Genomic DNA, 233,668 nt, shown 5'->3' on the forward strand with positions numbered 1-233,668 from the left:
ATATTCATTTTAGTCCGAACTATGAGGTAATACTTCAAAATGTATAACTTACATCCCTTCTCATGACTGTGACTTAACATACCTCCCAGTTTTGACACAGAAAGTTAAAATTTTTAACTTATGATGTCATAATTTGACTAAAAAGTAATGATTAGGACTGAGTGTAATTTCACATTAAAAAGTTTCAATTGTGAATCACTATCTCAGACTTTCTACCAACTATGAATATCTTTTATTTTTACCACTCTTGGCGTTTTATTTCAGTCTTTTCCTGGCAGATATTGGCTTCCATACACTCAATACTAAAGCTACCTGATTACTGTTACATCATATATTATGATGTTGCATCATTATTACTGACAAATACCTGCAGTCTCTCTCAATGAAAATTATTCTGATTAAGCTGCTGGCCTGTTGGGTGCTGTCATACAGGATTAATGCAGAGTTCTGTAGTTGTACTGGATTAGATTAGATTAAACTTAATTGTCATTGCACAGGTGCCAGTAAAACTACAGGAAATACAGTCTAGCATCAAACCAGAACGTTTAAACAATAGATAAAATAGCCTAAATAAACCTGAATGAAGTGGGGCACATGTTTCGAGGCATGGACCTTTCTCTTTTGTACCCCATGTCTGTGTAATTCTAATTAGTTATTCTTCACCTTAATTTATAACTCAGGTAGGTAGCATTCATGGTAGCATTCATGCTCTGTCACAGCAACACTCACCACTAAAATATACAGTATATATAACAAGAACACATTGAATCACAAACAATAAAAGGTACTAAACAAACAGGCTCAGGCAGGTTATTGGTGAAGTTTCAGAGGCCCTGATGACTTTAACCAGCCTTATCTTAGACAATATCAGCAATATCAAACACACTTTGGCCAGTGGGGGAGGCTGCTGTGCTGTGTGCGTGTGTGTGTGTGTGTGTGTGTGTGTGTGTGTGTGTGTGTGTGTGTGTGTGTTTACACGTCCCTGGAAATAATAGCAGCAGAGCTTCACAAACACAGACAAGTACCTAATATATCAACACTGTAGTTTGCTTTAGTAAGGCTCAATCCTTATGGTCTATATTAACAAAATGATTTAATTATTAAGCTAATATAATGAGCTAAACAAAAGGTCGGCTACATGTTGCAGCTGCATTTAATATATGTTGTATTATATGCATGTCATATAGTACACGTAATCACACATAAACATACCGTGTTATTCTTATGTCTATCATTATATTATTACACTATGTCATATAGCTAAATACTCACATCGGCCTGTGTACATATACAAGTACATATCCTATATACTGTGCAATATTCTACCACTTACTGTCATGTAATATTTATGTATTTCTCCTGGAAAAATATACACACCATGTGTATATTGCAGTTTTCCAGTGCAGCTATTAATCATGGACATAAGGTATCTGTCGTAGTGAAAGGTGAATATAGTGTATGTGGATTTTATATTATTGTATCTTTATTGTATCCAGTTCGTATTTTTGTCATATTTTTATCCTTATTTTGCACTCAATTACTCTGTAAGTCTTGAGCTACTGTAATGTGTGAATTCTAATTCTAATCTTAAGGTCTAATCTTATATATTATCCTATAACAGGGTATATAATATAATGTAATATAATATAATAGGCCTAAATAGTTATTATTTATCTTTTATAACATCCACTGTATAAAAATAGTCAAATAAAATACATTTTCAAATTAAACTGACAACTGCAGTCGTTAGCATGCAAAGAAAGTACCTACATAACATGAAGTAAATGCACATCAGGGGCCTAGATATAGACAGTGCAGGCAGTGCAATTGCACTGGGACCCCTGGGATGGAAGGGCCCATAGTGAGAGCGGGCCCGGCAAGTGATTTAGATTGACACCTTGAATATATACCTGTGTTCAAAGACAATTGATTAAAATTTTTTTATTAATAATCTAAAAACCCATCTGTGTCATGGTTTTCTTTTTTCTTTTAAATTGTCAGTAGCTATTTGAAACAAAATTATATGCTTCTTCCGTATAAGCTATAAAATCTATGAATATCCTCCTGAAACCCTGTGTCCTCATATGAGGACATTACGTTTTGGGTTTACTGGACCTTATACTTTATTCTACTTAACTACTTCGTCCCTTTTTGTCCCATCTAATACACTAATCTATGTAAAAAAACAAGATGGCAGCCATCTCTGCCAAGTTAGTCTGTAGCCGATCCCGAGACAAAAGTGGTACAAAGGTACAAAACCCTATCAAATTCAATGATTGAAACTTGTGTATTTATGATTAATAATGTTTGATATGGCAACAAATTTGAGCAATTTTAGGAACAGTAACAAGCTAAGACACAGTTAATTAGAACTCGCTTGAAGACATTGGGGCTTTATCATCATCTCATTTGTGGACATTGGCACCTTATTATTGTTGACAATGTTTAGTTTTTTTTTCTACTTATCAGATCCTACTAATCCCAAATCAGGTCTCAGGAGGATATGCCATTAAAAACTATTCAATTAAATTGTTAATTTCTTACTTTCCAACACCGTTTGAACTAATGTCCTTAATTAAATGAAATATACTTTGTATTTTAATTTGTCAGGTATCTCATTGACACACAACTTCACAGACTTGTCAATATTCTAACATTCAATACTCATATTTTGACATGTGTATATAATATACCTATTCCGTGTACATCTATCGCTCCAACCACTGACTATCGGTGATGGATGGCTACCTGTATATATACCTATCCTTCTCCTCCTATTGTATATAGATAGAATTGTATTAAATTAAATGTGTTACACAAACTTTTCCAGCAAGTGTAACAGCTAACCCTGGGCCTTTTACAATTAACCCCACCCATGGGGCACATTCTCACTTCCACCACTTCTCAGTGCAACTGTAGAAGAAAGGTGAGCTCTAGAAAAGCAATAACTGTTTATTTGTAGCAGAGATGTGCATGTGGTTAGAATAAAACAATAAATTAAGTAACCTCAAAGAGTTTTAATAATATTCAGCCCAAACTAAAATGTGTTAGGTTGTGCCCTGCTGTCCCCTAGCCCTTTGCAGAACACACACACACACACACACACACACACACACACACACACACACACACACACACACACACACACACAGACAAACAACACTCATCATTAATGCAAGTGACGACTTACACGCGTTGTCCACACGATGTCGCACTTGCACTTGTTCCCTCATATAAATCCTCTCCTCCTCAAAATGTGTTTGACTCGTCGACTCGATGTTCTTTGAAATGATTTGACAAGTTGTCATTATTTTCTGAAAACTGCACCCCCCATAAAAGAAAAAAAAAAAAATTAACTTAATTTTAATAATTAATTTTGTCACTTGAACCCATCTTGTCACTCTGTCCCTGACACTGAAACTCTGTCTGAACTCTGTCTGAAAATCTGTCATGTCTGAATATCTAAATGCTTTGATAAATAAAGACAGAGCAAACAGTGTCAATCATCCAGACTGGTTTGGTGTGTGTATCTTTGGAGGTGCTACAGTCTCATATGATCTTCTGGTCATTTAAATCTTGCACACGACACAGTCATACACAGCAGTACTCTGAGTAAATCCTGTAAATCAAACACTGTGAGGTGGAAATATTCGGGCGGATTTTTTTGGTTGGAATTTTTTTGGTTGGAATTTTTTCCTTGTTTTTTATTTTTTTATGTAATTTAAATGTATATATGTTTATTTTAATTAATTTTTAAGATCAGCAGAAATTGGCAGCTGAATTAAAATAATGTATCTTTAATTTAAAGCAGCAAAACGCTCTGTTTGAGGAAGACAACTTCATTTTTTAGCCTTCAACCCGACATTTCTCCCCCCCCTCCAGGAGCTCTGGCTGTTTTGTGTAACTGTTCCAGGGACAGCAAAGGGCCCGTGTTTTTTTACGCAAATTTCCACCTGCAGGTTGGCCCTTTCATTGGTTGAAACCACAGTCAGATTCTCCTGCGGAATTATCTGATTGAAATCAGGGAGGGGAGAAAAAGAGAGAGCAACAAGTGCGTTGGTTTTACGCTGCTTTGCTTTCATGACTTTCAGAAAAGGATTTGGGGACGCGTTTTTACTGCGCTAACAAGGACATTTTTATTATTACTGCAACTTTCATTTCGTCGGGAACTTGCTGGGTTAACGGTGAGTACATGCTGACTCTAATATAACTTCTTAACACAGTTAGAGTGACACTTTTCACCACTTTTAATACTTTTTCTACGAATAATAGTTTATTTCTAACCGTGAAAACATTTAAAAGGTGTTAATTAAACTTTATATTCAAGGGCCTGTTGACAAAGTAGAAAGTTAAGGCCTAATAATTCATATTAAGCATATAGCGCGAGTTTAATTTATGGACAGTTATAATAAAGCAACCCACCTGCAATTAAAGACTGAAAATATGTGAATTAAATCGAAAGTAATGAAATGACACAATTAAATGTAACAGCAGCCGAATGGTCTTTAAACGCTTGTAGATACTTTTTTCTTTTACAAAATATGACTTCATCGATATTTTATTGATTATTTCAAGGTTTATTGTGTCGCTAATGATTTATTTTTTGGTGTAGGATCAACATGCCCCGGTCATTTCTGGTGAAAAACAAAAGGTGCACGTCCTTTAATGTTCACCGATCATATGAAGACGAGCCGAGGGCCCCCATGTGTACAGGTAATAATTATAAAAAATATGGAGGATTAGATTGGAGCTGCCTACTTTTATGTCGTTATTTTGAAGTTATTTCTCTAAAGCATTTGCATGAACTTTCCATTTAAAAGGATATTTATTAATGACAGTATGAGACTCCACTTCAGCATTTCAAGGTTACTGATGAGATGTGTGTTATTTGAACAAGATGTCGTCGAAAAAGGAACTGCAGGGTTTTGTTTTGTTTTAGAGTATTTACTTGCTCACTAATCACAGAGAGCCACGTCTCTGGCTTGAAACAATCACACTTTTATTTGTGGATTTGCAGAAGACCCACCAGAGGTTCAGAGCACAGACTCTGAGGACAGGCCTCAGTCCGAGGGCCAGTCTTCCCCTGTGGGCCACTGTGAAAAGGGGGAGGCAGAACTTGAGTGCCCCTTACCTGCTCACCCAGAGCCAACCAGGCCCCCTGTGGCCCCCACACAGCCTTACTACCTAAATGGTGAACTGCCTGTGTATTTATCTCAATATTTTGCTGCTACTTCCACAGTTTAATTTTCAAGAAGGTGATTTTTACCGTCTGTATATGTGCACCCTCAGAGCCTCACATGGCTGGATTCCCTCCCTACTACAAGCCGTCGTACGCTTGGGAGCCGGTGCCGTCCTCCTATGAGCTCCGTCAGATGAGTTTCAGCCCTACAGTGCTGCAACACGCCAGTAATCTGTACGGCACCCACATCAGCCGCAGCCCACAGCCTCAGCAGCCTCTGGACTGCAGCACGCACTACTCCCCCACCTCCAACACCTACCACTGTATCACCTGTGACAAGGTACATACCACAGCCTAATTATTGTTGTGAAGCTTCTCATTAAGCCAAGATGAAAATGTAAAGTGCAGTGAATCTCTGATCAGCTAGAAACACAGTTGAAGTTGTCAGCCACCTGCATTAATAGACTAACTCTGTTTTAGGTGTTCTCAACGCCCCACGGACTGGAGGTTCACGTCAGGCGGTCGCACAGCGGAACGAGACCTTTTGGCTGCAGCATCTGCAGGAAAACCTTCGGCCACTCTGTCAGTCTGGAGCAGCACATGAACGTCCACTCTCAGGTATGTCAGTGACAAATGCTCTATACATGACTGTCCCTGCCTGGTGAATGCTCACATCTTTCAAACCTGTTGCCTCCAGTTTGTGATAAAGGCTCTATGTTATAAGTTTGTCTTCTCCATGTCCAAGCTGAGATGACCCTGGTGACATCACTGTGACATCATCAGGGTTATTTTCTCTTTATAGAGGCCATTATATTCTGTTGTCCCTTTAAGAATTCAAGATTCCCTGCTACCTTAAAATTACCTGACCTATTCACCCCCCATATTACCAGTTGTATATAATTTAATCACCCAGTGTTATGTTGAATTTGTCATTTCTTGCATGTCTCCGTTGAGTAAAGAATCCAAAAATTGGAGAAGATTCTTGATGAGTTAAAGTAAATGGGTTTCACGTTTAGCATTAGCAAAACTATATCAAAACATCTGTTAACAAACACACAACTTGTACAGTATAATCCAAAGCCCCTTTTACACTGGGGAATATGGTGCTGTCATACTGCCTCTCCACTGGACGGAGTTGTCTCGCCCCTGAGCCGGAAACTGAGGTAGTAACAGCGCCAAGACAAAGTCTATAAACAGTACAGATGGCAGGACGGGTTCATCGGTGGCATGGATGTGACGTTTTAAAGCTGTTTTATGTGTTCAACCTACCGCAGGAGATTTAAGTAGGAAGTAGCAGTTAGAGGCTAACTCAAAGAAGAAGAACAGTGGCTGAAAGTGTCTGCGAATTGGAAAACAGTTACCCTCCAAGGAAAGGACGAGAGGTTGTTAATGCCATGTTAAGCCATCGTTATTGTTTACAAAGCGCTCGTCACACCCGTCACCCCTCTTTTGATTCCATGACGCTGGTATTCTGTCTAAAATCGCACACAGGCATGATGCCACGATTGTTTGGTTCCGTGTCACAATGCAAAGGCGACATGAAGAAGGGACTTTGTAGCGGCACTGTAGCCTGATCTCTGTGTAAAAGGCTCATTTATCTGCTACTGCCTCAATCAGTTTGTGTTATTGTGTGACTTTGGTGAATCCAACCTAACGCCTTAAAACACCAAAGTCACACAATAACAAAAACAAATTAACTGATGGAGGCAGCAGTCGAACATTAGCTCCCATGTTTAGTGAGGTAAAATTGCTGTTTTTGTCGATGGAGTCTGGCTTTGAAGAGAGTATATCTAAGTTTTACTTTCAGTTCAGTGCCCTGTTGGAAAGGGCTGTCTGTCTGAGAGGCACTGAGCATACGACTGGATAAATGAGACTTGGATTATACTGCATGAGTTGTGTGAGAGTTTGGACATGGATGTTATGCTGCTGTTAGATGCGGACCCCTTATGGCTTCAAATCATCAAGAATTCAGCTGACTGGATTTTGTGGAGCTTTCGATGGACTTTGCCAAATTGTCATGGACTTGTAGGTGTTCAGATTTCCATTTTTTCCAAGCACGACAAGCACTTCTTGTCTATGCTGGCTTAAAAGTTAAGCCTCAAAGTTAGTGCTCGAAAAAAAAAGAGGAAATTATTTGGTCAACGTCTGTTTTCAAGGTCAAATACAAACCTTGGAGCTCAACTTTTCTGACATCTTTCTCAATTACTGACGATCTTGTAACACTTTTTACTTTTGTATTTCACCAGGAAAAAAGCTTTGAGTGCAAGATGTGTGGCAAATCCTTCAAGCGTTCCTCCACCCTCTCCACCCACCTGCTCATCCACTCGGACACAAGGCCTTACCCCTGCCAGTACTGCGGCAAGAGGTTTCACCAGAAGTCTGATATGAAGAAACACACATACATTCACACCGGTAAGTCACAGTGTGTAGATTGTTTTACAGCAGGCTGCCATATATAAAACTGCCTATCGCTGCTCTTGCTCTAATCATCTGCTTTCCAGGTGCAGCGAGCAGGAATTGTTTCCAGGAGTAATATAACTACTGATAAATCAGAAAAAGAAACTTAAACAAATGTCCTGTGGATTTGCATATCTGGTTTTCCTGCTTCACACGGAGCTCTGTAAAAGGAACTCTATGCTGTCGCCATTCGTTGCAAATAAATGTTTGACAAATCTGAACAATGGCACGATTCTTCACCCGTAGATATCAAAGCGAACCTTATCTTTTTAATAAAAAATAAAACACAAGCACCATGACAAACCTGATTTTCAGGAAGCACTGCAACTTCTTTACACAAATCATTTAAAAATAGTTTCTCACTGTTTTTATTTTTGTGTGTTTTATATTGTAGGTGAAAAGCCGCACAAATGCCAAGTGTGTGGTAAAGCGTTCAGCCAGAGCTCCAACCTGATCACACACAGCAGGAAACACACGGGCTTCAAACCGTTTGGATGTGACATTTGCTCCAAGGGCTTCCAACGCAAGGTGGATCTCCGCAGGCACCACGAGAGCCAGCACGGCATGAAGTGAAGAGGAGCATGTGTCTATATGTAAAATAAATATATATTAAAATGATGAGCTGATATTGATTTCTAATGGAAGGTGATTTAACTTCAGAGAAATGTAATGTGTACAATGAAGAAATGAATTAGTTAATATATTGGAAATGATATTTTGGATGTGATTACACGTGGATGAATGGGTGCTGATGTCATTTAGATTCAAAATATGCGTACGATTTGTTTTTCATATAATTTATTTGTATGCCTGAGCTGTATATTATATTGGCTGAGTGTGAGTTGATAAATGCTTTCAAATAAAGGGTGAAAAGAAGGAAAATCTTTGTTTTTTCTTTCACATGCAAAGTGAAATAGAATCTAAAATCCTTTTTACCTCAAAGGCAAAATATATGCTCACTGTTTGTCTAAGATGAGCACTGTAAACACACTTTTACTCCCCGGCCACCTCTTTCTGTGTGTTTTTCTCAGTCACTTTCCTGTCGGAGCAGGATGTAGAATATGGGACTGTGGCCTCAGGTGAAAATGTCACACAGGCCCAGAGATAGTGTGTGATGGAGTGATGCTGCATTCAAATAGCACACACCTGGAACACCATGCAAATTGTTCCTGAGAATCGACTTGGAAACTTGTGGAGGAAAGTTAGCAGCAGTTAAGGGAGTTATTTCATTCTCAGCTGAGAGGCCAAACCAGCTGCATAATCTCAGTGAAAAATCACAATTGCACAAACTGCCAGACAGACCATAATGAACTCTGGCCACACACCCTCGCATGCATGCAACGTAACTGCTCGGCCTTTCACAGTGCACTGAGTCGAATGGGATACAGGGATTAATAAGAAGCTGTGGAGAAGGGATTGATTACTTAGTCAACCGTTACCACACCCAGTCAGCCTGTGGATTAACTTCAACAAACAAGTGGCGGCTCCAACGAAGATTCACCACCTTCCACAAACATCAAACCTGTTAGGACATTAAGCTGCTCGAGGCAAATCAGATCATCACCTGGGCCTTTTAAATCTGACACGAACTTGATGGAGTGCTGTCAAGGAATTGTACAGTTTCCTTAGACGTAACACAATGATGGCGACACATTTTTCATCCCTAATGGATCCCAAATTTGACTCATTACTCATCATATATAAATTAAAGGAGCAGTGTGTAAGATTTAAGGGGATTTAGTGACATCTAGCATTTGCAATTAGCTGAATCTTCTCCTGGTTCCTTCAGTGTTCATTGTTTAGGAGGTCTTTACTGGGAGCCAAATTATCTCCTCCCTTCCAAAACAAATGGACCAGGTGATTTAAACCGGTAAAAACACTGAATAAGACAGTTTCATGTTACGAATCAGTGTTTCTTTGACACTGTTGCAGATGGGCAGCTAGTCCGACAACTGCTGATGTGTGCGCGTGATTTTTCTGATCCACACATTCAGGAGGTTTTCACCTTGAGCCAAACTATCTGCAGAGGTCTCTTCCTCTCCAAAACAAACAGACCAGGTGTTTTAAAGTGGTAAAGACACAGAATAAAGCAGTTTTACGGTAATAATTGGGGTCGTTGGAGACGTGCCGCTAGCTCAGCTCCTGCTAATGTGTGCTCACTTCTTATCTTTCATAACTTAAAATCCAGATGTTCAGGGTTTTTTTAATGAAAGCCGAATTATCCGCAGAGGTCTCGTCCTCTCTAAAACAAACAGACCTAAAAACACTGAATAAAGAAGTTTCACTTAAAAAAAATTGGTGTTTTTTGGACACTGTTGCCACGGAACAGCTGCTAACTATGGTGGCCGACGGGAAAACACAAATGGCACTATCTAGAGCCTGTGTTTGGTTTGTCCATTCTGGGCTACTGTAGAAACATGGCTGTGCAACATGGGGATCTCCATGGATAAGCACCAAAAAATGGCTCATTCAAAGGTAACAAAAACACAATTATTATTTTCAGGTGATTATACACTAAAGAAAACATACTTATAATATCATATTACATTTCTGCTGATATTTCCCCCTAAATCTGAGACACTGGATCTTTAAAAAAAAACCTTAAAATTTCACTAAATGTACATTCCCATATGTATGTTGTGCCATGTGGATTCGCTGCTGCAGAAATCAGTGTCTGCACAGGCAAGAGAGGAGACGCGAGGGCTTACGGTCTGGCAAACAAATCTGAGGTCTTTATGCAAAATGTGTTGATATTACCACGGCAACAGGGTCTGTTGTGATCCAGTACAGGCAGACCGCCCGCTGCATCCTGGTGAGAGAGGAGACAGAGCAAATCAAAATCCTGCACAGGTAACCAACAGAAAAGGGAGACATCTTGGGTGGGACTTGGCAAACAGGACATGGGTCCTGAAAGGGGAGGGGCGGTGGTGCGGAGGGTAGCCTGGGGTAAAACGGAAGAAAATGAAGAAAGCGTGCAGCCCGCACGCACCTGTAATATCACTTCACCTGTGTACAGGTGCAAGGGTTTGAGAATTCAGTGGAGTCATTTTGATTTTTTTTAGATGTCTGAGAAAATGCTGAGAACTGTGTCAGAGTTGTTTATGTGGTTATCCAGCCTTTGTTGATTTGCATATTGTATGTTGCCTGAGGCGCAGTGGTATCCTGAAAGTTGCAAATTTGCTTGATGGTCTTTCTAACTGTTCAGCTCTCACTGAGCTCCACCCGGGAACAGTTTGTAAAAGCAGTTCAGAAGCTACATGAACAGCTACCTTGAATATATTTTAAAGTAATGTCTGCATTGTGACACAAGTCCCTAACATGTTCAAGAAGTTACTGCCTCAACAGTGAAGAAACAGCACAGTCTGATACCAGAGACAGTCCTAGCTCCAACACCCACACTGATCCTCCAAATCTGATCCATTCAGCAAAGAAACAACTAACAACTTAAAAAAAAAAATCAAGACTCAAACATTAGTGTTGTGTCTTAAAACCAACACACCCGAATCCAAATGTGCTTGTCTCTGTCTCGCAGACACACACACACACACACACACACGCACACACACACACACACAACAGACAGAGCACACAGCTGAAATTTGTTTTGCAAATTGCCTCTATGCAAATGCACCCTGCATGGCCAGTACTCTGGAAACGCTGCAGGATGAAAGGATGGCCTCAGGCATCCGTGACACATTCATGCACGACAGAGCGGGAGATCCCCAAGAAGAGCTGCTATTGCTTTCCTGTACAATCAAAGAAACATCACGGGAGCCTGAGTCATTATTTACTCTAAGATATCTGCCATCAAATAAACCTTTTGTCCCAACTGCCTCTGTATTGGAAGTACGCATCCCCCTCCCCTCCACAAAAATCATTTAATCTCATTCCATGTCAGCTGTTTAGGATTCAAATGATTTGTCTTTCATGTTCCTCAGTGTTTGTCACAGCTTCTGGAAAATAAACCTTTCCTCTCCTTTATGAGATTTTGACAGAGCAGCATGTCGAGTGTTTTACATAAAATCAGGGCCAACACAGTAAAACGACAAGATTTGAGACCAATAGTTCATTATACAAAGGAAGACGCTTCAAAGTTTAATTCTGTGTGTGTTTGGCTTACATGGTTTCTATCATAGTGTCACAGGAGCACAGGGAACAGGCTGGGAAAGATGAAGCTGCAAATAAGTAGTCCTACAGATCTGTATGTGAGGCTCCAGACCAACTAAAGCCGCTGTTTACAGTGCTTTCCCAGAATATACCTATGCAAAAACATTACGTTTCACACACAACGACAAACAAACAAAATTTAACAATGAACGTTTGGCCCTGAAGTCATAAATATAAGTACGGGGAAGCTATAGAGTTGCAAAGTCAGTGTTGAGTGACGTGCCACTGATCCGTCTTGCTGTTTCTAAAACAGACAGAGTAACGCAAATCGAAAAATAAACTGTCAGCAGATTTCCTCTCTATGACTGGATGCAGGAAGATGCTGTATGATCACATCTGCTGCTGTCACACAGTGTGGCGGGTGAGATACTATTTGATTGCCACTGACACTGTATTGTGGTCCAGCACACGTCCTGCCCTCCCGTAGATAAGTGCAGTGATGACGTGCACTGAAGGCCGCGCCTACAAAGTGTCATGAAAGACTGATTGGGGGGGGGGGGAATGAATGTTTCCTGTGGTTGCCTTTCTTGGAATTTAATAATCTATCTCACAATTAGGCAAATCAACATGGTGCATTCAAGTTACAGCCAGCCTGTTATCATTAGAGGAAGAGCCCCGGCACTCCAGTACAGGAAATAGCATGAACATCACTTGATGTGGTCACTTAAAGTTAAGTGTCTGTGATGTTTAAAGCCCTTTGAACACAACTCTCTAACAAGCACTGGCAGCCAGTAGAGGCCATATTTACATTAATTTCTCATAAAATGTATTTGCATTTGTTGGAAAAGATTAATTTATAAAATATGTCAGTAGCAGTGACAGTATCCCAGGAACCACAACCCTTCCCCTTCACTGTGCCCCTTTGTTTCCTTGTCAAAACTGTCTAATAAATACAAGCACATTTATATAAAAATAGGAGACTTGATATTGCTTAGTAATAAAAAAAATAATTATTCCTTACTTTTTATTTACTAATTGCTTGCTCAATAATGTAAAACTGAAATCTTTCATTTTTAGCGATACATTTCCTGGGGAATTTCGAGGACACCATCGCAGCAAGCAGAGGTGGGGTGACACTTGACACTTGCCTAACAGTTACAAAGGACTGGACTTGACTTTGACAAAGTATTCATGACTTGACACTTGACTTCGACTTGAGACAGATGATCTGAAAGGACTTTGTTAGCAATCGGGAAGAGGCTAGTCCACAAATAATACATTTAGCATTCAGGGGTTATGTTGTTTATGATGGTAGTATTAAGAAAACAGCGGTATGCAAGGTCTACAGCTCAAAAATCAGAGACACGACCACCATGACATCCTATTTTTTTCCATCACTACGCCCGCACGAACGTGTCTTTTAAGCTAATTTATTAGCTTATTAGCTGGCTAACACTAGCTACAAAGCTCAGACTTGACTTGCTTGACGTATAACAGGGACTTGCTTGCTTGATTGTCATCACAGTAACTTAGGACTCACTTGAGACTTGAACTGACTCAGCCTACTCCCACCTCTGGTAGCAAGAAGATAGTCCACTGCAGTGTTTCCCAACCTATGTTGCAAGATAAATCTGAAGGTTCGTGAAATGATAAACAAGAGACGAGAGCTGAAAATGACATTTATGCTACTCAAAATTAGACTTACTTCCTCAAACACTCTGGCTTTTTTTTTTTATCATTGCCATATAGGGACGTCAATTTTAGTCACCACTTTGGTTCAGACTGAGATATCTCAAAAACTATTGAATAGATTGTCAGTACAATTTGACATTCATGGCCCACAGAGGATGAGTCCTACTGACTTTGATGACCCCGATTTTTCCTCTTGTGCAAACTTTAACTCAAAGCAATGCTGTGCAAAAGTACAGCCTGACAGAGGTGCTAGCAAAGCTGTAGACGTCTCATCATCGTCTCATTATCTTACTTGGTTATATTTCATTTTCTGGTGTCCAAAACTTATTCAGATTAAAAGGGAAACAAAATCACTCTTTGATTATCTTCGTCATAGTGCACATACATATTCAGTCAGTAACGTGGGTCACAATTAGCATCTTGAGAGTGGCATCTAAATAAAATTGCTCGTGCAGTAACATACACTTTGAATAAATAACAAGAGCTCAGCTAAAGCAATCACTGATAATAACCTTTCGTTTTGCCCACAGAGAGGGACTGGGCCTCGTAGGCGTGGCTTAATGTCTACATCATCACAAGTTAAAAAATGGCCATGCATACAGAAGCAACCAAACAGCCAGCTGCAGGTCCAGACGCTGGAGATGTAGAGGCTGAGAGATGACAGGAAAGAGGATATGCTGAGTGAGACGAGTGAGTGGGAGCAGGAGGGGTGAAATCTGAGGGCAGCAGGCTCTGTCAGAGTAAGTCGGGCGGTGGTGACTGTCTGATAACCTTATCATGGCCTCCCCACACTGTAACGGTAGGAACAGGCCAGTGGAGCTGCAGGGAGGAGCGGACAGGCACTCGACTGAGATAGCACCAAGAGCTGGATGAATGTTTCAATAGACGAGGGCCCCCGAGAGACAGACAGAAATGAAAGACAAAGAGAGAAAGATTGTCAAAATCCTTACTTCACCACAGCATACAACAGATTGTCAGTCAGAGCCTTGTGTACCTTCTGTCCCCTCCTCCTCATATCCCTCCCACAATACACCAAGCTTCATAACACTGTGATAGGCCCTGCTGGATGTCACCATTTATGTTTTTATTGAAGCTCTGATAGTGTTCACAGAGTTGCTTCACTCTTCTATAAATGGAAACCAGTCCAGCAGAGCATAATAAACCCACAGGAACTCATTGTAACCAGTGATATCATGATAATTTGTATGGACTTCTCCTGAAGAGTAAAGTTTGAAAGTTTCCTAATATCCATACATCTATCAGCCACCTAGTTTCTCAGAGGAGGAGGGTGGATCATTTATCCACATTTGGTCTGGATGTTGTCCGGTGTTGTAGTAGTTCCCTTGTTGTCATAAGGCCATAAGCAAGAGGTCTTTTCACAACAGACAGGCCCTGTGTGCAGGATTTAGAGCTATCTATTGGTGAGGTTGTAGTTTACGTGCAGGAGAACTATGTTGGCCGATTTGAAAATGAATGGCCCTGTCTAGAGAGCCTCTTACTCGCTTGGGCAGTGACTTGCGGCTTCAGAAACTAATGAAAAAAGGCATCCTTTAACTTTGACATGATAGGCAGCAGGTTGCCGTTATAGTTTAAAGGTGCCTGGCAGCGTCAGGGGCAAACAAGGCCGAGACAAGGACGAAAGTCAAGGCAGCGAAAGTGGAGTGGGCCGACGGGAGAGGTGGTGGATGGGTCCAACAAACACCAACTTTCACCCAGGAGAGTGGTGTCTGTGTCCCATGAGATTATAAAGCCAAACCCTGTTCGTTTTTCCTAAACCCAACCACGTGTTTTTGTTGCCTAAACTCAACCATATACATTTTTTTGTTGAAGGAAAAAAACCTTGATTTGCGGTGCTGTGCCGACGTAGTGCATTTAATTTGGAAAGAGACTGTATGTAAACAGTAAATTTCCTGTGAGATGGGAATTGTATTTTGAAAGAAGACAATGCATGTACAGTAACAGGCAGGACTTGACACGGTGTCCCAGAGCGTCAACAACCAACGCACCCAGGGTACCTTGCACGTCGTGTGTGGACGTGTAAAGTCCATGACCAAACAACAATATTTGATGAGGTCAGAGTGAGAATGTGTTGGTCAAGACCCAGTGTTTGCTTTGTCTGCTCTGGGCTTCTGTAGCACACGTGGCATGCATGACTGTGTGGAAGAGGACCAAGTGTGGCCTGTGGCCCAAAAAGCATCTTCCCCATAGACCACCATTGTAATGGAGATGTCTTTAAAACTGTTGACAGGACACCTCGAACTGCAAGCAAGGTTAATTCTGGCTCTTTCTCTTCTGCGTTCTTGATCCATGGAGGTTTTTTAATAAGCCCAGAAAAACAATTTTAAAATCTATGGGAGAAACGCTTCAGTGGGCCACATATCACAGAAGTAAAGCTGGAAGCTAGAGACTTTTTTGGCACACGCACCAGGTGAGCAACACCATAGGACTCATAATACATATCTGCATGATTAAGTCATTTTTATTCCCACTCAAGTTAGCAGGAAGCTAAACTGGAAGTTAGCCGCTTGGCCAGCTAAAGTCTTTGTGGGCCTCATAATGCAGACATCAGGGTGATTTCATGCTGCCCAAATCAAGCTATTTTGGCTTCATGTGCTATTGAGCAACCTTCATATGAACGGGGCCCCGCCTCCTAAGCTATATCCACTTCTCTATACAGTCATGAAGAGGACCCACTTGTTATGCAGATATAAATGACTCATTCTAACATAATATAAACACAACGCTTCTTATTTCCAGGTGATTATACACTAATGAACACATAGTTATGAATATTATAAACCCTTTCTGCCAACAGATGGCTCTAAATCCTACACACTGGAGCTTTAACTTGTCATGGCAGAAAAAACGTGCTGCTAATAACGTTAACAATGGCACTGTTCTATTTGACAATCACTCTAAGCCATGTATGCCATTTTGAGAGCCAGCCATCATTTTTGTTATTAATTAGACATTTTCCTTGCTGCTATGACAAGTCATAATATGTCTGCTGTGAGAAAGGTGTAAATTCGTACCCAGAGTCGGATGAGAAAATCATGAGTTTAATCTCTGCGTGTCCGGTACAGAGATTGATCCAGGAACTGCTTAGCCTAGTTTAGCGCAAAGACTGGAAGCAGTGGGAAACTGTTAGCATAGTCCTTTTACAAACAAACAAAACAAATACACCTTGTAACTGCTTTAATCTAAGCTAGGCTAAACATGTCCCAAATTACAGGTTGATTAGGCACTCGTTGTGCTTCAACATCCATGAGGGACAACCAAAGACAGCATTACATTTTCTAGCTGACATCCAATTCCAGAAGTTACACGTGACTGCACCTTTTCAGCAGACTTTTCAGACATTTTACATATTATTTGCACTGCACAGGGACATATCACATGACAAAATCCTAAAATATTTCTCCCAAATGTCAGTCTGTTCTTTCAAAAATCAAAAACATGGAAAAAACCCAAATACTTAAACTTAAATGAGGATGATTTTAAGAGTGAATATGAGATGGCTAAGAATTGTATGTTACACCTTGTACTGCCTTTAAGGCAAGAAAGAAGAAGACGAACTAGAATCTAAGTAAACACGGTGTCACATCAGACTGTAATCGCCTGTATAACAGCATCTTAAATAACTCTGTAAACACGAGTGTTTCTTCAGAGTCTCCTGTGTTCTCTGAGGGGATGACAGTCTGTTGACAGTTTCTGGGAGGGACAGCACACAAATCCTCTTTACTAAGGTCCCTCTGAATCTGACAACAGTGGATGTCTCCTTCTGACGACACAAAGACACTTTTAGTGGCTGTTAAGATACCCATTGTTAAGTTTGAAATGAAAATAAATACAGAGATCATTCATGTAGACTCAGAGCATTGAAGAAGACTGAGCTGCTTTAGATATTTAACATTGATGGAGATGATGTGGTATCATTCCCACTGCCAGAGAATTCCCCTCATTTTGTTTGGTTTTACACCGCCACCCTGTGGCCAAATTTATACGTTGAAATGAACATGTAAAAAACAGGTAAATGATAGCAGCAGTTGTAAAAAACAAATATGAATGACATAAGTATATATGAAGAGTATAAAATGGCAGTATTTAAAGAAAAAAAGGAAAGAAAGAAAGAAAAAGAATGATAAACAGGAGTACAAGTATACACATAAAAAGTGCATACATTTCCAAAAGCTTAACATTTTTTGTTTTCTTAAATAAACTAAGCGATTTTAGAAGAGGATTTACAGAACTTCTGTTAATAAATTTAAAAAAACCTGGCATTTAAAAATAACAAAATTAAATAGATATTAATGAGCACTATTATCTGGATCATCATAATAGGGTTTTTTTCTACAATATATGTTATTTTATTTTATTTTTTAAATGTTCCAAATAAATCAAATCAAATCAAATCAATAATAACAAATAATATACCTAAAGCTGAAGGAATAAACTGAATTGGGGGTTAGAAAAAAAGACTGCAAACTTAGCAATAAGACAGTTGGCAGGGTAAATTTCAGTAAAATTTTGAGATGTACTTCTTTACTCTGATTAGGTATATAAATATGTAAGTTGAGTTCAAGATATTTGACCATACAAGCCATAGGATACATAGAGAACATAATGAGATGTTAAAAAACAGCTGTTAAACACTACGTAACAATGCAATGGTGACAAAAATACACGCAGAAAATTAAAAAATAAATAAATAAATAAATAAAACAGATTTCCAGTGCAATCTAAAAAATATTTCGACCTGATTATTTTGAAATAATCATGCATTTCGTGACTATTTGTCATTACAGTTTGTGTTTATTTTTTTAAGAAGTAACATAAACTATAAAATATAAACGATGGCTAAATCTAGATATTCAACTTAAATGATGTTGACATGGCTTTATTTTATTTTTATTTTTAATTGAGTGGTCAAGCGGAGTTCCGGGCGGAACCAATGACGAACTAAACTAGTCCGCTCATGTTTCCGCCCGGCGTAAGAAACATGGACACCCGCTCACTGCAGAAGCGAGCCAACGCGGGTGATCATGTTTCTCACATGTAGTAAATGGTATAACTGCAGCTTTTCATGCCTACATTAATATAGTAATTTAAAGAGCCAAAATGGCGGACTCCAAGGAGGTGAAGCTGAACTTTATCCTGAAAGAGCTGACTCTTTCCTCTCAGCCTGAAGCTGTCGATGTTCCCGGCAGCTCGTCCAGTGTGGAGCTGCGGGACAACAAACTGGTGTGTGTGGAGTATCCGGCGGTGGTCGCCAGTGTGGACAAGATGCTGCAGACTCTCGGGGGTGAAAAGGCAGTGTCCAAAGTAAGCAGACCACAGCTGGATCAGACTGTTGTAGCTACCAGACCTGGGTGTTAATTATATTTACTGTAGGAGTCTTAATATAACACACAAAGTCTTGTTTCGTCAGATTTTTAATAATGTTACACGTTATTCTGTAGTTTCAAGCCTCACCTTGATGTGTGTTAAAATATCTACGTGCTATTAAATGTAAAACAAATTTATTAAAGTTATTAAATCCCACCCCTTATCCATAAGTCATTGAGTGAAGTGAAACAGCTTCCTTACACAGATAAACCTATACCTAAGACCTTTCTTAATATACCATTGTTATTACCTTTTAATTTTGTCACACAAAAATAACCCAGGTATATGTTTATAATACTAATTACCAATTACCTGTCTTACAAAAACCTATCTTTAGATGTAGTATAAGATAGGTTAAGATAAGATATAATGTTATTGCGATTTTATACATGTTGCGATATGCTGAGCATCGCGATACATTGCAATTTATTACCTTTTTTTTAACTCTAAATTATGTTCCAAAGGATCTTTTATCAATATGTGTTTAATCTAATAAGATAAAAAAATATTTCAGTCTGTCCTTCTCACTTAAGTCATTTTTATTTTCAACTTCTTTATCATCTTTATCATCACTGCAGCAGCTTAACACTGATCTGATCCCTGTCTGAGCCCTACATTTCTTGTGAACCCCACAGACCTATGCTCACCCCAACAGGCGCCTCGAGATGCGCTACCGACCTCAGGACCCTTTCTGTCACTCTCTGTGTGGAAACCGCTTCCCATCAAGCAACCTTGTCCTCAGAGTGCGCCGACGGGTGCGGAAAAAGGACCCCAAGGACGCTGAGATCCACATGGATATCCTCGGAGTCATAGGAACGACATACAAATTCCAAGGTTTGATTGAAAGTTTTTTTTCCTTTTTACGACTGTCATATTGTCATATAGATAAAAATCTTATGCAGTCTATATCATAAAGACATTGTTTGAACTTCTCAAATAAAAAAAGACTGATATAGAAGCTAAGGTTTTGTTTCTTTTGCAGGGATGGCAGACTTTCAGTACCTCGCTGTGAATTCAGAAGGAGAAAAAGAGACGTCTTTGTATGACAAAATCATTCTCCGCAAATCAGAGAATCAGGAGTTCTTTGAGAAGCCCATGCCCTTCTTTCTTCCTCCCGCCAGCTTCTCACGCCTCGACAGTCCTGTGGATTATTATTACCGGCATGACCATGTCTATCAAAAGTCACTGTAAGGGCTCTGTGGATAAAAAGCTTCTCACAGCTTCTGTTAGTTCTCTTTGTCAAGTGTCCTGTGTAAACAACAGTATTGGAAACTCTTTATCTTCAATGTCAATGTGATGCAGCCTATCAGGAATATATTTATTATATCTCTCCTCCTTTCTGTTTGCAGCCAGGAGCCCCTCAGCAGCAAGAACTTTATTGGTTGGAGTCGAGCTCGTCGGCCCCACAATGCCATTTTTGTCAGCTTCACTGATCCCACCGTGCCCACAGAGTGCCTCGAGCCAGCCAAGATCAACTGGGAGAGAGTCTGTGTGAAGGAGAACGAAAAGCAGGCTGAAGAACAGCTGAAGAAGGTACGTGTGCTGCTGTAAGCATGGCTGCTGGTTACTGAGAGCACAACACACCCTCTGATTGCCAGGGTCAGTGGTTTAATGTAAATAGAGATATAGAAATGATATTAGGAAATCTGTGGCACTCGGATCTAAGTTAAGTCTTTTATCAAATCAGGAGAAACTGTACCCTACAGAAATAAATCTTTTGCTTTACCACCATGATACTTTGCCTTGTGGTAAACCGCCTGCTTCCAGCCGGCTACCCGAGACTGGTGCTGCGTACACATTGAAATCCCAGCGGGAAAAAGTCACTTTAGGCTCGTTAGAGATGAACTGCACCTCGTCTAGAAAGTAGACAAGATCAGGCGGCTGCGGCAGGGGGCAGTGACAAAAGGCTGCAATGAAGTTGGACACTTTCAAGACAGTTCCCAGCAGCGTTCAGTCCATACAGGAAGTCATAGAAACACTCACATCCTGTTAGATCTGATCACTGAATCACTGTCCGAGGGCTGCCGTAGAATGGCAACAAGGATGTCAGCCGACCAACACTCGCTACCNTCCGTCTGCCATTGTGCTCCTGACTCAACTATCTCATGCCCCGGCCAGTTCCTCATAAGGACCAGCTCCAGTCCGTGATTGGCTGACCGACCAGTTTCACAATACATGACACATTTCCTGCCGTAAAGCAGATTTTTTCCACGAAAATTCGTCCCCGGTGGCAGAAGCTTATTGCAAAGATTGCAAAGCCATTAAGTAACCTATGTAAACGCTGATAGTCTGATTTTACTGTGTATACTACCCTGTGCAACCCACATCATTTTCATAATGATATATATAGGTAAAAATGCTGTCTGTTGCTTCTTTAAGAGTTTATATTTAACATCATAGTGTTGAGTCAACGTCTAAAGCCTGATTCATGGTCCTGCTGCGTACCTACAACGTACCTACGTCGTTGCCGTGACGCCGTCGTGAAGCCTTCGAACTTCTCTGTCACTCCATTTCGTCGCGGTGCAATTCACCGCCAGAGCTGTGGGAGGCTGCGTTCCTTTCCTGAATGGTTATCGTCGTCTCTAGTTGATTCTTTGTTTAGCTTCCAGCTTTTCCAGTCATAGAGAAATGAACGCGGAGCACGGACAGACGGCTCCATCCGTATCTGTATCCATATTGAACGTTGAGAATAAATGGGCCTTAATACTGCAACATCTCCATCGCAACAGAAGATGTTTAAAGATGGCGGGATGGCGCAATCTGGAAATACAGAACTGGAAATGCGTTGCTACCAAGCAAAGCAATCACAGCCCTCTGCGCTAGGGTCTGCGTCGCCTCGACGTGTAGTTACATTTTTGGGGAGGTGCACGTCAGGCTACGCCGGGGGCTATGGCGAGCCTTCTGCGTAGCCACGTACCCTACGACGTAGCGACGTCGTTGATTTAACGCAGGACCATAAATCAGGCTTAAACCAATCAGCTGTTAGAGGTAAGAGCCAGGTGTTTCCCATCATGCCTTGTGCCTCTCAAGCTGCCAGTCCACACTTACTTTTGTTTTGAAGAATTTAGCATTTTAAGTCAAGTCAACTTTATTTATATAGCACTTTAAATACAAACAGAGTTGATCCAAAGGGCTCTTACGGCACACAGGGAGACGCAAAAACTAAAGGAAGGAAAGAAACACAAATATTAGTGTGACGATAGCAATAAAATAATAATAACAGTAATGATAATATTAAGTGCTATATCATAGGCAACCAGACTTGCTTGAGTTCCTTGAAGTCATTTCACCTGTCATCCAGGAAGCTTCTTTAGTTCTAACAGACTGGTGCAGAGTTGCAGGCTTTAAAAGGAAATGACCACTTTAGAACGAACATACAGACAGTACTTACTCACCCTCATGCCGACAAGAAGTTCAGTGTAGTTTTGTGTGGGTGTGAACCCTTACAGAGTCATTGAGGTCACATGTGAGTCGTTGACCCACCTGGCCATCATGTGTGTCATTAGGGTTAGATGAGTCCAGGTGTGAATGCATTGATAAGTGGTGTCACAGGCCACCTCCTCTGTTTAACGATGGTCGTTCCAATTTGACGTAGATGGCTTCTATCACACCTCTTTCAAACCATCTGTTTTCTCTGGCCAAGATGTGAACATTGCTGTCCTTGAAAGAATGTCCCTTCTCCTTTAGATGTAAATGGACAGCTGAGTCTTGACCTGAGGAGCAGTAATGATAGCATATCATTACGGTTATTAGTGCACCTGTAGCAAAAACATTTACAATTTTATGATCAGAAATAGGGCCTGTGAGAAATAAAAACTGAGGTCACTGAGGTAAATATTCATTGTCTCATTACCCACTGTTACTCCCTACCCTCGGGCAGCCATATGGGACGAACAACACTCCACACTCAACCCCAGAAAACACCTTTAAAACAATCAAATCCATGGGATTTATTCACACGCAGACATAAAAACAAGACAATACAAAATCTCAGGTTGAGAGGCAGCAAGCCCAGCAGTCCTAATGTCAGAGGCCTGCTCCTTCTGCTGCTGCCACAGGCCAGATGCACCTCGTTGAGCAATGCAATACTCCAGGAATAGCATCTGGCTGAAGTCAGAAAATGATTTAACCTAATGTAACACAGGTATGACTTTTATCTTATCTCAAACTAAACTTGTTGTACCTAGATGTTTGAGAGTCGGCCCATCTGGTCCCGGAACGCAGTCAAGGCCAACATCAACATCCACCCTGATAAACTGAAGCTGCTGCTGCCCGTCTTCGCCTACTACATGGTGAGCTGAGGGGGAACAGTGTGTCTGTTAAAGATTGTGTCGGTGCATTTTAGGTCAGAAGGTAACTGGCGTTCAATGCACTCTCCCTGGTGTCATATAGATGTGCTGCATTTTGAGATAGTGAAACTTAAATGAAAGCCGAGCACTGAGCCTCGGTGAGGTGTGGCTTCGCAGGAGCTGAAGAGAAATGTCTCAAAATGGAAACTCTCTTATTGAAATAGATTTTGTGAACATACAGGAAACAACATCATTTTGTTTTGACTGTGGTGTGAAGCACATTTGAATGATTCAATACTATAAGCTTTCATGTTATTGTGTCCACTCTGTACATTTGTAGAGTGATTCATACAGTCTGTTCTGTGCTTTAACAAAATAATGAAGTCCTTTGTAAATGATCAAAGAAATGTACTTAAATTAAAAAGAGATAATCAACATTTTTTCAGCCCAATTGCAAGTGAAACAGATTTGCTTTTGTAGGTGACAGGACCATGGAGAAGTCTGTGGGTGCGGCTGGGCTACGACCCCCGAAAGACCAAAGAGTCCAAGAAGTTCCAGTTACTGGACTTCAGGATCCGCTGTAGCACCAAGCACGGTAACAATCGTTTCTTATTCTTATTTTATTCTTATATAAAGGACATTTTCAAGGAGGATTTATTTAAATATATTTTTTTACTGAGTTCTGTCAAGCGTTACTTTTGTTTTCCCATTTTTGACATTAAAAAGAAAGATTAGGTGCTGTATGATGTTGCACACTGTCCTTTTTTCCACTTTTGAGTCTTAAGGCTTTTCACGCTTGGGACGAAACAAAAAAAAACAATGAAAATACGGAGTGCCTTTTTTTTTTTTTTTTAAGATATTTTTTTGGGCTTTTTAGCCTTTAATGTATAGGACAGACAAGTGTGAAGGGGGAAGAGAGAGAGGGAGTGACATGCAGCAAAGGGCCACATGCCGGAGCCGAACCCAGGCCACCGCGGCAGCAGCCCCGTACACGGGGTGCCCGCTCCACCACCAAGCCACCGGCGCCCCACGGAGTACCTTTTACACCAAGTCCAACACGAATATTCATGCTCCATACACTCCACCGTAAATTAAATATTTGCGCCATCCATCAGTCATCATTGTCATTGTAATTTTTACTATAATAAACCCACACTCAGACAGGCTCGTTGTTTTTAGTGTGCAACACTGTGTAGAAGAGTTACAATGTGGTTGCATTTCCTAAGGGTGGCACCAAAGAAGCATGTTGATCTAACAAGTGTAAATGCTGAGTTTCATAACACTGGTTTTTATCACCACATGTGTTATTATTATCATTATTATTATTGGTCAGTTTATAACAGTCAGCTTATAACACTGGCGCTCAGTGGATTTCTCAAGTGAGCTCAGCATGTTCAGCTGCTATATTTCCCCAGTTGGTCTTTTCATAGTTTGTCAGAGAGGACACTATCTGGCGAGATCAACATCCATATTGTTGTGTGACAGTTTGAAGAGAATCATGACATTGATTTCAAAGAAAATATATTGATCGCAACGCTTGTTTTAGCGGCATCAAAATGTGCACTGGGAAATACAAAAATTTCGGATTGGTGTGGATAGATGCGTAAAGATAGATGGGCTCTTACATTTGGTTTTAAAAAAGACCTGTAATGAAAAGTCAGGACCTGTCTGCCTCACACTGACTGTCGGTTCCTCTTTCTTCACACTGCAGGATATTCATTTTCTGATATGCCAGTCAAGGCCAAGAGGAGCGCCCTTAACTACAGTCTGCCCATCACATTCAACAAAACAGGTGAGTCTGTGAACTTGTTTAGATGGAACTCACACTGAGTGGCCTCTGGAACTCAGTTTTCATCGCTGGAAATTTAATCATTTGTAAAATTCAGACACTGGAAAAACTGGTAAATGGTGCTAATCAATGTAAAACAAGATAGAAGTGTGAATGAAATGGAGCCTTGTGGTAGTTCAGACAGTTTTATAGTCACATGATCCATATGCCATCATATGTGTGTGTCCAGGATGTGTCTCATCTCTCACATAAAGGAAATCCACATGAACGTTGATACTCATACATTCTGCACATTTATTTTCCAACAGTATCTTTATTGATTTGTTAATAAACAAAGACATACACATACACACATCCAGTATGTATATATATATATATCCACAAACATGCAGAAAGAAAAGGACACCTGGGCAAAATCTAGGTACAACCACCTAAGATTTAACACACCTGTAATCCACCCCACCCATCACCCCAAAAATGTGAATTTAAAGATAAATAAAAAAAATAGAATCAATATAAATAAATCAATAAATGAGAGAGGAAAAAAATACATAAATTAATAAGATAAAAGTAAAAAACAAATTAAATTCGAGATTGAGGATTGTGTTAGTGCAATACAATATTTTTCAGTTTAAATACACATTATATTAATGTACACATTTTGATTTGAACATTGCAGAGGTTCACTTATAGCATATCCCCAGGTACCTCCATCATGTGGGTTAAGTCTGTCCTCCCCAAGCAACACATGAAGGGACCCCAGATGTTGAAATGGTGAACGAGGGATTGATTGATTACCTCTGATAGCATATGTAATTTTTTCCAAGGGCAGAGTTGGAGATAGTTCAGAAATCCATTTATCCATACTGGGCCTACTGACTTTCTTCCACGAAAGAGCAATAACTGTTTCACCCCAATTCCAGAGCATCCCATAAGCAGAGTCGCACCATCAAACATGAATACACATTGCTGCTGTATGGTTACAGCATTGCTGTTAATGGTTAAACTTTGATATGAGTGCCCTGCCTGTAACACCAGTATCATGCTCTCAATAATCTCCACTGTCCCGCTGCTGCTGCTGCTGCTGCTGCTGCTGCTGCTGCTGCTGCTGCTGCCAAGATAAACTGACAACATATTGGAAAAAGTGTTGTGTCTATTTTCCAGTTTCCCAGGCAGCGAGTGTGATGGAACTTTCAGCTCAGGAAGGTCCAAGTACCAGTCGAGATCCAGTCCCAGTCTCGTACCAGCTGAAGGTCAGTGACAGTCCAGTTACCGGTATGTGACGACATTATTGGAGCGTGGTGACGACATGCTAGTGTCAAGTTGTTCTTGCTTAATGGCAGAACTAACTTCATAGTTCAAGTTTATACTTGTCTGTTTTTTTAATGATAATTTCAGGTCTTATGTTGGAAGATAATTAGGGTTGTCTTATCTCTTTCTGACATCGTAAAAACTGGTGAAGGGATTACCTATCGTAATCATTAAAAACTTTAATTATATCTGTATGATATCTGCTGTGATACCTCCTGACCTCTGTTTCATGTCCACAGGAGTCATCCTACATCTTCAGAGAAGGCATGTTGCCTCCTCACAGACAGATGTTTTACCAGCTCTGTGATTTGGATGTGGAAAGGTTCGTTAGAGTGCAGTGCACGCACAACTTCTTACTTACACAATAGTTTCTTATCTCAAGTTTTTGGCAGTCAGACTGCTGTCAGGGTGTCTGGGAAAGGCCTTAAATGTCCCCACGTAGATTTAAGTGTAGTGATCTAAATTCAGTTTTGGGGATCTTAAAGATGGGCTAATTTTGTGTTACCTTATAGGGTAGTTATTGATGATAATTATTGATGCATTAGTGTGTGTGTCACTTCAGTGTTACAGCTTGTAAAGATGGGGCTAATTTTAATTACTGTATTCAGTGCTGGGTAGTTTGTGAATTTCCCTACAGCAAAAATCTTATTTAAACTTTTAATAATGCATCATAATTTACTTTTTATTATGTTTTATATGTCTAATCTGGCAAGAACCTCTAAATTGTACTTAAAGGGATAGTGCACCCAAAATTGAAAATTCAGCCATTATCTACTCACCCATATGCCGATGGAGGCCCTGGTGAAGTTTTAGAGTCCTCACATCCCTTGCGGAGACCGGCGGGGGGAGCGGCTAGCACACCTAATGGCTGACGGCGCCCCAGACTAACGTCCAAGAATACAAAATTGAATCCACAAAGTATCTCCATACTGCTCATCCGTAGTGATCCAAGTGTGCTGAAGCCCCGACATAAAAAGTTGTTTGGAAAAACGTCATATGAACTCTGTTTTTAGCCTCACTGTAGCCTGTAGCTCTGACTGCTTCTCTGTGCTCCGTGCTCACGTGGACTCTAAAACTTCACCAGGGCCTCCGTCGGCATATGGGTGAGTAGATAATGGCTGAATTTTAATTTTTGGGTCCCCCACGTTTTGGGTGTAATGCAGCTGTTTGTGTGTCCAGTATCAAACAGGTGATCGAGCAGATGGGTGATGATGAGCAGCCATGTGACGAGCGGGATGGCTGGTGTGTTCTCGGCACCACCGACAAGCTGAGGGACATGATCTCAGCCATGATCAAGAAGGTCATCCGAATCCAGAAACCACGTAAGGAAAATATCCATCACATTTCCTTGCATGTTACTCTGTGAATGAGGTCTGAATCTGAATATGACAACTTTGATCATTCTATTTGTTCATAATGGCTTCCTCACATGACACATGCTTTAGTGATGACTGCATCTTCAGGCGCTTAAAAAAGTTTATGAATTTGAACCAGACTGTGACTCCTCTATTTCTTCACCTGGAGAAAAAAGATGCTTTGTGCTGTGTCTCATAGTGACGCTTCACATTTCCGCTTTTACTAATCAGCACTGTCTCAAAATATATGATGAGACAAACTGGTTTTGAACTGCCTGTGGAAAGACTGCACATATAAGAGTCTGTCTCGTCTGTCCCTTCTGTGTGTCTCACTCACTCGACTCGCAATGTTTATCGGAGTGCACAGATTTGATTGGCTGAGTAGCATAGCTTAACCAGTGAATTGTGGGAGGAAGCTGGAGAACCCAGAGAAAAACACTGTGCCGCCCTGAAATAGAAATGCTCCATCAAAATATAATCATTCTCAATAATTTATTGGTTACAGGTCTGGGTCCAGACAGAACAGCGTCTGGGACATGACCCAGTGAAAAGAGAGGGGTTGCAGGTTAACAAGGGGGACGCATTTTGCTTCTAAGACATTGCAAGCAAGCTGGAGGAGATGGGCATCTGCCGTATGTTCGTGCAGTGCAGAGAGAAAATCAAAAAACTGTGACAATAGTACAAGAAATTTGTTGATTGCATTAACACCAGTAAGGTGGACAGATAATGTTCTGCTGGTTTATAAGTACAAGCGCGTCATCAGTTAGAGACACACCTTCAAGCTGGGAACCCCGTTGTGATGAGGTCCGTGCTGCGTTGGGCTGATGAGCTGAGTCAAGCCAAGCCAGCATGTGTATGGAAGTCCTAATGGTGTTACAGCTAGCCAAGGCCCTGCATCATTTCAATCAAGACTAAAGACTGGTTGTCTTGTTAGCTTCTAACAACCAGGCATCTTATGAGGCTTTAAAGGTGCTTCTGTGGCTAAGACTCATGGGATATGCAGTTTTTAGATACTTAGATATGACCCATTTAGGAAGTAGATACAAATGTATTTTAGAATATGGACACAAAAAACCCTGAGAAACTGTTGTGATGTGGTTAGTGGAGCAGGACAAATATAAAGGGTGCAGGACTCCTGTTAATGTCTGAACACAACATTGAAAAGTGTGTTAACCAGTGCGCCTCTTGGTTTTATTCCCCTCTCTCAGCATTGCCGGATTATCCCAAGAAACGCAGACGCATCGGCCTGACTGCAAAATTCCCAGGGAGAGATTCGGATACAGAGGAAGAGGTGCAGGATGATGAGAACAAGGACGATGAGGGCGATGAAGATGAAGATGAGGATGATGAGTTTCAGCCGTCGGAGGGAAGTGAAAATGAGATGGAGACAGAGATTCTGGACTACATGTAACAACCGAAAACCATTTTGATGACATTCATCTTGAATCTGTTAATATGTTTCTAGATTCTGTAAAAGTTTTGAGGCAAATGTAAATAAAAAAAGTATTTCTAGTTGTTTATGTACAAACTGTTTCATCTTTGTAATTAGGTTTTTAAGCTTCCACGGTGGCGACAGCTGTGGCTGGAGGCATTATGTTTTAGGTTGTCCGTCCATCTGTCCCTTTCTTATTAATGCAATATCTCAAGAACGCTTTGAGGAATTTTCTTAAAATTTGGCACAAACATCCTCTTGGACCCAAACATGAACAGATTAAAATTTCGTGGTCGAAGGTTAAGGTCACTGTGATGTCACAAAATACGTTTTTGGTCATAGCTGAAGAATTCATTTGTAATTATGACAAAGTTATAAAAAAAAAAAAAAAATGTCATTTTCAACAAATGTCTAATAGAATAAAAATGATGAATTAATTAATTATTAAATTATTCAACATCATAGCTCAGGAACAGAAGGGAAGACATTCAGTCAGATACTAAAATGATGACGCTAATCTTGGGTGTCCGCCATGACACTGTGATTGTATAGATCGACTGTGTTGCTGGGTTGAAGATGCATGTGAAGCATGTTTTAGAATTTGTAGCTTCTTTGCAGCAACATCCATATTCAAAGGATTGCCTGCTGTATTGGCTCAATATGAGTCTGGACAGACATGAATGTAAACTGCAGCTTGACAGGGTGACAGAGGTATACAACCACAAGGTGGTAATTCTAGTTTGGTTAATACAGTTGAAGAAATGTCAGAATGCAGTTTATCTTCAGATTTTGCAGTTGCATAACATTATTAAGGCAAATACCTTACAAGTGCCATGTGCCGGTCACATGATACACACATTGTGTATTTATTTTACAGTAATCAGAAATATTTTTTCCCCCAAAAAGACAGATAAATAAGAAAATTAAAACAAATGATAAAACAGCAGTGAGCATGGGAAAAAAACCCCATATAGGATAACTGATGATCTGGCAGCTCTGTTATACTGGCTCTTCCTGATGGTTTGTGGCAGCTGGCTGGACACATAGTATGTATACACATATAAATATGGTAACAGATGTGTCTGTTCACATGTCAGTACAGGTGCTTTTGGACTGCCATGTAGATGCTGGTGTTTAGATAACTGGGCATATTTATGTGCCCAGTAGTATAATGGCTACACGATTATATCTATAGGTAATTTAATATTCATAGTAAATTACCTATAGATAGGTACATCGTGTCTGTGGGTCCTTGAAGGTCCAGTGTGTAGGATTTAGGGGCCTCAATTGGCAGGAATGGTCTATAATATTCATAATTGTTTTCATTAGTTTAGAATCACTTGAAACCAAGGTTCATTGCGTTATCGTTACCTTAGAATGAGCTATTTATATCTACATATGGACAGGTCCCCTCCCACGGAGTCCACCATGATGTTCTACAGTAGCCCAGAATGGACAAACCAAATACTGGCTCTTGGTAGGGCCATTTGACTTTTCAGATTTCTGCATTGGCCATCATAGTTATCCTCCACGCAATCCACAATCTCACCACTAGATGTCACTAAATCCTACACACTGGACCTTTAAAATGCATTAACAATGTCTTAATTTCAGTTTTATAAATATTGGGCTTTAAATATATTAAATAATCTTTGTCAAAATGAGTGAAGCTCTTCTGTGTGAAACTACACACTTCTCATGATACAAATCTTTAAACCTACTGCTGAACCTAATACTGTCTCTTAACTTTCTACTTGCACTCACCTGTTGGCAAATTGTAGCGTAACCTAACCCACTCTAATAACCATAGGTGATATTCACAAAGCTTCCTCGTGCTAAGAGTTGCTCCTAGTGATGGAATTCTAAGAAAATTGGTTATCACAGACACACCCTTTTGTGAGCCTGCAAGGTGTAGACACCCAGTGGAAATAAAATGAACTGCAGACTGTGAAAGTGTTGTTAGGGTGATTCCTCTGCTGATGGAAGGTTGAAACAGACTCAAGTCATCACTGCTGCACTTGCATTTTTCCACTTTTCCAAATATCTTTATGTTGTGATCATTTTGTTTCTGGTGTTATAGCCTTAGGTAGGAAATGTGTGTGTACCCATAATGACATCAACCACAAACATTCTCACTGCATGATGTAATCTGTGGCATTTCATTTACTCACTGTCATCCAGCGCTTGGAGAATATTTATCCGACCTCTTTGTGTTTCCACCATTTTCTCGTCTGCTTAAGAAACTCTTACACCCGTTAAAAGTCCTCCTCCCTGCTCCTAACAGTTTTTCACCTTAGGAGCTCTTTTAAGGTCTAAGATGCTCTGTGAATAACCATTATCTTTACAAGGACCTGGTCTTAACTTTAAGGGGAAATTCTACGAAAATGTCACAATGCTAAGAATTTCGTCACTAGGAGCAGCTCTTTGTACTAGGAACATTTTTGTAATACGACCCCAGAAATAAAATGACAACAACACTATGATATTTTGAAATTGGAAAAATGCAACAGAGCAGTGATGACTTGAGTCTGTCTCAACCTTCCATCAGCAGAGTGATCCCACGAACAATGACAACACTTCCACAGTCAGCAGTTCATTTCATTTCCATGGGTGTCCACACCTGGCAGACTCACAAAAGGGTGTGTCTGTGACAACCAATCACATCTGCGAAAAGAATACATAAACCGAACAACGAGGTCAACCACACCCCCTCAATACGGTAAAGGTGTCTGTCCCTTCCTTGCTAAGAGTTGCTCTGACAACTTTCCTAAATCACTCCTAAGCTAGGATTCCTTAATTAAAAAATGTTAGGCTAAGTTGGAGGCTCTCTGAGAGGATCCTCATATGTATTAAAGCTGATTACAATGACAACACTTTCACATTCAGCAGTTCATTTCATTTCCACTGGGTGTCCACACCCTGCAGGCTCACAAAAGGGTGTGTCTGTGACAACCAATCACATCTGTTAAAAGAATGCGTCGTACCTAAAAACAGGGTCAACCACACCTCCTCACTAAGGTAAATGTTTCTGTCCCTTCCTTGCTCAGAGTTGCTCTGAGAACATTCTTAAATCACTCCTAAGCTAGGACTCCTTACTAAAAAATTTTAGGCTAAGTTGGAGGCTTTCTGTATTCACAAAGCTTCCTAGTCCTAAGAGTTGCTCCTTGTGATGAAATTCAAAAAATAAAATTGTTAGAATTGTGACGTTTTCTTAGAATTTCCCCTTAGAGTTAAGACCTTGTAAAGATAAAAGTTATTCACAGAGCATCTTAGACCTTAAACAAGCTCCTAAGGTGAATAACTGTTAGTAGCAGGGTGGAGGACTTTTAAGAGGCTTAAGCGTTTCCTAAGCAGAGGAGAAAATGGTGGAAACACAAAGAAACAACAATTTCACAGTCAGCAGTTCATTTTGTTTCCACTGGCTGTCCACACCTTGCAGACTCACAAAAGGGTGTGTCTGTGACAACCAATCACATCTGTTAAAGGAATACATTGAACCTCAAAACAGGGTCAACCACACCTCACCAAGGTAATAGTTTCTGTCCCTTCCTTTCTTAGAGTTCCTCTGTGAACTTTCCAAAATCCCTCCTAAGTTAGGACTCTTTACTAAAAATGTTTAGGCTAAGTTAGGAGCTCCGTCAGAGGATTCTCAGACTATTTGTGAACACTTCCCCATATTCCTACATAAAACACACCTCTGCAAAGGACCACATACTTACCTTTATATTTACAATGCTTGTGTTAAAAAAGATAATAAATGACTCTTAAATTTGGTAAAAAAAAATAAATAAAAATCTAGAAAAGGCCTTACAAAAAAAATTTAAATTAAATTTAAGCATTTGAAACCCGTAGGCACCCTGATGTAATCCACTACCTATGTGTAATAAATTTAATAGGTTACATTTTGGGGAAAGCTAATAATGTCCACCTTAATTTACCAAAATTTCCTATTGTAAATTACAAGACAGGTATTAAAGTCCAGCATTTCAGAGTGAATAAAAGGGGTCATGAGGATTAATGTCTGGACTGGCCACAGCAGTGTGACTCTCAGTCTAGTCGGACAGCTGTGTCAACTCAGCAGAGGTTGTTTTCCTCCTGGCCCTATTACAGAAAAATATCCTAACTCCTATCTCCTATCGTGAGTTTCAAAGATAGGAAAAATCCTGTCTGTCTATTGCAGAAGCAAATGCTGAACGCATGGCTGTTTCCTGTCTTATCTCAGACCTAATTTCTTATCTTAAGAAATCCAAACTGTAACTGTACATTCGATTCTTCAATCATCTGCCTCTATCTGTATTTAGACTGTACACGAGACTGACTTAATCTGACGAGAACGTTCCGGTAGGCTACTGGAGATGGACGAGCTATTAATGATTAAATAATCCTCTTGGCAGTTGATATATATACCCATTTGTACGTGGTTCAGGAAATTTCGAGCATCATCTTACGGCTTGAGTAGCCTTTCAATCATTATATTTCGGTGCGCAAGTTTCTGTTATACCAAAAGTCCTGAAAGTCATCCTAAAATGAGATAATATAGGATTTCAGAGTTACATATGTTTCTGTAATGAGGCTCCAGATACACATCTGCAAAAACTGGATATTAAAAATTCCATCTCAAATGTTAGACACACAACCCTAGTTTTAATGATAGCAAAGACATGTCTGTGTTGTCTTTTTCTATATGTTTTTTATTTTATTTTAATTACTTTTTCACCCAGCAATTTCTTGAAGTCCCTGACCAAATATCTCAGAACTTTCTTAAAGCTAAATAAAAGCCCAACATAAGACTTTTGGCTTCTATCAGCTGAAAACTACTCAACACTGGAGTCACAAGACAATATAGATTAAATTAATTATCAAAAACTGCATTTCTCTTTTGCAACATTTAGATATGGACCAGTGAAAAACACTTGTTTCCCATGTTGAGAGGCTGTAAAAAGCATTTTTATTTTGTTTCATCACTACATACGTTATTTTGACGTAGCTAAAGATGTTTAAAGTGTTTAATCCAATCCATATTAAGCACTGAGGAAAGTGCTGTGGATGTAAGGTGGTTAAATATTACGTGTAATTATGTAACAGTGGGCGAAGCAGGCCCACAGACTGCGCACTGGTCAGATGATGTCTAGGGGAGGGGTCTCCTTTATAAAAACTGTGCTCAACCTCTTCTCACAGGGCGGTCATGATGATGATGCTGGGGATTTTAGTAGCTGCTGCCGTGTTTCTGGAGGCGGTCTCTGCCGCCACTGTAAGTTTGACTTTTTGTTCATTTTTGAGCGATTGATTCCAGATAGATTTATTGCATTGGATTTAAAGTCTTTACATGTCTGTCAAAACATAATTCTAACCTATTTATTTTATAACATATTATTTAATTGCTGACATATTTAAATATTTTCCCATTTTCCAAAACTATTAAAAGGAAGCTGAAAATTCAAATCTAAACGGCATGCCAGATTTCATTGTTGTTCTATTCAAAGGAACAACAGACAACATTTCAGTCATAATTTGGACTGTCTTATCAAGTCATCTTTTTGTATTTCTTTGTGTTTAATTCCTGTAGCTCGGGGTAGTGTACACCGAGGGAGGTATGGTGGAAGGCAAGAACATTCGTCTTGGGTTCCGCCGTCACATGGACGTCTTCAAGGGGATTCCCTATGCTGACATCCCTGGAAGATTTGAGAAACCAAAGCGTCACCCAGGCTGGGACGGTAAGTAAACTGCAGCCCAGTAACCCAAAAGAAAATGATGCCATTGTATGTTACGTTTGCATGTTTGATCCAATTGTCATGGTGAGGTGGAGGGTAAGATGGATGGTGTGAAACCTATGCGAGATGCCTGCCAAAGTGCAGACCACTGTTCGAGACCAATAAACAACAAAACAGGCTACGTTTAAATGAGTCATTGCTGAGTTTCCAAACACCTTTTAGGCACCAAACGTGAGTGTTTTGTGATTGACCTGTTGCTGTTTTTCCCATGGTGATAGTGCCATGAAAAGCAGTAGTTTTTTACTGAGGCATCACTGCTTTTCCAGCAAGTATTGTGGCCCCAGCACTGGGTATTTTAAACCAAAATATGATCTGTTGCTAACCATAACCCAGTGTTTCTTATGCATAAACCAAGTGGCTACCTCCACTGCTGAAAAATTAAGCCAAGGCGGAATTGCCAAAAACTGCCGTTCTTTGAAGGGCCACTTGAGGCTGGCTCCAGAAGCGAGGCAATCCCCATTGGCCCCATGTTAAAAAACAGAAATAAAGGCATTTACAGCCTGGTACAAAAATGTTTTGGTCTCTACAGCTAAATTCACCCTTCATGAAAACTCTACAGAGGTTGAATTGTCATATAACTCACCCATTTACATTTTATTAAGGCTTAAAGTTATGCGTAATTAAGGGTGGGTCGTTTTGAGTGTCAGGCTGTCTGCAAGGTGCCACCTTGGGCTCTCAGTTCAATCCACTCCTCACTCCCCCACTGCTCAACCCTCTCATCTTGATACGGTCACTTCTGCCTTAAAAAACAAGATGGCAACGGCCAAAATGCCGAATTCGAGGCTTCAGACCAGGCTACCAGAAGTGTTGCTCAGCCTTTCTTTCTATTACCAATTTTTGATCCACAGAGGGTCTATATTTGTAAAACTAACCTCAAGCCAATAAAAGCAATTTAAATATCCATGACGTCATCACAACGTAAAGTCTAAGAGCCAAGCTGGAGCTCACGGGCATGGCCAGCAGAAGAAACACTACTGCGCATTTTCAGTGGGCCACATACCGCAGAAGTAAACCCAGACGCTAGAGCACTTTTTAGTGGGTGCATCAGGTGAGCAACTCTGAAATGGATCGGTGCCATCTTGACATCTAGTATCTTGGTATTGTTGTAAATCTATGCTTCTGAACGCTGAGTCCACAAACCAGTGAGTGACATCACAGTAGCTGCATCCACTATTATATACAGTTTATGGCATAAACCTAACCAAACAAAATGTAAGGTATAGGTATAAACTCTAATTCCCCCTACAAAAATATGCACCCTTACCAACTGTAGCCCTAACTCCAAGCAGCTAATTCTGCTCCTGCTTAACCTTAATTGCAATGATGGAAAAGGTTTTATCTTCCAGCTGTAGGGGTAAGTGAACATCAGCTAAAGGCATGATGTAATGTGTCATGAAAACTAATTTACTCTGGTAATTTAAGAAAGTCTTCCCTTGCTCTTACACTGTGCTTGTCTCTTGTCAGGTGTTCTGAAGGCAAACCAATACAGGAAGAGATGCCTTCAGGTGAACCTCATCATGACTGATACCAGAGGCAGTGAGGACTGTCTTTACCTTAACGTCTGGGTTCCTCACGGCCGCTCAGGTAAAGACTGAAAGAAGCCTGTAGAGTGTCGTCCATATTGAATGTACACTACAACTCATTCTCTCTGTCTTCTAGTGTCCTCTGGTCTGCCCGTCATGGTCTGGATCTACGGAGGAGGCTTCCTGGCTGGAGGCTCGATGGGTGCTAACTTCCTGGACAACTACCTGTACGACGGGCAGGAGATCGCTGACAGAGGAAATGTTATTGTGGTGACGCTGGGATACCGTGTGGGCGCACTGGGTTTCCTGAGCACCGGAGAGCCTGACTTACCTGGTAGGTGACTGCTTCTTTTGTGTTGTGCCCAGAAGAAGTTGGCCTGCCTGCCAATTTTATAAATCGTTCCATGAAATTAGTAGTTTCTGCTGTGATTAAGTGAAAAGTTTATCCACATCAGGAAACTACGGTCTTTGGGACCAACACTACGCCATTGCTTGGGTGAACAGGAACATCCGCTCATTCGGAGGAGACCCCGACAACATGACTGTCTTTGGAGAGTCTGCAGGTGGAGCTAGTGTCAGCTTCCAGGTAAGGAGCTTTTTTTCAGATACATGATAATTATAAAATGAAATAAAACTCCCAATTTATAAATATGAATCTAACTTCATTTAGAAAAACAAACCAACATACTGTATCTATTTTGCCTGCCCACAGACTCTCACTCCACACAACAAAGGGTTGTTCAGGAGGGCCATCTCTCAGAGCGGTGTCGCCCTTTGCCCCTGGGCTGTCAACAGGAACCCCCGCAGGTTTGCTGAGGAGGTACAGAACAGCTTCTCTGACATATTTTTAAATTAACTGAAATTAAAATGTATATAAATAAAGCTCTGGGAAACAGTTAAAGATGATTTGAACCTTCTCTCCAGGTTGCTCTGAAAGTCAACTGCCCCACCGATCACACTATGGCTGCCTGTTTGAAGATGAGTGATCCTGCACTCCTTACACTGGCTGGTTCTCTTGATCTGTCCAGCTCACCTGATCGTACGTACTGCACTCCACTTCTTCTGCAGTGGCTTAATGGCACCCCACTGGAGAAACTGTGCAACTACACATCTATGATATTATATTTATCTCGATATGCCCAACTCCTAATGTTCACATTACAGAAGTGGATGGAAATGCACATTAATTGGCAATTTCTTTTGCAGATTTTCTGGAGATTAGTTTAAACTTTGCACTACATTTGTATGGGCTTGTGAGAGTTTCCCTTAAGAGTCCTGACACACTAAGCCTGTTAAATACTGGGAAAGTGCAGTTTTTAAACACACGTGAGAGACACTATTGCTTTTACTATAGATACTATTTATCAAACCACCATAATATTTGCATCCCACAGCTATTAACACTATAATGTAAATGATGAGCATGTTTTAGTGAATTCGATGCACGTTTCCAGACAGTGCAGCAGTGATAACATTACTCAATGATATAAGTTTGTTTCCGTCGACACTCGATTGAAGTGGGATTCAAGATGATAAAAGTACTGTTTATTTAAATGGAGTCTGGTGAGTTTGACGATAGCGTATTTGGGGCTGTTTCTGGTCAAACAAAAACGGTCTTACTCTTTAACAAAAATGTCTGTCTCTGTAGGGTCCTTTCAATAATCTTGTCAGACACTTGAATAACAATCCTAGCCTGTCAGGGGCAAAAACAAGAACTTTCAGTGAACGTAAATTGATGGTGCGAACATGCCCTGACTGTTAACATTGCAGCCTGGCCGCTGCTCTCATGTAAGACTGGACCAATTTTAGAAAATATTGGGAAAATTGGATTCAGGTTGAAAAATACCCTTTAACTCTGGATTTTAAGGTTAATTTGATGTTCAAAAAGCCACACAGCAAATCCTCAGCTTGGAAGCAAGTGCTTTGTTTTCTCTTTTTAATGGCACTAATATGTTTTATTTAGACCAGCAAGTTTGAAAGACTGATCCTATTCCTTTCATATTAAGAGTTTAGTTTTATGCATGCATATGAAGAATAGGTTATTGAAGAAACTCTGGAGGTGTTGGGCTAAATTCTAGCTTAATCTTCATGGACCAACAGTAGATTCAACAAATGGAAAATTAGGATGCCAGTTATCTATAAAACACACAGTACATAATAAGTGTCTGATTGTGTTTGCTTCTGTCAGGCCCCCTTGTTACGAATCTGCTCCTGTCGCCTGTGATTGACGGGGACTTCGTGCCGGATGAGCCTTACAACTTGTTCCATAACGCGGCTGAAATCGACTACATTGCTGGAGTCAACAACATGGACGGACATGTCTTCACTGGTTTAGACGTTCCTTCAATCAACTCCCAACTGGTGGACACCTCTATGTGAGTTGAATCAATCTGATCGCAGTGTGAAACATTCTGCAACAGAGAGACATGCTGTACTTTTGTTGGAGCTGTGGTGTTATGGTGTTTTATCAGACCTCATTTTCAAACCTCACTGATTGCAGTGACGATGTGAAGAGGCTCTTGGCTTCGTACACTAAAGAGAAGGGCAAAGCTGGTTTGGACAGCGCTTTCTCCACATACACCATACCCTGGGGCTCAAACCCCAGCAGGGAGACCATCAAGAAAACCGTTGTGGAGATCGGAACGGACTTCATCTTCCTGGTTCCTACTCAGGCTGCCCTCTACCTTCATGCTGCCAATGCCACGTGAGAATAAGATCCTGCTACGCAGATGTCGCTTTCAGTTTATTTATAAGCACTGTTGCTCCACACCTTGCTTTAGGAGGTGGGGAATGAAACCAAGGCATATTTTTTCTTTAACTTCAGCCACTGTAGGAAGCTAGGAATATCCATTTAAAGAGGGCTTAAAGGAGCAGTGTGTAAGATTTAGGGAGATTTAGCGGCGTGAAGCGCTGAGGATTGGAGATTGCAACAAGCTGAAACTTCTCTGGGTAAGATTTCCTTCAGTGTTCATTGTTCATTGTCAAATCCCTGTTCTTCTCTTGTCTCACCAAAGAACTGGACGCACCTACTCCTACGTCTTATCTGAGCCCAACCGTATGGGCGGCCTCGTCATGCCCTACCCCAGCTGGGTGGGAGCCGACCACGCTGATGACCTGCAGTACGTGTTCGGAAAGCCTTTCGCCACACCACTGGGGTACTGGCCCCGCCATCGTGACCTCTCTGGCTACATGATTAACTACTGGACCAACTTTGCCAAAACTGGGTATGTCTCCGCAGACACACATAGGAGCATCACAGAAATCAAACCTGAGTCGCACACTGAAATAGATCTGCTTTAATTCTGTTGCACTGTTCTCTGATTGTACCCACAGAGACCCCAACAAAGGAGAGAATGTGCCCGCTACCTGGCCCAAATTCACCAACACTGGACACCAGTACTTGGAGATCCATCATAATATGAACAAGAACTATGTGAAACAGAAGATGAGAATGAGATATGTGCATTTCTGGTGCAGCGTCCTACCCAACCTTCCCATATCCATCTATGAATAAAGTCCTTGTGCAATCACCCGTGCACCTGGACCTACAGAGCTGAAGTGTCAAAAAGTACTGGTTCATAAAACAATAAATCAATGACGAATACAAATTATATTTCTTTGGTTTTATTTTTTTATATGCTGTGCTTCCTCCAGTTTACAAATCACTTTGCATGTTTGGAACCTGAGTTTTTGATTTGGTTGGTTTTTGGATGATAGCAGATGCTACTGCTAAATAATAGGGTTTGGAATCACCAGAATCCCCATAATACTTTTATCACTTTATCACGATACTGAAGTAACTATAACTACATAAAAGTGTCAGTAAGAAAGGATGAGAGAAACGAACAGGAGGAAAAGCAACAAAGCTCTCTAAATTAGACTTGGTGTATTAGCTTATATTCAGACTGCACTGCCATTTTGGTACCACACCTGCATTAGCCATTAGCTAATGTGCAGGCAGCCTATTTGAAGCAGGTTTAGCCTGATGGTAGCTGATGTTAATTAAGGCAACGTGCTTATTAAATAGGCCTACATTTGACAAAATGCAATTCTTATTTGAATTGGGCTCTAAAAAACTTTAAAAATTGTTCGCAGAGACCTGTGTATGTTCAGGAATCAAATCATTTTATTCCTGCTCGAGTAATAGGAAAGTGTCTCAACTGACCCTGATATACAGGTCGTCAACACACAACAAGGTGCCATACTACAGGAAAATCAGACAATGCCAACTTGAAGATTCAAGAGCGGTCTTCATCAGATCCATTATTTTCCTGTATCAGGCCACAAAGGAGCTGGACCAGTTTCAAATAAGGTTTTCAGAGGTTATCATCACCTTTATGACATGGACACTTGCTGAGGGAACAAAGGAGATACTGTGCTTAATTAATTTAAGACAAATAATTGAGACAATCAAGAGTATCAAGTGAAGACTGTGCCTTTTCAGTTTAGCTAGTATAGATATCCTAGGCTTATGTCAGCCATAGCCCTCACTTAGCTAACTTATAAGCTGCCATTAATCCTTCTCTTACCCTTTGAATATTTCCTTGTGTTCCACATACAGTGCCTTGGAATATCTATCCATAGGACCCTTTTAAGCCGTACACTCCACAGAGCTGGGGTCTCATTTATAACAGTGATTATTATCCATACTGAAAATGTACATATGGACAAAAGCCATTGTCAAAAATTTGACAATTCCTACAATTGGGCTTCCACCTCATCATCTGCACCGCCAATTTCCCATCTCTGAAATGTTCATAAGCATGGGTCACAGTCTCTTCCATCAAGTCTGTATTTATAGATCACAACATTTGCGTACTTTCAGGGCCTCATTTTATGCATATGCAGTGTTTAAAAATGAGACCCTGGTCTTTGAGGAAGAGTGGACAGTTCACTTTTAGTCTCATCTGACCAGAGTACTGATCTCCCATATGTTTGGAGAGGCTCCCACATGCCTTTTGGTGAACTCGAAGCATGTTCTTATTTCTTTCTTTAAGCAATGGCTTTTTTTCTGGCCACTCATCTACTCTAGATTTTGGGATCTTGCTGTGAGATTTGTGTTAACTGTAACTGTTTTAATAAAAGGGCTTTATTAAAACAGGCGTTAATAAATATATTTGTCATTGATGTAAATAGGTGCCACATGCACATTAAAGGAGATTGCTGCCCCAAACAAAAGACTGCAGAGGAAACATTGCATGAAAAAACTGATCTACAGGAGAATGAATATTTGAAAGCAATACAAAATGCCTGACAGGCTAGATTTTTTATATTCTGAATTGTCACTTGCAGCCTGAATTCCAAGTTTTCTTTCATGTAAACAAAGACATTTCCACCATAAAACCTGTGCATAAAAATGACTAAAATGCAGGTGTTCCACCACCATTTTGAAATTCAACCTGCAACGTTGCTCTGCATCACCACTTTCATTTCAAATTCGCCTGTAATATCTTGTATTTTGTCTTCCAGCATGTGCAAAATCTGTCAATAGATAAGCAGCTATGTTGTGACAGGGCGGCTTGTAAAGAACTTGGCCGCTCTCGTCTCGCATTAGTAAAACACTTACAGTTCAAATGGGGCTATTTCTGAGTTTTTATCTAATCTGAAGCCGTGTGTTGTTTGCCATTGTGAGAATCGGTCCACCTGTGTCTGTGAGTCGGAGAAACATTTGCTTCACTATCAACTTTGGAAGAACTGCAGGGCTTTCTGTTAATGTGTCTTCAATGGAAACATTTTACTCTGAATCACAAAGAAGAAAATTATTATAGCCTTGAAAAATGTTTATCTATTAGTGTTGACTTCTGACATGTGGGTGTGTGATCTTTACTTTTATCATCACAGCTTCGATTATCATAATAGAAAGATAGTGGAACAAAATGGAAACCAGAGGATTAGTTCCTACAGAGGAGTGGCTCCAAAACATTTAATATTTAGATCCAAGAGTCCTATGTCAGTATTAGGGATTAGAAAATAAAAAATAAACACACCACATGATACACTAATATACCTTCCTTCACTTGGCAATTTGCACAGTTTGCACCAGGCTGTTTCCCATCAGAGGTCAGAGGTTTGCAGGTCATGGTCAGACTGACCACAGGGTGTAAAGGTTATATAACACAAGTCAACAGCTTTATTTACCACTCATACTCTTTCGGGGAGGGTCTCGTGTATATAAGCACCTGGAGAGGTACTTGCTGGTTCCTGGACCACCATGGAGACACTGAAGATTCTGTTTGCTGTTGTCGTGTCTCTGGGGACGGCCACCGCAGCCTCTGTAAGGACTTTAACTTATTAGAATTTGCAAATATGGGATAATTGATCTGCTCTTTCTGATTGTAGGGTGTTTGACTAATTTTGTGGTCAAAAGAATGAACTTATTTTATTATTGGGATGTGATTATTTTTAAAATATTGTTCTGCCTTCACTTCATCCCTGTCAACTTTCTGTGATTGCAAATTATCAGCTGGAAATTTAAAAGGATAGTTCAGATCTTTTGAAGTGTGGCTGTATGAGGCACTTATCCTTAGTCAGTGTATTACATACAGTAGATATCAATCGGCACACCCCCAGTTTGGAGAAGCAGACAGGAGTACTGACATGGAAGCTAAGTAATGTACTGCTGCGGATGGGGGCAGCTGCAAAACATATTTTAGCCACGTAAAAGAAAACTATCAATTTACGTGAATGCTACATTCAGAATATTTTCATCTCTTTACTTTGCTGTCAGACAGCGATTTCTATCGGGAAAGTGAAGCAGTGACGTCAGTGCTGACCCTGCCTCCTACCACCTGCCTAAATCACACCCACATCTACAAGACATTCATTAAACTATCAATAAAGCTATCATAATAGCTAACTATTTTTTTACAGTGTCACAATTTACTGTATTAATACCTTTTTTAACAGTAGGTATTATACTGTCAATGAAGGTGAAAGCTCTTGTCTGACTGTGTCTCTAGCTGGGCGTGGTGCAAACAGAAGGTGGCAGCGTCCAGGGAAAAAATATCCCACTTGGTTTTTTCCGCTCCGTGGATGTTTTCAAAGGGGTCCCCTTTGCTGCCAAACCTGGAACATTTGAGAAACCCAAACCTCACCCTGGCTGGGATGGTGCGCTCAAACCCAACATCTAAATGTATTTTTGTATAGCACAATTAAACTGCAAAGAAAATCCCTTCAGCAACCAATATTGTTTTCATCCCCAGGTGTACTGAAGGCAACAAAGTTTGCAAAGAGATGTCACCAGATCAGCATGCTCCAGACTTCAAGTTTTGGTAGTGAAGACTGCCTCTACCTCAACATCTGGGTTCCTCAGGGCCGACAAGGTAGCTATTTTGTGTTCCTATACATTAGTGGTAGAATCATTGATACAGTAGATGTGCTTATGCTTCTCTTTTTTTTCCACACAAAGTGTCGTCAGATCTGCCCGTCATGATTTGGTTCTATGGAGGAGGCTTCATGGTCGGTGGTTCTATGGGGCCAAACTTTTTCAACAACTATCTGTACAGCGGTCAGGAAATTGCAACCAGGGGCAATGTCATTGTGGTGTCAGTGGGATACCGTGTAGGAACCCTGGGCTTCCTCAGCACAGGGGACTCTCGCTTACCTGGTAAGGACTGGTAATGGGAACTGACTGACCTATTAGCTTACAGTGTGTTCTTTACATTCTGTTACTTGAGTTAAGTTTTTTACATCCATCCTGGCTCTATTAATGTGCTTGTCACCACAACAGGAAACTACGGTCTGTGGGACCAGCATGCCGCCATCGCCTGGGTGCACAGGAACATCCGCTCATTTGGAGGGGACCCTGACAACACCACCATCTTTGGAGAATCCGCAGGTGGAGTTAGTGTCAGCTTCCAGGTGAGAGGCTTGAGTAAAAACCATAATGGACGTAGCTACCATGGCGTCAGTCGTTGGTTTGTGGAGTCATGTTTAGAAGCCTCAAGTCTGGCATTTTGGCCGTCGCCATTTTGGATTTTTGGAGCCAGAAGTGATCATATTTGGAGAAGAGGGTGGAGCTGTGGATGAGCAAGGGGTGGATCTGACTCATAGACTGTGGTAATGCCTCTTGGCACTCAAAGCAGCTATGTCCATAATGATGTGTAACCTTAAGCTTTAGTACCATTTAAACAGGTGAGCTATTTTAGCTACTGGACAACATGCCGTAAGTTGAGTATCACAGATTTAGAGGTTGTCAAGCTTCAGATGATCCATTTGGCTGGTGTTTATGACCCTCCTGCATAATATTTGTCAAAGCATTAATAAATCTTTAACTAACCATTGATAAATTGGTTACAACTTATAAACCCCTTACGAAGTATTCCAAAACAACATTTTGGAGCATTCATACACAACAGCACACGTACCTTTAGCAGATGTGTTCTAGCTCACCTGGCAGAGCATATGCTCCATTTAGGCTGGGTCCTTGGCAGCAGCTCAAGTTCGAGTCAGACTAACAGCCCTTCACTGCGTGTTGTCACCTCTCTCTCCCCCCTTTCCTGTGACTTTCCAGCTGTCTTTGATAAACAACAAAAAATATCTATGCCACAGAAAAGTGCCGTTTCATGCATGCTTTTCCAATACTGAAGCCACGTTAAACAGCTAACAAACACATCTACAAGTAATAATTGTATAATCTATGTATGTATTTCTACACAGACTCTCTCCCCCCACAACAAAGGGCTGTTCAAGAGAGCCATCTCCCAGAGCGGTGTTGCCCTCTGCCCCTGGGGTCTGAACAGGAACCCACGCAAGGTTGCAGAGGAGGTATGTCATTATCAGACATCATGGAGATGAACCCTGCTGTGGTATAAAAAGTCTTAATGTTATATTTTTAGGCTCATTTGCCATTTTTGTTTCCATCTTGTGCTGTCACGAACACAAGCCTCTAGCCCATGAGTAGATGCACACTTCCTTCTGTGCTGACAATGTTGGTGGGTGTAGTCCAGTAGAAAGTAAATAGTTCCTACATGAAACTTCTCACAACAAGGTCTGTGGATTGTCTTGAGTAAATGGGGCATGATTTCTGGAAATAGACACTGCTGTATTTTTTCAGCATTTTGAGCACCACAAGCTGAGTGCCATCTAGTTCCATTATATATAAGAGAAAGCAGACATCTCTGCGTCCGATATCTCCAACACCCAGTAACTCACAGCAAAACAATCTAGATTGACAAACAACATTTTTGATTCCAGGGTGAACTATCCCTTCAGTTGAGTATTCAGCAGACATCAGGCATTCTGCCAGTCTGCTCAAAACCTGCTTATTATCATGTGCTCAGGTTGCTGTGAATGTTGGCTGCCCCACTGATGACAGGATGGTGGCCTGTCTGAAATCAACTGATGCTAAGAATCTCACCATGGCTGCTCCCCGTGTCAAATTTGGCACCCCAGACTGTGAGCATTATATTCTGTCTATCTAACAACTTTATTTAGAATATATATGACAGGAAACCAACATTCAAAAATCATGTTGCATTGTGGTTTTGAGCTTAAACTGTACATGCTGTACATACAAACTAGCAATACCATATAAAGTGCTATCTCAATAATTTTATGTCGATTTCTCTCAGATCCAGCTGTGAAATACCTGGTTCTGTCTCCTGTTGCTGATGGAGACTTCCTCCCTGATCAGCCTGAAAACCTGTTCCACAATGCTGCTGATATCGACTACCTTGTGGGGGTCAATAACATGGATGGACACCTGTTCTCCTCCAAGGACATCCCTAACTTTAATAACAAGAATCAAGAAATTCCTGTGTAAGGCTGAATTTATCTGCAGAGTGAAGCCATTTTGCTTTGTGAGTCCTTACAGCTTTGAAAGTTAAACCACTGAAGCAAGAGAATAAATTTGGGGGTCAAAGACAGCAGAGTCACAGAGCCCTTTCACAAACAGAGCTTTCTACCTTATCTTCATTGCAGAGAAGATGTGAAGAGGCTCCTTGCTGCTTACACCAAAGAGAAGGGGCAGGCTGGTTTTGAGATTGCCTTTGCTGAGTACTCGTCCAACTGGGAATCAACACCCAGCCAGATAAGCATTAAGAGAACTGCTGTGGACATTGGGACTGACTACATGTTCCTGGTTCCGACACAGACTGCCATCTACCTGCGCGCCGCTAACGCCAGGTGAGGCCAACCTTTGCCTTCAAATATCTTTTAGCTGCTAATTTAAATATAGAACTACAGACTTTCAATTAACAACTTTCACCAAACACAAGTACGTTTTTGAATTATTATTCACATACACAATAACGGTCTACTCATTTTTTGGTCATGTAGATGCTTCAGTTTACATATTCTTTGAGTTTCTGTTACACAGAAGTCTTCCTGCCAGCTCTAAATGCACAATGCATGGGGCAACTGAAAACGTACACCCATTTTGAATGTTATCACTCTTGAATAGGTGTTCTCAGTGGTTATCAGCCTCATGATATGGTTTAGACGGGGTGTGCTACGTTCAAAAGCTCATTATCAGCGCATTCAATGGCTGCTATCAGTTGTCATCGTGAGTTGGGTTTCAATGTCACTTTTGTTACATTTAGGTGCCAGTATCATGTGGTAAGGTTTAGGAAAATGTGACATGACGTAAAGAACTTACATACTTACATACAAGCCCTGGTCTCCTAGATGATTGTTTGGGTTAGAAGGAGCCCGCTACGCTCATTGGTGTGATCAGAGGGCCATTATCAGTCCATTAAATGGCTGTTCAATCAGCTGTCAACAGGGGTTAGATTTCACTTTCATATTCATTTGGTTTAGGCGCCAATACTATGTGGTCAGGTTGAGAAAAAAGATCATGGTTTAGCTGAGAGAAATAGCTGTGTTTAGTCTCATTGCCAGATTGTCAAATACCGACACGTTCGGTTGGTGGTTTGGTCCGACAACCAACCAAAAGCATCAACCAACAGCAGTATTTGACACCCTGGGAATGTGATTTAATTTAGCATTCACTTTTGGTTTAACAGGGGACATGAACCCCAATCTTCTGGGTGAAAGTTCTATATTTGTTTGACTCATACACCATCCCAGCCTCCTCCCAACACTGGACTTTCTCTGTCTTTACACTAACGTTACATCATCTGATTTCCTCATTTGCTTCTGTCATAATTACCACAGCCATTAGAGGTTGCCACCCACTTGTAGGCAGAGGTGTAGCAGGCCATTTCTAAACCACATCTTTGAGGCTGATAACCATAGATAACGCCCCTTCGGTTGAGTGATAACATTCTAAATGGATGCAACTTAACCATAAGGGTCTTTTTTTTATTAGATTACAAGATTGGTCTTCTTTTCTTGAAAGTTAAGGGCAAAGTTTATGACCGGCATCATCAGATTGTTGACAACAGTAATGCTAAACAGATGGACACTTACACTGTGTCGGTCTTTAACAGGTCTGGGCGGACTTACTCCTACCTGATGTCTGAGCCCAGTTTATTGGCTAGACCAGGCAAACCCTACAATGAGTGGGTGGGAGCCGACCATGCTGATGACCTGCAGTACGTGTTTGGCAAACCCTTCACCACACCAAAGGCTTATGGAGACAGACACAGAGACCTGTCTGGCTATATGATTGCCTACTGGACTAACTTCGCCAGAACTGGGTAAAACACACTGTGCATGCACTGCAGAAATTTTACTTAGGGATGTTTTACTGCAAAACTAATGGACATTTTTGCATGTATTTTCACAGAGACCCCAACAAAGGAAACCTGAATGTGCCTGTGATCTGGCCTGAATTCACCAGCACTGGACAACAGTTCCTGGAGATCAATGCTAAGATGAACAAGAGCTCCATCGGACAGGAAATGAGGCTACGTTTTGTTCGCCTTTGGGCCAGCACCCTTCCCAGCCTCCCATCACAGGGTGCCACAGATGCTCCGTGATGCATTTATAGTTTGAAAACAGACACCATTTACAGAAATAAAACAGTGTGTGCAATAAACCATGTGGGTAAAGAAAAAAAAAGTCTGTCAACTTGACTGCCTACCTAGAGTGGTGTCCTTTATCATCATCAGCAGCAATGGATGTTAAAAGAAAAACAAAGTCAGCAGTGAGATATGTATTAGGATGAGTAAACGATAAGACTTGACATAACTTCAGCCCACATCTGAAGACCTGTTTAAACATACTGCGGCCATCAGCACTCAATAGCATCTCCAAAATACTGTCTAAATACGGTATGTAGTTCAATACGTTTGAGAGAAGCAAGTACAAATAAAACACAACCATCCAAAGTAAAGTTGAAACCACTCAGGAAGTACATGCTTCTGCTGTTCTGTCAGTTCTCAAAATGATTTTTTAAAAGCAACAATAAAAATCTGATCCAGATCTGCACCAGACAAACATATTGACACAATCATGGATTCAATTTGCCAGGTATTTTGAATTTAATTTCCCATAAAATCGTAGAGTTGACAATGTGCCTCATGAGAGTGCATGCAAATCTCCAAATCCACCTGCAGTGACATACAGAATTACCGATAGTCTTTGTGCAAACTGTGCCCTCTAGTGGAGTTTCCTGCTTTAACTAGTAATCAATGCTCTTTGCTGCAGCCTTGTGCAATTAAAACAGCAGGATGACAGCTGCAGCTTTTTTATCCATGCATAAGTGCCCCTTTTCAGTGAGGATGTGAAGAGGCTCCTGATTTTGACCACTAAGGAGAAAGGCGAAGCTGTTTTGGACAAAGACCCCAACAACGAGATGGCTAAGAAAACAATTGTGGAGATGGAAATCAATTACATCTTACTCATTTCTACTTGGGAATAACATCAAGTCATCCACTGGGTTCTGCCAATGTCAATACCCAAGGTGCATTGCTGTCTGGGACACTATTTTGAGAGGATGGCATTGAAAACATAGTGGCGTTTTTCAGTTATGTCAATATTAAATAGTGCCCTTAGTCAGCGTTACACTAGAGTCGATAAAAAAAGAATAAATCTGTTTCTATGGTTTATTTGCTAATGAAGATGTGGTAAAGGTTGTGTGATTGAAAGCTCCATGACAACGACTCCTGACTTGTCTATGTGCCTTATGTTCTCAAGGTTGTCATCGCTACTTCCTGCTTTTTGCCTCTAGTGTTACCTGATGGGAACTAAACTGAACAGTACATGTCACATATTTTTCACTGTACATATTTTTACATTCATGTGTTTCCTTTTTGTGTGCGCTGTTAATGGTTTATGGTGTCTGTTGCTTCATAAGTGCAAGAAGCCAATATTACACTAAAGTCTAACATCTTGCGTATGTGAACAATTCCAGTAACAGCCTGCGGGTGCGTGCAGCACATGAGTCAGGTCTGGTCGTTAAAGGTACAGGCTTATGCAGGCTACACAGGCTTGGCCTAACTCTTCCAATGAACTAATAAATATAATTCATACAGGGAACTTAACATCACACACAATAATTACAACTGTTGCTTGTAAACTTTAATTGAAATTTAATTATAAAAGAGATGTCAATCTCAATGGGACTCACCTGGTTAAATTAAATTAAATTTAAAAAAAAATAAATTGCTGATGCTATCTTAGTGTTCCCCATGTGTGTCTCTGATTGGCTTTGCCTGGGAAACAATAGGATACACTGTCATTTCATACTGTATGCATCAGTGTGTCTAATACGGCCTATACTTTATACACTATATCGTCAGAGGTATGTGGACACACCTGGCTGTTTTACATATGGTTTGAAATCTTAATGCTACAAGACACAATGATATGTACAGCTACAGCTCCTTTATCTTACCATTTATATATTGAAGTCGTGACAGCATTGAACATTGAACTCTGGGATGCTGCTGATGTTACATGGACTTTTTTTTACATTGCAAAATATGCATTTGCGATTAAAAGCCTTGTCCCAATGAAACACCTAGTCCCTTTTACTAGCCTGGTGTAGCTACACATTTTAACAGATAAGTCTCAGTTAGACACCAGGTCTGGTTGCCAAGCAGTTATTTTTTTTATAGAAGTTCTTGAGATGTATAAAACCAGGTTTTTGGGAACCTCAAATTATGTATCCATTTCTTGATTACCCAGTAAGTTATTCATATTCCTTTAGACCACAAGGGTCTTCAGATCACAAGAATCAAAAGCGTTTGTCAAAAAAATCCATGGAAGACCCAAGCTCCTGGTTCTCTAGCTCAGTTAAGTTTAGTTTCCTGTGAAAAGAATTTAAACACTGCATTAAAGTAGATTACAAACAGTGTCTATCCAGGGGATAATACATTGAAGCAGTGACTCTCAACCCTTTTTGCCCCCATGTGCGTGGAAATATTCCAGGTTTGAATGGGTAATGCATTGTGTTTCTCAGTACAGGATTCTTTTAAGCCAACATTCCAGTAATGTCTAATGATCATTTTGATTTCTTTAGGTAAAAGTGTAATTTAGAAGTATATTGACACATCAGTGATACTACCTGCCATCCTTCAAGGGCCCTCAGACTCAAAAATAAAAAAAAACAGTAGTGCTATAGCGTGCACCAGGAATGAGTCCTAAAACCCAGAAATGAGTTAGCATTTTGCCACTCCTGGTTCCCTCATCTCGAAGTCAATGGATTTTTTTTGAATTGGGTTTTTGGTTAGATGCCTGAAATAAGGTCTGTGCTTAAAACAAGTTAAGAGACTTTTATGTTTTGTTCTACGACATGAAATATACCAATACCTCACTTTTGAATTTAAAGCTTATGTGTCTTAAAAGGCAGTTGCTAACAAGTGGCTAAATGAGGCATAGCTTTTGAGCCGCAGTGGGGCGACGCTAAGTCGTGCAACCATGGTGTAGTTTGTTACCTTGCTGTCACTGTAGCCTGGATTCCATGGGGAAGTCCATATTCAACAAAAATTGTCAATTAAACCAAGATTTTGCAGCATGACTGAAACTGCCACAAGGCAAAACATAGGCTACATGGCTTGGTGTGCCTTATGCACAATGGGAATCAATGCAGTGGATTCCCACATGCAGAGTGAGAAACACAAAATCGCCAAATAAAACTTGGATGCCAAAAATGGCAGGTATTACCAAACTCTGTTCAATCCTTGTCTCTGCCACACCTCCACCCCCATCTCCAAGACCAGCACCAGGCTCAGCAGCAACAGATGCCTATGCCAATGCCTAGATAAGAAAGCAGAGATACTGTGGCGTCTGAATAGAGTGATGAAATTTGTCTTAAATTCAACCCCAGGTGGCATTAAAAAAATCTTAAGAAGTCTCCTCAAGGAAAACATCTTCCCTGGAGCACTCTATATGACACCTCTCATGGTTTTATAGCACTTTTTGACAAAAGTGCTGTGGCTATTGCACCTTCAAGAGATGGGTGCCATACAGCACCAGAACAAGGGTCCCTATGATTACAAAAGAACTTCTTTTGGGCACCATTTTGTTAGAGTGGACACATTCTGAACTTGCCATTGAATTAATTTAATCAACTTTGTTCACTGGGTTGACAGAGGGATAAATCAGGCCATAGTGTTAATATTATTAAACCACTTATAGCCTACTTATGCAGTCTGAAAGAATCTCTGACTGCTTGTTAGGAGCAAGTGATTAACACCCATTAAGAATAAAAGATGGTAACAGATAATCTCGGTGCTTTTATTTTGAAATCATTTGCACTGAGTTGATCTGATCTAATCTAATTAGGTAAATCCAGGTAAAGTGATAGCAGCAGAGAGAAAAGTGGGGGCCCCAAGTAAAAGTTTTGCTCAGTGCCAAATGTCAGTCGGGTGTGGCTTCAAGTCTCGTCTCCAAAGCACCCGGACAAATATCAACATGTCGAAGTAAAGGAAAGGGACACAAATGATAAACATGTGCACTGTGAAGGTGGCTGTGATAATTGGGCTGGGAGTAGGTGCGATGCTTCTCACACAAAGTGAAACCCCGCTGGACTCTGCAGGCACTGGGTACCAACAGGTATGGAGGGACTGGGGGCTGCTCATGCGGGCTGTGTTCTGCATCATCGCCGGAGTCTCCCTCCTCGCCCTGGGCTGGCTGTACAGGCTACTCTTCGCCCCCCTGGAGCTGCTCAGGGGCCCCGATGATGTGGGATACATCGCCGAGGACGGTCGCTCCAAAGCCCGGGCGGCAAACGAGGTCCGCCGCAGGAGGAAAACCGGAGAGCTGCCTCCTGTGTATCCAAACGGCTGGTACCGAGTGCTGGACTCACGCATGCTGCAGAGAGGGGAGGTCAGGAGTGTCTCTGTTCTAGGTAGGACAATCAGCAGTGGTTGCATTACATAAAGCTTTTAATAACTAAAGTAACCAGCTGACATAATATTATACCCTGTGAGGCGTAAAAGTGTATGTAATTGCTGACCACCAGTGGGTGACCATCATAAATAAGACACTAAAGTAGCAATAATAAGTTGTAGGCCTATTTTATTTTGAAAAAAGACATATCTCACTAACATGAAGTTCAGAGATTTTCTGGTGTCCTCGAACTCTTCTTTATTTTGAGGCATTTTCGTTGTCCTTTCAATTTGTTTGGTTTCTGTGAGAGAGTAGAGGAGTAACATTACTCATTAAAGTGTGTAAACTGAGATTGGTTAAATTCTGACATGTTAGCACAAAATACAACTCTGCATCCCTGCTGCAGGCATCAGTGTGATGTCATATTTAAAACCCCTCAATTAGATGTGAGATGCAGACAGATGAAGTTAGTGAACCAGTATTGTCAGACAGTTTTTTTCTCCTTAAGTCTCCATGACCATGCAAAACCTTTCACTGTGGTTTGTGGGGTATAACTAAATGCTGCTCTTTCTTGTTTACTTTGAACTCTGGGCAACAGTTTGCACAGGATTTAAGTGTGTCTGACATATTCTGCTCCTACCTTGCGTGGACAAGTTTGTCTATGTCATACCTGGACATGAATCCTCCAGTTTTTGCTGTATTTTTGAGATGGTTATTGATTGATAAGAGACTGTGTGTAGGATTCAGTGGCATCCAGCATTCATGTTGCTTAACTGAACACTTCTGTGTGTTACGTGACGAGATCTATGGTGGCTGACCGAAAACACGAATAGCCCTCCCTAGAACCAGTGTTTGGTTTGTCTGTTCTGGGCTACTGTAAATAAACATGGCAGACTCTGTGGAAGAGAGCCCACTCCATACACATATATTAACGTCTCATTCTAAGGCAACAGATAGACAACAATTCTTATTTTCAGGTGATTACAAACTAATTAAAACATAGTCATAAAAGATCCAGTGTGTAGCATGAAGGGGAATTTATTGGCATGTTTTCTACAGTGCAGCCTGGTTACCTGAATTCAAAAGGTGTTGTGTTTACATTACTTTAGATCAGAGGACAGCAACCATTACTATCAAAAGAGCCATTTTTGGCCAAAAAAAGTATAAATCTGTCTGGAGCAGCAATACATATTTGTGCCTTACAGTGACGACAAGACAGCCTATTTAATCTAAATTATCCTGTAAACATTCCTAATGGGCTAAATGAGATAGGGCCATACCCATTTTCGGGTTTTTGCATTGGCTGGAGTTCTCCTACACACTTGGCACTACAGCTTTAGCAAACTCAGAATTATATCAGTCAAATTAGATTTTGGCTGTTCAGTGCAAAATTGTTTGCCCCTTTTTCCATAGCCTATAGAGTTTTAGAGCTTGAACAGGGTTAAGCGTGACATTTGGTGTGACAGTGGCATTCACATAATGTAGTAAACAGTGTAACTACGCGAATGACAGTTTGGATATGTGCAACAATACTGGATTTCTGTTTTTCAAAGCCAGAGACTGTATCATATTAATTTGCTTTGAGCTGTAAATTAACCACTTCTCAGTAGAAGGCAGAAGATGACGTTATCTCTGAGCCTGACTGGACAAAGCCTCTCTTTCCCCGGGCAGCTGCCTCCATGTATGAAGCTGAAGAGCAGCATGAAAGTGAGGAGGGCTCACTCTGCAGCTAAATCTGAGGACCAAAATAGTGGCCCCTTCCGTGACTGACAAAAAAGAGGACTGCTCGTCTTGAAGGAATCTCAGCTGACTAAGGGTTCTCCGACTCATGACTGGAATCTCCACTTATCAGGTGGCAGTCCTACTTGGCACACAGGAGAAGTTCCAGTTGGTTGCAACCTGCAACCTTAGCTGCAAGAAGCCACTAAATCCTACACACTTGACCTGTAAACAATGGTGGCACATTTTCAGCTCTTTAGGTTGTACTCTGTTCTGCGGACCTCTCTACAACCCTGATGTTTGTCAGTTCACCTAGTCTCTGTTGTCCTTTCTCAGGTGTTGTGAGGTGATGTTGCCAGGGTAGGAGAGACAAGCTCATATTACAGAGTTTTTAAGGTATACATTTGAAACACAATGGCTGACCCTCTGTGTTAGAGTAGTTTAGTGATTAGGGTGCTTAGTAACACTCATCCTTTAAAACAAAGCCCCATTGTTGCAGGTCAGTAGAGCTTTGTTTGATTTGAAGTTGTCATGGAGATGGAGGCATTTAATGAATTATTGCACGATGGCAATAAGCTGCAGCTAAGGATTGATTTTATTATCAATCAATCTGTTGATTCCAGATTAATCTATTTCACTGATCAATGTTTTTGTTAAGGCTCTAAAATGTCATAAAATAGTGCCTTCAAATGTTTACAGCCTTTTCGTATCACAAGTAAAAGGCAACATTTTTATATACAGTTAAATCTTCAGCTGAAAGTGCAGCAAACATAACTATTAATCTTTTTCAGTACATTTTATTTTATCATGAATACCTGTCAGTGGAATCCTCGTCATTCAAATATTAAGTGGCTCTATTTTATGCACCCTTCACTGCTTTAACATTTTCATATCTTTGAAATCAAATAGGTCCAACAAAGTCTCTCATGACTGATTGATTTAAGAGCACTAGCTCATTTCTTTCACTTCGTGTTTATGGTGATCTGACAGCCAGTCTATCCTGAATCTGCTCTATGATCACATGACTCATCACTCACAGCCTTAAAGCTTTCAATTTCATATTTATGCCCTTGTGTTGCTTAATATGTATCCTATTTCAAAGTTGAAGTCTATTTCACACGCCCATGTGTGATTTATTTCGGCATCTTTTCATCGCGGTGTGTGATTTAAAAACAGTTACGTGTTTCACATTTTAGATTTGTTACTCTCGTGTTGATGCTCAGTGGGACTGTTTGATCTCTTCACGGAGTTTCTTTGAGTTTGAGTTCAAATACGTTTCAAAGAGCGCCTGGTGCTTTCATGCCTCCGTCACATCACCTGCCATTTATAAACAGTATATGAAAGGTTCTCTACCTGGAAAAGATATCCACCACTGAAAAGGAACACCTGCTCTTGCAGAGAGGATCAGCATACGGTACACTCAAAGCTAATGATACCTTTTATCCACTAGTTTTCCATTTAAATGCTTCATCTATTTAATTGTGAAAGAATTTGCATCACAACTAGTTCCAGTAGGATAACAGAAACTTCAACTTGTTTTGTGCCACCAAAAGTCCAAGATATTCAGTTAATGATAATATAAAAAAGAGAAAAGCAACAAATCAACATCCGGTTTCATTCAATCTTATGCTTATGAAAGCTTTAAATCAGGCAGAGAGACTAGTACATGTAGTTTTTGAAGGTTATTCCAGGTGAGAGGAGCAGACTGTAGCTACAGCCAGATCTCTGTTTAGTCAAAAATGTACAAATGTACGAAGAGAGTTTATTCAGTATGGCTTTATAAATGAACAAATACCAGTGACCAAGCCTAAGAAATTAATAGCTCAATTCAATCAAAATTTATGTCACTTAATTTATGATGATTTATTAATCAGTTGCTTCAACACCAAATAAAAAGTACTGTGATTATTTGATTAAAACAATCCCAACTCAACGTCCACTTTTTAGCTTTTCCCAGAGCTTTTCGGAGCTCAATAGTGGTGGAAATAAAGGCGATATGGACAAAGAGGGAATTTCCAAACATTCGGCACTAAGGCCCACGTTGACTCAAGGAAAAACTGTTTAGATTTCGGTTGTCAAAGGTCAAGGTCACTGTGACCTCACATCTGTCTTAGTCTTGTTAGGCAGTTCCTTTCCCCAGCTCCTTCTTCACTCTCTATTGTTGCATTACTAACTCCACAGGGTACTTTTCTAATCTTCGTGTGATTTTAAAGTGACAATCATGAGAGAAACGTGGTGAAGAATAAAACAAATAACGTGTCATAAAATGTCGTCTTGTAAGAGATAAAATAAGGTAGTCCAAAACTAAAATCCTAAACTCAAGATAATCAGTGGGCATTAAAATCAATAAGATAGCAATAAAATAGACAGACAGCTCAGATAAAGGGCCCCGGTTGCAAAAGCTCTGTCCCCTTTAGTCTTCAGCTTGGACTGTGGAAAAAGAAGACAACTTCTGCCCGTGGATCTCAGGCTACGTAAAGATTCATAAGGGACTAACAGGTCTGAAATGTAATCTGGAGCCAGGCCATGAAGAGCCTTAAAAGTAATCAATAAGATTTTAGAGTCAATCCTAAAAGAAACAGGGAGCCAATGTAAAGAGGCTAAAACTGGTGTGATGTGGTTGTGCGTCTACTGATGTTTGCCTTACAGCTTCTTCAACTAAAGACAATCGTCATCATCCAAATTCTGAGTGTGTCACAAAATTTGGGCTAAATTCTTATAAGATGACTGTTGCTACGACCCACATGTACAAACCAACCAATCAAAATATGTCACGAAATGACGCAGAGTACACTAGCCAAGACTCTTAGGCTCGAGGGAATTTCTTCAAATTTGGTGTAAATGTCCACTTAAACTCAAGGATAAGCTGATTAGAATTTGATGGTCAAAGATTGCTGTGACCTCAACAAACACATTTTATGGCCAAACCTTAAGAATTCATATGCTAATTATGACAAAATTTCCTACAAATATCTGATTGCTGAATTTATGCACTGTACATGTTGGAAAACAATAGAGAGAATGTGAAAGCCTTACTGTCTTGATGCTTGACATAGAGATAAGACAGACCTGTATCTTCCTTATATATTCTTTGGTCTGCTCTCTCCCCCTCTTGTCCCATGTAGCACAAGCTTTCACCCTTACATTTTGATGCCCCACATTCTGTTGAACCACGTCAGACCTTGGCTCCCTTCAGGTTCTGCATCCTGCTGTGAATGACTGCAGAGTCTTGCTCCTAACTTTTCTCCGCAGTCATCCATTTACATCATATATTAAATTCAGCCTTGTGGGTCTTTTCCCCTGCGCTGCTCTCACACACACTGCGCTGTGGCTCACTTCTAGGAACAGCAGTGCAGTGCTGTGTCACCCCTCATTTGGATGGGCCCTATTTTGGATTTCTCAGAATTTTCCTAAGAAGTAACCTGACTAGGCACTGCCAGTGCTGGCTCAATGGTTGCTCTTTACTACAGTCACCCAGCCTGTGCTAATCTGGGAGCAGTCTGAACACTGCAGGTCAGCCAAAGTCAACCCAAATACAGTAGATACAGCAGGAAGAGATCTGAACATATGAGACTGTCCTTGTTCAAATTAGTTTGAACAAGCAGCTTATTATTATGACCATTATTAACATTTATTGAAGGTGATAACCTATACTGGCTGTAGTTATTATGACCGAAGCAAAAAAGCAAGCCAGGTTACATAGTATAAAGAGCAACAAAGCTGACATAGGGTGGAGGCTGGGGGAGACAGATTGGTCATACAAACAAAGGACTTTCACTCAGGAGACCGCTGTTCGTCTCTGTCACTACCAAATCTGTACCTGAAACCCAATTTGCTCAGGTCCCATTCCCTGACCAATGGGCTGTCCTGAACATAACTGTTCGAGGTCAATAGAGTACTGCAGGCATGATGTGTCTTTGTAGGCCGAACCAGAAGTTATCAACACTGCTTCCCTTGATGAGTAAGCCAATGGGATTTTCCCATTTCCCAATGTCCATTTCTGATTCCCATCATCGTCAGGTGTAAGGAAAATACACAATGGGTAAAAAGGAGCACACAGAAACAAACAAAAGAATACACTGTACAGAGCAAACAGTGAACAAAATTTAGGAAATGCTCCTGTAGGTTGTATGAAAGGGTAGTAACAAATGACATAAATGGTCATATGGCTTAGAGGACTTGTTGCAACATGTGGTGCCTGACTGAGCCCAGATTCAGGCTGAACATGCACCATACAAACTGAGTCCAAAGATGTACTGTACTGCAGCTGATATCTATCCCAGGAACCTAATCTGATCAGGTCAAGTGTAACCATCTAAATCAGTGACTTCAACCTTTGCTATTTATCATTTACAAAAGTCAGTTTGACAGAGGAATGTGGGTGGAGAAAAGCTAAATAAGCATTTTAAAGGACCCACACTGCATCTGTTGAATTTGAAAGCTTTAAAAAATCATTTCAAAGATGCTCAAATCACATAAAAAAATCTACTTATAGAGGTTTTTTGTAAGTGTTTTATTGATTTTCAATGTATTAATCCCACAAAGACACAAAACATGTATATTTGACATCAATTCAACTATTCCTCGACTCATTTCTATGGTAAAAGAATATTTATTAACATGTGAACATATGAATAAAATTGTGGAAAGTCTTTGGTGATTAGACCCAGTAGAGATGGTGTGATTTAAGGAGGGTGATGACACCATAGTCAAATAGGGATACTTAAATTCTTAAATCTCACGTTTAACTTTATATCCTACATTTTATTACGTTACCATTGTGTTCCGAAGTGGCAGCTCATTTATGAAAATGTCTTTAAGTGTTTGTCCCTGCTATAATTCATCTCCCCAGGTGAGCAGCTGGCGGTGTTTCGGGGCCAGGACTGGAAGGCCTACGTGGTGGATGCCTACTGCCCTCACCTGGGTGCCAACCTGGCTGTAGGGGGACGGGTGGTGGGAAACTGCATAGAGTGCCCCTTCCATGGATGGAAGTTTCAGGGGAACGATGGCAAGTGCGTGAAGATCCCCTATGCAGAAAAAGGTATGAAATAAAGGTGGTGTCCAGTGCCACAACAATATGCCGTTTAAATGTTTATTGTAATTCAGGAGGTGTTAGTTGTTGAGGAATGATGAATGGATGTAAGTGGGGGTGAAGGTGGAAGAGGATGGTCTGGGAGGATGAACTGGAGATCAGGCGGAGGGAGACTCGGTGTGGGGGTTCTGTCTTAGGCATTTTTCCTACCTGAGCTGATTACAGGCCCCCCAGACGGTACCTAGAATGAGACATGGGAGACGTATGCAGGAGATTGAATCAGGAGAGATGATGGGAGAAGGGAAGAGACGATGAAGGGATGTTGGGAGGGATGAGGTAGGGAGGATGACGGATGAAGGGAAGGGAAAAGGAGGATGGGTCGAGAAATATGAGACAAACGGAGCAGGATGGGTTGACCAGGTATGAGTAGGCTTGACGGGTAATCAGGGGTGTGGTTGAAGCGTGGTCCATTAATTAACTTCATATGTGTGGTCTATAAAATATCAGAAAAAGGTGAAAAATGTGGATCAGTGTTTCCCAAAGCCCAAGATGATGTCCACAAATGTCTTCTTTTGTCCACAACCCAAACATATTCAGTTTACTGTCACAGACAAGTAAAGAAACCACAAAATATTCACATTTAAGAAGCTGGAATCAGAGAATTTTTACTCTTTTTTGCTTTAAAAAAATTACTCAGATTAAAGACAATCAAGTTAATTGGCGATTAATTTAATAGATGACAAAAAGCTCATTCATTATCTTAAAAGATGTACACAATTTGACAGTTTCAAACATGTTACTTGTACGTCTAAGCTTAAAGTATGAAGGTTCATACCCTGGAGAGCATGAATAGCTGCGGTGAATCTGTATGTATTTTGCCAAAGCTGGACGTTTGTTTGTGCACAAAGTTGAAAATTTGTCCAGAAGGTGGTGCTAGAGTAAAGCTGAAAATGTTTTAACCTCTGCAGACCATGGATGTGATAAGTTTAAAAGCTGACTTTAAATTACATTTGTAGGTCATATGTAAATCGAAGCTGGTGAAGATGGATATCTCTGTCTGTTAGGAAATAACAACGGATTGTCAAAATAAAATGCTACCAGTTTCCCTGTATGCATGCTGTCTAAAGAGCCTGTATGATTCAGATTTGGGTTTTAATTTGTCATCCAGTGCCAGAGTTTGCCAAGGTGCGCTGCTGGCCCAGCTGTGAGGTCAACGGCCAGATCCTAGTGTGGTTTCACTGTGATGGAGAAGATCCTCAGTGGACCGTCCCAGAGCAGCAGGAAATCACAAAGGGCGAGTGGGTCTATCGGGGGAGGACCGAACATTTTATCAACGCTCACATAGAGGTAGGTGCATATGTGTTGAAGATGAGGTGTTTTTATTAGTTGGGCATCTGTATTTTTTCATAATTAATAATAATAACTCAATAATTATCAATCCACTTTCTGTGGTCTCCAGGCAGAGAAGGTGCTTGTCTTACCAAACTTTTAACACAATGATGAGAATGTGTCATTGTGACCTTTCCCCCCCGTGTAGGAGATTCCTGAAAATGCAGCAGACATCGCTCACATCGCTCACCTGCACACGCCAGGCATTGTCAGTGGAGTAGATCTGCGTTACACCAACAGCAAAACCTGGGAATTTGTGCGGCATGACTGGAAGGTGAGGATCTTTCTAAGGTGAAAGATGCTAAACATGATGATGCTTTTACAATCCTCAGAGTTAAAAACACTCTTAACGTAATGTTTTAAGCCACACCAGCAGTGTGTATGTAGTGGCTGTTCAGTGGTATTTAGATTTTAGATGGTGCAGAACCCTTCATTTAATCCTTTTTATTCATTACGTATTATTGAACAGTAGATTTCTGTGTGTCAGTGCCACTGTATTTACTTTGTCTGCATGTGTGTGTGTTTATTCAAGGTTCAATGGGAGCCAGAGTCAGAGCCCGACAAGCATTGCTCACAGATGTTGGTGAAACATGCGCTTACTGTGTTTGGATGCCACTGGCCTCTGCTGGATGTTTGTGTTGTGGCCAGACAGGTACAGTATAGTCCAAAGTAGGCTGCAGTTTGTGTGTAATTTCCTGTGACTGATTTATGAATGATATTGAAACCATCATCTATAATTTGATCAGTGATTGCGTTCAAATTAAAATGGATTCCACCCACATCTTACTATATAATGACGAAAACCCTGTCTGTGTGTGTGTCTGTGTGTCTGTTCCACGTTTTTCTCCTCACTGACTTGGTCAATCCATGTGAAATTTGGCACAGTGGTAGAGGGTCATGGGAGGATGCGAATGAAGCAATATTACATCAATTGGCCAAAGGGGGGCGCTATAGCAACCGATTGAAATGTCAAACTTTGAATGGGCATATCTCATGCCCCGTATGTCGTAGAGACATGAAACTTTGCACAGAGATGCCTCTCCTCATGAGGAACACATTTGCCTCAAGAACCCATAACTTCCGCTTATATAGATTTTCCGCCATTTTGAATTTTTTGAAAAACACTTCAAATGGATCTCTTCCTAGGAAGTTTGAGCGATCTGCATGAAACTGGGTGAACATAATCTAGGGACCAATATCTAAAGTTCCCTCTTGGCAAAAGTTGGAAAACTTACTAAAACTGAGCTTCTATAAGGCAATGAATATTGCGGAGGGCGTGGCTCATCACATAAAGGTGTATAACATCTCAAGGGTTTCACCCATCACCACGCAACTTTGTAGACATATGACCACACATAATCTGAGGGGACCCCTCCATTATTGACCCCATCAAACAAAATGGGGGCGCTAGAGAGCTAATTTCTTATCTAGGCCTAACCGCCATATTGATTTTTACTAAACTTGGTGGATATGTACCAAGAAAAAAAATGAATGTAATAATTTTCAAAATTCACAGCCTCTGTCATCTAATGAAATATTCTGCTCCAATCCATATCTGTTGGCATAAAGGATGTACGCACCTGTATTAACAAAGCAGTCTAATAGCAATCCAACCATTAAGACATTTAGTACAGCCCTAAAAACAGTATAGAGCCCAAATGATATGAACTGTGTGTGTGTTAGAAGAAAACAAAACGAGCAAGGGGCCTAAACTCAGTTTTCACTGAGGTACAGTTTAGCAAAATGCTGGTCTGATGCAAAAACACCTCATGCATTAGGTGTGCCTGGAACATTAGCAACATTATCTTGCCGAGCAAATTATAGGCTATATGATGTATAGGTGTACCCTGAAACCACTAATCTCACTAGTTCAATGAGTTGCAAAGGGCCGCAGTGGGGGAGGGCCCTATAAGATCCAACACAAAGGGGAAAGTTATGGTTACGCCATTGTGTGCAGAAGTGGGTGGTTAGCAGTTGTGGGATGAAATTATCTCCATGACAATATGAGAGGCGGTCATTATTTGACTTAACCATGCATGTAAATGAATTGTTCTCCAATAAATCATTGGCACTCGGGTCTGATGAAGACACATTTGCTTTTTATGCATTGCAGCTTCTGTAAGACAGGCCTGATGTGAAGTAAGGCAAACTAAAATTCATTATTTAACCTGACACATGAACATGTACATGAACAAATCAACATTATACACCAAACATATAACAAAACAAAGCAAAGCAAAAAAGATGCATAAATAGCATCAAGTGCTCAAAATACCTGTGCAAAAACGCAAGTCATCATAATCCAGTGCCTATTCTGTAATCTGCCATTGTTTAAAAGCTTTATAGACATAGGTATAAATGGATTTTTAAATCTGTTCAATCTGCAGCGAGGCGCTCTAAATCTCCTACCAGAGGGCAGCAGCTCGCTCTCTGTATGCAGAACACAAGATGAGTCATTGACGATCTTATTGGCTTGACTTAGAGTAGCCTGCTCATAAATAGTCTGCAGGGAAATGTGCTCCTTAACACCAGTGATTTTCCATGCAGTATGGATTAACTAGAACAGTTTGGTTGTTACTGCACAGAGAGGTTATCGGTACTGTGTTGCAATGATCATACATTTGTCTGTGTTTCAGGTGGGTCCAGGAGTGGTGTTCCTGCTGTTTGACCACAATTTCCTCGGCCGGGGTGTCATCATGCAATCTGTGACTCCAGTGGAGCCTCTGCTGCAGTGTGTCTCTCACTCTATCTTCTATCAGTCTAATATCCCACCTCTGGTGCCCAAATTCATCCTCAAAGCAGAGTGCATTCAGGTGCGGTACACACTTACCTTCTACTATCTCTGGCACACAGTCCTTCATTGTCACGCTGTTTAGTTTTGCAGCATATTTTCTGTGTTCTTCAGTCCTTGGACGCTCGTCAACCTGCCGTCCAGCATATACAGGATATGTTAGCTTTTAGTTTTTCACCCCAAATAAACGGAACAAGTTACAAGAGATATTTAAACCGGACAGGTATGTGTCAGTAGATCATTTCAAGTTGCTCTGAAGATACGAATATTGGATTTAAAATGTGGTTTATTTAACTTACATTTACATTTTTATTGAACTTATAATATCATAATTATTTTAGGAGTCATGCATGACTGATATTTTTTAGATTAATGTTTTTTTAAAGCGCAAGTCCCCCCCTGCAGTACTCCAAATCACCCCAAGGGGTACCTGTTTCCCCATTTGAGAAACACCGCAGCAGATTATTATTAGATATTTTGGACTGAACATCAAAACTCACACAGTAGCTGCACTGCATATACATAGGCTGACTAATTTAGACTGCTGTAGGTTTATAATGTACACTTGCTGTGATGTTCAGAGATCATTGTGTGCATTTGCCTCCCACTCTGTCTTTGGTTTAACTCTGCCTCCTCACTGCCACCACAAGTAACACCACACAGTCACAGCAAAGGTGTAAATAGCTCTCATTAAACTTGATAATTAGCTGTGTGGTGAGGTGGAAGAACACAGTCACTGGTTTAACAAATGGAAAAAATAACAAATAGGCTCAAAGAAGCAAAGACAAAGGTGTTTTTCTGAATGGTAATGGAAGGTCTCCTATCACAGATTTCTAAGATTTCAGCCGAAATATGTTATCAGTTTGATTAACAAGATAAACGATTTGAGTAAACACAGAAAACATGAGGAATACAGATGGTGGTTGTGCTTCCTCCTCAAAGACAAGCTCGCTCTTATAAGTGGTTAGACCCCTGAAAAGGTCACGGTGTGTGTTTTGTGTCCCTGCAATGCTTATGTTTAAAAAAAGACTAGACCATTTTCAGGAGAAGATGTTTTCATTATGAAACAGGCTTCAATATAGGCTACTAAAGCAACAAAGAATACAATGTTTATTTTCATTGTTTTTATAAGTAACCATGAATGTTTTATCCTTTTTATTCAGACTTTTTGTGGAGGAAGCAGCAACAATCATTTCAAAAACTTTGGGTTTTAGTGTTAGTACAAGATTCACATCCCTTTTTCTTGGACACACATCTCTATCTCTGATGGACTAAGTGAAGATGATATGTATCTACTAAAGATCCTGCTGGCAGCAAGTCAAAAGGCCATTATGAAATACTGGATCCAGAAAAACTGCCCCACTGCTTGCCTCTTTATTAATACTGTTGAACACTTCCATCCTCTGGAACAGATGACATAATCCATACGACTTCAAAAAGAATTGGGAGAAAAACAGTGGAGAAAATGGTGCATTTATTCAGCCAGTGATTATTCTATGTACCATATTAAACATCCCATGACATCATACTTGTCTTTTCTATTTTCTTATTTTTTTTGTTCCTAAATGTAAAAAATGTTTATAAATAAAAAGTAGAAAAGAAGAGAACTTTACCTAAATGAAACAGTCTAAAACCTGGCAAAATTACAAATGAAATGAGAATTTTTAATGTATTTATTTACTCGAGTTCTAAATGGGTTAAATTATTTTGTCATCTTGCCACTGCATGTGGCATTAACACAAAGAGCCACCAGGGGAAACTCAGTTTTGGAGGCCATTTCAAGAGGTGGAGTTTGACTGAGGACCGAAATGCCAAATCTCAGCAGCTGATGGAGAAACAGTGGAGTGACATTTAATCAGCAACGCTTCACACAGAAATCCCTGCTGATGAATTATAATAAATTAATGCAACGACACAGTGAAATAATGCAGATTGCTCTTTGAGTCATTATTTAATTCTTAATCCTGGTAAAGTTAAAGTGTGTTCCTTCTTCTTTATCTGTGCCACCTGTTTTCTTATCAAGTGCTCAAGGGAAGTAATGAGGAGAGAGGAAACCTTACATATATTAACATTCATATGGACTCAGTGCACAAGCCTGTCTAGTGACCTTCCCCTGTTTTCTTCTTGTGTCTAGTTTGAGCGAGACGTGATGATCTGGAACAATAAGAAGTACATCTCCAAGCCTCTCCTCGTGAAGGAGGACTCAGCCATCCAGAAGCACAGGCGCTGGTATAGTCAGTTCTACAGCGAGAACAGCCCGCGGCTGCAATACCAGCGCGACACTTTAGACTTCTGACCTCCCTGAACTACAGGAGGAGAGATCAGCGGAGAAGATGTCAGGTCAGGGTTGACGTTAATCAGAGGTCTCAGAGGAGGGAGTCCAGGATTGATTTTCATCCGTCACTTAAAATAAATGAAAGGAGGAGAGGACAGCGGACTTTTTTTGGAAGCCTGAACCTAACGTTTGACCTTATAACCTCCTTTTGTTAAGACTTTTAAGCTTTATATATGTAAGTGCCTACAGCTGTCATTCAATGTGAGTGGATTCAGCCCATGAATGTGAATGGCATTGTTGTTACGCTGACCGTTAGATTGTCAAAGCCACTTTGCTCTGCAATATGTGAATAACCACTTAAACTGTGATACATTTTTAACCAATAACAGTCATGTTTTTTCTGTCTGTATGTTTAACATTAGTAAATCTAAACCACCAGCCTTTAGTTTCAGTTCAGTCAAAAGGCTGCCTCGTCAGTATGTGTCACAATACTGTGATTTGTTATCAGTTTCTTTTCACTTTGGCTTTATCTGCCTCTGCCGCAGGTGTGTTTGTTTTCCCATTGATATCTCAGGTTACTCAGCAGCCGGATGATTGTGATTTTCACGTCATGGCGGTGTGCAATGACACCTTAAAGGAGCAATTGGTAATGCCTAGCCACATGCTGCTAAGAAATGGAGGGCAGCATTGTACTGGTCCACTACTGGGTCCATACAATCATTAGTAAATGATATAATATGTAAACTGCTAAAACTCTTAGCGCCGGCCAAAATAAAACTGCTATGGCATAGTGTAAACACGTGACATCAGCCTGTAGTTTATAGTTTGCCCCCGAAAAAGAATTTTCCTAGTCGACCAATAGTTGTCATTTAGGGCCATCAGTCGACTAGTCGCCCGCCTGTTTACGATATAAATTTAATTATTAAATGATATATTTTGGGTGGGGCAACACAATGGTTTGAGTTGAAGGTGTGAGAAAGAATAGTATCAGTAACATTGTTAACACTGTGCTACATTACAGAGAAATACAAAACCGTACTAATGAACCTTCATTAATATAGGCCTATATTTTATCTACAAGTGCACGTCACACACTGAGCGAGCCGCCTGTTAATGACGCTGTGGGCTAATGGGCATGTAGCTACTTCCATGTTTCAGATGATACGTCATGTTTGTAGTCGACCAATGAAGATGAGTTTACATATCACCTTGGGTTCGTCCTTCACCTTCTCAAAATGATCCCACACTTTGGATTTCCTGCCCGACATGTTATTAACTAGCCTGTGGAATAACCGCAGGTACCAGCCCTGGAAATTAGGGGCCGTACACATGCTGTGTCTTTAACCGCCTAGAAACGTGAGGTCAGGCTCTGGGCACTTCTCTTGTGCCTTTTTTGTGCCAGCATTCAAAAGTGCGGCAGCAGGTTGCATCTAAGGTTGCTAAGTAATCTTAACAAACATTGTATCACCTATCGCTTTGCAAGCTTATCCAAGAGAGCTGACGAAAAAACATGCACCAAGCACACAACACTGTGTGATGCAGGATGTAAACCCTGCAGTATATAAATGGCATTTGGAACATGTATTCCTGCACGGTTTGTGTGGTGATAATGTAGCAGGGCAGGCCCTCTCTTATTTTTTAGTGGCCACTTTATCATCAGCGGGCTGCATTGAGTAACTCCCCTGACCCCTAATTACTGGGCAGTGCTGCTAAGTGCTTTATCTATGCAGGTGTCTGCTACTCTGATGTGCATTTCCTACTTGGCTTCCAGGTCAGTGGTGCGGTCCGTAGTTTGGCAGGTCTGCAGTTTGTGTGCTTCAGATGTCATCTGTCTTTGTGTTTTGGTTCCCAGTATTTGAAATGGCACCTGTTCACATTTTTGAATGCATCGGTCGCGCCGCTTCCAGCATTGGATGCTTGATAGGTGTGCTGCCAGGTCCGTGGACTGTTTACTCCTGGATATCAAACTGGACCAACATGGCAGCTCGTTTGGAAACTTTCTCTTATATAAGGAAAGCAGTTCAGCTGTTTCTGAACACATTTGAGGCGAGAGATAAGCCGGTTGTTACGTGTTTTTGGGATTTAACAGAAGCTGGACGCCTTTATTCAACCCTAAACAAATTCCCCTTCTCTCCAAACGCAACATGATGCTACCAGAAGGCGCTGAATGTTTACATGACAGTAAATGGGAGGTGTAGAAATATTGGATCCTTTTGACACGTACCATAAGTGTAGCTGGCTTGTCTCCAGGCAGCAGATCCAGGATGATGATGTCCTCTTCAAACTCTTGCTTACCACATCTATGCTTCTGCTGAGAGAGTGGCAGCTCTTACCGTCTCAATGACGTGGAACCCATATGCCAGGGTTGTACATCAGGGTGGAGGGCCTATTCCATATTCCAGGCCCACACTTCCTGGATGCGTCTCTACACCTCCACCTGTTTTGTCTCTTCATTGTTTTGTCTCTGTATCAACTGAATTTACTTTTAGTGTTTCTTTTTATTGAATCTTTTGCACTGCAGCTGGTTCGGCTCCGCGGCGTAAAGTGTGTACTATTAAATTTACGCTGCTGTTCTAGCAGATCTGAACGTAAGACAGTCGACTCATTACTGACTGAATCACTGATGACTACAGCGCTGTGAGGCTTTATTAAACGATACTGTGCTCTAATCTTCAGTTGCCTGTGGTGATGTGGTGATTATGTGGGATTGGTTGGCATTACTTTTTAATTTCCGTTTGACTGTCAGATGGTCATAGAAGAGAGGAGACACATTTCAAAGCAAATAACCAGTGACGTTAAAAAGCACAATGCTTGTTATGAATATCTGATGAACTCCTCCCTTCTGTTCCCTCTCAATATTAAAATGTATTTTTGTCACTGTCTAATCTACAGATGTACTGTTTATTTAAATATGCAGAATAAATCTGTCTGCTCGGTTCTAATGTGTTTGCTCATGCATTTCTCGACTGGCAAAAGCTTTCCGTTGCACTGAATATGTTAGCGTGTTAAATTGAGCAGAAGAGTGAAATGTTCACTGTACTACTTGGCCAGTGGCACTTCTCTGAGGCTCATGTTATTGCTTAGCACTCCTTATCTGTGAATGTGCTTATCTTATCTGGGTTTATGGTGGAGACGGCTGTGTTGCCTTTGTTATACTGAAACATTACATCAACAATTGGCTCACTTCAGCTTTGTTCAGGAAGAGAGAAGGTTTCCTGTAATAAGGAAACAGCTTGTGTTGGGGCTGTGTTACATGTGTCGAAGAGACAGAAACAAATCTTCTGTTATGAGGGATGGCTGAGGTAGAAGACCTTCAAACTGAGGAGGAAGGAGTTGCACTGGAAGTAGAGCATGTGTCGTCTACAGAGGAGGCTTATGTCAGAGTTTTTTACACCACGCGGGGCAAGCAAGAAGACGAGAGCCTCTCAGTCACACAGCCTCTGCTTCAGCACAAACATCAGGACAGCCGTGATGAGAATCACAAAGCAGACACGCGAACAGCGACAGATGGGACTGGCCGAAAGACATCTGTTCCACAAGAGCTGGAATTGGCTGGCAGGGATGAGCCCGGCTGCAGTGGAAGTGTCAGGAGTTTGTGCAGTGACAGCAGTCGGCACGAGTGCCCCATCTGCAGCGAGCGGTTCACCTCGCACGGAGATCACCGCGTCACCTTACTCAACTGCAACCATGAACTGTGCCACCACTGTGTGGCTGGCATCATGAAGCGCGCCAAAGACCAGGGCCGACTGCGGTGCCCCTTCTGTCGACAGACCACTCCGTTAGCGCACTGGGAGATCAGAAGACTGCAGGAGGAGTTGTACAGTAACAGCTTTTATGAACCTGGACCACCCCTCATCATCAATCCTGTCCCTGAACTTCAATCTGTCCCAGTATCACAGTTTTGCTGCTTTGCTGTGGAGGGGCAGCTGGAGACACACACACACATATGTGGATGCTGCCCTTCCTGCACTGTCAGAGGCCTCAGACTGGTGCGACCACACTCCCTGTGCTTGTCCATGAGTGCCCTGCTGCTGCTCTTCATGGTGCTGCTGGGCTACCTCCTCTACATGCTTGTTCCTGTTATAATAATGAACGTGCTTTTCAGTGACGGCTGAGTTCATAGCCAATCCTTTGAGTGACTTCAGCTGGCTGACTTCTGCAAAAACTGCCTGTTAGTTATTTTGATACCATTACAAAGAAGTGACAAACACCTGCATGGCTGGGAACATACAGTGCCGCTTTAAGGGAAGTTTTCCCTTAGTTACTCTGCAATGTCAAATCTCATTTATACTTCCACTGTTTTAATAACCTCATTTATTATTTGTCATGATTATTCCACACTCACCTTTGGACTCAGTCATTTCTGATTAAGGCCTGTACAGCAGTCTTTTACTGGAGATATTATAACTGGAAAAAGTCCAATTTGGAGTTGGCAAAGGCTAATGTGACTCAGGGTGTACACGAGGAATCAGTTTTTAAATGTAAATGTATTGAAAAAAGTAATCGCACAGCATTTCTAAAATATCTCTCAAACTGAAAGGATCTCTTATCAGTTTGTCAACCTCTGACTTTTGTTGTCTTTGAAGAGTGCCGCAGCTTTGTACTGCAGGATTTGCTGCCATGGATAAATGGGGGTTTGACTCGGGATCAGAACTCTTCATATCTTTCTGGGTCTCGTATTGACCTACTTCTCGTCAGAACTGCTCGGATGCTCTCTGCTGTGACTGCTGCATATTCTTAGCTACAAAAAAAAAAACCCAGCTTGATCTCCTTTCATAGTGCACATGAGGGAGACTTGGCCCTACAATTTAATCCTTTATATCCGTTTTATTCGTTCAAAGGGATGAAGAAAGAGATCAGTGATGAAAGCTGGAATGGAAGCTCCTATTTGTTTCTTTTTGTTGTTGTTGATGCACATGCACTTTTAAGTTTGTTGCTATTTATCTGTGCCATTAAAGAAGCATTTCACCGCTGGAAATATGTCATTTTTATTGAACTAGGCTGAATGTAGTAGAAGGATCAAATACTTTTGAAATTAGTGCTGTATGTGCAGAGAAAACAGGCTGTGGCGTTTGCTCTTGCTCAACAGGTAAAAAAAAACAAAAAAAAACTACACCTACCAGAATGCATTGCACCTCACCAGGCCAACAAACACTCCCGCTGGTGGGTGACATATTGTGAGCTTTGCCTTTCAACACAGGAAACAAAATGGTGGCCAGCTGGTAACAAATGACCTGGATTTACTTTAAACAGTAAGATGAATATGTTTCTGAAAACATTTGAGTATCAGCACTGCTTAGTTTTAACTTTATATCTCAGTATTTCAGCCTCTATTTTTACAATACAGGAAACAGTAAGATGCCAGTCAAACAGTGCACTAAAATGTGTTTCTGAAGACATTTTAGGCAAGAAATAGGCAATACAGTAACAAAATCTTTATTTATGTTTGATTAGCACTGCCTAGTTTAACCATTTGATCTGAGTTTGGTCTGAGTTTAAGAAAGAGAGGGGCGGCTTCCTCTGTCTAACTGCTTCTATACTCTGTGTCTCTGGTGGCAAGCATGCAAAAATGGGGAAAATCAGCTGAGAGATGAGCAGGTAGATATGTACGCTGGCAAGATGGAGGAAAGTTAACCATAATTCATTTACACATAAGCCCCGTTTCCACTGAGTAGCACAGTACAGCTCGGTTAAGTTTGGTATGCATTTTTCCACTGTGAAAAGTTGTGGATGGTACCAATGGAACCGTTCCGTACCGTCCCCATTTTTGGTCCCCCCTCTGTTGGGGTACCTAGCACACAGATCTGGTACTAAAAGGTGCAGCTGTGAACACTGCAGTCTGTTGATTGGTCAGTAGAGGACGGTCACTCTGCTCAGGCTGTGAACACTGCAGTCTGTTGATTGGTCAGTAGAGGACGGTCACTCTGCTCAGGGGTGAGCTGTGGCTGGTTTTGAGGTTCATGTAACCACTGTTCATACTGTGGAGAGGTTTATTAGTGGACTGTAAAATGAAAGCATGTTTTGCTGCCTCTTGCAGCAGCTGTAGTCTGAGAAAAACTGCCAGCAACTTTTAAGGGGGAATGTTTACTTGTTGTAATGTTGCTCAGTGCATGAGCTGATAATGTGAATCCATCAGCACGCCTTAAATTTCAAAATGACAACTTTGACCATTCCATTATTTTTTATTGTCTCTCTTGGATGACATACACTTTTAGTAATGAGTGGATATTCAAGCGTTTAAATATATATATTAATTTCTCACTCTTGCCTGTTCTGTTTGTTCTGAGCATGCCGGCATGGATGGAGCAGTGATTGACAAGAATCCCATCCATGTTTAACAGTACTGTTTGCGGTGGAAATGCCAAACGGACCTAGGTACCATGTCTGAAGGGTTATTTTTGGTTCCAAAGGTACCATACCAAAAGTGTTTGGTGGTAATGAGGCTATACTGTCCACACTGTTATGGTGCAAAGCTGGTTGACAATCAGCAATGTAGCCCTTTAAATGGTTAAATACTCATATATGAACTAGATGTCTGCTCAACTGGTTTTTTTTTTGGTTGTTAGTCTTTTAACAGGCTTTCAGTGTCTTTGTCTCTGTTTGATACACTGAAGAAGGCTTAGGCCGAAACGTTTGTTTGACCGTGTGTTGCCCTAGTAAATTATACATTTTGACTTTTTTGTCTTTTGTGAGTGCTGTTGCCCACAAGTTTTTTTGTTAGTCTTTTTAAAAGATTACAAAGGTACGTCTTTGGGATGTTCTGATGGTCTAGTAGTCAAAGACCACATAATTATTCCAGTACCCATGCCGCCATACTGTTTAGTATGCCTGAATAGGATTTTGCACATCCCAATACATAGTATGTCAAATTAAGTATGCAAAAAATACCAGGATGTCCAACTGCATCCAGTTGTGTTTTGCTGTTTGCAAGCCAGCATGCTTTAGTGCCTATTGTGACCCACAGTCCTTTGTGCAGTGAAAGATCCGTCACATCCACTGAGCCGCAGACAGATGACAGCTCATTGACAGCTGACAGAAGCTGCGATGCTGGTTGACAGTGCATTGAGATGTGAGTACAACTTTTTTTCTTTTAAATGTTGTGCTATGAACTGTGAAGGTCATGAGCAAGAGAGTCAAAATTCAAGGCATAATGTTAATGAAGCAGTATGTTCCAGTTGTATGCATACTCTACGCACATTGTAAGGGCAGCTGCAGTACAAACTGAGAGTAAAAAGAAAAAGTATGAGATTTGGTAAATGACTCCGAATAGGTATAACTGCAGCTGGAGCAGTTACGTGACCCGCCCTCTAGCTACATGACTCACCCACCATACTTACATGTCAGGCCACGATCAGCCCCCCTGGGCCCGAATGCGGAAGTCCTGACAAAATTGCTAAGTTAGTGAATAGTTAGCTATGATATTACATTAAAAGCTAACGTCAGCTGTGAAGTATTATGCTAAAAAAGAGGTGGTTAAGGTTAGGATAAGGGTAATGGGAAGGGTTACATCTCCTTACTTATAAAGTGAATCACATCTTCATGTATTCTTCTGAATTATAAAGTGGATAATTGCTGCATTTGGTCTAATTTATTCACTCCAGTGTAGTGTTGTAGCAGGGTTCAGATAACTGTTGTGTTGGTGGGTTTGTCTTGTATGAGTGGTGGGCGCGGTTTGTAGGGGCATGTCGTGTACTACAAATGGAGTGCATCTGCAGCTATACATGTCTCAATGACTATATGAAGTCTGCCATAGCAATTTTAAAGGTATGTCAAAGTTGTTTTAAGCATGCCACGCTGCCCCAAGTGGCCAAAATAAATACATTAATTTGGGCACCTTTAACAAATATGTCCTAAAATGGGAAAAATAATTGCAGGGAAAGGTGGTGTGGGTTTTAAAAATATCTATATAAATGATATAAATTCAATACTGAACCTTGTTAAAGTGATATGTAAATGTGAAATTTAACTTTGGTAGAAAATCAGTTGTGTTGGGCATTACTTAATCTTTTTTGATGATGTATTAGATGCCCAGTATCATTGGTTGACTGATTGTAAAGTCTATTACAAATGGTGAAACAAAGGTAAGAGCCAAGACATTATCCTCAATAATACATCACTCATATTACCATTATTATAAAGTATAGAAAGGTACAAGATGCCTTGCCTTGTGCACACTGATTGTGTTTCAAGATGGTTTAGCTGCACGACAAGGACATCGTATAATAATGTGAAAAGACAAGTCTAAGGCACTCGATTGATCTCAGACTATACATACACACCATGTTTACTCTGTATCAAGTGCTGTATCACTTTAAAGAGGAACAGGGTCATCATGGTGTCGTTTAAATCCTCTGCAATAATATGATCAGAATCCTAATTCTCTGCTGACTCAGTGGACCGTCTAAATTACTAAAGCAAGAATTTAAAGCTGACAGGCCCCTATAATGTGAAACTAAACATTGATCCATATTGATCAGGCCCACAGCTCCCCACAAGGCTTTGCAGCATGTTAGCCGGAATCTAAAATCCGGAAGATTCTTTGTGTCCTCTGCAGCATGAATACTTCAGCTTGACATCGGGACAAGCAAAGGAAGCGAGCACCAAAGGGGCTCACACATCTATAATTTATTCGAGGACATCACACTACATGAGAAACACATCAGACAGGCAGGCATCCATCTGCAGATGAGTCACTGAGGCAATCCAAGACTCTGTTTGTGTCAAAGCACTGGCAGAGTATGACCTGTTTTGCTCCTCGCTTCGATCAGATAATCTGGTCAACAACCACAGACATCAGCTCCGTGCAAAATGCTGCGTGATGCATTTAAGTGACCGTCACATGTATATTTATAGTACACTTCTTCACGCAACTCTGCTTGGACACGTTCTGAAAAATGCTCTCATCCAACGCAAAGAGCAACCCAATGAGCTGAAGACATGCGGTTTGCAGACAACCTCGCTGCTGTCATGCTAAGCGATAAAGCATGTAGGAGTTCAAGTGTGACATTTTTTTCCTCCACTCTGCTCCCACTTTGTGCTCGATATATGGCTGATACTCTAATTAAAGGCACTTTTGACCACTTTGAATCATAAAAAACAAAGGGAGTTAACTTAAGTCTGTTTTTATCCTTGTTAAAGATATCATTAGAAGTCCTGAGTTACATAGAGGTTAAGGAAAATTTGATATTTTTTCTATTATTTTTTTTTTCCAGTGCTACCAAAAAATAGTCGTCTACATTGCAAAAAGAAAGAAAGAAAATAAACAACTGAGCAATTTGCTTTATAAAAGGTACTAAGAGGTCATCAGTTAAAGTTAATTTGAATGCTAAAATGTTATAGCTGCAGTCACAACAGTTTAAGCAGTGATGCTACAGCAGTATGCAGCATAGATAATAAACATGCACCAGCTGGCATAGATGAAGGAACAAAATTATATTTCAATAATGTGGCCTGCTGAGAGGGCTGGTGCTCAATATGCTCAAAAACCCATTTGTTTTCTTACCTGTGGTGCTGTTTATCAGTCTAGATTGTTTTGGTGTGAGTTGCAGAGTGTTGGAGATATCGGCTGCATTGATGTCTTCCTATTCATGGAACTAGATGCCGCTCAGCTTATGGTGCTAAAAGTGCCAGAAAATACATTTGAAAACCTCAGCAGCAATGTCTCTTCCCAGAAATCATGACGCAGACCTTGTTGTGAGCAGTTTCATGTAGGAACTATTTTCTTTCTACCAAACTACACCCTCCAACCGCATCACTGTGCAGAAGGAAGCGTGCTTCTATTAACTAGAGGCGACAAGAGGCTCATGACAGGATGAGATGTAAACATTAATGATGTCCTCCTTGGCTGAGCTTTAATGTTAGCTAGCTCAGTGGTGCTGGTTGAGCTAGCAGTAGATGCATGGTGATACAAATAACATCATCTATTATACTAACTTATGTATTATGATAAACAGTGTTGATTTATCTAATAATAAATGATGTAATGCTACAAAGCAAACTTGTACAAAAAAACGATTGCTTTCTAATAGCCAAGAGTGATGCAAGGCAGGGGCAACCGAGGAACAGTCCTGGACTTTGAAGCCAATTTAACATAGCAGCAAAATGTGGAATTACGACATCCGGGTCCGACTTTTCCCCATAGACTGACACAGATGCATTTTTTTGAGTGTCACAACCCTTGCGTTATAACTTGTTTCACTATCAGGATTTAGTCCAATAGGTTCAATAACAATTGGAAGGTCTAGAAGAGCTGCAAGATTGAATCATTTTATCCCCATTCAAGTTAACTGAGCACTAAACCGGAAGTAGTCGGCTTGGCTGGCGGAAATGTCTAGTGCTCCTGCCCTATGAGCTGCTGAGTACCAAAGCAGTACTGATCATCTGGGTAATTTTGTACATGGCAGTTAAACCATTTTGGCTTCATGTGCCACCAAGCAAATTTCATATAAATGAACAGGGCCCGGTCTCCAAGGCTGTATCCAGTTCTTTTTATACTTATATTATTCTTAAAGACAGAGATAATGTTATTAAGAAAGAAGTATGGCATCTATGAACTTCTAGGTAGTGTAGCAAGCTCACTTTGTTAGCGTCAGCATTGATGGCTGATGTACTTGACAGACATATAAGTTTATGAAGCGATATAGGGTACATACACTGTGAAGGGCCAAAGCTCAGCCAGTGCAGGTGTGAAAGATTAACTTTACTTGCACTGGCTGGTGATGCTTGATGCATGGACGAATTAAATAAAATGGGAATTGAATAGATAAATGATTGTAAAATAAATAAACAGATAAATAAATTAAATTAAATTAAAAAAACAGAGAGAGAGAAAATTTTACTCTTAATATCTATGTTTAGACACAAGTTCAGTAATATTTATGAATTCTAAGGTACATTTTGTCAGTTTGGGGGCTTCATACATTTTGACATGAAAGCACCAGAATAATTTTATATTGGCATTTCCTCTGAATTTGAATATATGTTTCTATTTCTCTTATTCACCCTTAAAGCTTGTTTATTGTCAGTTAAGATTAACTGCTTGTAAAGCATGATTTGTGTCTGAATTGTGCTAAATATATTTTCTTTTGTTTAAACCAAACCTACAGCCTGACAGTGATGACTGTAGCAGGTAATGAGAAACTGTTTTGGTATGAGGCGGTTTGAACACACACACACACACACACACACACACACACACACACACACTCACTCTTGTAGCCTTGTAGAGGACTGTGTGGGTGGTGTGTATGTGGGCGGCAGCTCAATGTGTGAACTCATGAGTGTGTCCGTGTGTGTGTGTCTCTGTGTGGGTTAGTGTGTTTGTGTAGTTTAGTTTAAAAGCCTGCGATGATCTTTGTGTGCAAGACTACCTGCGCTTATTTTTTGTGCGTCAGTCTGACGGAGCTGGAGAGTCTTTAAAGGACTCTTGTATTGCTCCTCCAGCAAACAAGCACATTTATTATATAATGGCTGCAGAGCAGATTGGTCTTGCTTTATTGATGTGTGAGTGGTGGAGGAGTGGGCTGCAGGAGAGGCAGAGGAGGGCTTCATAACCTCATTTAATAAGAGGCCAGCATGCCGTCAGGGCCATCCAATAAGTGGTGAGTTTACAAACTGGCTGTGGCAGCCAGGCAGAGGCTGGGAGGGAAATCATTAGGTGCTCTGTTCAACACTATTATTTTTTCACTTATTTTCAGCGGTTTGAATGTGGCAGGGCCTCGTCTCCTCCTCTTTGGCATTTTAGAGAGAGGCAGTGTGGTTTATGACTGCAGGATATCTCAACTTTTGCTTATTCACTTCAGTGAGTAAAAACAGCCCTTTGAAAACAGATCAATCCAGGCTGAGCTCCAGGGAGACACTGTGAATCAAAATCCTGGATCCAACCACATCAACTAGCCTCAGTTTCTCCAACGGTACACTAATTTTCTACTCTAGAGCGGCTGTTATATAAAAGACACTAAAAATGCTTGTTTCCTTTAAAAATGTTGTTGTATTGCCTTTAGGGGTGTTGTATTCATCTACTTTCTGTCTTTTTTTACATTTTTAAATTTATTTTGAGAGTTGGCATGATGACACAACACATTCTCACTCCGACCTCGTCACATATTGACGTTTTGGTCATGGGCCACGTCGACCTGTGACATGAAAGGTACCCTGGGTGCGTTTGTTGCTGACGTTCTGGGATGCAGTGTCAAGTTCTGCCTGTTACATGCATTGTCTTCTTTCAAAATACACATCTGTTTTCACAGTAAATTTACCGTTTACACACAGTCTCTTTCAAAATAAAAGCACTATGTCGGTACAACACCGCAAATTGAGTTTTTTTTTCCTTCAACAGCAAACACACATGGTTGGGTTTAGGCAACAAAAACATGTGGTTAGGTGTAGGAAAGAAGAACAGGGTTTGGCTTTAGAATCTTACGGGACGTGAAAAAGGCTCTCTCGGGTGAAAGTCTGTGTTGGTTGGACCCATCCACCACCACTCGCACCAGCCCCAGTCGGACTTTTGCCGCCATAACTTTCGTCCTTGTCCTGCTGCGTTTCCCCCTGACGCCAGCAACCGGTCGCTTAGCATGCCAACAAAAGGACAGATTTTTTTGTTGGTTTCTGACCCCGCAAGTCACTGTCCAAGCGCCAGGTCTCGATGACTTTGCAGTGAGCCCGAGCTCAATGACAATGACAATATCATCTTGTCTTTTATGTTTTATCATTTTCTTCGTTCATGAAAGATTTACATTTTGGAGATAGGCAACATGCAGCTCCTGAGTCACATGTGACTGTTTAGCTCCTTTCCAGTGGCTCCCTGTGGGTTTGACAAAAGATTTTATGGAAAGGATGCAGTAAGTTTTTAACATTTTAACTTCCATGTCACATTGTTGTAGGTCTAAAATGATTCTTACCTTCTCCAGCTGTAGGTGTAGCTAAACACAGAATAAAAAAGAAAGTTTAACATTTCGTCAACTAAAATGTGCATCCTACGACCACAGCTTGGCGCCCTTTCCTCTAACTTTTGGCAAACCTCAACAGCAGTGGCATGTCTTGCATCTCCCTTTCTATTGATTCCAAATCCAAAAACTGAAAACTCTTGAAGGACAAAAGAGGATTTAAAAGTGTGCGGACAGATTTGTTTGCACTCCCTGCCAGTGGCTGCAAAGTTAAGTACCAAATAACCATAGACAGCCCACTGCAGAGTAGCCACTAACATAATGAATGCTCATTTAGGCCTATTAGTAATGTTGATAAGCTACTTTAGACTTAATAGGCTGTGTTAGCTTCATTATAAGGCTCAGTGTGTTTTGGGGCTATAGACAGATTGCTTTTGCTTGAAAACCCAGAACCAAAAATCTTCTGTACTTCAGGTTTAATCCTTTTTTTGTCATTCATTCAAACCTTTATTTAACACTCTGGAAATCAATTTAGGGAGACTCTCATTTTCACTGATGTCGAGCATGAACAAAGACATAAAAAACAGTCACTAAGGAAACATGCTACGGTGTAGATGTATAGTTAAAAGCATTTACGCTCAGTTAAAACAAGATCAGAAATAAGGCATTTAAGCAGCCATAAAGGTGGCAGAGAGTTTAACGTCTTAAGCAGATTATTCCATGTATAAGGTGAACTGTAAGAGAATGACTCTCTTCCTAGTTCAGATCTAATTAAAGGAATGTGAAGCAGCAACCTATTCTGTGAACAAGCACCAAGGTTATGTGAGGTCAGCCTTAAAAGGGATGAGATATAGGGTGGAAGCATCTGTATCAAAGCTTTATAAATGAACGAATACCAACGCGGTTCCCACCTCACACCCAAACGTGGCCAGCCAACCTTTCGGTGAAGGTGGCAGTGATGGGTGCTGTAAGAATCATCTGTTATGAACCTTAGGGCTGAGTGGTAGACAGCATCTAGTGATTTTAGTGTAGAGGCAGCTTTTTCCATGAACGAAAGGAAAACAGTATACAAAAAAATCTTTCTAGTGAACTGAATTGAACTGAAGATATGAATAATGTGTGCAGACATGTTGAAATGAGTTCACCATGCTGCCTTGTGTGGACAGAAATGTAGAAATACAGGCATGTACCAGAGCCCTGCTGTGAACCCCTTCATTTATTTAGCATCAGGTTTGGTGTTCTTATCAGAACAGGTTCTCTGTTATACATGACTTATACATGACTCAGTTTGAGTGTTAAAAGTGAGATGAGGAATGAGGTGAGATACCCATAAACCCATAGTTTAACAGGAAAATTTGTCCTTGTTTTAAGTTTGGAAGAGACAAAAACACCCCGTCACCAAATCAAATCTGAGACGTGCTCATTATGGAAGCACACAGCCAGCAGCTGATGAATGTTGATTTCTTCAGCCTTGTGATTAATTTATCAGCTCGCTGCAACACAGAGAGACACCACAGTGTTGTGTGATTTATAATTCAGAACACTACTCGATCATTTCATACTGGCCTCATTTCCAAAACACCTTTTTTTAAATCGCATTTGAATTGCTTATATCAGTATTCGGAATAAACCCACATCACAAATCCCCTCGGGGCGAAATATTCAAATAATTGACTATTAATAATCAAAATGATAAACGGCTGTTTGAGCAGAGTTCATACAACGAGTCTCTCCGACTAAATGTCTTTTTATGTGTTGTGTTTTTTGTGTGCGTGTTCGTTTTGTTAGAGTCATTTATTTGGACATTTCCTGCTGTGATGAATAAACTCACTGTGGGCTTGTCAGAGAATATTTCCTCTGTGTACAGATCCTCTCCGTGCGCGCGCGCTCGCGTGTGCGTGTGTTTTGTAAAAAATCTTGTTTCCTAGGTAACCAGGAGGTTGATTCTGCTCATGTATTATCTTGCTGCAGGGATGCTCCTAACAGTTACTGAGACACTCCAAAGCGCGGGGTCAGAGACCTACAACAACATACACAGCACTGGTTTTGCCCTGCGTCCATGCACTGTCTGCACACACACACACACACATGCATGATTACAGACGCAAGACACGCGGGTCCGCTCGAGTTGAAGTGTGACGGCTGAAGGACGGATGGCCCTGACATGCTGCGTTATTTATGAGCTGTCCAAGCAGGGGCCGTCCACTTTACGCATGCGATAAATCAGATTTTCCTTCCAGTTTGCATGAAAATAAGTCTCATCAAAGCCCGTGACTATGTGTCAACTCTGACCTGAAACACACTTGATTGCTCTTGTGCAATCCGGTTATTTATGAGGAAAATCTCACAGCTGTGTTGTTGTTATCACAAATCGCCAGCATTAACAAAACCCACATAATCTGAATTAATTTAGCCGCCTATCCTATCCACGCCCTGCAGGTATGTAACTTGAACACTTCATGTGCGCAACCCTCACTGATCCTCCCTTTCATGTCCTATTAAGACTAGCACGGTGGTCGAGTGGATTTTAAACATTGCTGGGTACATTTATTTTTCATACCATCAGCTTCCACTCCCGCATCAGCAGCAGCAGCAGCAGCGGCGGCAGCAGCAGCACGCCAACGCGCAAAACCCAGAGTGGGGAGCCGATACGGCGGGAGCGCGCAGGACCAAAGCGGCGCGCATGCACAACTGTCAGCACCAAGGACAGCAGCCGCTCAGCCCGGAGCGACCAGCCAGCGACGCATCGGGGTGATCAGTCCGCACATAGCGCGCGGAGCAGCGGCTGGAGGGAGCGATACACATCCCGGAGAAGAAGCAGCCCGGAAGCTTGGACAATGGTTTGAGTGTATTTTCCAAACCGCGGGGAGGTTTGTGCCATTCTGCAGAGGAGAGCAAGAAAAGAAGTGGACAATGCGGTGTGGACGTCCCTGGTTGACAACCTGCCCCTAATATGCACATTCCTCCGCATTGCACATAAAATCCACCTTTCTTTTCTCAGTCCTCCTCCATCCTTTTTTGGCCTGCCTCCCTCCTTCGCTCACACCGCCCACCTGGATCGTGTCTGCAGTCGTGCATTCATATAGCTGAGCCGTGCCGCTGTCCAGAAGCTGGTCGAGCCGACCCGCCACCGGGGAGAAAAGCGACCGGGCTGTACTGTGCTGTTTGGTGGTCCACACGATGCGTCTGTTTCTGCTGGCGGTGCTCTTCTCGTGCTCCTGCGCGCGGGCCGGCTGTGAGCCGAAAATCGTGAACATCGGGGCCGTCCTGAGCCAGAAGAGATACGAGCAGGTCTTCAAAGATGCCGTGACCCAGGCCAACCAGGTCTACGGCAGGGATAAATTCAAGCTGACCGCCATCTCCGTAACGCACAAGCCCAACGCCATCCAGATGGCTCTCTCCGTCTGCGAGGACCTCATCTCCAGTCAGGTAGTTTACTGCCACCTCTGCATGGGCGCTGAACCAAGCAACCCGTCTCTATAATCTGTGAATCATAACTCAGGCTGCATATGATCCATGCACACCTCCACCTAACTGTATGACTGGTTTGCTGTTGGATGCATCTGTGTTTTCAGAGAATCTTGCAATAGAAAGTTGTTTATTTTAAGGAAATGTGTCATAATCAGATGTGTTTTCTCACTCAAGGGCCACTGAAGTGGGTTGTCATGACCATGAACTCTGCATCCAGACTTTACAGTCCTCCAGAGCTTCACATTAGCAGACTAATTCAGCATGAGCATATTAACACCACATGACATCAGCCCATACATTATAACAGGCCTGTCATTTGTCCAATTTGGCATCCGCTCTGTGCTTGTACACATGACCCACGACTTTGTATAGTCCCTAATACAGTGAACTCCCCACAGACCCATCTGTTTCACAGACATCCAGAAATAGGCTTTGGTTTGGGGCATATCTCGGATGAGAGGGCAACTGTACGTTTCAGGACACACAGCTGCAGATCTACTGAACTGCAAAGGAACCAGTGAGGAGTGAAAATGTGCAATACGTCATTTAAAAACGAACAACTTGGCTCAGGCTGTGTGTGTGTGTGTGTGTGTGTGTGTGTGTGTGTGTGTGTGTGTGTGTGCTGCATGATAACATTTTTGGCAAGCGAAGGCTGACGGCTGCTGGACAGTTTCTGCACTATATGTTGATCAGTGACTCGGCTGCAGTCTGTATCATATGATGCAGTGGTGACCTGAACAACTGCTTTTAGTAGTGTGAGATTCATGTTATGAAAAGTACACACAACAAAGGAGCAAAGATTAATAGCCTATGTGTTGCGGAAACAAAACATACTTCATAATGTATGATGAGTGTGTTCAAGCCTTTTGAGAGTTGATAAAAACATTGAAGCACGCTGAAATGCACCAACCGTCCTCTCCTGTGATGCTCAATGTGGCTTTTAAAAAGCGCCAACGGTATGTCACAGCATGTTGGGGGTGTGAAGTCCCTTTCACTCTCGCTCCTGTTTCTCCCACACACATAATGAGGCTTCATGCGAACAAAAAAAAAAAAAAAAAAACCCCACACACCCACAGCTCCAGTGCTGCTTTCATGTCCTTGGGCCTCTGCTTAGTGTAATGACTCTAATTGATACAGGCTTGTAGAATAATACTGTCGCACCCAGTCTCTCGTCACATGTTCATCCAAAGCATGAGCTCGCAATCCACCCATTAGGCTGCACAGATTACACCAACAATGGTTCAGTTCTCCACACACCTCTCTTGTAAATAAGACATCGCACCTAATTTAGAGACGAGGTCCATGGGAGGTTTAATCGGATGAGATTGGCTTGTAGGGGACAACAGTTACTGAGAGGGGAAGTCTGTGGCAGATGGAGGAGTAGATGCCTGGGAGCAGTCCTTGGAAGATAGACCTCATTTTTGACCCAACCATACGGACTGCTCATATCCAGTAATCCATGCATGCACGGCCATGCCAACTTTACTTCCTCACTTCCTTCACATCTCTGGGGCATTTTTCAAGGCTTAGCGCATAGAAAATCTATGTCTTACTACGAGAGTATTGACCAGCTTTAGTTTGCTTAATGCGCGGCTCAGACTAAACCAAACAACCACAAATGAATATTAGTCTGCCAGCCCACACAGTGAAGACATTTTGGAACAAAGGGAGAGATTTCTTTGCTCTTCTGCTTCTTTGTCATAGATGAGTTTCTCCCTGACTACAATTTATGTAGATATCCACGTTCAGAAATGTTATTTTTAACCTGTTATACAACGTTTTAGAGCAGCAGTTGCACCCACTAGAAAATGACAATGTTGTGTTTAATTGAATTTGCGGTAGAAAAACAGCTGTTTCAGCCAAGGTTGGATTACAGATCAGGCAAAGCGGACAGATGTTCAGGGGCCTCATATGCCCTACATTCAGTGTGGGAATCACTTTATGATCACTGGATTGATTGTAAATAATTAAAGTGACTCCTGCAAGTGTACCTAATATTGAAGCTCTTGCTTAAAAGGCCATGTTTTACGCAGTCTTTATTTATTTATTAAATTTGGATGTACTTACATTTCCTTATTTGCACTTATAACCAAGATGGGGAACACACAGGCACATCGGACTTTTTGCCCTGCAAAACCAACCAGCACAGCATAATGAAATCTTGATTCTTAAACATTTGTTTTTCTCAACTATGCTGATTTTCTTTAACGTAAATATCATACAGTCAGCCTTGTAAGCATAGCAGATGTTGTTTTTATATGTTACCAAACCATATGGAGTCTTATGCACAGTGTGTCCTGATGTTGATTACGCCTGCAACAAATTACAGGCAGACAAAACTGGTTCATATCAACATACTTTCAGTGATTTGTTGTACTTGCTTGATGCTAGCACTTCACTTGATTTACCAAGAAGGATAATGGACTTTTTGCAACTTCCCATATATGAATTTTTTCATATGTTGTGTGAGAGGAACATTTAAATATGATTGCTTGTGGTATATTGTCTGCAACAATAAGAAAAGGAAGGAAAGAATGAAGTCTAAATTGGATAGCTTAAAGACTTAAAGGTACTGTATGTGACTTTTTACATGTATTAGGCTAATCTTTTTATTACTTTTATTATTATTATTGCCAATGCGTGATCGGATAGTAACCTAACTTATAAACTAAGACCTTCCTTCACTCTCTTGGCTGCCTATACCAGCCTATAGACTGATGTAAATGTAACAGACTCTGGAAAGTCCAAATGTGATGTTTATGCACATTCACTGAGTTTGAACGATGCTGCGCTTTAGCCAATCACAATGGAGGGGCGGGGCCGAGACGTGCAGGTGTCCCCAGGAAATGTGTACCTACAGAAACAGCAAGCTCCGCGGATGCCTTAGTTACAACATGATTGAGCTAACTGGAGTAATTTTATGTCGTATCCGACAACGGGAGGCTTTTAACAGATGACGTCCTGATGTTAGCTTTGCTGCTAGTNCTTTACAAACATCAGATTAGTCTACACAGTGATATAGTGATGTGAAAAATGTGAGATATATATATATATATGTGTATATATATATACATATATATATATATATATATGTATATACATATATGGAGAGAGAGAGAGAGAGAGAGAGAGAGAGAGAGAGAGAGAGCTAAACTCTAGATTGGATTTCTAGATTGGGGCTGTAGTGACTCAAATGCGTAACACAATCCATGATACTATCTTTTGTGGTGGAGCCCAAATTATGATTTTTATATTACCTTTTATTTTTTTGAATTATAGACAGATATAATGAAATGTGGGGAGAGGAAATAGGCTGAAAACTATTGTGCTCATTGTTGTTCGAACATGGAGTGTAGACCCTCCCCTCTTTTAATCAGCTGACTGCAGCAGTTGATTTCATTGGAGCTGAATCAGCTGGTATCTAACGGTGGAGCTGTCATTAAGCCACATGTTTTTGACCGCTGAGTGTCTGTAAATTTAAGTTGGTTTTGCTGTCCTTTATTTTTCTGTGTTGATATCAACCCTTGTACTCCATCTGGTAAGAGCAATTCATTTGTTTATGAGAAAGAAGAAAAACTAAATCTGAACGAGAATTAAAAATAATGTGACAAAATAAAGGAATCAGACTGACTGTGAGTGATGTTTGAGCGTGTTGACCTAGGTGCATTTCAAAGGACAAAGGAGTAGCAAATGCATTGTTTGAAAGTTGCTCTAATATTTTGTATTATGACAAATGTGGAATTACAATGTCCGGGTCTTTCACATACTGCCATTTGCCCCAAAATACTTTTTTTCCCCAGAGACTTACATTATGAAAGAGACATCTTGTAATCCAAGGATACATGTTTTTGGAGCATCAGAACCCCACAAAAATAATTTGTTTCAATCTTGGGATTTGATCCACTCAGTCCGATAAAATGTTTTAAGTCTAGAGGAGCTGCTTGAAATCATTTTTATCCCCATTCAAGTTAATGGCAGGCCCCTAGAAATGCTACTCAGCCTTGTAGCCAATTTTTCCCAGTTGCAACTCACAGTATTGTCACAAAAAGAGCCCCTGCAGGCCAACAAGCATTTTCCCAAAAAGAAGATACATGTGTAAAACTGATGACAGGACACCTCAAAGTGCAAACAAGGTCGATTATGAATCTTTCTATTCTGAATTTTTGAACCACGATGGTTTTATATTTGTAAAACTTTCCTGGAACTGAGAAAAGCCATTTAAAAATCAGTGATGTCATCATGGGGGCCACATACTGTGGATGTACACCTGGAAACTAGAAAACTTTTTTGATGTATGCATCAGGTGAGCAATTCCAGTGGACTGAATAGGTACCATCTTTGGGACTGGTATCTAGGTATTACTAGGTGTGCTTGGTCTATGGGCCCCACAGTGTGGAAGATTTGGGTGATTCTATACAGCAGAAATCAAGCTTTTTTGGCTTCATGCGCCACTGAGCAGCTTTAAAAGGAATGAATGGGGTCCTGCCTACAACACTGTAGCCATTGTGTGTTCATGTGTGTTTCCTAGTGTAGCAAAATCATGACCCACTGTGCTCTCCCTCTGATTGGCTAATGTACATTGCCTTTGTTGGTTGGATTGGTTAGGTTTAGGCAAAAGGATTGAGTTCAGTTAGGGTTAGGGCAACAATGCAATAGAATGGATTCTCATTCTATGTCGTCACATATTACTGTTTTGTTAGTGGCCATTCACGTCTTCGTATTATGCGCTAGAAATCCTTCTGCGTCTGCTGCTGAAGTTCCAGGATGCTGCTACCAACGCCGGGATGTCAACAAAAGCACTTGGTTACGTCAACAAAAGCACATGGTTAGGTTTAGAAAAAAACATAAGGGTTTGGTTCTATGGGGAAGCAAACACCGGCCTGCCGGGTGAAAGTCCGGAGCCTGGGCTTTATTGGACTCATCCACAACCCCTCCCACCTGCCCTATATGAACTTTCCTGCTCCTTATATTACGTTGTTACTGCCCTGACGCCATCCAGCCCACCACCATGGTAGGTGGCACCGTATCATAACCCTGCAAAGGATGGCTTTTGGCGTCAGGTGTCTAACTTCAAAATCACAGACAAAGCAGTGGTATTTGACGACTTCAGAGTGAGACTGGACTGAATAGTCAGGGTAAGCCAATCAGAGGCAAAGCAAGGCAGAGAGGAGTGTGTTATCCCTTTGCCATCCTAGGAAATACAAATTTGCTGGGGACAGCCAACTAGCTAACCGAACCTAAGCTAAGGTTAGCCGGCTAGCTGTAAGCTACACTGAATGAATTTGCTGTTGGCTGCTTCGTAACATAAGCTAACGGAAAGCTGGTAGCCTATCATGGAGCTGATGGTCCAAATAAAACAGAGACTTTGAGAATCAGTTTTTTAAAATCATATACAGTAATTATTCATTTGTCATTCATAGCACTTGAACTATTCTTTTACTTGTGTATTTTCAAGTGTACCTTTAAGTTGCTCGTTAATGGCCCCTTAGCCTCAAGTGAGAGTAACACTAGTTCCTACCTGACATTGTTCTGCGGGGGACAGGTGAGTGTAACACTGGATGTATGCGGTCTTACTGTATTTTTGTGTAAATAAAGGACGATGAAACGATAGTAATTGTACCCCTCTCATTACCCACAAGCCAGAAGGACCGGAGAACGCTACTGAACAAGAAAGTAGGGTTACAATAGTTGCATTATTCTAACTATGACTGCAATTTATCTTCCAGCATTCCATCAACATGATGCCGGTCAATCACGTTCAGTTTCAGGTGCTCACTCGTGCCTATAGATGCTGACTGTAGTTCTGTCAGTGGCCAGCGGTGTCATTTATAACAAGGATCTTTTGAAAGTTACAAACAGAACCTTTAAGTCTTTATCAGAGTACAAGTAGCAGTGTTTGCTCTTAATGCCATTGTCTTGTCAGAATGACAGAGTGTTCCTCTTCTGTGCCTCTGCAGGTCTACGCTATCCTGGTGAGTCACCCTCCCCAGTCCAATGACCACCTCACTCCAACGCCTGTCTCCTACACTGCAGGCTTCTACCGCATCCCCGTGGTGGGGCTCACCACCCGTATGTCCATCTACTCGGACAAGGTGAGTGATGGATGAGAGCGATGTAAAGAGAGATAGCAAGAGAGAGAGAGAGAGAGAGAGAGAGAGAGGAAGAACAGGAGGAGAGTGAGCAGAGAGCGAGGGAGTGAGGAGCTCCCCTGGGGCGGCTTCAAAAGCTTCCTAGATTAAACGTCCCATCACTGTCCATTAGAGGAGCTGTGATTAAATGGGTTTCCAGCTGAAAATTGAAAGGACATCATTAATAATGCCTCTGACCTGAGTTATGTTTTTATAAAGCATGAGCCACTAAAATGAAACTTTAAAGCAATCAAATAAATAAAATGCCAAGGACTTTAATTTAAAGTCTATTTGAGTGACAAGTCTCCTAATCATGCAAGTTTAAAGAAATCAGATGCTTTAAATTCAGGGATTAAATGAGCCTGAGAGGTCTGCGCGTGGATTAAGGAGTTTTTTTACAGTGTTTTTGTCCATTAGTGATTTGGCATTTGTTTACCAGCTAAAATCTGTTTAATTAATGCACAGCGTCTCTCTTTCTGAAGGAAATTCAGCGAGTATACAGCAATAAAAGTACACTACATAGCCACAAATATGTGGACGCCCAAATGTTTCACCAATGTGTAATTATCGAAAATGTCATTCCAAAACTGTGAGCTGCTACATCTGCCTTCACTTTTCTTTTCAGATTCCCATTCAGCCACAAGTTCATTAGTAAGGTCGGCCGCTGACGTTGGGCGATAACGCTTGGCTCACAGTCGGCGTTCTCATTCTATTAAGAAGTGTTTGACAGGGTCGGGATCAAAAGATACTCTTATTCAGGGGGAAATTGGTTCGCAGCATAATTACAAAGGCATTTCATCACGACATCACAAAGTCATCACAGACACACACATAGCAGTATCATGAAGGTCACTAATAGACATACAAGTACCATCAATAGACATACGTAGACAAAACAGATGTACTTGTTCATATACCTGTACACATACGAGGAGGGCAGCTGGATGTCTTTTGAGACCAGCAAGACGTGACTACAGTGGATAAGGAATAAGGCGCTAGAGCATCACCTGTTTAAAAACTTAATGGCATGTAGAACAAATGAAAACTTGGATCTATTTTTAGTAAACAGAGGGGAACAATATCTTTGCCCAGATGGCACCAGTTAAAACGAGTAGGCGTAGGGGTGCCTCTGGTCACCAACAGTGTTTTTCCGCGTTTTTTCATCACTCTGTCTCTGCAGATGCATTTCACACTAAGTAAAGCAATCCCTAATAGTTTACTGGCCGTTGTAACAGTTTTCTGACAGTCTTTTTCTGTGCCTCAGTAGCATTGCCAAACCAGCAGATGCTGCAGAAGGACAAAACACTTTGAATAAAAGCACAGTAAAAAAGTTTAAATGTTTTGTTGTGGACATTAAAATGAAACATTTTCTTTAGAAAGTGCCTTCTTTGCTGTGTCTTGATGCTTATGAGGTCAGTACACAGATCCCATTTAAGCCTGTGGTCAACCACAATGCCAAGGTACCTGGCACTGGGTTCCAACTCAGATGACAAACTGTTCTAGGTGCAAATATTGAAGTGTTTTCTGATCTGATGCCTCTGTTGGCTGGACAACATAATTTGTCAGCATTACAAAACCCTTACCACTCACCATTGGAAAAATAGCCAAAGTGTGCTTTATGATGTTACAACGCTTTGGTTAAGGATTGATTAGGCTTTGGCACCAAAACGACTTGGTTAGGGTTCAGAAAAGATCATGGTTTGAAGTACTTTATCAAAGGTAGGAAATAAGTTTGGGGTTAAAGTGGCTTTTGTAAGGTGGGTGGACTGATGCCATTATAGTAACAATAATAGCCACTTTGTCAAGGTTAGGAAACGATCATGGTCATGGTTTTAAGACATCAACTTTGACTGTTGGAGGGGAACAGGAAAGAACTCTCATGGTGATTTCATGGCATCTGCTGGAATGACAACTGCTGTAGCTTTTCTTGGACAGTCATCTGCTTGGCTTTGTACATTTTGACATTGTAATTTTGAAACCATAAATTGTAAAAATGGGTGTAGCTACCATGATGTTACCCAATGGTTTGTGGACTCCCATTTTAAAGCCTTGAATGTGGCATTTTGGCCATCGGCATTTTGCTTTTTTGGCGCCAGAAGTCACCATATTTGGGCAAGAGGATGGTGCTCTTGAGGAGCGAGGGGTGGATCTGACTGAGAAGGACATTCTTGGCAGACAGCCTGTCACTCAAAGCGGCCCGTCCTTAATTATGCGCAACTTTAGGCATTAATAAAATACAGTTGAGTAATATAAAAATGCAGCCCCCATACAGTTGTCATGAAATTAGCAAAGCAGTAAACATGTTAATCTCTGCTGTTAAATTGGACATCTTAACATGAGGGTCTATGGGGATTGACTCTGTTCTGGAGTCAGCCTCAAGTGGCCATTAGACGAACTGCAGCTTCTGGCACTTCTGTGTTGGCTTCATTTGTCAGCCACTTGGTAGAAACAGGAAAGAGCCTTTATAAACTGTTGCAACAAAGCTGAAAGCACACTTTTGTCTAAAATATATCTGTATGCTGTAGCATTGGAGCTTAAAGGTCCGAGCTAAAATCACAATAAACAGTTTGGGGACAGGGGTGTCTACATACTGCTGGTCATATTGTGCAGCAGCAATCACCAGAAAAAATTTTAGCTTGTACGTTCCTGCAAATCATGGATAGGTGATATATGTTACATTTGCATGTTTCATACGTATCATATCAATGTTTCTAAAGTGATGAAAAGTGGTGAAAACCCCTGCCAAGCTGCAGACCACTGTTTGAGACCAACAAACAACACCAGTTGTGATTTAGCAAGTGATTACTGTGTTTCCAGCAGCTTTGCAGGCACCAAACACTTGGGTTGCATGCATATCACATTTATAAAAGCATTTTTTTTTGCTTGGTGTAAAGACTTAGGTAACCTTTCGGCCAGAATCTGACCTTGTGTCAACTTTTGGTCCACAGTGATGAGTCATGCTTTAAAAATTAATTTGTTATATAAAACTCCACAGTGTTAATCTGTGTTTCCTGCTTGCTGCCCCTCAGAGTATCCACCTGTCCTTTCTGCGGACAGTCCCTCCCTATTCCCACCAGGCGCATGTGTGGTTCGACCTTATGCGTGAGTTCAACTGGAACCACATCATCTTGATAGTGAGCGATGACCACGAGGGGCGGGCTGCTCAAAAGAGGCTCGAGACCCTGTTGGAGGAGAGAGAAACAAAGGTGAGATGCTCCGGCTCCCAGGCCCCCTCCCCCCCAACTAACTGCAAGAGTGTGTGAGCATGAGCGCGCGAGTGCGTACGGTTTTTTAAAACTTCAAAAGGTCTTCTATGTATGTAACTGTTTTCCTTTCTGTTGTGTGGACACATCTCTTTCTCACCATTGTGTAAACATTGGCTAACATTCCTAGAGACATCAACAGCGTCTAATGTGGTCTAATCTGACAAAAGTTTGTACGTTTATTTGCTCATCTTCACGTTGCTTTTCGCCATAGTCCAAATTATCCTGTGTCTATCCACATTGGGAGCCAAATAGAGGACTTTAACGTGGGGCTTTGCAAACCATCGCAGACTGAAGTGTTTTATTGGGGCCATGGCGGAAGTCAGGTGTTCCTCTCAGTGCGTGATGAATGGCCGGCTTCATTATTGTACACAGAGGCCTTGTGTTTATTGCACCCTGCTAGGTCATGTTCACATGATATGGGAGATGGTTTCGCCTTTTCAGATAGTGCTGATGCATCCATTTTAAGTGTAGCTCAGAGCAGTGTATGTGGGTCAGTGAAATGCTGATCTTCTTTGAGCCAAAACAGACTTGAGACTGCGTTGATGTGTGCCCTTTAGGAACACAGAGGAAGCGAGAAAGGGAAAACAACTGCCATCTATTTCATCCATTTAATAAGACGAAATTACCTTGGGATATTATTTTTTTCTTTATACTCTGTGACGCTTGTCCCTCCCGGGCTCTTTGCTGTAATTGTGTGGCAGAATGAAATGAGTCCTGATTCAGAGATTTAATTAAATCAGAGGCTGAGTATGACACATACCCGAGGTAATTTACAGAAGGCAGCTACAGCTAAAGTGGAGGCTGCTTAAATGAAGTGACCGGGATCAGTATTGATTAACGGCTTTATAAGGGAAAACATGTCCAACATTTGGGTTAATCAAGTTGAATTGTGCAACAACATCCATGCAGTTAAAACAATTATACTGTCAAATCATCTTGACATGACTCGCATCCTGCACTGGAGGAGAGAATATTAAAAGCCTTTGATGAGACTCCAGGAAGTTTCTTTTATGTTTGCATAATATGAGTTTGGATCTCAAAATGAAGCCATCTGTGCATCCCATTCAAACACTGTAATACTGAGGGGAAACTGCTGCAACTCGCTCGATTATGAGACTTTAATCACCCATATATTTAGTTACGAGTGCAGGGCCAGCTCAAGCAATTTTGAGGCCCTCAGCAGGATTTATTTGAGAATCTCTCCAAATGTGGTCAGCAATAATGACACTGAAAACCCAGTCAGACTCAAAGGATAAGGCTGGTGATATTACAGATTTTTCTTACTATTAACAAATCCCATTAAAAGACCAAAACCAACAATATATTGATCCTAACCAATATTATCTTTGTATCTAAAGCCTGGTGTAACTTCTATCTCTGTGCCATAGAGCTCCAGTGTTTGTTTGACCCATCCACCACCCCAACCTGCCTCCATACGTGGACTTTAGGTCTTTATATTACTTCCTTCTTTCATCAGTGCATTGGTCACATAATGGCAGCCTTCCCAATTACACGGGTTATACACAAATAACTGGCTCATGATTACATGGGTTGTGTAGGAATTGTGGTGCATTAATTTTCGTATGTATACTTACAAACAGTGTATGACAACAACCTGCTGCAGTAAATACTCACTAAAGCACCAAATGTGTATTAATCCACAGCTGAAAGTAGTCCCCGACAAATGCCCTATTTTCTCCAATTTTAGGGATGTTGGCTAAAGGTGGATTTATACTTGTGCATCAGCTCTATGCAGAGGCTACGCTTTAGGTGTTTATATTTGTGTCACTCTGCAGTTACACCTCCAAAACACTAATCGGCAACAGGGTTTCTAAGTACTGTAAAGTTTAGTTGATCCAAAACACACATTAAACACACATTAAACATGGCTTAATAGCGCCATTTTCAATTATAAGCACACAAATCAGCTTCACGAGAAGCTCGCAGCATTCACAGACAAACACTTGTGTTTATCTGGACACATTTTCCCCACAAATACGACATGCTAACGTTATTAGCACAAGCCTATGGCATTTTACATTGTATAAATTAGCCTAGTGACTAGCAAAGATTTCCTCTGCTCATATGAAGCCAGGATAAATCACACACAAGACTTAAAATGTTATTTTTGTGGAGGCTTTATTGTCTTCACAATTTATTGTTTCTTATCTGTGAAATTAAAGACAAATAAGCTTTGTTTCTACTGAGGGAAATGGTTTCAGCTTACAAAAACAGACAGGAGGTCTGTGTTGCCGCAACATACACTTCTGGGGAGGTGCACGTCAGGCTACAGCGTACGTTATAATTAAATCAATTATAAATAAATAAGTTACAAATAGTAAAAATCCAGCTTAAAAACAGAGTCCAGCTGTTTTAAGAAATTACTGTGCCTTTAAAAAAAAAAAAATAAACAATGTATTTCTTACTTGTTTTTAATGATTTACATCTATTATGATTTGATAAGAACTAATTCAAAATATCAGGAGAGACGAGCTAAAACATTGTTAGTTTTGGTCTTTACATTGAATTTGTTCACAGTAAGAAAAATATACACCAACCTTATGATATAGTTCTTTTTAGGGATGTGTGAGTACACCAAAATCTTTATCTGTGTTTAACCAACGAAATTATCTGTATCCGTTTCATACTCGTAATGGGCGGAGTTGAAACCAAAGGGGGCTGTGGCCTAAACCCAAAGTGGGTGGAGCATAACCCGAAGTTGTAATTTGATTTATCAAAAGTTTTTATATTTATTAGTTATTTAAAAATATTTACATAATCGCTTTAGAATTGAGCTTTAGATCATTTTTATCGCAAGAGTAAGAGAAGTATTTAGCCACCCAAAGATTTCCCTTCATCACGAGTATATTGACACATTTCACTCGGATGATACTTGTGCTTGTAGAAAGTACGTTATCCGTACCAGATACCCATTTTATTTGAGTATTCGGCTTAAACCGAATGCAGATGTGTTGTTAGGGACAAAAACCCAATCAGGAAGTGTACCTTTAAATACTGAAATGAGCAAAGTAGCAAAATTTGTCTGGGCGCCTCCTAGTGGCTACACAGCTCCACGCAGCTCATTCTCAGCTTGGCTCTGACATCCCATGAAGATAACAACATCAGAAGGATGATGAAACCTGTGCCAGCTCTGTTATTGTACGTTTGTTTGGATGACAATGTCCGCTGAATGCCTAATCTGTAAATGAATTCACAGCTTCAACTGTTCTAGGTGATGCATACGGATGAAAGTTTGGATGGCAGCGTTGTCACATTATGGTCTAATTAAAAGTGAGGGGTGTTATTCTTGCTAATCACCCTGCTGTGCTGCATAAACTCAGTGAATTTAAATGTTATTTTTAGCCTCATGGCAACTCCTTAGCGAGGTCGCACAGTCACGGGGGGATCACTGTCACCACCAGCAGACAGAGGCTCTGGACACAGTGGATTTAGCCAGAGTGCAAACGTGACCAACACAACATGAAATATTAATGCCTGACTGAGGATACAAAAATAGAGTGCTGAGAAAATCTCTTGGGGAAAAAAAAAGACAAAGACAGTTTTTTTTGTCCACAATGCTGCTGGATGTTGCTCATGGAAAGGATTTCGACACGCTGAGGATGTATAAAATCTCTCGTTGGCAATCACACTTTAGTTAAAGTGTTATAATTTATCAAACTGTGATTAAAAATGTTTTTATAAAGGAAATGAAATAAGTGAACCGACAGTTTGTACTTGTGTTTTCATTACACAGGAAAAATTGTTGGCATCCTGCAATCCCTCATTTGTGATTATGATTCAGGATTTAACATTAAAAAAAATCACAATTACTCAAACCATCATGACTAAGTTAGTTAGTTTCCAGGTGGCATTTGTTGTGAGCTGGCTCGTCAGCTTGACTAACTGTGCCGATGCACGGTCACCGTCAACTTTGCAAAGACAGGGACACAGACCCAGAGTGCACTGAGGTGTGAGCTGTGAAGCCAGCTGTGTAAGAAACCATGTGAAGCAGAAAGATGATGTGTTTCCCCGCAAAATGGCTGCCAGTCTCAGGCAGGACTCCAGAGTGGCTCCTCTTACAGAACTGGACTGCAATCCAAAATGGTGACGCGTAAGGGTGTCTGAATTAAAAGGAAACTTAAGTATTTTTTTAACCTGGACCCTAATTTCCCATGTTTTTTGTGTCTAAGTGTCTAATGGAGACAACTATTTTTAAAATTGGTCGGGTAGTAAGTGCCACGAGATTTAATTAAATCTCTGAGCCATGAAAACAGGCTGCAATGTAATCCTTTGAGACAGTGGCGGACCATCAGTTGAAGTTCATTAAAAGTGCTTGTTTGTGCCTCTGACATGCTCATATTGTTATTATAAGTTTCTTTACCTTTTGCCTGATTTTATGCTTTTTTTGACAGCCAATATGGCCGTTAATATTCCAGAATTACGGTGATATAGAACAATTAACGGACATGTGTTTTAAATAGCCATGTAAAAGCCTAAATTTAAACAGCAATAAACACAGAAAAACTCAAACACTGTGATTCTCTTTGCATTTCGAGCCCATCAAAGTAAATAACTTGAAGATAAGACAGACACAATTAAGAGGCAGTCTATAAACAGAGTGACTAATCAGATAAGATCAGTGGCAGAAGGAGGAAAAGGACTCCGTGAAGGAGGCAGAAAGCGCCACTGTAAAGGTCTCAGTGATAACATTCAGGGTACCACCAAGCTATCTATCTGCTGTCTCGCTAGCCCTGGTGAAGGGTATTTCCCTTTCTGAGGATTAAGGTTCATTTACAACACTGCTTTCATGCTTCCATCCTATATGATGTCATAGATACAGCCAATAGATGGCACTAGAGGGCGGAGTCAAAAGTTTCACACATCAAAAAACTAGGCGATGGTGGACAAGGTCATAATATTTTACCTGTAGATGGTGGTGGTCTGTGAGGTCAATAAATACCACATTAAATGTCACATTATGACATGGAGACGTAGAATTCTTTTAACTGTTTTACTGATTAGTTTTGTTCCTCCATTACCTACTTGTCTCCTACGGTCACGTTGCTTGAACTACGCTACACTGCCTCCACGATCTCTGGTGGTACTGCTCAGTTTCGTCTATATTGGTAAGCTGTCTGGAAACATGAGCAAATAAATGAACAAATGAAACAAATGACCAAATGAAATGAACGCAGAGTATGGACAGAAGGCTCCAACCGTGTCTGTATACACATCTAACGTTGAGTATAAATGAGCCTTTACATTGCAATCCGTTTCGCTACGACTGGCTGCAGCACTCTTGCTCCATACGGGACCAATTTAAAAAGTTGTTTTTCCCATTAGTCACTGGGATGATAGGGACCAGGTTGAAAAATACATCAGGTTTACAGGTTTAAGTTCAGCCTGCTCAGCAACGACTGAGAGTCAGAATGTTGTGCTGTGACCAAATACCATACCACATACTAACTGTGTACAGTATGCATCATGTAATCTTATAGGCTTTAAGTTTGATTTGATTTTTGTAAGTCACAATTCAATTTGTTAATACAATTGTAGTAAAATGATTTATCCATACAATTAACATTTGCCATAGACGTCAGGCTGGTCTCTAGCTTTTGATGTGCTGTACCAAGTGTCGGATCACACCAGTTAATAACACGAAATGTTGTGTCACTCACACCAACAGATGTTTGGATTGATCAGCTGTTTCCTAGTTAAGGTTTGAAAGTCACCATACCATAAAACTTTTAGTTAAAATTGCACCAAAAATGTGATCAGACTTTGCACTTGACGGTGTGGTGTTGAAAAGCTCTTGTTGACGGCCATGTTTGTTTGTCAAAAGCTTCCAGCTGAGTGATGTTAGTTTCCGGCACAGTGAAGAAGAAACAAAGCAGATGGCTGAGCTGCAGTTCAGCATTCTGTATTGATTATTGCTGGAGCCACAGCGCTTTGATCCAATTATTTCTTCAAGCTGATCAATGCAGCCGAATCAGCATCACTGATAATTCATGCATCGACTACAATGAATACATTTCCCAAGTATTAATGATTCCAGCGTCATTATAAAGCGGTCATCTCTGATGTTTTGCAAGCCCCACTGTTAAAGATCCCAATTTGAAGCAGAAAAGTGGAGATTTGTTGGAATGCTTTACTGCCCTCCATTCACAACTGTTTATAATATTTTTCTGTGTCTGCATATTTTCTCTGTGCACATTACTCATCAGAATAAAAAAAGGAACTATGAAAACCTCGACCAACTGTCCTATGACAACAAGCGAGGACCTAAGGTATATTTGCATGGTCAATGCACGCCGCCCACCAACTTTCCAAACGTAGCAACTAGAAACCAGCCCAAACCAGTCACCAGCCGACCCAGAAATGTCCCTCTCTTGGTAGCACGTGTTTTCTTTAATTTTTACTTTGAGACATTTCCCTATGATTTAAATGAAGAATGATTTTGTGATGAAAGATCTATAATTTTCGGTCATTACAAGAAAAAAAAAGATATCAGTGAACAGCGCCCCCGCTTTTATCATTTTCATTTTCTCCTTCAATAAAGGAATGCATGAACTCAGAACACACATACTCACACACAAAAAGAGTTTGCAAGTCCATTCCTTTGTGGAGAACCGGTAGTGTGGGACAAAACCGTTTCCCAGATGCTACTTCCTCCTGTTCTGTAGCACTTCCCTAGTTTTCAGCAGTCTTTTTGTTGGGGGAAAACGTCCCCCTCACCCCCCTCCACCCGTTTTTAGTTACTGGTTGCATTGACCTTCTTCTTCCCCCCTACCTAACACATGCACGTCCTTCTTTGGAGCCTTGATAACCCTCAGTTTGCATGCGAACAAATGCAAAAGTTTTTTTTCCCTTCAAGCTTTTTTTTTTTTTTTTTTTTTTTTAGTTCAGCCGGTTCCCCTGGATCGCTTTCCTTTTTATCTCTGTCTCCCGTTTTCCAAAAAAAAAAAAAAAAAAAAAAATCGGCCAACCTCGAACCAAGCAGGTAAAGAGGCAGCATGGTGTCTGAGGTAGGGAAAAGTAGCTGGCTTGACCTTTCTTATGCCCTGATCACAGGCAGAGAAAGTCCTCCAGTTCAGCCAGGAGACTAACTTAACTGCCCTGCTGCTGGAGGCGAAAGAGCTGGAGGCCCGAGTCATCATTCTATCCGCCAGGTGAGATTTTGTTTGTAAAGGTATCACACGTGCTTTGAAAAGCCCAACCCATGATCCGAGGAAGAAATGGGTGAAACGAGATAATTTTGGTGGTAAAGGAGGTGTTTAAACGAGGGCTGTAACTAATTATTTTCTCTTTTTTTCAGATAGAAAACAGTGAAAATGGGCAGCAAATGAACCCCTCAAAATATTTAAATATTCGCATAAGACAAAGACAAAAATTAGATGTTGGAACCAAGATTTTTTTTATGGTATTTCTGCTTAAGAAAATGACTTTTTTAATTAATCAATCATAAGTTGATCGACTAATCATTTCATCTTTATCTAAAACCTAGTTCAACACAAACCATCTGCTGGACCCAGGTGTGGTTCTATCCTATATTTAGGTACAGTTGACATCTTAGGTATGTCGGTTGCTTTCACGCCTGACTGTTGAAAAATATTGAATATTTTCAGAGACAAATATGCGCCAAAGTTGTATGACATGCTGCGCAAGACCCGGGTAGATTTCCCTTTGAAGTAGCTAAACAACAAATGACAAATACTGATATTGTACATTTCTGCAAGCCATGAATACGTTATATTTGTACGGATACGAATTTTATCTTTGCCATCAGGAGGTGCAGGGGATGGTTGATAGTGTGACATCTAGGCCAAGCTGCAGACCACCAAGTATTTTTTAGCTTGACATTGGCGCCATTTACAGCTGTGATTGTGCCACCAAAAACCCTTTCTCTAAAGATAACCATCTGCTATGTAATAGTGTATAGATGTTAGCTATCTGTGGTGTGCAGAAATGTACAATGCCAACATGTATTCTGGAGATCAGGTTGCTTAGTAACATTGCAGACCCCCACCAATCAAAGCTCGCTGTCTTTAACAACTTGCATGATGCGTACAAGTGATCAAACTGGGCCGACTTTACTGTTGCACCTGGCAGCAGCACCAACATCACACAGTTGTGTGTTAAAGAGCGCTCTGTGCTCCTTTGAGGTCAATCAGTGTCTCAAAGTGTCATGAAACATTCCAACTAGATGAGACGGGGCTAAGAATAAAATATATCTGACGTGCTTGTCTTTTTGTCGGGATGCTGCGATGCATCCCAGATGCTGCGGAGGTTGTCTTTCACTATGACACACTTCACCAGATGAGACGGGTAATTTCCGCGCCCTATCACTGTGCATACATTTCCATTCCTGACTCCCCATGTCCATTTGGTCAGACTGTTATCTGGCTGATGTTATGCAGCCTGATCCTGACACGGGGTTTTTATATTTCACTCTAATGTAAGCATCATGCAGCTTTGATAAATGGAAATTAGAATAACTATCATACAAAGTGGATTTTTCTGCGACTTTAAAGCTAATTAAGGGAAATTTGAAAGGGAATTTAATGCTTAAGAGATTAAAAGTTGGAGCTGAATACAGAACAAAAACATAAATAAATACAAAAAGGAATGTAAAAGTCAGTTTCTTTGTTTTGCGTGCATGCCTCTGGTGAACAAAAGGGATAATGTTCTTAATGAATTGAAGTAAAAGGGGTCAGTGTTCAAAAACAGCAAAACTATATCGAAACAGATGGTTCCAAAACTCTCAAATCAACACATGCAGTATAATCCAGGTCTCATTAATCCAGTGGTACGCTCGGTACTTTCCAAACAGACAGCCCTTTCCAATGGGGAACTAAACTGAAAGTGAAACTTTTAGAAAGCCAGACTCCCTTGACAAAACAGTCATTTTACATCACTTACTTCGCTGCTGGTCCATCACTGCCTCCATCAGTTTGTTTGTGTTATTGTGTGACTCTGTTGCTTTGAATTGTTTGTTCAGATTTGCCACACAAGTCACACAACAAAGAAACTAGCTGATTGAGGCAGCAGTAGACCAGCAGCTTCTGTGTTTAGCAAAATGACTGTTTTTGTCAACAGAGTCTGGCTTTGTGTTCGTTTAATATTTTCACATCAATAAAGTGGAGTTATTTGCTGTAATGCTGCACCAGTCCCAAACAACTATGAAGTCATCAGTCACTCCTGAAAATGAAGACAAAGGTTCTTTCTTCACCTTCATTCAGCGTGCTGTGATGTAAAAAAAAAAAATCTTTTGTCAAACTCCAGTGAGGAGGACGCTGCTGCAGTGTACAAGGCTGCCCGCTTCCTCAACATGACCGGCTCGGGGTACGTGTGGCTGGTGGGCGAGCGGGAGATGTCGGGTAAAGCCCTGAGCGAGGCGCCAGACGGTACGTTCATCCAGCAGAGATCAGTGGGAATGCACGAGTTAACCCCGGCTTTGCTCAGAGGCCGATCATAACACATACAGGATTAGAGGGCTTAACTGTTTAACGATGGATGCATTACATGATTAACTGTATAACTGCTTGTTGTGTGTTGAGCATTTAAACGTTTAAGCATCACGCGTTTAAAGGTTTAAATGAGCTGTGTATCTACAGTACACTTTTGTTTTATGTATGTCCTGGATTATCCGAAGGTAAATTCATTGTGCTGTTCTGCCGTAATAATGTCCTGGTTTCTAATGAGTTACAAAGGGAGAGTTTTGCAACACATAACTGATAGAGTGGTAAGCTACATCAGCCTTTTCTTGTCTCTGTTCCTGGATTTTTTCGCACAAGTCTCACAATATTTTATCACTTTGTGGTCACAAATGTCGAACGTCTTTCCCCCCTCCCGGGCACCCTTACACAACCAACCCCTGCAGAGCGTTTGTTGTCCTGTCCGTGTCCAGTCTCTTCCACCTCCACTGCAGCTTCTCCTCGGAGTCTGCAAGGCTGACGGACCTGGTTGCAATCAGAAAACTTAGCTGAAGTTGGATTGTTGTTTGGTTTATATTTAGGGCTGGTGGTTTTTATTTTTGTTTATTCCTAACACATACGATGCTTTGCCTGTGCTGATTCCCTGATCCTTAGCTGGTAGGGCGAAAAAAAAAAGATCCAACTTCAAGGGACTCTTTACACATGCTGTGAAAAGGTCATCAGTGGCAACATCAGCGAAAAGATCCATTCATTCTGCTGCCTCATCTCATAAATGACAAGATGTGGATATTTCCTGAGTTATCTTCCCTGAGATTAACAGGCAGGGATGATGGATCACACAGCTGATGTATGACCTTTATTCAGGATGTCTAAACCGGAGGCCCTATAAGTTTTTTTTACACTTTGTGCATTGCAAAAGGATCCAGAGAGGCTGTAGCATGCTGCGGTCAGTGATTATCTTCTGTTGTTGGCCTGGTCTCAGGTCTGATCGGCCTCCAGCTCATCAACGGGAAGAATGAGTCAGCCCATATCAATGATGCGGTGGCTGTGGTGGCTCAGTCCATCCAGGAGCTCTTTGAGAAGGAGAATATCACGGAACCCCCGAGAGGATGCGTGGGCAACACCAACATCTGGAAAACAGGGCCACTCTTTAAACGGTAAGCTTGAATACCGACCCAAAGTATTGCCCCAGTTTAGTATTTTCTAACTCTGAGACCAGGGGTGTATTGTGGATAATAGACTCCAAAAAATCTATAACTTAAAGGCATAGTTTGGCTCTTTTGAAGTGGATTGTATGAGGTATTTATCTATGGTTAGTATCTCACATAGAGCAGATGGTGGGCGGCACAACCCCATTTTGGAGAAGCAGATAGGAGTACCAACATGGAAGCAAAGCAATGTACTGCTGTTGAGGAGGAAAGCAGCTAAATGCATTTTAGCCTTCTAAAAAAATCAATAACAGTTTAAATTTATGCTACATTTATAATATTTTCACCACTTTACCTTGCTGTTAGATAGCAATTTTCAGCGGGGAACTGAAGCTGTTAATCATTCTCTTCAGCACCAGACTCCATTGGAAAAAACAGTAATTTAAGCTTACTGAACACAGGAGCTGCTGCTGTACCGCTGCCTGGATCAGGTAGTTTGTTTGTGTTCTTGTGTGATTTTGGCATTTTAAAGGGTTAGTTCAGAATCACCAAACTCACACAATAACTCAAACAAACTACCTGATCAAGGCAGCGGTAGACCAGCAGCTTCCATGTTCAGAGAGCTAAAATTACTGTTTTTCTCATTGGAGTCTGGTGGCTTTGGAAACAGCTGTCTGACTGGCAGTTTTTGGTTTTCTTTGGAGTGTTTTTTAGTTGGCATTTTAGGAAGCATTTTGTTTCTGCCCCCTGCCCTCGCTAGGGCTGTGTTGACCATTTTCAGAGCCTAGCAAGGGGGCTCTTTTTCATTTTGCCTGGTAGAGTTTCCACAGTTACTTTGGTTGCTCCTTTGTCTGCCATTTCTACTAGTAAGTGCAAAGAACTTATTACTTATACTCTCTGGTAACTGGGGATAGCTTCTTATAGCTACTGAGGAAAACAAAAGCGCTCTGCTCTTCCTGTTGTGGTTGTGCAATGGTTGACTCACTTCCTCTGTGCCATGAATCGAGCTTTAATTTTCCCGGGAGATCATACCCAGTAGCAGACAGATTTACATAATAAAAGTGAGGCTTATAGGGAACCAATCTGAATGCTGATGGTATCATTATTCTACAGCCATTACATTATGCAATCATCCTCCCATAATGACGAAAAACAACGTGTCTATTTCCACTTTAAATGAGCCAGATACACCAGAACAGCTGATTTAAATTTGATTAATTAAGTTTGCTGAGATTTCACTGTGCATATTTTTAATTACCATTCAAGCTGTACTAATCAATATATTTAGATTAACAACTGTTCCCCTTAGTGAAATCTACATTTTATCCCCATTTTCAATTTGGCTGTAAAGCTGCAAGATCGAGGTTCATCAGGTTTTCCAGATTGTTCTACAAACTCTATATTTGCAGTTTTCCCTCAGGTCCTTAAATCCTTAAATGTTGGTGAATTCGAGCGGAAAAAATCAACGCCTTTAAGGTTTTTAAAAATAGACATAAACAGACGTGTGTCATTGAATGTGCTTGAATTTGTGCAAGAACAGAAATTGATTTTGTCTGCCATCGCTGTAACACACGACGACTGAGATGTAACAAGCCTCCCTCTCTTCAAAATTATTATGCCACTGCTTCTTCTCATTATAATAATCCTCAGCGTTATAACAGTAATTAACCGTGATCAGTGTCTCAGTCTAGGCTGTGTTGGGTCCTTGAATTTGAGGGAATGGGGCTTGAAATGTCCTTGAGCTGCCATTGAGTCTGATGTTTGAGAAGGCATTGGAGCCCTGATATTTGTCACTTTCCAGTGACAAGTGACTGACCCACTTAGGGCAGTTTCTCAGCAGAATAACAAATACATGTGGTGACAAAAACAGCACATATCAGCTCAATAACTACAGCTCTGCCTTGTTCATCATATTTCCAACAACAACAACAATAAAAAGTGGTGAATCAGTAGTTTTAGCACACACAATGCACTGGGAGCCTTGTGCCGAACAATACATAATAAAATGCACTGTGACAGTCCTAATCGCTGACACGCATTACCCATGCACATGGACATGTGTGCTCATTCACAGATAATTATTTCTGCTTCCCACAGGGTGCTGATGTCATCCAAATACCCAGAGGGCCTCACAGGACGCGTGGAGTTCAATGACGATGGAGACAGAAAGTACGCCCATTACAGCATACTCAACTACCAGAAGAGTCGACTCATTCAAGTCGGCATCTACAATGGAACACAGGTAAACTGACAGGCAGAGGCTACTCTGGCATACCGGACACAACTGAATTTAGGTCCATTCCCAAGTTTATACTCACTGCCCACGTATATGTCGCATCACCTCTGTGTACATAGTCATCTATTTTCTTATTTGTACTGGACATGCAGCTCCAGTTTTCTATGTATAGAACAATGCAGTTAATGTAGGGCAGCTCACTGCAGGTCAGCCAAAACTAACGTGATGTTGCAGCAGTCTTTTTGCAGTAGATTTGAGGGGTATTTTTAATATAAGATATATAAAATGTACTTCCCTCTCTCAAACTCTGACAACAGCCCACATGTCTGGTGAGAAATTAAAGTACGGGAGGTCAGCAGCACCAACATTTTCAGGGGGTAACTTCTATAGTTTTCAACCTGGACCCTATTTTTCCATGTTTTGTGTCTGAACAACTAATTGGAACAACATTTTTTAAAACTGATGCATTTGTACACCGCCAATTTACATCACATAAAAGTGCTTATTTGTGTCTGACAACAATATAGAAAGTATTCCTACAGAGTTAGATCATTTTTGTTTCGCCATAAACAGCCCTGAAATTGCCATCATCAATTCCACCAGACTCCATTTGAATAAACAGTTATTTTAGCGTGTATTGAACCAGCATGTTTTTGTATCTAACTGGGTGAATAAAGGGTTTATTTCAACTAACCCAGAGCTGGTGATTGTTGGAAGAGTAGAAGGACAATCCAAGACAGGAGTTTTTGTTTCTGTTGACTTTGAATGTAGTGTGTTTCACACTGATGAAATTACTCTTTATTTTAATGGAGTTTGGTTTTGGCGATGGCAATTACGGGACTGGTTCTGGTAAAACAAAAAGGATATTCTCCTTTACAAAAAAAGTCTGTCTCTGCAGGGTCCTCTCCATAATGTCTTAGAAAACCTATAATAACAATCTGAGCCTGTTAGTAGCAAAACCAAACATTTTTTTGTGGATTTAATTTCATGGTGCGAACATGCCCTGAGTAGCTACAATGCAGCATGTTCTGCTGCTGCCATCTGCTCCTGCTCTGACTTGTAATGAATGTTGTTCCCATCAGTCACCCACCCTTTAAAGCATGAAAAATGACTGCAGACTTATGAAATGACCAGTTGATTTTTTTTTTTAGGATAGACCACTGTAGCATCATGTCACCTTTGACTGCATCATGCTTTGCCATGAATCATGAACGGCATTGAACTCTAGAGGGCAAGCAGGAGCTGCATCTGCATCTCATACTTCATGAGCCCTAGGTATAAAAACAACATTGCTGAGCTTTTTACAAAGCACAACCTTATTTTTCAGAGAGATTTCCCACCTTTCAGGCACCCGCTGGTTTCCATTTCTTTCAATATGAAAACCAAGATGCCAAATATTCGATACTTTTAGTGCCTGTTGTGAAGCAGCAATGAGTGAACACAAGAAACGACCACATTCCTATTGTTGATAGTCTTTTGGGTTTGGTTTCACAGCAAAAATATGAATTAAATTCTAACATTTATCTCATGCAAGTTTCAAACCCTTGCAGTTTGTACTGAACAGCTAGAAATCAGTCAGTAAATGTATGCTGTGAAAATAGGTGTGCATGGAATAAAATATATTTGAGCTCAGAAATAGCCGCCATTAGTCCATCTGCTCCAGCTGGGCCCTGGGAAACAATAGTTAGTTGACTTAGTGTTGACATTCTACTGTCAAATTATATTCATTTGTAATTAATGGTGGATATTTAACAGAAGTGGGACCATTTTATTATTTTGCAAGTCACAAGTAAGTCTCAAGTCTTTGCACTCAGACCTCAATTCATGTCCCTAATCCTAAACTTTGAAATTTATTTAGTTCTTTTTCAACAAGGAGGTTAAAAAGAGAAGTCACGACGTCATATCACATCATATCATTGGGATACAACTGCCACACTGTCATATAACATCGGGGATGATTGATTCATTTTATTGAGGTGTCCGCAGTCGACCTTGGGTTTAGAATAAACTCTAGACAGAAAATAAAGATATCGGTGAGAATTACAATTCTGCATTTAATGGAAAGATCTTTCAGCTTCCATCCATTTGAGTGTTGTTTATCTTATCTAATTATTTTTTAAAAACTAGTGCTGACATTGCACTGTCATAGCATAATGCATCATTACCAGAACCACAACAGAATTAATTTTGTGTGTCTCTGTCCTGTGTTGTTGTATTTAACTCATCACATATTAGAAAAATGTCCTCCAAGTTACAATTATAGTAATAAATGTTTAACTAAAAAAAAAAAAAAAAAGGGCATATTTTCTGAGACTGTTATTATATTGTTCGTCTCATATCGGTGCAACCCTACTGCAAACACAGCAGATAGTAAGGACTGCGAGGATCAGCACTTCAGTTCTCCTGTGATAGGTGTGATATTAATAACTTCCTGAAACCCTCAGGTATGATACACAAGTCAGAGGTTGATGAAGTAAATAAAGGAACCGCTGAGCTGCGCTTATATAAAGCTGACTCATTAGTGATGCTCACCCACAGTGCTGGAGCCTCATCATCAGCACGCCTTCTGTCAGCACTCACCTATGATATTATGTATGTGTGCGGCATCCCCGCAGGTGGTAATGAACAATCAGCGGAAGATCATCTGGCCCGGAGGAGAGACTGAGAAACCACAGGGCTTCCAGATGTCCACTCGATTAAAGGTAGGCTGCCTTGGCTTTGCTGCTGCAATGTGACGTTCTTGTCTACACAGATAGAGCCGGACCTGAGCTGATATACCCGTGTTGGACAGTGCGCTGACACTTGTTTCTCACAGGGGAGTGAAGTTAATCTATGCTCATAAAAGCAGCGGTGATAAATCTGCTATGACTTTTATCTCTTCAAATTTGTCACAGGCCTGCGAAGAACGGCTCATCTGTAGCCCTGTCAGTTATTTTTACATTCATCTGTCTGTCTCTGTGTGTCCATGTGTATCTGGGAGTCTGTACATGGGTATTTGTGTATCTGCGGGGTTTTTCCAAGTGTTTCTTTTCTCTCTCTCGCTGGAGTCCCTCTGGGCTGACATGGACCCAGCTCTGACTACTTGATAAACAGCTTTCTGTCCCGTCTGTTATAGATAGTGACGATACACCAGGAGCCATTTGTATATGTGAAACCCACTCAGCCGGACGGAACATGCAAGGAGGAAATGACATTAAATGGAGTCTTAATTAAAAAGGTTATCTGCACTGGGCCCAATGAGACCATCCCAGGTAACCTATCAGGGACGTTTACATTATCACTGTGCTTTTACTGCACCCGCCAAACACCCACTGGAGATGCATACATATATATGCAGTAGGTATCTATATATGTATGCATGTAGCTGAGTGTGCCATTCAGAATGAGTGATGGTTGGGATGCTGGGACGTGCCTGGTCTGAACGCTGTGTTTCTGGCAAACAGTGTGACTGTGTGTGGTCGTCTGCAGTGCACCGTGTCACGCATTTCGTTCAGTCTACGTGCGCCGCCTTTGGATTAAAAAAACCAACATGTATCCTCAAGAGTGATTGTAACTTGTAACTGTTGCTGGTTTTGTTACAGGACGCCCAATTGTGCCCCAGTGTTGTTATGGATTCTGTATTGATCTCCTCATCAAGTTGGCTATGACCATGAACTTTACCTATGAGGTGCATCTGGTGGCTGATGGGAAATTCGGAACTCAGGAGCGGGTAAGTTTTAAATCCACAGTCATGTTTGTCGTATTTTTGCATGAGGCAAAGGTTGCACGCGATACCTCACAATCAATACTTCACGTAACTTGAATAATCCTCTTATTTTACTCCACTAACAGTAGTGATCTCACTAACTATTCAGAGCTGAAGCAATAAGCAGCCATAAAGTGGAGACCCACAGATATCAAATGTCCAGCAGGTGAACTTGCCCACGGTCACTGATCTAGTGTCAGGTTTTTTATTTGTATACCAAAGGACTAGGTGAGCAGCAACCCCTATGAGAGTTGTGGTCAGTATGTGAAAGGAACATAATATCACATAAAATCAACAAAACAAACATGGTCCCCCAAAACTTGAGTTATCACATATGAACATAATTAATAGGTTGCTAAGTGAGCACCGCTGTAAATTTGAAATACGACGGCTTTAAAGGAAAACTTCACCACCCCAAATAACCATTTGCATATCAATTTCTCACGGCATGTTAAGTATATACTGCTGTGTGTCTGTGTGTTTGCTAGTTGCTAGGTCGTTGACCTGGCAGCTACAACTCCCCCACTATTTCCTTCCATGCTTCGTCCTTCTTTACGTGATCATGGTAAGAGCTGGAGGACACATCATACAGGCAAGGCTTCTGCTGTTTGTTTGGGTTTAGCGCCAGTACGCCATTTCATGATGCATTTCTATTAGTGGTGAATAGACATGGGCCGTAAGAGCAGTCACAGTGTGAGATGGTAATCCTCACTTTCTGACACTTTAAGAATTTTATCACAGGTTGTCTTTGATCGCAAGACCATGACAGCCACCATCCTTGAGCCTCTCTCACTGTGCGACGTAGGACCACCGTTATAGAGCCATGGCCGAAGATATCGCCCTGTTTCTTTCACATCTTTCATCTCAGACAGCACAAATTTGCAAAATGTTTACTGGGCTTTATGTTGAATTTGTGAAGAAAACTTTGTTTTTCTCACATGCCTCCAGTGAACGAAGAATCCAAAAACTGAGAAAATTCTTGATGAATTGAAGTCATAGGGGTCTGCGTTTAACAACAGCAAAACTGTATCAAAACATCTATTAATCCAAGTCTCATTTATCCAGTAGTAAAACAGAAAGCCCTCTCCGACGGGGGAAATGAACTGAATTAAAACTTATTGATGCTCTTTGAAAGCCACACTCCATTAACTAAAACAGTAATTTTACCTCACTGAACACAGGAGCTGCTGGTCTACCATTGCCTCAATCAGTTAGTTTGTGTTATTGCATGACTTTAATGAATTCGAACTAACTAAAAAAAATACCTAGGTCACACAATACGACAAACAAGCTAACTGATCAAGGCAGCAGTAGACCAGCTGCTCCTGTGTTTGGTGAGGTAAAATTACTGTTTTTGTTAATGAAGTCTGGCTTTGAAGAAAACATTGATACGTTTTACTTTCAGTTCAGTTCCCCATTGGAAATGTCTGTCTGTTTGGGAAGTACTGAGCATACGACTGGATAAATGAGACTTGGAATATATTGCACAACTTGCTGTTTTGATATAATTTTGCTGTTGTTAAGCAGGGACCCTCATGACATCAGTTTATCAAGAATTCTAACCGTTTTTGGATTCTTCGTTCACTGTAGAGGCATGTGAGAAAAACAAAGTTTTCTTAACAAAGTCAACGTAACACAGGGTGAATAATTAATATACAAATGGTCATTTGGGGGTGAAGTCTTCCTTTAAGATGGAGGATGGATTTAATAACAAATATTTTTAAAAAGCAGCTTCAGCTAATGTACAAATCTTTTGTTTATTAGAAAGAAATTATATCATACCCTTAACAGTTTGCTAACCTACCTTACAACACAGCTATTGCACATTTAATGATGTACTCCATATGTAGCCATTAATACTGTCATATTAGTACCACATACAGGGCCATGCTGTGTTTTTTTTTATTTGAAGGCCCTGACAATTTGTACCTTGTTTTTTTTCCTCAGAAATCTTATTAACCATAACCGTTACTAAATTTCAATCCCTATATCAATACTTTTTCATTGCGTTTTGTTTGAGAATCATCATTTTAATATGTTACCAATAAAACATAATAGTCCTGTGCTTGTATCAATTTGCGCCAAAGCTTAAATGGGCTATAATTCAAATGACAATGAAAATCAATGTGACACATGAAAGGGGTCGCTCGTAATGATGAACCTGCAGAGAGTTATCACCTGACTTTGCAGCTTCCCTCGGCTTTACAGAGCTTTAATGCAAGTTTCAGCACATTTTATATCTTGGCAGATTTTTCAACATTCACGTCTAACACAGAAAAAGCCTTTCCTGAAGGCATGAGCACGATATCCCACATTTTTGGTTTACTTCAGTGCATGATCTTATCAATTCCTGCAAATAAGCAAGCTCTCTTATGTAAAACAGAGCCAGTTCCAAAGATGTGGAGCATGCCTTGTATCCCCAGTAGGCTTAACCCAGATCCTTAAAGCCTGGAAAAATTCTGTGGTCTAGACGACAGCAGGTTGATAGCTGATTCTCATGTTCACACCTTCCTTTTGGGACTCCAGGTGAACAACAGTAACAAGAAAGAGTGGAATGGCATGATGGGTGAGCTCCTCGGGGGCCTGGCTGACATGATTGTAGCCCCGCTGACTATAAACAACGAACGAGCCCAGTACATCGAGTTCTCCAAACCCTTTAAATATCAAGGCCTCACCATCCTTGTTAAAAAGGTAAGTGTCCACTTTTAGCCCATTCGGTGTTCAGTGGAGTCAAACAACCACTGGGGAGTTGGATGCATCATTCAGTTGGAGAATCCGCTGCCTTCTGAGACAATTTTTTTTTATTCATCCCTTGTACATCTACTATATCTTGATTTGTACAGCACAAACACAGGGACAACACAGGGACAAAGCTGACAAACTTACATTGTGCAATATATGGCAAATGTATCAGGCAGAAATTCAAATGTGCTCAATGGAAATTGGTAAATTGTATTTGAAAAACAAAGGGTAGCTTCTGTATTTTTCAACTTAGACCCTATTTTCCCATGTTTTTGTGTCTAAGTGACTATTGGAGACAACAATATTTTGAATTAGTCCAGTATTGAGCGAGAGCGCTACAGCCAACTGCCGCGATACAGGCTGCAATGTAACCACTTGGGGCATATGTGCACCGTCAATGTACGTCCACTAAAAGTGCTTGTTTTCTTTCACCTCTTACAGGCTCAAATTATTCTTCTAGGTGTCTAACAACATTATGGAAAGGATCCTACAGAGATTTTTATTCTTGTTAAAGACTAAGGTCTTTTTTGTTTGACTAGAAACAGCCCCAGAATCGTTATCGCCAAACCCACCAGACTCCATTCAAATAAACATTAATTTAAGCGGTACAGAGTCAGCATATTTTCACACTTAAATGGGGGGAACTGAGGCTTTACTTGTGGAGTGGAGTGGAGTGGAGTGGAGTGGAGTGGAGTGGAGTGGAGTGGAGTGGAGAGATTAGCCAAGACCAGTTTGGTGAATTTTATTTTGTTTCTGTGGACTTTGAGTGAAGTGAGTTTCACGACAATAAAATTATTGTTTTTTTAAATGGAGTCTGGTTGGCTTGGCGATGGCGATTTCTGGGTTGTTTCTGGTCAAACAAAAAGGGTATTACTCATTAACAAAAGCGTCTATCTTTGTCGGGTCCTTTCCATAATGTTGTCAGACACTTAGAATGATAATCTGAGCCTGTCTGTGGCAAAAACTAGCACTTTTAGTGGATGTAAATTGACAGCGCACAATTGCCCCATAACGTTGCATTACAGCCTGTTTCACTACTGCTGTTTCAGTGCTCTCGCTCAATACAGGACTAATTTCAAAACTTGTCTTTATTACTTATTTAGACACAAAACATGAGAAAATGGATCCAAGTTGAAAAATACCAACGTTACCCTTTAATGACAACATAATATTTGCATACAACCTTTCTTTAAAAGATGATACAAGTGTTTTTAGCCCTCATGTTTAAGCCCTTTTGCTACAAATCATTACATTACACCTGACTATATAATGCAAATACTGCTACTGTATTTTAGTGTACTGAATGTCTACAGTGTTATAACTATTAGTTTTCATTCATGTCATATGTAACTAAAACCGTTTGTGAAACCTGATTCACAGGTTTACATTTTGTCTACTTGCTATGTTCATCTCTCTTGGATAAAAATGAACGCCATCTTGAAGTGCACTGTGACTGACTACACAACTCAAGCAAATTTCAACAGTCGGCTGTATGATTTTTAACTGACACAGACATCAAACACACAAGTGTGCCTGGAACAAAACACATACAAAAATCTGGTCATCAAATATGTAAAATGTACCTGTGTTGTAAAGTTGAGGAGATAAATTTATAAACAGACATGATGTTAGTGTATAATATGCAAACGTCAGGTAATCACACTTTATTATTAATAAATAACCAATTGCGGTGTGTGTTTACAGGAAATACCTCGCAGTACGCTGGACTCATTCATGCAACCGTTCCAAAGCACACTGTGGCTGCTGGTGGGTCTATCGGTGCATGTGGTGGCGGTGATGCTTTACCTACTAGACCGGTTCAGGTACAAGGGGGACCTGTGTGTGTATGTGTGTGTCCATGTGTGTGTTTCCGTATTCTCACGACTGAATCAGTGAATGTGTGTGCGTGCGTACATGTGTGTACATTCACTCCTAAGTGCTACAGATCTTCCCTCGGTGTGGACACGGACGCAGACAGAGGTGAAGATTGGCTCCAACCATCCCACTGCTCTGTTACTGTGCCGCCGTCTTTGTCTCTTTTCTTTCCGAGTGCGTCTCCCTCTTGCTTTTGCTCGCTCATGTTCAGTTCCCTTCCCTGCCTGGGGTCGCCAGGGTTTTCCTCTCTACAGGTTCTCAGCCATTTCTCACTTTGTCTCCTGCAACCCTCCCAATTTCTTCCCTCTAGCCCGTTTGGAAGATTTAAAGTAAACAGTGAAGAAGAAGAAGAAGATGCCCTCACCTTATCATCTGCTATGTGGTTCTCCTGGGGAGTGTTGCTGAACTCTGGAATTGGAGAAGGTGAGCCAGAGAAAATCATTACTGAAAATACCCAAATCATCATGTAACCGATCAATGTTGCCTTCTTCCCCGAACACTGTAACGCTGTCGAGTACTTTGGTCTTAACACAGTTGTGCAGTTGTATTAAGACCAAAATCAAGGCGTTTGTGGCTCCAGGCGTTGCCTCACTGTCATGTTTTTCTTAGAGGATGACAAATTAATTCCTTTTAAATCACATTTTGTAAAGAACGACGGCGACGTTTGCACCTGTTGCCTTTGCTTGATCATTCCTCTTCCAGTTTCCCTTCTCATGTCTGGTATTTTTAGTGAGCTTTATTTTCATTTCTTTGCAAACGTTATGCAATTTTTAATATAAAAGGTGAGGGTTTTATTATGATTTTACTGGTATTAGTATTTAAAGTAGTAGCAGTCGTACCGGCGGTAACAGAAGTAGCAGTTTGAAGGCTTATTAGTGCTGAGTGGTCGAGCTGTTACTTAACAGAAAAAGAACTACTCACTACTTTACATGACTAATCCAATTAGAAAATTACGGAGCTGAAAGGTTGGATCTTGATCTCATCACACAGGTGCACCGCGCAGCTTCTCAGCGAGAATCCTGGGTATGGTGTGGGCTGGATTTGCCATGATCATTGTGGCTTCCTATACTGCCAACCTGGCTGCCTTCCTGGTGTTGGACCGGCCTGAGGAGCGCATCACCGGCATCAATGATCCACGGGTGAGTACTGAATGATACTACAACCAATGTTGCTGTCAACAGCATTTTTATCTATCTATGAAAGATCAAAAATGATCCAAGTTATACATAAATTAGTAGTCCTCACTCGACTGTGTGTGTCTCACCTTGTCTCTTCATGCAGCTGAGAAACCCATCGGACAAGTTCATCTACGCCACAGTGAAGCAAAGCTCCGTGGACATCTACTTCCGGCGGCAGGTGGAGCTTAGCACCATGTACCGCCACATGGAGAAGCACAACTATGAGAGTGCCGCCGAGGCTATCCAGGCCGTGCGTGACAAGTGAGTCTCGGCCAGGCCGGGCCGACCAGAGCACGTGTCGGCCGGCTGCTCGACCTATAAGACACACAGGCCAGGGTCAGTGCAGTCAGCCCAGGGGGTGGAGGGAGGGGTGGTGTGGTGGTTTTACATGGACCTCTGGACCAAGCGGAAGCGGCAGGACTTACTGCGGCGTTCCCTCTGATCCGGGCCCATCGCCCAGCTGAGGCAGACGTCAGGGACAGAAGCAAGTGTGTCAACAGCACTGGGACCAGTGTGAGGTTAAGCTAACATTGAGTCGAAGAGCACCCTTTTTCAGGTTGTACCGAGACGAACATCTTTGAGATGGGGGGAATCCAATGGGGGACGCGCCCTCACCCATCTGGCATTGGATTTCATTTGGGCCATAAGCAGCGGTAGAGATTGCTGGTAAACGCTGAATGACACACACGATCTGGTGTGCGAGAGAGAGAGGGGTGGGAGCCGTAAATGTGTATGTAAATCATTGTACTGTTGCACCGTAACCCCCTCCTTCCCCTCCTCCTCCTCCCTCCTGCTCCTCCTCCCTCCCCCTCCCCCACAGCAAGCTGCATGCTTTCATCTGGGACTCTGCGGTGCTGGAGTTTGAAGCCTCGCAGAAGTGCGACCTGGTGACCACGGGAGAGCTGTTTTTCCGTTCGGGCTTTGGCATAGGCATGCGCAAGGACAGCCCCTGGAAACAGAATGTGTCCCTGGCCATTCTCAGGTCTGTCCCAGCCGAAGCTGCATTACTCGTATGACTTCTTTCGTTTCTTATCAATATGATTTCATGGTCACGTACTGACCACTTATAGCCATCCAATACATCGCCTTATGTCGCAGCTCTCTCTGTATCTCCCCTCTCCTGCCCTCTCTGTCTGTTTGTCTCTGTCTAGTTATTGTCTGTCTGTCAGTACACCTGTCCTGCTGTCTCTATGTCATTTGTGTTGCTATCTGGGAGTGAGCGGCTCGGATATCCCGCCTTTTGCGGCGTGTATTAACTTTGTCACCTCTCTCCCCACCACCCCCAACCCCCTGCAGTTCTCATGAGAACGGCTTCATGGAAGACCTAGATAAAACCTGGGTGAGATACCAGGAGTGTGACTCAAGGAGCAATGCCCCAGCCACACTCACCTTTGAAAACATGGCAGGTATGGTCCTTAAGGCGTAGAGAAAGCCTTAAAAGTGATTGGACAAAAACTGCAGTGGTAAGGTACTGTAGCCCTTTTTTGTCCAATACCTTTAAAAAAAAAAAATCGTTGTTTTAGTGTCGGCGTGGGTGCTCTGTGGAAGTGTGCCGTATAGTATCTTGTGCTGTGGCGTTGTGCAGTTGTGGTTCTCGATTAATAGTGTGTGGGTTGCAGCTGCCTTCGACAGTAGGAGCTGGTTGAAAAAAAGAGGGGCGACCGCTGAGCATGACGGGCACACCATGCTTTCATGCACAGTGGGAGCGGCGGGTTTGTAGACCAGCAGCTCACAATCTCTACCTCTGCTCTGTTTCTGCTTATCTGCCCCTTCGCTAACAGGAGTGTTCATGCTGGTGGCTGGTGGTATTGCGGCAGGGATCTTCCTAATCTTCATTGAAATCGCCTATAAGCGCCATAAAGACGCCCGCAGGAAGCAGATGCAGCTGGCCTTTGCGGCGGTCAATGTTTGGAGGAAGAACCTGCAGGTAGGATTGATCCCCTCTGCTCGTTTAAACCCAAGGTGGAAAGGCTGAGACTGGGGTGCAAGAGGGCCAACAGAGGCCCCTCCTCACGGGGGTTGATTTCTGGTCTTTCAGCCTTTTTTTTTTAGGAGCTTTTGATTTTGTACACCGGTGGTGGTCAGACTGCCAGATCACCGTATGAGAAACCGTGATCTCTGATGCCTTCATGCACTGCAAGGCATCCTCAGCGGCCACCGTGTCGATCCTAAAACAGTTCACAGAGGCCAACGGCGCCCGTGTCTCTTGTGTGTGCCTGCAGGACAGTAAGGAGGCCTCTGGAAGCCAAGCGGTGGCCGGGACCCCCTCATTAGTATGTAACTAACTAGCAGAGCCATTTCCACCCCCATGCCACCTCTCGCTGTTAGAGTAACAGTAAGATAAATAGCCCTGTCACCCTCTAACATGATGGACATCCAAATTAAAACTTCACCTCCCATGTCCATGGCATGACTTAGTATTTTCTAAGCTACTGCTGTGGCGCTTATACAGCTCATAAGGTCAGATGATGTGGACATGGAACAAAAGGAAGCAAATGTCCAGACACATAAAGAACAACAATAACAGTGATTACTGTGCGGTTGATGCACTTTGATCGCGTCATCATTGATTTCCATTTGTTTGGAAGGCCATACTCACAGCAGCTAGGAGCTAACAATGCAAATAGAGCATAAAGATTAAAATCAATGCCCTGGCACGATCACACCGCAGTGACGGTGCAAAACAGTAAATGCTACAGTGTACAGTATGTCTCCTTATCCACTGCAGTGTTCATTGAATATGAGTTAAACTTACCTTGCATGCCAGGGGCTTCATGCAACGCAATGCAAGCAGACGCAGTCGCCAATTTGAAGGGTCAGCTCACCCAAATTTCAAAAATAGAATGTCCTCCTTGCCCAAGTGGTATCTAGCCATGTGGATTGGTTGTATGGGCTAGGCTTCTGCCACCAAACCAGTAAAATGGGGGTGAATAGAACTGTGATTTAAAGATATCTGCATGGTAAGATACTATGAAGAGTAAATGAGATTGTTCTTTTTTGTAATTTGAGTGGACTAACCCTTTAAGCTACAATGAAGCAGTAAGGTCCTCCACTCAGCCGATGAAGAACATGATTTGCTCCCGTTTTCCAATGCAATCAAATGTGGCTGTGAGGCGTTGCGCTCCTCCTCCACCCACACCCCCCCTCCCTTTCTTCACTCCTAATGGTTTCACTTCCTGATTGGATAGCTCGGAGGTGCAGGGGTCACACATTTAATGGCCAGTCACACTGTGAGTGTGTGACACAGCCTGCCTCTGTAAAGCTTGAACCAAAGCTCAGTGTTTGGCAGGGCTGGAGGAAGGTACAGTATGACATCACAAGTGCCTGCCAGCAAATCAGTGTCCTTCTGAGAGTGTCTGCCATCGACCTGACTACTGTATGTAACTGTCGTGAGTGTCCTCATATGGATGTGCGTTCTCTAGGCGCATACAGCAGGCGAATGCATGCTGGGAGGGGAGGTGGGGGGGGGCATCACTGAGAAAGGAGAGGGACACACTAAACTGCCCGTAGACTAGCGAGTTTCCGATCCATGTCAGCGATGGTCACGTTGATTTCTCTGCACCACTGAACAGAGACGGCTCATGCATGCTCATCTTGCTCATCGGCTGTTACTGCGAGCCCTTGAGCTAAAATAACGGACACACACAATCTTCACCGCCCTAAATATAACCGCCGTAATGGAGTCTCATGCAAGAAGCACAGAGGGAGCCCGCGAAGTCAAGTTGAGCTAATGCAATCTGTTCGGTTTTGCGTGAATATTATTCAGCGTATTATTCATACTGTTTGGGTGCACTGATTAGATTACTCACCGTGATCTGATTTTCACAAATTGAAAATGACAAGTTGGTTATGTAGGACACAAGCTCATCACGATGGAAAACCTAAGATCACAGTTTATGTGGCCTCCTCCTTCCTTAGTACAGCAAGCACTGAGACCTGGAGTCCCATTGTTGGCATCATTTTTGACTGCTTGTATGTGTGTGTATGTAATGATGTGCTTAAACTGCCTCAGGTTGGTGTATTATGCCAAGCACTGTGCAGTGCTGTGCACCCACATACCTTCAAACACAGAGATGTAATCTGAGAGAACGTGCACTTCTGACTAAATCTGTTTATGTACTACATCCCTCACCCTCTACGTGTGTTAATGCTTGAAAAAACCCAAATTTAAGTTCATTATCTACCACACCACCGATCATTACCCCCTTCCCACAAGGCTTTACAAATAAATAAAGGTGCATGCATTGTAAGATATTCCATCTTCAGGAAGCTGTAGCCACAGAGATGTAGTGGGGGTAGACCTACTTAATGTCAATTAGTGCTTATTTTTCTTATGGTAAGAGAATTTAGCAGCCTTTTTGAAGCTGATGTAAATCTTTATGATCTAAATTTATAATATACATTATACAAAGTACGTAGGTATCATATCTGCTGTGTAGCTTCACAAATTTTGCACAAGATTTTGTCTCTTTTATGTAATAATGGAGGATACTGAAGACAGCCCACAGATTTACTGTTCTGATTCACTCTCATTGCTCCATAGCGTCGTTTTTGTCCACAGCTGCCATTTGTTGCTATGGAAGAAAAAAAATACATAAATAAAAAAAGAAAGATCCTGTATCAATCAAAACTTTCTCAAAATAATGTGTTAGTATGTCAAAATAATGTATTGGTGTCATTTGTCACTATTTTGAAATAACTAAGTCATTCTTTTGAGAAAGTTTCTCTCATTTTGAGAGAGTTTGTCTCTATTCGAAAAAACTAACTCATTATTTTTTAAAAAGTTCTAATTATTTTGAGATGAGCAAGTCATTATTTTTCAAAAGTTTCTAATTATTTTCGAAATAACAAACTCACTGTTGTTTTGAGATACTAAATCATTATTTCGAAAAAGTTCCTGTTTTTAGTTTAAGTAATTTTTTTCGAAAAACTTATTTTGAGATACTCATTATTTTTAGAAAGTGTCCTTATTATTTAGAGATACTCATTATTTTGAGAAATTTTCTCATTATTTTGAGGAACTCATTATTTTTAGAACTTTTCTCATTATTTTGTGATACTCATTATTTTAGAAAGTTTCCTTATTATTTAGAGATACTCATTATTTTGAGAAATTTTCTCATTATTTTGAGAAACTCATTATTTTTAGAAATTTTCTCATTATTTTGTGATACTCATTATTTTAGAAAGTTTCCCATTATTTTGAGATACTCATTATTTTGAGATACTCATTATTTTGAGAAAGCTTCTCATTATTTTAAGAAAGTTTCTCATTATTTTGAGATACTCATTTTTTTAGAAAGTTTCTCACTATTTTGAGAGACTCATTTTTTTAGAAAGTTTCTCATTATTTTGAGAAAGTTTCTCATTATTTTGAGAAAGTTTCTCATTATTTTAAGATTCTCATTATTTTGTGAAAGTTTCTCATTATTTTAAGATTCTCATTATTTTTGAGAAAGTTTCTCTATTTTAAGATTCTCATTATTTTTGAGAAAGTTTCTCATTATTTTGAGATTCTCATTTTTTTAGAAAGTTTCTCACTATTTTGAGACTCATTTTTTTAGAAAGTTTCTCATTATTTTGAAAAAGTTTCTCATTATTTTGAGTTTTTCATTATTTTGAGAAAGTTTCTCATTATTTTAAGATTCTCATTATTTTTGAGAAAGTTTCTCATTATTTTGAGATTCTCGTTATTTTTGAGAAAGTTTCTCATTTTAAGATTGTCTTTATTTTTGAGAAAGTTTCTCATTATTTTGAGATTCTCATCATTTTGAGAAAGTTTCACGTTATTTTAAGATTCTCATTATTTTTGAGAAAGTTTCTCATTATTTTGAGATTCTCATCATTTTGAGATTTTCATTATTTTGAGAAAGTTTCTCATTATTTTAAGATTCTCATTATTTTGTGAAAGTTTCTCATTATTTTAAGATTCTCATTATTTTTGAGAAAGTTTCTCACTATTTTAAGATTCTCATTATTTTGTGAAAGTTTCTCATTATTTTAAGATTCTCATTATTTTTGAGAAAGTTTCTCATCATTTTGAGATTTTCATTATTTTGAGAAAGTTTCTCATTATTTTAAGATTCTCATTATTTTGAGTTTTTCATTATATTTGAGATAAAAAAATTCATTATTTTTTGGGGGGGAAAAAAAGCTTCTCATTACTGTGAGATACTAACTCATAATTTCGAGAAAGTTCCAAATTATTTTGAGACAAGTTTCTCATTGTACTGAGATTCTCATTATTTTAAGAAAGTTTCTCATTAATTTGAAATACTAACTCATTATCTTGGGGGAAAAAAAGCCTCTTTTATTTTGTATTTTGTCTTTTTATTTTAATTACACTGGCAGAAATGAGCTTCCATAGATTCCAGCATAGACAATGGACAGACACAGTTAGTGACTAGCTGGTGAACAAAGTAAAGCATTTAGCAGCTAAAGACACAGAATTTTTTCTCAGGAGTTGGTGATGACCAAACCAGAGCTAAAAGAATAAAATTATGTTGAAGAGCTGGATAGAAACGTGACTCCAAATGAACACAAATGATGCTTAGTATCTGATGTGTAATTAAGTTTGCCTTTTTAAAATTAAAACGTGTGTCAGTTTTGTGTTCACAGCTTGTTTCTCCTGCTCTAAAGTAGCAAAAAAAGGTTATGGAAGGTTTAAAAGTCATGACAACAATCTCACTGGGTTTCACAACCATTTCTGTAAAGTTTCCAACATGGCTCATGTCTGAATTGAATGCAGTTGTGTGCACTGAGAGACAACCTCTCAACACTGATGGTGATGCGAGTATATCTGCTAATATTGGTGAATAACATATATCAGACTCTGGTATGAACTTCACAGGCTTCGTATATTTTATATCTTCATGTACTTGTTTTGCAACTTGGTCTTAATGCTACTAACTATAATGTGTTCTATGAATTTACATCATACAGATTTATGTAGCTATACTGTATATGTTACTGATTTGTTTCAGCGTGGTCATTTGTACTGAACGTTTTGATGACCACTACATCACTGAGAGGCTACGTGACTGGCTGTTCCCTTTGAAACAGATGTTACTCAGAAGTGCACTGTCTGAACAAAAGTAAAACTGGTGTCAGCTGGGTTGAAAACAAAATGTCACAAACCCTATAGCTTGATGATGATTATGATGTTGTTGATGATGATGTTGATGATGATAATGATGATGATGATTATGGTGTATGACGATGATGCACTGCAGCGGCTCGCTCCTGTTTCCGACAAAGAAACAGGTGGCTGCTGTACACTGTGCGAGTCCCATGCCACGCTTCATCTGATGGTCCAGCATGCCGTGCATGGCCGGGGCTGTGCACACGCAGCACCTCATCAGGGCTCAGAGAGGCTAGACTGCACTCCTGCAGCCTCACACGTGTAAGAAATGGGGGAAAGTAAAGATTTAAAAGAAGAAAAAGTGACGTCACTTGGGCATTGATTTTCCCCGAAACCAAGACGCTTACAGTTAGTTACACGGGCTGACTTCCTCCATTTACTAACATGAGATGTCATCTTCCAACAGGAGAAGCATTTTATTTATTCCTGCACTAAAACGGGAGTGAGGTCGTGCACCAATCACTCCTCTGCCAGCTCTCATCTATCCTCCACGCCAGCTAACGCCTGCTCGCCACCTGATATCATGTCATTAGGGTGTTGAGAGACAAAGTGCTGGTTGGCGGGGTGATGGGTGATACAAATGTGCCCAAAAAAGTGCCTAGTCATGTGACCTGATGAAAAAGGATGTACTGCGGGGGCCAGTGCTGGCCAGGATTGATTTGTCATGCTATTTGTTTTGTGTTTACTTATTCTATGTTTTCCCCTTTTACCCCTCTCTCCATCCATAAAACGTTTTGGCATGTTGAAATTCACACCACACTGCCCCGCCCGGCTACAGGGCCTCCCTCCCTGCAACTCCTCGCTCATCCTCCACTTTTACTTTCCTAACATCCATCTTAGAGTGCTTTCTTTTTTTAGAAGTAGCATCCTTTAGCCTCCATCTGCTCAGATCTTTATGAAATCAAGCAAACAGAGTAGCAAATCTTTTCTCTTTCTTTTGCACTTTAACTTAGATGAAGAATAGAATTAGAATTTTTAACGCACTCCATCTCATACTCATCTCATTCCCTGGTGTGTGGGGTGAATTTCCATTATACCACTTTAAGGTATAATGACTTTAAATGGGCTTAAATTACTGACTTTTGTCGCTGTTGTTTTCCCTCTTTGATATGCATCTTAGTGGCATTCGACACTGTAGCTTCTTGACTTTTTATACCTGCCTGGCTTTGGATGTGGATGTTTGCTTTGCTAGTCTTTCCTTTTCTTTTCAATTATCCGCCCTCTTTGGTTTCCCTTGGCTTTTGCTTAAGGATCTACTTTAAAGTAATAACGATCAAGTGGATGGAAATTTATTTTATTTTTCTTTTCTCCCCCTATGCAGCCCTCTTCCTCTCTAGAGACTCAGGATGTAAGAATACCTTAATATGAGTTTTTTTTTTTTTGTTGCACACAAACACCCAGTTATTGTGCTGAGAGTAGCTGTGGGGCACTCTGATGGTATGAGGGAGGGGAGGGCACCAAATTGGCACGCCATCTTATAAGGTTATGGTTAAAACTGCTTCTTTTTTTATTTCTTTTTCGACAGGACGGCATTTCTAAATGTTTTCCGGATCTCTGCGCCTCAGTCAGAACCGAGCGCAGAGATTCTAGATATATTTTTAAGTCATATTTAGCTGATCCATAAATTTAAGAACGCTTGTGTGTCGAGACGAGGAAGTTGCAACTTGGTGTTCAGCATACAGGCAGATTATTTAGTCGTGTAACTTAGGTATCACACCCACTGACATCTTTACTAGTCATCACTCATTCCAATGCATTCCTAGGGGTCGAGTGAATGTGTCAGCACATTTCTAGAGGACTACCGCGCCATCTTGTGCAGTCCCACTGTGATAATGTCGCATAAAATGTAGGCAAATGCCCTCATATCAGACTGGAAAGACTACTTCCACTCTCACATCTAACAGGCTTTATCCCTTTCTTTCTCCCTCTTTGCGCATTTTACATTTCCAAATGCTGTAGTCTTTCTCACAAGGACCCTCCCTCTATTTAGACAATATAAAATAAGGTAATGGGTGGGGGGTGGTGGGGTTGGGGAGAGAGAATGGGTGAGACTGAAACCACGGTTATCACCCCAGCCAGAGGACATGAATAATGTTTCTACATATATTCATTTTAGGATAGGAAAAGTGGTAGAGCAGAGCCCGACCCCAAAAAGAAAGCCTCTTTTAGGTCCATCAGTACCACCCTGGCCTCCAGCATCAAGAGACGTAGGTCCTCCAAAGACACGGTAAGGAGACAAAGAAGCAACATCTTCCCGTTTATTCTTCCCTCTCTTTCCTCTTCTCCTCCTCCTCCGCCTCCTCTTCCTCTTCCTGTCTCTACTTTCACCCCTCTCCTTTCTCCTCCTCTGTCCTCTCTGCCTACATGTCCATATCCGACCTCGAGAGACTCCCATGTTCCACTCACCCATTTCCACACGGCTCCGCGGCCTCTGCCACGTGTCTGTCCGTTCACCATCGATCAGCCATCACCATTTAGCATCTGTAGATCCTCTACAGGCTGGAGGGCATCAGTGCAGGAACTCAGGTCAGGCCAGGCCAGGAGCTGGGCTCTGAATTTGTCAAGGGGGGCGTCCCAAGGATTTTTTGGGGGTTTTGACGGGATTAGTGGCGTGTTCTTCTGGAGGAGGGGGGCGACAAAAGCAAGCAGTCTGCCAGTGGTGTTCTGTCTTGGGCTGCTCTTCCTCCCTGCCTCTGGTTTGGACGTGGGTTCTGGCGATTGTGTCCTGTTATGGTGGCGTTGTGGTGTGTGTGTACTGTACTTAAAGCATACAAGATATATGTGTGTTTGTGTCCTGTCATTTTGACTGCTTGATCCTTTGTATATCCATCGTTTCTTTGCACCAATCCCGCCCGCACTTCCTCTGTTTGGGTTGTTGGTTTGCTTTTGGTTTGAAAAGCATGCGCTGGTGTTTTGTCATTTTTTTTCCAAAAAAAAATCCATTTCCAAGGTAGTCGTGATGGCCGGTCCTCCTGGGAAGAAAACTAATGTGTTATCTTTTTTATCAACATGTCTATTTCAGGATTACACTCATGGATTTCTATTAATCAATTTACTTTTTGCTTTGTCATATTTTCTTTGTCATAATTCTTGTTTATTTTTCAGTGTCCTTGTGGTCTGAACTGTGCATGCTTCTTTCAGGGTATATTTTCAGGTGGTGGTGCCGGTCTTCTTTTATGTTTTAATTATTGTTTTGACGAACTACAAAACTCTGTGAAGCCTTAGACTCTCACTGTGTTACAAATACAAGCTATTCTTCTTATTCTAAATCCTCCGTCTCCATGTCTTTGCTTGACTCCTTTTGTTGCAGCACAATGAGAGTGTCAGGTTTTCTCCATTCCTTCACAGTTCAGTTGAAAAAGTCCTGCTCGTTGCGGTTGGGAGATTGTGCTCCACAAGCTTGGAGTGCTCTGACAAACCAGTGACCCGCGGTCATTTGTGCCCAGCTGCTCTGCTACACACATAGCTGGTCACTGACCAAATCTGGCATGAGACTCTAAAAAGAGAACAAAAAAAAAAAATCTCTGGAGATAGCACAGACACCTTCACGGCAAGGCTTCTGTACCAACATTGTGTTTTGAATGTGTTTCCCAGGGGAGATGTAGCCTATGGCAGCTAAGCTAACGGGTCACAAAGGAAAGAAAAACTTTATTGTGTGTTTTTATTTGATCTCCTGTCTTTTTCTCTTTCTCTTATGTTAACTGTCTTTATTTTTTTATGGATGTTTCTGCATTGAACCAAACCACCTTTACTCTCCCCTGGAGGTTTCTCAATAGAGTTGGTCTCGTTTGAAGAGAAGAAGAGAGGGATCGCCATTGTTAATATGTCTGTGTGAGGGTTCGGATGCTGGTTTTGGGAGCCCCAGCTGTGAAAAAACAAAATGTCTGGATAAAAAGTGGAAACTAAAACAGGATGTAGTGTAATGAAAAAACAAGATGCTCCAATTGAAAGATTTCCCATCCCCAGTCTTTGACCATTATTTTGATTTTATATAAATGTTCTTCTTTTATATTAATGGATATCAATGGACTTGAGTGTCAGTGTCCCTCACCCACATGCCACACTGCTCCTCTCTCCCTCTGCAAGCATGCCAATGACTGTAACTGTCATAGCTGTAGTAACAGTAGCATAAATAATCTTTGTAGCCATATATATATATAAAGAAGAATCACCATGTTTAAATAGCAGCTTTATAACCATTAACTGTGGTTGTGATGTCAGTGAGGTGTCTCTCTTTTGCTGGTCCACTTGACCCCAGTAGGGCGTGCTGTTAGCAGGCCCTCAAGGTACAAGACATGAGGAGACCCAAGTGGGGGCTGTAAGCCATATGATGATGCAACTTGCGGGTCAAGGAGATGAGGGACATCCACTCTGACTCCCGTTTATTCCAAAACAATGTGACATTTGGCTCTTCAGTCTGGATGTTGCCCCATCTGTCAGCATGTTAGTTGCATCATAACAGCTTCTGAAGCTCATATGCTTGAATGTATTGGCTCTATCAGCTTAAAACGAGAGGCATTTAAAAATCCTGAGATCTTGCTTAATTGAGAAAGACAAAAAAAAGTACAGGAACACTGAGGCAAGACTCTTCAGTGTTTTGGTTCTGCAATATTCACTTGTACTGCATTTTCATGCACAAACAAAAGATGTTTTCTTGCACATTGGATGTTATGAAACAGGTTTTCCCGTCATAGTGCTGTGAGTCAGGATGATGATTGGCACGTTGGAAATCACTTCAACTATAATGAACATAATGCAGACAAGTTTTTGACCCCACCCAGTCTCACTGTGTTCCAAAACATGAAGCTAATCCACAAAAGAACAGCATGTTACCGGCTCTATTTGTGACTGCAATCGACTCTATTCACAATGTTTAACCAGTTATTGTTTCATCAGGTATTTCTGCTCATTAGCAGAAAAAAGCAGCCTCAGCATTGTCGAAAAATATGGCTTACTGCTGTCAGACCACACACACTCAAAAGACTCAGTCAAAGGCAAAATCCCTGTTGCCATAGAAACTAAGCACCTGCATGGAATCGGGATTTCGTTTCCCCTCTCAGCACTGTAGACGCCTATAATTCAATGCACTCTGCTTTAAAAGAAGCACAGTGAAGCAGGGACTGGACGTAAGAGTCCGGCACAACAGCACTTTGAAATCAGCCTAAAATCCATCCTCTCCTCCTCCCGAGCTGCTAAAATTAGAGAAGCCGCCTGTCTGCATGCATACAAATGACTGTGGGGAGATAAATGAGCTGTCTGTTTCACCCATGGCAGCAAATTATCACCCACGTCAAAAGGATAAAAGAAAAATGATTCAAATGTGCTGTTGTCTAGACTCAGGACCTTACATCTGCTCCCAACTAGCCCATCTCAGGCACAACTGCTTTACAAAAATCCCAAACTTAAGAGATTCAAGACAAACTGTGACACTGAGTTTGCCTGAGAGGGGTTAGAGAACCCTTCTGCTTCTGGATTTCTGCAGAAATGAAGCACAGGTGTTCCTCAAATCAGAGATGAATGCTTAGATAAGCAGTGTTGCAGAAGCTGCCAAATGCTGCTTTTGTCAAGAAATGACTGTCTCCCTTCCTCCTTCCCCCCCATTTCTCTTCATCTCTGCAGCAGTACCCACCCACTGACATCACGGGCCAGCTCAACTTGTCTGACCCGTCTGTCAGCACCGTGGTGTAAAGAGAGGGAGACACCGAGGTTCGCTCCCCAGGGAGAGAGGAAGCGAGACGAGGAAGAAAAAGGAGAGGAGGAAGAAGTGGAGGCGACAGGGAGGGAGAGCCCATCTCCTCGTTCCCTTCGCCGCTCGAAGCCGAAGCTTTCATTTCACCGCCTGTCGACGGAGCTTTTGAGGAAACCGCTTGCTGAAGAAGTGTCTGAAAACACTGAACTTGCACCTTTTTTTAAAAAGTCAGGATTACCTGACGTTAGATGTTCCCTGAGCATGCACATTAGACCCCATCTGACTCACATATACGATCTTTTCCTTCTGTATATTATTAGCAAACTTATTTAACCTTGTTTTTGTCCTTTTACTCACAGAAATTTACTTAATGTTTGATGTGCTTTCAAATTTCCTGTATAAGTTTAGAAAGCCAGGTTGAGTTTAGGTTAGGTTTATGGATTAACCAAGTTTCGGTGCAAGTACTGTACTCAACATATCACTTCCAATTAGGGCTTAGATACCATAGTAATATCTAGTTTTCTGAACAACATATACTGCAATACAAGACGTACTGTAAGCTTCAATGGATATCAAGTATTTTTTAATAGGAACTACCTACCTGTGTTTTTATCGACACTTTAAAGGTTTTTAGAAGACATTTCTTTAATTGAGAAGCACTAATAATGGCACTAACAATGAGGATCTTGTCTACCAGAGAAGATGATAGAAGCATGTGTGTGCTTGTATATGAATAAGAGCTTTATGTATATGAATGATGAAACTACTATTTTGAAGATCAGATTCTGTAGTTTAAAATCATATCTTTTTCCCCTTTAATTTTGTACTAATCTGCCAAATGCATGTTTTTATTTTCATTTCTAGTGAGAACTCTTAAAGATAAGCTGTGATGCTTTATACTATTTATAGCAAGATTAAGCAGGTGAACGTATGAACTCGCAGATTCATTTGCAATCTGATGAAACAGTTGAGTAAGGCTGGTGTTTTTATGTCCAAACACTCATCCGGGAGCCATGTTGCTTTTGGGGACGCCCTCTCTCTTCCTCTCTCCTGCCGCAGCAGTCTTTCTCATTTCCAGTCTCCGAGGGGTTGCATCAAAGGGCCAGGTTTTTCACCCAACCAGCACTCGGCCCTTCGTGCAAAACCTCCTCCTGGCGCAGAGCCGGAGAACTTTTGCACGAAAGAAACCCGAGTGGATTGAAAGCGTGGCTCAGCTTGCGAGCTTCTTTGCAGGTCTTGGTTAGATGCAAAAACAGGCCGTTTCCCATTTTCTGGAGCTGAGAAACCACTGCTGTTTGTTGAAAAGACCATCACTATCCTGCCCGGTCTCTGGCACTGCTTAGCACTTTATGCTGAGGCGTCTCCCAAACTGTAAAATAAAGATGTGGATTTACCACTGTAACATCAGCCAAACACATTCTCCACTCTGACATGTTTTAATTTCACAAACCTCTTTTTCTTTTTACTCTTAGAAAAACAGCTGTAAGATCAATAACGACACAATTTGGTTTCTGACCTTGAACTGAGAGTTTGCTTCTGATCACATTCTCATTCTGGCCTATGCATGCTTATGTGTTACTATCAGTGCTTGAGTTTGTTTTTGGATGCGTGCTGTTGCCGTGTACAGTCAGCTGAGCTCTGCACGGAGCACTTAAGTTGAATGGACTGTAAATAGAGTCTGGTTCAGTGTAGATAGGGTTGAGGAGATTGTACTGCTTGTGTTACGACTGCTGCTGAGAATGTCTAGTTACACACGCACACACATAACAGTTGTGATACACAGGCATGCATCAACACACACACACACACACACACACTCACACACACACACAAACACACACACACACACACACACACACACACACACACACACACACACACAACCCCTTAAGGGAAGAATCACTTGTTTTTCTTACCTTTTCCAGTAAAGATCTTGCATTGAATCATCTTGTTTATACAACTGTAAATAAAATATACTTGCATTGCCAAGTCCAACCATCCCAGTGATTTTATTGTTTTTAGGCCTGCAACAACAGTTACGTACATTATCGGTTTATCTGTTAAAGGTCCAGTGTGTAGGATTTAGGGGCATCTATCGGCAGAAATGGTATATGATATTCACGACTATATATTCATAAGTTTATAATCACCTGAAAATAAGAATTGTCGTGTTTCCTTATCATATAACTCATCACTTATATCTGCATACACAACCCGTTCATCAAATACTAGCGCTCGGGCAGTGACTTATTCGTCAAAAGCCATCCTTTTCTGAAATGTCATGTACCTGTCAGCTGTGCACTTCAGATCATACTTAACACGTGGCCACTTAAAAGATGGATGAGTACTTGCTGTCTTCCTATGTTTGTACTTTTTAAAACAGATGACACGTTTGTGCTATTACAGGAAATGGCACACAGTATAGCCAACAACAAGTAGGTCAGTATGAGCGATGGTCATTGCCAGAAACTTTTAGCTCTGGTTTGCTGGTTTGGGTCATTGATTATTGCTTATGTTTCACAGGTTGGGCAGGGTGGATTGGCCCTCATTTTGGGCTGTGTTTCAGGACTGGTTGTTGACATGTTGACTCCATGGCTACAGCTTTGGTTAATTTTACAGTCCCAGATGTCGGGAAATAATGAAAAATGTCACTATTTCCCAGCGCCCAAGGTGTTGTCCTCAAATAGCTTTTTTTGTCCAACCAGCAGTCCAAAAACAAAAGATAATTAATTTACAAGACATAAACAAAACAGAGCAGCAAATATTTGGGATTTTTGCAAGATAAATTACTTGAAATTGTTTATCAAATTGGTTTGAAATTAATTTTCTTCCAACTGACTAATGGACTATCTGATTTATTATTCCAACACAAATTATAGTAGTAATTACTGAGCATTTTTGTAATATAGCAGTCCAACTATGAGTCCAACTGAGTTTGAAGGGGCTTCACAGTCACAAATTAAAGAATGTGAGCACACACTGTTCCAAAAAGAATGAAAGTGGATATATCAAAGAAACTGTAGAACATTTAGATTCTGTGATAACTTGACTCTTTGGTCTGCCTTAAGACTGTATGGTTGAATCCTACTGCTCTTACCAACCCTTCATATTCTGTAAAACTATAGGCAGCGACTTCCTGCAAACAAGCTGAGACAAGCCGAGTGTCTGTGACCTGCCCAGCAGGAAGCAGCAGAGAGCCAAACCGAATTGCTGGTGAATCTAGTTGAGCAAGAGTCAGATATTCCCCTGAGGAGTTGTTGGACACCAAATAGAGCTAAAACAAAGTGAGTAGACAGTAACATGACCCCAATGGGATGATTATGTTGCTCTGTAGGAGGGCAAAAAATGGATCTTTTTAGACTAGAAGAAACAAATCTAATGCATTATAAAATAAACATGCAGTTGAATAACCAGGTTTATTTACAGTATAAATTGATATTATGTCCTTTGCAGTGGAATCTTGTGAAGTCATTCATGGGCCCCAGAGGATGCATTCATTTTAACATTTCATGAAATTTCATTACATTGGCCGCCCGGTGGTGTAGTGGTTGGCATTGTCCCCTCACAGCAAGAGGGTTCCTGGTTTGAACCCAGGGTGGGGGAGCCCTTCTGTGTGGAGTTTGCATGTTCTCCCTGTGTCAGCGTGGGTTTTCTCCAGGTACTCCGGCTTCGTCCCACAATCCAAAAACGTGCAGGTTAATTGGTGACTCTAAATTGTCCGTAGGTGTGAATATGAGTGTGAATGGTTGTCTGTCTCTATGTGTCAGCCCTGTGATAGTCTGGCGACCTGTCTAGGGTGTACCCTGTCTCTCACTCAGTGTCAGCTGGGATAGGCTCCAGCACCCCCGTGACCCCCAACAGGATAAGTGGTTACAGCCAAACTAAAGCTGTGTCCAATATTCCTCACTAATGTGCTATTTCGTAGACTAAAACGTGACATTTCTTTATAGTATATCCAAAACCACAGTATGAAACCAATAGTATGTGAAATGCATAGGCTACTATTTCCGTGAAATATTACAGTATGCAAACACTGGACATTACACCAGTATAAATATCCTACAATTCAACACAGTAGAGGATGTCCGTAACAGACAGCGTCCAAGACAACTCTGTAACGTCAATAATGCTTTAAGCGTAAGTATGTAAGAAGTGTCTTTGCTAGGCATAGAATAGCCCAGGTTTAAATTATTTTTAAATTACCAGTACAGCTGAAGTTGGCATGAGTTACCATGGTTACGTGTCCCCAATCAGTTAGAAGGCTCAAGCATTATGTACACAAAGCATGCTGAACAATCGTTCTTATATTGGATGTTTAGTGCATTGTGTGCGTTTTCGGAACATGGTAAACATTTCATGCTTAACATTGGGTGCATTCACAAATACTCACTTCGAGTACTGGGGCGCACAATAACACAAACTGGACCATTCGTAAACTTGTAGCATTGTTGGAATGTCGTGTTCAGTTGTTCAAAACACCACACTCTTGGATTGGATTTACAAACGCACCCACTGTCACTGTGTGAATACTAGCATCTTGAAGTTAGCACTGTAACACACTCATGTTTATTTAACCCAAACAATGTCTAGTGTGACTGCAGTTGGTTCAGATCGAGGTCGGAACACTCGCCACAATGAAACTGCTCCAGAGTTTGTTTGTAACCGACCTGTTCAAGAGGGTCTCAGTCTGGTTGTTTGGGGCTGTGTTCACAGCTGCCCAAACGAACTCCACTTGAGTTCGATTGACCCAAACCAAACAGGGCAGGTGTGAAAGCACCCTCTTGTTAATGGAGACATCTAGTTTTATTGGTTAATGTTCCTTCCATATATCACACCATGGTTTCTAAAAACAAACTGACAAGGAGGCTACGATTAAATCAAGGGTTTTCCCTCTAAACCTCTGTAGACAAAATAAGAGTTGCTGGCGTTTGTCGACCTAAAATGGATATATATCTCTTTAAGCTGATAAAAAACCTGTATTTTAAACAGCCCTTGTATGTGAAAGTTGATAATCTTTCAGTACTTGATATAATCCTGGGTACCCGACAGAAACAACAGAGTCTTGGTCACAGTCAGTAGAATCTTTAATTAAATTATGAATGTCATCATTAATTAAATCACGGCTGTCATTGTTAATTAATGACAGACCTTGTAGAGGCAGAGATGGGTCATAGGATATTGTCAGGTGAGACATTAGTTCTAGTCCACTGACCTTCTGCCCTGATCACAGCTGACACTCCATCACACTCTGTCAAAGAGATTAATGTGACTCTGAGAGCTGATTGGTTCTGCGGATAACAACCGAATTGTACTGGGATGAACCCCTTCTCTAGAAGGACAGAGCGTGATAGCAGAAGTTTCAGTTACAAATACTAATTTGCCTTGTTTTCCACACAAATTATAGATTTTGCATAATAACAGCGTCTGATAACATAAAATAAGAGCATTTTAGACCTTAAAAGAATTCATCTCTCTCAGGAAAACAGACAAGAGTATAGAGAATGTGAAGGTACGTCATGGCGTGTGGGAGGGGGATGCTGTCTTGTTAGGTCAACACTGTCAAATTGCATCAACACTACAGGATCTTTGACTCTCCTTTGCCAAAAAAGGGGTACCCATGTGTACCAAGCTGATGTATGCAACCAGTAGGTTCCAACTTTGCTGCAACTATCTCTATATGGCCTACATTAGAAAGTGTGTGTCGCAACCTGGAGTTGTGGCATTCGAAAGATGGCTTTAATGAAAAATGCTATTAAGTGCATTATGGGAAATGTGGGGTTTGGAGTTTTTAGAGCTTGGCCTTTACCCTACAATCCACTGTACTCAGAATTCAGAAAAAAAAAAGTCGGAATTCCGAGTCACAAGCTCAGGCAAGATCCACCAAGCCTGATTTCACTGACATGGACAAACCTGATTTCAACTTCATGGTGAACCATACTTTATTTAGTGTTTTATGCCATATTTGTGTTGTTTGGAGCCCAGTCTCACTCCAAAGGCATTGAAATCTGGTGCATGGGCAACGACTCGCTAGAAACCAACAAAGGCATCCTTTAACGTCGGCATGATACGCGGCCAGTTGCCGTTGTAGTTTAAGGGCATCCAGCGGCGTCAGGGGGAAACACTACGGGACAAGGACGAAAGTTAGGGTGGCGAAAGTCAGAGTGGGGTGGCTGGGAGGGGTAGTGAATGGGTCCAACAAACACCAACTTTTACCCGAGAGAGTAGTGTTCACGTCCCCTAAGATTCTAAAGCCAAACCCTGTGCTTTTTTCCTAAACCTAACCACATATTTTTGTTGTTGAAGGGAAAAAAAACATCAATTTGCAGTCGTGTACCAACGTGGTGGGTTTATTTTGAAAGAGACTGTATGTAAACAGTAAATTTCCTGTGAAAACGGAAGTGCATGTAACAGGCAGAACTTGACACAGTGTCCAAGAACATCAACAACCAACACACCCAGGGTACCTTTTTAATGTGGACATGGAAATTCCATGACCAAACGTCAATATGTGACGAGGTTGGAGTGAGAACGTGTTGTTGTTTGAACTGTAACATGTAGGTTTTCTGCAGATGCTTATGAAGCTCATTAACCTGACAGAAAAACATCAGTTTGCTGTGGGCGTCCATATTTATGGAAGATCAGAAGATGGGTTTCAGGGTTACTGGAGACTAAAAGTCAGAATATTTTAGTCTCTGCTGCTTTGATTCCTTTTAAAATCTACCTCCTGTAGTTATCCCAATGCCATTGAAGTGCAGTACTAAAGTGGAGTACCCCTTTAAAAATAGAACTTGACCGTTCACTCTTGAAAGTTTGATGAAACAAGCTCAACTCACTTTCAGGACATGAAGTCGTAAAAGTGCCCAGAAAGATGAGACGTCAAGTCTGGACAACTGTAGTTCCATGACAACTGAAGAAACTCCAAGCTCCAGGTCAATAGTAAATGGATCTTGAGTTGTTTTATGAAAGATAGGCCGATACGATGTGGGCTTGCTTTTTGCTCTTCTCTTCCTCCTCTCTGCTCTGCAGTCAGCGTGGACTTCACACATAGACAGGTCCACTTTTACTGCCTGCTGCTTGTTCATTGTGATTGTGAACGACATGGGAAAGCCAACGATGGAAAGTTGTCAAATATCCACATGCCTGTTGATTCAACAGGTGTCAGGCAAATCTATCACCTATCACCACCTGAAGTTCAGTTGTTGGACGTGAGGCAGTAATTAAGCTGTACAGTATGGCAAGCTCCTTAAGCATTATTCGATATCCTTGATATCAGACGTCAGTTTACTGAGCTAGTTAACTATGGTGACACTACCTGGAGTGTCGTTTTACCATATAAGTTAACTAGTGAGGCTCAAAATATATATACTAGTTAATTACTAAGGACCAAAATTTTCCACTAGTGACACCATTTGAGGTCGTTTTGACCTTACAAGTCAACTATTTAGCCCTGTTTCCACCAAGCTGTACAGTACAATTGAGTTCGGTATGCTTTTATTTCTGTTTCAACTGAAAAGTTGTGGATGGTACCAATGGAACCGTTCTGTACCGTCCCCATTTTTGGTCCCCCCTCTGTTGGGGTACCTAGCACACAGATCTGGTACTAAAAGGTGGAGCTGTGAACACTGCAGTCTGTTGATTGGTCAATAGAGGACGGTCACTCTGCTCAGGGCTGAGTTGTGGCTGGTTTTGAGGCTCATGTAACCTCTGATACCATGGAGAGTTTTATTAGACAACAACCCTGCCCACATTTAAGAGTACTGTTTGTGGTGGAAACGCTAGGGTCAAGGTACCATGTCTGAAGGGTTACTGTTGGTTCCAAAGGTACCATATTGAAAGTGTTAAACGGAAGCAGGCTTTTGTGTCAAGACAATGCATGCACTATAGTGTGCACTGGGGCCCATCCTGACTTCCTTACGCCACTGGTGGTAACACTAGTTGCACTGAGAGACATTTGAGCCTCATTAGTTAACCCAGTAAGGTTCAACAACAATCCAACTCGATCCACCAGTGCACATTTTTGCCTTCACTAGTTAACTAGTTGAAGAAAACTAATGTTTTTTTCAACCTGGGCCCTATTTTGTCATCTGCTTTTTTCTCTAAATGAGTGATAGGATGTTCAATATGTGACATTTCTCCAGTATGAAGCTAGGGCTGACCTGCCTGCAGCCCGTGAGCGTGCGCTATATGTTAAATAATAGGGCACTCAGACAGCGTCAAACAACGTCAACATACATCCACTAAAAGTGCATTTTTTCACACAGATAGGCTCGGATTGTTAGTATAATTATCCAACAACATAACGGAAAGGAGAAATGAACGTCTGTGTTTACCTTCAGCTGGATTCGGACATGTTCCTCTGCCTGTTGCTGCTCCCTCTCTCTCCTCATCCGCTCTTCAGTTTCAATTAGCTCTGCCTCCGTGTACGTCCGTGTACTCCATGTTCAAATAAATAAGGGCGGTCATCAAATTCAAATGGCTCATCCGGATCCAGTTGGTCAAAATCGGATAAATGTTTGTTGTGGCAAGTCAAAACACTCACTCAGAGAGTGAAAGTCTGGCTCTGAAATCTCATGTCTTGCGAGATTTGAGTTGTTGCAGGAAGTTACCGCTGGAACGAGCGTACAAACGCGAGGAGTTACTCTGTTTGGAGTAGTCATGGCTGAATTTTTACCCCATTTTGACCAACTGGATCTGGATGAGCCATTTGAATTTGATGACTGCCCGTATTTATTTGAACACGGACGTACACGAAGGCAGAACTCATTGAAACTGAAGAGCGGACGAGGAGAGAGAGGGAGCAGCAACAGGCAGAAACTGAAGAGCGGACGAGGAGAGAGAGGGAGCAGCAACAGGCAGAGGAACATGTCCAAATCCAGCTGAAGGTAAACACAGATGTTCATTTCTCCTTTCCGTTATGTTGTTGGATAATTATACTAACAATCCGAGCCTATCTGTGTGAAAAAAATGCACTTTTAGTGGACATATTTTGACGTTGTTTGACGCCCTCTGAGTGCCCTATTGTTTAATATAGCGCACGCTCACGGGCTGCAGGCAGGTCAGCCCTAGCTTCGAACTGGAGAAATGTCAAATATTGAACATCCTATCACTCATTTAGACAAAAGAAGATCACAAAATAGGGCCCAGGTTGAAAAAAAAAACGTTAGTTCCCCTTTAAATAAATGCTGTTAGAGCTTCTTTTGTGGCATTTGTGGTCTGTCAGATGTATAAACTCAGTTCAGATGTAGCCTAATGTTGATAGTTCGAATAATACTTGTTTTTTGCAACATCCAGCAAATTGGAAAGGATATAAAAATGAAAATGTGTGCCCTAAGTGGCAGCATGAACAGCTCTACTGCAATATTCAGAAGCTCCTTCAAAATAACTCATTATACATTCTGCTAAATTTAGACTGTCAGAACAGGATTTCAGCAAAAATAGACTTTGAAAAAAAAGTTCATGTACAAAGAAAGTATAGGCCTCCAGTAAAAAACTTCATTTCCATGCTTTTACTGAGGCATTCAAATGAGGGTACAATTTGCAAGTCAGGTTTTGAGCTGCACCCATTCACATGCAAATGCAGGACTAAAACAACAACCAGCTCTGCAGCTCGTCAACCCAACAGTTTACAAGGTGGACCTGTGCCACTCTAAGCCACCCCTTTTTTCCCTATTAATGATTGAATGTATATGACTCATGTGATGCTGCTCTGTCCCTGACATGAACAAGGATGTGATTAAGCTGGTGATACTGTAGCTGTGAATGTGAATGAGCAGCAGTTTATCCAGCAGCTACAATAGAAACATTTTTCCCTCCATGGCACCAGTAGCCTTGGAGCTGTTTCCATTCACCACCCGAGGAGGAGTAGGTTTCAGGCGCATGGAGGAGGACTTGGCTGCGCACGGGACATAAATTCAGGTCAGACTTTGCTATCTCAAGTGAAATGTAAAACAGGAGGCAGGCAGCAGGTGAAGCGTGAACCACAGGCGATCTGTGATAGCGGGAAGCCATCAGCCACTTCTCCCACTTGGCCGCTATTAAGTCACCGCTGAAATCTGCAGCCGGCGCAGAGACGCGCTGCACTTGACACTTTGGCTTCATGGCTCAGCGCTCCGCTCACCCTGTCGTCCCCATCGCACTGCTGGTGTTTGGACTTGTTGCGATCCTGCTCCTCACTATCCCCACTGAAGACGTGCAGGAGGCTCCGGGGTTCATGGTAAGGTCGGTTCCGTTGGGTATTTTGGGATCAGTGTTTGTCAGCGTGTTAAGTTGTCGATATAGTGTAACCGAAGCTGTGCTGGCGGGCGACGGTGCAGACAAAAATGTGTGAGACAAAAATCTGTGGCACCGGTGCTTGGATGTTGTTTACTCGTGTTTGTTTCCCCGTGTGAAGTTTGCATTTTGCATCCTCTGCTTTCTGCAGAACCGTGAGTTTGTCCGATCTCCTCTGCTCAGCTGTTGACCTTAAATATATGGAAGTCCAGGTGTGACAATATTGAATATAATATAATATCAATAATCAATAATAATATCAAGTCTTTTTATTTTAGATTTTATCTCTTACAACGTGTGAATTATTACAGAGCCCAGGGGGTGTCATTGAAAGCAAAATAAGTAAATATACAAACAACATAATTATAACAATTTGTGCTCTTGATTAAATAATTCATTTAATTTGATTTGATTTTCATCTTTAAGCCATTATGTCCCTCATATTCACTTCACACTCACTGTGTATTGCTTAGATTTAAAGGTCCAGTGTAGGGCTCGGCAATGAAAAAAGTTATCATGATGAAAATTTTCATATCAGTTGATATCAATAATTATAATGAAAAAAAAAACACTATTTCATTCAAGTTGGCTGATTTTTGCTCCTAAAGTTTAAGAAACTATATGCTTAATCCGGTTTAGACCAGTGGTTCCCAGCTGGTGGGTCGCGATCCAAAAGTGGGTCGGTTCCATTCTGAATGGACTGTAAGTGACCCGCAAACGTGTCTAGTTTGTAAAAAACAATCTTTATTTTTAAGTACAGTGAATTTCCAGCACAGAGCTGCATTTATCAAGTGCTGTTCCCTGCTGTTGAGTGAGTGACTAACAGACAGCTACTTAACAGAGACAGTAAACTAGCTCAGTGACATGGCTAAATGCAAGTATGACACTGAATATATTAAACTGTGTGGACCTTGAGCTAATAATGACTAAGGAGAAAACTGGACCTCATGGCTGGACCAACTGGGAACCACTGGCTTAGACTATTATTTACTGTCAGTATATGACAACACTTGCCAACTGCGGAGCATTTTAACAAATCTGAGGTAGATTCCAAACAATTATAATAAAAATAATGTTAATAAATATAAAATAAATAGACAAATAAATTGTAATTCTGGTCAGAAGCATGGTAAACTCTTTGCACAGATGGTTTAACACATTTAGTGTTTTAGCTGGCAATGTGTGCGATTGTAATTTTGGTGGACAATATTGCGATTTGCGATTGTGATTACAATATAATACATAAATGGTATCATGAGTCTTCTTGCTTGATTCAGTGTTTCCCCTACATTATATTAGAGGGGCACTGACCTGACCTGACAGTGTGTAAATGACCATCAACAGACTACTGTTATGCACAGTCAAACACGCTGCTCGCACAGCAGCGCAGCACGACACTGTACACACACTCAGTTGGAGCGGAGCCTGTGTTGCGTTCAGGAGTTGTCACGTAAATGACCTATTCCAGCATGCCATAGCACAACACAGCAGCATGTCAAGTGGGCCAAACCCGAGGAAAAATTCAGCTCAGTATTTCATTTGTTATTATATTGTTTGTCATGGAGTCCATGATTTCCTTGTGTCTCTTTGAGGTCTTGGTGTATGGCGTGACACTTACAAATGTTTGTGTAATTGTGCTTTGTTGTTGTTTTATGAGGCTCTGGCGGCTTTCAGTTGTCCCTTTGTCTTTAACGTTACTCGGCTTGGCTTTCTCTCGCATGCATTCTTCCTACTTTTCTCTGTGCTGTCTCTGTTCAATGTCGCCGTACCTGAATCCAAAGTATCGCCATATAATGGACGTTGCGTTTTTTTCGTCACCAACTCAGCCTGTTCTTGGTTGTGCTCATGCTCTTCTTCAGTGTCCATGTTGGTCACTGCTGCACGCCGGCTGGTCACCTGACCATACGTGCTGCACACACTAGGATAGCTTGTGGGCATAATGACCACAAACTCCACACACTACAGGAGACGTAGTCCCGTTCACAGGCACACACGTTAACATTTATTTACATTAAATCGCAAATTGCAGCCTTTCATGCAGTTATGTAATCACACAGCCTGACATCGTGATTGCGATTCATAGTGCAGCACCAGTATGAGTGAACAAAACAAAAACAAAAGACAGACTTAGAAGATGTTGTGACATCATGTGGGATCATTTATTGCCAAAGAAAATCTTATCTGAGGTGACTGAGGCAGGAATCATATTTACAGACAAGGAAATGTTTGGAAGTTTTATTCACGTTACCTTTAATCACATAATGTCATTTAATTCTAATGAAACAACTGATCAGTCAGTCATGTTAACTTGCTAATTTACCATTAGCATTAGATGAGCTGACTGTACAGCTAGTGTAGCTAACAGTATGAGGCAGTTCAATCGCGGGGCAGCGCTGCGCTGTTATCTGTGGTCAAAACAATCCTACTAAAAAATAATTTGAACATGTTGAATGTTGTTGTAAAATTATAACCATACACATTAGTGGCAGGACTCATCATTCACGGTGCATTTCTAATTATATCATTAAGCACAACACTGTATTGTCTTTGAGATCTCTTAAGCCTGTTTGTCCATAAAACCTTTGATGATACCGCAGATGTCACCCAGTTCATAAAAACCCAGCTTGGAGTGTCTTACAAATGTCTTTTTTGTCATCTTCTTCAAGCTTCCAGCTCACTGAATGCTTTGCGCCAAAGGCGTTTACTGTCACAAATTATTAAACCAACAATTTACTAAATGGTGCACACTAATTAGCTTTTTTTTCCCCTCCGTGACAACTCCTGGGGTCTGTATGTTATACATGAAACATTTTTATATTGGTACACACACCACAATACCTGCCTTGCTGCCTTTTAAGCATGGATTTAATAATTTGCCGAATCAAAAGAGCTCTAGGTGTAAAATTTGTATGAAGAGATAATGTTGATCTCCAGTGTACACAGTAATTGTTTCAGAAATAATACATCAACAGGTAAGTACGACCTCATTCATATTTGAATATAGTGATTTGAATAACAACAGCATAAACCAGTCTAGCTTTAATCTTGACATCTTGTACCTGCTAATCATCAAATCAATACTTACTGAATGCCAAAATTTAAACTGAACTTCAGATGGATAATGGAAAAAAATGCGCAGGGAACTCCAGAGAAACTCAATGAAATGAAATGTGAAAACGTCTCCAGTTTCAGTCGATTAATATCCGTGTGTTTGGCTCTTGGTCACTCATCCCTCTGTTGCTGCAGTTCAGCTGAGGTGAGGGTGTTTTGCCTATCATGAAACAGCCATCAGAGGTGACCTCACGTAATGAAACATATCATGTTAAAGCCTGTACCTGTGGAGCGTCCTGCCGATTTAAGAGACTGCCTTACATTCAGAGCGGAAATGAAGGCTCAAAGGCATTCAAAGCAGGACTGCTGCACATGTTGGCTTCTGTTTCCTCTGCTCTCTCATTTTTGTTTTACGAGCTACACATCCCGTGGTTCCTTTCTTGGTGGTATAATGCAGTCGCCCTTTCATTCACTCTCAGTGTGGTCGCAAAAAAGAACACAAAAGGGGTTTTCTCACATTTTCAGGGACAGAAGCGCTACAGTTCCCATAGTTTATCAAACGACAGGACAAAACAGTTCATTAGAGCTGCTCTGTGTTTTCTGGCAAGTGTTGGAGTGAGTCCTTACAGCTCACCGCACAGCAATAATGAGAAAATATTATGAGCAATAACGAGGCTTCCACCCGATGTTGCTGTTCACCTGTTGTAATATTAGGAAAGTTGTGCATTCACAAATGCATTAGTGTGTAATTATGTGTGTGTGTATCTACACGTGGTTTTATGTTTGTGTGTGTGTGTGGGGCCCCTTTCCTTTTGGATCATCAGTCACATACCTTCTTGCATGACTGGGTTTCTACACACATTCTGAGTGTTTCCCTTTAATTAATTAGAGATTAAAGTTACTTACTATTCTGCATGGTAGTGAAAGTGTAAGCACTGTCAGGGCAACAGGTTTTTCATCACAGTGAGTCGCAGCTGGGAAAGTCAGTACTAGCTTTTCTCATGTTTAATAGAATACTTCCTCTCATGATTTAGATAAATGGTGAAGCACTTAAAGGGACAGTTCATCCCAAAATCAAAAACACACATTTTTCTTCTTACCTGTAGTGCTTTTTATCAGTCTAGATTGTTTTGGTGTGAGTCGCTGAGTGTTGGAGATATCGCCTGTAGAGATGTCTGCCTTCTCTCGAATACTGGATGGCACTGAGCTTGTGGTGCTCAAAGCACCAAAAATATACATTTGAAAAACTCAACAGCAATGTCCCTTTTCAGAAATCATGACCTGGTGACTCAAGATAACCCACGGACCTTTTTGTAAGCATCTCTGTGTAGGAACTATTTTCTTTTTACCGAACTACACCCACCAAGCATACCAACATGCAGAGGGAATTGTGGATCTACACATGCATGAGAGGCTCATGCCCATGACAGCACCAGATGTAAACATTAATAGGGTTTTTCTTGGCATTAGCTAGTGCAGTTGTGCTACATGAGCTAGCAGTAGATGCACGCTATCTCTATGGCTGATAGCTCCAACACTCAGCAACTCACACCAGAACAGTCTAGATTGATAAATATCATTACAGGTAAAAGGAACAATCTGTGTTTTGATTTGGGGGTGAACTGTACCTTACACAGCCCAAACTGTAGGAGGATAATTGCTCCTTGATATTTACCATTTTCCTGTTGTATACTTATGCTTACATATGTGCTTGATCTGCATCTGCAACCAGAACTGTAACTGAATGCCTTTTATTTATGTGCCTCAATGTGAAATTTGAACAGTAAAAAGTTCATTTCCAGTGTCATAAGAATTTGTTTGTAATGACCTTTAAGACAATAGAGACCGGAGCCGAAATATCAGAGTTTAACAGAATTTATTATCTTGTACAAGAGGAGCGTTTCACAGAGCAACACACAAGATGAGGTTACAGAGAAAAGGCTCCGTGAGGAGCATCTACTGCAAGCTTTTATACAGTACAATTGGGCGTTGGAGTTCGGGTGTTTCATTTCCCCTAATCTATCAAGTACAGACTTCATAGATAATGGTTTTCAGTTGGTGTGACGTCTTGTCACACTGTCCTCCAGATGACACTGTCCCCGACCTGTCTCCGACCCTCTGTTTCTCTCATTTCCTCTTACAGATATAGTGACGGACTTCCCTTATCCTTAACTGCCTGCTGATGTTGCAGTTGCTTTTGAATGAAACAGGAACAATCCTCCAGACAACACAATGGCATGCTTAAACAATGTGATAAGAATAATAACATCCAGGATGACTGGGACAGATCAGTGGCAGGTTGAGAAGTATAGCAAAAATCCAGGATTTCATCGCTGTCATCTGTGCTTTAATATCGGATGTTTCAGGAGAGTTAACGAGTTCCAGAGCGAAACAGCGTCTGTGTGTTGAACTGATCTTTGCCCTCAATGCACGAACATGCCTCAGGAGCACTCCCACACATATTTTGATGTGTACATTTTGTTAGTTTGCGATGTCACAAATTATAAAAAAAAAACGAATTTTACTTTATCACACAAAATTGACTGGATGTAGGACACTAGTTTGTTTTAGAATTTATATTGCATTGCTGTTGCCTTATGCAGCCCAACAGAAAACTGTAAATCCTGTGTATAGAATTCCAAAGCTCAGGGCGCCCACGTCCTCACCTGGCAGAGCAGGCGCCCCATGTACAAAGGCTGTGTCCCTGCTGGAATCCCACCCACAACCCTTTGCTGCATGTCATTTCCCCTTTCTCTAGCCCCCCTTCAAGCTGTAGCTGTCCCATCAAATATAGACACAAAGCCCCAAAAAATATCCTAATAAAAATAATTATTTCTTATAATTATTATCTTATTTTGTAAAATACAAGTCAGAGAACCTTTCCTGTCTCACAAAGGTGGAGATGAGCGATAATAAAATGTCTTAAAGTCCAAAGTGTTTATAGAAATAGCAGTCAGATTCAGTCCTTCACAAATGTGTAGTGGTGTAAAATAACACCCCGAGGGCCGTCTTTGAAGATCCACATTACTAGTAAACCTAGTCTGCAGCCAAATGCCTTCCAGATGCCAAAATTAAGGTCATGTAGCCACGATCGGAGCTGTCTTTCATGCTCTTACGGTTTGTTAAATAAGGGGGTGTTGTTTTGTGTGTGTGTGTGTGTGTGTGTGTGTGTGTGTGTGTTCTTGACCCTCCTGGGAGCTGCAGATACTTTTCTTTGAGCCTCCCTGAGCGACTACATGACCCTCTCTCCACCATGAATAACCGTATCTTTTTATATTCCCACCAAATGTAGATATTGGAGCCAACACAATGCAACAAACGGCATGGAGGGAATGAGCGTTATCACCAAAACAAACAGCTGATTTCTTAAGCAAAATGCAAAGCCTCCTTACAAACTGCATCATCACACGAGCTGTATGTGCACTTCCAACACGTTCTTATCCCAAGTCGTCACATATCGCCGCTTTGTCAATGGACAGTCACGTCTACATATTACGCACTAGGTATCCTCCTGCATCTGCGTCAGGACGTCAACAAAAGCACGTTGTTAGGTGTAGAAATACACATCATGGTTTGGCTCTACATTCATATGGGAAGCGAGCACCAGGGCCTCAGGTGAGAGTTCGGGATTTTTTCATGTACCCATCCACCACCCCTTCCACCCACCCTATTAGGACTTTCAAGCTCCTTATATTACGTTGTTACTGGTGGTGTTTCTAACTGACGCAGCCCATCAGCGTATCATACTGCCATGACAGGTGACGTCCGACTGACTGGTGGCGTATCGTAACACTGCGAAAGGTTCTGTCCGGCCTCATTAGAAACTGACACTGCCCAGTGGCAGATCATACCACTGTGAAAGGTGACTACACATCACACACTGGCTATGATGAATGGTGTCATGCTGGTGATTTTTAAAACAAAATCATGTCTTTCAAACCTGCCGGCAGGTTTCATGGATCAAGGCGATTTACCATAAACACAAAATACAACCATTTAAAGTTTTATGTCCCTCCCCTAAGCCAAAACATACATTTTGCCCCAGTGATAAAAATTAATTTGACGTGCCTCCACCATTTGACACCAACCCCTGCCCTCCCTTACATAACAAACAGTCCCTAAGGGGTTTAGGGGTTAACCCAGACCCTGACTCCTATTTCCAAGGCTGTCACAATTACCTCTCTTCATGTTTTGTTTTTCTCTCTGCAGTATGGGATCGTCTTGGATGCCGGATCTTCACATACCGCGTTGTACATATACAAGTGGCCATCAGATAAGCAAAATGGCACAGGCGTCGTCACCCAGCACGGTGAATGTCACGTTGAGGGTAAGTAAGGAGAGCATCTGTAGTCAGCTCAGATTCACAACACATTCTTAAGATACACAAAAATCTGTTATTGCTTATATTTACCCAAATGTGGCTTCTGTTTGATGCTAGCACAGTTAGCAGGCTGAACAGCTATACTGTAGCTACAAATTGAAGCTGTATATTTTAGCATATTTCAGCGAGAGTGTTTGGTTTCTCCGAGTAGCCGCTTGTTTCCTGAAATGCTGCACTCACGTCATGTTGAAGTAATGAAGGTGTCCAACTGGTAAATTCCTTTTATGTCCAACATCTGAGTCAGAATTAGGACAATTAAAGTCCACCCTTAAAAGTAATTGAGGTAGGCTGTTAAAGTGCTAGTGCATTGACTATGCAAAGTGTTTTTAACCCTTACATGACCAGCTCTGCAAGCATGCAACTGTTTCCTGTTGCCTAATGAATTCTTGCACCTAGTAAACATGGGAATCTTTTCTGTTGCTGCTTTCAGTCCCCCATTAGCTGCACAACTGCTGAGAATCATCCGACCATCCTTTGTAAACACCAAGCAAACATTTTAGCCTCTGTTCAAGCCTTCAGGGTGTGAACTCTTTATATGCAAAACACAGGTTTTCAGTGAAGCATACCTTTAATCTTGTGATAGTTAATTATACCAGGAACATGAACTCAGTATGACCCTCCGCTCCTCGTTTTAGAGCACTGCACTGTTTGTTTCAGTCACTTTAAGACTGCCAAATAATGGCGTTAGAAAATTCTTTCTCTTGTTATATTCACCAGCGGGTGGGATCTGAAAGAGTGCCAGCTGTTTTCTTGTGAATGGATGATATTATCACAGCTAGTGAAGCAAATCATCTGAATCAGAAATGAGTCAGGGATGAGCTCTGTGCTTTGCCACTCCTGTCCTGCCAAAGGCTCTTTATGTATCTTGGCTCAGATAAACAAATGATTTTTTTCCTTCAATTAGTCATGAACATGGTGTTTACACTGTCATGCCTCATGATTGTAAAAATGTCACAGTCAGACGTGAACTTTGAACCTTAGATGGATGTCTGAGAATTATATATATATATATGTATATAAAATGTCCCCACAGTCAGTACGTTTACATGGACAGTTTAATTCCACTTTTAATCGGAATGAAAGGCCATCCTGATTAAAAGTGGTCATGTAAACGGTCATTCCGATTGAAAATTAAATCCGATTAAGGGGGGTGGTTTATTCCGTTTGTCATTCCGATTGAAAGAATTTTGTGTGCATGTAAACGCTCATTCCTCTTTAAGTTCATTCCGGTCTTTCTGCGCATGCTCGTTTCCTTGCCCGTCTGGCGCAATGACGTATATAGCGCGCATAGCAACGGGCTGAGATAGAGCAGTCGGACTCGTTGTACTCACCGGTTTCCATACGCCAAAGCACGGTCTTCTATCTCCCTTCTTTGACCTTCTACCTCCCTTCTCCTCCTCAACAGACGAAGCATTAGCAGAACAAGGTTGTTGTCGTACTGCTGCTTCAAGAATATAAGCAAAACAAGCCCGAAAAAGGCACTAAGAACGGCGTCACCAAGCATCTTGTTATCTGGAGCGAGGACTACAGTGTTTTCTTCCGGTAAACGTAAACACGTAACATCCGCCCCGCCCTCTATCCAATCAGAAACCTTCCCTGCCCCAAACCTTGCGCAGACCTGATTAAAGGCGATTAAGCTGATCCCCCATGTAAACCCTCATTCGGAATGAATATTTCCCATGTAAACTACCTGGAAAGACTTTAATTCCGAATGATTTCATTCAGATTTATTTCATTCTGAATGAATTCAGTGTGTAAGATTCAGGGGGATTTAGTGGCGTCTAGTAGTGGGGATTGCCAATTGCAGCCAGCTGAAACTTCTCCTGATTAGAATTCCTCTACTGTTCATAGTTCAGGAGGTTTTTACCAGGAGCAGAATTAATCACAGACGTCTTTTCCTTTCCAAAACTTAGTGATCAAAATCAGTAAAAACACTTTGGAGCTGTTTAGCAGGTGGGCCGTTAATGTCTAATGTCTGCTCATTTTCTTTCTCTAATAACTTAAAATCAGACTTTCAGGAGGTTTTTAACGGGGAGCTGAATTATCCTTTCCAAAACCAATCCGGTCTCACTCCGAAGTCTTCGAAATACGGCCATCCTTTAAGGTCGGTGTGATACACGACCAGTTGCCATTATTGTTTAACGGTGCTCGGTGGCATCAGGGGGAAACGTTGCGGGAAAAGAACTATAGTTAAGGTGGTGAAAGTCCTGATAGGGTGTGCAGGAGGGGCGGTGGACGGGTCCTTCAGCCTTTCACCCAGGAGAGCGGTGTTCGCACGCGATAAGATTCTACGTCCAAACCCTGTTGTTTTTTCCTAAACCCAATCATGTACATTTGTTGTTGGAGGGAAAACAAGTCAATTTGCGTTGTTGTACTGGCATAGTGCGTTTATTTTGACAGACGTATGCAAACGGTAAATTTCTTGTGAAAACAAAAGTGTATTTTAAAAGAAGACAATGCATGTAACAGGCAGAACTTGACACGGCATCCCAGAACATCAACAACCAAAGCACCCAGGGTACCTTGCACGACGTCGTATCTGAATGTGGAAGGTCCATGACCAAACGTCGATATGTGACGAGATTGGAGTGAGAATGTGTTGCCAATACGAACGGACCTGATAATTTCAGGTCTTGTTTTTCTGACACTGCGCGTCCCGGAAGGGCTTCTTACTACAGTGGCCGATGTGAAAACATGAAAACATGAATGGTCCTATCTAGAGCCAGTGTTTGGTTTGTCTGTTCTGGGCTACTGTAGAGACATGGCGGTGAAATATGGTGATCTCCATGACTACCCACTATAGATGTAGATATAAACAGCTCACTCTAAGGTCACCAAAACACAGCAATTCTTATTTTCAGGTGATTATACACCAAAGAAAATGTACTTAGCATACCCCCTTAAATCCTACACACTGGACCTTTAAGTCTATTATCAGTGAGTTGGTAACAGTATAGCAAATATGTTTTTTTACAAGTTTCTTTATTAAAGTTCACTCTCAGTTGCCAGTGGATTGTCAGACAGTTTTTCCCAGGGAGCTGTGAGATCTCTCGTCTTGTGGGTGTGATCGATGATTTGCATCATGATACATGTGCTCAACAGCTATCACAGGAACAAGATTGTGCATGTCGATGATGTAATGAGATGGTTTTTTTATCTTGTTAATCACTGGCTCAGGCGGAGGCATCTCCAGCTATGCGGGCCATCAGGGAGCAGCAGGGCAGAGCTTAGAGGCCTGTCTGGACCAGGCGGTGAAGGACATCCCCAAAGAAAGACACCAGCTCACACCTGTGTACCTGGGAGCCACAGCTGGCATGAGGCTTCTGAAGTGAGTCAGTGTGTGTGTGTGTGTGTGTGTGTGTGTNAGCCACAGCTGGCATGAGGCTTCTGAAGTGAGTCAGTGTGTGTGTGTGTGTGTGTGTGTGTTGTGTGTGTGTGTGTGTGTGTGTGTGTGCGTGTGCGTGCGTGTGTGTGCGGCCAGACTGTCTTTGTCTGTGTTGACTTTGTTTTTTTGTATGTGAGACTTTGTTCTGCTTTCATACACAGAACTTAATCTCCATTGTAGCTCTATGAATGTAAGGCTGCCCCATAATAATCCTTTTATACACTGTGACAATAATAAAACCCAAAGTTCACCCACAATAAAGTGCTCTTCAAAGCACAATTATACCTTATGTAATAAAAAACCAGCAGTTAAACATATGTCACGTGTAGACATCCTGTCTCACGGGGATTATACTGACATGCTCTTGACTAAAGGTAATCTTATTCTGTATTACATACTTACATAATTTGCGTTCAGAGCTGTCTGTGGCCTGTAAAGATATGAGACTTGTAGATACCCATCCTTTCTTTCTTTATTTGCATGAGAATACAAGTATATATTGTTACATACTTATATTGTTACCTTCAACATATGAACTACTGTATTTGGTGCCTCTTGATTTTGCTGTCTATAAAAGTTCTTAAGCAGTGGTACGGTATTTTTATTTTAAAATAAAAAGATAAAGGTAATATGCTGTAAACAAAACTGAACTAGCTCTAGATGTGTGACATTTTGGCATCCCTTTTTTGTTTTCTCTGTGCCTATTTTCTGCTTCTTTCCCTGTCAACAATTATGGAGACTGCGTTGGAAATTATAAATGAACTTTTTGGCAGCATTTTGGGTGCAAAAGGGCATGCACACCCATTTGCAGAAAGATCAAGCGAAATCTTAAAAGATGAAGAGTTAAGCCAAGTTCACATTACACGATTTTCACCCTGATTTTGCGTCGCGGAGACTATCATATTCTTTTGAGTGTTGATACCTGGCGACGTGTGTTTCTGTCAGCAGGAATCTCGCCAACTGCGTTGCGACCCCAGATAACGCGGTGACGTCACCAAACTTGGAGACGACACATCAAAGGCATGGATATTCTTCCCAGTGTTGAATCAGATCTGCCTCCAGGGCCTGGGTCCAAACACAACGCGTTCCCCGTGATCCTGTGGACGCTGCCATTGTTGTTGTTGCTTGCCGGCTTGTCAGTGTTGCCAGATCTTGGGAGAGAAAGAAGCAACCAGGGCTATGGAAACAATCCCAAAAGAAGCGACTATCATGCGTTTAAATAACTTATTAGATGGATATATATAGAGAAAGGTGACGTTTAGAGAGCAAGCCCAAATAACTAATTCCACTTTAGAAACAAGCCCAAAGTCACGGCAAATAAGCGGACCTGGCAACCCTGCGGCTTGTCCTCCTCACATTTCTTCCGTCCTCCTGCGTGCTGACGTGGGACGTATCCCGCCTCTCATTGGCTGATGCTCTTTGTCAGTCGTGTCAGCCTTCTCCAGTTTTCTAGGATGCCAGATATCCAGTCCCAGTCACAGACGAGGGGGCGACTTGCTCGTAGGCTTGTTCACAAATGAGGACTCGTCGTGGCAGACTATCTGCCGACTCACCTCAGACCCAAGGTGGCTCTCAAGATCCTCTGCGACGTCAAAATCGCAGTGAAAATCGTGTAATATGAACTAGGCGTTAGATGACATGTAACAATGCGTGGCAGAATCACTTTGGGTTGTTTAAAGGAATACTCAAACCCCCAAATGACAATTGGTGTATTAATTACCCATCCCCTGTTATGCTGAATTCATAAAGAGAATTTTGTTTTTCTGTCATGCCTTCAGAGAAAATTCTTGATCAAATGAAGTCATAGGGGTCAGCTTTTAACAACAGCAACACTATATCAAAACATCCATTTACAAACTCCCACACAACTCGAGCAGTATAATCCAAGTCTCATTTTACCAGTGGTATGCTCAGTACTTCCCAAACTGCCACCCCTTTCCGATGAGTAACTGAAATAAAAGCAAAACTTGTCTCGATTCCACACCAGAAACAGCTGCACAGCTTCTGTGTTCAGGGAGGTAAAATTACTGTTTATTTCACTGGAGTCTGACTTTGAAGAGAACATGGAGAAGTTTTACTTTTAGTTCAGTTCCCCACTGGAAAGGGCTATCTGTTTGTGAAGTACTGAGCGCATGTCTGGATAAGTGAGATATGGATTATACTGCCTGAGTTGTGTGTGAGTTTTTAAACAGATGTTTTGATATAGTTTTGATGTCATTAAATGCAGCCCCCTCTTTCTTTAATTGGTGGAGAATATTCTCCAATGTTGGATTCTTAGGTCACTGTGGAGGCATGTTCTTTACGAACAACTTAACACGGGGTCATTGATATTGACATGGCCATGCAGGGAGGTGAAGTGTTCCTTTAACCCACATTAAAAAATAAAAACGATGTTAACACTGTATATCGCTGCTAGTGGTGCTGTGTGGTGTTTCTGCTTTGTGTAGAGTGAAGTTACAAATGACTGCACATTGTATCCAGAGAAAAGTCCATAAATTTGAGTAAAATACAGACTTCACTTATCTCAAGCGAACATGCAGCATGAAGCACAGACATGGGGAGATAACTTCTACATCACATCAGGCCCCCTGGTAAGACTAGTCCCAGGCTAATAGGGCTTAACACAGTGTGACTGCATGAAGCTTTGAGAGCACAAAGAAGGGGTGTTAACAGAGCACTCAGACACTGTAACCATCCCTTCATGTGAGGTTTGACTTGATGAGAATATGCAGCAAAAAAACAGCTGCCTGATCACTCAGTCAGAGGTGAAAGTGTAAATCATTTGCACACTTGGACGAGTCCAAAAGCTAAAATTTGAGTGCGAGACAAGACACAGCTTGCCTATTTTGATCTGTCAGGATCCCTTTGCACCCATAAAATGCTGCCACTACTGTAACTTAATAACATAAAATTGTAACATAAAATTTAATGAACTGATTTAACTGTTGATAACAATGCTGGCTGCAGCTCAGGCCTTTTCTTACACTAAATCTTTGTTAATTAGCCTGATGGGTGTGTTGAGGGAATTCAGGCACAGAATTGGGGATGAAGTCTTATAGCTTTCGTTATGATAAACGTAACTTGCTCCATGCAAAGGAGAAACTACTTCGAAACTATTCACAGATCAAAAGATGCCAGCGTAGAAGCTATCTGTCTGGGATGAGTCCTCTCGGAGGCTTTGGTGGAGTCAGGTAGGCTGGTTGAAACTGATATCAGGCTGGTGCATCTGGTCCTGCAGACAAACATGTGCCACTGATTTCACTGTGGCGTCTCTGCGAAACTTCAAGGAGTAAACCCAGCCTTCAGATCAGGGTCAGTTAAACCTTTATAGAGGTCAGGAGCCAAACCTGAAGCTTGGGAGAGTAAAATAGTGAGTATTAAGTGAGTGTGACATAGCGTTTTACAATCCCTGAGTGAGCGTCCATAAACGTTACCTGCTGCAGCTGTACCTTGTTAACAAATGTAGTAAAATAAATCTCTTGTTTCTCCCAACCAGCATCTCCAGCCCGGAGCTGTCAGTTCAGATTCTGCAGGAAGTGGGCCACAAGATCCAGTCCTACCCATTCAGTTACCGGGGGGCGGCCATACTGAGCGGTCAGGAGGAGGGGGCGTACGGCTGGGTCACCGTCAACTATCTCTTAGAGAACTTTATAAAGGTACCATAACGCAGCAAGCACTGAGACGCTGAGTGACAGTTGTTTGAGCGTCCAATCAAGACGTCCAGTTATGGTTGAAAAATGTCGTCAGCTGGATGTCCTTCTTGGGAATCCATCGAAATATGATGTTAATATGAACAAATAATTAACACTGACCGTGCTGACCTGAGAAAAGTCAAATTATCATCAAAAAGATTTGTTTTTGCATCTAATTGTTACAAAGGTTATGGGACTGGAGTCTCTTCTGGTCTTTTTGTCTTATTTAGAGGGTGACTGATGACACCTAGTGGCCTCTCCATACTTGTGATCACACTGTCTATCATTAATCCCTCTGATATCTGCTTGTTATCAGCATGTGTGTTACATGGACAGCTGCTGTGGAGATAATAACCAGGAATAAAGCCCATAACCCTCTGCTTCTGTCCCCTTATTATGTCCTCACAGTATGGTTTTGTGGGGCGCTGGTTCAGCCCCGGCAAGCCCACAGTGGGAGCGCTTGATTTTGGCGGGGCATCCACCCAGATAACATTTGCAACTCAGGAGGAAGTAGAGGACGAACGCGACATGAGAAAGCTGCGTCTTTATGGCCACGAGTATTCTCTGTACACACACAGCTTCCTGTGCTACGGGCAGGACCAGGTCCTCAAGAGACTGCTGGCTCATATAGTGAAGGTAGTGTAACGTGCCACACTCAGATAGTGTCCTAATTGTTTTTCAGATCCAGACTGAATTAGGAGCTGCAACACTAAAGAGTTAAACAGACCCAGGCCTCGTAGCACTACAGTGATGGGTTTTATTAGAACATATAGCTTCATGAGGTGTAAAATCTGACTAGGACGCCTCCGGGGTGCCTGTCACTGGAGGTGTCCCGGGCACATCCCACTGGTAGAAGGCCCCGGGGCAGACCCAGAACACACTGGAGGGATTACATATCTCGACTGGCCTGGGAACGCCTTGGGGTACCCCAGGAGGAGCTGGAAAGCATTGCTGGGGAGAGGGACGTCTGGGGTGCTTTGCTCAGCCTGTTGCCCCTGTGACCCTGCCCTGGATAAGTGGATGAAAATGGATGGATGGATGGAGTTGTAAAATATGCTGTGAATGTACATGCAGATTTCAGACATTATGTTTTGTATATTAGACAGGGTTCCCACGGTCATGAAAAACCTGGAAAAGTCATGAAATTTCGTAATCACATTTTCAAGGCCTGGAAAAGTTGTGGAATTAGTAGAAATCATTGAAAGTTTTGGAAAAGTCATGGAATTAATAGTTGGGTAACTTCCACGTAATGTAACATAACGGCAAATTAATTTTCTGTACGTTTAGTTGACCATCAAGTATGTTTCCTCATTTTTTTCCCCGTGTTCTGAAATTATATTAAAATAAAGTTTGACTCTGATAATCTGATATGTTAAAAAAAATCCAGACTAGTTTGGCAAGCTTTTTTAAATTTATTATGGGACCTTGAAAAGTCATGGAAACATTTTGAGATTTTGTTTGTCCATGAAAATGTGTGAGAACCCTGATTACAGTTTTATGTATAGTTATGAAACATATGAAGGTATCTCTATATCAATTACCCACCCTGTGTTACGTTGAATTTGTGAAGGAAAAGTTTTTTTCCCATGCCTCTTATGACGGAAGAATCCAAAAAATTCTTGAAGGATTGAAGTAAAAGGGGTCCAAGTTTAACAATAACAAAACATTAAAGCATTTGTTTACAAACTCTCACACAACTCATGTAGCATAATCCAAGTCTCATTTATCCAGTCATATGCTCAATAGTTCTCAAACAGACAGGCCTTTCTGACAGGGAACTGAACGGACAGTAAAACTTAGTCTGTGCTCTCTTAAAAGCCAGTAATTTTATTCTATTAAACACAGGAGCAGCTGGTCTACTGTTGCCTTAATTATTTAGTGTGTTTGTGCTATTGTGTGACTTGTATTTTAAAGGGCTAGTTCAGATTCACCAAAGTCACACAATAACACAAACAAACTAAATAATTGGGGAAACAGATGAGCATCTCCCATGTTTGTTCATTTTTTTCTGTAACCAATCCTGTTGGGGGTCGCGGGGTGGCTGGACATTGGGTGAGAGATGGGGTACACTCTGGACAGGTCACCAGACTATCACAGGGCTGACACATAGAGACAGACAGCCATTCACACTCACATTCACACCTACGAACAATTTAGAGTCACCAGTTAACCTGCATGTCTTTGGACTGTGGGAGGAAGCTGGAGTACGTGTAGAAAACCCACGCTGACACAGGGAGAACATGCAAACTCTGCACAGAAGGGCTCCCCCAAACCAGGGTTCAAACCAGGAACCTTCTTGCTGTGAGGCGACAGTGCTAACCACTGCATCATCGTGCCGCCCTCTCCCTTTTAAAATTTACTGTTTTTGTCAATGGAGTCTGTCAGAAAGGGCTGTCTGTTTGAGTGTTGGGAACAGATGTTCTAATATAGCTTTACTGTTAATAAATGCGGGCCTTTATGACTTCAACTCGTCAATCAGTGTCTCCATTTTTGGATTCTTTTTTCACCGTGGAGGCATCCAAGAAAAACAAAGTTTTCTTCACAGCATCAGTGTAACATGGGGTGAGGAACTGATAAACAAATGGTAATTTTAGGGTTGAGGTATTCCTTTAAATTTCCTCATCAAACAATTGTTTTTATTTTCTAAGCAGAGAAATTAACTTGTCAGTGCTCCCTGGTGGATAAAAGTATATCTACTGCAGCATTATTGGATATACAGACCAACATATGAGATTGTGTTTTTTATGTACATATTATTTGTGATAAATTAAAAAGAAAACAGTCTGGTAAGATAATAATGGTTGTATTTCATAATAGTTTTATGGTAGCATACAAAGTACATAATTACAAATGTGCATAATTAGAATATAATTGTAATAGTATTTTTCTGTCTCTCTCTGTCTCTCAGTCTCAGGGTTACTCTGAGTTCGTCACTCACCCCTGCTATCCTGCAGGCCACAACAGAGCTTTACCGCTGAGCAGTATATTCAACTCTCCGTGCACAGAAAAGTACAAACCTAGCTCCTACAACTCCCAGGCTACTCTGATAATACAAGGCAGCGGACATTATGAACACTGTCAGAGCAACGTGTCTGAGATCTTCTCCTTCGACAGCTGCCCCTTCTCCCAGTGCTCCTTTGATAAAGTCTTCCAGCCAAATGTCAGCGGTAGTTTCATGGTAAGAAAGGCTGGAGGGAGTAGATGGTGCAGACAGAGGGGTTGTGCACACTGGTAGCATTATAGACTAAAGGTCAGCCTGTGCACAAGGGGTACACACACAGTGTTAGTGATCATAGTCTGACCCACAGACAGGCGTTGACTGCTCTGTCAAAGATTATAGCTTACATAGCTGTGCCGCATCAGTCTGACGTTTGTGTTTTGTCCTCTTTCTGTGCTACCAGGCGTTCTCTGCGTTCTACTACATTCACTCGTTCCTGCAGAGTACCACCAGCATCACTGTGAGCACTCCTTCACAACTGGAGGAGGCAGCCCAAACTGTGTGCGGCATGACTTTTAAACAAGTAATGTTCTTTTTTATTTATGTTGCCTTTGTGTCTGTTCTCTATGGGCTCCCTTACCCCATGGGCCCCAGTGCAGCTGCCCTTCCTGCACTGTCTATATTTACGCCCCTGTTTGGGCAGGTAAGAGTCATTTTTAAAGTCCCTCCTTCGGCATTAATAATACCCCTAAAACATATCTCTGCTCATCTAAATGAGATATTTGGATATTTCTTCCATGACATAAATCCATTCACGCCTTAAAATGGCTGAGATGTATCTCTACACCTTTACTTTATTTAGTATGCACTGTAGACTCTGATTGGACCCAAAAAAAATCAGGCCCGATCCTACATGAACCCACACAGTTTCTGTGCAAGCCTGAACTGAGCCCAACCTACGACAAATGTTTTATGCTCGAGCCCAAAATTTCTACTGTAAAAGAAATAAACTAAGCCCATCAAGTAAGGAAATTTGTGTTTGGTAGATTACTTCTTTGTTGTAACAATGCTTCTTGGCAATAAATCTTATACCGTTGGAAAGCCTGTTTATTTCCCTTTTAAATGGTGCCACATTTGTAAGGAACATACATTTGTGGGATGAGCAGCAGAGCTGAGTATGTGGATTGCACCCATGAAAAATTGGCCAAATCTTCTCTGCCGATACCAAACAGCTTTTCTTGCTGTTGCTATGACTCTTGTTTTGAGCTTCTGGTACCCCCAGGTGCTGACAATCAGGTGCCTGATTGGCACCTCATTTGAGGCAATCTCAATGCAGAGAGATATCGAGAAGAAATTCTGCAACCAGTGGCAATCCCATATATCCACACTCTGGGACCAGACTCTATCCTCCAAGATGACAGTGCTCACCGCCATAGAGCAGGGTTTATCAGAGACTACCTCCGGAATTTGGGAGTGGAGAGGATGGAATGGCCTGCCAGCAGTCCTGACCTCAACCCCACTGAAAATTTGTGGGATCAGCTTGGGACTTGCGACAAATGCTGGTTGAAGAATGGGATGCCATCCCACAGCAGTGTGTGACCAGGCTGGTGACCAGCATGAAGAGGAGGTGCCAGGCTGTTGTGGCTGTTTATGGTTCTTCCACATGATACTGAGGCTCCTGTTTGTTAAATTAATAAATTGTTAAATTGCCAATATGTCTTGTTTCTTCAGACTTCAATCATCCAATCCACCAAACAAGAGTCAACAGCAAAAAAAAAAGCTGTGTGGTATCGACAGAGAAGATTTGACAAATTTTACATGGGCGCAATCCACATACTCAGCTCTGCTGCTCATCCCACAAATTCATGTTCCTTACAAATGTGGCACCATTTAAAAGGGAAATAAATAGGCTTTCCAACGGTATAAGATTTATTGCCAAGAAGCATTGTTACAACAAAGAAATAATGCTTAGTTTATATAGCATATTCTTTAGATATTAAAGTATTTATTACAAGCTTAGGGCTGATGTGTTTCCTTGCACCACTTCTCCTCCTTCTCTTCCTTATTTCAATAGTCTGTCGTTTCATGCACGACAGGTTCAGTAGAGCGGGCTTCGCACCCTCGGTGTGTTTAGTGCACATGGTGGTCCATGGCGAGGTGTTGCGCAGACGATGATCACCTCTCTTTGCTGCATGTTAAGGCACATCTCTCCCACTGCTGGGGAGGCAGAAGGAAACACTGTCAACCAAGTCGCCTTGCAGCTCCTCTCTCTCTGCTTTAGACAGTAATTGATAACAGGAGCCATCAGACTGATTACGTTATCAAATAGGCCATGATAAGAGAATAATTGTCTGTAAATCACTTCCTGCATGAGACTCATTGTGTTGCTAATGTTAGATCAGCCTTGTTCGTCTGCTCTGAGAAGTTCAAGCGAAAGTGAAACTTAACTTGCAAAGTATTGATACATAGCTACACCTAGCTTCTCCTCTGATACCCCTCGTTTCGACATAGCGTGATGGAAAGCCCTACCCTGCAAGTCGACACGATTGGCTCCTCAGGTTTGTGATGTAACAAATCCTGGAAGCCAGAATCAGTGTTTCTGGGGCTGTCGTTGCTACACTGCATTTCCAAGGCAGAAGTGGTCGGCCATTGCATCGACTGCTCGTTTTGCTTATGATATCTCTTGCAGCATATAAAGAACACCATATGGAAATATTATAAAGGTTAGAAACATGCTAAACACTCAGTCTTGGTTTTTGTTCCAGATGCTGCTTCTTGCTCCACGGCAGAAGTCTCGTCTGCAGGACTACTGCGCTTCCTCTGTGTTTCTCAAGATTCTCATGTTGAGAGGATACGGCTTCGATGACGCATCGTTCCCACGCATTTCCTTCCAGAAGAAGGTGAGAACTTCATCACCACTTTACAATTAAGTACATCCTCTAGACTCATTTCCCACTAACTTGCAGTAATCATTTGCTGATCCTCCAGGCAGGAGACGCCTCGGTGGGTTGGGCTCTGGGCTACATGCTGAGTTTGAGCAGTTTGCTGCCGGCAGAGACAGTGGGGCTGAGGAAGGCCCTGACCCCGGGAGCGTGGGGGACACTTATCTTTCTCTTCGTCCTCCTGCTCGTGGCAGTCCTGGTCTTCATTTTACTTCGAGCTCGTGATGGGAAGAAGAAAGGAGGCAGTGAAAGCGCCATCTAGACACCCTAACAACACACAGTGCAGTCACTGAACAGTAAGACAGTGACACGTTTTTGCTTGTGTCGGCTCTGTACTCCAGTATTTGGATGTAAAAATGAAACTGTGACTCAGAGGTGATCAGGACTGTTATCCTAAACTCAGAGACTGATATGAATTTGACTGCATTATATAACTAGAATCCCTTTATTTGGAGATACCTTGACCCTAAAATCATCTGATGTGGATGCAAACATCCTCGATTAAAGCTAAAAGTCAAGATTTAAACTTCATACATGCTGGAGTGCAGAGCAACACAATGAAAATGTGTCACTGACCAAATCCTGTCTGACTGCCCTGTGGGTTTAACATAGTACTCCGCTGGTGGCATTGGCACCACAGGGGAGGTCTGAATGTAATTTTTATTCTTGAAAAGTGAAACCATTTTCTGATTGTATGGAATGTAAAAAAAACAACAACGATATTTTGTTTGTTTTGTTTTGTTGTAGAAGGTGTGACTATACTCTGAAGCACTGTTAAAGTAATATAAAGCACACTATGGAGACGACTACCAGTTTAATATGTAATCACTATTTAATTTTTTTTTTGTATTGAAAGATGTTTTTCAGGTAAGAGTTTTATCACATTTGAGTCTGCCCACATTAACTTTTAATAACAAGTATCATGTAGATGTGGTGAACAGCAGGCGTTTGCATATTATAACAATTTCCTGGTGGAGACAAACTCTTCACAGTCTATTCAAAAACTTTCGTTATGAGGCAGATATGTTTTTTTCTTATAGATCTTGTGTCACTCGGCAGATATTATTAAACATATATTTTGAGTGTTAGTCTGTAAGGACAGAAAATGGGATCTTTCAACTAAGATTTAATGGTCAAACTTGTGTTTTCAGAATAACACTCACTCATATACACATTTCGTTTTCTTGATACCTATAATAAAATGTAAGATGACACAGCAGTTGCTGATACAAATTAAACTAGAGCACGACATTCCCTATTGAAAAGACAGAGATGAATGATATATCACTGAGTTGCTGAACACCAGTCGCATCTTATCTGCCAAAAAAACATATTTATTCACAGCAGTGTTGTACTTGATTTGTCTTGGTCTCGAGATTACTTTTTAAGGTTTCAATCTTTTCTTGGACTCAGCCATCTTGTCTTGGTTTTATTTCTTTTCTGGATTTTATTTCAAGACCAATCATGAATTATTCAGATCAGTCTGAGGAGTCTGCATGATCTATGTTTTATCGTAAGTGTAACATGCAGGGTGGGACTTGCACTGGTCTGGTCTCAACTTGGTCCCACCCCCTCTAATTCTTGGTCTTGTCTTGGTCTCAATACACTCTGGTCTTGGTCATGACTTGGTCTCGGTTTAGGTGGTCCTGCCTACAGCACTGACTCATACACTGTTAATGTTTGTCATGTTTTAGTCATGAATCCATTAACTTACTTTCGATGATACAAATATCACTAAGGTTTAAAGTAGTGATGAGTTTTAGTCGACGTGTCAAACAGGTGTTAATTCAGCTCAGTAGTTGTTTTTGAATCTGGTGTGTGTGTTGTTGCACTGCATTGTGTTATATTTTCCACCATAATATGGTATTTAAAGGCTCTTTTGTTCGATTAGATTACACACTACTTGTGTTGCTTTTATCGCACCATCCCCTCTGCATTATAGGCTGAGGTGGAAAATGAAAAAACAAATCAAGACATTCCAATATGTGCTCAGGTGCGCTGGCATAAAAAGCCAAAGGCAACTCTAAATTTAGATTTTGGTCGTAGCAATTCAGTGTCTTGGCGCCTTTTTCAAGAACTTCCGAGATTATTTTAGCTCCATTAAAGCCTCTGCATGTTATTGTTTTATTTTTAATGTGGCATCTTTCAAACTATTGCTGTGGCATTATACGTTTTGGTTCATGCTAGTGAAAATTGGTGTCATTAAACATGTGTGGCTGTCAACCCATTTAATAAATATCAGATGAAACAAGTGTGACAAATAGTTTTAACTAATTTTATACCGTACCAATATTTTTTACTAGTAGGCCACTAGCCACCGTAAATGCGTAGTTAATATTAAGTCATTGTGAGTTTTGAGTTATCGTGACATTACATTGCTCTCTGTGTGTTCACGTTGTATGTTAATTGCTCCTGATAACAAAATAAATGTTTCTTTGTTTTTCCTTTGTACAATGAGGCTACTGTGTTTGGGTCCTTTTCATTTTTGTGCATCTTTCCTTCCTTGGTTTGCTCTGGACTACAACTACCAGAATGCTTTATTTTACGGAAGTGTGCGGCTAGTTCCGATAACTTCCGGCATAGTCATGTTGCCGTCAAAATAAAAGCGGGGGTTTTAATTGTATGTCAGTTTTGTATGTCGTTTGAACTTCCCTCCAACTTAGTGAATTCATAGATCAGTAATTGGGGTCAGTAAAATAGTTAGAATATTATTGTAGGGTATAATAATAATCAATGAATATCTAAATAGATATAGACTTAATTGATTTGATTAATAGTTTGCACCATAACAATGGTAAATGACATAAAACGATTAATGTAAATATAAAATATGATTAAATGATTTCGCGGGCAGCAATATGTGTCACCAGAAACTGAATTCAAATAATTAACATTTTAATGTTTGCTAGACTTGAATAATTGTATTTAACATATATACCATAATTTGAAATTGAATGTATTAGTTTGAAAGGGAATTCCAGCAAGCTTAAAACTGAATGTAATGTTATGCAGTTGAATTCAGTTGCTCTGAAACTGTATTTAAAAATCCAACTCTCCATATACTTCCACATTCAGTTCTCAATGAACTGAAATTAAATTGCAAAAACTGACTTTCAATTGTAAATAAATGAGAAATAAATAAATAAAATAAATGATGAAATTTCACTTTCTAGAGACAAATTACTCTGCTCATAGCTGTGGTTTAAAAATACTTAAATTGTAAGTCTATTTGTAGTCAGTACTGCTTATTGTTTGGATGGTTTAGGTTTGGACCTGCAATATTGTTTATTTTTTTCCTCTTAAAACATTTATTTATTTATATTTTTGCATCATAAAACAAAACAAATCTTTGCAAATTTAAATAGACATACTCCAATGTCTGTAAAGTTAAATTATATTTTCAAACAAATAATTCCCACCTCATAAACATAGAGTTCTGCCATATGTAGACATGGAGAGTAATTTTATCGTTGTCAAGTAACTAAGTGAAATAAAAGAAAAGACAATAAAATTAAACATAAAAAAACACAAATAGAAAGTTTCCAGCTTTCCTCACAAGTTTAAGGCATGAATAATCTTTTATTTTTATATTATTATTATTATTATTATTATTATTATTATTATTATAAAAGAAAAATCTAAGTAAAAAGCTAACATGAGGATTCAGAGCATGTTTGTTGACTTTTATTTTGAAGGCTGTGACCGGAAGTCCTTCCCTTATTACTGCTCGGCGGAACAGTTGTGACTGTGGAGGAACCGTTTTCAGTTGTAGTGAGTTCATGTGGGTCCAATCACGTCTAAAATAATTGAACAGAACCGTCCTTTGAAGCTGTACATCTCTCTGTGTAGACAGACACGGCGTCTGTAGTGAAAGTACAGACATTTTGTCTGTTAGCTTGTGTTTTGGTGGTGTCGCTGACAGGTCTGGAGATGTGCACCCAGACGAAGGCTGCAGCTCTGATGGCCAACATACCGCGGGCAGACATCGACCCGTCCGGTGTGTTTAAGTACGTCCTGATCAGAGTTCACAGCAAAGAGCCGGGAGACGACTCGGAGATAGATATAGTCCGAGGATACGGCTGGGCTGAGTACCACGGTGAGTCCGGAGTACCTAGCATAAGCTAATGCAGTCCAACACAACAGCCTTACAGTAAAACATAGCTTCATGGAGGTTCTGATGTTTAGTTTGGGCTCATTCAACTTTGTGGTAACTTTGGAGGCTGTATAGATTTTTGTCACTGAGAGGTGTTTCTAATATTCAGCCTATCCTCATGGATGTAAACATGGTGGACAAAATACTAGAAACAACCTTTGTAGTAAATTACTGCCTCTAAAATGACCATGAAGCCGAATTACCACCACTCTCATTTAATCAGACCTTACATTTTGGAGTTAGTCAGTCCTGTGTTTGAATTTTGGTTGCAGTGTATCATTAGTTTCAGTTTATGTCAGGTATTGTGCAATTAAAGGTCCAGTGTGTAGGATTTAGTGCCATCTAGTGGTGAGGTTGCAGTGCTGAAATTTCTACCTATGCCAAGCATGTAAGAGAACCAAAGTCAGATTTATACTCGTGCATCAGCTCTATGCAGATCCTACGCCGTAGCTTACTCACGTGGCCTACGCGGTTGCAAGCATTTATACTTGTGCAATGGTGTGTCTGCGTCACTCTGCAGTTACACCTCCACAACATTAGTCGGCAGTCAGGTTTCTGTGAAGTGCTGTACAATTTAGTTGATAGAAAACACACATTAAACATGTTTTAATAGCAACAATTTCAAACACAAGTACACAAATCAGTTTCGCTATAACTCGCAGCATTCACAGACAAAGCACTTGTCTTTATCTGGACACATTTTCCCCACAAATACAACATGCTAATGTTTTTAGCACAAGCCTATGGCATTTTACATTGTATAAATTAGCCTAGCAGCTAGCAGACTTTTCCTCTACTCATATGAAGCCAGGGACAACAGCAGCATTTAACAAAGGTAACGTTACAGAATTCAGCTCCATTGCATCTCATAAGGTTCACAGAAAAAAAAACTGTCTTATACTAAATACGTTGTCCAAACAAATACAATGTGCTAATGTCATTAGCACAAGCCTATGGTATTTTACATTGTATAAATTAGCCTAGCAATGAGCTGACATTTCCTCTGCTCATATGAAGCCAGGATAAATCACACACAAGACTTAAAATGCTATTTTTGTGGAGGCTTTATTGTCTTCACAATTTATTGTTTCTTATCTGTGAAATTAAAGTAAATAAAATAATTCTGGGAAGGTGCACATCAGGCTACAGCGTAGGGTATGGTGTCGATTCAACGTAGAAGTATAAACCCTGCTTTAGGTGGCTGACGTGAAAACGTGGATGGTCCTATCTAGAGCTGGTGTTTGATTTGTCGATACGGGCGAGGCCTCCAGGAAGTGCACCAGGCTTTGAAGCCTATTTTCGTAGTGGCCAAACAGTGGAAGTACAATTTCAGCCCAAAATGACTTTTTCCCATTGACTTACATTTTAAATGAAACATCTGTAAATCAGTGGATGACTTTCTTTGAATGCCACTACCCTGGCAAAATGACTTGTTTTACTATCATAATTTGATCCACTGGGTCCAGTAGCATGTAGAAAGTTTATAAGAGCCACACGATTAAATCACTTTTTCCCCGTCAAGTTAGTGGAGTGCTAAACTGATATTATTTGAAGTGTAATACACCTCTTCACTGTGTTTTCTGTGTTGTGGTTTGCATGAAAAGGAAATACGCGTAACAATGTGTGTTGTGTTTCCCTTTATTTCTTTGTTTAATTTATCATGCGTTTTACTACCCAGGCCTGCAGGAGTTACAGACTATTTGTGAGCGTATTCATAATCTGAAGTATCATCTGAAGTGGAGCACATGCAGGTTTATCTAACAAGTCATCAACCTCGTCTAAACACCAGATGGCGGCCTCCATTTGTGATGATGCAGTAACATATTTTATGGACAGTTGGCGACTCAAACACTAGCAGCTTCATTCACAAGTTTATTTCAAACAAATGTGTTAAAGCCGAAATCCCAGTCGCAGTTGTTATTTATAAAAGTAAATATTAATGCCAAAAATCTGTGGCACAAATTCCTCTTCTGTCAGGAATGCTGAGCCTTCTGTATTTTCCACCGTTACATCTAGAAATCAGAAAGTGCAGCGTTGCTCACCTGTCAGTTTGTCTTTTGGTGGGTTTTTCTTGCAGCTGACATCTATGAAAAGGTTTCTGAGGAGCTGGAAAATAGCGGCGACCTGGACTGTGAGTGTATCGGAGGAGGGAGGATCAAACATGATCCACAGGACAAGAAGATCCACGTCTATGGATACTCCATGGTGAGGGAGTCCTGCTGAATGAGTGACCCCTTTTACATTATCATGAAATTCAGGGTTAAATAATGATTATTTGAGCTTGATTAAATGGTCATTTTCTACCTCTAATGGAGCTATGATGTGTTACTTTACATTACAGGGATATGGAAGAGCAAACCACGCCGTAGCCACTGAGAAGCTGAAGGCTCGGTATCCAGACTATGAGGTGACCTGGGCCAATGAAGGATACTGAACTGCACTAAAATCAGCCTCTAATGGACGCTCTTTCTCCAGGACTGACATGGCGCTTACCTGTAACCCCTCGTGCAAACACAGAGCATGTCATTAAGAATAATTCAGAGTCCGATGAGAAGCTTTTTGATACCACATTAATAATCCAAGACTGAGACTGACATGCAGCGACAGGTCTGATCAGAACACAAGCCTTCTCTGGCTTATTTTTATGTGACGTAACTTGAATAACGATATAGCAAACAGTGTTTTTTCATAGCTCTGTTGGGAGCTAAAACAAATACATGATTATTGTCAGTAGTGTGACATCTCATCTGGAATAATAGAATAAATAATTGGTTATTACATACAGTCACTCGCTGACTTGTTTTAGAGTCACATAGTCTCATAAAGATCTCACTAAGATGTGTTGAAAAGTAAATGCTTTGTCATGTGTATGCCTCATAAATGTTTCCAGGAATTTGCTTCTCAGTCGTGTGTATATTGTGTTCCCTCTGCTGCAGAGCAGAATAATGAAAACACCTCCCATCGTCGCTTATCTTACTTTCGGCCAACAGCGGTTCACAGTCCTGAACTGCTGCTGAATGTTGTGACCTTAATTTGATGTGGGCAGATAAGACTAAATGCACTCAATGATCTTTCAGGATACCAGTGTTTTGACATCATGAATCCAGGTAGTGTTGCTAGTGACAGGATACTACAGTTGATATGGTAAATGCACCTGCTAACAGTCATTTAAAGTTGTGTTTCTGGCCATTTTTGCTGGATACAGCTGCCTGCAGTAACAGAAAACTGAGCTGTTGAGAGAAATGAAAGGGAATTAAAACAATAAAGTTGCAGACTATAAAACCAAAACACAGCTAAAAATGCTACAAGGCCCTTTAGAGCTGATGACATGTAGTTTAGCTTATCTTAGCACAACGACTAGAAGCAGGGGGAACTGTTACTTACATCAAAAGGTATATAAAAACCTCAATAAAGGACGACAGAGACTCCTGGAAAGACTTCATAACTGAAAAATAGCTCATACTAACACTAATAAAGAAGGAGCTATAAATCACTGGTATCTGGTTTCAGGTGTTAATAAACCACGGAGGCCCTGTTTACACCTGCTATTAACATGCATCCGGGGTGATCCAATCAGAAGTGGACAGCTCTAAGTGGGTCTGTTCACACCTGGCATTAGAATCCATCATATGTATCTTAAAGGGAAATTTCGGTTTATTTCAACCTGTCTCCTATCGTCCTAAATTTGTTTCAAGTGACTAGTGACATAAAAATAATAGTTAGCATGTTAGCCGTTAGCCTAGATACAGCCGGGGCGCATAGTAGCGTCAGACCTGTTAAAACGTAAGTGAACGGGCAACCTTCAAGTGCAAAGTTAGTCCACTAAACAAGCTTTTTTTCCACAAAGACCGCCTCATATCGTTAGGATAAATGTCAGAGAACATATAGAAAACAACATGTAAACATGTTGTCTTACCTTACCGGTGTGCTGCCATGTTTGTTTACCATTTAGCTCTGCTTTCCAAAGCACGGCCGAAATATCGCGAGAACAAGCAGTGATCTCATACTGTGCCTGAAGTCTCGCGATGTGGGATTTGATTTCTTTTCCCCGCTTTAGGGGGCGATCACACAGAAATGAGATGCTAGCGACGCGGACGCTTCAAAGACGCTTGAAACGCTGGAAGCGCTTATTCAATGCGCATTAGCTACTGGCGCCTGACGCTCAAAAAGTTGAAATTATTTTAACTTTTCAGCGTCTAAAAAGAAGCGTCTACAAAAATGTGCGTCTAAAAAGACGCCGGAAAAACGCCCGTCTAAAAAGACGCTTGAACGCCGGTCAGATGGCCGTATCATAGGAAAACAATGGTTTTACTGGGGTCGCGTTTCTAGCGTTTCCTCTCGGTGTGATCGCTCCCTTAGATGCAAATAAACTCGCACATTATTTTCATGTGCAAAGAACAAATGCACTGTTGTTTTTAACCAGTGGGAGGCAGCAGTGCACTTCTGCTGGAAATTAAAAGAAGTTTGCAAAGACCTTGGCTCGCAGACAAAAGTACAGACGGGTTTATTCCTTATAACCAAATCGGCCAAGACGTTTAAGGCACTCGTAATATATCTTCACACTTTTAAAAGGTACCCCCACCTATGCAGAGGATGTCAGCTGAGTAGGCGGTCCTCCATCGTGGCCGAGGACACATAAGATGCTAAAAAGATGTGGCCATATGCAGCACAGACCACCTCTGAACGTGGTCTGAGTGATTGACTTTGAAGACGCAATGACGCATTGGGTGCATTCACACCTGTGTTTAGAGCTGTCTGCTGTGATCTGATCATCTAAGATGCCGTTGATGCCGGGTGTAAACAGGGCCTAAAAATTTGTGACATGGTACAAATGCCTGATGTTATTTTAACTTCCATTTATCTAGTGATAAGACCATGTTGGAATAATGCCTGAACACATCAGAATAACGCTTTCCTGTTTGTTTTACTGTCAGTATGGCATGAATGCGCCTGAAGGGGGCGGCAGTAGCTCAGTCCATGGGGGCTTGGATTTAGAGCCAGAGGCTTGCCAGCCTGTCCCCCGCTGAGGTGCCCCCAAGCAAGGCACCAACCCCCCAACCTTCCGGGGCGCCTGCACATGGGCAGCCCCCCACCCAATGCATGTATAGGTCCTGTTTGTGCAGGTGTGTATTTTACAACAGAGTGAAAAAATTGAATTTCCCCTAAGGGATTATAAAGTACATCTTAAAGTATATCTTCAGACCATCCAAAAAAACGTCACAGCTAAATTAGGTTCCCTTAAACAAGCAACTCCAAGTGGTCTTGTTAAACAAAATTAATAAACTCATAATAGACACTCTCTGCTGCCAGCTCTGTCTACATCAGTTCTTGTGCAACATACGGATGTACCTGCTGCAGAAAAATGTAATCCGGAGGAAATTGTTTTATGATGGTTTTTTGCAGTTGCATGCTGGGAGAATGTAAAGTCCAGGTGTTATCTCTTAGAAATGGAGAAGAGGTCAGAGTCAACTAGTAAAGACTCTCCAGGTTGTGTTCAGACTTCCGGACTGATCAGGTGGAGGAGAGGACAACAGAAGATGTTACAGTGGAGGAGCTCGGCCCTCATTCTGCTGGTGACTCTGCAGTTTGGTAAGAACACATTCAGCCAGACTCTATTTAAACTGGGGGAGTTTTGGTTACACTTGAATGTGGAAATAAGTCTGCTGGTAGTGGTGGTGGTTGGGCTGAACTTAGCTTGATGTGTCACAGAGAGAAGTATAACCTACACAACTGATAGTGTTGAAATGTTTCTAACAAGCCCCAAAAGTTTGACAAAAAACTCTTACCTATTAGTTTTTTTCTGAAACTTTTAACAACTTAAAAAACACAACTGCTGAAATTAAATCACTGAACCCACAGTTTCTAAGGTCAAGAATAAACTTACGTGCTCAAAGCACAAATGAAAAGTATTGTTGGTGTTGATCGTCAGATTTCAAAACAGCAGCAGTAAGTAAAATTATTGTTTTTGATAATAATGTCTGGTTGCTTGAAAGAGAGTCATATAATGGCTATTTCTGGTTTAAAAATTGTCTTATAGAGCAATGATTCAGATATTAAATTCTCTTGTTACCTTTTGTGTCTTGGGCCCTTTAAAGTGAACTGGCAAAGATTTATAGAGCTGCCATGCGGGGCACCTGTAAGGTTTAAGGTGTGTTTTTTTCTGTGGTAAGGTTTTCCTGATAAGTGGGAACAGCCTGAACTGAGGTTCACTGCATTCTGTCTTCCATGATAAAACAATGAATAAATGTCCTCATCAGTAGAACAGTACTGAATACTGCTATCAGTATTATTTTGGCCTGAACATACATTTCCTAGGGTTATCTCCGCTTTACTTAGGATTGCTAAAATTAGATTTCGTGCTGACTCACTCATAGTGTTGCACTTATTACAGCAACATCCATACGGATTAATGAAATTGAAAACATAGGATGGCCTCAGCACCTTGATGACATCAGATTTCATTTAATATTCTCAACATTCATTCCATATCCTCCTTAGACTCTTCGTCCTCATACGAGCACATTACATTTTGGGTTTGCTGCATCTTCTACTCCATTGTGCTTAACGTAGACCTGTTGTCCTCGTTCATGGACACTTTTTTTGTGCCATCTAGTGGTAGCAAAAGGACAATACAGTAGTACATGTATAAACAAGATGGCAGCCATCTCTGCCAAGTCGGTCTGCAGCTTAGGACTGTCCAAATCCACATATGATGGTAGCGATAGTTGAACGTTTCCATGGCAACGAGTAAAACAGTCTCGAGGGCTGTCTATCAGCCGCTTGCAGTCTCTGCCCTCGCAGACTTTACGTGATGACGGTAAATACGTCACACTACGTACAACTGAAGTCCACGAGGGCGGACATTATGTATATATGTCTATGATTTGGATCCCGACACAAAAGTCGACAAGTTCCAAAACCTGAACAAATTTTATGTTTAAAACTTGTTTATTTATGCTTAATATTGTTTGTAGTTTGATATTGCATATAAATTTGACCAATTTAGTAACAGTAACGAGCTACAATGCTGTTAAGTAGGAAATATTTATTTGAGGACATTGGGACTTTATTATTGCAGCAGCTCACACAGGCCAATTAGGTGTGGCAGACTGTTCCTACAGACAAAAAAGGACAGCTAGCTTGGACTATGGAGCAAGGAAAATTCAAACAGTTAAAAAATGAACAATGTTCAGGTATTTAAATGAACTGTTTTATACTTTATCACACACTTGTGGCTATTAAAAATAAACCTAATGTCCCCATATGAGGACATCATTTAGTCAAAAAACTACTTCCTGTTCAAAGACAATGCTTAGTTTTTTACACTTACCCGATCCTACTGATCGAGTTAGGAGACATTAAAAATGCGTCCCAAAGAAAAGTTCAGGTCTCAGAAGGATATGTTCTTTTATTCCATATATTCAAAATGGTTTTAGAAAAATCTAGATTAGAGGAAGATTTCGAAATTCAAGATCAAACTATTTTGACTTTATTTTATTTATTTATTTAACCTTTATTTAACCAGATAAGTCTGAAAAATATGCTTTAAAAAGCTTTGGTGTGAACAGAACTCACTAGAAAGCTATCCCATAGTTATCACATGTGTGACTCCACTATCATATCATGACTATCACAACAAGCTCACTGTGTGATAACTGAACATTTTCTCACCACGAAGCGTGCAGTGAGGAACGTTCCCACTCTGTGTTATGTCTGATTTCCAGCCGTCAGGTCGCTGAAGCGCAAAGTCTTGAGTCTTAATCAGAGACCTTTGGATGGACAGATGGCATTTCCTGCTGCTTCTCTCTGGCCTTTGAGCCTGTTGGCATTAATTGTACCATAAAACTTTGACTCTTGATCTTTGAGTGATTAGTCCTGATAGGGGAGTTTGGGGCTGAGTCATCTGTGAGATAACATAGAGCCTTCGAAAGGAAGAAATGGAAAGTTTTTAAGTAAAATTGATTGTACTGTTCTGATGCTTTAGGTATTTGAATTATGAGAGACTTTAATTTTACTCTGTATTTCAGAGGAATATTTTTATTTTCTACTTCACTACTAAATTTATCTGAAGGCTGGAGTTACCTGTTACATTTCACAAGTACTCTGACAATTCATTTTCAACCTTGGAATCAGCAGTTGACAAAACAATCTCCATTCAAGGTCCACTTGTTCTGGAGCTTTCCACCATATTCCTCTGTCTTCATCAGCAGATAATGTTTAGATTTGTTTGTTTTGTTTTGTGGTTTTAATATGGAGTATAGGGAGAGAAACCTTGATCTAAAATATACAAAAACTTGGACAAAAAGTCCTGGAAGTGCTCTGAATAATGAATAATAAACTTCTTGTGCTGATGAGGATCGTGTGATATGGTCAAAAACCCAGACAATCTGCAATATTTAATGACAGCGTACAACTAAATGAACAGTATTTATCTATTTATATACACACTGAAAGGCACTGTACTTCAGAATAAAAGCTTTTACATTTGATATTTGTGTTTGTCATGTGCTGAGCGTTATCTGATGTGTCACACAGCGGCTGTCTCTTGGGCTCACCGATGTCAGACTCCTGAAGGGAAATGTGACTTTGTGTGCGACTGTTCTGACTGCAGCGATGAGACAAACTGTGGTAAGTTTACAAATGTTGTTTAAGGGTGTCTTCACATGAAGTTCTTTTTCAACAAACCAAACTCAGCTCTCTTAAGTGCACCAAAAAGTGGACCAACGGAAAAGGGACTCCGTTCTTTTTCTGTTCACACTGTCAGTTCATTTGACGCCTGCCTTTCCTGGAACTACAACAAAATACATTTGAAAATCTCAGCAGCAATGTCTAATTCCAGTGCCATCTAATTCCTTAATATTGGAGAGAAGGCAGATATCTCTACAGCCAATATCTCCAACATGCTGGAGCTCATACCTAAACAATATAGATTCATAAATAGCACTTCATGTAAGAGGAAAAATATGCATGCTTCATTTATGGGTGAACTGTTCCTCTAAATATGATGTCGGACGCAAAGACCCTGCTTTAAACTGAATTCTGAGTTCCTGTATCTAGAGTTCATGTTCATATGAAGAGTATGACAGTTAACTATTATTTCTTTCCACTTCTCAAGGCTACAGCGGGAAAGGGTTTGAGTGTACCTTTGAGGATTCAGGCATGTGTGGATGGACTGACCAGTCCGTCAATTCAGTAGAGTACAGCTGGCAGAGAAGTCAGAGAGGAGGGGTCACGCTGCCGGACAGTGGACCGTCCTCTGACTACACCACCGGGACAGCTACAGGTAAAGTTTATATCTATCCCTTTTTATTTTGTTTTGTCCTTTTGTCCCCATGTTGTATATGCTACAAGTGTCTTAAAAGAATCAAGTACTTTTTGGTTTAAATAAGAAGAAATACTAGTAGAATACATTAATTTAATTAAGTTCACATTAGAGTCATTTAACAAGAGAGAAAATGTGTTGAACGCAGGTTTGCCTTGTCCTCCCAGCAGTTTAACATCATAACATGTCAAAGAGAGAGCAGAGGGACGGAGTCATATGAATTTATGAACTCTAATTTTCAAAACTGCAATGTCAACAACAAGAAATAAAACACTGTATATCTCCCATCACACAGGCTGGTTTATGGGAGTGAGTGCAGTGCAGAAAGAGTCTCTCAGCGCTGCAGTTTTAGTCTCCCCAGAGATGAAGCAGTCTTCACCAATCTGTCGCCTCCGTCTCAGATACTTCCTGTGGGACTCAGGTAAAGACCATTAATGACCGTGGGTCATACAATCAAACTGTCTGCTCTGGTCTGCTACATGGAGCTTCATGCTAACATCAGAGGAACATAACCTTGGTTGCCAATGTTGTAAATTTCTCCCTAATTTCAGATCATATTCCTGGTTGTGAAGGTTTCGGTTTAGAAATTTTTAATGGTGATTTCTTCTCTGTAGAAAATACTGCTTTACACAGTTAGTCATTCCCTGGCTGCAGTGACAGTGCAGAAACACAGAGATGCAGAAGACCTGAAAACGCTGACCAATCAGAACAAACTGGGCTTTTTCAGGAGGAGGGGCTTTAAGAGAAATAAAGTGAAAGTACCCCTTTAAAAACAATATTATAGACAGGATTTCATACTATTTTACTACTTTTACTATCAGTATATTTTGTATATTATGTGTTGTCATGTATCCTAGTTTTAATTTTAATTTTATGATTGTCGGTCATAATTTGATTGAGATTTGATGCGAGATGAGATTTTATTTTTCCTGCAGCTGCCCTACTCATTAAGCATCTCACCTGTAGGTCACAAAGGTTTGGGCTCCACACCCCTGTGGGCGTCCATCCTTCCCCAGGACTCTCGAGAGACTGTGGTGTGGCGTCCTGAGGTCACCAGTGTCCGTGGCTGGAGGGAAGCTACCATCTATCTGGGCCGTATTCCCACAACTTTCCGAATCCGTCTTCATTCGCAGCGCTCCAAGGGGCAAAGAGGAGATGTGGCAGTAGACCAGCTGGAGTTTCTGGACTGTGCTCTGCCCTGTGAGTCCCTAATGTCTTTTCGTTCTGTGCCTTTAGAGTCTTGAGATTCCCATCAGCAATAATCATAATTAATGAATAAGTTGATGAATTAGCATTCTCATAATGATGTCTTTCTCTCATCAGCACCACATTCTGGTAAAGAGTGTCCAGCGGGGATGATGAAGTGTAAGAATGAGGGCTGCGTGGAGCTGCGGCAGGTCTGCGACGGCACTGATGACTGTGGTGATGGGACTGATGAGCAGAACTGTGGTGAGAAATCATCTAAATCACAACACAGAGCCCTCTGACAACACGGCACAGAAATGATGCAGAAATTTGTCCTAACACAAGTGACTCACTGTGCAAACAGAACAAGTACAAAATGCCTGTGATAACAGGGCAAGACATATTGTGCAGAAAATATTAAAGGGGCAGTCCAACCAACAACAAAAGAAAACTTTTTCTTGCTCTTTTGTGGTATTAAAATCACTGGATTACATTTTAGTAATGACAATATAGTCCCAATGAAAACAGTTAACAGTGTGTTGTCTGTGGATTAACCAGAGAAGCTAGGATGTAGTTTATGGGAAGAAACATTTTTGAATGCAATTTTTTTTTCAAGTTTTTAGTACCACAAAAAAAACCCTTTACTTTCATTGTATTTAAATGAAGGCAGAAGTTTCTAGGATGGATATCTTAAAAATTTGGCCCATGAAAAAGACATAAGAAAATATGTTTCATGTGATTTGATACGATACAATACGATACGATACGATACGATACGATGTTGTATGATATACTTTATTGTTGCCGTAGGGAAATTTGTCTCGGTTAGAACAGGTGATTTCCTATACAGTCCACGTAGTACCTTAAACCTTAGGCTTTTATGCATCCATTGATCACCAGTTAATGTGCATTGTGTTTATAGTGTCTTTATTAGGGTACCAGCCCTGTGACTTTGAGAAGGGTCTGTGTGACCTGTGGGACCTGAGGTCACTGTCCAACTTGAGGTGGGTAAGGACCAATCAGGAGAAGATGTCCGTCACGGATCCTCTGAAAGGACCAGGCAGGGATCATTCCAGCAACAGTGCAGCAGGTATCACATACTGATGAATCAAAGTATCCTTACGGCTTCACTGTCAGTGTGTTCAGTGTTACTCCTCTAACTATAAGTAACTTTGTTTTTAAATATAACATAAAGTAATAATATATAAATAAAGGATAGCATTATTATCATTGCAGGTCACTTCCTGTATGTCACTGTCCCTGATGGTGGTCTCAAAAATGACTGGGCCGCTTTCCAGAGTCACCGCCTTGAACCCACCAATAGTTCACACCCTTGCAAGGTGAGTCTTAAGTTGATTCTTTCTTCAATCTGAGTTTTTTATTTTACTCTTATGCTTCAGTTTCACAGTAATTTCTTTATGGTCTGAGGTTTTTGATCAATTATTAAGAAGGCAGATATTTCTAAACCTAATCTGAAACTAATATGAGCCGTTGTCTGTATCCGCCTGCCGTAGATGGTGATGTACACTCACCAGTTTGGGCCGAGGTCCGGCGGTCTGTCGGTGCTAGTGGCCGATGAGAAGATCTACCCCGTATGGCAGAGGGGCGGTGCTCTCGGCGATGTTTGGGTGAAGGCAGAGGTGGAGATTGTCACCAACTCTACTTTCCAAGTGAGTATTTCACCTGAATTTGAAGCCACAATAATGATGCTACCTGTGGCCCGTAATATTTTTTTAAACAGAGAAATTGATACTGAAGATTTATTAATAAAATCATGATAACAAAAAGTACTTTATTCAGAGTTTTTGTCACAATGTATTGTACACAGGCTGACTACATATAAATCCTAATTTGTTAGCTGAGCCTAAATGATGCAGGGGTTGTTTTTTTTTCGGTTTAAAACTGATATTGGTATTAGAGAGTTTACTCTGATGAGGATGTATCAGCCAAATTTATTTTTGCAAATGAACATGCCAGAGAAAAGTGATCTTTGCACACACAGGCGTGTAGGAAAATAAGTTTTGAGCCCTGCTGACAAAAAATCAGCTCCATCCTCCTGCATGTAAACATAAACATTAGGGTCTTTATGTTTTAGAGATGTTTGAAATAGCTCTACATGTTTACATAGCACTTCAGACCTTTAGTTTTTTTGTCTTTTGATGAAATTGTTTTTGTCCTAAATTCACCCCTTTTCCCTTCTGCTGTCAAACTTTCTGCCATTACAGATTTTAATCGTGGCAGCAATCAGGGACTTTGCATATGGAGGCATCGCTGTCGACAGCATCGTGTTGTCTCCCGAATGCCGCTTGTCATCTGGTAATCCTTTCTAACTGTCCTTTTAAAGAAATGATTCCACATCTGCACAGGATGAGAGCAAATACTCTCTGAGGTGTGACTAATCCGCTTCCTCACATTCTCATCTTGAACAGTAAATGACACCTGGGCTGGAGGGTTCCCGAAGCCCCCTAAACACCCGTGTACTGTACCGGAGAAGATGTGTGACTTTAATCCTGACTGTGTAGGAGCAGAGGACGAAGCCAAATGTGGTGAGTCTGTTCGTTATGCTGACTCAGTTTTACCTTTAACAACAGGACTGCGAAGATAATCTTTATTAGAGCCAGCAGAAGCACAAATGAAGCTGCTCAGGGCTTCAGGAGCCACCAGGGGGCCCCCTAAATTAGCAAATTACAAACTGCTGCTGTGTTAAATGCTGACTATTTGAGAACTAAGACCAACAGACGTGTGATAGAAGGTTTTTTAAAAGGGCTTTATGATCATTGTATTTGAGAAGCAAAGGAGGAAGTAGAGTGATAGTGCCAAGAAACCTCAGAGGGAGCAGATCAGATTGGATGATTTATAGAGATCTGTGTGCTTCACATCTCAAACAAAAACGGTTTCCTTTAATGGAATACTTCACCCACCAATTACCATTTGTATATCAATAACTCACCTCATGATACATCATATGTTTTGTACTTCCCAAACAGCCCTATCCGACAGGGAGCTGAACTGAAAGTAAAAGAAGTTCTCTCCACAGCCAGACTCCATTGACAAATACAGTTATTTTACTTCTCTGAACACAGGAGCTGCTGGTCTACCTCTGCCTCGATCATTCAGTTTGTGTGTCTTATTGTGTGACTTTGGTGTTTTAAAGGGTTAGTTCAGGTACACCAAAGATACACAATAACACAGACAAACTAACTGATCGAGGCAGCAGTACACCAGCAGCTCCTGTGTTCAGTGAGGTAAAATTACTGTTTTTGTCAATGGAGTCTGGCTATGAGGGGAGCATAGATCATTTTTTCTTTCAGTTAAGTTCCCCGTTGGAAATGGCGGTCTGTTTGGGAAGTACTGAGCATACGACTGGATAAATGTGGCTTATACCACAAAAGTTGTGAGAGAATTTTTTCAATTTTTGGATTATTCGTTCACTGAAGGCACACGAGAAAAGCAAAGTTTTCTTGACAAATGCACATAACACGGGATGAGTTATTGATTTACAAATGGTGATTTAGGGCATGAAGTATCCTTTAACCATAACCATAACCACCAGCTTCTCCTAACCTTACCCAAGTAGTTTTAGTTGTTTTAACTGAACCAAACTTTATTCAGGCAGTAGATCAGAAAGTGCTGTGGGACTTTTTGAGATAACCTCCAATACAGTTGAGGGTTTTCATATGAAACGACAAAATGTGCAGTCCTGTTTTTTAAATACTTTTTTCATTTACACAAAACTAAGTAGATAGATTCACTCTTTTATTTTATTTTTTGAAATGAATTCTAGCACACAAGAATAATACAAGTCATTGTTTGTGAGTGAGATGTCTGCGTGAATCCTCTCTGCAGGGGATTTCTTTTACGCTGATGGCAGCTCAGGCTGGACCGACAGCAGCATCGGGAGTCAAGGTTGGATGCTACATGAAAATACCACTTCCGGAGGTGCGATCAACAACACTTAACCATTGCTTAACTAATATTCATGTTTTCAGATTGAAAAAATAACTAAATATTTGGATATTTGTTGTTGTCGTATGTCTCAGAGGACCACCTGTATGTAGCCGAGGCTCCAGGCCAGCAGCTAACTGAGGCCCAGACGCGGACCCCCCTCCTGGGCCCCTCCAGCCCAGCCTGCACCCTGAGCTTTGATTATGAACTAAGTGGGAATCCAAGTCACATTGGTAACTAAATCATTTTGTTATCTGATGTGTCTTCTTTTTACTCCTAACCTTTCCCAGGACACACTGCTTAGATCTTTAAATATGACTTTGTTTGCGTCTCTCTGCTGCAGGTGAGCTGTCTGTCAGGGTGTTTGACAGCTTGCTCGGCATACAGCCCAAGCTGTGGGAGTTCAGTGGGAGGACAGGAGCAGGAGAGGGGGCATGGCAGCATGCCGACATGCCTATTGGAGCCAGAAAACATCGTTTCCAGGTCATAATTGTTTTCACATTTAAAATGTTTGCATTGATGAGACGATAGAGGGCAAGCTTTGAAGAAAACGAAACATATATCTTCAGTGTGACCTTCTATCCTGTCTGGACAAATACAGACAGAGATTGCAAATAGTTATCATCATTATAATGTTTGAAAGTTTTGATCTTGAAACCAGAGTCACAGATATGAGCTAAGTTAAATCAGAAATCAAACCCACAGGTTATCTGTTTCCAGGATCCTTTAAGACTTTTCTACAACATGACTCCTCACTTGTTTTTTGCAATGCTAGAAAAATATAAAGATGACACAAATAGGAAATAGTAGAAACCAAAATGCAGCTGCAGATTAAAGGCAAGCAAAAGAAAAACGTAATTTCCAGCTGCTTTCTTTAGCTCGTTGAAATGAAATGGCTGCATCTGGTGAAACTGGTTAAAAATCGAATTTACTGTTAAAGCTTACTTATGTGAATCTTGTCACTTATCGGGACTCTTCTGTTTCCTCTGTCTTTACCAGCTGGCCTTTGAGGCTCGCGCTGTGAAACTTTGCCCATGCGCCAAAATTAGAGTGAAAAACGTTCGATTTGTCGCCTGTCATGCCAACTATTTCCCATCCTCTTCAACAGGTAGCTGCCATAACTATTTACAGTACACAGAGTAATGCATAATTCCTTTTATATTTTACCCAGAAATGTCTCACTGCTTTGATTAATTATTTTCTGGCCAGCGCTGTCATGTAACTTTGAAGAGGGGCTGTGTGGATGGTATCAGGACAACAGCGACAACTTTGACTGGACAGTGATCGATGGGATGGACCACACCATCGGGATTGGTAAGCTAACGTAAAAACAAAATATACAACAGTGTATATGGGTATACAAATGGTTTATTAAGGTTTTTAAATACATTGTAGACTTTGTTCAAACTTAAAATTTGGGGACTTTTGTCATTTCCTCACCCTAAATAGTGCCACAGAGGCCAGTATTAGGGTTCAGTATCTTTGAACTAGTGTTGTCAAAGTGTCAATTTATCGTTACATATTAATTCTGAATATTTGAAAGTGTTTCACCACTCATTTTCCATGGTACTGACACACTGGTACCAGCTGTGCTTTCTCACTCTCTGTTATTTTTAATGTTTACTACAGTCATTCTTCTCGTGTCTGCTACTATCCAAGAACAGTCGTTGTTGTCATGTCATAGCCTTGTTATATTTATTTTTTGATTAGTCCCTGCTGTATCTAAAAAGGTATCATATCGATGTATTTGTTTAAAGGTGTTGTATCGAAGTAAGAAATTCCAATATGTGAAAACTGAAAACACTTCTACAGACAATGAACTCCTAGAGCCATGAAATTTGGTAGGGGAACAGACAAAATGGTGTACAACAGTTCCAAAAAGGCACAAGCAAATGTCATATTTTTCATCACTTGCCCTTAAAAATGAAAACAGAAAGTGCAGAATTGGTGGTTTGGGGCCCCAGGCAGTCCCCCAAAGTATACACATATGGACATTTCCATATTTCCTGCTGAAAATGCAGTGTTTGATTGATGTTGTGCCAGATTTCAAGGGATCTAACTTCAATAGAATCTGAGATATTCAAAGTACGGAAAGCCAGCGTCGCAATTTGTTGCCATTTTGAGATGCCAAAATGGTCATGTTGACTCATTCCAAGCACCATGAAGATTTGTGTGAAAAAGGATTTATACTGTGTGTGGGAATTTTGTATGTAAAAAGACAAGCTCCCTCCATGTCGTCTTCATGTTTAACTTGAACAAGATATGAGGATTAGTATGTCCAGTCGGCTTCCCGTGCATATATTGAGCACTGAAGAAATGAAACCGGGACATCTGAGTGTCAGCATCAGGTGAAGTTTATGCACCTAAGTAGGCCAGCCACGTCCTGCAAGTAGCCTCCATCAGAAATCTTCATGAGAGTCTAGTGAGTTGCATTTGGGATGTTTATTCTAGTCCCACTACAGCCTCTAGATTGACAGCTGTTGGGATTATACTTACAGTATTATATATTAGAAGTTATTTCTTTACTTTAACATTTACCTTCCTTAACACCTTGTTGTGACTCAAGAATAACACTCCCATTAACACCTGATCATGTGCTTTTAAATGTTGTAAAGAAATAAATACTGAACTAATAATAATAATCCATTCATTCTGTTAATTTATGATGCTGTCTGGTAACCTATTGCGAAATGTAAAATGGCATTACATTTAGAGAAGTGCACAAATGACTCAAAACACAAAGTTCAGGACTTTGTTAATCCTGATTTGTGACGTCATCTTGTGACTTAAAAAGCTCAGGTCTTGACCTGACATTTTCTTTTGACTTTTGACCAACACCCTGGCCTAAATCACCCATAGGCCAATATGAAGTTTTTCTGGTTTGAAAGTGACCTTCTTAAATCTTCAGAAACAGTTTTGCCCTTTTAAATGAGTGTTTTTAACAGAGCTAACGTGACAAGATCTTGACAGCTGCAGTAAATATTCTCTACTTAGTTACGAGCTCTTAATCACTATAAGCCTATATCATAACATATATCAGACAATACTGCAGTGTGTTACATAAAACTGTTCCTGTAATGCCTTCAAAGTCACTTAAATTCCCGCCTGTCTATGTGTTGATATCCAGGGAAAAGCCTTGTTGTGGACATGTGGAGTCCGTCTCTGCGTGGTGCGTTCGGACGCTTGATTTCATTCACACAATCACCAGGTGTTACAGGTCACTGCCTGTCCTTCTTCTACAAGCTCTACGGGCCCAACGCAGGTGAGGATGACACCGGAAGGAAAGCAGTGTAGTGTGAAAGATTTACAATGAGACATCTGTTTGTTCAAGCCAGTGCATACTTTAGTTAATAACTTAGTACAAAGCGAACATGACATAGTCTGAGAAGTCTTATTCTGCCTGTTCAAATAGATTTTTAATGAGTTGCTGTTTCAAAATACCTGATCGAAGCTGAAAATAATCAGAAAGTTGAATCATGTCTTTGACTCACTGCCCTGTCCTCGCCCACTGATCCCATCCAGGTGCTCTGAATGTGAAGCTGTTAGATAAAGATGGTTTTGAGACCGTCCTCTGGACCCGAAGTGCAGCTCACGGCAACATGTGGCACGAGGCGCACTGCCCTGTACCACACCAGCTCACAAACTTCCGGGTATGGAAAACTGGTAGTCAAAAGCATTTCAGAGTATAATACCAAAATAAATATTTGAACATTATCTTACACTATCCATCCAACCTGTTATGTACCACCAGCTGATGTTTGAAGCTGTTCGCTCTGGTTTTGACGGGCGCGTGGCCATTGACGATGTGGCCTTTGGGGACGGTCCATGCACCGTGCCGAGGATGTGTTCCTTCGAAGGTCAGCGGTGTGGTTACACTGGCTCTGGTAAAGTTCGCTGGCTCCATCGCAGCGGACTCACCGCCACAGTGACTGGACCCAAAACTGACCACACTCTGGAGACTGAACTGGGTGAGAGAGAAGCAGATAATCACATGAATTAATAGTAATATTTTCACTACATGCAGAAAGCTTAGAGACGCTGAGTTGTGATCTTCCTCTGCCTGGTCAGGTTTCTACATGATGGCCAACACTGGCGCCAACAACCTTCCCTCTGGTGAAACGACGGCCCTCCTCTCCCCTTTTCGCCAAGGAACCACCAAGACTGAATGCGTCAGTTTCTGGTATCACATGGGAGGAGTGAATCCTGGTGAGGCACCTTCACACACTGAAACACACACACTAAAACAACAACAAAACATACAATACAACTGTGTGTACTTCACAGGTTCTCTGACATTGTACATGAAGCCAGTGAAGGGAGAAAGGGTGAAGATCTTCTCTGATAGTCTGAACCAGGGAGATGTCTGGCGCCATGGCAACGGCAACATCTCGAGTGCCCTTGAGGACTGGCAGGTACAGTGTGGAGGCTGGAGAGGGCTGCTGGAGCAATTATAGTATGACTATACTATAAGTGTTACGTACAGGATAATGAAACTGTCTCACTCTCTGCTCTCTCTCACAGTTTATTACTTTGCGTTCCTGTCATGTTTCTGTTAACTCTCTGATTCAGAGACATCCTTAAAAGAGCACTTCACCCCACACTCAAAAATACATATTTTTCCTCTTACCTGTAGAGCTGGGAGTTGCCGATTGTTTGAGATATCAGCCGTAGAGATGTCTGCCTTCTCTTCAGCATAAGGGAACTAGATGGCACTCGGCTTGTGTGAAAAACTCAGAAATCATGACCCAGTTACTCAATTTAATCCATAGACCTTGTGAGCAGGAGGACGCCATATCGTCTATGAGTAGATGCACGCTTCCTTCTTGTGGTGATACGGTTGGTGGGTGTGGTGCGTTAGAAAGAAAATAGTTCCTACATGAAACTGCTCACAACAAGGTCTGTGGATTATCTTGAGTAACCAGTTCATGATTTCTGGAAAGAGACATTGCTGTTGAGTTTTAAATCTATTTAAAAGGCAGACACCTCTACGTCCAATGTTTTCATCACTTGGCAACTCACACCAAAACAATATAGACTGATAAATGGCACTACAGGTAAGAAGAAAAATATGTGTTTTTGATTTTGGATTGTGTATAGTCCCTTTAAATGTCTTTATAGTTGCAGTCTGAGTGTATTTTTTAAGGGAAAGCAGCATGTTAACCCTTTAAAACCTGAGCAAATTGGCCTGAATCCTTTTAAGAACACACAACAGAGGCAATGAGCAACTTTACAAGAAATGACCCAAAAAAATAGCAAGAAATTAGTAAAAGTTACTGGGAAAAATAAGTTGAGAAAGGTAAAAAAAAAAAAAAATAAAAATAAAAATAAAAAAATTAAGTAACAAAAAAACAACAAGGAAATGACCCGTAAAAAAGTGCTAAATATTTTTTTAATATAATTTTAAACGTACAATTACAATAATTCTAAATACATTTTTGTCTGGTTTTATGTTTTAAGTTTTACTATATTCTTGCAGTTTGCAGGACACTTATTGCCAAGTTGCTCATCGCCTTTTTAATACTTTTCCGAAAGAAACCAAACCAATTCACTGAGGATTCAAAGGTTTAAATGCTTGTGAGAGGCGCCTCAATGCAGCACAAGAGAACTGATGTCTCTCCAGGTTTCAGAGGGTTAAACTTTCCATTCTCCAGTTTGTCATCTAAACCAAGATGCTGTTGTGCTTTGTCCTGCTCTGCAGCTGGAGTTTGAGGTGGTCGGAGCCGGAGGCAAAGACACTCACGTTGCAGTTGATGACATCTACATTTCAGCTCACCCATGTCAAGATCTAGGTTTGTAACAGCCTCAGCAACATTAATGAGAAACACAGCCACAGCGTTAATGTTTGGTTTCACTGCAGCTTCTAAGCTCTTTAAAGGAGCACTCTGACAATTTCTTTATGTTCTGTTATATATTTTAGGCTCTAAGTGCAGCCTGGAGAGAGGGATGTGTAGCTGGAGCAACACTCAAAACATCAAAATGGACAAACTGGACTGGGAGCTGACGAGTCAGGAGGCAGAGAGCCACTACCCCACCCCAGCCGAGGACCACAGTCTGGGGACAGAGAAAGGTAAAACAGAGAGAGACAATCAGGGACAGAGTTACTTTGACTGTGGACGTTGTGGCAAACACGAGATACGATCATGCAAATCATGTATTTCATTACTTATCAACACAGTCTTCATGCTGAGAGTCAGGAAGCACTTTGATTAATTCCAGGCAGTAACAATAACACATCAAAAATGCTCTGAAATGTCAAATAACTTTCCCTTTCCTTTCCGCCAGGTCACTTCCTGTTCTTACCGAGCAGCAACCGGACCACAGACAATCAAAACGCTCAGTTACTGAGCCCTCACCTGCCCCCGACCAAAGGCACCTGCCTGAAATTCTGGGCCTACAAGCCGTACTCATGTAAGATCACTGTCACTGTGAGAACCTGTCAGGTGCAGTCTGGATGTGTGTGATACTTGATATTTTCTAAAACTCAATCCACCTGTTTTTGTTTGCAGCGGACAGCGAGCTGAAGGTGTGGAGGCTGTCTAAAGGTCATCTCGATCAGGTGCTGGTGATTAGAGAACTGGGAGGACCATGGAGACGCTTTGACGTCAACATCACATCTACTGAGGAATACCAGGTCAGGCTTTCATTGCCAGAAAACACAAAATATGCTGTGTCTAATTTGTATTCACTAACATAGTGCCTTTATACAGTACACTACATGGGGTTAAAGTGTTCAACGTCTATGCTGCAGCAAAGTGGTACAACTGTCTCTGCTGTTGTCTTGTTTTTGTTGTTTACAGATTGTGTTTGAGGGAATCAAAGGCACACAAGGTGTTGTAGCTCTGGATGACATTGAGTACACCGTCGGAGTCGACTGTGCTAACCAAGTCACAGATGCAGTAAAAAGTAAGACAGGCCAGCCCATTAAGTGCTTACTGTACATGTACACAGCTTATTTTACTGGTAATAGTTTGACATTTTTGGTAATATCCCTTTTTTGTTTTCCTGCTGAGATCTAGATGTGAGGATTGCCACCAGATTCATGTCTGTATGTGAAATACAAAAGCTACAGCCAGCAGCTTTTTTGCAGAGCTTATACGGCTGTAACTAACATTTGTTTTCATTGTCGATTAATTCAGTAGTTGTTTGGACTTTAGATTATTAGAAGATGGTTTAAAGTGTTGATTGGCGTTTCTCAAAGCCAAACAGTACGTCCTCAAATGTCTTGTTTTGTCCATAACCCAAAGATATTCAGTTTACTGTCACGGAAGAGTAAAGAAACCAGAAAATATTCACATTTAAGAAGCTGAAATCGGAGAATTTTGACTTTTTTTCTCTCAAAAAAATTGTTCAAACCGATGAATTAAAGTAGTTAGCGATTAATGTAATGGTAGACAACTAATCGATTCATCGTCGCAGCTCTACTAGCTTAGCATAAAGACTGAAAGTAGGGGGAAACTGCTGGGCTGGCTCCGTCTGAAAATAGAAAAGTCGACACCTCTACAGCTCACAAATTAAGATTTTACATCTTTTTAGTTTTAATCTGTTCGAAAGTGTTTAACATGGTTTTACATGCTGAAACAATTTCTCTGTGGGCGTAGAGATTTTTCAGCCATCCATTTCCTCCGCTATGATAAAAAAATGTCTTGCAAACTTGTAAAATGACTATATTCACTAGTTAAGATATTTGTCTGATAGTCAACTGGCTCAAAATGTCAAAAAGAGCAGTGCAGCCTTTTGACTGACTTCCTGTCGTCTTCAGTATCATCTCTTGTAAAACTGGAAACTAAATGTTTTCCATCTTTCTTGCAGCTGCAAAGGGAGACAACGCAGGAGGGATCGCAGCGTCTGTCATCGTGGTCCTGCTGCTGATCGCCACATTGATCGCCCTGCTGGTTTACTACCTGCGAATCCGACAGAGAGTCAATAATATGGCTGGTCCAACATCATCCATATCATCTTCCACAGCTGATGCTGGTTTCAGTAATGAATCATATGAACCAGACCTCACAGTAAGTTAATCCGACATGAAAACCTTTGATGCTTAAAAAACATCCAGACAAGTTTGTGCTGTGAGTATTAGGATATTTCTGCTGTCTTACACCCTGGACGTTATGTTTGTGGGTTGGGCCATCGTGTCCATGAGTAACATTAGCTTTGCACTCATCAAGTTAAGTGCTGAGATCTCTCAGACTTGTACTTGTGAAATGAAAATGTCCTTTACAGTCTCCCAAGTGATAAAATCATACTTTAAAATAACCAACTCTCTTTTATAAACCAAAAATGAGTTGCAGATTTTAGCTGTAATGTAGCTAGCAGCATCGTCTTTTCTTTGCTGTGTCTGATTAATGGTTAATCATGTGATTTCAGCAGGACCATGTGATGATTCCACCAAGGCAAAACCATCCCATGGAGGCTGGGTTCAATGATGTCTCCGTGAGTGTACAGCATTTTATACTTTTTATGACTAATGTTTTATTTCTTTTAGTGGGAAGACAATATAGTCATCTCTGTCCTGGTACTGTGAAAGTACAGTTAAATAATGGTGGTTTAAAACTGCACTTAAATCTAATTATTTTCTACTTATGCTCTTGTGGCTCATCTGTAAGAAAACAAATACCTAGCATTACTGACACATGTCGCAGAGATGGAGGAACATGGTGCCCGTTGGAGTTTGGAGTACGCTGGACAATGGTTGTGCCCACTGACAGATCAACTCTTCTTCTTGTGTTTCTGCAGGTCCCTGCTGATTTCAGAGAGATGGAGGTGGCGTGAGGCAGGAGGAGCGGTGTTCCTGCCACCCAGAGGTGGCTTTGTAAAACTGAGGCGATATCACAGCAGAAGAACTGCTTGTGTCGCCCCTCCATGACACACACACACACACACACACATATACATACATACGTACACAAAACACAAACCGCCAACATACTGAAACACTGATGAACGCCTAATCGGTACAGCTGCCTCAGATCTGATGGAGCCCTTGAGGGTCGCAGCTCTCTGCCTGTGGACGGACGCATGGAAGTCAGAAGGAGAACGTCTGAGGTGTCGTGGACAGAAAGAAGTTTAACTGTCTTTAAATCAAGATGGGGCATAACCCATGAATGGCAAACATGGTTGCTTGGAGATTTAGGATCCATTTTGGATCCGTAAGTAAGCACCAACTGAGGTTCTTGAGCTTAGAAGACGTGAGTTTACCAGACAGAGAGTCTAATGAAAGACACGATCAAGATGCATTTTGGGAGAAGAGCTTGACTCACATTAAGGACTAAAGGTTGAAATATCTCTGCCTCAATCTCTTGAAAGTGTTCTTACTTTATAGAAAGTTGTGGAGTGCTTCTTTAAAGGAAAGAACTTAAAACTGACGGGTTAAACCTTGATAGAAGATAAAAAAGGTTAGAGAGGAAGTTGACGTGTAATGCTGCTGTTTGGAAAAAGTCTGTGAGACAGATGTATTCTTTGGGCTTTGTGAGAGGGTCATTACTCTTTTAAACAAGATATAATTAAAATGAATTAAAGCTGAGCATTAAAATACGATTAAGATACAGTTTGTTTGTGCTGTTTTTGTTTTCTTTCGCCAGTGTGCAGTGTACTTGCTCTTAGCTCATACTGCTCCCTGACACAGGCAGCTGCAGACCCAGACCCTGGGTGAGATTGTGAAATGGTGAATTTACAGATCACAGCAACTAAATATGAAACACTCTGTTTGATGTCAGTCTTTGTTTGAGTTCTAGTTCCGGCAAAAAAAATGTTGTCGCACATATCAGATATGCTGTTAACATAGTTAGCTTGCATTAGGTCCGTCACAGACCACGTTATCTGATGTGATGTCAACCATGTGTTTCTTCTGAAACGGAGATTGTCATAAGTGAAACCATATCAAGGAACTTATCAGAAGTAAACTCAGTCTTCCTTCTTCTTACTGGCATATGTGTCAACACATGTCTGACACTTTCTGGTAGAAGCACGTCAGAGCACTGTACATGTTTTTCGTATCACCAATCATTCTTCAATGACACATCATCACCATGCCACACTGCAAAAACTCAAGTGGTCTGAGCAATGTGACAAAGAATATCAACCGGGCTCTAAATGCCCCAGATTCTAATCCAGTCGAGCATCCATGGGACATGCCAGAGCAAGTCTGATCCAAGGAGGCCCAATGTGGCAACCCACAAGACTTAAAGAATCTGCTGCCAAACACCATAAAACACCCAAGGAGGCCCTACAGTACCATGGATTGGACTTGGCTCTGACCTGTTGAGGCATGAACACGGGATCCCTGGGGTATTAACCCGTATGCTCAATTGGATTGGGATTGACGCCTCAAACTCTTAGGGTGCTTTCAGACCTAGAGTTGTCTTGCTTTGGTCTGAATCAGGGACTAATTTGTTACAAAGTTGCATTATTGCCTCGAGTTGGTTCATGTTCTCATGGCAGCATTTACAAGCAGACCAGATCAAATGCCTTGTGTGAGAAAGCTGCTCTTGATTGGTCAGAATTTCCATGTGGGAAAAATCCAGGAAGTAAGCCAAACGTTGAAGAAGAGTACACTTGCAAGATAAATGTGACACTTTCTAATGTCACAATGGAGGGACAACTACGCAGGTTGATTTTAGCGCTGCTCATCGTGGACTATATTGCTGTCATTGTTCATTTTAGTCAAACCATACAGTTTGAAAACGAGGCGCGGCTCCAAGTAGTAGTTGTAGTTTTTAAAACCCTGTGTATAGACAGAAAGTACCATCGCCAAGTACTACCATCGCAGGTCTATCTGCCCTCCTCAGCTAGTTTGATGACATTTGAGGCACTCTGTCTTTTTCAATTAGGTTTCCTACATCACTGACTTTGTTGCCATAGCACGTTTTTCACTTTGCTTATGTATTTAAAATCCTGGGAAGAAAACTGCATTGTTCCCCAAATTAATGTTTAGAGTAGTAGGCTATTTTAAATGTGCCTGCTCAGAAGTAGTGCAGAAATGTAATTTTTGAATATCAATCAACAAAAAATAATGAGAGTTTTGTAAACTAACCTTGAGCTAATCAATTAGAAATATCAAACATTTTCTGGTTATATATTCACAAATTTAATAAAGTCTTGCTTTTCCTCATTATAATACTTTTGTTGATACATATTTTCCACATTTTTGGAGGTATTTATCAGCTGATGAAATACATTGATTAAAAAAAAAAGAAATCATTGATAATGCAGAAGATCAATGGTTGCATCCTACACGTCAGAGGATGAATGGTATCCTACAGCAATCATGCGTGCTGCTGAATGGTAGCTCCCTGCATGGCTCTGCTGTGGTCAAATGCCTCGTTCATCTTTAGGCAGAGGGGATGACGACATCATGTCCTTAGCAACGGTCGCGTCTCTACGGCAACATCCTCCGATGTCCCCTCTCTGCTGTTGTCACCGTGATTCTCATCTGTTGTCAGTGAGAAACACCATTTTCTCTCGGGTGAACTGATGATTTTGGAGGATGCTGTGTTGTCATGGGTGGAGTGCGAGCGCCCACCGCAGCAGCCGTTTGTGTCTCGCGACTTAAGTGCCTAAAGTTGGAGTGGACACGGGGCAACTTGGCCACGAGGACCCTCTCCCCCCAGTCATCGCTGATCAGCCTTCATCCTGCAGCAGACCGCCAGCCAGCTCCGTCTGCAGCCCGGTGCTGTTTGCTCTCAGCTGGACCGTTTCCATTTGCACCAGCCGGTTCTCATCCAGCGGCGCGTGCGGCTGAATGGATCCCGCCGTGCTCATCTTCCTGCTGTACGTGATGATCGCGCACGAGCTGTTCTGCGGCTGGATGCAGTACCGGAGACAGAGCAACAAGCCCCGCAAACGAGCAGCTGGACCTCTGCTGCGCTCAAGGTGAGTGTGTGTGAGCGTGTGCACGGGCGTGTGTGGCTGTGATTTAGATTGGGTTTTAATCAGAGCAGTAACATCTGGATGTAGATATACCAATATGTTCTGATAAACATGGAGGCACTGTTGACAGCTCTGAAAGGCTTAGCTGAAACATTTGTATTGATTATTAATCCATTCATTGATATTGTTGGAGCTGGTGTCACCAGATACCAACGGCAACAATGACAATAGATTTTTTTTTTACCCTACTTTTCCCATAAACACATTTAAAAAATCAAAACAAATAATAGATAAATTTAAATCAAAAGTTTAGGTAATAAAGCAAATTTCTCAAATGCATCAGTGTTTGTATTATGCATTGTATTGATGTGAGCCGTACAAGAACATTGTCTGAATAAAATAAATATTTGAGTATGGAAGTATATTCGTGACCTTATCTACAGTAAAAATTTACAAACTCAAGGTTCACTTACTGTTTTTCCCCAGTGCTTTTGGACATATCACAGCTTTCTTCACAGTTCTCCACAGTTAAAGGTCCAGTGCAACCAGGTCTCACTCCGAAGTCATCAAAATCCGGCACTTCGGCCGTGACTTGGGGCATCACACACTGACAAAAAAGACGTCCTTTAATGTCAGCATGATACGTGGTTGGTCAGCATTAAAGTTTAACAACGCTTGGCTGCATCAGGGGGAAACACGGCAGAATAAGACCACATGTTTTTGTTGCTTAAACCCAACCACGAGCGTTAGTTATTGGAGGAAAAAAATGTGGATTTCCAGTGTTGTACTGACGTAGTGCATTTCTTTTGAAAGAGACTGTGAGTAAACTTAAATTTTGACATCTTGACACGGCGTCCCAGAACGTCAGCAACCAATGCACCCAGGGTAACTTTAACGTAGCATTTGGACGTGACCAAACATCACTATGTGACAAGGTCAGAGTGAGAATGGGTTGGTTTCTATCTGTTTTAATCACCAGGTCCGTTTGTTTTAGAAAAGAAGAGATCTCTGCGGATATTTCGGCTCCAAGTAAAAACCTCCTGAACTATGAACACTAAAGGAATTCTAATCGGGAAAAGTTTCAGCTGGTTGCAATCTACAATCCTCACCACTAGATGCCACTAAATCCCACTAAATCTTACACACTGGACCTTTAATTGAACTTGCTCAGGTGTCATCGTATGACCACCTGTTATCACGTGACCACTTGCTCATGAGGACACCTGAGCAAGTTTCACTTTCTCCACTAAAGCTGCTATCAACAGTGAGTGAACCCTGAGTGTAGAGTATTTTTATCTAAGAACTGAAATAAGCCTACTAAATTACCAAACTTATGATTTAAATCAGGCAACGTCTTAAGTGAAATTAAAATCTGAACAGGTAGTACGTTTCTTAACAGCTCTGTATAATAAGTACATTGTGCACTAGAAAGGTTTTAGCTTTAACACTCCAGTCCTTGAAGGGTTTTACTTGATACTTGAAGGGTTTTGTTGGTGACACATTAAACAAGTTTTGGTTGTGGGAATTTTCTGGGTGTGTCCCCAGATGCTTTCAGAGTAGGACGTAAGCATTTACTTGGAAAATATTTGTTATCGTATCTAGAGCATTCATGTGGTAAGGCTGCAGACCTGGATTTGTGCAAGGTGGGGACTGTCTAGTTAAAACACAACAAGGCCCAAACATAATCTGTCAGAAGCACATTATTGTCTAAAATATTGTATACTGCAGTCCCCTGGACTTAAAGAACAAAAGGGCTGTGAACAGGTTTAGATGAGTTAACCTAACTGAAATGTTCCTGAAACGTTGTTTGACTCTACAAATACCATAATAAGATGACCTCAGGGGAGAGTCATAAAGGAGTTATGTTTCCTCTTAGCTTCAAGCTTTAATAGCCTGTACTTCCTCCTCAGCGCCCGGGTATGCCAGGGAGCCTGGAGGGCGAGCAGCCAGTCAGTCAGGCCCGACAGAGGAGGCCGGGACCTGAGGAAGTGCGGACGCATCGTCAGAAAAGCCTAATAAGGAGAGGAGCCAGACATGGGTGACACTTGTTGAAAGACAACTTGAATGGCAGCAAACCGGGCCAAGTTACGGCAACAGCAGAATTTGCTGTTGATGATGGCTCTGCTGTGCTTTTGAACACCAAAGTGAAGTTTGGGAGCCGAATCCAGCAGATGACCTCTGTAAATGCAGATAGTTAAACTGTTTTTCATAATGCACTGAGGCTCAAATTCTGTCTGTGAGCATATAGTCCCAATAAAATCTGTTAAAGTCTGTGGATTATACACAGTATCTGTGACCATGTTTCTAAAAACACATATTACAAATGCAATTTTTTTAAATATTTTGAGCGGCACAAACACAAATCCATTCCCCTCCATTGTATTGTTTTGGGGGTAGAAGTTTCAGAGGTGGATATCCTAATACCTCTATACATGAAACCAAAACTGCGAAGCTAGATACTTTATTCATTTAAAATATTTATGTCTTAATTATTAGGCTGAACTTACCAGTTAAACCCCTCCCAGTTATAGTATTCTCTGGGAAGCTGGTCGGTTTCTTTTGTACTTTATCATTGTTTCCATAAAGGTCAATCCTGAAATTAACTGGAAAGTTGCCCAACAAGGAACCAAAAAACACACAAAAGAATGTTGTGCATCAAGTTGGTTTTGTTTTTATTGTGCGTCTAAAAAAAAATTCTGATGATGAAAGGAATTCCCATGGCTCAGACTGCGGCTTACTACCATAAACCGTGCATTGTCATTTAAGGGAGGGAACTGAGGGTGTTGACTGTATTTCTACGTGATCCAGTGATACTTATTCTTAAAAATGTTCAGAATTATCTAATTAGATACCTGCTTATATAATTCCCTTAATTAACTTTCTTACTCGTACAGCACGCACTCCCGGAAACATACACACCCCACACTGAACAAAGAGAAAGAGATCTTTGTGTTCACGCTCTGAACTCATTAACGCCTTTAATAGTGTGACCTTTAGCTGCTGATCTTTAGCTTCAGGAATGCAAACAAAACTCATCCAAACAGCAACAAGTTTCACTGCAGAGTCTGATTCAATTCTAAATCTGTTTTAAGTCAAAAAACCTCATTGCATGAAATTAATTCAGCACATTTTATCATGAGGTTTGGCACACACAGGTCCTCTAATTGAAGGCAGACAGAGAATTCAAAAGTCAGATAAAGGTTTTGCCACACACACGTACACAATCATACTCAGTACAACATGCAATTAAATTATTTTTATGCCATCTCCAGAAACAACTATAACACAGAAAAAAGAATACAGTGGAATACTATGGAATCAGTTTAAATAATGAGTGGGTTTTCCCCAGGTGCTCCAGCTTCCTCCCACAGTTCAAAGACATGCAGATTAACTGGTGGCTCATAAATAGTCTGTAGGTGTGAGTGTGAATGGTTGTCTGTCTCTATGTGTCAGCCCTGTCATAGTCTGGCGACCTGTCCAGGGGGTACCCCGCCTCTGGACTCCTAACGGGATAAGCGGTTACAGAAAATGAATGAATGAATTAATGAAAACAAAATAAAGTACAATATATTCCAACAAGAAACAATATAACACTACATAACAAAATGAAACAATGAAACAGAATGAGTTTCAGAAAAATCCAAACATGGAATAGCTGGAATGAGACAGGTGGAGATATAAATAACATGTAGTTATGGATGTTTATGTCACTGGTTCAGGACCCAGACTGCCCCTAGGAAAGAAACTCCTCATCCTCTCTGTGTTTTGTGTGATATTAGACAGAATTATAAAGTCCTTACTCTATGTTTCCATTTTCAGTCAGACGTGGTGACTACTCTTGCCAATTTCCATGAGAGAGGATGATTCGATTTTCCCTAACCAATCAGTAAAGATCAAGGTATCCGCCTGAATCTAATGTCATTTTAGGGCACGGTCACACCCAAGTCACTATTGCCTGCCAAGGTTTGTGCTGATTGTTGGCAGTGCTGGGTGTGACTAAAGACTGTGTATCCTCCTGAGACTCGAACTTTTGTTTGAAATGCATTTTTAGTTTCTCCTAGCTATTTGGGATCAGTAGGACCGTCAACGATGATAAAGTCCCAGTGTCTTCAGACGATGGCGTTAGCTTGTTACTGTTGCTAAAATTGGTCAAATTTGTTGCCATATCAAACAACAAACATTAATCATACATAAACAAGTTTCAACCATAAAATCTGATCAAGTGTTGTCCACTTTTGTCTGGATCGGCTGCAGACTAGATGGCTGCTATCTTCTTGTTACAAGGATTAGTGTATTGTGCTCTTCCTACCACTAGATGGCACAAAGAACTGTCCACGAACAAGGACAACAGGTCTAAGTTAAGTAGAATGAAGTATAAGGTCAAGTAAACCCAAAATGTGATGTCCTTGTATGAGGACACCGGGTCTCAGGAGGATATAAAGATAGACAACATGACAGCTCCCCAAAAATCTTGTTCGCCCCCTGGTGGCTGGCTGCAGTATAGATCATAAACCCCGCCCCCTCCACTTAGCAGATGGGACAAAAAAATCCAATACACTTCAAATAAATGTTTCCAAAGAATGATTTCTATCATTTTAGGCAGCTCTTATCACGCTGCTGTACGTTCAAGTGTTAGTTTTTCTGATAAGTTTGGATTTAATTAGTCATTTGATGCTATAAAAAGGGTGGTTTACGTCATGATTTGTCACGGTTTGTTGGACGGGTGTGTGGATGGGAACTCAAAAACTCAAATGATGTCACCAGCACAAGATGGCAGCAGTCGTATGATATCTTGGCCTCACTTTTTGTACAGTGGAGCTGTTTGGGGATGCATCGTCCATCAAGACGTACAATCTATGGATGTGACGAAAGCATAAAGCTAGCTTGTCAGTGTTAGCTAGCTAGCCTATGAATAAATAGATACCAATAAATACCACATAGTATGATCTTATTGGTACGTATTCCATTTTACACTTAATGCCTGTCTCCTAACCCACAGCCAGCCAGGCAGCATCTCTGATGTGGGGCAGTTTGTATTTTCATGGCCAATATACAGTATCAGCCTGATAAACACGGCAACAATCAATGTCTCCTCCACACATTCTTTGCTATTGGTTGAGGTTGTGACCTCACCAGTCAAAGTTCACCAGAGTTCATCAGAGTTCACATGATTCAAAGATGTGACTTTGTTTTGCCTCTAGAAGCTAATGTTTTATTCTCAAACGGGAACGGGAGGCCGATATTCACCAGTGATAATTTTGCTAATGTGTGACCGTACAGTTAAGTCAACACTTATGTTTAGCCATACCAACATACTTGTTTTGCTGGGGTTTAGGAGTGGAGCAGAGCAAAGTAAAAACAAACTACAATGACAGGCGACATTGACATGTCAGTTTAGAGCAGCCTCGACAACAGTGTCTATCTTATCTATAGCTGTTGCCATTGGTATAACTCCTCATTTGTTCCGGTGCACACCTTGACAACTCTTGACAACTGCTTGACAGCAGCACTAGTCCTGTCTGTGGCAATGATTTGCTAATTGTTAGCAACTTCTGGGCTGAAAAATGGAGCCAACATTTGCATATTTGCTTCATTGCTGCTGCCACTTAATGTGCTCTAGGCTATACTATGCAGGTGTGGAAAGACTTAAGCACCTTGAGAGGCAGTCTGGTACAGAAGCAGATAAATGTCAGGTGAATCATAATAACAGATGTGTTTTACTGCATTCTGTTTGCTACAGTAACCATTGTTTATGCAAAACTTTAATTACGGAGTTGTAAGACTTGTAAAGTAGCCTAAGCACTAAAATACCTTTGGATTCAGTGATGACAAACCATGCCAGAAATGCCTGTGATTACAATTAAAACTACACCCATCCCGCATCATCCAGAGCACGCCCAAAATTGCATTAACATGGGAGACTGACATTGCTGTCCCTGGAGCTATGCTGCTATCCTGGCTAAAAATACAAAGGTGGTAGGCCGGTGGTTCTCAACCTGGGGACCTCCTTGAGGGAGTTCAAGGGGGTCCCAAGAACAACTGGGAATAGTTTATTTCCACTATTTAATTCACTATGGAAGTGAACCCAGTGTGAGTAAGAGACATAGGAGTGACTATTCTCATAGGTTTCACTTCCTCCAAGTTTGTCTCCTCAACTATAATTGACGTCTTGCCTTAAATGACTAAAATCTGAAATCTTTTCAGATGGAGGTCCCTGAGGTTAAATGTTATCAAACATGGGTCTGTGGCCTGAAGGCCCAGACACACCAAACCAACATCAAATAACTAGTTGCAACAAAGGTCAAGTGTTGCGTTGCCTCAAGTCACCTTTGTCATGTCATATGTGCCTGCATGAGAGGAAATAACTCTCCATAGCAGCCGGCAGCAGTACTCTGTATTCATCATTCAAAAAGGGAAACCAGCGGGATGGATTTAAGATTCTAGTGAGCCAGTTAGCACATTAACAACACCAGTAAACAATAACACAAACAGTTCCTAACAGTTTCTGCTAAAGAGCTCAATGGTGTAAAACAAAGTCTTATCTTGTGTTTTGATCTTATGCCTTATGTCTGTTTGCTTTCCTTTCTTCCGTTTCTCTTCTCGTCCTCAAAGCTGAACCACCAGTCAGAGAGATTTCACTCACCTATGGGCTTGAATGTCTCTGACGTTGATTTATCGGCCAACAAAAAGCCAACAAGGGCCAACTAGCGGCAATGGTGTAGACACAACGGGGCGACAGATGCTCATCGCCGGTCTGACATTGACCAACGACTGACTGTGGCTTGGTGTGTCTATGCCCTAATGTGTATCAATTCGAGGGTCCTTGACACAAAAAAGGTTGAGAACCACTGGGTTAGACTATTATCAAAGATAAAACAACTAGCATAGTTAGAAAAGTGAGAAATTATTAGCCTTGTAGGTTCATAAAACTGTCTCAAAACCCCTAAAATGCACTGTTGTCCAATCAAAACAAGCTTCTTAAAAGGTTACATTTTTTGCCTACTACAGCACTTGGTGGCCCTTGGTGGCCCTTCACGCAGCTTCGCTTGCATATGTCTTTGTCCGGCTCTGTGCACACATCACACACTTCACACACACCATCACATTGTCCCATGTGACTGATCCTGTTTCTGTAGGGGTTGTTGAATTTCTGCCCTCCTGCCTGATCTCAGGACAGCTAACCTGACGGAAAGTGAGCAAACGCGCAGCTTCTCGTCTCTAATTGTGTTCACTGAGCTGTGAGACTTTCAGCTCAGCAAACAGCAGTCAGACACTATCAGCAGATGGCCTCTCTGACACAGGTGGGTGTTCATTACTATTTCTCATGGGGGTTTGTGTCAACCTCAGCTGTGCTATGGGTTGTCTGATTTATTGTTTGTTTGTTGGCTGATTTTGACCAAGGAGGTTGAGGTTAAGTGAAATGTTGTGCATGTGCTGACCTTTCACAGTACTGATGTCATTTACTGCTTAAATAGTCTTTTCCCCACTAAAGGAAAGTGTTTCAAACTCTGTCACAGACTGGGAAGGTTTTTTTTTTAAAGTAAGAAGCAGGAAGGATCTGATTCTGTCTAATGAAAACATCATTTCATGTCATGGAAATCTGAATCAGGCACACATAAACACACACCTTCTTAAGAACCTATCTTGTGACGTAAACGACATGTGAGCCTGTGTCATCATCAGCTTGGTAATTTGCATTCCAGATAAATACCACACGCAGGTTCAGGCGCGCCGCACACTGAAGTTGTCTTGAAGTTGTCACCTGACTACACTTGAAGTCACCTGTAACACAGTAAGTCGAAACATTTTAATTGTATTATGTTCAGTTTGCTTTGTGTGATCTTGAGTTAAACTATCAAATCTTCTTTTGTTTTGTTCCTTACATGATCAAAACTGATGCAGAGTCTGATATAACTAGTTGGACAACTTTGCTCATTCTGTTTTTTGTGGTTCACCTCAAGCTGCCTGAACGAACCAGGAGTTTGTAAAAGACTTAAGTACGATTTTGGGAAGTTGTTTTTGGAAAAGTTTTAATCCTCTAATTTCAGATTATAGAGTAAATATCATCTAAAAGTTACAATTAGGTGTTTAAGTTTTTGCTATTTGAACTAAAATAAGAGGGATGAAAAACTCTTTGAAGTTTTTTCCAAGTATATGGAACCTTAAAAAAATATAGTGTTATAATATGATAAAGATATGTTCTTTATCCACAACTGGATCCATTAACAATAGCATTTTTCACACATTTTGTAAAAAAATAATAACAAAAAATCACTCACAATTGATGAGATGCAAATGGAAAATCTCCTCAGTTGTGTGTATGTTTGTTTTAAGTCGTTCATATAGTATTAATGTAATGTGTTGGACCTACATATGTCTTGCGTTTTACTGGCAATGAGCACAAAAATGAAAATGAATCCCATATGTCCTGAGCAAAAAGTAGAAATTAAGACAGAGAGAGTCAGAGACTAGATGTCAGATTTTACAGACATTATATTTTTTCTACTGTATTATATCTTTATTTACAGTAATGCTTAAAAAAATCTGCAAAAGCAAAAAAGATAAATTTACAATTCTACAACTGCTGCTCTGAGATGTTTTTACAGGTTCAAACCCTAAAGGCTGAAACCCTGTTATTTTGTGGTAATTATTGGTTGGAAAGCAGGAAACAGCTCACACCTCCTCCTAAACCGTGGGTCCGATTTGTACCACGTTTTCTGTGGATAATTATTGGACCAAGCTTATTAAAACTTACCAAAAGCTTGTTGATACCTTGTTGTGTTTTGAAGATATTGACCAGTGAACTTTAATGAGCCGTGTCACAACACATAAATAGACCTAACTCCACCACCGTTGAGCCATCCGTCACAAAACTGGCAGGATACGTCCACAGAACTACTTGTAACATACCCTGAAAGTTTCATTTAAATCAACCAGTAAACCAATCAGAAATTGTTTGTCCAATCATTACAAAACTGGCAGGATATGTTTCACCACCATTCAAAACAAGTGGTCTGGTGCATAAATAAATCAATGACAGTTTGCCCTAACACTAACCATCACTAAATTTAATTAAGCTGATGAATCATGTCCCCTAAATATTTTCGTGAGAACTTTGGGTGTGACAGTATTGCAGAGGAAAGGTGTGGCCTGGCACAGATTATAAATGAAAGAGTGTGGTTCATAGATCATAAAACCTGTTAGAGACCTAAAAACCTATCTTTTTACAAAAGCATTCTGCTAAATGTCTTTTATACGTTCTCCTTTTAACTAGTTATTGTCTCTAATCATTTTTAATAATTCTTAAATTGTATTAATTCTAATCTGTTTTAATTTTTCTTTATCCTGCTCTGTAGCACTTTGACATCGCTAAAATGTAAAGTGCAATACAAATAAAATGTATTATTATTATTATTATTATTAAAACACGTGTGAAGGTCTCAGTCCCTCACATCTGCAGACATCTGACATTCCACGTTGACTCGAAACCTACAATCATCGCTTGTGGCTGTAATGTGGTTTTGTTTTCTGGCTGGTTGCTTTTAGTTAGTGTTTGTGTTTCATGCCCTACAGGTTTCTGACCTAAGCAAACAAAAAAGTTGCTCCTGGTTGACAAAATAATGGTCGAACAAAACAGATTCAGAATCAGCTTACCTGGCTGACTTACATTGCTCTCAGCGTATACACAGTAAAGACATACAACAAAATTATGCGACAATAAAGTTGGACAACGGTTAAATATAAATGTTTAACTACTATGAAGCTAAAGAGAAAAGCTGTGGACATGTGGAAGAAACATGGAGCTTTTAACTGTCTAAACCTTGCTTTTCCAGGTTTGGTATTTTCATGGAGGTCAGGTGAAAAGGGTTAGGATTAAAAGAAGGAAAGACAAAGATGAGAAATAAAGAAGACAGTTTGTATTAGCTTGTGAAAAGTGCAATGGTTCCCTCTGAAATGAATTGGATAAATACAGTAAATGTCGGCCCCATAATGAAATGACTAATCTAGTGTAAAACATGGGTGAATGAATGAAAAATGGAGCTAACATTCACATAATGTTTTTAAATTCACCTTTGCATTGTCTTCTGCCTCTCTGATTAAAGGCGAACATGGCATCTGTGTCACTGAGCTCCCTCCTCAACAAGGGCGTGCGCCAGCAGTACATGAACCTGCCCCAGGGGGAGAGATGCCAGGTCACCTACATCTGGATCGACGGCACCGGTGCAGGTCTCCGAAACAAGACGCGAACTCTGGACAGTGAGCCAAAGAGCATTGAAGGTAGATGTCATCTTTGTATGAGACAATTCTTTTTGTACAGTTGGCCTAAAACTAAATATTTTACTTAGCTATATTGAGTCACCCTTTAATCCTACACCTGGATGAGTGAAGGATTTACTGAGAAATAAATATCAGGATAGAGCAGCTCTGTTGTCAGGGAGTGACTCCATGGGAGGGATGCTTGCACACCTTCATTGCACACAACACAGAGCATCCTGGTGCAACCTTACTGATATGCTGGCTGAGCTGAAGAACAAATATTTGTTACTGTTCACACTAACCTAGATTAGACAGGATCAACATGTCAAGTTATGAACAAACAAATGTCACACTGTGAAAGTATTTTAGTAGAATTTTGGCGTACTGTTACGTAAATAAAGACATTTTTGTGAGATACCCTTATTCACTTTCTTGCTGAGAGTTTAAGGCTAAGAAGCTGGTTAGCTTAGCTTAGCTTAGCATAGTGTAAAGACTGGGAGCAGGGGGAAACAGTTAGCCTGGCTCTGTCCAACTGTGACAAAACCTGTCTCCTAGCATAACACATGTCTCTTTTGTTTTAAAATCTGTACAAAACCAAAGTGTAAAAATTATGCATTGTGGTTTTTCAAAATGCCAGCTGTATGCCACCTGCCCAGCATCAAAATGCAGGCGCAGGAAGTTAGTGACTAGCCAGCGACCATATTAGCATTTAGCTGCTAAAAAGACAGATATTTCTCTCAGGAGTTGGTAGAAACCAAAAAAGAGTTCAAAACAAGAGTGAATATTGAGCTCTAATTCATCAGATGGACACAAACTAAAATCTAAATGAATGCTAATGTTGCTCCATGTCTACTGAATGTTTAAAAAGGGTATTGTTTGCTAATATGTTAATGGTAACAGCGTTAATATGGCTATGATTTGTTGCTAGCTTGTTGTGCTGCCAAAACATAAAGTAAATTAATGAGAACTCAAGTACTTTCAAAATACTCGAGTATTTACGTTTTCATAGTTGCGCAGCCTTTACATTCTGCATGAGCACTTTAAAATGTCACCTCTTTCTTTCTTTCTTTCTTTCTTTCTTTCTTTCATAAATACCTCAAGCTAATATAGTTTTCACCTCCTTGTTTTGCACATTTTACTGCCAGTAACTTGTAAACAAAATTTATGTGATGTAGGAGTGACCAGGGATGGTTGCAACATTTTTGCCATTTCTGTCTGTATCTGGGAGCTCATTTGAGCCAGTGCGTTCAAAAAAACACAAACTAGTTACCCGTGTCTGCTATTAAATGGCGTAGCCGTTACCTTTGTATCACCTTTGTAGCTTTTTGTTAAACACTTAAAGGTGCTGAATATAACTCTGGAGAAAGATAGTTGATTGTTGAGTGTCATTCCCAGGTCATCAAATACATCAAAAACGCTTTGGGTTTGTACTCAGACCGAACCACCAACCCAAAGCCTCGGTATCTGACAACCTGAGAATGAGACTCAACAATCACTTATCTTTCTCCAAAGTCACATACAGCACTTTTAAATGAAATGACACAGAAATGCACAAACACAAATTATGCTAAATCATAATTTGTCTTTGTGCATTTCTGTGTTTGTTTGCACCTGTCTTGTGTGTTTGCTTTCTTGTCTGTCTATATGTGCGCTGTCTCTGCTGCGCTTAAATGTATTTGTGTATGCCTGTGCGTGTGTGCATGTGTTTAAGCCAAGTAGGTTATATTTAAATTTTGCTTGGGGTTGTTTTTAATAGTGTTTTCACATGTTGTTCCAGCTAACTCAGACTCTTGTAGCCATGAACTAGCTTACATTACAGCAAACGCATGAAACAGTAGCAGTAGTAGTAAAAGATTAAAATGTTACTAACAATGTACAGGATTTTGTCTCAGTGAGCTCAGAGCTAAAACAGTCTGTGATTTTATCAGTTTTCACAGCTGAGCCTTTTGTAAGAGATGTTTTGTTGATAATCTTCTGCTTGAATCCACCTTGTCAGATATTCCTGAGTGGAACTTCGACGGCTCGAGCACATACCAGGCCGAGGGCTCCAACAGTGACATGTACCTCGTTCCAGTCCGCATGTTCAGGGATCCATTCACCCTTGACCCCAACAAACTGGTCCTCTGTGAGGTCCTCAAATACAACCGCTTACCTGCAGGTACATTTTTCACATCTCTGTTCATGATTTACTGGTCACTAAGGTCAGGACAAAAAAGCCGTACTTATTTACTACTGTTGTTTTACTGTTTAGAAACTAACCATCGAACAAGCTGCAAAAAAGTGATGGAGCAGGTTAAAGAGCACTGCATTTGGTTTGGGATGGAGCAGGAGTACACGCTTTTAGGAATAGATGGACATCCTTTCAGCTGGCCTGTAAATGGATTCCCAGCACCCCAAGGTAAATCAGCACTCATTTTGTCTACACATTTGCTCACTTCATTCATGTGGAAGAAATATTGAGAAGCTGTTTAACAAGGCATACTGCATAAAGGGTTTATGAGTTGATAGTTCAAAAGTATTTACTCAGAAGTTCAATGTTTAGGATGTTGCATTCAGGGGGATATCTACATAGGGAGCGGGTCCTCATCCACAGAGTCAGCCATGTTGCACCGCCATGTTTCTACTGTAGCCTAGAACAACATCTGCCACCATAGTTAGCAGCCCCTCAGTGGCGAACCAAATGGCATTGGAAAAATACTGATATTTTACATGAAACAGCTTTATTCAGTGCTTTTACTGGTTTTAATCACCTGGTCTGTTTGCTTTGGAGAGGAAGAGACCTGTGCAGGTAATTCAGCCCCCATTAAGAACCTCCTAACTGTCTGGATTTTAAGTTGTCAGAGAAAAAAGGCAAGCACACATTAGCAGGTTGAGCTAGTGGCCTATCTGTGACGAGCCGAAACGGCATCGGAGAAACACTGATTTGTAATGTGAAAATGCTAACTCAGTGTTTATACCTATTTTAACCACCTAGTCCATTTGGATCAGAGAAAATGAGACCACTGTTGATAATTTGGCTCCTGGTAAAAACCTCCTGAACAACGAACACTGAAGGAATCATCACCAGCACATCATGCTTAGCACGTGGGAGAAGTTTCAGCTGGTTGCAATCTGCAACCCTCACCACAAGATGCCACCAAATCCCCCACACCATTCATTTTATATAAGTCAAAAAGGTTGGGAATCAATCTGTAATAAGATATAAATTCTGTAGTTATACATGATAACAATTCTAAATAATTACATCTGAATAATATGTAAATAAATTACAATACATTTGGATGAGGATGCGTTTTAGCTCATGATCCTGGATTTCTTGCAACCTGGCAACCTGAAAGTTCTCCTTACAAATTGATAATAAATGTTCAGATCTTCCTGGTGAATTAAAGACCAAGACCAAGAGTTTTTACAAAATGGCGACAAAACATTTAAATTATGTCATAATACTGATTTATATGGCACTGATATTTTTATTAACCATTAAAAAAGCCATCAATCGCAACTCATAAACCCTTTATAAAGTATGTCTTATTATAAAATGCTATGAAAAATAACACAGCACATTACCTACTTTAAGGACCCTACTACTGTGGAGTGGGGGCTGACAACGCTTATGGACGGGACATTGTGGAGTGCCACTACAAGGCCTGCCTCTATGCAGGGATCAAAATCTATGGCACCAATGCCGAAGTTATGCCATCTCAGGCAAGTGTTACCGTTATTCTAATGCACAGTGGATAGAAAATGCTTTCACCATGCATTCAGGTTGAATTATTATTTGTTTGACACTTCCCTTCTACAGTTTCTTCATTTTCCTCTTTTCTATGCTTCTTCTATCTTCAGTGGGAGTTCCAGGTGGGGCCGTGTGAGGGCATAGAGATGGGCGACCATCTGTGGGTTGCACGCTTCCTGCTGCATCGTGTGTGTGAAGATTTTGGAGTTGTTGCAACACTGGACCCCAAACCAATGACGGGCAACTGGAACGGTGCTGGTTGCCACACGAATGTCAGCACCAAGCAGATGAGAGAAGAAAATGGGCTCCAGTGAGTAAACATGTACTTTGGAACTTGTGACAACTGTAATTCATACATTAAAGAGAAACTTTGGTATTTTTTCAACCTGGACCCTATTTTTTCATATCTTTGTAACTTAAGCCCCGTTTCCACCAAACACTTTCTGTGTGGTACCTTTACCTTACCCATGGTATCAAAAACTGTACTGAATATCGATATTGTTCAAGGTATTGTATTGTGACAACAGTGTTATGTTTATAGCATGTTTCTGCTGCCCCCAAGTGGCCACAAAATGTTATTGCAGGGTTAAAGTACACTGTGTTGGGTTTTTATTCCCAGGAGTTAGTTAGTTAGTTTTTGCAACCTTGCAACATCTCAACTAACTCTCTGTTTCCCTCTGATGACAGATACATCGAGCAGGCCATTGAGAAGCTGGGCAAAAGACACAACAAGCACATCCAAGAGTATGACCCACGTGGAGGGAAGGACAACATGAGGCGTCTCACAGGCCTCCACGAAACCTCCAGAATTGAGGACTTCTCTGCCGGAGTGGCCAACCGAGGCGCCAGCATCCGCATCCCTCGCCAGGTGGGCCAGGAAAAGAGAGGCTACTTCGAGGACCGTCGGCCTGCAGCCAACTGCGACCCGTACGCTGTGACCAGAGCCATTGCAACCACCTGCCTGCTGGATTCAGAGGATAAAGTAGAGAGCGAGTAGAAGAAATGAACCTACTTTGTAGTAATTTAATATGTAGAAATATACACCTGCCTGAGCTCCCCTGAGCTGGACACTTTAAAAAGATATTTATTTGCTGTTGCGTCTATATTATTTATCTGATGTGCACGGACAGCACTGTAAATGTCCTTAGAAATGAGAAATTGATATAATATTTTTTAAGCAGCTCCGTCAGAACTGGAAATAAAACCTTTTCTTTTTTTCCTGAGCCTGTGTGCATATTGTGCAGCTTTAGTATGGCTCATTGTCTCTTAAAACTCGTGTTACATGTGTTTGTTTGGGTGACGTGAAATAAAGACAAAATGGTGCTGTGCTTATTTGTCTTGCTTTTTTTTTTTTTTTTTCAAAATTCAGAATAGAAAATAAAATTGAATGTAAAAAATAAAACAGCTGAAATTTGATTATCGTAATGTTGGGAAATATTTGATTTATTGTCTTTTCCAGGTTTTAAGGCTCTTACAGATGAGATTTTGAGGGTTTTATGTCAACACAATCAACAGTGAATCATTCATATTGTTTATTCATCATTATAATTCATTTTAAAAGTGTTTCTTGTGATGCCCACTTTATATAACTCCAAAGTATCTGTTTTAAAGGTCCCACTTTTTTAAAGATATTTTTTGGGCATTTTTGCCTTTAATTGACAGGAAAGCTGAGTGTGAAAGGGGGAGAGAGAGAGAGGGAATGACATGCAGCAAAGGGCCACAGGCTGGAGTCGAACCCGGGCTGCTGCAGCAACAGCCTTGTACATGGGGCGCCTGCTCTAAGCCACTTTGGGTTTATACTAGAACATGTTAACATGCTTTAATGTTCAGGAAACACATTATTTTTCTCATACTGTGTGTCTGAATATACCTGTATTCACTCTCTATCTGAAACACTCCGTTTTAGCGCCTGTCTCTTTAAGACCCCCTCTCAGAAAAGCTCAGTCTGCTCTGATTGGTCAGCATTTCCAGGTCTTCCACATGGGCGACTGCACCATCACTGCAGCCACATAAATGACTGTAACAGCACTTTCTATCTTTACAAACTGTTTAGCTGGAATTGTATTGCTAGGGCTTGGGTCCATGTTTACTTCCTGTCAGCTGATGTCATTCATACACTGCAAAACATTCCAACAGAAAATACAAAAATACCCATTTAAATGTTTATGTTTACATTTGAAACAGTTTATAGACTGAATCACTGTGACATCATGCTAACAACAACATTCACTTCCAGGTAGACAACAGGCAATTGATTTGAATCGCGGAGTTGTTTACTTTACTTGTTTATTTCTGTTCTTTTCAGCTGTAACTGTTACATTTAAAGATATATTGTTAAACACAGTGGTCTGACCTATCTGACGATTCTGCTGTGCTTATTTACGAAGTTACCCATTGTATAGTTGTGACATCACAACTTCACAAAAGTACTAATGGTGCGTTTAAAGGCACAGGTTCTGAATATGGACTGTGTGCATTTCATTATGGATTGAGTGTCATGATACTTCTGCACTATTTATATAGCACCTATACCTGCTTTATATCAAAGAAGACATGAAAATCTGACTTTTAATAATATGGGACCTTTTAAATATCACAATATTTGAGTTTGTGAGTATCAAACAGTTATTAGATAGATAGACACAGGGCCAGAACTGGCCCGCCAAAGGGTCTAATCTGGCCCTGGACGAAGAGATACCAGGTTTCAGGAGCAAGTTAAACAATGCCTACTTCATGTAAAATTCTGCTTCAGAGATTTCCACCCTGACCAGAGTACAGTTCTCAATGAATACTTACTGTGACCATGTTTAAAGATACTGAACATTGTGCAAAATATTGTCAATCAGCAGCTTCAGCTCAAAAGAATCTGTATCAGGAAATGTGTGGATTAATGCACATGTAATGACAGTGAGAAGTAGACTGACTGAATGTGGACATATTGTTGTGACTGCACTTATTTTTCTTAAGACATCTCAGGCTGTTTATCTGTTTTGTAAAAGGATGAACCTTGGCAGAACGTACTTGCAATGCTTTACACAACAAAAGGGAAAATATTGTAGCTGATGATGCTTAAGTTATTGTGCAATGGTTTCATTGGTGCGGCCCATCTGAGATGAAATTGGGCTGTATGTGGCCCATTAACTAAAATGAGTTTGACACCTCTGCACTACAGTTACAGATGGAAACGACTTCTGTCTATTGTCCACTAGGTGGAGCCACTGGTCCAGTTCTCATCTCACTGTGTCTCACAATGACTGTACATTTAAACAATTGTAATTCACCAGTCAGAGCCACCTGACGAAAGGTCAGTGTGTCACAACAGATCAGAGCCGTCTGTGCTGCACTTTAAAAACAGATGAGTGAGGTGTGGTTTGGAATCATGAAGCACTGAAACACAAAAAACACACACATGAGATGTTTGCAGGCAGAAAGGACATGAATGAGGCTGTCTAGTCATTATACTCTCAGCACTGGCATGGCATCACTTCAGCAGCCTGATGCTCAGTGCACCTGACATATGGCGTTAGCATCTTATCCTGTTACTTCCTGACACACGATCCTCTCACTTGCAGCCTCGCAGAGTCAAAATGACTCATTATTCAAGCTGTTTGAGGGGAGGCTTTTTGCAACATGAGTAAACAAAAAAAAAGGAAAACCGAGGGATTCTTTAGACCAGATCAGATGCCACCACATACCAGATTTCCATGGATACAGGCAGTAACTTGGCAACCATGGTGTTTGTCTGTCGTCATGGAAACATCTGTCTCTGAGCATTTACCAAGAATACTAGCAGCCTGGGGAAATGATGACATGCAGGGAGAGGAGAGAGGATTCATGTTGTCTCTTTATTTACGGTCTGGTTAATGCAACATATCAAAGCTCCATGTGAGATGTGTAATCGTTTTCTGTGAGCAACACAGCCATCACAACTTTCACATCTGCTCCAGCTGCTGATGCTGCACATTCAGACAGGAAGTACAGTCATAGACAGGAAGTACTTTCAGAGACAGGAAGCATACACAGAGATGCAGAGTGTGTGACCCATGGGAAGAACTGTGAGACATTTTCATGTTCATTCACGTGGTGTTTTGTGTGCCAGCATGCAGACTACAACACAGTATAGGGATTTCTCATTTCCTAAACACCAAACTCATGCTCTAAACATTAACTAACAGGAACTGTGACACTGTGTTCCTGTTCTGAACACGGATATTATTGTAATTATTTAAATTAGCAGCTGTGGGTATATGCAAAGTTCCCTGCACTTACATATTTACACTTTGGTGAATGTGGACTGAAACTGCATGCACCTTTAACTACAGTGGAGGAGGAGTTGTGTGAATGCTCCCTGTGTCAAAAAGTAGTCTTCACACATCTTTTAATCCTTGTGCGTGCAAACATACTTGGCAATTAAAGCTGGTATCATATGTAGAACATGTGCATTTGCCTTTGGTTGGACAAAATGTAAGAAATTTACACCATAACATGGTGGAAACTCACCAGAATGCATGTAATTAAGCGTGATACTCAAACTTTTCTGGAGCCCCCGTCCCAGTGTTGAAACTAAACTACACCCTTGTCTCAATAACAAGGGTGTAGTTTAGTTTCAACACTACACTACACCCTTGTTATGTGGTCTCAATAAGTCTGAAAATGCATCTATAATGATACACTGGTAGGGAAGTACCTAACGTACAAAATTTCTCAAAAAGTGTGAAGTAACATACTGGAAACTACTTCCCAGTACACAGCAGGCTCAGGGATATTACAGCACTATATGTCCAACTTTCAAGATCTTTTTGGTGATTGGAAGTTTTCTGACCAATTATATTTTAAGGATAAATAAGGATATCTACCATGTTTGACTTCCTATGTTTTCTTTTATGACACTAGTTCCCCTAAAAAAATAGATAAATGAAAAATACATATTCAAAAAAGTCAATATAACTCTTGAAACAGCGTCACCACCTCCCTGTTTTTAACAGTGCTTGGAGCCCAGGCCCCCTTTTCTCTGTTTTATATATTTATTTTTTTATTATTAATCCCAGAAAAATCATTGCAAGAGCACAAGAATCAGAAGCAAGAGAAAAGGTGAGTGAGTGCCAAATAAGGTTAAAAAAAATTACATAATAAATAATACAGATGTTATTTTATACTCTGTAAGGTGACCTTGGGTGTCTTGAAAGGCGCCTTTTAAATAAAATTAAAAAGAAGTATTATTGTTATTATTAATATTAATAATAATATGACAAAATTTCAAATTAAACAGCGCAAAATAAAAAAAAATCTATATAAAGGGGTGTCTGAGTGCTAAATAAGGATAAAAAAAAAACATAATAAATAATACGGATGTTATTTTATACTCTGTAAGGTGACCTTGGGTGTCTTGAAAGGCGTTATTTTATACTCTGTAAGGTGACCTTGGGTGTCTTGAAAGGCGCCTTTTAAATAAAATTAAAAAAATATATTATTGTTATTAATAATAATAATAATAATATGACAAAATTTCAGATTAAACAGCCAAAAATAAAAAAATAAAAAATCTATATAAAAGGTATCTGAGTGCTAAATAAGGATAAAAAATAAAATAAAATAATAACATATAGATGTTATCTTATACGCCTTTTAAATGAAATGTATTATTGTTGTTATTTCTTCTTCTTCTTATTATTATTATTATATAATAATATATTATATATTATTATATAATAATAATAATAATATCAATAATAATAATAATAATAATAATAATATGACAAAAATTCAAATTAAATCGCCTAAAAAAAAATTATATACACCTTTCACTTATAGAGAAACTGTATGTCTACATTTTACTGTGAAAATAGGCTATAAAAATATATAAATATTAATCACATAGTAAAATTTGTGCAGTTAGAGGTAGAGATTCTGACATTCTGTCTGTAAGATGCAATAACTTCATTTAATCAAATTAAATCAAAATATTTACAATCATCTTTCTGTCGTATCTTAGTCGTGTTTATTTATGAATGTTTTGCAGTTTAAAGTCGGTAATAAAACGTTAAGGAGTTTCAGTTCCAGTGTGTTTGGGTTTATGAGAATTTTACCCAACATGACCCTGCATCTGCCATGTTTACTCCAGCCTGTAAACCACAGGGTGCATCAGTCATCATCCCTCCCATGACTTCCAGCGGGTTGAAAGTGACGTCACTGGTCTCTAAGGGGGGGCTCGCGGCAGCAGGTGAGAGCGCAGCATCGCCTCCTCGCTGCTTTCAAAGACGCAGAGCGGCGGAGTCGCGGAGCGGAGCGGAGCCATGGGAAAGCTTCAAGAATTTGATATCACTTTTGCCAACAACAAGGTGGTCTACGGTCCGGGAGAGTCCATTAGTGGAACTGTGAAGATACGGACCGGGAACTCGCTGCAGTACAAAGGTAACGTTAAGCTGTCCTTCAACATGTTCATGGAGAGGAGAAATGTTGCCAGCGTGTCTCTCACCGCCTGCTTCAGGCAACAGTGGAGCGCGCGGCGAAGCCTCAGTGCAGCCTAAATAAACTTTTCCTCCGTGGTGGTGGACACGAGGAAGAATAAACAGACACCAACCGCATGGTTGGCTCAGTGGGTGACTGTTGTGACCGTGAACGTGGAAAGAAAATTGGTCCCTGGGTTTGGTGGAGGTGGTGCTGCGCTGGGAGTGTTTCCACCCTCCACATGACACGAGCAGCCGCCGTGGACTCTGTTGTTGTGTCTGCTAGTTGGTGCTGCTCGGTATTCAGGTCGTGTCAAAACCACATCCTGGACCACATCCTGTCAGAACATGCTCCATGTGAGGGTTTGGGACCAACGCGTCATGTTGTTGGGGATGTTACTGAGCAACATTCACAAAAGCGGAACAACAGGTGTTAGACACTTCATTGCAACATATTTACTGTCATAAGTCATGTCTTACAGCATGTTAAAGTCGCAGTGCCAACATCTGAGACAAACTTGTGGGAATAATGAGGGGTAAAGTAGGTTAGGAAGGTGGAGAGCAGCTGTTGGAGTTGCCATGGAGGTACACAAAGAATCTATTGTGCGTAAGCGATCCTTGTGGGGCTTCTTGTCTGATAATAGAGGGTGCTATCAACTTTAACTAAAGCACTGTTTCAAAGGGAGTCTGGCACAGAAGTATGTTAATAGACTAGGACAGTAAATAAAGAGGGCTCTTCCAGAGTGCACTGATGGTCAGGTGATGGCTGCCAACTGGGGGGAGTGTACAGATTTTATAGTCATTTTGAATGTGTGTTAAATAGCAGATATAAATAACATTCGCTACATTAGCGCTGTTTTAGGAAAAAGCTTTGCATCATAACAGGGATGTCCGAAGAGAACCGGATACAGCATTGGAGGCGGGGCCCTTGCATTTCTGTAAAAGCTGCTCAGTGGTGCATGAAGCCAAAAAGTTTGACTTGATTCAATCATGCAGCTCATCTATACTTTGAAAATGTTGTTGAACCAGTCATTTCACAGGGTCTGTGATGCTAAAAAAACATATCCACCGATTTACAGATGTTTCTTTCCCAGTGCTAGTCAAAGGGGAAAAAGTTTTTTTTGACCCAGTAGCTTTGGGGTGGGGGAAAAAATTGTTATTGTTTTTACTTGTTACAGCATAGTATCGTGATATTTTTCATATATTTTTCTGCTGCAAAAAATGGCTGAAGTGAGATGAACAGACTGAAACTTTATCTTATTAGTTATTGACAAAGTTTTCCTTTGGGGACATAATTTACAGTTGAAAAAAGGTAATACTTTAAAATCACAATGATATTTTTTCATGATCTCATCATCGTGGATCCTCTGGTGATTCCAACGCCTACCAGTAGCACCACGTGAGTTTTACGGTTTGGCCTAGGGATGCACCGATCTGACATCTTGATCGAATATCGGCCCCGATATCATCAAAATAGATGGATCGGGTATCGGAAAATGCAACCTATACCTGAGGAGATCCTTTCCCTTTAAATCTATTGCGACGCGAGCTACGTCATACGTCATGGAGCGAAGGAGAGAATCTGCTGTGTGGCGGTATTTCACACTATTTCAACTGCTGTTGCACAATTGTTTATTTTTGTTAGATATTAATAGTGCATCATTGCATTAATCTGTTTCATCTTGTTTTAGTCTTTTCTGTACTATATGTAAAGGTATATAGCTTTTTAGGTCAACCATGGTATCGTATCGGTATCGGGTATCGGCTGATACTCAAAGCCACAGAATCGGGATTGGTATCGAAACTGAAAAAGCTGCATCGGTGCATCTCTAGTTTGGCCATGATTTCAAATTGGCTTCAAAGTCTGGTGCACTTCCTGTGGGCCTGCATAATATCCTACAGTACAGTATGCTACAATACAGCCCAATTTGATCTCAAGTGGGCTGTACTAGGAAAAGCCATTGCATAATAACATGGATGTTTAAAGAAATCTGGATACGGTGTTGGGGACGGGGCCTTCATTCTTATGAAAGCTGCTCAGTGGCGCAGGACGCTAAAGAAGTTAGACTACCTGGGTATAAAACTACCTGGGTCTTCCACATCATTGGGTCCATAGAGCAAGCACACTAGAGACTTTGCATGCCAAGCGGCTAACTTCTGATGGCCGAGCTGGCTTTTTCTGGTTTAGCCCTCTGCGAACATGACTGTGGATAAAAATGATTCAATCGAGCGGCTCCTCTAGACTTTGGAAATGTTATTGGACCAAATTAGTCAAAACCCAGCAGTGAAACAAGTCATTTCACAGGGCTTGTGATGCTCAAAAAAATGTATCCACTGATTTACAGACTTCTCTTTCCCGATGTAAGTCAACGGCTCTACGTGACGGTTGTAGTATAGTTTGGCCACTATGTCAAATTGGCTTCAGAGTCCAGCACACTTCCTGGGGGCCTGCATAATATCCTATAAGTAACAACACCTCCAAATGTTTCCCTTTTTTGTGTTAAGAAGTACACTCTAAAAAAAAATCATCCATTTGCAGAACAAATGATGAACAACCTGAGATGTCTTAAGAAAAATAAGTGCTATTTTCAACAATATGTCTCAATTTTGTCACAATCAGTCAGTCTGCTACTCACTGTTGCTACATGTGACTAGAGATGTCACGATTACTTGATTTCACTATTAACCGTGATTTTAAACGCCACGGTTAATTATTCGTAAAGATTCCTCAACACCGTCACTCTCCAAAGATTATGCCAGGACGCGGAACCATATACAGTAGGTCAGCGCAACTCGCACGGAACAAAAACAAAGTTACACAAGCGGCGTCTCCAAGTGAAGAAGTATGGATGAAGAAGACTCCCCCCCCACCAAAAAAACGGATAAAGTCAACCGTGTGGTATCATTTTGGCAAAATGACCAAGGGGTCATTGTTGACGACGGCTTTCCAGTTTGTAAAACATGCCGCAAAAAAAGTCGCGGCCAAAGGATCAAACACGAGCAACATGATACAACACCCGCGGGACAACCACCCGGCTTTACATGCACAAGTAAAGGTAAATGCACAATAACTGGGTAAAATACGTCAATCTCAATTTATCTAATGTAACATTGAATTAAAAATTATATGTTAGCGTGTCATTTGCAATTAATAGCGTAGTGGTATGATACGATTGGGCTTTACAGTGCAACGTGACAAGCTAAGGCACGTCTCAGAAACTTTTTTGATGGATAGTTTTGCAGTTTGTGTGCACACAGCGTGAGGTTGTAATGGTTTTGGGTCCGTGTAGCTCTTTGGAGTGAGACGACAGGCAGAAACTCACGTCCACACGAGTGCGGGATTTCACAAATGCTCATTGTTTATTTTTACATCAACTTAAAAACACTCCAAGCTTACCAAGCCCGGTTGTACGGCTACTACATTTTCATACATGAACAATATAGTCGCCACATGTACTTAAAACCATCACTGTTGTGTTGAGAGATAAAAGAAAAAGCGGGAGCACGTAAGTATACGTCCGACCAGCGTTGGGTGCGCTCAACAGACTCAAATCATAACAGGCGCTGCTTGATGACGTTGCTGCTAGGCGACACAGTATACACCATGTTAAAGGCACATTTCATATATTCGAATGTTACAAGTTCAAATCCTTTTTTTAGTCGTCAGACTGTTTCAGTGTCAGTGTGCAATGTGGAAGATATACATAATGTCTTCTCAAGGTCCTCAGTGAGTGAACATTTAGCATTAGTATTACCTCCTTTTGCTTCCTCCCATCTGTGTTGAGTAAATGTTGGACTTGTCCTTCCAGCACGATGTCTGTTTAATTTATTATTAACACTGCACGAGATATGCTCTCAATTTATTTGTGTAATTGTAATTTAAAGAGAACAAAAAGACACGCACATCCTAGAAAAAACTGCTGGACCACAAAGAGGCATGTAGCAAAAGTAGACCGCACACTACTTTTTGGTTACTTTTCTTTGTTGCTATATTATTTTTGTTATGTTGGCATTGAAATAAATGAAACTTAAAGATCTATAAGGAGTGTTCATGTGATTTTACACATTTATAGTGTGAAATGAATTAATGCATGATAATCGTAAAACCGTGATTATTTCTCTGACAATAATCGTACCAAGAAAATCTATAATCGTGACATCCCTACATGTGACACTGGTATCACCACACCAAACTGAAGTGGAAGCTATAAAGGAAGCAGATGAAGGTATCACCTGCCATACAAACTATTTACAAATCAAACGTTTTGGCAGTGCCTTAGCATTAGGGTTACAACGATTCTTTTGTGCTAAAGCTGCTGATTGACAATATGTTGCAGAATAGCATCTTTCGATATGATCACAATAACTGCTCATTTTTTTTGTTCAGATCTGTATCCTGTTCAGGGAGGAAAGCCTCTGTGTCAGCATTTTACATAAAGTAGCTACTCACTGTTTTACTTGCCTCTGAAACCTGGCGCCTTTTAGCCTTCATAAGTGCATCAATATTAGCTGTGCAAAGTCATGTAGTGGGCCAAGTTGGACCCTTTGGCTGCATGCTTAACATCCCTTTTGTTAAGGTTTTTGTGAAGTTATACTGCAGCATTTCCTTCTGCCATCCTGTACCTGCATGTCAACATAGTGAGATTAATTTGCCATCATGCACAGGCTGACCTGAAGCAGATGGCGTTACAGCAGAGGTCAGAGCTCCTGTTGAGCTCTGTTACACTGTGATGTCACATGGCTGCAGCCAGTTTGTACCAGACACCAGGCGTTATTCCTAAATTAAACAATGCTCTGATGAATGAGGGCCGTCCTTGGAGCGCACAGACAGCAGGGGAGCTTCTCCAAGTCAAGTGGACAGCTCAATATTTAAGATGTAATAAAAGAGGAGGTGGAGAGGGGGTTTGCATCTGCTACAAGCAGGTGAATAGTGATTGTTGCATTTACTGGTAGTCCGTCCATCCAGTTTCATTTCCCTGTAAATCTGATTTCACATCTGCAACAATGTGTAAAACCACAGTGCGCTTTCAGTGCTCTGCACTCTCACGAATGTCTCATAAGAACTCTGATACTAAATCTATAATTACAAATAAAGTGGATTTTAAATGTAGAAGAAGATGAAGCCAATTCAACATTAAAAAAATTCAAAAATCAAAGCATGTTTTCAAAGGGATCAAACAATTAACTTTAGTTAACTGTGTTGATGCCTGAGGCTGTCATTCTTTTAACTCTTTACCACCCACCACATTTGGGTTGGTCCACCTAAGTGCTGAAATAATTAAGTATTAGACCTCTGCAAAGGATTCAGGATTTATGACATTATTGGACTGCTTTGAAAATAGAGACACCATATTTTTAGTGTTTTACTTGTGTACTCTGCTGTGTGTTGTACTCAGATTATTTTAATGACAGCTATTTTTGAACATGACCACAATGGCAGAAAAGAGAAAAGTCTAACCTGTCAATACATATACCCTGTGTTCATATTCATGTCACTTTTCATAGCACCAGCAGTCCGGGAAAGTTCCACGGTGTGCTACATCTAACAGGCGGCACAGTGGGTAAAAGGTTAAAACACTTTCAACACATTTTCTTTTCTGTTCATACGACTTAACTTGTTTTGAAGGTAGAAAAAGTTTCATTTTGTCTTTGTTTTTCTCACTTGCTCAAAATAGTTCTCTCCAACCTTCTGCTGTGTTAAATGTGTATTTAGTGTCCTGCTGTTGAGTCATTTTCTAGTGTTTGTTGTTTTGCAGTTTTTCTAGTAGGGGAGGGCAGGGACAAGACTTTAACTATTTTAGTACTTCCTTCTTTGCACAGATACGCATTTATGTAGGGTAACCATATTTTATTGTGAACAAAGCACCCATATCCTCTACCTGTACCAGTCGTTTTTTAAAATATTGGATAAATGAGACGGGCACAATCAGACCGGGAGTTCTCGTTCTGCATTGTTACTTGTGCCCCTCTGTCAGGATGAAAGAGACACAGATGTGGGTCAAAAGTAATAGCTGGATATATCAACCACAAAAAGAGGAAATACTAAATATTTCTGGCATATAAAGCTCATAAATGCTCCAGTTAGTCCTCCAAGCAAATCACCACATACTCTCTCATCAGTTTATCATGTTTATTGTCGCAATTGTATGAAATTGATGCATCGCACTCATCTAAGTGAATAATCACCATTTTCTCTTACAAATAACATAGGGTTGGAATTAGATGGTTAAACCGTCACAGATCCTTACCCGTCATGTGCACTCAGATGTCCAAATTATGTGTTTTCCTCTCCTTTTCATTAACAGCAAGACAAGTGCATGTCACACACTGAGCGAGCCGCCTGTTAATGACGCTGTGGGCTAATGGGCATGTAGCTACTTCCATGTTTCAGATGATACGTCATGTTTGTAGTCGACCAATGAAGATGAGTTTACATACCACCTTGGGTTCGTCCTTCACCTTCTCAAAATGATCCCACACTTTGGATTTCCTGCCTGACATGTTATTAACTAGCCTGTGGAATAACTGCAGGTACCAGCCCTGAAAATTAGGGGGCTGTACACATGCAGCATCTTAAAACGCCTGGAGGTTGCGCACTGGATGCTCTTGTGCCTTTTCTGTGCCAGCTTCCAGGAGCGTGGAGTGCTGAGCGTGGCCTCTTCCTGTGTCTGTCCTTTCAATTTAAATTCCCACATGGCCCAGTCATGGAGGTTTTGATTTATTTTGACAAGGTGCAGCTCCTTTTAGAATTTCATGATTGTTTTTTTTTCTTCTGCGACTAAGCGACGAATGAAATCTTGTCAACTGATGACCTTAGTCGACTATTAGGAGACAGCCCTACTATGGATAGGTCTAATTGATGATTTACATTTGAAATCTGTAACAATAAAAAAGTTACCAAAGAAATGAAAAACACTTCAGTTGTCTATTTTTTTGCACAACAAGTAAAAAACTGTTGGCAGATTTGGCAAATTGGCAAACCGGATAGGGCTGATTTTCTCAACAGTGAGGCGTACTTCCTGTGGATTTCCTGACAAGTTTCTGAGACAGAGTATAACAAGAGAAAAGGTTTGTGAAACTTGCATCACAGCCCTCCCCTAAAGCACATCCTGATGATTGTTTGTCCCTCAAACAATGTTAAATTTCACTAAAGCTTGCCTGGTGAAAGTGTGTTTTAAAAGGTTATGTCCAACGTGGTATTGTTTTTGCCAGTTTAAGTCTTCCACTGACTTCCAACCAAAGAGACTTGGGCTCCATCTCGGGCTTTTAGCCTGTCCATTAATGTACTGTAAATGCAGAAGCTGCATTATGTGTCCAGTGACATCACCCCTCTCAACCACGGCCGCTGATGATTCCATCAATCAGAGGGCTTGAATCATGCTGAAGCAGGAAAATGTGTGAGTGTCTCTGCTCTGTGCAAGCGTGAGAATTTCCTGTTTTTGTCTTTTGAGAGGAGAATACAAGAGAAAAGCTGGTTTGTTACTGTAAATTTAGACATTTGGGCCAGGTTCCTCATTTAATCCATTTCCTGCATTTATCTGATGAACAATGTCTCAATAGGTCAGATGGTGAATCACAAGGCTAGTGATCTGAAAACCACTTTCACATTCATGGTATCATAATGATGCAGATTAAGAGAGGGTACACTTCTGGGGCCATTTTTTGAACACTTTCTACTCAATTAATGGATATCAATGCAAACAGCAGCAGCAAACCTTTTTAACTGGAGAGTGATTTTCTGTCCTGGTGCTTTAATTAAGCATCAGGATAGAAAGCATCATTAAGCAGTCGTAAAATTCAGTGAGCTTTACCATTTCTCTTCCATTCAGTGGCCCTGAGTTCCTAATAGTCGGTTTTTAAAGTGTCTATATCCTGCCAGAGTGTGCACAGCAATCATGAAAAACAGAATCCACCCAAAGATATTTTACCAAAGAGCAGCTCTGGTTTTTTTCAGCTCAGGACAGCCTGTGTATCTGGGCGGATAAGCCACACAGCATCCATTACATAGACTGTGGCACCATATGAGCTGCATGGATCCTTTTTTAGTGTTTTATTCACATTGCATCGTGAGTCATGTGTGTACAGTTACCAAGTCATATGGTGAAATAAATACAGAGGGATATTAATAAACAGATATAAGTTCTCTAGATGCTGATTTTAGGGGCCAAATTCTGAGCCTCGCTGTATTATTGATGATGGAGACCATTAGAGAGCATTTCTATTGATTAGCTTCCTCACAAAGATGCTCGTTAAAGCACAGTCGGGAATGCATGAATGAAAGTACATGAATGAGCTTATGCACATTATACTTAAACATAGTGTTGAACATGCACGACAACCCAGTGGAAACCTTAATTAAAGTTAAAATGTTCATATAGTATGATTTACCTGCCAACATTCAGGAAGTAGTGCCTGCTTTATTTAGCAAGGTAAATAGTAAGGATGGAGTGGTGAATATGGGTGTGCATCAGACTTTCATGTTGGAGTCTGGAGTGTGCGTCCTTTTACAGACAATAAACTATCAGTTTATCACTATGGGAAGGATTGCTGTGAATTTTTGTACAGACATTCATGGTGCTCGGAGGATTAAGTCCTCTGACTTTTCCTCTAGCAGAGTATGAAGTTGAAGTTTGTAGGTTTTAGTGAAATGTCTTGACTATTGGATGTCGCTACATAATTCACATACATTCATGTTCCCCTCAGGATGAATGCCAATCATTTTTGTGATCCCTTACCTTTTCCTTTAGCACCATCATCACGTCCAATTTTTAATTTGTCCCACACCCCAGCCAGCATTTGTATGTGGGACCCATGTGGGTAGTAAATGGGTTGACAAATGGGCCCTAAATGGGACTGTGCATGAGTTCCATATTGGCCCCAGCCAGCTGCCCGCATCGTTGGCTTTGCCCAAGTGGTCCCCACCTGCTTATGGTTGGGCTACCTGGGTACCAAGTGAGTATGGGCTCAAAATGGGCATCTTTTCTTGGGCCCACTTGGGTAAACCCACCCATGTCGGCAGTTGGCATGGGTCAATATGTAACCCATGAACAATTCCATATATGGTTCATTTTTCAGCCCGTTTACCACCCACATGGGCCTCACATAGTGATGTTGGCTGGGACTTTGGATAATGACCAGATTCTTACAAAACAAATGACAATCCCATCAGCCTTAGGTGTACTTTGAGTTTAGTAGGCATGTCACAGTACCAGAAATTTAGTAGTCTATACCAATACCAATGAAATTCCGATTCTCCATACCCAACTCGATACCACGGTAAAAAAACCCAATAACATTAAATCCCGTGTAATCAAACAAATGCTCCTTTATTAAAAACAATTAAATAAATCAGAAGTACAAAGGCGCAAAGTGCTAGTCTATGTGGGTTTGTGATATTTTCACTCCTACATTGTTGTTGTTGTGGAGCACTTGTACAGTACATGTAAGATGTGACCGATGGTCTTTGTGGGAGGCTGTTTATCCCGTCCCTTCTCCGCTGTTGGATAGCTGGGTGAAAAGTGACAGTGCCAAGCGCAGCATTTTATCAAAGTGGAACATTTCTCAACCCATGGTGACCAGAAAAAAACGCCAATTGTGCAGCGCTCAGGACAAAATAGATGGTCAATGCATTGTTATACTGCTGGCATTTGTAGGGTAGTGTAAAAACGCAGCGCTCCCATTGGACTCAGGAAAAAACGCTTGACCTGTCACTGCAGCTGCACTTGTCACCATGTGTTCCACGTGTTGTTGTTGTTACTCTGTGCTGTTACACGTTCTTCTTCTTCTTCTTTTGGCATTCAACAGCAGACTAGAATACTTGTAGGAAAATGCTGCCCCGTCATATCCAGAATCCCTGGTATTTATCATACCGGAGAAAAACAAGTACTGTCATGTTTTCAGAATTTTGGCATTGACATGGTATTTGTTGCCCTGACATCCCAACTTAGTGCAAAGGTTAGCGATAAACTAAGGTGATGAACATGGTAAAATCTACCTACTAAACATCAGCATGTTACTGTAGCATGATGTCATGCTAGTGCTAGCATTTAGCTTGAAATACTGCTGTGCCTAATCACAGCCTCACAGAGCTTCTTGTCCTCCTTTAACCACGGCCTCCTGGTGTTATTGTGTACAGAGCACTTTTCTATTTGCTTTTGACTGCCTTTAATTGTAATCTTTTGTTGTGTATGTCTGATGATTGCCACAGACTCTGAATTAATTTCCAATACACTTTTGTCCAATGAAGGACAATAAACTATAGTTGTTACTAATGGATATTGGAGGAATAATCAATGAAAAAATGGTAATAAAAGTTAAAGAATACCAGAATCATCATTGTAGTGTCATTAAAAAACCTTAATATCAGTCTGTTTTAGAAGCTAACATGTAAAGATGTCCTCTGCAAACTACATTTTCTGTTGTTGATTCTGGGATATTGACAGAAAAACCCCTGACTGAGAAGCAGGGGATCCCTCTGTGTTAATGTGTTGTTATAGATCGGAGGTAGTAGGCGTAGCCAGTCTGTCTGTTTGGTTTATTTTCCTCTTGTGTCTTGGTCGGCCTCCCTGCACTCAGCAGCGTGTATAGTCACCTGATACAGGAGATGCTGCCTGTTCACTCAGTGTCTCAGCTTGTATGGACATTTTATCTCATGTGGGACGTACCTGTATTGACAGTTTACTTCAGGCTCCAACACTCAAGACAGAAACGCACAGTCCTGGTGGCTGCATGCTGTTGTAAAGCAAGTTAAGTTTTGGAGCCACAGATTTAACAGGAAATTAATCATTAAGTGAGAGTCCACTTGATCTGACTTCCTGCTTGTTTGTGTTCTCATTTATCTTTTATCTTTGCTGTATATCCAAGTCGACTTTCAACCAGCGCTGTGTGTAAATGAGACCTTTAGGTGTGCAGTTCTTTTGTATCTCAGATGACAATGGTGGATCTCTGCTTAGCTTTCAGCAAAGCAGAAACACAAACATTCACTGTAACCGAATCATCGTCTGTGGTGATACAAAGCACCAGCTTTATGTAAACAAGACTCAACATCCCCTCAGGTTCGCACAAAGCATTCCACAAGCATGTGTACACACACACACACACACACACACACACACACACACACACACACTTTGTGCCTTTAAACTGTGCTGTTTTTTATCTTGTATTTAAGTCTTGTGGTTTATAAATCACATGATGAGAGTCATGTTATTCTCCTTTATTCCTTGTGACAAACCATTTTGACTTTTGCAGCTTTAGTACACAGTCAGCAGATTACTAACCCATCCTGTTACTCTCAGTTTTAGTTTAAATGTCACTTGAACTCACCATTTTGTGTATTCTTCTATGGCTGTGTATTATACCGCCATGTTTTATCTTAGACTAGTCGACACCTGTCCACACAGCAGCAGTTAGTTCAAAAACAAATCTGTTAAGGACAACTTATGGTAGGACTAGGAAGATAATTCCGTTACTGACCTGTCACTTTATATGTAGACATGACCTTGATCATTTTTCTGACCTAGATATGTGTTCACATGTGTGTTTGTTTTCACTAGAATATCAACTAGGGCTGGGCGATATGGCCTAAAAAAAAATTTAAGAAAAATATTTGTGGCCTGGTAGCACGTACCTGGGCTCCAAAACTTTCAGCATATGAATAAACCCCGGCTTTTCCACAGTAAATATGGGCACCATATCTCTTGCAAGATACATTGCGACTGCATCCGTGATTGCTTTCCACCAGGCCCCTTTCTCATCATACAGCAGTGTTTCCCCTACTGTTATATTGCCCCCCCCCCCCCTTTGAAGATCAAGTTAGTTTTATTTCATTTCATTTTCTATATAGCTCCAGATCACAACAGAAGTCTATAGAACAGGTCTATACCCTGTCCTTTTATTAAACTAACTGAAGAGCCTTATGTTATTTATCTTGTTTACACAACTTCATGTCAGTTCTGTCTCTACACGGTGCACATTTACAATCCTCCTCTGCTCTGTGTCGTGCATGGCCACACGTGCGCACACACACATCGCTCGGGACGCATTTTCCCGAGTCCGAGACAATTATAACCGAGCCTGGCCCGAACCTACAGCACGGCACCGAACACACAGTCTATGGAGAGGAGCCTGTGTTGCGTTCAGGCGTTGTCACGTAAATAACAAATTCAAGCACCTGAATAGGGATATTTTCGTAGGAAGCAACACCTCTCCCACTTGGCAGCATGCCTCTGTTTGAGGTGCTGCAGTAAATTGTTAGTACTGCTACCTTGGGTAGCAACGGCCTTCAAACACACTTTGCAGCGGGGTGCTGTTTATTCTGTGTCTGACGACACAAAACCGAACTGGTTCCCTTTCTTGGGAACGAGTTCTTCCCCGCTTGCTGCCATGATGTTTGTGTATCAAGCGCGCAGGGGGGAGGGGTGAGCCCACTCTGAGCTATGGGAGTCCAGCGGGGAGCGTCGGTGGCGGATGTTAAAGAGAAACTTGATTTTCATTAAAACAAATCAACCTAAACTACAAATTCGAATTAATCGATAAAATCGATTTATCACCCAGCCGTAATATCAACAACATTTTAGCCAACATGATGCCAGAATAAACAGCAGATTTTCCCCGACCATCACTTGGGTGCAGCAATTCTCCCTTTTTCTCTGTTTACTGTCTTCTCGTGTGAGTCCAAAGAAAGATAAAACAACACTTTAAAATGACAGAGCGTGGCTTACCGGTAGCCTGCAGCTGTACTTTCGGAGTTGAAGACAGTCCTGGTAGTCGTTAGTTTACCAACCCCCGGCAATGTCCGCTGTTCGTAGTTTTACCCTCCAACAGCTTCATCTTCCACTCAATTAATCCACCAACAAACTGCCAGGCTCCCAGGCCACCCATCCCTTAGAGACAAGTGCAACACAGCAGCATTATCATGGAGGTAACTGAGATGTTTCCACTTGTCTAGTAGTCACAAGAGACATCATTTTGGGGGAGAGAAAGGGGGAATGACATGCAGCAAAGGGCTGAGGGTTGGAGTCAAATCCATGGCCACTACCGCGAGGACACAGCCTTTTTTGGTCATGGGGTGCCTGCTCCACCAGGTGAGCCAGTGGGCGTCCCATTTTGTTTTGATTGACCAAGTTGAGCAATTTTGGCTACTCGTACAAAGGTGCCATAAATTCATATGTACTCTCTTGTGTATATTAACAGGTGTTCTTACGGTCAGTGGTATATAATGGTCTTAAAAATTTTTCTCACTGTACGTGGTGGTGCTACAGACTAGTAGTGAAGATGTTGGATGACTCAGGGGCATCATATAAGAGAAATTTATACTTGGTTATCAACCAGTTTGAACCTGGATATTGGCCTCTAACAATGCATGTAGGAACTTGTTCAAGGTTCGAGTTCATTTGTTGGCATAGTACAACACTGAGTTACACAACAAAATGTAGCTGTAGTACTTTCATGCTGCACAAGACGAAAACAAAACGGTAAAAGCAGTGCATTTCTCTGGTGCAGTTTCTTAATTTGCAACAGGAGAAATGAATCCTTTAAACAGATGATAAGGCCGATGTCTTAGCATTAAAAGATTTGACACCAAGGAAATATTCTCCATCAACTCTGACTACATTTGAGCACCAAACATCACAGATACAAAAGTAGAGTCAACGTCCCCTCATCCCACCAGAGTCCTGCATTCTGTTGGTGCTGAACAAGCTCCGCCTGTCAAGTGTGACAGCTGGATGCAGGCTCACGTATGTGTTGCACGCTCATCTGATTAGATAGCAGCAGAAAGACAATAAGAGATGAAACCGGTTGGGAGGGTATACTAACAGACTGGACTGATGCTGTTTTAACAGTTTATTTATCAGCTGATCTCCTTAAAGCAAAACACTGAATCCAAATAAAACTCTGTGAAATTGACACAGCATAAATCAATGAATCCAGTGTATGAGTATCCCTTTGTTCTGGCTCATGGAGATATCCCTGCAGACGGGGGTTTCTGTGTGACCGTCTAGACTCAGGGGCCTGAGTGTATCATGACATCACTGCCCCGAGGGCGACTGATAACAGATCTGTCTGCAAAAACACCAGTGAAATGAATGAGACGTCCTGAGTGCAGATTTTTAGCCTTTAAGTAAATTATAGTGAAGAGGATGAATAATCTAACAAAAATCTACGATTTTAAATGTGACCATGGCTGTTTTTGTTTTTTTTACTTTTACTACTGCTGCTACTAATACTACCCTACTGCAACTCCTACTACTACTACTAATTGTCCCACTAGTACTGCAGCCACTACTGTTACTATTAGTATTATTTCTACCACTATAACTGCTACCTCCAATGGTCCTGGTGCAACTGCTACTAATACTCACACTACTGCAACTACTAGTTCTGCTACTGTTACTAGTGCAACTACCTCTGCCACTGCTGCAAAAACTACCATTACTAGGGATGATACAATCTCAAAGGTCGTTGTCGGAGCCATTAAAGCCATTTTTTAACTGATCTGGATCGGCTAGCTACATAGCGCCTGACCTGATCCTTTGTTTTACATCAGCTGTCACACAGGTATTTTTGCTCGTAAAGCTGTCATGCTCAGCAAAGCGGAAAGCAGCTATTGTCAACTTTCCAACTCTCCACTTTGATGTCTCTCCTCCACTCCGCTAGGGTTTTATGTGTGTGTGTATAAGAGCAGGGGCTGAGTCACGCCTGCAATGAAACACCACATGCCATAAACTACGGCAAAATCCAGTATGTATTTTGTGTGTGTTAATGTTATTTACCAAGGTTTCATATCAGTTTAGCGTGAGATACTTGGTGTCACTTATGGCTCATGAGGTTTTCACTGCTGTGCTTGGAGGTAGAGACGGCGGTGCTTAGCTCAAGACAGCCACGTTCACCACGTCACTGCAAGCGCAACAAAAACCCCACAAGCAAAAAGCCACTAACAGTGAATATTTTTAGGTACCCTCATCTGCACAAACGATGTATAGATGCCGAAAACACTCAGGTCAAAACAGGTAGTTCAGGGAGGCTAACTCAGGCAACAGACACTGGAGAATAGTCTCCTAAAGGGATAGAGACATCAATATTAAATTAATCACTTCGGAATCTGGGGCAGATAAACTTGATCGGGACATCCTAAACTATTGCAACTACTACTAGTGTTACTACTACTACTCATACTAAAACTGCAACTGCTAGTGCTGCTGTTTATACTGATGGTATGGCTACTAATGTTAACACAACTTGTTGGTGTAATAATACATTTTGAAACATTTATTTTGGTAATACAATTTTAAAGGTTCAGTAAAAACGAAACAGACGAAACATAAAGTCTGTAAAGTTTTCTTGGGAGCTCTTCCTTGTTTTGTTTGGTTTGGTTCTCGTTCTGTCTTCTGTTTGTATTGTCCTCTGAGACTTACGTACTGTATGCATGAAACATCTTGAACTGAAGAAGAAAAGGTTTTTAAACCCTCAGACTTTGGTGTCCTTTGTCCGGAAATCAGGAACGTGACACATGATTACTCGGTGACTCAGAGTGACTCCATTCTTTCTGCTGCCCTTCAGTGTGGGCGGGTGGCATCGATCCACATGTACAGTTCTTCGTCAGACAGTGTACTGTGCTCATAGAAGTGGTGTTGTCAGCTGCAAATCTTGGCCCCAGCTGCTCCCTCTCCCCTCGGACTTAGTCATGTTAATAATAACTATCCTTTGACCTCCATAACTGACGCCCTGCCTACAGTAACCCCACGGCTGGTTATTTAGGTCTATTATAAGAGGATTCTGTCTCATTCCCACTGATAAGCACAGACACAACCCTGATCACCTCCCCCCCTTTCTCTGTCTAAAAAGCTGTCCCACTTCCTATGCTTTGTAAAATGTGAGAAGAGGATGTCAGTGTTCTGTGGAAGTGGAACAAAACGTTGATTAGTGCCAACAAAAGAAACTAAAGATAGAACGCTCGTCAGCTGGGAGATAAGAAGTTGGTTTATGGTTGTGCTGGCATGTTGTGAAATGTTACATGGTGTGGTCATGTAGGCCCAAATGGTAAATGGATCATCTCAATCCAACTGTAATTGAAAGCTACACTGATCAATGTTTCTGTTTATTAACAATTAATCCAAAGACTGTATGAAATGTGACAACCTTTTGCCTCTGTTTTTTCTCATAGTTTTGGCTTTTAAGATACATATACGGTGTGATTCAGTCTCAGGGCATTAGGCACCAAACAGCAGATAGTATAAGTTGGCAACCAACTAGTAAAGAAAGTAGAACATACGGCAACTAAGATGCCAGATTTTCTTTGTGTTTGTTGTTATTAGGGCTGTCCTGAATACCATTTTGGGGTGTCAAAGCTTCAGTGATAGTTACCTGCCAATATTCGAAGCTTCAATGTGACATGACGGGACTTGGAGGGATGTAATATCAACCACCCGAATCAACCAGACTTTGGTAGAACTTAGCATGGCTGCTTGTGTATGTGAGGGAGAGATAGAAGAGAAGATGGAAGGTGGACTATTGTATTGGGCTGCATCACTAGTTGCAAGGCAAGTGCTTTACTACAGTTGCCAGCTGCAGATATCTGTCTGTAATTATTCACAGCTGTTCCTTTTCCTTGTTGAACAGCCTGTCCAGTTACTTGAAGCGGAGGTTAATAGCTGCACTGATGACACTGGCTTATTCGTGTCTGACACTTGTCACCTCCATTCAGCTTCCTCCACCAGTTTACTAGTTAAAAAAAAAAAAAAAACACGAAGCATTTGAATACTGATTTAGACGTTGATTACAAAAGCAGCCATTTAGCCTGAAGCATTCGGGCCAGTCCTAGTTGCTAGGGGACCTAACAACCCATTGAATTGGATCAGTGTATTGATTCAGTGATCGATGATTCAGTATCATCAATGCAAAGTAAAAACATTGATACATATCATCATCTTAAAGATGTCTGTGTCACGTCTTCCGTCCAAGCGCACCTTCTTCCTAAATATTCACACTGTGCTAGCACCAGGCAGATGTTAGCAAGCTGCCACGAACAAGACGCTGAAGATATTAAATCCCTTCTTAGGAAAGAGTCAGCAGTGTGAAAATATTGGGGATTTTGGAGAAAAGACAGCTCTACAGACAAAGCACATGCCATAAATGAGCAATGCCATTGGAGCATAAAATATGCAACAATGCAACGAACCAGGCCGGGCACCAAAAACAGGAGCATGGCATTGAGCTTGTGCTTGTGCAAGCGTTATTGTGTCAGATACGTGCTCACCAGCTTTAATCTGCAAAACCTGAACTTCAACTCTAAAACAGCCATGAGTGTTACAGCTACCGTTTCATATTTCATTTGTAAAAACACGAGGCTTTACAGTGTTGTCGAGTGACAGTTTTGTGAGCTACTGCGTACTCTGGAGCCGAAATATGCAGTCCTATTGAGATAGCACTTAAGTGAAACTTGCATAACGAGTCTGTACAGTCAAACTAAAGATGAGATCAAATGTCAGTTAATGAACGCAGAAGAAGTTGCTATCACTACAAGTGGCTGGATGTCATTTACAACAGAAGCCCATGTGCAGTAATTTGTTTTTAATTAAATGTCTGGAGGAGCTCAGTAATAAAATCATTCTTAAGTTGCTTTTTGTGAGTTGATATAAATGTAAGTGATTGTTTTAAATGGGCATTTGATGTCTTTATAATATATTATGATAAAACTAGTGATTTACAGCCACACCAGTTATTCCTAATTAGTCAAACCCAAGAGGCCAAAAAAATGTGTTGTTGCCGCTCTAATTTTTCATTGAACCAGGTTAATCCCACAGAGGTTTTTAAATGAATCATTTATTGTACAAAGTATATGTTGTAAAAAGGTGTTGTGATCTGAAAGACAGCAAAGGAGCAGGATGTGCGTTTGCTAAGAGGGCAGAAGGACTGTGAAGTTTTGGTAGATGTCAAGTGAGAAACCACATTGAATAACACGGCAGGACACACAGATTAAGTCTTTTATAGCCCATATTTAGAGGCATGTGTTTGTTTGTGTGTGTGTGTGTGTGTGTGTGTGTGTGTGTTTGGTCCAGTTTTTTAGGAGCCACGAGAGATTTAAATCATCATTCCATCTCCCCCCCACATACTGTTAATCCTCCAACGACCTCTCTCTCCTCACCTACATTTATAGACAAAGCTCGTCTTTTGTCATAGATGAAAATAATTCCATCATGGGACACGTGCATGTATTCGACCCAGTCAGAGAGCTGTGGTGTCAGAGGAAAGTTGTAGATGATAAGTTGTCTGGTTGGTTCACAAACAGATGAGCATCCATAGAAGCAAAAGAGCAGCGTTTACCCCTTCATTGCAACCTTGTCAAGGACAGTTTACCTGAAAAGGAAATGATAAGCATGTGCTCGTGACAGTGCAAGATGTAAACATTAATGGCGTCCTCCTCGGCTGAGCTGTAACATTAGCTAGCTCAGTGGTGCTAGGTGAGCTAGCAGCAGATGCACTCTTCCTTCTGCTTTCTTCTACGGTTGGTGGGTGTAGTTTGGTAGAAAGAAAACAGTTCCTACATGAAACTGCTCACAACAACGACTGTGGATTATCTTGAATAACCGGGTCATGATTTCTGGAAAGCGACATTGCTGTTGAGATTTTCAAAAGTATTTCTTTGCCGCTTTGAGCTCCACAATTCGAGTGACATCTAGTTGCATTATATTGGAGAGAAGGCAGACATCTCTACGGCCGGTATCTCCAACATTTGGCAACGCACACAAAAACAATCTAGACTCATAGTGCCAAAGGTGCTGTACCACTTGTTTTGTCTGTTAGTCATGTTAAGGAGAGAAGCACCGTTGGTATTAGAATAGGTTAGAAATTCTAGAGGAGAGGTTTTACCGAAATCCCTTCGGGTTCCTTACCTCTACTTGCATTTTGTGTGCAAATCCAATTCAGGTAACAGTTAATATTTGTACTTGGTGATTCTAGGATGGACTATCCCTTTGAGGTTGGAATGATTACATGACCAACACATTAGTCAACGGGCAGAAAATGAAAACAAATTCATCTCTGCTTACAGCAACTCAAATGTGAGAATCTGCAGCTCTCCTGTGTTTTATAACATTGTAAATGAAACATCCTTGGGTTTCAGACTGTGCACAACCTTGTGCATTTGTCAGCTTCTCCTGACACTGTACAAATTAAACAATGATCAGTAGATTCATCTAAAATGACAAGTTCATGTCATGTTCAATTCTAGACATTTTGAGTTCGTTCCTCAAACCCTCTGCTTTCTTTTCCGTCTGCTTCCATTTTTCAAGATGTGGTCAATGTTGCGGGACCCTCAGCTGTGGGAAATTGTGTTTTTGGCAGGTTTGAAGCAGCAATAGTTTCAATGTTTGTTTCTGCTTTCTTGTCAGTTTCTTTAAGCACTGGCTTATTGCAGACAGCAGGGTTTCAGCTCTGTTGTCCTGACATGGTGTTCTATGAGCCCTAGGCCATCAGCAGCTGTTACTGTTGAACCTATTTCACCTACAAACAAAAGGTGTTCATAGCACACCATGTTAGGTCCATGTCCTTCTCCAAAATCACTGCAGTGGTTGGGAGCTGCTTCTTTACTAAGTTTAGCTCATGATCTTGTGTTCCTAAAGGTCACTAATAGCAGAAATAGCCCAAATATTTGGTTTGTACTATTTTGGCCTCACTGCATTGGCTTCCAGTCTCTTTTAGAATCCATTTTAAAGTTCTTTTAATCACATACAATGCCCTAAATGATCTGGCATTGGAGTATATAACTGAGCTTCTCACACTGTACCATCCAAACAGGCCCCTCAGGTCTGGTAGTCTGGGTCTTCTAACTGTTTCCAGGTTAAAGACAAAGGGTGATCAAGCCTTTTCAGTTCTTGCTCCTCGGCTTTGGAACAGCATCCAACTTTGTGCTTTCAGCTCGAAAAGTGGTCTACAAATAAAGTTAATACTGTCATTGCTGATGAGTCAGTTATTGATGCTACTCATTAGCAGTTTAAACACACCCTCATCATAAAGTCAGCTGGGACTTAACTCTAATGGTTACACAAAGAGGGAGTGAGCAGAGGTCTGAAGGTCGCTGCTGGGTGTCAGCTGATACTAAATGACTAATCAAACAATCAAAGCAGGTGACTGGAGTTTGCACAGGGTACATTTCTCTCTACGTCAAGTATGTAGCTGGATAAAAACCAGTTAAGATAAGGTATAGCAGTATATTTAGCTATAGTAGTCATTCATGTGAAATTACAAGATTTAACCCTTTAAAAATACAGTCAGTATGTATGCACATGGAGCTGTCGAACTCTGATTAAACATTGGTCTGTGATTCATTACATGTAGATATGGTGGTCTTATCCGCATGAGTACAGCCTGTTCTGTCTTTGTGTTTGCTTCAGTCAGTTTGATCCTGATCTCAACATCCTGATCTTAAAATGATGTTTTTGATGTTCTCTTAGAACATTGACATTGATTCAAGACAGGTCCTGTAACAAGCTGCTTTGTATCTGATACCAGCACAATGAGATTGCTAATTGCCGCTAAGGGAAAAGCCGATGCTTAAATGTAGGTGTCCTCTGACATCGATACCATCAAAAGTGGTCCTAAACTGGCAGATAGAAAGTGTTTAAACATCTTAATTCTCAAGCAAGCCTCATACAAACATCATACAAACATCAAGACGATGAAATGGAGGAAATATCCAGGGAATTGAATCATTAATTCAATAATTGCTAAATGCCTTATAATGAAAACCCGATGATGATCTAGCTGCGAGGCTAGATGTCAGAGTATCTTGTTGTCCTGACAGACTGAACACAGAGGCAGTGTGTGTCTCCTCCAGTCACGATGTCTAGATTTGAGACTAATGCAATGAAATGTGGACATTTCATGGCGTGATGGGTAACGTGGGAGCAAGTGTGCAGAGTGCAGATTACACGTCTGCTGGTTGTTTTATGATGTAACTTCTGCATGGATAAGCCTCTTACACATGCATGCAAACATACCCAGGGATTTGTGTGGTGTGTACATGCAGATGTGTATGGACCTACAGTCAGACACATGCAAACACAAACATAAACTGATCCGACTCAAGTGTGCAAAGCTTGTTGTGGGCTGGTTCATTATAGAATGCTGACAGATACTTTCCAAGCACAGTGTGTAATTAATATTACAGCTCAGAAATCAACAGCACTGATGAGAGCTAGTTTGACACTGCCCACGTCATACATCGTCCAAGTTTGCTAAACTCTCCTGAAGGGATGAACACCATTCTTCCGAAGGATTTTCCCTCATTTGGGGTTTTGACGATGATGGAGGAGACTGCTGGTTGAGATCTGGTGATTGTGAAGCCCATAGCAAATGATATACATAATTTTCACACTCATCAAACCAATCAGTGAGCCCTCTTTTCCTCTATGGAAGCGTCTGCGTTTGTTGTTTCTCCACTCATTAAGATTTTACCTTTAATTTATCACCAGTCTGTACATTCTCAAGCTTACATCATAGACTGTATACCAGCAATGGACGTAGACACAGTGACGTCACCTATCAGTTTGTGGACTCCTGTTTTGAAGCCTTGACTTTGGCATTTTGATTGTCGCCATCTTGGATTTTTGGAGCCAGTAGTGATGTGAAGTGACCATATTTTGATGAGAGGTTGGAGCTAATCTTAATGCTAGCTTCTAACTGGTTAGCATGGTGCATTAACAGTCTGTGGTTAACTTTAGGTCAAGTTACTTAGGTTGGGTTTAGGAAAAGAAACATGGTTGGGTGTCCTTATTTTTAGGTAAGTTAAGTTATGTTGGTTAGGCCAAAGAAAAGAGACATGGTGATGATGTACCTTAAAATAGACTCAAAGTTTACATACAAACAGTGCATAGGACCGCCTGAAGTCTGATAATAAACCGGATATCGACCAGTCTCTATTACAAATAATATTCAGGCTGTAAACTGCACTGGTTCTTGCTAGTATTAGAGATGTGAAAATACATTTAATGTCATTAGATAGGACCGTTGTGTGGTTGTTTTTGAGGCTGTCAGTGTGTGTGCTTTGATGCATATATTCCTAATAGGGGTGTAACAGTACATAAAAGTCACATTTTGGTTCGATATGACGCAGAGGCTCGTTCTTCGTCTCGATGTGTTTTTATCCACCAATCTCTCTTGTCATTGTCCTCATAATTGACAGTGAAACCAAAGTGGCTCAAAACACCAGACCTGTAGATTATTGGAGGATCTTCTAATTCTGGTTAGATAATAGCGTTACTAACCATCTTGCAACGAGCTTGCTTAGTGGAGCGTGCCTTCCAGTGTGTCTCACAAGAGTAGAAGAAGTAGAGTTGGTTCTGGGTGGGAAGAGCAGACAGCATGTTGCCTGTCCTGTCGTGTGTGCTGCCTTGTTGAGTGCAGTGGCACTGAGAGCTGTGTATTTTATTTTCCAAGTGTAATAGGATAGGTCAGCATATCTTTCAGTTCGTAATGCGTACCAAACCCAAAGCCTCATACCGAATGGATCAGTATGAATATGTGTGTTGTGACACCCCTAGTTCCTTTGTATTGTGTCTTCTTTCTTTCCTGCCCTGTCTTTCTTGAAAACATCCTTATCTCAGATCATAAGACCAGAGTTTACTTGATTAAATAGGTCATTCTGTATATTCCACCTCTGCATGTCTTGTCTGTAACATCTGCTCAAACATTACAGTTGCACAACAGTAAGTTAAAAAACCATGGTAACTTTATGTCGTCATGTCATGCAAAAGGTTGCCTCACACTCTTATCTGAGGCTCCAACATGCCTCATATTCATGCTTCTTGAGATGTGATGGAAACACAAATGCACTACATGAATGTTTAAAGGCTGAGTGTAGTTCCTCAATTTTGTTCCTGTGGCTTCTCAGTTGCTGAGCTTGTATGGTTGAAAAGCTTTAATAGAGGGCATTAAGTCATGCAATAATTCTATCTCTGTTTCACTGAGGCGTCTCTCAATGCTGCGTTTCTGCCTGTTACAGATTTAATGGAGAGGTAACTCAGGACATGTCTGAACGAACAGCCCGTGCTCTGTTCTGCTGCAGGGGATTCCCTTACAGTCAGGGGTAATAGATCATAAGATCAGGTGGCTGTGTTTGACATGTTTCACTGAGAAGCACCAGAAAGGAGACGAGGGAGGGAGATGTTGGAAAATAGAGAAGGACTAATTGTTTGCAGAGCTTAAAGATTTAATGAAGGTAGTAAGTGTAGCATCGGATTACTCGGCTGTCCTGTGGTGCTGAGTGACAGCTGTGACCTGTGGGGTTTCTGATACTAAAAATATTTCAAACAGTAAAAGACAGGTTTTAGAAATATTCAGGGAACAGAGGTTCAGTGGATCTTGGTGCATTTGCTTCTCTGTCCTTGACGGCTTTTGTTAATGATACAAGAACAAAGAATGATCTCAAAACTCCCCAGAAAATATCTTTTTCTGTCTGAGCTCTGACCTCACTGGTGAAATGAGTCTCGCAGAGACCCAACAAAACAAAATTGCGATTCATTTTTGTGCAGTATCATTCTGTAGGAATCTCTTCGTGAATAATGCAAGAACGGAGTGGTCTGTCCATCAACACTGAACCAGTAGGGCCTGACAAATACAGACACATTTTAGTTTAAAATTTAACCTTAAAGGAATACTTAAGCTCCCAAAATGACCATTTGTAAATCAGTTACTCACCCTGTGTAATGTTGAATTTGTGAAGAAAATTTTCTTTTTCTTGCATGCCTACGGTGACGGGAATCCAAAAATTGGGGAATTATTGAGGAATTGAACTAAAAGGAGTTTGCATTTGAGGCTGTAGACATGCCATGTCTTTAACCGCCTGGAAAGCACGAGGTTGGGTGCTGTGTGCAACTCTTGTGCCATGTTGGTGAAGATTCTCAGCCATCCAGGTCACGGTAATCTTAAGTGCTATATCTTTGTCAATGCATTTGCTTGAGTTTCTTGAACTAAAGAAGCCTCTTGGATGAGAGGTGAAACATCTTCAAGAAACTCAAGCAAGTCCAGTTGCCTACGATATAGCACTTATGATCTCTTGTGCCTATTCTGTGCTAACTTTCAAGAGCGCAGAGGCGGGTTGCATCTGAAGTTGCTAAGCAACCATAACAAGCCTACTTACAGATCCTGAGTGCAGAGCTGATCCTCTTCCAGGTGTGTTTTTTAAGTGTGTAGGCCTTAAATACAGATGTAAAGCGCTGGGTAGCCCTGCACTAAAATGATCAACTGCTCCACATTACCACAGACTGACATTTACAGAAGAAGGGAAAGATACTGTATCTGATGGCTGTGATTGGTGGTTCCCTGTCACATGACATGTGTTATGTGCTGTCGTGTTCCAAGAGTTGAACTGAGTTTATCTCAGTGCGTAGCCATTGGGCCCTAAAAAATAGGTGCTTGACAATGCACGAGTGTCGCTCTTGCGTTTGAGCACACTTGCAGCACATCTACATTAAAAACAACTGTTGCTATTATGGTTGCATAGCAACTTAAGATGCACTCTTGAAAGTTGGTACAGAATAGGCACAATAGCGCCCAACCTCGCGTTTTCCAGGTGGTTAAAGACATGGCATGTCTACGGCACCAAATGCAAACTTGTTTTGCTTTATGTCAGCAAGAATTTCCTCAGTTTTTGGATTCATCGTCACCAGAGGCATGCAAGAAAAACGGGTTTTCTTTACAAATTCAACATGAGTAATTGATTTACAAATAATCATTTGTGGTTCCTAAATGGTGGGTCTTAGTCCAAAAGTGGGTTGCGAGTCTGAATGGACCCCAAGTGACTTGCAAACATGTCAAGTTTGTGAAAAGCACAGTGATTTTCTGGCACAGAGCTGCCATTCCCTGCTGTATGGACGAACAGAAAGCTGCTTGACAGAGTCGGCAAACTAGCTGAACGATATGGCCAAACACAAGTGTGATGCTAGATGTATTAAACTGTGTGGACCTTGAGCTAATGACTAAGGAGAAATCTGGACCCTGTGGCTGGACCAGTTGGGAACCAATGGATTAGAGGGCAAAAAAAAAAAACACAGCATGTGTACAGCCTAGGGCTGGGCGGTATGACCTAAAATTTATATCACGGTATAAATTGAATCCCTTCCCTAAAATTTATATCACGGTATAAATTGAATCCCTTCACGGTAACGGTATATATCGCGGTATAAATGTAAGTGTAAAAGTTATAATAGAAGTGTTTCTGAATGGGTTTTGTTGTCCCTTAGCAAAGCTAAATTGATTAAAAAAAAACAACAACAACAAAAGCAAAGATATAATGTATTTTTTTAGAGCATTTATTTTGCAGAATGCAGATCTCAAAACTCAAAATTAAAACCCAGTACTCTATGGTGCAAAATGTCCCCTGGGATCTATATCAAAAGGTAATTTCTTTCTTTTAGCAAAATCCTAAATGACTGAGTTGTTTTTTCCACCTGGACCTTTATGCTCTGCCATTTCTCCTCTCATCATCTCA

General features: G+C 41.0%; 12 protein-coding genes across 21 annotated transcripts in view; all 12 read left to right on the plus strand.

The window, feature by feature from the left end:
- Positions 1 to 3,948: 3,948 nt before the first annotated feature.
- On the plus strand, positions 3,949 to 8,518 carry gfi1b (growth factor independent 1B transcription repressor). The gene is made up of 7 exons (XM_050053090.1): positions 3,949 to 4,184; positions 4,613 to 4,713; positions 5,018 to 5,191; positions 5,290 to 5,519; positions 5,660 to 5,797; positions 7,426 to 7,591; positions 8,031 to 8,518. The coding sequence occupies exons 2-7, from the start codon at positions 4,620 to 4,622 to the stop codon at positions 8,207 to 8,209; spliced, it is 981 nt and encodes a 326-aa protein (XP_049909047.1). The 5' UTR covers positions 3,949 to 4,184; positions 4,613 to 4,619; the 3' UTR covers positions 8,210 to 8,518.
- A 9,908-nt stretch (positions 8,519 to 18,426) lies between these two features.
- On the plus strand, positions 18,427 to 29,079 carry gtf3c5 (general transcription factor IIIC, polypeptide 5). Its single transcript, XM_050053088.1, has 11 exons — positions 18,427 to 18,757; positions 19,456 to 19,654; positions 19,803 to 20,007; positions 20,170 to 20,353; positions 23,008 to 23,112; positions 23,590 to 23,704; positions 24,821 to 24,901; positions 26,063 to 26,151; positions 26,449 to 26,531; positions 27,389 to 27,531; positions 28,773 to 29,079. The coding sequence occupies exons 1-11, from the start codon at positions 18,554 to 18,556 to the stop codon at positions 28,973 to 28,975; spliced, it is 1,611 nt and encodes a 536-aa protein (XP_049909045.1). The 5' UTR covers positions 18,427 to 18,553; the 3' UTR covers positions 28,976 to 29,079.
- Positions 29,080 to 34,176: 5,097 nt separating this feature from the next.
- Positions 34,177 to 39,903, plus strand: cel.2 (carboxyl ester lipase, tandem duplicate 2). The gene is made up of 11 exons (XM_050053087.1): positions 34,177 to 34,247; positions 34,563 to 34,710; positions 36,232 to 36,351; positions 36,427 to 36,624; positions 36,746 to 36,876; positions 37,003 to 37,110; positions 37,215 to 37,329; positions 38,479 to 38,665; positions 38,791 to 38,994; positions 39,305 to 39,514; positions 39,624 to 39,903. Exons 1-11 carry the CDS (start codon positions 34,182 to 34,184, stop codon positions 39,802 to 39,804), a joined length of 1,668 nt encoding a protein of 555 aa, XP_049909044.1. The 5' UTR covers positions 34,177 to 34,181; the 3' UTR covers positions 39,805 to 39,903.
- Positions 39,904 to 42,455: 2,552 nt separating this feature from the next.
- Positions 42,456 to 48,254, plus strand: LOC126395542 (bile salt-activated lipase-like). 2 transcript variants are annotated; one of them, XM_050053085.1, is made up of 11 exons: positions 42,456 to 42,564; positions 43,250 to 43,397; positions 43,493 to 43,612; positions 43,699 to 43,896; positions 44,020 to 44,150; positions 44,949 to 45,056; positions 45,572 to 45,686; positions 45,863 to 46,049; positions 46,212 to 46,415; positions 47,681 to 47,890; positions 47,980 to 48,254. In XM_050053085.1, the coding sequence occupies exons 1-11, from the start codon at positions 42,502 to 42,504 to the stop codon at positions 48,170 to 48,172; spliced, it is 1,677 nt and encodes a 558-aa protein (XP_049909042.1). In that variant the 5' UTR covers positions 42,456 to 42,501; the 3' UTR covers positions 48,173 to 48,254. The 2 variants fall into 2 exon arrangements, with proteins under 2 accessions (XP_049909042.1, XP_049909043.1); XM_050053086.1 differs by lacking the exon at positions 43,250 to 43,397 and having other exon boundaries at positions 42,464 to 42,564.
- Positions 48,255 to 52,088: 3,834 nt separating this feature from the next.
- On the plus strand, positions 52,089 to 66,421 carry zgc:92275 (cholesterol 7-desaturase nvd). The gene is made up of 7 exons (XM_050053094.1): positions 52,089 to 52,488; positions 59,041 to 59,229; positions 60,389 to 60,567; positions 60,758 to 60,883; positions 61,142 to 61,261; positions 63,246 to 63,422; positions 65,535 to 66,421. The coding sequence occupies exons 1-7, from the start codon at positions 52,089 to 52,091 to the stop codon at positions 65,694 to 65,696; spliced, it is 1,353 nt and encodes a 450-aa protein (XP_049909051.1). The 3' UTR covers positions 65,697 to 66,421.
- A 2,547-nt stretch (positions 66,422 to 68,968) lies between these two features.
- Positions 68,969 to 70,043, plus strand: LOC126395952 (uncharacterized). Its single transcript, XM_050053756.1, has one exon. It carries the CDS (start codon positions 68,969 to 68,971, stop codon positions 69,788 to 69,790), a length of 822 nt encoding a protein of 273 aa, XP_049909713.1. The 3' UTR covers positions 69,791 to 70,043.
- An 11,188-nt stretch (positions 70,044 to 81,231) lies between these two features.
- Positions 81,232 to 128,592, plus strand: grin1a (glutamate receptor, ionotropic, N-methyl D-aspartate 1a). Of its 9 annotated transcripts, none has more exons than XM_050053316.1 (22): positions 81,232 to 81,988; positions 87,988 to 88,122; positions 91,188 to 91,364; positions 97,649 to 97,711; positions 98,496 to 98,593; positions 100,707 to 100,828; positions 101,841 to 102,015; positions 104,104 to 104,248; positions 106,858 to 106,944; positions 107,358 to 107,502; positions 107,821 to 107,951; positions 110,514 to 110,678; positions 112,434 to 112,552; positions 112,915 to 113,027; positions 113,595 to 113,743; positions 113,886 to 114,043; positions 114,603 to 114,764; positions 115,079 to 115,188; positions 115,564 to 115,709; positions 122,245 to 122,271; positions 123,040 to 123,150; positions 126,543 to 128,592. In XM_050053316.1, exons 1-22 carry the CDS (start codon positions 81,740 to 81,742, stop codon positions 126,609 to 126,611), a joined length of 2,856 nt encoding a protein of 951 aa, XP_049909273.1. In that variant the 5' UTR covers positions 81,232 to 81,739; the 3' UTR covers positions 126,612 to 128,592. The 9 variants fall into 9 exon arrangements, with proteins under 9 accessions (XP_049909273.1, XP_049909274.1, XP_049909275.1 ...); XM_050053317.1 differs by having other exon boundaries at positions 107,358 to 107,493; positions 107,824 to 107,951; XM_050053318.1 differs by lacking the exon at positions 122,245 to 122,271 and having other exon boundaries at positions 107,358 to 107,493; positions 107,824 to 107,951.
- Positions 128,593 to 136,356: 7,764 nt separating this feature from the next.
- On the plus strand, positions 136,357 to 159,728 carry entpd2b (ectonucleoside triphosphate diphosphohydrolase 2b). The gene is made up of 9 exons (XM_050053325.1): positions 136,357 to 136,825; positions 144,142 to 144,259; positions 147,491 to 147,641; positions 151,195 to 151,354; positions 151,799 to 152,026; positions 154,299 to 154,568; positions 154,792 to 154,911; positions 157,094 to 157,228; positions 157,317 to 159,728. The coding sequence occupies exons 1-9, from the start codon at positions 136,709 to 136,711 to the stop codon at positions 157,530 to 157,532; spliced, it is 1,515 nt and encodes a 504-aa protein (XP_049909282.1). The 5' UTR covers positions 136,357 to 136,708; the 3' UTR covers positions 157,533 to 159,728.
- A 1,251-nt stretch (positions 159,729 to 160,979) lies between these two features.
- phpt1 (phosphohistidine phosphatase 1) lies at positions 160,980 to 164,316 on the plus strand. Its single transcript, XM_050053377.1, has 3 exons — positions 160,980 to 161,366; positions 163,501 to 163,628; positions 163,765 to 164,316. Exons 1-3 carry the CDS (start codon positions 161,201 to 161,203, stop codon positions 163,855 to 163,857), a joined length of 387 nt encoding a protein of 128 aa, XP_049909334.1. The 5' UTR covers positions 160,980 to 161,200; the 3' UTR covers positions 163,858 to 164,316.
- A 2,518-nt stretch (positions 164,317 to 166,834) lies between these two features.
- On the plus strand, positions 166,835 to 185,412 carry mamdc4 (MAM domain containing 4). Its single transcript, XM_050053376.1, is given in 31 exon segments — positions 166,835 to 166,903; positions 166,906 to 166,949; positions 166,951 to 167,012; positions 169,959 to 170,051; positions 170,539 to 170,706; positions 171,041 to 171,166; positions 171,712 to 171,945; positions 172,069 to 172,194; positions 172,853 to 173,020; positions 173,167 to 173,270; positions 173,445 to 173,600; positions 174,156 to 174,246; positions 174,360 to 174,476; positions 175,777 to 175,869; positions 175,971 to 176,108; positions 176,219 to 176,358; positions 176,875 to 176,983; positions 177,085 to 177,189; positions 179,003 to 179,137; positions 179,398 to 179,525; positions 179,627 to 179,843; positions 179,944 to 180,081; positions 180,160 to 180,287; positions 181,574 to 181,664; positions 181,793 to 181,942; positions 182,158 to 182,283; positions 182,382 to 182,506; positions 182,673 to 182,778; positions 183,685 to 183,884; positions 184,243 to 184,308; positions 184,612 to 185,412. Coding segments are annotated over 31 exon segments (3,753 nt in total). The 5' UTR covers positions 166,835 to 166,870; the 3' UTR covers positions 184,648 to 185,412.
- A 10,034-nt stretch (positions 185,413 to 195,446) lies between these two features.
- Positions 195,447 to 203,063, plus strand: LOC126395888 (glutamine synthetase-like). The gene is made up of 7 exons (XM_050053664.1): positions 195,447 to 195,535; positions 197,847 to 198,021; positions 199,997 to 200,158; positions 200,252 to 200,398; positions 201,578 to 201,705; positions 201,844 to 202,043; positions 202,421 to 203,063. The coding sequence occupies exons 2-7, from the start codon at positions 197,853 to 197,855 to the stop codon at positions 202,728 to 202,730; spliced, it is 1,116 nt and encodes a 371-aa protein (XP_049909621.1). The 5' UTR covers positions 195,447 to 195,535; positions 197,847 to 197,852; the 3' UTR covers positions 202,731 to 203,063.
- Positions 203,064 to 207,841: 4,778 nt separating this feature from the next.
- arrdc1b (arrestin domain containing 1b) overlaps positions 207,842 to 233,668 on the plus strand; it is a 63,498-nt gene continuing 37,671 nt past the window's right edge. The window contains exon 1 of the mRNA XM_050053410.1: positions 207,842 to 208,144. Within this exon, the coding sequence (XP_049909367.1) occupies positions 208,027 to 208,144 (118 nt within the window). The 5' untranslated portion in view covers positions 207,842 to 208,026. The remainder of the gene's footprint in view (positions 208,145 to 233,668) is intronic.

This window comes from Epinephelus moara, chromosome 9, assembly GCF_006386435.1.
Source record: "Epinephelus moara isolate mb chromosome 9, YSFRI_EMoa_1.0, whole genome shotgun sequence".
Lineage (NCBI taxonomy): Eukaryota > Metazoa > Chordata > Actinopteri > Perciformes > Serranidae > Epinephelus > Epinephelus moara.

Coding starts and splice junctions, on each gene's coding strand:
- cel.2 (XM_050053087.1), top strand. CDS start 34,182: ATGATGATGATGCTGGGGATTTTAGTAGCTGCTGCCGTGTTTCTGGAG. Junction 36,352..36,426: donor GGTTCCTCACGGCCGCTCAG/GTAAAGACTGAA, acceptor TCTGTCTTCTAG/TGTCCTCTGGTCTGCCCGTC. Junction 37,330..38,478: donor TCTGTCCAGCTCACCTGATC/GTACGTACTGCA, acceptor TGCTTCTGTCAG/GCCCCCTTGTTACGAATCTG.
- phpt1 (XM_050053377.1), top strand. CDS start 161,201: ATGTGCACCCAGACGAAGGCTGCAGCTCTGATGGCCAACATACCGCGG. Junction 161,367..163,500: donor CGGCTGGGCTGAGTACCACG/GTGAGTCCGGAG, acceptor TTTTTCTTGCAG/CTGACATCTATGAAAAGGTT. Junction 163,629..163,764: donor ACGTCTATGGATACTCCATG/GTGAGGGAGTCC, acceptor TTTACATTACAG/GGATATGGAAGAGCAAACCA.
- LOC126395952 (XM_050053756.1), top strand. CDS start 68,969: ATGGCTGAGGTAGAAGACCTTCAAACTGAGGAGGAAGGAGTTGCACTG.
- gfi1b (XM_050053090.1), top strand. CDS start 4,620: ATGCCCCGGTCATTTCTGGTGAAAAACAAAAGGTGCACGTCCTTTAAT. Junction 5,520..5,659: donor ACTGTATCACCTGTGACAAG/GTACATACCACA, acceptor ACTCTGTTTTAG/GTGTTCTCAACGCCCCACGG. Junction 5,798..7,425: donor ACATGAACGTCCACTCTCAG/GTATGTCAGTGA, acceptor GTATTTCACCAG/GAAAAAAGCTTTGAGTGCAA.
- gtf3c5 (XM_050053088.1), top strand. CDS start 18,554: ATGGCGGACTCCAAGGAGGTGAAGCTGAACTTTATCCTGAAAGAGCTG. Junction 23,705..24,820: donor CCGCTGTAGCACCAAGCACG/GTAACAATCGTT, acceptor TTCACACTGCAG/GATATTCATTTTCTGATATG. Junction 27,532..28,772: donor CATCCGAATCCAGAAACCAC/GTAAGGAAAATA, acceptor CCCCTCTCTCAG/CATTGCCGGATTATCCCAAG.
- LOC126395888 (XM_050053664.1), top strand. CDS start 197,853: ATGGCATCTGTGTCACTGAGCTCCCTCCTCAACAAGGGCGTGCGCCAG. Junction 200,159..200,251: donor ATACAACCGCTTACCTGCAG/GTACATTTTTCA, acceptor TTTACTGTTTAG/AAACTAACCATCGAACAAGC. Junction 201,706..201,843: donor CCGAAGTTATGCCATCTCAG/GCAAGTGTTACC, acceptor TTCTATCTTCAG/TGGGAGTTCCAGGTGGGGCC.
- zgc:92275 (XM_050053094.1), top strand. CDS start 52,089: ATGTGCACTGTGAAGGTGGCTGTGATAATTGGGCTGGGAGTAGGTGCG. Junction 59,230..60,388: donor GATCCCCTATGCAGAAAAAG/GTATGAAATAAA, acceptor TTTGTCATCCAG/TGCCAGAGTTTGCCAAGGTG. Junction 63,423..65,534: donor TCAAAGCAGAGTGCATTCAG/GTGCGGTACACA, acceptor TCTTGTGTCTAG/TTTGAGCGAGACGTGATGAT.
- entpd2b (XM_050053325.1), top strand. CDS start 136,709: ATGGCTCAGCGCTCCGCTCACCCTGTCGTCCCCATCGCACTGCTGGTG. Junction 147,642..151,194: donor GCTGGCATGAGGCTTCTGAA/GTGAGTCAGTGT, acceptor TCTCCCAACCAG/CATCTCCAGCCCGGAGCTGT. Junction 151,355..151,798: donor TCTTAGAGAACTTTATAAAG/GTACCATAACGC, acceptor ATGTCCTCACAG/TATGGTTTTGTGGGGCGCTG.
- grin1a (XM_050053316.1), top strand. CDS start 81,740: ATGCGTCTGTTTCTGCTGGCGGTGCTCTTCTCGTGCTCCTGCGCGCGG. Junction 113,744..113,885: donor CCGGCATCAATGATCCACGG/GTGAGTACTGAA, acceptor CTCTTCATGCAG/CTGAGAAACCCATCGGACAA. Junction 115,189..115,563: donor CACCTTTGAAAACATGGCAG/GTATGGTCCTTA, acceptor CTTCGCTAACAG/GAGTGTTCATGCTGGTGGCT.
- LOC126395542 (XM_050053085.1), top strand. CDS start 42,502: ATGGAGACACTGAAGATTCTGTTTGCTGTTGTCGTGTCTCTGGGGACG. Junction 42,565..43,249: donor GGACGGCCACCGCAGCCTCT/GTAAGGACTTTA, acceptor CTGTGTCTCTAG/CTGGGCGTGGTGCAAACAGA. Junction 43,398..43,492: donor ACCTCACCCTGGCTGGGATG/GTGCGCTCAAAC, acceptor TTTCATCCCCAG/GTGTACTGAAGGCAACAAAG.